Here is a 288,358-nt window from a genome sequence, read left to right on the forward strand (position 1 = left end):
GCCCAATTCTGATTTTTAAGGAATTATTTCTTCAGTTAGCTTTTGTACCTCCTTTTCCATGTGGCCAATTCTGCTTTTTTTTTTATTAAAAACATTTTTTTTAAGGCAATTGGGGTTAAGTGACTTGCCTAGGATCACACAGCTAGTAAGTGTCAAATGTTTGGGCTGAGGCCAGATTTGAACTCAGGTCCTCCTGACTTCAGGGCCAGTGCTCTATCCACTATGCCCCCTAATTCTACTTTTAAAGGAGTTGTTTTCTTTAGTCAAATTTTGTGCTTCCTTTTCCAAGCTGTTGACTTTTTTTCCCCTAATTCTCCTGCACATCTCTAATTTCTTTTCCCAATTTTTCTTCTATCTCTCTTACTTCATTTTTAGAATCCTTTTTGAGTTCTTCCAAGAGGACTTTATGGGCTTCAGACTAATTCATCTTCCCCTTTGAGGCTTCACATGTAGGCATTTTGACCTTGTTGTCCTCTTCCGGGTTTGTATTTGGATCTTCCCTGTCACCATAGTAGCTTTCTATGGTCAGGGATCTTTTCGGTTTTTTGCTCATTTTAAAAAATTGAGCTCTGCTCCTAGGGCAGAGGGGGCACTGTTCCAAGCTTCTTGTGCTGTGGGATAGGGGCCTGATCACTGGCTTTCCAAGCAGGGGCCTCAGGTACTGGTGGCTTGCCCACTGTGGTGACGATGGCCCAGCCTAGTCCTGCCTGCTGTGCTGAGGTTCCAGGGCTGGCAATTTGCCTTCTGTACTGGGGCTGGAAGTCTCAGAGCTGGCCTGTTGTGCCACTACCTTGCTCAGCCAGGACCTAGGGGACTAGGTTGCTGATCTCTGCCGGGGCTAAGAGCCTTCCTCTGACTTGCCTGGACACCACCTGTACTGGTTGCACTCACCTTTTACTTTCAGACCTTTCCTGAAGTCCTTCTAAGTTATCTTGAGCTGGAAAATTGTTTCACGCCATCTTTTTTGTGGGTTCTGTCACTTCAGAATCTGTTTGGAGTGTTGATTTAGTGTTGTTTCTGAGGGAAACTAGGGAGAGCTCAGGCAACCTCCTGAGAATGAAGGAGGAACAACAGTTACATTGCCAACACATGTCAGAACCCAATTCTTGATTTAGAGGCCAGCTCTCCATACACTATAACACATGTCTCTTGATCAAAATTTTATAATAAAAATGTACATATCTCCATGAATCCATTCTGGAATCCTAAATTGAATTTGTAACTTTATTAATATGTAAATATAAGGAACTGGGTTCTTTAAAATTTTGTCCTGAATTAAATTTATAGATACACAATTCTTTTACTAGTCTTGTTTTTTTTTTCAATGAATGGCTGGAATTGATTAAAGTTGAAGTCGACATTTTCCTTTCTACTAATCATCAGTTGGCAGAAGTATGGAGAAATGTAGTTTGAAAGCTGGAGCCATAGCCAAAGCCATCCCTGATTTGTATTAGAAAGGAATGACGACCTCTCTTAATAAAAGCACCAAGACTTTGTGGATGAGAACATGAGGGAGAAGCTGTGTGACCCACTGTTTGCCTCAGTTCTTCATCTGTTAAATGAGCTGGAGGAGGTGGAACACCACTCTATCATCTTTGCCAAGGAAACCCCAAAACGGGGGCACAGAGTCTCAAACAACAACAATTGAAGAAGGGGTTAGAAGGCTCAAAAAGTATGAGAGGGTACAGCTTATAAGATTCTTTTGAAGACAAAAAGACCCTGGAGTTAATAGGGAACCACTGGAGATTACTGAATAGCAGAGGTGACATGCTCAAACTTGTACTTTTAGGAAGATCAATTTGACAGATGAGTGAAGGATGGCTTGAAGAGGGAAGGGAGAGACTTGAGGTCCCTTAAATTCCAATAACAATAGTTATCAATTTCTTGGACAGGTCCCTGGAGTGGCTTCGCCACTCACTTCTGGTCCATTTTATGCCACTTGCATATCTTTTTGGCAGAAAGATATCCATTGCCATTGTAAAGAAATCTTGTTTGTTTCTAACTAAATTTTAATTAATTTTTAATTAAAGTCTTCTTGTCTCACACTCAATCTACTGTGCCAAAGAGAAACAAGAGTAAACACTTTCATCCAGGCTGGGACTCAAATAGCCAGGCAGAATCCTTCTAACATTGGGAAGGGGGTCATGGAATTAAAGATGTTGATTCAGAAGGGACTTCACTAGAAATCTAGTACAACCTATCTGTGAATGGGATCTCCACTCTAAAATCCTGAAGAAGTGGTATTCCAGCCTCTGCATAAAGCCCTCCAAGAAGGGGCTCTACAACATCCAGAGATGTATAATTCCTTTTTTTTTTTTTGGCTAGGCAATAGGGTTAAGTGACTTGTCCAGGGTCACAGTGCTAGTGTTATGTGTCTGAGACTGGATTTGAACTCAGGTCCTCCTGAATCCAGGGCCAGTGCTGTATCCACTGTGCACCTAGCTGCCCCAAGATAATTCCATTTTTGAACAGCTGATACGTTAGGAAGTTTTTCCTGACATTGGACCTAAGTTTTCATCTCTATAATTTATACTATCTTTATAATTTATAGCCCTCTGAGGTAAAACAAAGGTCTAATCCCTCATCTACAGAATAGCTGCCTTCAAATTCTCTAAAGTAGTTCTTATATCTTCCTCAAGAGTTCACTTCTCTAGGTTAACCACCTCTTATTCTTTCAATTGATGCTCATGATATGGACTCAAGGTCCTTCACCATTCTGGTTTACTTCCTCTGAACATTTTCTGTCTTGTCAATATCATTCCTCTAGCGTGGCACCAGAACTGAATACAGAGCTCCAAATGGAGTCTCACAATGGCATAGTACGATGTAATTATCACTTCTCTATTCCTGTAAGCTACAGCTCTCGATGCAGAGCAAGATGGTTGCCATATCAAACTGATGACTAATAATGAACTTGCAATCCACTAAACCCACAGCTCTTTCTCAGAGCCATTTTGTAAGAATGCCTAACTCATTTTATACTTCTAAGTTGGTTTTTTGTACCCAAGAGTCTTAAGACTTTGCATCTTAATATATTCTATCCAGTAAAAATTCTATCACTTTGGTGTTGGTGGTGTTCATGCATTTGTTGTATCTAACTCTTCATGACCCCATTTGAGGTTTTCTTACAAAGATACTGGAGTAGTTTGCCATTTCCTTCTCCAGCTCATTTTACAGATGGGGAAACTTAGGATAACTGAGTGTTATCTCTTCCAACTTTGTATCATCTGACCATATTATAAGCATGCCACTTATGCCTTTATTTAAGTCATTGATAAAAATGTCAAACATCATAGGCCTAGGCATAGATCTCAGGTCTCCACTAGAAAGCTCCTACTTTTAACAACTTCTCTTTGATTCTGGCCAACACAACCAGTTCTGAATCCATCTAATTGTATTCTCATCTAATCCATATCTCTCCATTTTCTCCACAAGAATAGCATGAGATATCAAAAGCTTTGCTAAAATCTTTTGGTAACTATATCCACAGCATTTCCCTCTTCTACTAGTTTAGCAATCCTGAGAAAAAGGAAATGAGGTTAATCTGGCATGACTTGCCTTTGAAAAAGTCATCACCAGAACAGGTAAAGAGGATAGAAGTCTGCCAGTACTCTTACAGGGAACATTACAGGGGGACTGGAAACTTGTAACTCTCTAATGGATGATCTACAGGTGGTTCATAGGCCAGCAGTGCCCTAACTCCTGATGAACCAGGAGACTGAAGAACACAGAAGTCTGTAAGGGGAAGCCTGAAGCTTGACAGAATCCTGAGTGAAGATTCACTAAGGGAAGTGGAAACCAGCAGCAGGAACCTGGGAAATAAATGTCAGGACCAAACAAGGCCTAATCACCCCATCCAAGATTGTGGGAGGTGGTAGAGCCTGGTCCTGATATAAAATACCAAATGAGGAATTAAGGCTGAGTAAATTAAGGAGCACAAATAAAGAGCTACTATGGGAAAAAGATACTCAAGAGGCACATCTGTAGAATAGTCCCTTACACAGTTAGAACAAGTAGCTTGTCAGAAAAAGAAGGAAAAAGAATGTCTTGACCACAGGGACTCACAGACACAAGTATGGTTGAAAGAAATGAAGCAAAAGACTAAAAAAAATGTACTTAAAGGTGAAAGAAATATTCTCCATGAAAAAATTGGAGAGTAACTTCAAATAGAAAGTGGGGGAAACATTACAGAAGTAAGAGAACTCCCTGAAAATTAGAAAGAGGGGAACAGAACTCAACGATTCCAGGAGAAAAAGAAAAATTAAAACAAAATTGAAAGACTGGGAAACTGTAAGGTAACCCACAACAAAAAACAACCCAGAAAACAGGTTAAGCAGAGATAATTTAAGAATTACTGTATTCCTTGAGAAAGAAAATTGAAAGCAAAAAACTCCATCAGATTGATAAAGTTGGGACCTAGTTTTAAAAACTAGTAAGACATAACTCATTAGGCAGTTTGATTTCCTTTAAGTGAGAAACAAAACTGTTAATATAAAAAATGAAAAAGAATTTACAATATGGAGAAAGAAAATAAAGGAAATTGAAAAACTATTTAACCCAAATTTATGCCAATGAAACAAATTAAATGAAATGTGAATTTATAAAAATAAAAATACCCAGATGAACAGAATAATAGAGAACTTAAAATAATAAACTCATCAAATAAAGTGAAAATGAATAAGCCACAAATAAAGTTACAAAAACTACAGGACCACATGGATTTACAAATGAATTCTATAAAATATTTTTAAAAAAAATTACTTCTAATATTACATAAACTGAAAAAACAAAACAGGCAAAAGGGGATCCTATCAAATTACCTCTATGAAACAAATATAGTCATGCTACCTAATCAGGGAGACAAAGTAAAGAAAGAAAACTATGGATCAATAACCCTTATGGATATTAATGAATAGAATAATGGCAAGGAGGATATAACAAGATATCAGAAAGACTTTGCACTATGACCAGATTGAATTTATACCAGGGATTTAGGTCAGTTCAGTTATTAGGAAACTCTAAATACAACTAAAATATCAATAACAAAAGACAACATCCATTTCTGTTAAAAATCATTAAAAAGCATAAGAATATAAATGACTGTTCTTTAAAGTAAATGTTATCTATCTAAATCCACAAACCCATATTACTTGTACTACAGAAACACTAGAGGCCTTTGCAACAAATCATGGATAAAATAAGGATGTCCATTATAACAGCTATTGTTTGTTAATAATTCTAGAAGACAAGAAAATTAATTGAAGCAAAGAAACAAAATTATTCCTTTTTGCACATCTTATAGATTTAACTAAAAATCAACCAAAAATGAGTAGCTTAAACAGAGCAGCATATAAAACCACATATATTATTAGTATTTCTGTATATTATCAACAAAATCCAGCAAAGAGAAAATCCATACATAGAATGTATAAGAGTTCACCTACCAAGACATATAGAAATTACAAGAACCTAATTACAAAACACTGTTTAAAAAAACTTTTATTTTTAAAATACATTTTTATTGCTATCTTTTGTTTTTTACATCACCAGTTTCCCCTAGTATCCCTCTTCCTGACCCTTCCAGAGAGCCACCTTATATAACAAATAGTATTTTAAAAGAAATAGTAATCATCAAAGTCATTAACCAGTATATATTCTTTTGACCCAGTGATAGCACTACTAAGCATATTTCCCAAAGAGATCAAAGAAAGAAAAGCACCTTTCTGAACACAGTATTTGTAGCAGCACTTTTTGTTGTAGCAAGTAACTGCAAACTAAAGAAGTGCCTTAGCCAATTGGAGAATGACTAACAAATTATGGAATGTAATGTTATGGAATACTACTGTTTATAAGAAATTATGAAAGGGGTAGATTAAAAAAAAACCTTGGAAGACTTGTGTAAACTGATGCAATTAAAAGTGAGCAGATTAATTTATGCAATAACTACAAAATGTAAAATAAAATAACTTTGAAAGATTAAGAAATTTCATAAGAGAGGTGAAATACTGACAGAGAAGTACATAATGAGACATACATTTTCAAGTGGCCTGTGGGTTTTGGGGTTTTTTTGCATGTTTATGTGATTATTTGTTGCAAGGGAAGGCTTTTTTTTTAAAGTGATGTGAAATAAAAAAAATATTAATGAAACATTTTTAAATGCACAGGAAGAACAGAAAGAAGTTCACAGGGAGGCAGAGACAAATAGAACAGCTCTGGAAACAATGTAATCAACTTGTCATATACTTTTAAAAATTAAAAGAGACCATTGGTAACTTCGGAAGACAGTTTTAATCAAGTGGTAGGGTTAGAAAATGGACTGCTAATGTTAAGTACGTGAGAAATTAAGTGAAGGCAACTAAAGTGATTTTGGCTGTGAAAAGGAGGGAAGGCATAGTTTAACATCTTTAGGTACCAGCAGGGCCAAGTAAAGGGTTTTTTATGTTGGGCATTTTATTTTTATTTGGGCATTTTGGTCAGCAGGTGGGAAGAAATGTCAATGGAAAATCTATGTACTAAGTACATAGGAAAATCACAAAAGTTGGAAGCTCCTGGAAGGGGAAAGGACAGTATCAAATCAAGCGCACAAAGTAGAGGGGACAGCCTGGTCATCTTGACGATCTTGTCTTCCAAGGCTGAACACGGAGGTAAGAATGGAAAATGATGTTGAGGTGATTTGAAGCATAAAGTTGGGGAGAACAGTGAGTTCATCATAGAGTGCTTCGACTTTCTTGGTAAAGTTTGAAGTGAAATCCTCTGCTTCCAAGAAATCGGGAATGGAAGGGAAGAAGGATGAAGTACATAGCCTGAGATCTTGAACAGACCCTCTGCAAAGTTCCATCAGGAGTCAATTAGGGAAGAATAAAAGATTAACATACAGCAATGAAGAAGTCAGTTGTAATTAGGTAACCCATTTGTAGTGAAGCCAGAGGATGATTGTGCGACTTCATTCAGCAGCATTAAAGTAGGAGGACAAAAGGCAGGGGTGGGAGTCTCCAAAAGACTGAGGGTATGAACATCCTTGTATCTGGCAGAAATAGTTAAAATACAGGTCAAGGGATTTGAGGACAATGAGCCAGCATGTCTGAGAACATATCAATATATACGTTGAAGTCTTCAAGCTAATGGTAAGGTGTTGGGGCATATAGAAACACCATGAGACACCTACTGAATATCTTGAGAAATGAGGGACAAACACTGTGGAGTGGGTAGGTAACCACCATTTAGTATCTAGATAGACTGAATCTCAAAAAGGTTGCAGTGATTGCAACAGGGAGAAGGTCTAGGAAATGACAGTGGAGAGCAGGGAATGTGCTCACTCTTCCTACCTTAGTATGATGAGGTCAATGAGAGAAGGTGAAGAGATGATTTCTGTAACAGATGAGGTGGTGAAGGATTTAGTGTCCTTTGGGTAAAGAGTCAGGTTTCCTTGATTATAAGATGGGAAAGAGTGTAAAAGGAAGAAGTCTAGTAAGAACAGCAGTTTGTTAACAGTAGAATGGAACACTCCATAGCACATAAGAAAAGGAGAGGGCAGAGCAGGTTAGGGACTAAGGAACGTGACAATAGTTTAGATGTTTTAGTAGTTTCCAAAGAAATACTATGTGTTAATAAGAAATTGTCCAATTAGTTAAATTCATTAAAACATGACTTCATGTTTTAATTCATTCATTAAAACATGACATCCCAGGTCACAGGTTTAATCTCTCAATGGACCATTAATTAGTTTTTCTTCGCTCTCCAAGCCATAGTCAACTGTCTTGCAAGTGAGTGCCATTGTTCACAAGCTAGGTGTGTGCAGGAAAGCATAAAATGTTTACCACTGAGGGGAAGAAACTCAAAACCAAAGAGCGTGCAAACTTTAGAATATTTGGGCCCTAATAATAGGTCAATAATATCATCTTTGTATGGATAATATTGTTAAAATGGAACTTATTGAGACCAGGATTGTTTAATTCTTTGTATTTGTATCTGTAACACTTAGCACAATATCTGGCACACAGTTAGTGCTTAATAAATGCTTGTTGAAGGAAAATGATAAATGTTGGAGAAGATGAAGGAAAATTGGAACACTAATACATTGTTGGTGGAGTTATGAACTGATCCAACCATTCTGGAGAACAATTTGGAACTATGCCCAAAGGGCTATAAAACTGTGCATACCCTTTGATCCAGCAACACCACTTCTAGGTCTGTCTCCCAAAGAGATCATAAAGATGGGAAAAGGACTCACATGTACACAAATATTTGTAATAGCTCTTTTTACAATGGCAAAGAATTGGAAATTGAGGGGATGCCCATCAATTGGAGAATGGCTGAACAAGTTGTGGTACACGAACATAATGGAATACTATTGTGCTATAAGAAATGATGAACAGGCTGACTTCAGAAAAATCTGGAAAGACTTACATGAACTGATGTTGAGTAAAGTGAGCAGAACCAGGGGTACATTATACACAGTAACAGCAACTTTATACGATAACCAACTTTGATACTTCGCTCTTCTCTAGCAATGCCATGATCTAAGACAATTCCAAAGGACTCGTGATGGGAAATGCTATCCGCATCCACAGAAAGAACCGTAGTGTCTAAATATAGACTGAAACATACTATTTTCTCTCTTTTTCTTTCTTGTGGTGTTTCCCTTTGGTTCTGATTCTTCTTTACAAGATGACTAATGTGGAAATATGTTTAATATGATTGTACATGGAGAGTCTATATCAGAATACATTCCATCTTAGGGAGGGGAAGAAAATTTAAAACCCAAAAATCTTACAAAAGTGAATGTTGAAAACTAACAATAAATAAATAAATAAATAAAATTTAAAAAGAATAAGAAAAATAAATGTTTGTTGATAAGTTATATGCTAAGGACATATTTCATTTTATTGACAATACAAATTGTTCTGTCTCCTGTCAGACTCTTCTAATTTTGTGAATCCACATACCTTATAACTTTGAAATATTTAGGACATTATTTCAGAAAAAGAGTATTTAGAAATCCAAGAAGACACAACTTAAATCTTCCCACTAAAATCAGGATTTATTCAGGATAAAGTGCATCAAAAATTTATAACTGGGTAAGTCACCTGGATGTATTCAGTGAATTCCATGCTGAGTAATTTTTTTTAAAGAAAAATTACAAATAGCAATACTTGAATGAATCCCTGAGTCTGAAGATCACTAATGATTTATAATAGTTTTATGAGAAATTAACAGATTTTTAAGTAGATATAATACATGCTTGCATTAATTACAGATATATTATCTGCTGTCATTTATCTTGAGCTTATAACAAGCTTTAGTATAAAATACTACTGTTCTTGGTAGCAAATTATGGATTATTTGTCATTTTAGGCTCTTCCTTAATTTAGGCTGTGAAAGTACCTATTCATAAGGTAACTTACCTCCTTCCTCATAACAGAATTACTGGCAATAATCAAATCTTTATTAATTTCTTAAATAAAAAAATCCCAAACCTGCCAAAATGAAACTAATTGCCAGTTATATATCATTTCTTAATATTTTAGGGTTTCCTCTTATCAAAAGCAAAAAACCCCCAAACAAACCAAAAACCCAAAACAAAAAAACCACCGTGCACAAGTTTCATATTAGATTATATATAAAAATATGCAAAAATTTAAGACAATTGTATAACTAAAAGTGGCTACACCAATTATGTATATACACTTTTGCAAGTCACAGAGAACTTGTATTGTTACCTTTTTTAACAAACTGCTTACAGGCCTTAAAACAATGCTTTAAACTTGGCAACTGTTGATCCTGAAAATATTCATTTATAAAAGAGCATAAAAAAAAAAAACTGAAAACAAAGTTACTATAATGAATCTTGATAAATCCTTCATATCCATTCTAAAATCACTGAGACTTTAAAAAAAAATCTCAAAAACTGTAATTAAGGGTTTCCATTTTGGAGTGAAGAGAGAAAATTTGAAATCAGGTCCAAGTTTAACTTAATAGAGAAAATTCTTTTTGACAAAAGTGGCAGCCCTATCTAGATTTGTTCCATGCTGTGAGCACTTGTAACTTGTAATACAAATAGATACCATCAATATTTTAGTATTTAAATATATCTGCCAAAACCAGCTTAAATAATTTTTTACTACTCAATGCTAAATAGTTATTGCCTTAGTTAATATTTATTCTTTTTCATATGTATTCATATTGGGTCAAATGTTGTCACTTTAGCAGTCAGATTTCAGACAATCTCAATCTGGATCACAGGAAACAAATGGGAAAAATATTTCACGCCACTGAAAAAAAATGGCTACCCCGTTATTTCTGTCAGTATGCTGCTACCCTTAAAGCCTACTGACTTGGAATTGTGCAAAAATAAAATTTACTGATTTAACAGTTGATTATCTGTTCCTTTTTTGGAAACCAAAAATTCTTTCTATATTATACTCGATTGCAAAAAAAGTACAGAGGAAAACTTTTGATAAAGACTGGAAGTAACAATGTGACTTTTCGAAGTGAGAAAGAGACCACCAAAAAAGCAAACAAATAAAGCAGAGAAGCCTGAGACCATCTGAGAACAGGGATACAGACAAACAGCCTCTATACTGACAATAGCTCTAACAAAGATGTTAATTTTTTTTTCAAGTTTTAATAAAGGTTTAAATTTCAGTTATCTGGCAAATTTACTCATCTACAAATGATCATTTCCTGACAATGCCTGGAAAATGAGGCATTGCTGTGTTAATAGACTGCTCTTTAAATTCATTTACAATTTTTTTTCATATTTATAAAAGTTTTTACAGGATAATTAATAACCAATTTATGTTTTTAAATTCAATAACCAACCATGTCACGCATAAAATATTTTATTAAAGCTGTGGCATGGTAATATTGCTATTTTAGGTCTCTTTTTCCCTTCGATCTAAGCTCACTGGCTCAATCTTAACATTTTACTATGGTTTTTACCTCTCTGCCCCCCAAATCATTTTATCTTTGTTTCCCCCATCAGAAACCTCACAGCTCTATCAACAGGCAGACATTTCTTACCTTTCTTTGCTTCTGTCTTCATTACCCAACACCACCCCAAAGTTTCCCATCAACAGAAAAGTCTTCAGGAGGAGATTCCCTTTCTCTGAACTTTTGTACCTTCAAAAGGAACCCCACCATAGACTAAAAGGTCTTGAAAACTCTCATTTGTTCCATGTAATTCATGCATACCTTTAGAAAATTTAGATCCTGAGATTTGGTCTTGACTGGTAATTTACAGCTTACCAGCACAGATGCCTCATGATGGCCCACCATGATTTTCTTTTAAAATGCCGGTGTGTGTTAAAGGGATAATGTCTGCTGGACCTGAGTTGTTCATGGAGCATTTCTCTTTTTATTAAAAAACTGCTAACTTTTAGCACCACCCCTTAGGAAATAAAGGCCTTCAAGAAAATGTAAAGGCTTCAGAACATACGAAATGTTCTGGCAGTTGTCCGTTATATGAAATTAGCACTGTCCCCTAAAAAAATGTCTTAACTAGCACTATTCAGCAGGATGAAGCCAGTAATGGTTACTAATATTCTAGTATGTCTCTATCCAGAGGAACATAAATACATTTTATAAATACAAAACTTTAATTAGTATGAATGAAGCTAAAGTAGTTATACACATCAGCTCTACTTAAACAAGAAAAAATAAATGTAAATTTAAATATCTTCTGAGTACCACTAATACAAAAAGTTTCAAAAGTCTACAAGATCTGAAACGGTAGTGGCATGTAATTCAAAAAGAAAATCATTAAAATTATGTATGGTCAAAAAAAGTGAAGCTCTCCCCCTCCCCATTTTTTTTTAAAGAAATAAGTACTATAATAATGTTTTTCTAATTAGAAACTACAAACAATACCAGGATTAAGCTATTAAAAAACAATATGAAGTAAATTTTTTGGCTTCTAGGTAGGTTTTCTGAAAGTACTTACCAAAAGAAGCTACTCCCACTATACAGTAATTCTGAAATATTTCCTCTAACCTTTGGCATGGTTTGGTCATTTAGGAGATAATAAAGATGGTTAAGTATTTTAATGCATATGTACAGTGATAAAAGTACAAACATGAAGAAATTTTATAAAACTCTGCATGAAGAATAAATTAATGATGTCCCACTTTTAACCTCAGGGAATGTACTATTCTAAAATCTTCATTTTCTGCTACCTTTATATTCTCAATGTAACCTACAAATAGGACTCCTAAGTTATATTCAAATAAGCTACTGTTATGTGAAACATACATTTGTGATTATTAGGAATAAACTATATTTAATTTTAAAGAAAGAAATAATGCCGGTTGTTTCCCTACATACTGATCTTCAATATGCCATTATATACTCTTCAGTTTCTCCTTATTTGGGGGAGTCCAAACTAACAAAATTTCATGTCAGTGTATGGAACATTTAAAGATTATGCTGTATTCCATGAAACAGTTAATTTCCTTCCTGAAGCATTTCTTCAATTTCTTTGTCCCAGTTTTCATCCCGCTTCTCTGATTCTGTCACCACTTCATATTCCTGAAGTTCCTGCTGTAGTTCTTTTTCCCAATCTGCAGATTCTTCTGTCAGAAATAAAATTAAAGTTAAAATACAGAAACAGGGAATTTTCGAGTGAAGAAATACAAGCAATCAATAACCATATTTTTAAAATGCCTCAAATCATTAATAGTAAGAAAAATAAATTAAAATAAGTCTAAACTTTCAGTTCATACTCATCAGATTGGTAAAGATGACCAAAAAAAACCCCCAAACAAAACAAAAAACCACCCAGAATTGTTAAGAGTGGTTGTGAGACAACACATACACTCTTTTTGGTAGTAAAGAACTGGAAACACAAGTAAGTGTCATCAACTGAGTAATGCCTAAACAAATTATAACATACAAATCTGTGAAGAGAAACTTATGAAAAGTCTCAGAACTCTGACCAAAGTAGCAAAAGACTGATGATGAAACACACTTTCCCTATCCTGGTAAACAGGAGCTAGACTACAGGCATAAGAATGAGGCTAGTATTCTTAGATATGGCCAATGTACTGATTTGTATCCCTTAATTTTGTGTCTGTGTGTGTGTGTGTGTTTTTAGAAATTTATTATGAGTGGGTAGCTACTTGAAAGACATTTTACAAAAGAACGTTAATAGATTATTTTTAAAAGACACAGAAGAAAACAAAAAGTAAAAGAAACACAAATACAGCAACTTTATTACTATTTTGTTAAATTACATATACAGATTTTTATTCAATCAATTTTCTTGTTCTTTGTGTGTTGACAATATTTATATACTGTCAAATTCATAATTAAAAAAACTTAATTAAAGAGAAAAATAATATTCTATTGGAAACAACAAAGCTGACTAAAAAAACCACCCAATCAAAGAATGAACTAGTAATTATTCATGCTCAACTTTATCTATGACCATTTAAAAAACCCTAAACTGTTCTCAGGAGACATCTATTACACTTTCCCACTTTATTACTGTGGATGTGTTACATTAATTTTATTACTGAAAATTTTTTCTGAACCTAACAAAGCTAAACAAAACAGACATTTCTATAAACATAGTAAAACTGAAAAAGAAGATTGTACATTAAACTGCAAATCTTTGTTTCTGCATGTACAGCTTGCTTTTCTTTTAAATCATATAATAAATCCAATGAATAACTTTCAAAGCTATTCTGCTTACTTGTGATTCTTTCTAGCCTTCCTTTTTATTCTTCTGTGCATTTAAAAAATACTTTAATTAGACCTTTTTTGGGCTACCCTATCCCTAGCTCCCTCTCTCTGCCAACCCAGTCACCAAACAAAACAAAACAAAAAAAACACCCTTATAACAAATATGTATAGTCAAGCAAAATATATGTATAGGAGGTCTGATTTTTCCAAGTGGATGACAACTATCCACATAGAGGAGACAGCTGAAGTCAGAGGATAAGCTCTAAGGGAATTTGTATGCAAAGAGGAAAAAAGGAAACACAAAAACTGATAACCACAGTTAATGTAATAGTATACATGTTATAATACAGAATCAAAATGTATGCTGGGAGGAGTGAGCATGCTGGGGCATGATAAATTCATAAACTTAAATTTGTTATAGTATGTTTGGATAATTTAGTTGTTTTTTAGCAGATATAAAATTAATGAAGGTTAAATAAGGCTCATACTTCATAACAATTATCGCAAAATAAGTAACCTATAGAAACATTACTGTGTAAATGAGAGGAAGGGATTTGGATTCTCTAAGATCAATACTGACACCGGTAAAATATTCTCTACTTCAGTGGTAGAAGATATGAATTTCTATGTTATTTTCACATACCCTAATATTTTATTAATCAATATATTTTTCTTAAGCATTAAGAATAAACAATTTTGTGGAACTTAAACTTCTTGGAGAAAAAAACAGAACTTTTATAAATTATTGTTTAACAGAACGAAACTTTAGATCTCAAATATCAACGGAATTGTGCTTTTAAGAACCTAATTACTTAGCTTCCTATATAACATTTAACCAACACTTACTGGGCACCAACTACGTGCCAGGCACTGTGATAAATAAAACTATCTCTGCCCTCCTGGAGTTTACATTCTCCAGGGAGAAAACAATATTAGCACATGTAAGCAAAGGAGGCAGGAGGGCATTAGGACTTAAAGAATAAGAACCAACCTCACAAAGGAGGTAGGGATACTATGAGGTTGAGGTGAGGAGGGGTGTCTGTTCTTGCCAACGCCACCTCCCCCTTGTGTGGTAGTAAATTCTCTTCTGTTTTGTACCTTTTGAAGTAGGAGGAGAAAAGTTTGCTATTTCCTGACTCAATGCCTTATGTATATTCCATGGCTAGCTCAACAGGCACCAATAGGCTTTGTATATGTTTAAGAAAAGCTTAGATTCAAGGATAGAGAGAGCAGCTGGAAAGTTTATCTTTTAAAATGACAGATATGTATAACCTATATATCAGATTACTTGCTGTCCTGAGGAGCAGGAAGGGAAAGGAAGGAGGGAGAAAAATTTGGAACTCAAAATTTTACAAAAAACAATGTGAAAACTATCTTTACATGCAATTGGAAAGAAATAAAATACTATTAACTGCAAAAAAAAAAGACTTCAGAGTCATTTGAACAGAAAAAGTAAGTTAAGTAAAATGATGGATAAATGTGCTTTTCTGCCTTGTCTCTCTCCCACATTTCCTTCTGGGACTGTGTAAACCTGGGTTAAACTATTTTGCAAAAGGGGCAGCTAGGTGGTGCAGTGGACGCAGTGCCCTGGCGTCAGGAGGACCTGAGTTCAAATCCGTCCTCAGACACATAATAGTTCTTAGCTGTGTGACTCTGGACAAGTCACTTAACCCCAACTGCCTCACCAAAAACAAACAAACAAACAATCTTGCAAGCAAGACTGATGAGGAAGATGCTAAGAGAATCTGTGACTTCCAGGACAATTTCTCCATTCATATTGCAACAGCTGACAATGTCTCCACCATTACACCCTTTTCTTCCAGTTGGAGAGCGTCTCTATAGAACCTTGGTCTAAGGAAGTACCTACACCAGCCACACCCACTTCAAGCCTGGTTTAGCCCATGGTTCCCTGGCCAACTTTTTAAACTCCTCCTCTCCCCTGGGTGGCTTTCCCCATTAGAATGCAAACTCCTTAAAGGTACAGAATTTCTTTTTGTTGTATTTGTATTCCCTAAACTTAGCATACTGTTACATTCTAAGCACTTAATACGTCTTGATAAATGCTGTATCTACCTAACTATTTACAATCTACCTTATAGTTCACAATGCAAAACAGGCTGATGTTATTTTAAAATCTTTCAAATGGTTATACGACTAATTTTAAAGAATATTTTTAATAATCAATCTAATAATATGAAGTAATATCAAACAGCAATTTACTGTATAAACTAGGTCTTCTTACCTTCCAATACAGTCATTTCTTCCTCTTTTTTGTCAAGCACCAACTGTTCCATTTCCTTTCTTAGATCTTCCTGATTAAAGCTGCAAGCATCAAAGGCATCACTAACAAATTCAGATACACCAGGGCTAGTTGATATCTCTTCCTCATCCTGAAATTCAATTATTGAGTTTTTATAAACTTTTCCACAGCAACTGTAAATATTCTATGATTTTCTTTAAGTCAGTTAACAATGTGGTATATTTATTCTACTTTTTCACCCTGCATGTTGCAAAAGAAAATAATCATGTTTATCCTTCCTAGCACAAAACTTTTATCATTCTCATCCTTGGAACACTAAACATTCACACACACACACACACACACACACACACACACACACACACACACACTATTACTAAATCTAGAATTAGTAATAGCTGTAAATTGTCCTGTGCCTCAACTGCAACGTCTTTGTTTACTCAAGCACTGAATTCTTCCATTTTAAACAGATAAAAGACCCAATATCTTAATTACTTTTAAACAGTATTTGAGTTAAGTAGACAAGTTTATTTTAATTCCATACTTCAACTCCTAAGTACAATATAGAATTATATTACCTCTTGAGGTTTAAGCTGAGATTTAATTGCAACAGGTGGTGTTTTAGGTCGGACTGCCTCTATGAAGTGAGAATACAAAGAGACAATAATTGATGGATTAATTTTAAGTAATTCTAACTAAAATGTCCGTTAATAGATTGTTGCATCACAAATTGCTTAACTTTAAATTATGAGTGCCATTTTTTTTCTTACATTTCCCACCCAATAAAATTTATAAAAAAAAAGCAAAAGAATGAATTGATACTTAATAAAGGTAGGCTTCAGATTAACTCTCTTCCCTAGAGACAAATGTAAGGTATTATTTTATTTTTCAAACCATAGTTATAAAGATTCTTTTTGTTTTTTTGGTGAGGCAATTGGGGTTAAGTGACTTCTTGCCCAGAGTCACACAGCTGGTGAGTGTTATGTATCTGAGGCCTAATTTGAACTCAGGTCCCCCCGAATCCAGGGCCAGCGCTCTATCCATTGTGCCACCTAGCTGCCCCAGTTATAAAGATTCTTAAGGCAGTTCAATCCCATTATCCTTCATTGTACAAAGTCAAGTCAAATCAACAAGCACTTATTAAGCCCTGTCAAGAACTGTTTTAACTACTGAGGAAACAAAGAAAGGCAAAAACAACATCCCAGCTCTCCAGGAGCTCTCATTCCAATGGGGGACACAATACATAATTAACTAGGTACATAAAATACATGTATAGCATAAACAGAAGATAGCATGAGAAGAAACTGGAAGGACCAGGAAAAGCCTCCTGCAGAAGGTGGAATATGGACCAATTCTTCAAGTAAACAAGGGAAGCTAAGAGTCGGATGTAAGGAGGGACAGTGTTCCAGATACAGGAGGCAGGTGGTACAAAGGCAGAGAGAACGAAAATGGAGTATAGTACAGAAGATCCAAAAAAGCCAGAGTTGCTAGACTATAGCATACATGGGGAAGAATCATATATAAGAAAGGAGAAGGTAAAAATGGCCAGGTTATGAAGAGTTTCAAATGCCAAAAATATGAGTTTATATTTGGATCCTGGAGATAACAGGGAGCCAAAGTGTAGACTGGTTTAGACCAATTAAAAAGCTACTGCAATATTCCTGGGAAGAGATGGTGAGGGGGGGAGAAAGTAATATATATAAGAGATCTTGTGAAGGTAGAAATGGCAAAATATGGCAACAGACTGGATCAATGGAAGGACTGAAGTGAAGTTCAAAGGGAAAAACAAACTCTTTTTTTCTTTTCAATACATTGCGTTTGAGATACCTACTGAACAACCACTTCAAGATGTCCAAAAGGCAGACGAAAATGTGGGACTGAGGTTGAGGAGAAAGATGAGGTGGGTTTGGGTCTAGAAATCTGGGAATCATCTACATAGAAATGATAAATGAATCCACTGGACCTGATGAGATCACCAAGTGAAATATCATTTCAATGCCCATAATAAAACACTAAACTTCAAACACACAACATATGAAGTTATGACCGTAGTCTAAATAAAATGCCTGCCACACAATAGGTACACACACACACACACGCATCTCACTTGTTCATGAGAACACATTTTTCTGAACAATAACTAAGACTATACTGTCACAAAGTGAAAGATTAAATTTTTAAATTTCACTGTACCTCGAACAAATAATTGGAATTGAATCAAAACTAAATTTGTGTCAGAGAACAGACATCTATCTATCTTTGGCCATATCAGTTAGCAAACTTGAAGGAGAAATTTGCTGTGGGAGCTCAGTATAAAGAAAGGGAGATAGAATAAGGTATTAAAAAAGGGAAGAACTGAAATAAAGCAAATGGTGAAAGAATAAGAAGAAAAAGGTGGAATATGGGCAGGATGACTGGGGGAATAATGGAGAAGATATGATGTAGAAGTGAAAAAACTGGGAAACTGAAAAAAGTAAAGAAAAGAGAAAGGCTTGAAGAATCAACATTTAATGGGCAGGATAAGAAAAAAAGACAGGTAAGGAGTGACTACTGCTTCTAGAAAAAAACATTTTTAAAAAATCTTATCATTTGAGCTATATAAGGCAACAGGTTAGACGTCTCAAAAAAAAGAAGTCTCAAAGACTTGTGAAAGAAAATAATAAAAATCTTTTTTTTGGGGTGAGGCAATCAGGGTTAAGTGACTTGCCCAGGGTCACACAGCTAGTAAGTGTCAAATGTCTGAGTCTGCATTTGAACTCAGGTCCTCCTGATTCCAAAGCTGAAGCTCTATCCACTGCGCCACCTAGCTGCCCCTAAAAATCATTTTCACAGAGTGAAGTACCTGTCAGTTGTGAATCGCCTTCTCTGCCACTGTTCTCCTCTTTTCCTATGGCTTGTTGCTGGGCTGCCAACGCAGTCAGCTGTGCAGACTGTTTAATCAGGGAGACACGATAAAAGTAATTCCTCCAAAACACTTCCTCTTTTACACTGAAGACAAATATGAATAAAGACATTAAAGACAATCTTTTCATTTTTTGAGGGATAAAAAAAGTTACAGCAAAAAACGAACAGTGATTTCTCTATGGTAGCAAATAAAAATATTACATTAGAAAATAAGGGGAAAGAATACTCTTCTAGGATAGGAGATCTTAATGATAATCTGAGCTCCATCTCTTAAATCTTAGAATCATAAAAACTGTAAGCTCCTTCAGGGCAGGGGCTGACTTTGTTAGTTGTACTGCCCGTGTTATAGTAGGTGCTTAATAAATGTTTATTGAATTGAATGAAGAGACCAGAATTCAATAAATTAAGGTGTGTATATGTACTTGTAATTCACAAAGTATCACTATAGTAAGGTGAACATTCCAGGAAATCAATGTTTATTTGATATTTATTTACCAGCAAATTGCAGAGAAACATTCAGCATTGACTCCCTACTGCTAAAGGGCCCTGGTGTAGCAAAGGGATGATGAGATAGGGCTAAAGGGGATATTATGATGGTTCTGTCATTGTATTTGACATTTTGAGAAATCAACTTAGCCTTTTAAACAAACCCATCCCTACCTATAAAATGAGTTTAATGATCATTTGCTCATTCACTCTTAAAAAGATTACTGCAAACATTAACAAAACAGGAAAATTTTCTCACCTTGAAAAAAATTTAATTACCTACCTGTGGATATCATTACTTTATGGAATTTAAAAAATACAGTTATTCCCCAATTTATATATTAAAAGTCTGCTTCCAAGTCCAGTGTTTGAAACTAGGAAAACAATCTCTTTAAGAAACCAACCAACAAGCATTTATTAAGTTCCTACTCTGTATCAGGTGCTGTAACCACAGGCTGGGGGTCAAACCCACAGCAAACATTCAAAATCCATTGGTGACTGTGAGATTTCTTTCAGACTCCTTCTAGCTCCTCACTGAGATCTGGCTTTCCTTTGAGGACACCACAACCCCAGGCATCCTCTTTAATACTGGCAAAAACTTCTTTCATACCCCAGGACACAATGGTTTTGAAGGTAGTGTCAAAGTACTCCTTTTCATCCTCACTGCCATTTCCAGACTTTCTCCTTTCTACTATCTTTTGAGAAAGTCTCCTCCTTTAGAGTTTGGTCAGTCAGAATGTTCTTCTGAAGCCACATCATGATGACTATGGTATATCGGTTCCCTATGTAATTTTCCTTCCTTTCTCAAGGCTCACTGTCTTCCTCTCTTTCCCAACTCATGCCCTTATACCAGAGCACTTCAACACCCATGCTAATTTTCCCTCAAGCCTCCTACCTTCCAATCCTTTCGTTTCCTTAAATCCTATGACCTACTTTCCTTCACTCCACCTCAGCCACACAAGAGATGCTCATATAGTGTGTATCTTTCCATTACCCATAAGTGCTCAGCTTCATTAATGAGTAACTATGACATTCATCTATCTGATCATAATCACCTAACATCTCTGTTATCCTAAACCTATGCTTTGACCTCAGCAAGGAATTATAATCTCTCCACATTTCAGTACCTTCTTGTGCTACTACCTCTGCTCTCACTTCTTTCCTTTCTTTCCGAACTTGACCCTGGAGTTGGCCATTTCAACTCTACACTGTCCTTTGCTCTTGAATCCCTCATCCTCTTGTCCTATTACTGCTGATCTCTCTCCAAACCCCAGCCCTAGGTAACTGTTATCATGTGACTTTTCTACCCCTACTCATGAGTATCTAAACCGAGCTGAAGGAAGGCATACAACTGTACTGTGCTGAGTACATTATAAATTCATGTTACCCAGTTTCAACTGGGCTCTCTTTTCTCAAGCACCTCATGTCTCTTCCTCCACACTCTCTCTCAGCTAAGGACATCACTTCTCACTTTACTGAGAGCACTGAGGCCATTCACAGGAATTCCCTTTTTTCTCCCATTCTCTTCATCTCAAAAACCACTGACAGCATCTCCTACTCTCCTCCCTCCTCCAAGCCTCTGACAATGAAGTAAGGCCTACTCCTTAGCAAGGACCTCTCTTCCTGTACCTTTCCCATCCCCTCCCATCTTTTCCAAAGACTGCAACCTCAATCATCTCCCCTCTAAGATTCAATTCTTCCCTATCTGCTAATTCCATACCTACTTCCTTCAAACATGCAGAAGTCTCCCCCATCTTTTAAAAAAACCACTAGATACTATGATTCGTGCTATCATCCTCTCTCTTCGCTTTCTCATCCAAATATATCTTCATTTCTTGAAGCATCTTTTTTTTTGGGGGGGGGTGGCGGCAAGGCAATTGGGGTTAAGTGACTTGCCCAGAGTCACAGAGCTATTAAGAGTTATGTATCTCAGGCCGGATTTGAACTCAGGTCTTCCTGACTCCAGAGCCTGTGCTCTATCCATTAAGCCACCTACCTGCCCCTCTTTTTTCTTTAACCCTTTGAAATCTGGCTTTTTTTTTACTTTATCACTCAACTGCTCTCTTTAAAATTACCCATGATCTCTTAGTTGCCAGATCTAATGTCCTTTTCTCAGTCCCCATTCTTCTCAACATGTCTGCTGCATTTGATATTGCTGACCACCTTGATCTTCCAGGATACTGTCTCTTCCCTGAATTTCATGAGAATACTCTTTTTCCTGTTCATTATCTTATCCAACTGATTGTTCCTTCTCCATCTCTTTACTGCTTATCATCCACGTCAGACCCTATACCTGTGAGTGTTCAGCAAGGTTCTGTACGAGGCTCTTTTTCTTCCTTCTCTGGGTTACCTTATCAGTTTCCAGGAGTTTAATCATCACCTCTATGCAGACAACTTACAGATGTATATATTCAGCCCTAGTCTTGTCTCTGAATTTCAATACTGCATCACTCATTTCCTACTGGACATTTCAAAAAGGAAATCCCAAAGACATTTCCAATTTAACTCATTATCTTTTCCCCCACACCTTTCTCTCTTCTATACTTCACTATTTTTGTCTAAAGCACAAAATCCTTCTAGTCTCTCAGCTTCATAACCTCAGTATTAATCCTTGACTCCTCACATTTCCTCATCTGATATATCCAACCAGTCACCAAATTTTGCTGTTTCTATCTCCACAATTATTTCTCATATCTGATCCCTTACCTATTCTCAAATAGTGACCCTATTAGTTCAGCCCTTCATCACCTCTATCCTAGATTATTCCAATAGCTTAACTGGTCTTCCTGCCTCAGTCATTTAACATATTACCACCACAGTAATTTCCCTTAAATGCAGATCTGACCATGTCACTCCTCTACTCAATAAACTCCAGTGGCTCCCTTCTGCTTTTGGGATAAAAACTCACTATTTGACAAAAACTGCTGGGAAACCAGAAAAGAGAGTATGGCAGAAATTAGGCATAGACCAAAATTTCACACCATATACCAAAATAAAGTCAAAACAGTTAATGATTTAGATATAAAGGCTGATACTATAAGCAAACTGGGAGAGCAAGGAATAGTTTACCTGTAAGATTTATGGAGATCAGAAGAATTTAGGACCAAACAGGAGATAGAGAACATTATGAAATGCAAAATGGATAATTCTGATTACATTAAATTGAAAAGTTTTTGCACAAAGGCAATGCAATCAAGATTAGGAGGGCAGCAGAAAACCGGGAAAGAATTTTTATAACCAGTGTCTCTGATAAGTGCCTCATTGCTAAAATATACAGAGAACTAAGTCAAATGTATAAGAATACAAGTCATTCCCCAATTGATAAATGGTCAAAGATACGAACCGGCAGTTTTCAGATGAAGAAATTAAAACCATCTATAGTCATGAAAAAATGCTCTAAATCACTATTAGAGAAATACAAATCAAAACAACTCTGAGGTACCACATCACCATCTATCAGACTGGCCAACATGACAAAACAGGAAAATGATAAATGCTGGAGAAGATGTGGGAAAACTGGAACATTAATGCATTGTTGGTGGAGTTGTGAACTGATCCAACCATTCTGGAGAGCAATTTGGAACTATGCCCAAAGAGTTATAAAAATGTACATACCCTTTGACCCAGCAATAGCACTTCTAGGTCTGTATCCCAAAGAGATCATACAAATGGGAAAAGGACCCACATGTACAAAAATATTTATAGCAGCTCTTTTTGTGCCAAGAATTGGAAATTGAGGGGATGCCCATCAATTGTGGAATGGCTGAACAAAGTTGTGGTATATGAACAAGGTTGTGGTATATGACTGTAATGGACTACTATTGTGCTATAACAAATGATGAGCAGGTGGACTTCAGAAAACCTGGAAAGACTTGTATGGACTGATGCTGAGTGAAGTGAGCAAAACCAGGAGAATATTGTACACAGTAACAGCCACTATGTGCGATGACTAACTTTGATAGACTTAGCCCTTCTCAGCAATACAAGGATCTAAGACATCTCCAAAAGTCTCATGACGGAAAATGCTACCCACATCCAGAGAAAGAACTATGGAGTTTATTTTGTTTTTTTGGCTAGGCAATGGGGTTAAGTGGCTTGCCCAGGGTCACACAGCTAGTGAGTGTTATGTGTCTGAGGTCAGATTTGAACTCAGGTCCTCCTGAATCCACAGCTGGTGCTCTATCCACTGCCCCACCTAGCTGTCCCAGAACTATGGAGTTTGAATGAAGATCGAAGCATACTATTTGCTCTTTTTTTCCCTTATGTTTTGTTTTGTTTCCTCTTTCTTGTGGTTCCTCCTATTGGTTCTAATTCTTCTTTACAAAATAACTAACATGAGAATGTTTAATAGGAATGTATATATAGAGCCTATATCAGATTTTATGCTGTCTTGAGGAGGGAGGGGAAGAAGATTTAAAACTCCAAAGCTTATGGAAGTGATTGCTGAAAACTAAAAATAAATTAATAAAAAAAATTAATTTCTCTGCTTAGCTTTTAAAGAGCTTTACAGCCTGGTTCCACTCTATCTTCCTATATTCACTGGATATTACTCTCTTCTTGCACTTTGCAATATAATCCCACTGGCATCCTCACTGTTCCTCATGCATTTACACTCTATCTCCCATCTCTGGATCTTTACACTTGCTATTCCCCACACCTGGAATGGGCTTTGTCTCCATCTTACTTTCTAAGATGAAGCTCAAGCACCACTCTTCCTTCCAAACTATATTTGTCTACTTTTTCTACTTTTTATTTATTCTTCTTATATTTATTCTGTTTATACTTATATAGGTACTGACTGAATCCCTCTTTTTAATGTAAGTTCCCTGAGAAAAAGAATTGTTTCATTCCTTGTATTTGTATCCCTAGCACTTAGCACAGTGCCTGGCATATGGTAAGCATTTAATAACTCACTTATTGAAAAATTAAACAATGTCAACCCTCAAGGATTTTGCCTTTTTTTAGGGAAGATATCTACACATCAAAGTAAGTAAATGAGTTGGAAGTGCTCAGGAATGGGGGATTCTATGAAAAAGCACAGAAATAGCAAAAGAAATGTCATGTGCAAAGTTAGATTAGCTGGACCAAAGAATGCATGAATGACAGTAATAAATGTGGAAAGGTTGAGCTGGAGTTAGATGGTAAGGGGTTTTAAATGCAGAGCCGCTTGTATTTGATCTTAAGTTATTGCTTCTCCTTGGGAGCCTCTGTAATTTACTGGGAAGAGTGAAACAGATCTATGATTTAGTTATATATTACTCTGGTAGCTGGAAGTGGAGGGACTGGAAAGTGGAAAAGACTTGAAGCAAGAAGGGCAATATATGATATTTAGGATGAATTAATGAAAAAGTCTTTATTAAGGATTGCAAAGTACTTACATATATTACTGTATGATTCTCACAACAATCCTCCAAGTACTACAGGTATTATCATCCCCACTTTAGCTACAAGGTGTTAAAAATGGGGAAAACACATAGGAAGAAATGATAATAGCAATCATATGCTACAGATCACCTGACCACAGGCATGGAAAACATTTTCATAGTACACACAATACATCCGTGACAAGAGGCAAAATATATGCCTTTGAGAACCCGGGGTCTCCTCCACATCATGATGAGGAATCTAAGCAAGATTTCTATGGAGGAATGGCATGAGATGACTGCCAGAAAAGTGAGTGCAATTTTATGTTGCATTAGTAGAAAAACAGTGTCTATGTAACTCACAAATGCTTATTCCACAATTATTTGATACGGCACCTATTACAGCTGAAGAACTGTGATAAACGCTGGGCCAAAAATGAAGCCCTTTACGGTCTAGCTCCCATTTACCTTCTTAGCCTCATTTCCTGTCACTCTCCTTCACATAATGTCTATTCCAGCTCAACTGGCCCACCAGCTGTTCCCCAGGCAACACTGCCCTTCTTTTGCGCCTCTGGATAGGCGGCACCCCATATCTGGAATACACTCCTTACCTGCAGCTCCTTTCAAAGCACTCCAGGGGTCACTCCAACACAAAGCTCTGCCCAATGCCGACAGCTGATACTGATGTTCTCCTCTTGAAATTGCTCTGTATATACTTTGTTGTATTCCCCATAATACAATACCAGCCTCTTTCTCTGGAAGCTTGTCTTTGTATTCCCTACATCTAGCAGTGCCTGGTACAGCCAACAATTTAGATGTGGTCCCTGCCTTCATGGACTTTACAGTCGTCGGGAGATAACTACTTCTGTTCTATTTTGGTTTTTTTAGACCACTTCTAGAATACTTCCTTCAGTTCTGGGCACCATATTTTAAGAGGGACACTAGCAAACAAGTGTTTCCAGGGAAGAAACCTGCATGGAGAGGAAGATATCTGACAACCACAACATATGAGGGACATTTAATAATTCAATTCAATAAACAATAATTGGGTACCAACTACAATAGAGTGCAAAGCAATAAGGAACTAGGAGTGGTTTGCTCAGACACATGACAAAAAAAGGGAAATAGTCTCACCTCTGCCACTCAGTAGTGACAGACTCTCAAGCAATCTCCATAGACCTCAGTTTTTTTATTTATAAAATGAAGTTTTCACACTAGATAATCCCAAAAGGTCACTGTAGCACAACAATTCTGATTTGTCACATTGAAATAAACATTTTCCAATAACACATAAGTGCTCATTTGGCAATTCAAGGTAGTACTAAATAATAAGAGGCATTTAAGAATAACTACAAAAAAGATGAGTTAGGAAATTTTAATTTAAGTATATGCTGCTTACTGTTTAGGAACAAGGTCAAATCTCATTCTGTTCAGCAGTTCATCTTCTTGAAGCATTACCATAGCAACAGGATACATTTGATCAAAGTCGAAATTAAACTGAACACCCACTGGCGGATCACGCAGGAAGTTTCTTTTGTCCTTTAATTAATAGAAAGACAAAGAAATACAAAGAATAAAATTAATATAAAACAATATTTGATTAAGCCAAATATTTCATCTAACCAGAAGAACAGCAAACTTTGCTTAAGCTAACTGTACAAAGGAAAAATTGATATAAAAAGCACATAATCCTGTTAGAAAATTTATTCTTAATAAAAGGGGGAAGTCAAGTTTTTGTCAAATATGGACATCCTCTTGTTTCACAACTTATATAAATAATTACTATATTATCATTTAGTTTCAGAATGTTTCAAAAACATTTCTATTGCATGATATATACTGAATTTATATATGTATATACTTTATAATTTATACTGTATATGTTAAAGCTATTTGCCTCAATTTATACAGAGTGCCCCCGAAGTTGTAGTGCAGTCTTAAATAATTAAGCTATTAAAATTTCAAAATGCACTGACTTTTGGGGTACCTTATAGAAAAAAGTGAAATGAATAGCTGGATTTTCTCCTTCATAGTCTTCTTTCACTCTATTAAATTACTTTGTGCACAGTAAAAAACTTTACAGAATGTAGAGCTGTGGAAAAGTAGTAAAGGAGCAACAATGAAAATATTTGGATAATCTTCCACCATCTTACATTTGTATTCTTTTGCCCTTTTCATCACTAAACTCATCTACCATGAATCAGCCACATTAAAAATACGTGCAAACACTAATAATTTTATGAGAATTCTTTTTCACACTGTTGAATTTTGCTTTCTAAGCTATCTTATGTAATTCCATTTTTATTAAACAACAGTTGATACACAAAATACATATTAAGAGAACTCTACCCCCAAAATTAACAAAATGGGAATATAACATTTTCAAAATGATAGATATCAAATTCAACATATTAAAATAAAGAATTATGAATGTCACCCTTTATAAGCTAAGCCACTAAATGTGGACTTGTAAAATCTGTCAAATCCTGTAAAATTAAGTCATATTCACTTCATTTCAACAAGCTTCACTTAATATAGAACCTAAGTTTCAATTTGGTTATAGCTTTGTCAAAGATCAGCCAAAACTGGGCAATCACCATTGCACAGAAACCTTTTGGAGGTAGCTGGTGGCACAGTGGATAGACTACTGAGTCTGGAGTCAGGAAGTCCTGAGTTCAAATTCTTCCTCAGACATTTACTAGCTGTGTGATCCCAAGGCAGTCACTTCACCTCTGTTTGTATCACTTTTCCTCAACTGTAAAATGGGGATAATAATAGCATCTAACTCTTAGAATTGTTGAGAGAATCAAATGAGATTATTATTTGTAAAAAGCCCTTAGCACAGTGCTGGACACAAAGTAGGTGATATATAAACGCTTATTCCCTCCCTTTTACCTTCTATCCACTCCTTAACACATTTCCAAAAGCAGCTTGTTCAAACCTTCTCTGCAATGCCGCAACACCACCCTAATGCCCATCTCTGCACCTGGGCTAGCATCTCCTTTACCAAGAAAACTGAGGCTATCACAAACTCTCATCTCTAGTTCTGCACACTTCAAAGCTTCAAACCTTTACTTTATCTCCTTACTTGTAGTTTCAGAGGATAAGGCTGTCCTTCTATTTTATCAATGCCATCCTTCTCTACCAGGGCCCTTAATCCTATCTCTTCCCATCTTTTCTCCCCTATGACTATCATTTTCCATCTTTCTGTTCTACCTATGAAAATTATCAGGTCACCACACTGATTAGAAATCATTTCCTTGGAGAATCTGAAAGCAATCTGAGGGAAATTAGACCTCAAATGATATCTCACATCATATACCACAATAAATTCCAAATGACTATGTGACCTAGATATAAAATGTCATATCATAAACAAATTATAAATGTAAGGAAGGCAATAATACTTTTCAAAATTATGGACAGGGTAAGAGTTCTTGATCAAACGAGGGACAGAGAGGATCACAGAAGGTAAAATGGACAATTCTGATTATATAAAACTGAAAAACTTTTGCACGAATAACATCAATGAAGTTGAAATGAGAAGGGAGATGATAAACTTGGAAATCTTTAGAGAGAATTTCTGATAGTCTGATATACAAAATATATAGGAAATTAATATAAATATATAAGAATAAGAGCCATTCTCAATAGGCAAATGATCAGATGTTCAAAACTTTTTCTTCTCTCCTCGAATCTCTCATGGCTCCCCCTTTCCCCATCCCCTTAGCTCACCTTACCTCATATTTTACAGAAAAAAACTGAGGCCATTAATTGTGAGCTCCATCTTCTTCTCTCATATCACTACTATACCTTCTGTCACTAGTTCCTACTTCACCCTTGTCTGACGTGATGAGTTGGCCTTATTCCTCCCATCTCCTCCAACACACTACCTCCTCTTATCTACTATATCCTTATCTACTGGCTCATTCTCTACGTGTGCTGGCCTCCCTCATCCTGAAAAACCCACACTTGCTCCTTCTATCCCTGCTAACTACTGTTCCATATCTCTTTTGCCTTTTGTGGCTAAACTCCTTGAAAGGGCCATTTACTTTCTCTTTTCTCCTTCTTCTGATCTTCTCATTCCACCAGAATGGCTCTTTCCTACTTATCTGGGTGTTCTTCCCTAATGTATCTGACCCAGATCTGACTTACCAGTCTGGTTCAATGCCTTTCCCCTCCTCTAAAGTAGGGTGTTTTCTAAGGCTTTGCTCTAGGTACTCCTCTTTTTGTGTTCTCCCTTTTCACGTTCTCATTTATTTTCTGGGGTTGAACTATTTCCTCTATGCAGATGACTTCCAAATCTATATGCCCAGTTCCAATTTCTTATTGTCTTGCTAGATATCTCCACCTGCATGTCTTTTTTTTTTTTAAAGGCAACTGGGGTTAAGTGATTTGCCCCAGGTCATGCAGTTAGTAAGTGTCTGAGACCAAATTTGAACTCCTGATTCCAGGGCTGGCGTGTTACCTAGCTGTCCCTTCCACCTGAATATTTTGCTGGTACCTAAACTGTCATCAACTTTCTCTTTAAATCTTGTCCCTTCTCCAAACTTTCCTAATTTTGTTAAGTGCCACCATCTTCCTAGTCACCCAGATTTGTAACTGCAATTATCTTTGTCTCTTCCCTTTCTTTACCTCTTAAATCCAATCAGCTGTCAAGTCCTGATCTTGAAGACATTTCTTTTCTGCTAATAAACATGGCTAATCCCTTAGCATAGGCCGTCACTACCTCATCTGCATTATCATATTACCATCTTAATTGGGGTCCCTGTGTCTTGTTTCTCTCAATAAGACAAAGTGGCCAAAAGAATATTGCTAAAGCACAGGTATGGTAGTGTCACTCCCCCTTTCAAAAACCTTAATGATTCCCTGTTGTCTTCAGGACAAAATTGAATTTCCTCAATCTGCACTTAAGGCCCCCTATAATCTGGCTCCAATTTACCTTTCTAGCATTTTTTCATATTACTCTCTCTTTCTGAGGCAGCTAGGTGGCAGAGTAGATAGAGCATTGGGCCTGGAGTCAGTAAGACCTGAGTTCAAATGTGACCCAGATACTTACTAGCTGTGTGATTCTAACAAGTCATTTAACTTGTTTGCCTCAGTTTCCTCACCTGTAAAATGGGGATAATAACATCACTTCCCTCCTAGGGTTACTGTGTGAATAAAATGAGATATCTGTAAAGCTTTTAGAAGACAGCATAGCATGTAGCATGTGCTTAAAAAATGTTTTTTTCCCCTTCCTAAAGTCTACATTTCAGATAAAGTAGATGACTAACTTACAACATCTCTTACCTTCAGGCCTTTGCATGGACTGTTCCTAATGACGAAAACACCCTTTATCCTCATCCCTCTGTCTACCAATTTCCTTCTTGACTTCAAAGTTCTGCTCAGGTACTAACCATCTCTATATAAAGCATTTCCTGATTCTCCGAGCTGAGTGCCTTCTTCCTCATCAAATTATCCTAGCATGCCCTGTCTGGATTTCTGTTTTGCCCCCACTGCACTTTACCTTATATTATATTTATTTTCAATTATAGAACACGATCACAAAACTCTTTCCAGATACTCTTTTAAAGACACTAGATTTCCCTCAGGCCCTATTTCTAAAAGTCTCCTAACCAATCTTCCTGCTTCAAGTCTCTCTTCTTTGCTCTATTCTCCATATAGCTGCCAAAGTGATTTTCCTGAAGCACAAGTGTGACCATGACACTCTTCTACTTAATAAACTTCAGTGGCTCACAATTGACACTGGAACCAAATATTATTTCATTTTTTAAATGCCTATAGCTTTATAAGCCCACAATTATTATTATTGTAGTACATGCATATAATTTATAAATAATACACACACACACACACACACACACACACACACACACACACACACAAGGGTGTAGTTTCAAAATTTTTTTACGCAATAGCGGGACATGATCAAAAAAGTTTGAAGACCACTGATTTATGGGGATTTTAAATGTCATTTAGGGAGAAGGTAGGACAGAAACCTACTGAAATTAGATGGGCAGTCCTCGATATACAGAATTATGTCTGCCTTACAAATCGATAAAATTATTAAGAGTAATATTTTACATCTTTTTAAAAAAGAAGACGTCATTTATTTTGATCATCTAAGTATTATACTTTAGAGTGAGCTGGAAAATTTTATGGATTAATGTGCCTCAGCTATACCTACCCATATAAATAGCACTAAAAATCAAAATATGTAATAGTAGGATCTTTATTTTGACGTGTTCCATTTTTAAAAGCAAATGTAATATGGAAGTTAAAAATATTCTGGAAATGTTCAAATCAATCAAAAGCCTAATGGGTAAACACCGTGTTAAAAAATTAATTAAATGAGAAAAGCAAAATGCAGTTTTGCACTTGAGAGTTACATAAGATACTTGCTTTATGTTACACCGTATCTTGAGAGATAACGAATTCATTCAGAACTGAAGAAAAGTTTGTATTACTGGAGTTTTGTATACTTCCTCTTGTTACAGCTGTATCTTGCAATCTTATACCTCTCTTTCCCTTGGATTCTATCCAATTTTCTTTTAATACAATGGTGGGGAGGAAAGGTGTATCAGAGGAACTAGCTTGCGATCTTATTAGTATAAAAAAACTGCAGGTGAAGAAACTTCCTCTACTAATACATATTTGCATCTGCCCTTCAAATTACAGTCTTAAGAATTGCCTGAGGCACTGATAGCTGAAGTGACCCATCCAGGGATCATAGCCACCTCTATCCCTAAGTGTCTGATGCAAGACTTCCTGACTACACAGCCTATTCCCTATAACTATCCGCTATATTGATGTGTCTCTTTTCTTCAAATAATACTTAAGAGAAATCTTACATATAACTTAAAGTTGGAAGAAATTAGTATCTACACTTTGGATACCACAGAACATTCAGTCAATATAAGGAGAGAGAAATGTTTGTTGAGTGAAAACTGCATATGATCACACATGTGGCATGGAAGATGATCACTCATGTTTGTCTCAACAAAAAACTTACTGCAGATAAGGCCAATATTTGTTGCTGAATTGTTTCTTCTTCATTGCTGTCAACCCACGGAGGCACTGCTGCTTCTATAAGTTAAAAAACAAAATGGTCATGATGAGAAGTGAATTATACTAATTATACAAAATAAAGAATGAGAAAATCAATATACCCAGTAAAACTTTTTTGATCATGTCCCCCTATTGCTTAAAAAAATTTTGAAACTACACCCTGGTATACATGTATTTACTTATTTATAAATTATATATATATGTACTACAATAATAATTAGTGTGTTCTATTTATAAACAATTTTAAATTTCATTAAATTGGCATTGTATCTACTGTATGTGAATCTGAAGAAGAGATACTATACTTGACTTACAGGAAAGAACAATGAAGAGGTTGAAAGACCAAGAACTATGAGGAGTTTTGAGAAATGCGAACTAAACAAAGAAATAGCCAAAGAGAAAACAAAACACTGAACTGAGCTAAAAATAATTAAAGAATTAAACTTCTCGAGTTACATTCTGCCCTGGACTACATGAGTACCAGAGATCCCAGCTACCTGAGGGATATAGACTAATCCCAAACACACCCAATTTATCAATGACCCACCTCTCCCAACACGCACCCCCTAGAAGATGACCTCTCTTTTCCTGCAATAAAAAATAGATGTCTTCACTCAGGGCATCCAACTAATTTAATCAACTTCAGTCTCACTGCAGCAAAACATACCCTTAGTGGCAACTGGCCAAAATGTTAACTATAGGGCAGTGATCACTGTTTTTTAAAAGGCTGGTATTGATGAATTGGCTATATTTTATACTGTCTTTCCTCAGTACAAAAATAAACTAGTTTTGATTTAGCACCACCAAGCGGTAAAATTGTGAGCTAAGCCACTTTATAAAGGAATATAAGAACTTAAACTATATTTACTTTAGTGTGAGATTATAAAGGGGACATCATCATCTAGCCAAAATAAAGCTATTTCTAGGCAGGAATGTGCCTAAAACTTTTGTATCCAAATTATATATGCTGAGAGGTAAAAGAAAACTAGAATAACTCTAACTTTTAAATAATCCTTTTCATTTCCCCCAGAAAACACTGTTTTTAAAATGGAAAATTAATGTTCTAATAAGTAATACATAATAAATATATATCATACCTGACTTTTTTGTATGTTGTTCTTGCACAAATTTTTTTTGTTCCTTCTGAAAATCTCCTATAATTGTCTGTAAAAAAAATTTAAAAGCCATGTTATTTTGAAAATAGTCAAACTACACTTGACTAGATAAAGGCACACATACATGACTTTTCACCTAAGTAGAGAAAAAAGCAAATCTTTTCTTCCTAAAACAGAATAAAAAGTACACAGTATTTTTAAGCTTGAGAATACATTTTTTGAGGATTTTCTTCCCCCATGCATAAACAAAATTACTGAGTATTTAATATTTAAAATATTACATTTCTATGCAACTTCTTAAATACATTAAAAAATAATTTTTCTTATGATATCCCTATGAGATAGGTTGTACAAGTGTTACCATTTTATAGATGCAGAAACCAGACCTCTAATTGGTGAAGTAGCTATACAATTTACCTAGTAAGTAGTACAGCTCAATCTCAAACCTAGCTCTTCTGACTTCAAACACTGTGACTTGCACTAAAATTCACTGATTTACATATAATATTGTGTGTGTGTGTGTGTGTGTGTGTGTGGAAATCTCAGTATAAAACAAGATTCCTAAGCTTTAGACAATACCTTATTTGTTTCAATTAATGTAAACAAACTTCCAATTTGGAATTGATTACACTGGGCTACGACTTCCAAGTACATAAGAAACCTGTTATTTGATTATGCACAGGGATGAAAATATAGTTTGGGATCTGAAATAACATTAAAGAACTAAATTATAAAATTTTAAATAAAAAAATTAAATTGTAAAATGATGGCTGAAATTATTAAAATGGTAATTTGTATTTTAAACAATTTTGCACAAATGAGCAAAACAACAACAACAAAACTCAAGGATCCCAGCACTAAGCAAAATTATAAAATATCAGAATATGTGGGACATTTTATTTTGGACTTAAAAAAACAAAACGATATAGTTAGAATAATTCAGATATGATAAATTTCATGGAGTTCAACTTTCAAAATATATTTAAAAGTACCTTATCAATGATATCATCTATTTTCCCTTCTTCTACTGACTTCTTTATTGTTTGTGCTGTTTCAGCAACTGATTCGGTTATCTTTTTTGTAGCAGCAGTGGCAAAGTTAAATAGGTAATCTGGCAATGATAAAAAAAAAATAAGCTTTAGTCTGCTCTCCATTCAAGTACATTACTTACTAGATTAATAATGATTTTTCCTCTCAAAAGAAAACCTGCAAGTATCTAAAATTCTGAAAGACATTGTTGATTAGGAAAGATATTTCCATATAAAATAAAAAAAATTATATTGCTACTATGTATCTGCAAGGAACTACACTAGCCATTGGGAATAGGAAGACAAAAATTAAATAGTCCTTAACCTCAAGAAACTTACATTCTCCAGAAAGGATACAAAATGCATACAAATAAGTAAATACAAACTATGTGCATCAATTTCAAGAAACAGAGAGTGCTAATAGCTACATCAAGACAGGTCTTTTTTTCCTTTTTTAAAAAGCTAGGCAATGGGGTTAAGTGACTTGCCCAGGGTCACACAGCTAGTAAGTATTACATGTCTGAGGCCACATCTGAACTCAGGTCCTCCTGACTTCAGGGCGGGTGCTCTATCCACTGCACCACCTAGCTGCCCCTCAACACAGGTCTTTTTTAGGAAGGCAACTAAGCTGTGCTTTGAAAGGAGGTAAGACTCCCTGGAGACTGAGAGAAGGGAGGGAATTTCAGAGAGAGGCTTTAAATGCCAGGCTGAGGTACTTCTTTCTTCTCAAGGCAAATGAACCACTGAAGATTTCTGAGTATGTGTATAGTTGGAAGAGTGATGCTGTAATATCTGTTTTAGGAGTATGAATTTGACAGGTGTGTGTATAGGATGAAAAGGAGAGTAATGAGATTGTAGGCAGAAAAGCCAATTAGGAGGCTACTACAAAAATCCAACTAAGACATGCTGAGCATAGAACTACAACAGAGGCTATACAAACAAATAAAAAGGAACAAGGAAACACTGTAGTTCAGTTATTTTTGTTTAGTTAAGGGGGGAGGAGAGGTATGTGCCTATTTAACATATGTACATCTGTATGCATTACTACCATTATGCTAGTGTGTGATCTTATGGGTATGAGCCTGCCATCTCCTCAGAATGCAAACCATCCAGCCTGTCCATTCCAACATATTCCTGTTCGTGTCCTCCAGAGAAGGCAGAGCCCACAGGCCAGTTCTCTTGCCATTCTGGGGTAGCAGAGGAACACCAGAGCTGTCCTGTAATCTTAACCAAGCTTTGTTGCAGAAGCAATTTCCTTACATGTGCCTCTCCAATTCTTTGGTGATTGTGGTATTCCATGACCTGTAAGCCATGTAGTATGATATTAACTGATAGCACATTCAACATTCAATCATAAGAACAAAAATTCAAGCTGGGTTTAAAAGAAATCCAACAAACTTTTTGCCTTTAGTCAGGCTTTCAGGCAAATACAACTGCGAATTAATTAGATTTCTTTTTGATTGCCAAGTAAACTTACCACAACAGCTATGGCAAACTTTCCTTACTCTACTCAAGCTCCCATCCTTACCTCTTCCCTTCACTCTCAGCTTTCCCTTCATTTCTTACTTTACTACTAATAAAGATCTATACCATAAGGCATGAATTCTTTACTTTTCTCTCTTCTCTAACCCCAAACTTCTTTCCCCGTCCTTTTCACCAAGAGTATGTCCCTCCTCCTTTCTACTTCTTTCCCTCATGTATTTGAATCTCAGGCCTTTTTGCTCCCTCAAAATGTCCCCTCTCTTTGGCATATTCACTCTCTTCTCTGTTAGCAACTTACTTCTGCACAAAACCTTCACTTAATCCAATTCAAAACAAACATTTATGATCATCTACTATGTGACCAAAATGATGACTTTCTTCAAGGAATTTCCATTCTAGAGACGTACACACAGATTAGTAAATAAAAGGTAAAACTGATCATTTTGAGAATACTAAGAATTAGACATGGAGGGTGGGGAGGGGAAGATATCGGGGAAAACTTCATGGAGGAAAAGGCAACAGGGTTGGTCCAGGCTTTGGTGAAAGCGTGTGTATGGACAAGGCATTAAGGTAGGAATCAGAATTTCAAGTATGGCTAGTCCAATTGCCTCTTTAGATATCATCCTATTTCTTTTTTTTTTTCACCACTACATTTCTCAACCGCTGCTTTCATTTCTGCCTTACCCACTCATAGGTTCATGAGATGCAGAAAGGAGTCTAGAGTTGAACCTCTTCATTTCGCAGATGAGCAAAGTGAGGCCCTGAGAAGTTACGTGACTTGACTCAGGTAACAAAGGCAGTAAGCAGCAACTCTAAGATTTAAAATCTAGATCCTGACTCCAAATTCCATTCTTTTCCAATGTACTATCACTAATTCCTTAAAGCATGAAAATGTGGCTTTCATCTTGACTGCTGAAACTATGCTCCAAAAGGTCATCAATAACGCCCAATTTGTCAAGTCCAATAACTTCTCCTTGGTCCACATTCTCTTTTGGGTCTATGAAGGAATCAGTGCTACGGAGCACCAAACTAACCCCTACTACTCTGGTCCTTCCCCTATCTTCCCTCTTGATATCTCCCACCCTTTTGACTTCTTCAAGGACCTTCCCTTCCAGTCCCACTTGACTAATTCCTACCCACACTTCAAGGGCTAGCTCAAACCTCTCTCAAATACAATATGATAGTTACTTACATGCACTTCACTAATCACTCACTCTACACCTCTTTATGGAAGGTATTTGTTACCCTATCAGCTCTTTGGGATGAAGATTATTCATTACAATCCATCAGAATTCAACTGCTTTTTAAGTATTATCACTTCACTTTATTTATTTTTATTTTTAGGCAATTGGGGCTAAATGACTCACCCAGGATCAGGCAGCTAGTAAGTGTCAAGTGTTTGGTCTGACTTTTTAAGTATTATCATTGTTATTGTACATATTCTCTCAGTTTACTTTTTCCACTATGCATCAATTCATGTCTATTTTTAACAGTACAATAATATTACATCATTCACGTCAAATTTTGTTTTGTCATTCCCTAGTTGATGGATAACCACCTTGTTTCCATTTTTTTTGCTACCAAAAAGAGAGCTATGATGAATATTATGCTTCCTATACATTATAAAGCACTGAACATAGATAAAGGGTATTTTAAAGTTTACTGCAGTATAACTAACTTTCACTATCTCCCCAGTGTGGCTAAAGAGCTACTAAAAAGCTATAGTGAAGCAAATCTTGGAACTCCATAATCTCAGAAGAATCTAAATTGTAAGTGACCAAAAGGGCAATGCAGAAATGTATCCATGGTTGGAATTACGCAGGCGGCGGCATATGCTTAATTCTGTGCACATGAAGTACCATAAAAAAGATAATGAAGAGCCTGGATACAAGATGGCATCGGCCACTGGCTTCATCCAGTGGCTCAGGGAATGCGGCCTCCGGGCGTAATCTCCAAGTGAAATTGCAGTTACATTACCAGGAGATAGCTAAGAGAACTCAGCCACCTCCTAAGCTGCCAGTGGGTCCTAGCCATAAGTTTTCAAACAATTACTACTGCACTTGTGATGGACGTCGACAAGCTTCTCCTCCTTCAATCATAATGTCTACTGTGAAAGTTTTTGAGTCTGGTCTTCCTGTTCAAATGAGACTATGACAACTTCTGGGAAAAAGCCAATGATACCAGGACCCCCCTTGAAAAAGTGGGAACTGTCAAAGGATGAACCGTATTTGTGAAATGGACATGGGAAGATGGACATGCAGATGCTGAGAGATTGTGTCTTTAGGGGACTATCTTGAAGTCATGAGCTCAGCCGCAGAGGCATCAAGGAGGATCACACAGTGAACATTATATCATAATATTTTATCTTGGGGTAGGGGAGAAGCATATATCCTAATACACGATAAATACACTGACCTCTGGTTAAAAAAAAAAAGATAATGAAAAAAATGGTATAACAGGAAATGAAGTGGGTCAAGGATAACAGATCAACAGCTCAAGTACTAGACTGTTCTTTGAAGTGTCTAAAAAAAGACCTAGTTATAGTATCTAGTGTATTGGAGGAACCCCAATATCCTGGAGGATTTAAGGGAATGTATAGAAAAGAATGAACAAATAAGCATTTATCAAGCACTTACTAGGTGCAAAATTTTGGACTAAATATTGGAGATACATAAAAATAGAAAAGCAGACAGTTCCTGATTTCAAGGAGCTTGAGTTCTAATGACTGATGACAATACATAATAGGAAGTTTTCTGCTACAAGTCAGATGGAAAGGTCCTATAGTCCTCAGGGTAAGATCTTAGGATCTGTATGTGGTAATGCAACCTCTTTAATGTCAACTGCACTGATAAAACCTTATCTATTTCTGACTTCGACCACTGTCCAGTGCCAAAGACTTTGGTGGTGAGAACCTTCCTTTACAAGTTCTTTAGTAGCTTCTGAGTAGGAGTTCTTTATTAGCTGCTGAGAAGACCCTAGGGGCTACAGCATCTGCAGAAGTAATTGCCAGGTCACTTCTCTTCATAGGTTGCTTCCCTGGAAGATGACTGAGGAGGCTTGGCTATAATTATGCAGGACAAAAAGGTATGGATGAACTTTGATCTGTACCACTGGAGGGAGTGTCCATGTGAACTCAGATCATGGATCCAATCAAATGTAACTACTTTTGTTGGGATTATCATTTTGTAGTTTGGACAGGAGATTCTTTCCACTTACAATTGTTTTAATCCAGCTTCACAGATAAGGCTACTTCCCATTTAAAATTACCACTTGGCCTTTTTCTTCATTGATTAAGATGATCACAATTTGGTACAGTAGCGCCAAGATACACCAAATGATTAAAGGAGTTATTGCTTATATTCTTATAATTTTTAAATTATTAGCTTTGATGGATTCTAGTCCTTTAACATATTATGCATTTTAGATTTGTACTTAAAGCTACAATCTATTCTTTATAATTATGGAGCTGCACTTGGATTTCTCTAGAACAGTGATTTCACTTGGGGTAGGGAACTCCCATAAGGAAACTCTCTCCACCAATGCAGACTGGCAATTTGCATACAGCACTAAGATGTTAAGTGACTTGCCCAGTGCCATACTACCATGGTATTGGTCAATGGCAAAACTTGAACCTGAGTCTCCCTGGCTTCTATGCTGGGTCTCTATCCTTTATGCTATACTGCATTTAATAAGTATTTGTTAGTTTGTGTTGAATTTTACAACAAATCAACTCTCAGTGTAGTGCTTAACTCTCATATACCTTTTCCCTTCTCTCCATTTATACAGCCACAACTGTAGTTCAGGCCCTCATCCCCTTTCACCTGGACTATTGCAAAATTATTTTAACTGGTCTCCCTGCCCCAAGGCCCCTCCTACTCAAACTAACCTCCACTCAGCTGCCAACCTGATTTTTCTAAAGCACAAGTCTGACCCTGTCATCCTTCTGCTCAATGAGCTCTGGTGGTTCCTTATTACCTCCAAGATGAAATATAAAGTCTTAGGTTTGGCATTTAAAACTTTTAAGAACCTGGCCCTTTCTACCTTTCCTGTCTTCCTACACTTTGACCTCTTTCATATATCCTCTATGATCCAGCTAGACTGGACTATTTGTTACTCTAACATAAACACTCTACCTCCTGTCTTTCTGCCTTTTCAGTGGCTATCCCTTTGGAAAGCTCTGCCTCCTCACCACTACTTCTCTACTTTCCCCTGCCAGACTCAGCTCAAGCCCCACCTTCTGCAGGAAGCCTTTTCTCCTGCACCAAGATGCCAACGCCTACTGTCTCAGATTACCTTCCAGTCATCTACTCTGTATATATCTTGCATATAAGTAGTTATCTGCATGTTATCTTCTCCATTAGACCCTGAGCTCCTTGATAGCAGGAACTTTTTTTTTTTTGGCCTTTCTTTATATCCCCAGCTCTTTGCACAGTGCCTAACATAAAGGCTTAATAAATGTTTATTGACTGAATCAAATTCTCAAATATGGAAAGAGAAATCAAAGCCAATATCCAATAAGGTGGTAAAATTGAGAAAGAACTTTTACTTAACTTATATATGGGCCAGTGTCAGGAAGGCTTAAGTCCCACATAAGGCTGCCTGTAACCCTAATAAGTCACTTGACCTCTAAGTACTATAGACAGCTCTCAGAAGATTATAATTTACAGAGAAAGTGTTCATTTGCATTGGAAGAGTGTCTATTTGACAAAATAACAATTATGGGCAACCTATACCAATAAAGTTACAAATTAGGTAAAAATACTTATACGTTAAAATGCAAAGATTTTAAAACACTGAAGATCTACTGGAGTAGATAAAACATATGAGAGGAACCCATTTTTATTTCTCCTACAAAACTATCTTGCCTCAAATTTTATAAGTATTAAACATCTGACTGGCAGATATCTTGTTTTGCCAACTAATTTAAGGAGTTCCCTGAGGGCACAAACTAAATCTTCTATATCTTTTGCAAGCCTCCAGGCTACTTAAGGAACAGGTTGCTTGAAAAACAATTGTTGAAAGAATCTTTATAACACATAAAATATTAAAGGAAAAAAAGCCCATTAGAACCAGTAATTAAAATGTATGTAATCAATAGCTCCTTTAATCCATCTGTTAAGTCTTCATATCAGGGCAGCAAGTTCTACTTATCTTAATCAATGAAGAAAAAGGCCATGTGGTCACTTAAAATATGAACACTCTAGCATAGCTTTGACAATTGAACCATCAAAATAAGGCATTCAGGAGCAAATAGCATGTTGATGTCCAGCCAGATCACTGTCTTTTATTATTTTATCAGATAGCCTCATGAGCAACGCTTAGTTATAGGAAAGATAAGGACTCAGGATAACTTTTTTTCCTAGCTGAAGATGAAGCAAAGGCCATCAATAAACAACCAGAATCCACCACTATCTACTCCACAAGGTTCTTGTTAACATATCTCTATACAGAACTCCAAATGTGTAAACTAATTAGGAAAACCCATTAAATTCAGCAAAACGGTATCCAGCCCTTATTTCCCAGCTCTTTGTTAACACAAAAAGGTCTGTTATAAAAGAAAATGAAGTCTAGAAAGCAGTTCATTATTATCAAAGCATAAAAACATTGGAGATACATGCACTAGTAACAATGAAGGTCTTTTAATATTTTATAGAAATAAACACGAGAACACTGCACATATGAAAATGCTTTTAGACGTGGATTTCTCTTTTTAATGACTGTACAGCCGACTGAACAAAGCCTGTCTGGGTTTTTAAAGCCTTTCTTAATATAGTTCCACTCCCCTATCCAACTACCTATTCTACAGCTGTTCAACCCAAACTGTCTGGTCTAGTCAGATCCATTTCCTCCTGGAGTCCTGTAAAATACAAGACTGCACTCTTACCTGTCCTCGGTGACCCCCATCTATCCACTTATCTTTTCCCACAGCCGTCCAACCCAAACTCTCTGATCAAATCCGATCCATCTCCTCCCGGTCACCTGTCCTAGGTGATTCCCTACCCTCCCAACCTGGAATGCCCTTTCACCATCCTTCAAGCTAGGTGACACCTCCCCCCACTTGGAATATGCTCTCTCCCCATCCTGCAAGGCTATGCTCGAGACCTACACTTTCTTCCACTTTCCTACCTGTACTTAAGATTCAGTATCATAGTTTAGGCCCTGACTAATTTCATAAACGTTCACGGATCCGGTGACTAGCTCAGGCTCCTGAGTATCAAAGGCGCTCAAACATTAAATAACTTCTAAGAAAAATCCGCCCCAGCTGGCACCCGGGCACGAGGGAGGCGGGGGAGGGCTGGTGGTCCTCCCCTCCAGGGTGCAGCAGGAGCAACTCCAAGTCCCGACCCCGGGGGACACACCCCCTCCCCTTCTCCACGCGGGGGACACAGTAGGTGCTTAATAAACGCTTATTTTCCTCCGGACTTTCTCCTGCTCTCCCTCACTTCTTTCTTTCTTTCCTTCAGCTCTCGGCAGGGACGTGGCCCGGGCTCGGGAAGGGGGGAGTGGCACCGATGTATCCCGCGGGGCGGTGACGGAGAGGAGGTGGCCCCGACCCGCCCCCACAGCCCTCCTCCCTCCTTTCCCCATCCCAGCCCCCATCCCCGCCCCGCTCTCCCGGCCCCGGGGATGCTCACTGCCGAGGCCTTTGGCCTGGTGGAGAAGAGGCTCCTCGTCTCCTTCCCGCGACTCCCCCGGACGCTGCTCGGGCTCATTCCCTGCCTCGGCCGCCTCTTCGGGGCTACCCCCGGCCGGAGGTTCACCCCCTGCGGACGCCTGTTCCAAGCCAAACCAGCTGCCCAGACTCCGCAACATCCCGCCCGCCCGGCCTCAGGCGACCGCAGAGAGCCCCGTCACCAGGGTCCCGTAGCAGCAACCGCCGCCGCCTCTGGGTTCAACTTGCCAGTTTCCCTGAGTTCGCCGGAAGCCGTTCAGACTCAGATCACATGAACGGCCGCTCTACCCGCCCCTACTCCTCTATGGTCTTACACGTCACTTCCGGCGTGGCCAGCGTTGTGGCGTTCACTCGGGCTGGCTTGAGGATTGGTGAATGACAATAAACTTTGTTCTGGAGTTTAGGCTTGGACGCAGGAATGACCTTCTGTAGCCTCGTCATTGGCCACTCCCTTGCTCAGGTCATCCGAGAGCTGCCGAAACCAAAATACGCCTTGCCCTTAAGAAACTAATAGTCTACAGAGTGGAGATTCAGGACAAATACACAAATATAGAGGTCCCTATAGCGTGATAAGATTTGAGAAAGAAAAAAATAAAGCTTCAGTTAGGAGCATCTGCTCTTTGCTTCTGCAGGCTCTTCCCAGGAATGATAATAATGACAACAACAACAATGATATTGATATAGTGCTTACTGTGCCCTAGGCACTGTTAAGTGCTTTACAATTAATAATAGCTAACATTTATATAGAGCTTACAATTATGATCTCATTTCATCCTCACAAGCCTGGCAGGTGGGTGCTCTTATTATCCCCATTTTACAGATGATGGAACAGGCAGAGGTGAAGTGATTTCCCCAGGGTCACATAGCTAGTGAGTGAGGTCAAATTTGGACTGTCAGGTCGGCCTGACTCTAGGCCCATTGCTTCATCCACTGACCACCTAGTTCCTTCAGCAGGTAGAAAAGCAAAGAATAACAACAGATGGACAGCCTATGTTCCATCAGAACATACATTGTCAAAAGAACTCTTTTGGAAGAATTAGGGAAGGACAAGTTTCTCAATAGATGAGAAGATGAAAAGAGGAAGGTGTTCTTAATCTTTTTGTATGCCATTGAATCCTCTGGCAGTCTTGCTGAAGTCAGATTTGAGAGAGGTTCAGGTGTGAAAGAATTCACTTAGACCTCTGTAGCCACTGGTGATAAGTTCAAGGTGGACCCCAAGAATGTTGGGGTGCTACCTGAAATGATAAGGAATAGTGCCCTGAAAGAATTTACTTTGACAGTCTCCAAGTTCAAGAAAGGCATTTATTAGGGTGATGTAGAATAAAGTACAATAAAACTCCTCAAGCATGCTAACTTGGTGATTCAAGGAGGGATTAGGGAGTGGTTAAGGAGTGATCAGTTCTTAAAGGAACATTCACTTCTTGTATCTACTGCACAAGTGTTTTACCCAGAATTCACTAGGAAAAGCTCACAAAAGGGGGGGCCACAGGGAGGTGTGGTTTTAGGCCTGCTACATCACTGTGTTAACTAGAGTTCAGGGGTAAATGAGAGTTATCCAGTCCGTCACCAGTGAATGTCTTGTTTGGCAAGATAGATGTAGGGAGTATATATATGTCTTAGGTCTAGAATATAGATAATGAGCAGTCTAAGATGTAGATAATGAAGTAAGGTGGTAGTATAGATAGTCCAGTGGGTAAGATGTCTTTATGACCCAGTGCAAGGCCAGTTCAAACTAATAATTCCTTCAGGTGCTGTTTGTTACTAGGGAGAGAGATAAGGGTCTTGCTGTGGCCCACTCATGAGTAATTGCTAGGCACAGTGTCCTTGGCCTGGGGAGAAATTGTCAGAGACAGTATTTTTGAGACTAGGGAAAAATTGGGGTCCAAATACAAGCACAAGCACCCAAACACCACGTCACTATCTCACATCCTGCTTGCCCCATCTGCCTCAAGCACTCATTTCCACCTCATCAGTCTGATGAAGCCTAGGGACCCTCTTTTTGGAATAATGTTTTAAATGCATAAAATAAATACATAGGAAACCAATTACACTGAAATAAAGATGTAATTTTTCCCCTATCAAAGTTTATGCATGCCCTGAAATCAATGCATGGGCTCCTTAGAAGTCCACGGACTACAGGTTCAGAACCCTTGTGACAGAGGGAGTACCCACATTGATAAAATCTACCATCCATCCTTTTTGTAAAAGAGGTAAATTGGAAAAATACCTGACCAAATTGGGGAATTTTCTGAAAAACAAAAACAACCTGATAACAGAATGTGTTCTTAAAAAACCTGGTAATTTAAGAGAGGTTATTTTTTGCCTCTCATAAAACTAAATAAATTTCTCGATTAATCCAATGGGATTGTAAAGTTAAAGTAATTGATGGAGCATAAGGTATTTCTGATTGGCTAAGAGGATAGATAATGCCCCTTATGGTCTACATGAAAGATAAGCTAACTCTGCTCTGAGATAGAATTCAAGATACAGTTCAAGGGAGCGTTTTGCAGCATTAGGAAAGGGAAAGAATTTCTTTCCTCTCAGCCACTCCATCAAAGGAACTAGTAGACTAAGATTTTAAATCCAAATCACTGGGGTATTGTTACCCTTGAAAGATAACAATAAGCCCCAACCTGATCCTCTGTGGCTTATTGTTTAGGTTTTGGTGTGTGGGTTGTGTTTTTTTTTAATTTTAGAGGCAATGGACGTTAAACAACTTGCCCAGGGTCACACAGCTAGCTAGTAAGTGTCTGAGGCCAGATTTGAGCTCAGGTCCTCCTGACTCCAGCGCCAGTGCTCTATCTGCTCAGGCCAGAAACTCTGAAGGCTCTTCCCCTCCCAGACTGATATCTTTGTGAGGATGAATTGGGCCATCTTTTGCCTCAATTCTTACCCAGCTCTTAGTCATTGAATGGGTGTGGCCTCAGACAAATTGAAACCTGGGAAAGACCTAAATTTAGAGATCAAGTGGTCAGCTTCACCTACTTCATCCAGGACCTTCAATGATTCTGGAGGAGAGAGTGAGACTGATGACTTTGCCCAGTCTGCCTCACTTCGATCCAATTCATTTTCAAGTCAGGATGTCACCCTTGTGACATCATAGTCCTCTTTGAGAATGAAGGCTGAACAACAAACAACCAGTCTGTCAGCAATGGCTTCTTGTAATAGAAGCACATGGCTGTAGGAGATGCTTGCTTTACACTCAGCCAGAGAGGAGAATTCAAGGACTTTTCGCTGTGAACACCAGCTTTCTATGTTGAAGCTCAGAGACTGTTGCCTGGAACAGGGATCCTGTTGTTCAGACTTTGGCAGTCCTCAGAGCCTAAACTTCAAGGGGGCTGAACTAGGGATATTTCCTTCTGGTCCTAAGGTTCTGGTTCTTTATGAACGAGTCAAACAAAGCTCCAGCTAAAGATTCAGTTAGCCAAAAGCTGGGGGCTGCAAGACTATGTCCTACTGGCAATGTGCCCAGCAGAAAGCAGTTTTTGACTTCATAACAAAAAGCAAGGCAGGGACATCACAAGAGGCCATCAGGAGCCCTGCAGTTTTGGAGCTGAGTTTCTCAATTTACATATATTCCTCATGTTTGGTTCCCCTTATGCTTGATCTCCATATTTGCTGACTTTCCAATATGAGAATATATGTCCTAAGATTTTGGGGAAATGCTCAAAAGTAAACCTCTTACTATGCTCCAATAAAATCCCTTTGCTCTAAGCTGTTTCCTCTGGCTTCCTACTGAAAGGTAAATATGGCAGGTGGGACACAGGAGTTATGTTTTAGGATTGCAGACCCAACTTGAACCTGGAGAAGTTATCATCTAAGGGAGTCAACCTGGAAGTTGGAGTTGGGGGTTAGCCCAAAGGGGCCTTACATATTGAAATAGTAGATATTTGAGAACAGAAACGTGAAATCTCACTTTTTGTCATATGAGCATTTTAATGACTCTTCATATTGTGTGATAGGCAGAAGTGGCTTCCATTCCTATGTCTCCATTTGTTTTCTAAGGCATCAGACACTCTACCCCATTTGATGAGGCCTATGCTTCCTAGACTCCTTTCCTGACTCTGTACCACAGAAAAGATATAAATGGTAAACAGGAAAGCTTCTGAAAGAAGGATGGAGCCATTTAATGAGGGATTGATCTTTATATTTCTTTTGAATATCCTTCAACCCAAGCACAATTATTAGATCTCATGAATATAATAAGCATTCAGTAAATACTTGTCTAATGAATCAATGAAAAACATCCCCTAACTCCCATGCCCTACGGCTAAACCACTCTCTAGTATTTAATTTTGTCTACCTTTTCTGGGGACTGGACAATAGAGCTCCTGGCCTGGAGTCAGGAAAACCTGAGTTCAAAGATGCCTCAGACAGCTTACTTAGCTGTGTGATCCTGGGCAACTCACTTAACCCTGTTTGCCTCAGTTGCCATCTGCAAAATGAGGTGGAGAAGAAAATAGAAAAACCACTCCTAAACCTCTACCAAGAAAACCCCAAGTGGAGTCAGAAAGAGTCAGACACAACTGAACGACAACCAAAAACCCCCACCTTTTTTTGCAGGCCTTTTGAAAATGAGAAAAATTATACCACCATTTTTTTTGTTTGTTTACCTCTCTCCTGAAGCATTCTCTAGACTAAAAGTGTTCTCTCATTCCTCACATTTTCTTAGAGCAATTTATACGGAGCTTTACTTTGACCCTATTACACTTAACTTGGCATTATACTTATTTTTGCACATGTTATATTTTATCTACTCCAGCTCTTCAAATTGACCATAAACTCTTTGAGGATAGGGTTTGCATCTTTTTCATCTGTGTACCTTCAACACCTACTCCTAATACCTTGTGGAGAGGGGGGAGGAGGAAGTCAATAAATGTTGAATAGACAAAATACTTTCCATCTGACAATTTCAAATTACTTTCACAAGCATCCAACTCACCAGTCTTCACAGGAGTCCAGTGAGATGAATGAAAATGACAAGATCATTAAATCCTACCTAACTCTACTACCTGTACGCCTGTTCAAATTCAAAACTTTGGACTTCTGTTTCTTGTTTTTCAAAATGAGTGGGTGAGACTAATGATTCCTAAAAGTCCCTTCCAGCTCAGAATTCTATGATGCTTATTTTATAGAGGGAGGCATATCTGGAACTATGGGGTTTTTAAAATCTTTTTGCTGACATGAAAGGGCAAACAGTGGAAACTGCTTCACAAGAGCTGGGTTCACATCACAGCTTCACCACTTACCTATAGAACCTTAGGCAACCTTAGGTTAACCTAGTTAACCTCTTTTGGGCCTTAGACTTCTCATCTATAAGAGAAGGGAGTTAGACTGGGTAAACTTGAGGTTCTTTTTAGCTCTCAATCTTTAATCTTATGGATGACTGGATTTACTCTCAGAGAAAATGTTAGGTGAAAGAAAAAAGGGAAACGTTACAAGGAGAGGAGTCACAAGGACTATTCATTTAGTTTTATTGATACCTTTTGTTTCGACATCACATTAGATTCTGAATATAACCTTCCCTCCTCCCTAATCCATCTGACCTGCCCTTGTAACAAAGATTAAAATGGAATAAAATATTAAAAGAATAACCAGTTCACCATAACTAACCAGCACAGTGATCCCCATCTGACAGGAAACGCAACATTCCATAGCCATAGAACTCTCCACCTCATCAAAGGAGGCCTCCTTTCTCAACTCTTAACTTTTTTTTTTTAGTTATGAACTAAAAAAAAAAATTGATCTCAGGCACACAGCAGAACATAAAAAGAAGATTCTATATGAAATCATAAACCTCCATTTCACATTGCTTGCTTTTGAAACTAGAAGGACCAGGTGAGTAATTGACATGGAAATTTGCTTGGTTTTTGGAGGTATTCCTTAAATTCCGGTCCTTCTAGTAAAATATAGGATGTTCCAAAAGTCTTAGTGTAGATTTAAGCTATTTAAGCTTAGTGTAGTTTAAACTATGAAAATTAGGACTGCACAAAGATTTTAGGGACATTATATACATAATATGTGTGTCTGTATATTGATATAGGGTGTATATATTGTACATACATATAGTGCATATGTACTGATGTATTGTGTGTATATATTAATGTCTATATATTTATATATCAATATATTCACAACATACAAATATATGTGTATTGTATATATAAATATCTATTGGTATATAGTGATACTATGTGTGTATATGTTGATATATAGTATGTATATATCAGTATATATACAGATATATACAAATATGCTTATTGGGTTTGTATCAATATATGCTGATATGTGTATACTATATGTGTATATATTTATATTTTATATATATTGCTATATACTACACATATATAAATATGTGTATTGTGTATGTATCAATCTATATAGATATATTTGTTGTCCTTCAGCCATTTTCAGTCCTGTTTGACTCTTCATGACCCCATTCAGGGTTTTCTATCTTTATAGATATATCCACACACTATATATGTGTATGTTTACGTTGATATAGAGTGTATATAGTGTATGTACTGATATACAATTTATATACTACATCAATATATACATATAAGATGTTATTGTATACATGTTATACAGATATATCTATACTATATACTGTGTTGGTATTGATATATCATATGTATATGTTGATATGAGTATATCAATATGCATAATATACAAATATGTGTATTATGTATACATAAAAATATAGACAACTATACTATATAGATGTATATTGATATATAATGTATGTGTTGATATATCAATATATATTAATATGCCAACATAAATGCCCATATATACAAACATGTATACACACACACACTCCCTTATACAATCTACACCTTACTTTCAAGAGTGTACCACGTAGAGGAGTTCCCTGCTGAACTTTCTTCTGTTCTCTTTGGTGAATTTAAAAAAAAATGTTACAGTGTTTTTTTTTTTTTTTTGCGGGAGGGAGGAAGGGCACATCATTATTGCTAACTTCCTTTCCCCAACACATTAAAAGCCAAGAGAAAACCCTTGCAATCAGAGTTATGTAAGCATAGTTTCATAAAAGGAATGCATGCAGTGGCCATCCGCGGACTCATTGTTATTTTTTTTAACCATGAAAGCTTATTAAAAATAACGCACAGCACCGCGAATTCCTAGGGCTGCCTGATAAACAAGGTTCATTTGCAAACCGGGCGGAGTGAAAAAGGACCGCGTAGTAGCAAATCTAGAAAACCCAAACCGAAGGAACCGGGTCGGAGTTAGCAGGGGCTTTGGATTCGGTGCGCCCTCTCTCGGAGTATCGGCATTGCTCCCCCTCCCCCCAGTCCTGCGCTAACCACGGCCCCCGGGGCCAGAGCCCGGAGGCTGCGCCACAGACAGGTGAGCTAAGAAGTGGCCTGGGGGGCGGGGCGGGGTCGGTGGGAGGAGCTTGTGCTGCCGCCCCCGCCCTCACAACTCCACCTCGAGGCTCCCGGCTCAGGTAATTCCTCTCCTTGCACGCGCGGGGCCGGGGTCTCCATCTGCAGCCCGCGCTGGGCCCGCGTGCTCCCTAGGCTCCCCGTTCCCTCTCTTCACTCCTGGGGACGGATGCATGCCTTGGGGATCGGGCGGGACTCCCTCCTCCTCCCCCCCAGCCCTGGGCCTTTGCATTAGATTCCGCACACCTCCCCTCCTTGCTTCCTTCCTTCCCTTCTCTTTGCAGTGCATGAGTGGAGGCACTAGGAAGAGGAGTAGAGGTCCAGAACCCCGGCACTAGCGTTCATGCGTGGCCCAACTGCGGGCCCCGAACTCCGGGACTGGGCGCTCCGAACCTTACCCCGGGACGGCCTCCTTTGTCTGGCACCTTGGGGGTGGTGTCTTCTGTCCCCCAGTCCGCCTAAGCGCTTGTCCTTCACCCCGCATTTTCCGGCAAGAGTTAAGTTCCCTAACGCTCCCCTCTCTCCTTCCTTCCCTGGGAGTTGGGAATCACTGACCCGCAGCCCGGGAAGCGTTTTACAACCTTCTCTTGAAAAATAATTTTTAAGAATGGGGTGGGGGGGAAATAGGAGCGGTGAAATGAACTCAGGTAGGGAGGTCCAAGCTGGGGGGGGAGGGGAGGGAGGAGCCCATAGATTGAGATCGTAAGTAGCCAGTGTCCTGAAAGGAAGTCAGCCTCCTTTTGCCACCCTTGCACCTGCTTCTCTCTAGTAAGTAAAGCTCCCTTCTGCTTATCTTTGCTTGGGCTCCACCCGCTTGCGTGATTTCAAAAAAAAGGTTAAATTAACTCCAACCGCTGCCTTAGTTCCCCGCAACTTTTCCTCCCCGAAAACATCTAGTTTTAGTCCAAAATACGTTTCCTTTTTAACTAGGCTTTTTTTTTTTTTGGGTGGGGGTAGGGGAGGAGTCATTGGAGAGGGATGATTTTTTTTAACCCCTCTTGGAGGACTGCTCCCCCTGTGGAGCAGTGAATAGAAGGGGTGTCTGCGCCTTTGCTTTAATTTCTGCTGGTTAAATCAACACCTTGCTTTCCCTCCGTCTAGAGAAAAGTTTGTTGTTGTTTTTAAACAGAGCCCATAAAGAATGAAAGACTTGAGTCCATTTTGTTATTTGAAATGTTTCAGAATTTCTAAAAGTAATAAAATTACTCAAATAATGATGACTGACATCATGTCTGAAGCTTCTTATGATTAGAAGGGCTTTTCCAGTAGCTGAAGCCTCAGACAGTGAAGGGGAAGGCTTACTCTCTCTTAAACTAGAACTGAACTCTAGTGAGAGAAACCTTAGGGTTACTAAAGCAGACGTGAAACTTGCATGAGGCAAGACTATGCAAGACGTCACAGGAGGGTGGCGGGTGTTTGTTTGGATAAATAGCTGGCCACCAAGCATAGTTTTATATGGGACTAGACTTCCTTTCAAAATTATTCTCTTTCCAATAATAACAAAAGTTCATGGTCATAACATGCTTTAATGTTTCAAAAATACTTGTCTCAAAGAGAAGTTTGTAAGTGGCTTACACATTAGAGACAGACTTGTTCATATATGTGTTTAAAAAATTTTTTTTAAAGGCATTTGGAGTTAAATGACTTGCCCAGGGTCACATGGCTAGTAAGTGTCAAGTGTTTGGTGTGAGGTGCAATTTGAACTCAGGTCCTCCTGACTCCAGGGCAGGTGTTCTATCCACTGTGCCACCTAGCTGCCCCCATATATCTGTTTTAAAGGGCAGTTTTGATTTATTGGTCATTAACTATTTGTTGGGGCAAGTCAGTTTGAGGATGAGATGAACTCAGAACTTGGTATCTTAATATCCATTCCAGGGATCTATAAAGTACAAAAGGATCGTGTCTCTCCTAGGCTTATATTGGATGGAGAGAGAAGACATTTGACAGTATCAATAAGAGAACAGATCCATGGTGGAATGGGCAATGGAACCAGTAGTGTGAAGGAACTATCATCATTATGAGCACCTCAAACTTAGGACTCTAGAAATAGGGTTTATAGTAATAGCTCACATTCATAAAATGCTTGTAAAGTACTTTCCTCATTGGGAAGTAGATTGCAAATATCCTCCATTTTCTAACACCTGGTCGTCCCCCCCACCCCACCCCAACCCCGCGCAAAAAAAAAAACGAGATAAGGAGAGGCTGTGACTTACCTTTTAAAAAATTAAATGTTCTGTTGAAGTTTTAAAAAAATCACTCTCCAATGACTCTCTCCCTACCCCCCACCCCCCCAAAAAAAAGGCTAGTTAAAAAGGATACATGTTTTGGACTCAAACTAGAATATTAAAAAGAACTTACTACATCTGAAATTTAAAGGCACCCACTTGTACTATAGGAGTTAGAAACATTTGAAAAAAGAGCACATTTACTGTCCTCTACACCATATATATGTATATTACAAGTGTGTAATAAAATGGCATCTTTAAGTTAAAGCTTGACTTGGAAAGCAAAAGAAGGAAACATTGTATATGTTGATATCCAGTTTTGGATGTGTTGGTGAGAAGTAGTGATGGGGGCCTGGTAGCAGTGCTAAAGCTATGATTATTGCTAACATTGCTACCCTACTAGATAGAATCCCAGATGGGAAATCAGGTAGAGCTAAATCTTCCCAGAAGCTTTCCAAAATGAAGAGGTGGTGGTGGTGGGGAGCGACACGAAGAGAAAATAGTACCTGTCCTATATTTACTGCACCACGAAATCTTTTTTTTTTCTTCTTACTGGCTACCTAAATATGACAGGCCTGAATTAACTGTCCTGAATAAAAGAGGGCAGGTTCTTTAATCTTAGTTTTTTTATGAGTGGGGATGAATAGAATTTCTCTAAGAAAATAGATAGGTGTCTTTGCCTGCATAGAATACTTATCACTTTCTGCTGCTGAAAGCAAAAGTTAGTAGAAAATCTGGTAAATAGGATCTTTTTTAAATGTTTATAACTCTGACAGTAGAAGTATTTTTGAAATTCAGGTGTAAGCTGTTTTTACTTTATTTAGTTTGACTCAAAGTATCCTTTTTATGAAAAAATAAAACACAACAGTCTTCCTATGCTGTGATAACTGCTGTTTCTTTCAGATTCCTGATCTGGGCTCTGGCCTCTGGCCATTGGGCTGCCAATGAAGTATATCCTGGTCACTGGTGGGGTCATCTCCGGCATCGGAAAAGGGATCATTGCAAGCAGCATCGGTACTATCCTAAAATCATGTGGCCTCCGAGTGACTGCCATCAAAATCGATCCTTACATTAACATTGATGCTGGAACCTTTTCGCCATATGAGCATGGTATAGTAGAGAGTACAGTTTTGTTGCTGTTTATTACGATTCATCTTTTTTAGGGATGTTGGCATATTTTTTGGAAGAAAATAAAAAATTTGAATGAGAGTGAGCTATATTAGGATGCCCTTCTTTTGGATTTTTTGTTGTTTGGTTAATTTCAGTCATGTCTGACTCTTTCTGACCCCTTTTTCAGGTTTTCTTGGCAAAGATACTGGAGTGGTTTGCCATTTCCTTCTGCAGCTCACTTTGCAAATGAGGAAACTGAGGCAAACAGGGTTAAGTGATTTGCTCAGGGTCACAGTAAGTGTCTGAGGCCAGATTTGCACTAATGCAGATGAGTCTTCCTGACTTCAGGCCTGGCACATTATCCACTGTACCATCCTGCTCCATTCTTTTGGATTAGGCTTGCTCAGTTTCCTGGCTTCTAGAAGTTTTTTACACTTATGTCATTGCCTCAGCCAGTTATTTAAGAAAACACAACTGACCTGTAGCCTGAAACTTTTTTCTTGTAATAGTATTTTATTTTTTTCAATTACATTTAAAGATGGTTTTCAGCATTCATTTTGTAAGATTTTGAGTTCCAAATTTTTCTTCCTCTCTCCCTTCCCTCCACCCTCCCCAAGATAGCAAACAGTCTGCTGTAGGTTATAAGAATACAGTCATGTTAAACATAGTTCCACATTAGTCATATTGTGAAAGAAGAACCAAAATGAAAAGGGAAAAAACAAAACAACAAAAAAGTGAAAATAGTATACTTCAGTCTGCATTTAGACTCCATAGTTCTTTCTCTGGATGTGATAGCATTTGCCATCATGAGTCTTTTGGAATTGTCTTGGTAGTTGATCATCGTACAGTGTTAGCCTGAAATTTTTGAATGAGCTCTTTTTCCTCAGAAAATGGCTCTTAACTTTGAAGCCATTTAAAAAAAAGTATTGGACTTCTGACTTTATCAGTATGGGACATTCCTTCTACAGATGGCTTGTAAACAGTACAGATGGCCTGGAACAATGAGAGGTTGAGCCCTTGGTCACACAGCTAGTATGTATCAGAAGCAGGAGTTGAATCCAGATTATCTTGACTCTAAGGTTAATTTTTTATCCACTAGTCCACAGCATCTCTCAGTGTACTTCCTTGTGAGTAGAGACTGCTTCATTTGTTGTATGTGTATCTCTGTTACCTAGCACAATGCCTGGCACATAGAAGATACTTAATAAATGCTTGTTGATTTGATTTAAAATTTCCTAAATTGGTACCTAACGTTGTCTGTAAAGAGGCTTTTAAAGTGTAAATGGAAGCTTTTGAATTACTTTCATGTGTTTCTCCTTGACCCCCTTGTTGGTTCACTTGTCAGACCTGAAGTAATTTCAAACCAATTTTACTAATAGCCTAATTCAGACACAGTTAAGTGAGATTTCAGCTTACTCCAAAATCAAGTAAGTTAATCCCTACTATTTTTTTTAAGCATAGGTAACTTAAAGTTGCTTCAGTAATTTAGAGTTGAAAACACAATTGAATGGGGTTGGATGGACTCCAGAAGGGAAGGTGGAGAATGGGCAGTTTGGGGTAGTTCAAAGATAAGTATTGAATAAGATTTATTTATTTAGTTAGTTTTAGTTTTCAACATTTACTTTTATAAAATTTTGAGTTCTACATTTCCCCCTCTCTTTCAACTCACTCCTCCCCAAGATGGCATGTAATCTGATACATGTATAGCCATATTAAACATATTCCTACGTTAGTCGTGTTGTGAAAGAAGAATCAGAGCAAAAGAGAAAAAACATGAGAAAGAAAAAACAAAAAAACCAAGTGAAAATAGTATGAGTTGGTCTGCATTCAGACTCCATAGTTCCTTCTCTGGATGTGGATAGCATTTTCCATCATGAGTCTTTTGGAATTGTCTTAGATCATTGTAATGACTCAGAAGAGCTAGGTCTGACAAAGCCGGTCATTGTACAATGTTGCTGTTACTGTGTATAGTGTTCTCCTGGTTTTGCTCACTTCGCTCAGCACCAGTTCATGCAAATCTTTCTAGGTTTTTCTAAAATCCACCTGCTCACCATTTCTTATGGAACAATAGTATTCCATTACATTCATATACCACAACTTGTTCAGTCATTCCCCAGTGGATGGGCAACCCCTCATTTTCCAAGTTTTTGCCACCACTAAAAGAGCTGCCACAGATATTTTTGTACATGTAGATCCTTTCCACTTTTTTATGATCTCTTTGGGATACAGATTTAGTATTGAATAAGATTTTTGAAATGTGAAAAATTAGCAATAGGAAGTTGGGAAAGGGAGAGACAGACAGACACAGACAAACAATGAGAGAGATACACACAGACAGAGACACAGAGACAGGGAGAGAGACACAAAGAGACACACAGACCCAGAGAAAGAGAGAGACACACACAGATAAATGATATGAGACTGAGACAGAGAGCATGAGCGAGGGCAAAAATGAAAAGCTGTTGGCTGTCAGAGTTGTTTAACTTTATGATGATAGTGACTCTCAGTATAAGACCTTGGGCAAATCAGTCAAACACTTGGGCTCCAGTTTCCTCAGCTGTACAGTGAGGGGCTTGAAAGGGATCTCTAAAATCCTTTCAAACTCTTACTTCATGATTCCTTGAATAATTGAATAATGAAATCTATAAATCATCAATCAGCAAACATTTATTAAGCACCTACTGTGTGCCTGACACTGTGCTAAGTGCCGGAGATACCAAGACAAAAGTGAAACGTTTCCTGACCTCAAGAAACTTATATTCTAACGGGGGAGATTACTTGTACACATATGAGGATTTGAAAAATGGAGCTGAGGCAATTTTTTTGGGGGGTGCCCTATCAGGAATCATAAAAGACTTCATAGGGATGCTCAAACTGAGTTTTGAAGAGAAGCAGGGATTACAAGAGGTGGAGTTGAGGAAGGAGTACATTCCAGTCATGGGGGCCAGGTGGCAGACTGTAATGCAATGGAGATAGAAGATGGAGTATAGTGTGTTCAGAACAGCCAGTGGGCCAATGTTGCTGGAGTACATAGAAGGTGGTGGTGGTGTTCATTTGTGTCCTATGCTTTGTGACCCTGTAGACCGTATTGCCCGTGGGGTTTTCTTGGCAAAGATACTGGAATGGTTTTCTATTTCTTTTTCCAGTGGATTAAGGCAAACAGTAGTTAAGTGACTTGCCCAGGGTCACACACCTTAGTAAAGTATCTGAGGCTGGATCTGAACTCAGGTCTTCCTGATTCCGGGCCCAGAGCCTCCAGCTTCACATTAGGTAGTAATATATAAAAAGATTGGAAAGTTAGGAAGGGGCTAGGTTGTAAAGAGATTTAAATGACCAAGTGGAGTTTAGATTTGGTCCTACAGATATCCACTGAAGTTTATTGAGTGGGGTGTGTGTGTGTGTGTCTGTGCGTGTGAGAGAGAGAGAGAGAGAGAGAGAGAGAGAGAGAGAGAGAGAGAGAGAGAGAGAGAGAGAGAGAGAGAGAGGGAGAGGGAGAGAGAGACAGAGAGAGAAAGACATGGCAGACCTGTGTTTTAGGAAAATCACTTTGGCAGCTGTATGGAGGATAGATTGAAGTGGGGAGAGAACTGAGGCAAGGATGCCAATAGACTATTACAATAATACAGACTAGAGGTTATGACGACCTGAATTAGATAGTGAGGTGGCTGTCTAAGTGGTGAGGTAAGGATGTGTATGGGAGATGTTATGGAGTTAGAAATAAGATTTGGCAATTGATTAGATATGTGGGCTGGATGGGAAGTAAATAAGGAGACCAAGATTGTGAACCTGGGTCACTAGAAAGTTGGTGGTACTCTCAGTAGTAATAGGGGAATTTGGAAGAGGAGTGGGTTTTGAGGGAAAGATAATGAGTTGTGCTTTAGACCTGTTTGAAATATCTGTAAGTAGTTGGGAATATGGAACAGGAGCTCAAGGGAACTGCAGGTAGAGATCTGAGAGTCACCTACATAGGGCCATGTGCTGTTTGTCCTTTGCTCTTGGAGAGGACTATGACATCAGGAAGGTGATGCCATGACATGCAAGTGAATTGGATTTAAGTGAGAGGGGGTTGTGCAGAATCACCAGCCTTACTTTTTCTTCTGGAGCCATCTGGGTCCATTGGCCAGATATAGATCAGGACAACTGGAGATGGCCCAGGATGCACTGGGGGACCTTGGCCTTTTCAAGCTAAGGTCTTCGACAGGTCCCAGCTTGACTGAGGCAAAGCCCATTCAGTGATTAAGGCTTAATAAGAAAAGAGGCAAAGAATGACCTCTTTAAAAAAAATATAGATCTGGGAGGGGAAGACCTCAGGGTTTCTGGTCAAAACAAAAACAATTGCATTTACATTCATTCTGAGCCAATCATTGAGGACTGTAGCAACAGGGAGGTGATGCTATGACTTGTAAGTGAATGGATTAAAGTGAGGGATGGTTATACAAAATCACCAGTCTTACTTTTGGAGTCACATGAGATAAAAGAGCCCAGGGTGCTGGCCACAATTATTAATATTGATGATGAATGAACCAGCAAAGGAGATTGAGAAGATGGTGTCAACTACGTAGTAGGAGAACAAGAAGAGAGTATTGTTGTTCAGTCTTTCAGCCGTAACCACATGGACCCCAGCATGCCAGGCCCTTCTGTCTTTCATTATCTCTCGAAGTCTGCCCAAGTTCATGTTTGTCACTTCCATGACGCTATCTATCCATCTCATCTTCTGCTGTCCCCTTTTCTTTTCGCCTTCAGTCTTTTCCAGCATCAAGGTCTTTTCCAATGAGTCCACTCTTTTCATTATGTAGACAAAGTACAAGAGAGAGTAGGGTCACAAAAGCTGAAAGAAGAGGTGGCATGTAGGAGGAGAGGATAGTCAATGATGTTAAATGCTATAAAGAAGTAGGAAAGATGAGGATTGAGAAGAGGCCATTACATTTAGCAATTATGAGAGCATTGGTAAGAGAGTGGTTTCATTGCAGTGGTAAGGTTGGAAGCCAGATTTCTGAGTGCGTTAAAGAGTAAGAGGAGAACAAATGGAAGCATTGAATATAGATAGCTTTTTCAAGGAATTTAGCTAACAGAGAGAAGAGATAGAGGACGTATTTAGTGAGGATGGTTAGCTCTAGTGAGAGTTTTTCTTTAATTTTAGGGATTGGGGAGACTTGGGTATGTTTGTAGTCAGCAAAGAAGGAACTAGTAAACAGAAAAAGATTAGAGAGAGGGAATAATATTGGGTTCAATCCTGTGGAGATGACAGAATTTTTTCAGTACAGGTTTTTAAAATAATTTCTTTTAACAGGCTTTTAAAATAATGTTAATGCTAATCACAAAAGCAGTGTTTCCATACTTTTTGGAGTTAGTTTTGATGTTACAACTACTGTCTTAAATCCAGAAAAGTCCTTTGTGTTTTGAAAATTTACTTTTTTTGGGGGGGGGAGGCAGTCAGGGTTAAGTGACTTGCCCAGGTTCACACAGCTAGTAAAGTGTCTGAGGCTGGATTTAAACTCAGGTTGTCTTGACTTCAGGGCTGGTGTTCTATCTATTGTACCACCTAGCTGCCTGTGAAAATTCACTTTCAAAATGAAATGAATTCAAAGAAAACCTGCTAATTTCACTATATCCCCAAAATAATTGAAGATGCATTGGGGTGTCACAGGATTAGGGCACATGGCCTACCCTGAGAATTTGGAAACACAAGAAAATTGCTGCCAAAGGAAGTGTTCAAGATAATAGGACCTTTGCTTCTTTAGGCAATCCTGGGTTAATGGATTAACATGAATTTTAAGCAGGAAGTAAATCAACTGTGTGTTAAGCACAGACAATTATAATCATGAGTTCTTTCAATTTGCCTTTTTTTTTTTTGCAGCTTTAGAGTAAGAGAGGGTTGCTAGACAGAACACTTATAAGAGTTACCATGAGAAATAAAAGTGGGAGGCTGAGTTGAGTTCTCCAGGCAATTGGATATTTTTCACTATGATTTCCAGCATTGACAATTGAGGCTTCTTATTGAGTTTGGAATTGTCCATGAGGTTTAATTCTTCTAAGGCAGCTTTAGAAAAGCTGACCCATATTGAGGATGGCAAGTATAATGGAGGCCCAGAGACATTTCTTCTCAATTACTGGCTGTGCTTCCAGAAACATCTCTACTTTCTTTCCTATTATCTTTCTAAAAACTGAAGTCTTATTCAAGATAGTGTAATTCAAAATTTGGTCCTGGCAGTTTCAAAGCCAAGGATGCTGGTTCTCTGAAGCAAATTATTACCCTTTTAAAGTCTTTTGTGAAATGTGATGAGTTTGGAAGAGCAAAATCCTAAGGAGGAAGAATTTTAAATAAACAGATTCAAAAGACAATAACAAGCTTCATCAAAAGGACCATGAGGCATTTCCCTTAAAAAAAAAAGAAACTAACCTCTCATTTTATTGAAAATTAATTTTACAAGCATGTAGCTCTCCCTTCCACTGCCCCAATATTGAACAACTTTTAAAAAAGAAAAAAGAAAACCTTCACAACAAATATGCATAGTCCAGCAAAATAAACTCACAAGGTAGCCATGTTTAAAAATGTGTGTCTTCTACATTTTAAGTCCCTCACCTCACTGGCAGGGATTAGGTTGTATATGTCATCATCAGTCCTCTGGTGATGGTTTTTTATTAGTGCATTGATCAACGCTCCAAAGTCTTTCTCCTATGCTGTTGTTGACAATCTATACGTTGTTCTTTTAGTTCTGCTCATTTCACTTGACATCAGTTTCTAGAAGGCTCCCCAGTTTCTTCTGAAAATGTTTATTTCTTGTTTTGCATGACTACATATGTGTAACCTATACTAGATTGCTTGCCTTCTTGATGTTGGGGGAGGGAAGAGAGGAGAGAATTTGGAACTCAAAATTTGAAAAAAAAAATGTAAAATATATTTTTACATGTAATTGGGAGAAATAACTATATAAAAAAGAAACTGTTCATTTCTTGGGGCGCAATAATATCCCATTACATTCATATGTCATTTGTTTGGCCAGTCCCCAATAAGAGGGAGGACATTTCTTAGTTTCCATTTTTTTTAGCTACTATGAAAAGAGCAGGCATTTCTCCTTTTTACTAGTAAAATTTTTGCTAGAGATTTTCATTCAAATAAATTGATGATTAAAGAGAGATTCTTTAAAATGATTTTTGGATGCTGAGTTCTTAGTGAAATAAAATGTGTATATGTATCTATATATATTAGGTAGAGTATATACACATGCGCATGCATATATATTCCGCATAAATATACATGAAAACCCTAGTTTTCTGTTTCACTGTTTGGTGGACATGACCCTAGGTCCTTGAAGCCTCTCAGCAAAACATAAGGCCTGGCAGGTCCTACCAAGCTGAAAAAGGCTTTGAGAATGGACAGATAATGAACAGTAATGTCCATAATCCCTACGCCAGCCCAAGTTGAGAAGATCATTATCAGGTCAAATGAATTTTTTAGCTCTAGCTTCTTATTAGGGTGGATAGGTAGGTGGTGCAGCAGATAGAGTGCTAGGCCTAGAGTCAGGAATACCCTTCTTCCTGAGTTCAAATCTGGCCTCAGACATTTACCAGCTGTGTGACCCTGGGCAAGGCACTTAAACGTGTCTGCCTCAGTTTCCTTATCTGTAAAATGAACTGGAGAAGGAAATGACAAACCACTTCAGTAACTTTGCCAAGGAAACCCCAAATAGGATCACAAAGAGTTGGACAAGTATGAAATAACTAAACAACAACCAATATATCTCATTAGGTCTTCAAATTGGTAGAAGGAGAATCCTGTCTCCTACTAGAAGTTTTTCCTGATCTTTAAGGCCATTGCTTTCCCTTTGTTAATTATATCCATTTTGTCATATATATGTATATGTATGTGTGTATATATATCTAAATCTCTATTTTTCTGTCTTGTTTGTGCATAGTTGTTTTCATGTTGTCTCTCCCATTAGACTTTAAGCTTTTTGAAAGCAGGGATTGTCATTTGACTGTAACAGTTTCTAGCACAAAAGCAGGCACTTAAGAAATGCTTATTGACTGACTGACTGAGAGTTCCCTACATCAGTGAAATCACAGGTCCAGTCCTTATCCTTATCTCTATTGAAATATGATAGAAAGTTTTCATATCTATTAGGATGCTAAAACTAATTTTTTGTTGTTGAATCATTTTTCACTTGTGTCTGACTCTTTGTCAGAATGGTTTGCCATTTTCTTCTCCAGCTCATTTTACAGATGAGGAAACTGAGGCAAGCAGGGTTAAGTGACTTGCCTAGAGTCAAACAGCTACTAAGTGTCTGAGGGTGGATTTGAACTCAGGAATAGTCTTCTGACTCTAGGCCTGGTGTTTTATCCACTGTGCCATTATTTTTAAATAACCTTAAACATTGTTTTGATCTTTTTTTTCCTCCAGGTGAAGTATTTGTATTAAATGATGGTGGAGAAGTTGATCTAGACTTGGGAAATTATGAAAGGTTCTTGGATATTAACCTTTATAAAGACAACAATATCACTACTGGGAAGATCTATCAACATGTAATCAATAAAGAGAGGCATGGTGATTACTTGGGGAAAACAGTACAAGGTATGTCCATGAATGTTTTAGAATTGTTTTGGTTTAAAAAAATGAAGGCTTTGGGGCAGCTAGGTGGTGCAGTGGATAGAGCATCGGCCCTGGAGTTCAAATCCAGCCTCAGACACTTGACACTTACTAGCTGTGTGACCCTGGGTAGGTCACTTAACCCCAATTGCCTCATCAAAAAAATAAATAAAAAATAAAAATAAAAGTCAAGGCTTTGACTTTCTTTGGTGTGTGTACTTTTTTGGTTTTGTTTTGTTTGTATGTTTGTTTGTTTGTTTTTTAAGGCAACTGGGGTTAAGTGACTTGCCCAGGGTCACACAGCTAGTAAGTGTCAAGTGTTTGGTCTGAGACCGCATTTGAACTCAGGTCCTCCTGACTTCAGGGCCGGTGCTCTATCCACTGCCTCACCTAGCTGCCCCTGTGTGTATACTTTTTAAATATAAAACAGCATACCTACAAATTATGAACATGTGAAAATAGGAAACAGCCATTGTATGTTCCTCTTACTAGACTTTATCATTTCTACTTAAAAAAAAGTTTTGGCACCTTATTATAATGTGACCTGAATGTGAATTCAGATTATCAAAGATATTTGTCAATCAATTTGAATATTTAGAATTGGATCTAAGGTCTCTGGGAAATATATTTGATTAGAAAAAAAGCATTGAAGGAAATAAATTGTGATGGGCACATCTTAATTTCATTCATATGCAATAAAGAACAATTATGATGTTAATTTTAGCTATTAGTTTTTTTAAAGTTACTATAATTAAATGTCTAATTTGTTTTGTTTAAGGTAAGCATCTTGTCATCCTTCTTTCAGTGTAGGGAAGTCTAGCCTCCGAGGGCTATCCTGTAAGCCCTCATGCCTGTGTTGTTCGGGTGGCTTAAAAAGACACTCAGTAGCAGTAATGGCTAATCTTACATTCGTTATCTTTTCTAGTTGTTCCTCATATTACTGATGCTGTTCAGGAATGGGTGATGAATCAGTCCAGAATTCCGGTGGATGGTCACAAGGAAGAACCCCAAATATGTGTCATAGAGGCAAGTATGGGATATGTTTGTCTTTTCCCCCCTGCTCTCTATAAATGCTAACTATTCTTATTATTAATGAAATTATTTGGATACAAGTGTTTACTCTTTCCATAAGCCTAATGTCAACTGTGTCAGTAATCTTGCTTTCAGTAATCTTGCTTCCTTTCTCTACAGTTGATGCTGAAGGAAGCTAATCTGAACTATCCTCTCACATTCATGTAGATGGCAATTTCAGGAAATATTGTATGGAACGGAATCGCTGATTCACTAAGTAGTGTATTTCACCACTTAATCGTCACCATCATGTAATTGTCACACCCTGTTTTTTCAGTCCAAAATGGGTGTATAACCTTTCGTTGCATAATCGTTGCATGATATAATTTTGTTTGTCCCACTGGTTAAAAGGTAAACAGAACACCAGTGTATTCATCAGTGGCATATTTATCTCTTGCACGTTGTGAGTTGGGAGCCTAGAATTCTTAGCATGCGTGTATTGACAGTGTATTTCCAAAAGCCGACTTGGGTGGTTTATTTAGAGTGCTGCAGTACTTACGGTACTTTATCGTCACAACAACTTTAGGAGGCTATTTTTATCCCCATTTTAGAGATGGAAAAACTGAGGCAAATTGAGGTTAAATGACTAAGCCAGGGTCACATAGCCAGTAAGTATAGACTCCAGGCCCAGTGCTCTATTTGATGAGCCACATAGCTGCTTTTATGAAACCTAATATGCCATTTTGTATCTTCCTCTCCTCCCCACACTTTCCTCTACTCTAGTGTGGAAAAAGTATTGTTGATTGGTCGGTTGTGGTGACATTGTGGCCTCTTCTCCCACGTGCCTTTTTCAGCTATACCTTATGTTTCATGGCTGTTGAACTGGCTTGGCCTTGGGGCTGTTATTAGCTTGGTCTTAGCACAGTCAAACTGTGACATGTTTTAAATACTCCTCCCCTCAATTACTATAATGCTTGCATTTAGAATCATGGGATTGACAGCTGGAAGTGAATGAATGACAAAAGGGACAAAAAGGACTGGCTCTCATATCAAGGGACCTGGCTGGAAAGCCTGACTCTAGAAGTACTTAACTTGCTGTGAGGGGTTAGGCTTTAGTTTTCTGATTGGTAAAAGGAAGATGTTGGACTTGAAAATTTCCAGGGTCCCTTTGAGCACCCTAAAACTATGATCCCAAGTAATCTAGTCCAACTGTCTCATTTTACAGATGGTTACATTGAGGTTTCCCTTCAAAATGAAGTGACCTGCCTACGTCCACACTAGTAGAAAGTAGCAAGGCTGGGATTCAAACTCACGTACTTGGACTTCAAGTACAGCAAGCTGTTCATGACACCGTGATGCCCATAATTGTTAGACTAGAATATAGGATCTTTGTCTTGCTTTCCCCCCTCTCTTCTCTTGTCCTCTTCTCCCCTCCTCTTCTCTCCCCTTCTCTCCTCCTCTCTCTTTCTCTTGACCTCTCCCTCCCATCTCCTTCCTTCTTCTTTCCCCCTTTATCTCTCCCCTCTCTTCTCTCTTCCTTTCTCCCTCTCTCCCCCCCCTTTCTCTTTCTCCTCTCCCTCTTTCTCTGTCTTTATATGAATCTATCTCTCTGTCTGTCTTTCTGTGTGTGTACACACACACACACACACACACACACACACACACGTTGCCTAAGAGTATGACTCAGGCATTATTCTTCTAATGGCTGGGAGGGCTTATTTGCAGTCTACAAATTGGGAACTTCCATGGACATGACTTTGGAGGTTAGGAAATACATTTTAATAGGTAATGAAGAAAATATGCTGTCCAATAAAGCTGACTGATGTATTTAAATTACTCAACATCTATTAGATGTGGCAGGCATCATGCTAAGCCCTAGGGATACAAAAAAAAAAAGGCAAAAACAAGGTCCCCCTGCCCTTAAGAAACTCATTTTCTAATGAGGAAGCCAGCATGCAGATGTAGACAATGTAAATAGGAGATAATCTTAGAGGAGACAATGTAGAAGTTGGGAGGGGCAGTGGGGGCTGGAAAGAGCATCCTGTAGATGGTGGGATTTGAGCTGTATTATAGGACCTCTAGCCCAGACCCTGAAAGTAAATCTGATTTAAAGGATGATAAAATTAAAAGCTGAAAAGGACCTTCTAAGGTGATTATCTAGTCCAAATCCAGCAGGGCTACACTGGAGTCAGTTTGAACCTACTCTAGCAATTTAAAAAATTTTCAGAGTTAGCATTTACATCTTGAAATTGTCACACACTAAAAATCAGGGCTCGATTTATTGTTTTGTTGATCATCTAGACTTAAGAAAGTGATGGAGAAAATATTAATAATAAAGACTAAACATAACAGTGTGTTGAGTATCCATTTTGTTTTTGGAGAGCCAATGGTTAATTAAGCATTTCCCACTCAGCATGCTGCTGACCTCCCATGATCTTCCCATCAGACTGCCCTGACTCCTTTACACTAACATTATACATTCTATGAATATTCTAGTTGTGATTATACTTGAAATGCTATTTTTTTTTCTTTTTGGTGAGACAGTTGGGGTTAAGTGACTTGCCCAGGGTCACACAGCTAGTAAGTGTCAACTGTCTGAGGCTAGATTTGAACTCAGGTTCTCCTGACTCCAAGGCCAGAGCTCTATGCATCGTGCCACCTAATTGCCCCTATGAAATGCTGTTTCTCAGAGACATAGTCTGCTTGAGAGATATCCATCTATCATCTCTTTATAGAGATGGGCATTTATAGATAGAAGATAGATGATAGTAGGAAGTATATTATTATTCCTATTTTTTCAGATGAAGGAGCAGGTGCCAGGAGGTTACATGATTGGTCTGTGATCGCACAGATAATAAATCTCTCAGTTAACAGTTAAACCCTGGTCTGCTGACTCCTTGTTTGACCTCTACTCCCTAAATCACCGTCACTCCAGCTGAGGCGATATCTGCCTCTCTGTCTGTCTCTATATCTGTAGATAGATCTGTTTATATCTGTTTCTTATCTATCTACTTATCAAGCAAGTGCTCCCATGGTGGTCAGAAAAAGCGATGCAAGGACACTTTCAAGGTCCATCTTAAGAACTCTGGAATTGATGGCATGACAAGGGAGACATTGGCACAGGACTGCCCAATGTGGCATTCCCTCATCAGAGAAGGTCCTATGCTCTGTGAGCAAGGCAGAATTGAAGTAGCTCAAAAGAAACACGAGATACACAGATTTAGAGAATATACCCCAAATGTTCCTGTGGACTGTTTGTATCTGAACTGTGGTAGAGCATTCCGAGCTTGTATTGGTCTGATCAGCCACAGTAGGACACATTGTAACTTGACTGTAATGTAGTGATGTCATTTTGGTCCTTTTCAAGAACAAAGGACAACCACCACCACCATCTACTTATCAATAGATCTTGCTATATTGATAGATAGATCTGCTATCTGTCAATTGATGTATCATCTCTCAATTGATCTACCATCTATCCTTCTTACCACCCATCTATAGAGCTCTATCTATCTATCTATCTGTCTAGATCTACATATCTATCTATAGGCATCTGTAGATAGATGGTAAGATAGATTATAGCGAGATATAGATAGATAGATATCTCCTCATCAACTAGGGTAGCAGTGGGATAGCAAGTTGAGGCCCAGAGGTGAAGCCATTAGACCATCTTAAAAATCTGAATAATTTAAATAATTCGTACAGAATTTGTTTGCCTGACCTTAGGAGGTGGGAGTGGGGCGAGATGAAGAACTTAGGATTTAGAAATACACTAGTAATAACACTGAAAGATTCTTGGTAGGAAGACTGCACTTGACTTTATCCCTGTGTTGTAAAATGAAAGCTTTCTAGTTGGTTGACAGGATGGTATGCAGTTCCATTCCTGGCCACGTGAGTGCAGAAGCAGATAAGTTTTAAAGGTTTAGTTTCAGAATCTGATGCCTTAGGAATGCCTTAGGAACCAGCATTAGCTATGTGGAGAGCTGTTTTGATTTTTGCATTCAGGTAATTTCCCCCTGAAGCATATTTTTTAAATCTATTATGCTTTTAATTGAGAATGTTGTGCCCTGGTGAATTGACAGGTTATCTTTTTGTACATTGTTCTTTCCCCTTCTCTTTTTCTGGTTGCAAATTATGTTCCTAGGGATTTCTACCATGTAGTTTGATTATATCAGTTTGTCATTTGTTAAAAATTTCAATTTTTTTTTTTTTTGGAGAGGAGGTCTTCCTATCTCCTCAGATGGGGTCACAAAGAGTCAGACACGATTAGAATGACTGCACAACAGCTTCTTATCTCAGCTAAGTTGGAAGCCGTCAGTTGGCATGGAGTCTTTGACCTGCTCCAGTTCGGATTTGGGTCAGTTTTCCCCTCTTTAGGCATCCTTGTGACCCCTCACTCCTGGAGGCTCCTTCATATGAGTGCCAGACTTAATTTAGACACAGGGCCAGCTTTGCCCTATTGCTGCTCAGAATTCCTGAGCTCAAGTGATCCAGTCTCCTCAGCCTCCCAGGTAACAGTGATGTGCCACCATGCCTGACTAATTGAAAACTTAAAAAAAAATTATCCTGGGGCAGCTAGGTGGCGCAATGGATAGAGCACCAGCCCTGGAGTCTGGAGGACCTGAGTTCAAATATGGCCTCAGACACATAACACTCACTAGCTGTGTGACTGTGGGCAAGTCACTTAACCCCAAGTGCCTCACCAAAAAAAAAAATGATCCATACCAGCATTAAAATAATGACATTTTGTTCTTGAAAATACAGTGTAGAATGTTATTTAATTTAACTCAGTGGTAATTATTAAGAAATGTTATAAAAACATTTTGTTCACTGCTGGTATTTAAAAAAAGATATAATTTCACTATTGCTTTTTCAAATCAACTTCACTCATGGGGCTTGCTGTTTTAACTGGTGTCAGTAGCAGAAATAACCAGTGGCGTATCTCATCATGCCTTTTCCCCTTGATCTGAAAAATGCCTTTTCAGCAGCCATTGCAAACTTGGATGAGAAGATAAGGAGGTATTGTTGTTATTTATTTATTTTTTTGAAATATAGTTTATGGCAAGAGTACATGGTAGCAAGAATACTAGAATCTGAGTTCTAGTTCTACTATTACCTGTATGAATTTGAGCTAAACCCTTAACTTCTCAGTTTACCTTATCTGTAAAATATGGCAATTAGATTGGGTGATGATCTTGGCCTATTCTAGCTGTGAATCCTACATGTATTTATGGTATGATCTATAGGTAGGTAAGAAGAGAAATTTCATTTTAGCTTCATATTTTAGTAGTAGACTATTTGGAATTGATCTTTGGTCTTGTAATTGATTCATAATTAGAGTAATAGCAATACTTCTCATAATATAACTGGATAAGGTTATTTGACTCTGAGATTTTGATTATGTAAATGATGTTTATTCAGGGTAAAATATTACCTCCTTTTCTTCTTTTTTTCCCCCACATGAAACACTTTCTTCTAACCTCTCTGCCTATCTAGATCCTACCCATCATTCATTTAAAAAATATTTGAGAGACTACGAGATGTGTTACTACTGTGTCAGGCACTGGAAGTGGCAGGAGGGGAGTGCTGGGAGAAGATAAGGACAGAAAATATATGATTGTTCTTGTTCTCAAGGATCTTGACTTCTTTTTTGGGGGGGAGGGAACAAGATGTAATACAAATATTTATAACACTATATGGTTGCATATGGTTAGGGCAAAAAAAGTGATTGGTATCTTTGCAAAGCCAAAAAAAACCTCTTTGTGAGCTTGCGTTGTCAGGAGTGTTTTAAAATCTGCAGGTTGACACCTACTAGCTATGTGACCCTGGGCAAGTCACTTAATCCCGATTGCCTCACCGCCCCCAAAGCATTTCTGTGTATAAAGTAGTATAAAAAAAGACTGTGAAAATATGACTCTTTGTTACATACAACTTGCCTTTAAAAATACATATTTTATAACAGAAATATATTTAATATATCAATATATTATATCAAATTATATAAATATAAAATAAATATTAATATTGGTATGATATAACCTAAAACACATATTTTAAAAGTGTGCCTATAAAATAAATTTTAACATTCTACTTTCAAAGTTATCTTGCTTTTCTGTCCCTCTTTCAGAGCTTCCTTCAATTCATTTTTTTTCTTTTACATTTTCTTTTACATGCTTCAATGGCTCTCTTTTCTTGTCCTTTTTATTTCTTATTTTTGGCAGAACTATGGATGGCACTCCCCTCCCCCCATTCCTCCTCCTAACCTTCTCCCTTCAACTGAAAAAATAGGAAAAAAAAAACCCTTGTAAGAAATAGGCATAGTCAAACAAAACAAAGTCCCACATCGGCCATGTCTGAACATTTTTGTATGTCTCATTTTGCACCCCGAGTCCATCACATCTCTGTTAGGACATGAGTTATTTACTTCATCATTAATATGGGAGCTAAGATTTGAGAAGGACTTTGAATGATAGAATAGAATTTTGATAGAAAAGGTAAAGGGAAAGATTAGATTTAGATTTGGAAGAGGGAATAAGCAAGGTTTGTTCCTGGGACGGTGAGTAAACAAGGCTGGTTATAGTTTATGCTCAGGAGTAGTAGGAGACAAGTTGGATTATCATCAAGATTGTAGATTTCAGAATGCCAGGTTAAAGAGTTTGGACTTTGTCTAGTAGACAATGGGGAGCCTTGGAGCCTTTTTTTTTTTTTAAACAGGCGAGTCATATGATGAAACTGATATTTTGGAAAGCCTAATTTGGCAGTACTGGGGAATGGTTTTGAGGAGAGATCCTGGAGGCAGAACACATAGTTCTCTGCAATAATCCGGGTGTGATGAGATGAAGACATAGAATTAGGGACAGGGATGTGCGACTATCGAAGGAAGACCAGATGACTTAGTGTGCCTGCTTATGGAAAGAGATGGATCCAGGATGGATGACTATAAAAATTGTGGAAAGTCTCTTTCTCTGGTGGAGGGGAAAAATGAATTTGGTTTTAAACATGCCAAATTTGAGGTGACATGAAAGTAGATATATAGGTATGGGTGTGTTAGAACAATAATTGTTAAGTTTTCAGTGTATTTACACCTCAGAAATTAGCAATCACTAGAAATTAGGGCTTGATTTATTGTTTGTTGAATATCTCTAGATTTAAGAAAGTGTTAATGATGCAGATTAAATTTAAAAGTGTTTGTTTACTTCCCACCCCCTACTCCCCTAGCCCAGTTGCTAAACTTTTACCAGCACCCTCCAGTATGGCTCTATAAACTTTTTTGTTGTTCAGTCCTGTCCCATTCTTTGTGACCTCTATTTGGGGTTTTCTTGGCAGATACTGACATTTTCTTTTCTAGCTCATCTTACGGATGAGGAAACTGTGGGGAATGGGGTTAAGTGACCTGCCCAGGTTCACATAACTAGTATCTGAGGCTGGATTTGAATTCAGGTCCTCCTGATTCCAGGGCAGGGGCTCTATCCACTGTGCCACCTTGCTGCCCCCTTTCTAAATATTGCTTGAGTTAATCAGCAGTTCAGTAGAAGGCTTAGGCAATGAAGTCATCATCAGACTGGAGGCCTGGTGACTGGAGGCTAATAACAACAATAATATTTGGTATTTATATAACACTTTAAGGTTTACAAAGTGCTTTACATTTGAGCTCACAACACACATGTTAATGGAATTTCCATTCCATTTGGGCCTCACAACATCTGTGAATATAAGGCAGTTGAAAATGCAATTGAAGGTTAGAAAAGAGAGAAGGGGCCTTTAATCCCATTTGTAGACTTTCATAGATGTGAGAGTTAGAGTGATGGGAGTAGGCGATTTCATAGCAGGACTGTTCAAGGTCCACCTTTTCCATCAGGCCTTACCAGACACATCCTTCAGTAATCTAGCTCCCTTTGCTGCATTTCCGTAGCACTTACTTTTATTTAATTTGTTGCATTTTGCTTTTTTATTTATGCTTCGGTCTAGATTGCAAATTTACTTAATCTAATTTAATAAACATTTATTGGACTCTTACTGTATGTAATAGGTAACCTGGAAGATACTAAAAGTGTTTAGCATGGCCCTTGGACTCAAGGAGCATATGGAGTTTTTGTTTTAGAATTCTTTTGTATCTTCCACAGCCCTCAGCCCAGGCCTTAATAAACACTTCAATATTAAGATTCTAGCCAAATTTAAAATTAAATTAATTTTTGACTGAGATGAATTATTTCAGTTTTTAAAGTATTTCTGGTAAAACCACATAGGTGACATTTCTAGAATGATTATATCCTATTGCTGTTTAATTAATAAGGACCTAATGTGTACAGAGCACTGTACTAGATGTGTAGGTTACAAAGACAAAAAAAAGTCTTCAAGAACTTTATTTTTTTGAGGGGGTATGTGTAGAAGGGTGTGGGTGGGAATAATATATAAATGAAAAATAATTTGACACTTCCAGAGAAAGAGATGACAAGTGGAAATACTCATAGTATAGGTCTTACATATGTGTATACATATGTGTATGTTTATAGATATCTATCTATATATATATATAGCCATGTTTGTTGCCTTCTTGGGGGGGGGAAGAGGAAGGCAGGAAAAAAATAAAGTAAAAAAATGCACAGCAGAGAACAGAAGAAAACCTAGAAGGAAGCAAAGAAAAGCTGAGTGGGTATATGACACTTGTGAAGGAAGACTTTATGACTTAGCATGCTTAGCTTTGGAAAGGGAATGAGAAGGGGAAGGTGACTTCAGGATGGATGGCTGTAAGGATTATGGTGCGTGGTGGTGGCAACTGAATGCCAGTTTCAGAGAATAGCAATAACCCAGTTTGACTGGGAGATAAATAGAGGGATTGAAAAGGGAGGAATATGAAACAAGTTGGAGGCAGAATGTGTAAGGCCTTTAAAGATTTGAAAGTTAAAAAATGCCAGGATGAGAAGTTTTTATTTTATCTTAGAGGCAATAGGGACAGATCAAATGACTACTTCTGGTAGGGACAGACCTGAAAGTATTTTTTGAACGGAATGTAGGGAAAATGTTTCAAATATTTTCTAATAGACATGGATAATTACATTCAGCTGTGTTGATGTTGCTAGAATTCCCCGATGCTTCCAGCGTTTTTGCTGTTGCCGCATCTGCTAGCATCTGCTTTTATCTACCTGGTGCAGTTTCTTCCTTATCATCATCCCTGGACTCTTTCCATCTACCTGTGTATCCTGTCTCTTTCCTTTAAACCCACTCCATCTTATCTGTCTCCTCTCCTCCCTTCCCAGCCCCCTTTGGTTCCCTTCTCTTCTCCTTCATTGCTTTCTCCTCTGCTCTAATCTCTCTCCTTTTTATTCATCTGTCTTATAACTCATCGCCTACCCAGCGTGATTTTTCTCATTTTTTTCTGCTTTTATACTCCTCAAAAACGTGTAGCACTTGGTCACAAAGGAATAGGAATGCTTTCGGTGGTCAGTGGTCTTGGCCATTCTACATTTTTTGTCATTCCTTTGTTATCAAATTATCAAGTATTAACTTCTTATTTTTTTGTTTTCCCAGCTGGGTGGCACTATTGGAGACATCGAAGGCATGCCATTTGTTGAAGCGTTCAGACAATTCCAATTTAAGGCAAAAAGAGAGAACTTCTGTAATATCCATGTTAGCCTTGTACCACAGGTAAGCTTTTAGAGAGTGCTGGATGTGGAGATAGAAAGACCTGGACTCAAATACTACCTCAGTCACTAGCTCTGTGACCATGACCAGGTCACTTGATCTCTCTGAGCCTTAGTTTTACTCATTGGTAAAATGAGGGATTAATAATAGCCCATACCTCATAGGGTTGTGAGAATCAAGTGAGAAGATGCATGTCAAGAGCTTTGCAAACCTTCAAGTGCTATACAAATTCAAGGTATTATTATTATTAATTTTTTAGTGTTTTTGTGGGCTTTTATCCTTTGCCTGTATTGAAGATTTAAAAGTTGAACCAGATGCTGCTGATGTTAGCTATTTGCACATAATATATAAATTTATTTACAAAATAAAGCAAGAAGCCACTGCAGATAAATGTCACTTCTTTGCAGCACAAATATTTCACTTTAGTGGATTTTTTTTTCTTAATGCAGGTCCATGGCAAATTTTCACTTGTTTACAAAATTTTTTACCACCAGTGATAGTGAAGTATATAAACTTAAAAAGATGATTCTGTCTTTTTTGTGCATTCTGCTTTTTAGTATTGGATTCAGACCCATCCCACTCTCCCTCCCAACATGTGTCTGAGATCTGTGATAAGATTTCCGTGGGAGGCACTTGATAGAAAATTTGATATTATCTATATTGTCCTCCTCTGAAGCCTGGATTAGTGAACACTGGTACAAAAGAAGCCTTAGCTAATTCACATCCACTTATCCTGAAAAGTTATTTATTTGTGCTATAAGAAAGTAGGCAGACTTCAGAAAAACCTGGAAAGACTTATATGAACTGATGCTGAGTGAAGTAAGCAGAACCAGGAGAATATTATACACAATAACAGCCACATTGTTCGATGACTGATTTTGATAGACTTGGCTCTTCTCAGCAATGCAAGGATCTAAGACAATTCCAGAAGACTCATGATGGAAAATGCTATCCACATCCAGAGAAAGAACTGTGGAGTCTGAATGCAGATGGAAGCATACTATTTGCTCTCCTTTTTTTTTTTTTTGCCATTTTGTGTTATTGCTTCATTCTCGTGGTTCCTCCCATTAGTTCCAGTTCTTTACATCATGACTAATGGAAAAATATGCTTAATGTGAATGTATAAGTAGAGCCTATATCAGATTGCATGCTGTTTTGGGAAGGGAGGAGGAGAGAGGGGGAGAAAATTTAAAACTCACAATCTTATGGAAGTGAATGTAGAAAACTAAAAATAAATTAGTTTAAAAAAAACAACAGACTTTTAGTTATATTTGCCAGAGATAGCCAAATTTTAATAGGCTCTACTTCTGTCTTAAGCTATCAAGTGGAAAAGTAATTATGTTATAAGCAATTGGAGGCTATGATTTTACAGGTTAAAAGAAATGGATAGTTGAGATAGTTATTGCTTAGTTAAATCATATCTCCAAAAAAGCTGATTTAGAAGTGCTTCATTTTCCCCTGATTTTCTATTTCAATCTGGAGAGTTATAGGGTGCTTAAATTACTTGTCTGTGATGATCAGACTCACTGGTGTTTGTCCAGATATCCACTTTATTTGATCACGGTGGACATAATTATTGTATGTATTTCTTTATTCTTTGTCTTGGGTAGGGCCATCCTACGTTGCTAAAATTTCAGCCTTTAACATTTCTCTTTCAGCCCAGTGCTACTGGAGAACAGAAAACCAAACCTACACAAAATAGTGTTAGGGCATTGAGAGGCTTAGGATTGTCTCCTGACCTGGTAAGTTTTTGTTTATTTGAATTTTAAAAAAAATCTGAATTCTTAGGCACTCCCTCAAAAATAGCGTTTCTATATACATAGCAGAAAACCCAAAGAGATTTTATAAGGAATCATGGAACTCTATTTCATGCCAATAACTTAAAAAAAAAGCATATAATAAATTGTACATATTACTTTCAAAACTGCCCTACTTGTCTGCTTTTTTTTTTTTTAACTTCTGTGGATTTAAAGAAATGCCTCTTTGGGGGATCACTATTGCTAACTTCTCTTCTCCCAACCTCCAATTAAAAGCTGGGAAAGGAAAAAAAAAACCCCTTATAATAAACTAGCAGAGTGAAACAAGATTCATCCCCTCCCCAATGGCCACATCCAAAAATGTATGACTGATTCTGCATCTTGAGTCCATCACCTTTATGTTAGGAGGTAGGTAACATAACTTATCAAAGGTCCTTTGAAGACATGGTTGATTATTGCATTGATTAGAGTTCTTAAGTTCCTCAAAGTTGTTTTTCGTTTCTGGGCTGATGTCTAACCTGCTAAATTAGTGAGAATGGGTAAAGGGTTTAATTTCTGTAGCATTTTTCACCCAAATTGCTTAATCTATGACAACAGTAGAACAGCATACCCACAGTTACATGTTGGGGCAGGATAGTAGGGAAAAACATAACATGGGGAGTCAGAAAACCTGGGGTTTAGCTCTCAACTTTACCACTAATGAATTATTTAATCTTGAGAAAGTCTCTCCATCACCCTGGGCCTCAGTTGCTTCGTTTAGAGTTAAGAGGTTGAACTAGAAGAAGTCTCTTAGTTGTAAAACACATTTTATAGCTGTATACCTTTTGTGTTTGGAAGCCGGAAAGTATGGTATTGTTCCTACTCCTCAACTAAGCATTTACATTCTCTTTGGATCATAGATGTCAAGCTGGATGGGACCTCAGAGGTCATATAGGCCAATCACCTCATTTAACAGTTGGAGCAGCAGACAAGGTTGCCCAAGGTCACACTGGTACAAAGTGCCAGAGCCAGGAATTGAATGTGAATCTTCTGACACTAAATTCAGTTATTTCCACTTTAATATACTACCCTTCCATTGTCCCACCCTGAAGTGCTATATTATTATATGGTACTATATGATATATCATTATGTATGATGTCCTCATATGTATATTATATATCATATTAAATATGATGTCTTTAAATGTATATTATCATAATACATAAAATTATGTAATGTTATGTGTTATATCATATAACATACAATTATATGAATACATAAAATATGATACATAATATATAAACAGTTATAGATATAAAAACATACAATAAGCAAAATATATAAAATAGATTGTATATACAATACATAAAATATGCACATATATTACATTATATGATATTGTATATTATATGAAGTGGGCTATTATTATTATTTTCATCATCATTATCTGTTTTTGGTGATAGTTTGACAGTAAGACCTATCTTTTGAGAACTGAGTCTCCCACAATGAATGTGGAGGCCTTCCCTCAGTACAGTAACCCTGCTTAAGATACCTTTTTGTATTCCTGAAGTAACTACTTAGTACCTCTCATTACTCAAATATTATTTCTGGTTTAAACTACAATGCCTTGAGATAATAAGTAATCTAAATCCTTTCATAATAGTCTTGATCTCATCTTTAGTGAAGCAATGTTTAAACATGTTCTGTTTTTTGAAATATTTTTAAATCACACTTTCTTCTCTTTACAAGCATTATTTTTTCCCTTCTACCTCCCCTGAAAACAAAAGAAAAACAAAACTCTTGTAACAAATATGTTCAGCCGAGCAAAACAAATCCCCACATTGGCCCTATCCAAAACTCATGTTTTTGTCCTTTTTAAGGCTGTTACCTCTCTGTCAGGGGATCATCATCAGTCCTCTGGAATCATGGCTGGTGATTGCGTTGATCAGGATTCTCATAGGATAACTTTAGTTATCATTATATCTGAATTTATGTATTATATAATTATATATCAACACATGCATATATGAGTTACTTTGGAATTCAGGGCCTTATCCACAGATTTGGTATACTGTTAAGTAGAGCACTGTATTTAGAGTCAGAAATTCTTGGTTTAAATCCTAATTTAGCTCCTAAGTGTGTGACCTTAGAAAAGTCACTTTATTTGAGCCTCAGTTTTCCTTATCTGTAAAATGGGGATTACAATTCTTGCATACCAGCTCATAGGACTTTTTAAAATGAGGATCAGATGAGACAATGGATATAAAGTTATTTTACCCCCATAAAATTAATGTACTGTATAAATGTCACTACTATTAATGCATTTGTTCATGATTTGGACCAGCTTCAAAGTCTCTTACAGAAAAGAGCATGCTCCTTTCTAGGTCACAAAGTGAATGATTTATTTCTGTATCACTGCATTTTATCTCCTGTTCTCCTGATGACTGATTTGTACCTCGTTGACTTTGATACAGATTGTGTGCAGAAGTTCAAAGCCCATTGAAATGGCTGTAAAGGAAAAGATATCCATGTTTTGCCATGTGGAACCTGAGCAGGTTGGTTCTGCCCTCTGGATTTCATTGCTCCCATATTCCATGCCAATATGGTGCTGCCCTCAATGTACTGCGGGATGTTTTCACAGCCTTTTGCTGACAGACAAATGAAGGCTTTAGGGAATTCATAATACTATGCATTCTCTCTCTCTCTCTCTCTCCCCCTCCTCCCTCCCTCTCCCCCCCCCCTTTAGAGGGATAGGTTTGATTATACCAGTTTCACAGATGGAGTAGAAGTTACATTGCCTAATGCATCACCTTCTGGTTATAGCCAGAAATAAATGATGGGATTTCTAATCCCATAATGCAATAGATCTTGATTTAAGGTCAGGGCAAACATCTTGTTTATGGTTCAGTGCCCAGGCATCTTGAACCGTAAACCAGACCATGTCTTTTCCCCCTACCATTTGCAGAAGATATATGAAGATAAGAAAACTCAAGGTTATGCAGCATAAAAGCCAAGAAAAGTCCTGTAAAATAAAGCATCCTTTCACCAGGCTAAGAAAGGGTTAATTTAGTTTTGTGAGTGTTTATGTCATAGTCTCTATTTCTGTGATTGATTAACGGTTGGGGATGGTATCATGAGCCCTGCTGTCTGCCCCCCTTTCTCCCTAGGCTTCAAACTTCAAGTTGCCTTTTCTCTGATCAGTAACTTGTGTGGGAGGAAAAAAACAAAACAAAATCAAAACCATGTTTTCGCCAGACGAGTTAATTCACACTCTCATCTCTAGAGGTCTAGACTTTGTAGTAGCAGCTAGGTGGCTCTATGTATCCAGTGAGCACAGGACTTGGAATCAAGAAGACCTGAGTTCATAATCCAGTTAGATGCTTGCTAGCTGTGTGACTCTGGGTAAGTCACTTAACCACTGCCTGCTTCAGTCTCCTCAAATGTAAAATGGGGTTAATAGTAATAATACCTACCTCCAAGAACTGTTGATCATACTTGTAAAACGTTTAGCACGGTACCGTGTAGGTGCTTATATGCTCCTCCCCAACTTTCCTCCCTTTTGTCTCCTTCATTCCCTCCCTCCCTCCCTTCTTTCCTTTCTTCTTCCCTCCCCTCCTTTACTCCCTCCCTTTCTTCTTCCTTGCCCTGCTTTCCTTCTTCCTTTCTTCCTTTTTTCTTTCCTTCCCTCTTTCCCTCTCTTCTTTCTTCCTCCCTCTCTCCCTTTCTTCTTTCATTCCTTCCCTAACTTCTGTAGGTTTGAGGGACCTTCCAGATGAGCATTCATAAAGTGTGTGATAGCATTAATTGTTGCAGTCTAACTTCTAGACAAATCTTTCTTGCCTGCTATTATGGAACAACAAAGCCCCTTCCCAAGATCAAAGAATCTTGAATTTGGGAATACACATTGTCTTCCCTTATTTTCATTAGAACCTGGATTCAAATTTCTCTTCTGATACATCTTTTTTTTTTTTGGTGAGGCGATTGAGGTTAAGTGACTTGCCCAGAGTCACACAGCTAGTGAGCGTTATGTGTCTGAGGCCGGATTTGAATTCAGGTCCTCCTGACTCCAGGGCCAGTGCTCTCTCCACTACACCACCTAGCTGCCCCCATTAGTCTCTTTGACCCTCACTTTCCTCACATGTAAATTGGGTATAATAATAGCTAAAAATTATCACATACTTTAAGGCTTGTAGAGTTGCTTTATACATTTTACCTCATTAGAACATCAAGAACAACCCTGTGAGGTGGGTACTAATATTATTATCTCCATTTTACAAGTCAGGCAACTGAGACTTAGATTAAGTGACGTGGTTGGGGTGAAATAGGTAGTAAGTATCTGAGGTGGGATTTGAACTCAAATCTTGCAGTCTCTTGATCCAGTGTATCAGATTTCATGAGTTATCTCAGTTGAGAAGAAAGTGCTTTGTAGATCCTGAATTGATGTATAAGGTATGTGTTGTTACTTGAGTTATTATTGTTTGGTCTGATTATTTGGATGTTTTTTCCTTCTGCAAGTCTGCCTTAGTGACCCTTTCAAAAATTATCATTTCTTAATTTTTTTTTTGTCCACCTTCCCACCTTGTTAGTTCATTCGTGCCCATGCATTAAGCATTTTTTGGTTGAGGGATTTAGGTCAGTTGTAATGCAGAACTAACTGATGATTAGAGCTTAGTCGGCATTAGAGGGCAAGAGTGAGAGTTACTGGAAAACTTTGACCTGCCACAAATTGGAGAATACTGTTCTAAAGTCTAAGCAAGCATATCTTACCTTCAGAACCCCCCCAGTCTTCTCTAGCACTCCCTGGCCTTGAGCTTCTAAGTCTCCTACCTATTGTTTCAGAATTCTGTCAGGGCAGTGAGGTGGTGCAGTAGATAGAGCCCTGACCCTGGAGTCGAGAGGACCTGAGTTAAAATCTGGCCTCAGACACTTGACACTTACTAGCTATGTGACCCTGGGCAAGTCACTGAACCCTATTGCCTAGCCAAAAAAAAAAAACCAAACCAAACAGAATTATCTGTGAAGTAGTTGACTACTTTTGAGTATGTCAAGAAGTTCAAGGGAATATTTTGGGTAATTAGTATGTGTGATATATTTTGTTAATTCTTCCTTTTTTGTTAATTAATTCTGGAAAACTTTGTACCACTCCTATTTTTCCTCTAATGATTTATTAATTTTTTTAATTATTCTGAACTTCACAGACACCAACAAACATGAACATTTCCATATACAGAGAATAGAAAAAACTCTGTGTGAAACCACAAAACTCATTATGTACAACTTTTTTTTTTTTAACATGAAAGCAATCTAATATAATCTCACAGAGTCTCAGGAACTGAAAGGGATTTCAGAAGCCATCTAGCTCCACTTCTAGGTGAACAGACATGCCTTCCCTTCTACAACATACCTGACAAAACCAGCTCTTAATGTCAGCCCCAATAGTGTTGCCTTGGAGTCTGATGAAAACCTTGATAAGGATACCTTTCGCATTCACACTAAAAGCTCCTGTTCATTTTAATCTCTGGGATTGGGTGATTGACCTTCTTCACCCAGAAATAACATTAATAACAACAATAATAAAAATAAAATAATTATAACGTTCAGCCAGAACCATTTTCTAATATGCTTTTATGATTTGTCCTGGACTCTTCTAGCTCTCCCTGCTTGGGAGGTTTTGTGACTGGATTGATTCACAGTGCTTGTATGTAAACATTTTTTTTAAAAAAGCACATACTCTAATCAGCTTGTTAGTTCCAAAGCTTTATCTTCTCTCTGTTGCCTTGTGAACAAGGGTCTGCTCTGATCCTTTTAATCACTTCTGTGAATTTTATTTAAATGCTTCATTGTTGTTCATGTCTTTCTTCCTTTATTTTTGGCAGGACATCACTGTGTTTAATCCCATTCTAGGTTTTCTAGGTTTAGGGAATAGTAATGAGTTAAAGGCCTCAGAGGTGAGAAAGCACCTGACCTATTTGTCAGATAGAGTCATCCAATCTGGAGGGGAGTAATATCAGTTAAATCAATAAAGGGGAAGAGGTTAGAGAGAACCACAAGGCTTTGGCCTCTTTGAAGTGAAGAGACCAGATAATATTCAGAAGGTTATTTGTCAGAGTTGAATCCATACCAGAGAAGTCCAATGATGTAGGAGGCTAAATCATTTATTGCAAGTCAGAATGGGGTAGTTAAGGACATGGGAGGAAAATATTTGCGGTGGTCACTGTGGGGGACAAAATAGCAAATCAGAGAAGGATTGTCAAGCATCAGTAAGTATGTAACTTATTTTATACACCATAAATCAGATGAAATTAGTAGGGGGAGAGAGAGAGAGAGAGAGAGAGAGAGAGAGAGAGAGAGAGAGAGAGAGAGAGAGAGAGAGAGAGAGAGAGGGAGGGGAGGGAGGGAGGGAGGGAGGAGAGAGAGAGAGAGAGAGAGTGTGAGTGTGTGTGTGTGTGAGAGAGAGAGTGAGTGAGTGTGAGACTGTCAAGAAGTTCAGCAATCTTGACTTGGAATAGGCATGAATTGAATAGTAGAAGTGGATCCCACAGGATGGGGAATGACAGAAGGTTAAGAAGGTAAGGAATTCTAGGATAGTAAATGATAAAACTTACTGCTTTTATTGTGTTGTACCTTCTAGGATTGATGAATTTTCATATGTGTGTTTTTTAAATAATGCCTGCAAATCTTGCATAAGTCAGCAAAGTTATCTAATTATAGAATTTTTTTTATTACACATGAAACCTAGTGACAGTAGGTTTAACAGTGACATTTTGACTAGAATAAATATTAAAATGACATGCAGTGTTTCTGAGCTATCAAGCTGTCAAACATCTAGACGGGTTAAGATCCTTTTGATTGCTAAATTTCCCCCGATCCATAGATGTGTCACATACATTGCCATATGCTACACAATTTCTGCCTTTTCAGGCACATACTAAATGGATGTAACTTTCTTCTATTTGCTTAGATGCCAATGGAAAGGCATTTGATACCCTGTACAGGAAAATGTATAACTTTGGTGAAGTTGATTTCATCAGGCTTGGGGGTATGGGGTGGGATGGGTCTGTCTGCTTTGAGAAAGATTGCAGTTCTGTCCTTTCTCATTTTTGTGTGATTCTCATCTACATTATTCTTAAAGGCTTTCATAGAAGGATTCCAGTGTGTTGGAGGCTTCTACAAGGTCTTTCTACAAACAGGGTGTCCCATGATATACCCAGCTGTTTCTAATTCTCACCATATGACTAACCTGCTTCCTTTTTCTCATACCTTCAGACATATACTTAGTAATGCTTTAATTTTTTTTTTAATTTGGAACTTAACCCCCCCAAAAGAGAGAACATTTCTTTTTCTCTATGTAAACATACCCAAAAGAACATGAAAAGGATTCTATATGAAATTATCAATCTATTTCATACCACTTGCTTTTTTTAAAAATTAAAAAAAAATTTTTATTTTTAGGCAGTTGGGGTTAAGTGACTTGCCCAGGGTCACACAGCTAGTAAATGTCAAGTGTTTGGGCTGAGGCCGGATTTGAACTCAGGTCCTCCTGACTTCAGGGCCAGTGCTCTATTCACTGTGCCACCTAGCTGCCCCTGAGGATTTTTTTTTTTTACTTCCATGGTTTACATGCCCAGTAGTGAGATTACTGGATAAGATATGGGACAGTTTCATCACTCTTTTCTCCTTCATAATTCCAAATTGATATCCAGAAGAGTTTGTTCACGTGTCCACCACCAACAGCTTGTCATCCCGTAGCCATTCCAACATTGACTGATGCCATTTTTGGTCACATTTTCCAACTTGCACGGTATGAGGTAAAACTTAAGTTGTTTTAATTTGCCTTTTTCTTACTATTAGTGATTTAGATCATATTTCATGGGGATTATAGTTTATAATTCTTTTGAACCTTCCATATCCTTTCACTAGTTCTCTGTTGGGTTCTTGGTGTTACATGTTTGTGTCAATTCTCTATATGTTTTAGGTATTTAGACAGTTATTGGTGTTATTTGATGCAAACTTTTTCTCACTAGCATTTCTTTCCTAATATTATCTTTATTGATTTTATTAATGCAAAGTCTTTTAAATTTCATATAGTCAAAATATCTGTCATATCTTTTATTATATAGTCTATTCCTTGTTTACTTGGGAATTCTGCCCTAGCTGGAGTTGTAAAAGGTACTTAGTCTTGTTCTTTTCTGAAATAAAATATATTTTTTTGATGTGGCCTTCATAGTCAGGTCACAGCCATTTTGCACTTATTCTACATATATCTCTACCTCTATACCTATATCTGTACATATATATCTACATGTACACCTTTACTTCTATCTGTCTACATCTAGATCTAACTGTATCTACATCTATTTGTCTACAGTTACATCTTTATATAGATATATAAATCTGTCTTTCTATTTAGAGCATCTATCTCTCTATCTATCTCTCGAGCATCTAAGTGTTTTTCATAATAGTAACTGTGCTAACCCCAAACAAGACAGATCCAACCCTAAGGAGCTTACATTCTGATGGAGGAAGACTACGTGAAAGTAAGGGAAGCTGGAAAATGTATGGTTTAGAGATGGCCTTCTAGAAGTCAATCTTAGATCTGGGCAAGATAAAGCAGCAGCTAACTTGTCAGAGCTCAGGGTGGTTCCAGTGATGGAGTCCAAGTTTCCAATGAGGAGGAGATGAGAATGATGGCTAGACAGACATATACAGAATAGTCTAAACCTAGTTTCAGCCAATCTGCTTTCAGTTTTCATAGCAGTTCTTATGTAAAGACAGACCCAACACTGGCCCAGGGTGATAGCTAGAGTATCCTTTTAACTGTCTTTCTTCCTTCCATCAGGGTTAAGTGACTTGCCCAAGGACATACAGCTAGTAAGAATCTGAGGTGGATTTGAGCTCAGGTCCTCCTGACTGCAAGGCCAGTTGCTCTATCTACTGAATCACCTAGCTGCCTCTAGAGCATCCTTTACATTAAGAGGCTTGAGCTTTAGGGTTAGGGTTTGGTTCATGTAGAGGGCATCAGACCCTTCTAGAAAAGGTACCAAGTTCTCCCCTCTCCAGTCCAGCTGCCAAAGGTCTTATCATGTCACTCTACTCAGTAAATCCAAGTGGCTCCCAGTTACCTCCAGGATCAAATATGAATTATTTTACCTGGCATTTAAATCCCTTCACAATCTGGCCCTTTCTACCTTTGAGTCTTGTCATACTTTTCTCCCTTCCATATACACTAAAAGGCATCTACACTGGCCTATTTCACACAGGACGCTCCACCTCCTAACTCGTGCCTTTGCATTGATTGTAACCCACACCTGGAATGATCACCCTCCTTACCTAGGTGTCCTGGCTTCCTTGTCTTCTTTTGAGACTCTAAGTAAATCTGGCCTTATTTACCAGGCCTTTCCCAGGTCTTCTAGCTATTAGAATCTTCCCTCTTTGATTATAATCCCAGGCCCTGGTACATAGTAGGGACTAAATAAAAACTGACTGACGCATAACTGGCGCCTGATACAGAAGAAGCTTAATAAGCGCTTTATTGAATGGAGTTGAATGAGGACATATGTTTTTAATAGGGGTGGTTTTTTTTTTTTGGTGAGGCAATTGGGATTAAGTGACTTGTCCAGAGTCACACAGCTAGTTAGTGTTATGTATCTGAGGTCAGATTTGAACTCAGATCCTCTGGACTCCAGGGCTGGTACTCTATCCACTGTGCCACCTAGCTGCCCCTAGGATTTTTGAAAGATAGGAAAAATTAGCGCTAGGAAATAGGGAGAAGAGAGAGAGAGAGAGAGAGAGGGAGAGGGAGAGGGAGAGGGAGAGGGAGAGGGAGAGGGAGAGGAGAGAGAGAGAGAGAGAGAGAGAGAGAGAGAGAGAGAGAGAGAGAAAAAAAAAGAGAAAGAAAGTGTGACCCTGGGCAAATTATTTAACCTCTTTCAGTTTCAGTTTTCTCAATTGTAAAAAGAGGGTTGGACTAAATAAAGATTCCTTCCAGATATGTAGTCTGTGATGTTATATTACCAGATGTGTTAAAGTTCCTGGCTTAATAATCCAGACAAGTGACATTTTTATATTCAGCTTTGCTCTCATTAAAGAAGTCCGAATATTGAGATAATACATGTAAAATTCTTTGCAAATGGTAAAGTGCTACAGAAATGCCATTTGTTCTTATTAATACTGTGATTACGTAATATCTAATTACAGTTGTCATCTTTTTGGCCCTCTTTCATTCCCGAGCTGGTAATAGGTATCATAGTAGTATTGTAAAGTTTCATATTAAAGCCTGTCCTGTCAAACTAAAATGTATTCTCATAATTAACAGGTTATATTCATCCATGATGTCTCTTCCACTTACCGGGTGCCTGTCCTTTTGGAAGATCAAGGTATCGTCAAGTATTTTAAAGAGAGATTGGACCTGCCTATTGATGATCATGCAAGTGATTTGCTTTTCAAATGGAAAAATATGGCTGACAGGTATGGTAATGAGGTCATCTCTACAGGAGTAAAATCTTGTTAGAACACTAGTGTGTGGAAGAATAATGATTTGATCTGCAGTCTATCTTGGTATTTCCTAGCCAGTGAGCCTCTTGGGTCTATGAAATTATTACCCAGAGGCCTACGAATCTGTAAGTTACAAAATTGTGTTTGTTAAATGACAGAGTTAATCAAGAAGCAGATTTACCTTCTGGACACTGAATAAATAAATACTTGGCACGTAGTTTGAATTGGACCTGTAATTTCATTGGTGTATGGCATTCCTGGTGAGGAAATGCTTCCTACTAGGGCGTATCAGTACCAGCTCTGCATTTTTCAGAATTACTTGGCAGTCTAAGTGGTTAAGGTACACACCGGCAATGTTAGGCAGTGTCAGAGATAGGAACTGAACCCAGGTCTTCCTGACTGAGGCCACTCAGCTTTTCATATGTGCCTTGCACATACAGATACAAATAGAAATATAAATAAGGATGATAGCTAGTGGGGATAAATTAAATGAGGTTTTTTTTTGAGGATGAGGGAGACATGGAAATGTTTGTAGGCTTCCTGAGTATCAATATATTTCTATCAATATCTCTATAGATAGAGATGTAGAGATAGAGACCTATAGAGATCAATGTGTCTATATATATAGAGATAGATAAGAACATTAATATAGATATAGATCTATATAAATTTTTCTTTCTATATATTTATATATAGCTGTATCTCTGTAGATTTTTATTTACATCTCTATCTCTTTCTCTATATTTCTGTCTTTATAGATCTCTCTCTCTCTCTTTCACTTGATTTACATATATATTGGCAGCAGGGTTTGGGTCCAAATATTTAGGGAACTCCTGGTATGGAAACACCCACCAGCATGTCTGTGACTTAGTGTTGCCCGGAGATCATGGATTATACATTTTTAGAGCTGGAATGGACCTTAGAGGTCCATCTGATCCAATTCCTTCATTTTATAGGTAAACTAAAACTTAGAAAGGTTAGGTGATTTATCCGAGGTCGCACATTAAAATGAACCTTTGTTACCCTTGGAATCAGTTCTCAGCTCTATAGTCCCAGCAGACCTGGGATTAAAACCCAGGCTTTTTTACTTCAGTTTTAGCCCTTCTCCCACTCTTCCATGCTATAGGTTAAATGATTTTTTCCTTGGTAGCTCAACCAGTCTGTATAAGAGGCAGGTCTTGAATCCAGGACTGCCTGACCAGAACTGCTAACTTCATGCACTATGTCTCTCATATGATGACTTTTAAAAATATATGTTAGGTGCTGCTGTGGTTAATAAAATACAAATTTATTTAAAGTGTTACTAAATATTCATAATAGCTTTTTGCTGTTATGTATCTTCAATCAATGTATATGAATAATATAGCTATTAATTGTAGAAGAAGACTGAAATTTTTTTCATGTAAAAAGAGTTCTTATACTTGAGAGGGGGATAGCCTGATGCAATGGAAAGAGAACTAAATTTGTATTCAGAAAATGATCCTAAATTTGAATCTGGGTTCCACCACTTTCTGCAGTGTGACCTTGGACATTATTCTCACTAGGCCTCACTTTTCTTATCTTTAAAATGAGTTGGGTAGACTAGATGGTCCTTAAGGTTCTTTCATCTCTACAGCTGTGAGCCAAGGAAACTTTGCTCTGTCTGGATTTATAATAAGCTTTATTTATAATAGAGGTGTGTTATTCTTTTTGAAGATTTCTGGTACTTAGGATTTTTCCAAGCTTATGCAAAGATATATTTGAAGGAGATTGACCTTCAAAAGATGTTCTAAAAAGCTGTATTTTTTCTCTTTCTTCATGAACTCTGAAATTCCTTTATCTGATTATAATCTATTATTATTCCACTTTTATCTCTGTCTTGCAACCCCAAACTTTCATCTACAGCATGATGTGACCTCAAATCCTCCTCAGTTCTTTACCAGACCATCTCCTCTGCACTGTCTTCCCTTCTCCATTTCTTTATTTTTTTAAATTATTATTTATTTTTAACATTCATTTAAAAAAAATTTGAGTTCCAAATTCTCTCCGTCCCTCAAGCCCACTCCCTTGAGAAGGCAAGCATTATGATATTAATTATACATGCGAAGGCATGCAAAACGTATTTCCATATCAATCATGTTACAAAAATTAAGAAAGCAAGAAGAATAAAGTGTAAAAAGTATGCTTCAGTTTATATGAACTGATGCAAAGTGAAGTGAGTAGAGCCATGAGATCATTTTGCATAGTAACAGCAATATTGTATGATGACCAGCTGTGAATCACTTAGCTGTTTTCAGCAATACAATGATCCAAGACAATTCTAAAAGACTCATGAAGAAAAATGCTGTCCACCTCCAGAGGAAAAACTGATGGAGTATGAGTGCAGATCGAAGCATACTTTTTAACTTTATTTTTCTTGTCTCTGTTCTTTTTTGCAGCATGGTTGATATGGAAATATGTTTTACATGATTGCACATGTATAATTTATATCAAAGTGCTTGTTTTCTCAAGGAGGGGGAGCAGAGAGAGGGAATTTGGAACTCAAAAATTATAAATGAATGTTAAAAATTATTTTTACATGTAATTGAGAAGAATAAAAACGTCCTTTAAAAAGGAACGTGAAAACAGAACAAAAGTATGCTTCAACCTGCACTCAGAATTGATAGACCATTTCAGTTCTACATTGTCTTATTCTTTTAAGTCCTTTGCCCCCTATTGTATCACTCATCTTTCCCTGCAAAGCCTCAGCCTTAGATTATTCTCCCCTTTGCTCCTACACCCATACTGCTAAATGAAGCTGGAGAAAATCATGAAACCATCCTGTGTGATTTTACCAGAAATTTATGTTATATAACCTCAACTGGGCCTCATTGTTGTAAGGCAGTCCTTTTATGCCTCCCTCAATAACTCACTGTCCCACTCATCTAGCAGGTCTTCCAAATTTTTTTTACCCCTTCTCAAACCTTTTATACCTCTCCCTCTGCCTTCCCTCTCAGCTGACAGCTTTGCCTCGTATTTTACAGAAAAAGTGGACGCCATTTGCTGAGAGCTCCCTCTTCTCACCTCTTCCTCATATTACATCTCCCAGGTGTCTTCTGTCACTGTCTCCTTCACTCCTATCTCACATGATGAGGTGGCCTTTCTCCTTGCCAAGGTTAATTCCTCTGCATGGACAAGGGATCCCCTTCCATCCTGTCTTCTCCAAGAGATTGCCTCCTCTATCATCCTTGCCCTCCCACTTACCTTTGGTCTTTCCCTATCTTTTAGCTACTTCCCTACTGTTTTCAAATACTCCCGGGTCTCCTCCTTCCTCAGAAGAGCTTCCGTCTCCTGGATCTTTTCTTACCTATCTGATTGCTTCTTCTCAGTTTCCTTTGTTAGATCTTCATCCAAGTCATGCCTGCTAACCTTGGGTTAGCAGGGCTCTGTTTTGGGACCTTTTCTCCCTCTACACTATTTAACTTGGAGATCTCATCCCCTCCCAGGGATTCAGTTACCATCTTAATGGTCCTCAAGTCTGCCTCTCTAGCTCTAACCTCTGTGCTGACCTTGAGTCTTTCATCTCCAGCTGCCTATTGAACATCTCAAGCTGGATGTCCTGTAGACATCTGAAATGCAACCTGTCCAAAACAAAACTTGTTATTTTCCCCCCAAACCTTCCCCCTTCTTAATTTACCTGTTACCTGTCCGGGGTAGCACTGTCCTCCCAGTAGCCTAGGGGTGATCCTCAACTCCTCTCTCTGTCTCACCTCCCATATCCAATCAGTTGCAAAGGCCTGTTGATTTTACCTTTGTAGCATCTCTCAAATATGCCCCTTTCCCTCCTCTGACATTGCTGCCACCCTGATTCAGGCCCTTATCTTTTTTTTTCTTCTTTTTTTTTTTTAAGGCAGTTGGGGTTAAGTGACTTGCCCAGGGTCACACAGCTAGTAAGTGTTAAGTGACTGGTCTGAGGCCTCATTTGAACTCAGGTCCTCCTGACTGCAGGGCCGGTGCTCTATCCACTGCACCACCTAGCTGCCCCTATTCAGGCCCTTATCACTTCATGCTTGTACCATTGCAATAGGCTGCTCATTAGTCTTCCTGCCACAAGTTTCTCTCCACTGCATCCTATCCTCCACACAGTTAGCAGAGTGATCTTCCTAAAGCGCATGTCTGACCATGTCACTCCCCTACTCAGTAAACTCCAGTGGCTCCCTATCACCTCCGATGTCGAATATGAAATCTTTTGTTTGGCATTCAAAGCCCTTTATTCCACTGCCACCCCAACTACCCCACCTTTCCAGTCTTTACACCATGCACCTTCCTCTGTCACATCCTCTGTGATCTAGTGACATTGGCCTCCTGGCTGCTCTTCCTGCAAGATACTCCATCTCCAGATTCTGGGCGTTTTTACTGGCTGTCTCTCTATATCTGAAATATTCTTCCCGTTCTTCCTTTGAGTCTCAGCTAAAATCCTGCCTTCTACAGAAAGCCTTTCTTGATTTCCCTCATCTTCCCTCTATTGATGATTTCCAATTTATCCTGCACGTAGCTTATTTGTACATAGTTGTTTACATATTGACTTCCCTTTTAGACTATGGTCTCCTGGAAGGCAGGGACTATCTTTTGCCTTTCTTCATATCTCTAGTGCTTAGCACAGTGCCTAGCACATAGTAGGTCTTTAATAAATATTTATTGACTGACTCTATATCTGAATAGTGTCTTTTGACACTGTTGGAGTTCGATCTCCAGTCTTATGCCATTTTATGCTCTTAGGAAATATGAAACTAAGGAAAATTTATTTGACTGGGAAGGAGTTGTTTGTTGTCATTGTAATTTCCTCTTGCGTCTGTAGTTTTAACTTCATAATCAAGCTCCTTGTTTGGATAAGATAGAGAAAGCATTATCAAATGCTAATTATGTACCAGTTAGTGTGTTAAGCTCTGGGATTACCAATATGAGAAATAAAGACAGTATCTGTCCTCAAGGAGTTTCCTCCTTCCTTTTTTCCCTCCCTCTGTTTCTTCCTTCTTAACTTCCTTTTCCCCTCCATTACTTCTTCCCTCACTCCCTTCCTCTTTCCTTCTCTCCCTATCCTTCTCCTTACCTGCTGTATTACTCTCCTTCCCTACCTGTCCTCTTTACCTATAGCATTACCCTTTCTCCCTCTCCTTCCCTGTCTTCCAGTTTCTCTTTCTGGGTTGTCTTTTCTAATTAGAGAGGGTGGAGATTGTCTTGTTTGCTTAGATTTATGTCCTTTGCACCTAGCCCGGTGCCTCGTGCATAATAAGCATTTAATAAATGCTATTGTCCATCTCTGTCTGTCTATCTAACAATCATATCTCTCTTTCCCTCTCTCTCTATTTCTATTCCTGTTCATCCATCCATCCTGTCCCTATGCCGGAATTCCCTTTACAGTCCCCCAACAAGTGTTTCTTGAAGAGCTCTTAGTATGTAACTACCTCAACAGGTATCTTGATCATTAGAAAATTTTTCCTTAGATCAAGACTGTATCTGTCTTTTTTTTTTTTTTGCTTTTTGGTGAGGCAGTTGGGGTTAAGTGACTTGCCCAGGGTCACACAGCCAGTAAGTGATATGTGTCCGAGGCCAGATTTGAACTCAGGTCCTCCTGACTCCAGGACCAGTGCTCTATCCCTGTGCCACCTAGCTGCCCCTGTTTCTGTCTTATTGTGAAGTGCTGAACTTATATCTATAGAAGCCAGTGGAGATCATGAGGCTGAACAGGTATTGACCCCAGCACTGGCCTCCAGATCCTTTCCCTATCCCTTTTCCAGTAGTTCAGCAAAACTGACAGTAACCACATCTGACAGTGTAGGGAACATTGCCTCTCCTCTGTAGCCCTCTCCTTTTCCTCTCCTTTACCAAAAAGAGGCAGATGCTTCCTCATCTCTTTTCTGGAAGCCAGATTGGTCATGATAATTACTTAGCAGTGGGCTCCATTTTAATGTTCATTTACCCTATTGGGGTCATTATGCATGTTGTGGAACTTGTTTTTTTGAAACTCTTCAATATGTGTTTGCCTTTTGTTCATGTACTTTTATCTCATAAAAGCATAGTAAAGGCCATACAGTTACGTGTCTTAGTGGGCAATGTAACAAGGCTGCCTTTGTGTAAAATAAATTAGCACAACAAGGCCTAAAATCATTTACTCCCCAACTGTGTTGGTTTTAGGGTTTTGTTTTACTGTGAAAATGAAAAAATAACCTATTGTTCTGTTGTTTCAATATTCTTTATTTATCAGTGACATTCAAAGCAACTATGACTTATGCATTACTAATACAGTGCATCACACACATCTCCTTGGGAGCTTCCCCCACTTTTAACCTACTTGTAATATTTATGTGAAGGAAGGAGCTCCTACACCATGTGAAGCATTTGTGATAGACAGGCTGGGCTGATGGAAGGAGGCTACAGATTCTTTTTTCTACTGAAGAAAAGGCTAACAGTGCCACAGACTTAATACCAGGCTGTCCTTTAATGTTTGACTTTACAAAGAGTTCCAGACACGAACAACTTTTAAAATAGCACCTTTTAATGTCAAAGTGAGATGGGAAATCTTTCTAGAATATCTGCCTTGTGAATGTTTTGAATTTTCTCGTGATATTCCTTTTTATATTCTGAATAACACCCCTGTACATAACACCCTGTCTCCTGTCTCTGTGTCTTTTCACTGGCTGTCCTCCCATCCCCCCACCCCTTACCTCTGCCTCTTGGCATCCGTTCAGATTTAGTTAAAATCCTTAATTTCTGCAGGAGGCCTTTTTGACCCCTCCCTAAACCCAACACGTACTATAAGCATCTTTTCTCTGAAATTCTTGTGTTTTGTTGAGTCATTTCAGTCATATCTTGACTCTTTACGATCCTATTTGAGGTTTTCTTGGCAAAGATACTAGAAGAGTTTACCATTTCCTTTTCCAGCTCATTTTACAGATGAGGAAACTGAGGCACACAAGGTTAAGTGACTTGCCCGGGATCACACAATTAATAAGTGTCTGAGGCTAGACTTGAACTCAGGTCCTCCTGACTCCAGGGCCAGTACTCTATTGCCTATGCTTCCTAGCTGCCCATTCTCTGAGGTTACTTTCCACTTGCTCTGTATATAGCTTGTATATACCTAGTTATTTGCATGTTGTCTCATCCATCACAACGTAAGCTTCTTGAGGACCGGGATTATATTTTCGCCTTTGTGTCTCTGGAGTTTAACATGGTACCTAATACAGAGTGAGTGCTAAGGTGTTGCTCACTGCCTGAATCGCTCACTGTGCTTGATCAGGGTGAGCTCTTCATTTGTCCAGCAGAAATCTATCCTTAGGTAAAAACTGAATAGGTCTAAAAAGAGCTTTCAGTGAAAGTATGAGATGACACGCATTATAGTGACTAATTTTGGCTTGAGAAGGCTGGTGGTAAAGCATTCCTCCTTCTTCTTGACAGATAGATAGGTGATGGACTACAAGTATAGCATGAGGTATACGTGTTCAGATATGGCCAACATATTGGCTTGTTTGCATTAATTGTAATTCCTTGTTACAAGACAGGGTTCTGGAGGAACCATATTTTAATGTGACTGATTTAAAAAAAAATTAAAGCATCAATAAATTTAGTTTTAAAGAAAGAGCTACAAACCAGTCATTAAAAAATTGTTTCTGCATTGATTTACCTTTTGTAATTAGGCAAAGGCAGGATGTTTTTGAGAGATCTGAATTTCTAATCAATAGAGGTTTTATTTGATGGAAATTTCCAGGATTAGCATATATGAGAACAGTCAGTCCATCTTTGTTTAAGCCTGAAGGGGCTCAACTCATTAGCACTTAACAGAACAGAAGGTAACAAGAATCACCAAAATACACAGGTGCTGTCAGCACCGTAAAGTTGTTCAGGGCGTAGAGTCTGTGTTCAGAAATGAATTCCCTGAAATGATCCACAAAATTCCTAGGTAGCATTATTATTTGCTGACTTTTTCAGCAGCTGTATCTAGTCCTGTCTTCCTGCAGTTCCAAAGCCAGTTGTACCAAAATATGTTTATCTGAGTCAGACATTCCTTAGGCAATGCATCTTTTATGTACAGGACACTCTCAAAGTCTTAGGGCAGTTTTAAGCTATTAAAACTACTTAAGTTATTAAAGCTTAAGGCTGCACTAAGACTTATGGGACATGCTGTGTAATGATGCCAGCTACAAAGACAGTACTACATGGATGGTATCCCTGACTTCCAAACATTTTAAAAATAACAACAAATAGCAGGAGAGTTCACAGCCAAAGTCTTAACCATTTGGGGGGCAATATCTTTAAGTGTCTCAAATTGTGGTAACTAGCAGTAGCCCATGTATACCCCAAGTTGATACCTTTACAAATCTTCACAAACAAACAATGTACAATTTTCTCATATTCTTGATTTATAGTTTCTTAGCTTTATTGTTTGGGCAGCTAGGTTGGCACAGTGGATAGAGCACCAGGCCTGGGGTCAGGCAGACTCATCTTTATGAGTTTAAATCCAACCTCAGACACTTACTAGCTGTGTGACCTTGGGCAGGTCACTTAACCCTGTTTGCCACAGTTTCCTCATCTGTAAAATGAGCTGGAGAAGGAAATGGCAAACCACTCCTGTATCCAGAACTCCAAACGGGATCACAGAGAGTCATATATGACTGAAACGACTGAACAACAAAAATGATATTGTTCAAACCCTGAAAACAGTCATATGTAAATAAAGTTCTATCTTGACTAGAAGCTTCTTTCGTATAGGAGCTATTTTCTTTGAGATCCTCAGAACTGTTTCAAGCTGCTTTTCGCACACAAATGTTTTTTTCGCCATTCTATCAGGTTTTAATTTTGGACAGCTCTCCTTCTGAAATTGCTTGTAGATTCTATCTCCAGGATTTATTTATGGTTTTGATATTTTCTGACAGATTCAAGGTGCTTTAGAAATAGAATTTTAGGTTCAAGAGTCTTATTGTAAGGGTATGAATGATTAAAAATTGTGCTTTGCAACTAGGCAGAGTCTAACAGTCAGGTCTTATGATGTGATCCTTGGTATGTATGATTGTGATCCTGCAAAGAATTTGAAAAAAAAATTTTTTTTTTTGTCAGGTATGAAAGGTTACAGAAAACATGCTCCATAGCCCTGGTTGGCAAATATACCAAACTCAGTGACTGCTATGCATCAGTATTTAAAGCCTTGGAACACTCTGCTTTGGCAATTAATCACAAATTAGATTTAATGGTGAGACTTGATCTGTTTTTCCAGAATGTTTCGGTTTTTAAAATCAGTGTTCATACTTAAACTAAAGTATGCTTTATAGAATTAAGTTGTGCATGTACCTATGAGTAGAAACTTAGAAATGTTTTTTGGACGTAATAGAACTGATAGTAGATTTTTTTATTTAATAAAGCAAACTATTAATAAAAAAGTGGTATTTTCTTCTAATTTGGTGAAGTAGAATGTAACTATTATTAACAGTTATAAACTACTCTTGAAATTCTTGCATGTATACTACAAGGCATTATTGGATCATATATTGTAGTTCTTGTTATCTTTTGTTTATTGTGTGTGAGTTTTTAGAAGTAGCATTCCAATTTGAAGGCGTGTTTGAAAATAAATTCTCAAATGCAATCCTGGGAAAAGGATCTGAGCTATAGGTCAATAACTGCTTTTCATGTGGACATTAGTAAAGTCCATCATGGCCAAAGTCTATCATGAAGGGTATATTAAGAGATCATGAAAATGAAAAAATAATTAGATAGTACAATAATGAGCATTTTTAGAGTGCTTACTATGTGCCAGGCACTGTGTTAAGTGTCTTAGAAATATTTTCTCATTTGATCCTCATGGCAACCCTGGGAGTTAGGTGCTATTGTTATCCCCATTTTACAGATGAGGAAGCTGTGGCAAACAGAGGTTGACTTGCTCAAGGTCACACAGTAAGTGTCTGAACAAAGGGGAAGATAATCAAAGAGTATAGGCATCCAAGAAACTAGATTGATCCCTTCATGTTTCATCATCACATATGCCTAGAGGCATGCATGTCTGTATATATGCATGCACACGTGAATATACACATGCACATGGATAAGTGCGCACACATATACATGTATCTGTATGCATGTCCACATATACACAATACACATATGCACACATGCATATATACACAGATACACACATACACGTGTACATACATAATACATAGTACACATGTACACAATATACATACACACACATCCATACATACATGCAAATGCTTGCCAAATGGCAAGTGAAGGTAGAATAATTTAACATTTGATCAGACCTCAAGAATTACTTATTTTGAATTTCATTGAGATCAGATTCTCTTGCTGTATAAATTTACATGTGTAGTGATTTGTATTTTGTTCCTGACAGCAGGTTTTAGGGCTTGGACCACTTTCACATCTGTCTTTGCTGATCACCCTTTACATGTATTGGAAACATTGTGATGTAATGGAAAGAAAAATGATCTAGAAGTCAGGAAAACTGAGTTTAATCCTGGCCATGACACTAACCAATTGTGTTAATTGGGTCTCAGTTTTCTCTTCTGTAGAAAAGCAGAAATTTGGACTTTGATCCTCTCTAAGGCCTTTTGCAACTTTACTCATCCTAATTCTGATTCCATCCCAAATTGTCAGCCTCCACCCACATGCCTTTACTCTGTAAAAATTGAAGCCCATTTAAGATCACATTCTAACAAAGATATAAAACCAGTGTTTTTGTTAGAGAGTGAAACCTCCACGAATAGATTAAACTGGTACTGGAGATAAGCAGGATTTTATTTAATAGAATTCATTGTACCTAGATTTGGTCTTTCAGGTGGATTGTGATACTGTTTGCTATGTATTAATTAAAATGAGGCTCATTTATAAATTTGAAAAGTGAGACTATGATAATGTTTTATATAGAGGAATTACATCAGGACTGCTTTATATATACGTGTGTGTGTGTATGTTTATATACATATATATATATGTATATTAGAATCTCTTTGTGTAGCTTTAAAGATTTATGTGTAATTTTTACAATCTTTCGTTTGTAATGTATGATATTTGAAATTCATATTTTCCAGTATTCCCCCCCCCCTTTTGATAGAGGATGAGTTGATTATGTTGGCTAGTCTCCTTTTGTGAGGATTTTGCTCGTTTTCTATTCCCTAACACTCCTCCGTCTCCTCATAGTTACTAGTACTTCCTTCCCAGAAATTGTTTCATATTTATTTTGCATCTACTTATATGTGAATTTGTTGTTTCTCTGCATGAAATGTAAGCTCCTTTAGGGCGGGGACTGTTTCGTTTTTGTCTTTTTCTAACATGATGCCTGGCACAGAGTAGGTGCTTAATACATGCTTATTGGTTTGCTTCTCAGTATATAGATTCTACTGATCTAGAGCAATCTTCTGAGGTTGAGAACCCTGTGAGATTCCATGAAGCCTGGCAGAAGCTGTGCAAAGCACAGTGAGTACCTACAACACTGTATACCATAGATGCTTGGGAGGATCTCTTTATTCTGACTCTAGAACAGTGAGACCTCTTATTCCTGGTATAGTTTTTGTGTATTTCAAAATTCATTCATTCATTTATTTTTTATTAATATATTTTGATTTATCAACAATCACTTCCATAAGCTTTTGAGTTTTAAATTTTTCTCCCCCTCCTTCCCCACCTCCCTTCTTAAGACAGCATGCAATTTGATATAGGCTTTACATATACATTCCTGTTAAACATATTTTCACATTAGTGATGTAAAGAAGAATTAGAACCAATAGGAAGAACCCCCAGAAAGAGAAAACAAAATGAAACAGAAGAAAAAAATAGCAAATAGTATGCTTCCATCTGCATTCAAACTCCATAGTTCTTTCTTTGGATGTGGATAGCATTTTCGATCATGAGTCTTTTGGAGTTGTCTTAGATCCTTGTATTGCTGAGAAGGGCTAAGTTTATCAATATTAGTCATTGCACCACGTGGCTGTTATTGTGTACAGCATTCTCTTGGTTCTGCTCACTTCACTCAGCATCAGTCCATACAAGTCTTTCTAGGTTTTTCTGAAGTCTGCCTGCTCATCATTTCTTATAGCATAATAGTATTCCATTACATTCATATACCACAACTTGTTCAGCCATTCCCCAGTTGATGGGCATCCTCTCAATTTCCAATTTTTTGCCACCACAAAAAGAGCTGCTATAAATATCAAAATTTATTTTTAAAAAAATGTACTCAAGGTCACTAAATCCTACTTGTAAACATGGTGGGAATTGGCTGGTAGAAGGGGGAAGGGAAGGAATAAGTAATGTGTTGACTTCAAAATTGTATTGTAGAATTGTGCATTGAAAGCTTTGACCTCCTGGGAGGAGTATATTTTGTTTTTGTAGGGGTGGGTGATAAGAATATTTGCTATCTCAAGTTGAATTACAAGATAGTTGGGATAATATTTATTTAATTTTTAGCTCATGTTTTATGGTTTCCTGCTTTCACCATTTACCTGAGTCTTTGCTCTTCCATGTGACTGATCATTCTCATGTTTTAGTGTGGGGACCACCTAGATAGAATTATTTTATACCACTGCATGTAATCTCTAAACACTCCACATATCAATCCATTGCAACATTGAGGTCTTTGGTAGCCGTTAATCTTCTCAGATTCTTTAGCTGATTTCAAGTGTAACTTAAATTTAATAGCTCTTGGCATTATTTTATAATGCCTTTTTTTGGGGCGAGAGGAACAGGGAGTAATCTCTTTGGAACAGAATCTGAACCAAGATTTATTTTTTCTTGAATTAAATTCCCCCAGTTATTATGCAGTTCAAATGCCAAATGGGAACAAACAAGACCAGAAAATATTCGTTAGTTTTGCTTTATACCAAATGGTACTACATAGTGGTGCAAACTCTTCATCCTTGGGAAAATTTCAAGAAGAGAAGTTGTGACAGCCAATTCATAAATAATTGTTGGATTGTTGAATTGGCGTATCATGTACCTACTTTAGGCAAAGTAACCTAGCTGCCAACATCTTTCAGTGCATGAGTAAAATTGAAATGAAGCTATTACTGCAATTCATAAGTTGTGTTGACCATTACCAAATGTTAAAAAAAATTGGAATTATGCAGGGCTGTGCTTTTGTTTTTTAAAACCTAATTCACACTTAAAAATCCAGGTCCGTATAATGGTGCTTATGCTTGATGTTTGATTTGCCATTCTCTAGGAATGGTGGTGGTAGATAATAAAAGGAATGACGGATACTTACCTCAAACACTCTGGTTGTTTACAGTGGTATTCTAGTACCAGGAGGCTTTGGCTATAGGGGCACAGAGGGAAAACTCCGGGCGATTTCTTGGGCACGAACAAAGAAAATACCTTTTCTGGGTAAGACTCAACTCATACAATTAACACTATAATGACATAATTGATCTCATTTTTGAGAAATAGTAGGGTTGGAATGCAACCCTTATTTGAGTTTGATAATATCACAGGTTTCAATCTGGAGATATGGGGTGGGGAAAGCAGTCCTATTTACTCTTTTGGTAAGTGAGGAGAAGTTTTTTAGCCTGATTCTGTAGAAGCAGCATAATGTTATAATGGAAAAAAGACTGGGTTATAGTTAGAAGACTTGAGTTCGAATCCTAGCTCTCAGAAACTTGCTGCTTCTGTGACTTTGGGAAAGTCACTTAATCATTCTGGACCCTGAATTAGTAGCTTCATCTGTAAAATGGGGGAGTTTACCTCTATAATCCTTTATAGTCTTAAACCTGTGATCTTAGATAGAACAAATGTTGTTTAGCCAAAATACCATTGGACTTCAGATGAGAATTGTATTCAGTTGCTTACTGTACCACTGACTAGCTGTGTGATCCTGGGCAAGTTCTTTGAAATCTCAATTTTTCTATCTGTGAAATGGAAATAATACTTTATTTTCCTCACTTTGAAACACTGTGAGGTAAAGTCTTTATAAACTGTTAAGGATACAAATATTATCTTCAGGTGTGATGCTGACACTGTTTCCTTTTTTGTTTTGTTTTGTTTTGCTTTGTTTTTCCCCCCCATTGGTAGCCTCCTTAGATCCCTTTGTCTTTCCTCCTCCCTCTCTGCACCCTTTGGCATTTTCTTAAGCACAGCTGCTCAGTGACCTCTAGCTCCTTTATGGTTGCCTTAAGTGTCTTACTATAGTCTTTCACCCAGATTTGACCTTTTCTACTAGGGTGTCTCATAAGTGGTATAGTAGAAAGTACATTGACCTTGGATGTAAGAGTCCTGGGTTCAAATCCTAGCTGATTTTTTTGTTGTTCAGTTGTATCAGTTACATCCAACTCTTCATGACTACATTTGAGGTTTTCTTGGCAAAGATACTGGAGTGGTTTTCCATTTCCTTCTCCAGCTCATTTTACAGGTAAGGAAACTGAGGCAAATAGGATGAAGTGATTTACCTCGGGTCACATTTACCCTTCCCCTTCTCTCCTGTCCTTCATTCATTCCTTCTCTCTAATACTGGGTAGAGATAATTGTAATTTATATTAGTGGTGGAAGGAAGCAGACTGATGGAATCGTGGTTCCTTAAATGAGGGGCCACATAAATCTGTGCCTCGGTGCTATCATTAGAAAGGAAGGAGGGAAAGGAATAAGCATTTACTAAGTACCTTCTGTATGCCGGGCACTAGGCTTATACATATCTTTCAGATATCTCGTTGGATCAGTGGAGGTCAGGCAAAGACCTTTCACTGGGTATATTTGTGGTTAAGTTCATGGTTTTTCTTATTCAGCGATGACATGTCTTTTCCCTTGTCCTACAGGCATTTGTTTAGGGATGCAGTTGGCAGTGGTGGAATTTGCCAGGAACTGCCTTGGTTGGAAAGGTGAGTCTAGGGCTCCTTCAAGGCCTCACTCAAGTCAGTTATTTCATTAAAAAGCCTCAGATAAACAAAAACTCAGACTCATCTTATTTAAGGGAAATTGTTGAAATAAGTTTTACTGAAAGTTTTTCTTTCTTAATGCCCAGATGCGGATTCTACAGAATTTGTACCAAATACCAGCATTCCTGTTGTAAGTGACTATTTTTTTACTGATTTTGACGATTTTATATCCTGTTTCCTAAATGCATATAGTTTGTTTCTTATATTATTGAAATATAATTTTAATCATGAAATTGTTTTTGCATCCAGACTCAAATATGTCTTGTACAGTTCATTCTGTCAGCTTTTTACCAGAGTTTCAGTCCTTAACCTTCTTTTCTCCCACCGGTTTTCTTTCTTTTTTTTTTTTAAGTTATTTTATAATTGTTTTCAATTTCTTACCTTTCCGCTCCCCCACTTCCCGCCCCAGTTGAACAACAACAAAAAAAGGAAAATAAAACCTTTGTAAAAAAAAATAAACATTATCAAGCAAAGCAAATTCTCACATTGGTCATGTCCAAAAATGAATGTGTCTTTCAGCATCTTGAGTCCATCACCTTTCTGGCAAGGGTTGTGACTCAGCAGTTTTTAAGGTCCAAATACCTAAGCAGTGAAATAGATCAGTAATTTTAGGGCCAGCATATTCTGTATTGTTCAATTCTTAGAAATTCATCAAGGCTCAGTCCAAATGTCACCTCTTCCATGAATCTTTCCCTCATCTATTTCTGTTATCACCACCATCTTCCTCATATGCAGCTAGTAGAATTATTGACCCTCCTATGAACTCTCATGGTACTTTGTATTATATTTGGGTCCCCAGAGCCTACCAGGGGAAGGGGAAGGAAAATAAACATAGAATGTAAGTTCCTTGAGGGCAAGAGCTATCTTTTTATATTGTTATTTTTTGTTTGTTTGTTTTTGTTTTTTTGGTGAGGCAATTAGTGTTAAGTGACCTGCCCAGAGTCACACAGCTAGTGAGTGTTATGTGTCTGAGGTCGGATTTGAACTCAGGTCCTCCTGACTCCAGGGCTGGTGCACTATCCACCTAGCTGCTCCAAGAACTGTCTTTTGCCTCTTTTTATTTCCTCATTGTTGGCGTATAGTAAATGTTTATTGATTAATTGAGTGTTATCGTGATTACTATGTGCACTTTACATTTTAAGGCATTGTGCACTTTACAAATATTATTTCATTGGGTGCTCATAACAGCCTTGGGAAGTAGATGCTGTTACTAAAATCATTTTACAGTTGAGGAAATTGAGGTAAACAGAGATTCAGTGACTTTCCCGGGTCACACAGCTCATAAGTGTCTGAAGCTGGATTTGAGGTCTTCCACACTCCAGCCTCAGTGCTCTGTCCACTGTGCCACCTACATTTAATAAAGTTACTATTAAAGGATTGAGTCTGAACTAAAAAGCACTTAGAGACACTACAGTGACTTCATACTCTAAAGAATTCAGACCAGCAAACAGTTTTCAGATGTGTACTCTTTACAAGACACGGGGTATATCAATCAATCAATCAATCAATCAATCAATCAATCAATCAATCAGTCAACCTTTATTAAGTGCTTACCATATGTCAGGCACTGTGCTAAGTGCTGGGAATATAAAAAGAAACAAAAGATAGTCCCTGGCCTCAAGTAGCTTACAATCTAGAAAACAATATATTCCTGCTCTAAAGAAATTCATAATACTTGTACTTTTGTGTACATGTTATAGGGACAAAAGGAGAGGTAAAAACAAAGGTATAAGAAGTAGAGGAAGGGACAGCTACATGGTGCTGTGGATAGAGCACCGGCCCTGAAGTCAGGAGGACCTGAGTTCAAATCTGACTTCAGACCAAACACTTGACTCTTACTAGCTGTTACCCTGGGCAAGTCACTTAATCCTAATTGCCTAACAAAAAAAAAAAAGAAAAGGAAAAAAAAAGTAGAGGAGAGAGAACTTTCAGGTGGGGAGATACAGCCCTGAAGGAGGCCAGTATCTTATAGGTGTGGGTAAAATAGCCTTCATGATTGCCAGGAGAAGGGAAAAGGCAAAATATGTGATCAGAAGATAACCGGTAGTCATTTTTGGTTTATGGTCCTCATGGAGATGACAAACAAGAGTAATGTGAAATTAAGGACATAGAATTTGAACCTGGAGAAGTAAGTTTCAGCAGTGTTAGGGCATGTCCTAACTACAAGTCTAAAGAGTTTGTATTTTTTCTTATAGGTAGTGGGCAGCTTCTAAAATTTTTTGAGCAGGATAGTCAGCAAGATTATATTGCAGCTGTATGAACAGTGAATTAGGGAATGGAGAGATTAGAACCAGGAAGACAATAATAATAATAATAATAACAATAATAATAATAATAACAACAGCAACAACAATAATGATGACTATTATTACAGTCCAAAAGAAAGGCAATGAGTATCTGAATTAGTAGTCCCTGTCAGTGTAAGTGGAGAGAGAAGGGCAGAACTGACAGGATTTGCCAGTTCTTTAGATATAGAAGATTAGGGAAAGCCAGAAAAGCCAATGGGATCTAGCTGTTGTTCAGTTATTTTTTAGTCATGCCTGACTCTTTGTGACCCCATTTTGGTATTTTTCTTGGCAAAGATACTGGAGTGCTTCACCATCTCCTTCTCCAGCTCATTTTACAGATGAGCAAACTGAGACAAACAGGCTTAAGTAACTGCCCAGGGTCACACAGCTAGGAAGTTTATGAGGCTGGATTTGAACTCTGGAAGATGAGTTTTCCTGATTCTAAGCCCAGTATTTTATCCACGGTGCCACCAGAGCATCTAATAAAGCAGATTGTATTTTCAGGTTATAGGTATTAGAAATGCTGATACTAATTAGGAGTCTGTGATGACTTCTCGTTTACATGAGAAATGCTCCTTGATATGAATTTGGCAATAATTGTAACAGGCTAATAACTGCATGTGTGTTGTTTTTTTCCTTAAATAAGATTATTACTGTGGAGTAGAAAAGTAACTTTGCCAGAAGAGGTCACTGTTACATAGCTGTAACAACCCCAGGCCTTTAATGACTCGTTGTCCTTCATGCATTTTTCTTCTGAACCAACTTGTTTCAAAGTGTCTAGTAAAGGCAGAGCAAATAAAATGCTGGAAATACTACTGGCTTGCAATCAATCATCTGGCTGAAGAAAATTATCCACGTCTTCAACCTCAGAAGCAGCAGTTTTTGTCAGTGATGAAAACGGGGAGGGATGAGGCTGTCATGTTAATTTTCTGAGTTCCAACAAATGAAAATGTCATTACATAAAGATTCATTGACAATAAATATTTATTTGCCCCTTTGACCCTCCTTTAGGGCAGCCTTTAAAGAAACCAATAGACAAAGTACTGAGAAAATATATCTCGTCTAGATTCCCTTAGTTAAAATAGAAAAAGGAGAAGGAAAAAAGGAATAGACTTTTTTTTAGATAAGGATGAAAAGGCTCAGCCTAAAAGCCTTTTTACTTTTCTCATTTACTCAAGAAATGCATTGAATAACATTTTGTTTCCTTGATTAGCATTCTCCCTCTTTCTTTCCCTTTCATCTTCCCCCTTCCTTCTCTGCCTCTTCCTGCCTTTCTCTTTTTCCTTCTCTATCTCTTCTTTCTTTCCCCCTCCTCCTTCATTCTTTTTCTCTCCTTCTACCTCTCTTCCTTTCCCTCCTTCCCTCTTTCTCTCCCTTTTTCTCTCTCTCTCTCCTTCCTTCTCCCTCTATCTCTGCCTCTTCCTTTCCCTCTCCTTTTTCCTTTCTCTCCTTTTCCCTCTTACTTTCCATTCTTCATTCTCTCTCTTTCCATCCTTCCCTCTCTCTTTCCCCCTTGCCTGCTCTTTATACATTTTCTCCAGCAGAGCTGGTAGGCTGGAAGATAAAGGCATCTGATGCTTCTACAACAAATCAGATTTCCCTGGTCTGTTTCAAGGTCTTTTTTCTCTACTCTTTCATACCTTGCATTGCTTGGAAACTGATGTAGCTCTTTTGTACTCTACCGAGAGAAATCAAGTCATTGATAATTACTATCCTTTCCTTTTCTGCTGTGCCATATCCAAATTGTTTCATATTCTCTGGATAGTAAGTACTACCCTTGGAGTCAGAGGACCTAGGTTCAAATCCTGCCTCTGACACTACCTGTGTGACCTTGGCTAAAGTTAAGATACTTAACTTTCCTAGGCCTCATTGTCCCCCTGTATAAAATGAGTGGGGTGTGGTTAGATGATCTCTGGGGTTCCCTCCAGCTCTAAAAATATATGGTTCCATGGTCTTAGTCAAATGATTGAGTTACTCTTATGCACTCAGTGTTCTTTCTCTGTTTAGTGGGTGAGGGAGAATTTCACTTTTTGTAACCTTCATTTATTTAAATTGTAGCATGATGCTGAAAAATTGCTTGTAAAAGAGAGAACTGATTTTCTAAAAGGAAAAAAAAATTAGTAAGCATTCAAAGCAATGGCATTCTTAAGCAGACATTCTGAGACAGTCTGAGACTGTAGGCTTTGACATGCTAATGCCAGTTTTAGTCATTTATCTTGTCTATCACTTTCTTGTCACAGTGCTTTCAAGGTGAGATTTAATTTTAAGTCAAGTTTTATCACAGCTGATTTGTGAAACTTGCACAGAGGAACAAATTAGAGGATGAAGTGAGAGAATAAGAAATACCGTTACAATTAGAGTTGGAAAGGACAGTAAAGGTCATCTAATCTATTCCCCCCCCATTTTACAGAGGAGGAAACTGAGGTACTGAGGTGAAATGACTTACCCAAATTCAAGCAGGCAGTAAATACCTAAAGTGGGATGTGAATTCAGGCCTTTTGACATCACATCTGGCACTCTTCATCTTATCACATTGCCTCCTTTGTCATCTATCACTCAGTGCTTGTTTTAAGACAAAGCTCTATTTTGAATGTCTCTGCAATTTACAAAAAAAAAAAGCAACTTGGATGAAATAAAGGGAAAAGGAAAAGAAAGAATAAAAAAAATAAGAAAAGAAAGAATAAGAGGCTAGTTAATTACAGATTTTGATTAAGTGTACCTTTCTATGCCACAGTATTTTTAGCCACTTTCAGAAAATAGAAAAAAAAGGTTGAGGTTTACAACCAAGTATCTTATCCTGAGACATATAAGTTTCATAATCTTTTAAAAAAGGTCATTATTTTAAAAGATGGAACTTATCCTCATGGAAGCAATAGTTGAAATCCCGAGAAGAGACAGACCCAGAACCAAACCTGGGGATATGTATTTGTAGGGTTTGGGAAAAGAGAGAAGAAAGGTCAAAGGAGTAAGGGTATAGAAGGTAGACTTGAGAGGCCAAGGGAACTTGTCTGAGGCTACTTGGTATGTCTGTTGCAGAGTTTAAAAGCTGCCCTAATGCTTTCATGCCTAATTTTTTTTTCTCCAAAATTTTTCTCCAAAAATTTTGTTGATTTTGTTGCTTGTAGATCTTTGCAGCAATCAGTGAAAAAGAAATCAGAGTATAATGCTTAGGTCCAAAATAAATTGAACAGCTATAAGTTTTTTTTTTAACACTTTTTTTTTATCTGAGGCAATCAGGATTAAGTGACTTGCCCAGAGTCACACAGCTAGTGAGTGTTATGTGCCTGAGGTTGCATTTGAACTCAGATCCTCCCAACTCCAGGGCTGGTCTTTATCCACTGCACCACCTAGTTGCCCAAACAGCTATAAGTTTTATAGAAGTTCTGAAAAGGGCATCATGCTTTATGTGAAAACTTCATTGAAAAAAAGGAAAAAACGCCTCTTTATCCCTTGTTTGTTATAGTAACCACATCCTTGTTACTGTTGACAACTCCACCCAGGCTTGCAAGCTTGGTGACTTCCTTGACTCCTCGAACTTTCTCACTCCCCATGACCAATCAGTTGCCAAGTCCTCTCCATCTTTCCTTTGTAGCATGTCTTAAATGCACTGCCTCTCCTCTGATACTGCCACTGCCCTGTTGCAGTCCCACATCCCCTCATGCCTGAGCCAGCGGGTTTGTCTGCTCGCTACAAGTCTCTCCGTGGGCCAGTAAAGCTTCCACCCATCTATCAAAGTGATCTTCCTAAAGCCCAAGTCTTACCATGTCACCCTCCCCTATTCAATAAACTCCAGGGATTCCTTGTCACCTCTAGGACCAAATATAAAATCCTCTGCTTGGCATTCGAAACCCTTTATAATGTGCCCTCCCTACCTTTCTAGTCTTCTTACATTTAATATGCCGGCCCTCCCCCGCCCCAGTCTTCGATCCAGGAGCACTGGCTTCTTTGTCGTTCTTCCCACTGGACTTCATCCCCCAAACCTGGGCATCTTCATTGGCCATCCCGCCTTCCTGGAATACTCTCCCTCCTCCTTTCTACCTCCTGGCTTCTCTCAAGGCCTAGCTAAAATCCTACATCTTATAGGAAGTCTTTCCTAATCCCTCTTAATTCTAGTGCTTCCCCTCTATTAATTATCTCCAGTTTATCCTATATATAACTTGTTTGTACATAGCTGTTTACATTTTGTCTTCCCCCCTTAACTGTAAGCTGCTTGAGGGCAAGGACTTTTACCTTTCTTTGTATGCCCAGTGCTTAACGTAATGCCTGGCACATAGTAGGTGACTAGTAAATATGGATTGAGTGACTAGAGCACGAGAAAGAGATGAGGGCTGGATATATAGATTTGGAAGTCATCTGTATAGAGATGCTAGGTAAATCCATGGCAACTGAAGATGAATTGAGAAAGAATGTACAAGGGACAAGAGGAAGGAACCCAGTACAGAACCCTGCAGTATTCTCACGTGTAAGAGGTGGGGCATGCGTGTTGATCCTGTAAAGGAGAGAGAATTAATTATCTGTTTGACAGATAAAAAGGAAAACCACAACGAAGCAATATTGTCAAAGCCCAGAGAGGATAAGGCAGGGATGGGGAATCCGGCCTTCTAGGTCCTTGGGTGCAGCCTTTTAACTGAGTCTAAGTTTTACAGAATAAATCCTTTTATTAAGGGGATTTGTTCTATGAAGTTTGGATTCAGTCAGAGGGCAGCACTTGAGGACCTAGAGGGCCAGAGGTGACCTTGAAGCTGCAGGTTCCCCACTCTTGGGGTACGTATACAGAAGGAGGTTGGTATTCTCTTGTCTTGCAATCCTGTTGCCTTTGGACTTCAAATGGAGGGAGGTTAAATAGTTCCATTGGTAAATATGTGCTTTAAGAACATAAGACTCTTTGTACTAATTAGTCTTTGAAAAGAGAATCAGTTGGGTCCTTATGTTAGTTTAGCCACTTCTTGGTTTTCATTTTTACTTTGTCAGTATGAAATGTAATTCTCTTGAATTTTCTCTTCAAGCTTAGTACCTTCGGTTCTCTAATTAGGACCTTTCCGTAAGAGCACTCAGTGCCATAATGAACCATAGCTTTTAATTTATATAGCCTGATTATTCCTTGCATACTGGATCAGTCATGGTATTCTTCATCAGAATATCTTATATCTTAAAGTTCACTTTTAGATGTTTGTTTCATCAGTTGGCTGATGTTATTTATGATTGAAGGGACCTATCATTGACTCTTATCAAGTATGTTGCCATGTCAAGGTCTGTAGCAAAGTTGAATCTGTTTATTATCCTGAAAGACCTGTTATTCATCACCCTTGATTAGGGGGATGTTACAGACAGGTGATGGACATTGTCTAGAACGGAGATTCTTAACCTGGAGTCTGCAGACACTCCCTCCCCCCTGCAGATAGATTTGGGGTGAGGGGACTCTGAACTTGGATGGGAAAAAATTGCATCTCTTTTCTCAACATAGTTAGTTTCCTTTGTAATCCAATGTATTATATTTTTTGGATTTAAAAGAATTATTCTAGGTTTAACCAGACTGCCGTAGGGATCTCTGTCTCTCTGTCTCTGTCTCTCTCTTTGTCACACACACACACACACACACACACACACACACACACACACACACACACACACACACACACACACACCCTTCTTTAGTTGGAAACCAAGTAGGGAACTGATTTTTTGGTACATTTAGATTGTACAGTGACCTCTGGAGACAAGCTTCCCCGCTCATTTACCCTCTGCTGTATACTGTAAATTTCAAGCCTTTCCCGCATACTGTATGAGAAAAAAATCATTGCTGTATATTATGACTATCTTGGATGTATTCCATGTAGAACTGAAAATCAAAGTGCTAATACATACCAAACAGCACTGAGTCAAGGATGCTTGGATAGATAGATTAGTTTTACTTTCTGTTTTATTTAGGAGCCTTCTTTAAACTTGGATTGTATTTCCCAAGGGAGTTTTTCATTGTTGGGAACCCTGGTTTTAAGGAATGCTTTTCTAGTGGTTCGTTAGAAAAGGCCACTGATTAAAGGGGTCTGTGGCAGGTTATTTCTTAAAGGCATACAGTGTGATATGAAAACTCTGAGCGTCTTCCCTTCCCAGATTGATTCTTTTGGAAATACAAACTAGATCATCTTTTGCCTCAATTCTTACCTAGCCTTTAGTCACTGAATGGGTGTAGCCTCAGAAACCGGGGAAGGACCTTAACTTAAAAAGGCCAAACAAGATCTCTCCCTGAATCAGGGGCCATCACCAGTCATATTGACCTATGTCTTGCCCCTGGACTCCAGTGACTCTGGAGGAGAAAGTGAGGTTGATGACTTTGCACAGCCCTGCCTCACTTAAATCCAATTCACTTGCAAGTCAAGATATCACTCTTTTGATGACATTGGTCCTCTTCAAGATCAAAGAATGAATAACAGTGTAATATGGAGTCATTACTAGCATAATTCAGTTACTGTAGCTCCTCATTTTCCAGATGAGGAAACTGAGGCCTAGCAGGGAAGTGACTTACTCAATGTCATACAGCAAAGTAGACTCAGGATAGTGCCTAAAACCTGGGTCTGCAAACTCCCAGACAAGGACTCTTGCCTCTACACCAGAGGTGTTTCACCTTTTTTTATATCATGGATCCCTCTGGCAGGCTGGTGAAACCTAAGGACCCCTTCTCAGAATAATGTTTTTAAGTGCATAAAATAAATTATATTGGACTGCAAAGCTAGCCAACCAAATGGAAATAAAGATGTAAAATTTTTTTCATCCAAGTTTATGGGACCCCATGAAATCAATCAGACTTGGGGGGGTGGGGTCCATGGATCTCCATTTAAGAACCCCTTCTCTGCATCAAGCTGCCTCCTTCCATGCCCTTGTAAAGTTTCTGTGGAGAACACATTTACTAAGTGAAGAATATTTAAGAATACCTTTATTAATAATACATTAATTTCCTAACTAGGACCATATGATGCTAAAGAATAAAACCTTTTGTTTAAAGGTAGCTGCTCAGGGATTTTATGACTTGTGGCCAGAGCAGAGCTTTGTCTTGGTTAGCACGCTGCTTGCTTCTTCACCAGGGGATGAACTCACGAGGATATCTTTTTTATCAGGACCTGGAATTCCTCAAAACTGACTTCTCCATCGCCATTCTTGTCCAGTTCTTTAAAGAGGTCATCCAGACTGGTGGACCCCTGGGTTAAGATAAATAAATAGGGTTTGTGGGTAAGGGAGAGAGAGACAGAAGGCCAGCCAACTGCTGTTGTTATTTCCAGCAGTAAGAAAAGGGAAAGTGTTGGCTCTGCTTTCCTGGAAAGGCTGAGAATATTTGCATTCTGGTTATTTTTTAGTAGTGAGAAAACTGATGGATAGAGAATTGGACTTGATGTTAGGAACATTTGAATTCAAAGTCACCTTTAGATATTTACTAGCTAGGTGATCCTGGGCAAGTCACCTAACCTGAATAATTTGTAAAATGGGATTGTGAAGATTAAATTAAATAATGTATATAAAAATACTTTGTAAACCGTAAAGCATTATGTATGGATGGAAACTGCCTTTAATTGTGTCACTTCATGACCATCAAAATGTTGATGCCTCAGGCATAGGCATCCCTCTATTTTGAACCCAGTAGACTCAATCTAGGCTTTAGAAATATCAATAGTCTATGAAGTTCAAATAGATCCTAGGAAATATGTAACACCTGGCTGCCAAATGATCAAGCTGCTCTTACTCCCATGTGTAATATAAAAATCAGAAATCTAGATCTGGAAGGGAACTTAGAGGCCATCTAATCCAACCCCCTCATTTTACAGATGAGGAAACTGAGGTCCACTTAAGTGACTTGCCCAAGGTCACACAATTAGTGACAGAGCTGAGATTTGAATCCAGATCTTCTGACTTCAAAGCCAGCATTCTTTCTACCTTATCATGTTGCTACTGCTTCGTAATAAAACTTATAGCTCATATTTATAGGTTTCTTAAGCTTGACTGAAGTTTAAAAGGACCATTGAAATTCTTAAAAACCATTTACTAAGTAATAAGTGAAGTTACAATCTGGTTTCATGAGGGCACTCTGGATCCTTGAAACATTGAAGTTTTATACAAAGAGCCTTCCTTTTCTCATAGCAACGCCGTGAGGCAGGTAGCATAAGGATTATCATCTCTTTGTAACTGTGGAAACTGAGGCTCAGAGAGGTTGCAAAGCTAATAAGTGGATATGAGCTTGAGCTTGAATGTGGGTTTTTTTGCCTCCAAGTCCGATGTTATGCTCAAGGAAAGAGGTTGAAATTATTTTGTTTTTATTCCTAAGGCAGTTTCATATGAGAGCAATGAGATGTAAGCAGAATCCTAGGACTTTGTGTGAGAAATGTTGGCGATGTGCCACAGTTACATAAGTAAAGCATAAATACCATTCTGCTTCTGATACATGGGCACAAAATATGTGCTTCTCTGCTGAAGTTTATGCTAAGCGTGACTGAGACTGTAATTCATCTGTTCATCATGGCGAGACTAGAGGCCAAGGCATATGCTTGTTTTAAATGAGTAGCTCAGTCAGTAAGCCCAGTTAAGTGTTATTTGGAGAATGGATCTTTCAAAGGACGTTGGAGTATTTTGTTTCTCTTAGCCTTTAAAATGCGCTCAAATGAGTTGTCCAGATTATTTTCTTGTTATTTTTCTTATGCTTATTTTTTATTTCTTAGGACTGAATCTTAAAATACTTTTTAAAAAAAGCAAAATTTTATTTTTTTATTTTTCTATTTTCTTAAACCAATTTCTGTTTCTAATAGTTTATCATTTTCAAAGGCCTTTTGTGTTTTACCTATTAAGGTTCAGATTTTTGATATGATAGTTCTGCTTGGTCTGGCCCCGTGCTCCGGAGAGCAGAAATGAGAGCGATGGGGTGGCGTTATAGGAAGGTAGAATTTGCCTGAACATAGAATTACAGATTTAGAGCCAGAAGGCATCTCAGAGGTCATGTAGTCCAACTCCTCTTTTTTTTCAGCTGGGGAACCGTGACCCATATAGGGGGAATGACTTGCCCCAAAATCACACAGGTAGAAAATACAGCATAAGTAGGACTGGGACTTAATTCTTCTTTCTCCGAGTCTAGCAGTCTTTTCATTGTTTCACATTGCTTCCTAAGGGGGAGAAACATCTTCGCAGTTAGAGTTGTTGCAGGTAGGTGGCTTAATGGATTCGAGTACTGGCTCTGGAGTTAGGAGGACATGAGTTCAAATACGGCATCAGACACTTACTTGCTGTGTGGCCCTGAGCAAGTCACTTAGCCCAGATTGCCTCCAAAACAAAAAAAAAAAAACAATTAGAGTTGTCAAAAAATGGAATGAGGTATCTCTAGAGTTAGGGGAGGGTATGGGAGAGTGATTTCCCTATCATTCTAAGTTGTGTAGAAATAGTAAGTGACTACTGTTAGGGATATTGTTATGGATTCTGTTCATGCTTTGGGTAGGAAATGAATTAGATGACTTAAAGTAACAATAATAATAATAATAATAATAATAATAGCAACTAATATTCATTTAGCACTTTGAAGTTTGCAAGATGTTTTACTAACATTGTCTCATCTTATACTTAAAAACAATCCTGGGAGATCTGATGAATGGGAGAAATTTTGATGAAACATAGGCTAAGATAAATGACGTGCAGGTAGTTAAGTGAAAATAATAGCTAATGTTCATTCAGTACTTTAAAGTTTGCAGACTGTTTTACAAATACTGTCTTATTTTATACTTACAACAATCCTGGGGGATTTGATGAATGGGAGATATTATGGTGAAACTTAGGCTAAGATAAGATAAATGACTTAGCGAAGGTCATACAGTTGGTTAAGTGAAAATAATAGCTAATGTTCATTTCATACTTTAAGGTTTGCAGAATGTTTTATGAATATAAATTATTTTATACTTACAACAACCCTGGGAAACTTGATGAATAGGAGATATTATCATAAAACTTAGGCTGAGATAATATAAATGACTTGCCCAGGGTCATGTAGCTAATAAAGTGATGGAGGCAGGGTTTGAATTGAACTTCTCCTGACTCCAAGTCAAGCGATGTATGACTATGCAGCTTAACTATCCCAACACTGAAAAGCTTTTAAGATAAGCTGATCCTTTGTTTGAGAACTTGAGAGATGGAGAGACATAGAAGTGGGGAGAGAGGGAGAGGGAAATAAGAAGTTTCCCTCTACCACATCACATTGACAGTGTGTTTCTGAATAAAACCTAGGAAGTAAGGCAACTTTATATAAAATAAATCATTGGGAGGCAGGATTGGATTCTAAGGAAATAGAATTCTGGAGGTCAAAGAGCATAATGCTACTTTTCCATAGGAAGGAGGCTTTAAAAACAAGCAAATGGGGAGCAGAGACTCATCCTCTCTGCCCCCAAGGAAAATGTAGATGTATTTTTACTTGGACAGTTTTAAGGTAGTTCCAAAATGAGATGTTATGGCAAAAGGAAATCAGTTCATTTCCAGTAATTGTCTAGAAATCAGTTGTTGCTCTTTTTAAACAAGCCCTTTTGAATTAAATGGGTGGCCCTGAACAACAACATAAAAACTAGTCTTGTCACTGAAGATTTAGAGATTTAGCTTTGTTTCTTCAATTATGGGAACCCATGAAGAAAACTATGTATATTTGTTTTAAGGATTTATTTTTTCCTTTTTTTTTAGTGGGGAGGGAAAAATGGAAGGGAAAGAAAACAAATGCTTGTTAATGATAAAAATGTATCAATTCATGGTATCTTTATCCTGTTTGTAAAGTCACTTAGAAATATAGAACAAAGTAACTGTTACTGTTAGCTCTCAGTGTGGCTCCTCTTCCCAGTCACCAATATCTGTCCCCAAGAAAATGGCATATTTCACTCAGTGAGACTGAATCTATTGAGCTCAAGTACCCTCTGGGAGTTTACTTTGTGTTTTTGCTCTTTTTTGGGGGGTAGGGGCTGCAGTCTGGCTTAAGTGATTTGCTGAGGGTCACACAGCTGGCGAGTATCTGAGGCTGGATTTGAACTCAGGTCTTCTTGACTCCAGGTCCAGTGTTCTATCCACTGTACCACCTAGCTGCCCCTGTGTTTTACCTCTTACGCTCAGGTGTCATATCTAGTTCTTCTCTCCCAGCCTCATCCTCACCCATACACACATATACCTATTGTAAGGCTAGGTGGGGCCACTGAAGTTGACTCACCTTCAATATCTGTGGGAATTCTGCCTCGATTAGCAGTTTCAGTTCATCTTTAGACAGCTGGTCAGGATCACCCTCCTTAGCTGCATATTTTACAAAAATTTTTTTGAGTTCTTCAGGGGACTTTTTCGGTGCACTCATTTTGTTTCCTGTAAATTTAGAGAAAAATGGATTAATTGAAAAAAAAACTGCCACAGTAAAGACTTATATAGAAGGGGTCAAGTTTAAGGACTAGGCGTGTCAGTTGATGCAAAAATTTGGTTAGGTATTTTTAAATTCTGGTTCTTCTTAAGTATGGTCCAGACCCATGATTTCATTGGTGTAAGAAACCCTTGGGGAGGCAACCAGTGCATATTGGTGACTGCTCTGCCATTTATAGTCTTAGAGAGTTTCCTAGAGGCACTGAGGGGGGCTAAGTATTTGCCTAAGTTCACACAGATATGTATCAGAAGTGGGATTTTAACGTTGTCTCGAAGGCCAGCTCTCTGTTCATTGTACCACACTGCCTTTGTCAGCAGCCTCAGGAATGAGGTAAGTGAAAGAGAGGAGAGAGGAGATACATATTATGGAATAGGATGATAGGGTCACTAGTGGGAGTTAGCTCATGCACTTCAGTGTCATCCCTGGTTTTCAGTGTTCCTTCTTAGATCGAGGTGGAGAGGGATCTGAAGCTGAGAAAACAGGTTAGTAATCAGTACCCATGAGCCTTTTTGTATCAGGAGTCACTGGGTCTTCTAGAAATTGGTCCAGACTGTTCCCTTATTAGTAATTGGTAACATCCTTCTCTCTCTCTCTCTCTCTCTCTCTCTCTCTCTCTCTCTCTCTCTCTCTCTCTCTCTCTCTCTCTCTCTCCCTCCCTCTCTTTCTTTCTCCTTTTGGCGAGGCAATTGGGGTTAAGTGACTTGCCCAGGGTCACACAGCTAGTGAGTATCATGTATCTGAGGCTGGATTTGAACTCAGGTCCTCCTGACTCCAGGGCTGATGCTCTATCCACTGCACCATCTAGCTGCACATTTGGATTATTCAAGATGTACCTTTTAAGGTGCATCTGAGAACAGCAGCTAACCTCTAAGTTGGCAGGTACGCTGAAAGATAGAAAAGATTTACCCTTTAGCCTGTTGAGGAAAAGATATCTTTCAATCCATAGCAGAAATGAGTCCATTCTTTTTTTTCCCCAGTTAATTTTTATTCTTATTCTGAACTTAACCAGCACCAAATAGATTAGACATTAACATTTACACAGTAGAACAGCAAAAGAGGTTTGTACAGGAAATTGCAGGTTTTCTTTTGTTGAAGTTTGCCTTTTTTTTTTTTTAAATCTGTTGATCTATAGTTTTCAGAGCAATTCTTGTCTGCTTCTCTTTTTGGGTGTCCTTCTGGCTCATTCTTATAAGGAAAATACAAAACTAACATGAGTAGTAGGAATTTCAGATTGGATTAAAACTAGACTTACCTGGTTTATCTGGCAGCAGCACAGCTGGAGGAATCCAAAGAGAAGGTGAAGATCTAAGGAGCCTTCCTTGACTTTTTATAGTATGTACAGACACTGATTATGAAGTTTTCCCTTTTGTTTGCCATTTGCCATTTAAAGGTAATAATTAACTGTTTTGGAAACCTAAGCTTGAGACCTGTGAACCTCAAAAGATAATTTTATAATTAAGGGCAATTACAATTAAGGGCCACCTCATTGTATTACCTAATGGTCCAGAGTCCTAAGAGCAGGTTTTAATTTTTTTCTTGTCTCTTTTCCCTCCTGAATTCTGGTGCTTGCCTTATTTTGTATTTTGAAGTTTGAATAAATGCATTTTTTAAAAAAATTAAGTTAATTAAGCATGGATTGACCTTTGGAATATAATCTTTACATTTCTCTCCTTACCTTAATCTTAGGGAATCCTTAACTTTCTTTAAAGTGTGCTTAGATGTTGGCTTCTATACAGGGTCTTTTCTGATTCTCCCCAGGTATTAGTGTTCTCCCCCTTTTGGAGTTAAGACTTTGTATTATTGTAAATGAATGAGAAGTAGCCTGCTGTAGTAGATAGGACACTGGACTTAAAATCAGGAGGCCCTGGGTTTGAATATTGCCTCGGGTACTTACTAGTTATGTCAGTCAATAAACATTTATTATGTACCTGCCGGGTACTGTGCTAAGCACTGGGGATACAAAGAAATATAAAAGATAGCTGTTGCTCTCAAGGAGCTCACAATCTAATGGAGGAGATAAAATTCTAACAATTGTGTATAAATGAAGTTACATATGGAATAAATTGGAAATAATCAACAGAGGGCAGGCACTCTGAATCTTTGAAAATTGGGGAAAAGAACTAAATTTTCATTTTAAAAAATTGTTATATTTCATTTTTTTACATTGCCTAAATTTTAATGTTCAACTTTGTGGTTACTTGCAGATGTGGAAGAATGATTTTGGTTTTTAGATTCTTTTGTGAACTGTTTTCTTCCCTCTATATCTCTGTCTTTCCTCCCAGGATACGCTTTATGGATTATCCTTAAAGCTTTTAAAAAAATAAACCTTGTAAATAAACTGCTGTTCATCTGGAAGGAATATGATCTCCTAGGGAGCTTCTAGGTTTTTCCCAGGGAAACTGAATTGAATTTTATTGGAGTATCATTCTGTGAGGGAATAAGTACCTTCCAAGATCATTTTTCTCCTGTTGACTGTAAGTTGTCCCAGAACACCTTTTGAAGTTTCCGGAGTGTTCTTCTTCATCCTTTCTTTGGTATTGTAAATACCCACCATTGTAAGACTTACTTCTCCATAACTCCTTATAGAACAAGATAGGAAATCGGTGGAGACTTGATAACAGACTTTTCAGTATGGGATCTTTGCCTCCCTGCTCAGCATATCACTGTTTTATTCGTGTTTACCAAAGTACTTGGTATGAAAGACATAATAACTGTATGTAGGGATAACAAGAGGAATTTGGTCTTCAGTTGTAAAGGTATGTAATAATTATAATCAGGGCATGCAGAATGGCTCGGTGATTTCATTGACAAAGGGAACTCCCAGATGAGGAAGCTCCTTCCACCAATGTACACCAGCATCTTTTCTTTATCTTATACTCTTAGTTGCCTAGAGTGCTGAGAAGTTAAATAACTTGCTTAGGATCACAAGACCAGGACATATCAGAGAGGACTTGGACCAGGTCTTTCTGGGTTGGTGGCCAGTTTTATGTCCACTACTTCATTGTTGTTGTTTAGTCATTTTTTAGTCATGTCTGACTCTTTGTGACCCCTTTTGGGGTTTTCTTGGCAAAGATACTGGAGTGGTTTGCCATTTCTTTCTCCAGCTCATTTTAGAGATGAGGAGACTGAGGCAAACAGGGTTAAGTGACTTGCCCAAGGTCATATAGCTAGTAAGTGTCTGAGGCCAGATTTGAACTCAGGAAGATGAGTCTTCCTGACTCCAGACAAAGCAGTCTATCCATTGAACCACCTAACTGTCCACTACTTCATGGGACTCTCTTAATATAGGTAACATTTATGCAGTGCTTTTAGATTTCTATGGAGTGATATACATACATTCCCTCATCACAGCCCTATGAGGTAGGTACTATAGACATTCTTGTCTTTTTTTTTTTTTTACAGATATTCAAACTGAGGCTCTGCAAATGTGACTTTGCTATGGTAAATGTCCAGTGTTCAGTATAATTGCCTAGTATATGAACCCAGGTATTCCTGAGTCCAAATTCAACACTTTGTCCACTGTGCCATGTAGACCACTGGTGTTAAACTCAGATAGAAATGGTAGCCACTAACCATGCATTAGAATTCCTGTCATGTTGATTTAGAAAATCACACGTTAGAGTTATCTATGTTTTGTTGTATTTTTATTTATTTTGCTAACTATTTCCTAATGACATTGTAATCTGGTTTGGGCCTTACTCCATGTGTTTGACACCTCTGATGTAGACAACACACATTCTGACTTTGCCTTGAAGTTTTAATTAGGATTAGTTAGGATTTAATTAGGATAATTAATTAGGACTCTCACATTACAACGAGATGGTCAAAAAGTTCTAGATATCTTTATAGTGGTGGGTTATGCTAGAGCCCTGTGCTTTTTAACTGAAAAGAATGTTTTTTTTTTATCCAACAGCTAAAGTTAAATAACATTTTCTCTTCCGTTACCTTTCTCTAAAAATTTACACATGCTGGTGTTTAATCACATAGGACGGCTAGGTGGCACAGTAGATAAAGTGTTGGGCCTGGAGTCAGGAAGACTCATCTTCCTGAGTTCAAATCTGGCCTCACACATTTACTAGCTGTGTGATCCTGGGCGAGTCACTTAATCCTGTTTGTCTCAATTTCTTCATCCGTTAAATGAGCTGAAGAAGGAAATGATAAACCGCTCCAATGGCACTCCAGTGCCAGGCACTATGTTAAGTGCTTGAACGTAGAAAAAAGCAGAAGATCTGCTTCTCGCCTCTAAATTTAGTTGAAGTTTTTTTTTGGGGGGGATGGGGTGGAGGTAGAGTTGGAGATGTACAGTAGACTCAAAATTTCATTGTTGTAGGGAGTTTTGAGTTTGGAGTTTCCTCTACCAATGCAGATCAGTATTTGCCTTGCCACTTATATTAGAGAGTTGCTTGGGGGCACTGAGAAGAGTGGTGATTTGCCCACAATCATATAGCCGGTATGTGTCATAGGCAAGACTAGCTCTCATTTGTACTACTCTTAGGAGGATATAAGATTTGTTAAAAGACTTATTAAAAATTGTAAAGACTTATTAAAGAATAATACCGTAAGTATCCACAAAAGTGGATAAAAATCAACTGTAATACTTTGCCAAAAAAACCCCAAATGGGGTCACACAGAATCAGAACTGACTCATCAACAACAATAGAATTATACCTAAAAGTCTGTCACTCTTGGGCAAGCTAGGTGGCATAGTAGATAGAATGCTGGGCCTGAGTTAGGAAGACTCATCTTCCTGAGGTCAAATGTGGCCTCAGACACTTAACTGAATGACCCTGGGCAAGTCACTTAACCCTGTTTCCTCATATGAAAAATGAGCTGGAGAAGGAAATGGGACACTGCTCCATTATCTTTACCAAGAAAACCCCAAATGGGGTAACAGAGAGTCAGACACGATTGGAAAAAAGACTGAATAACAACACATTTAGAATAATGTCATATCAAGAAAATTGTTTCCTTTATTAAATGTGTGTTGCAGCTTGCCACCATCCTAGCAGGAATACATATTTAAGCCTTAGGAACCAGGTTTTTTTTTTTCTTAACCCACTGTTTCCCCCAGTGTCATGGAGCTAAGTTACTCAACCTTGAGTTGCAAAAAAGTTTGCATTTACAACCTGTAAAATTGTGCATCTAGTTAATTTATGTAAGATTTTTGTACGTTGCCTTAATATTCTCACATGACAGTAGAATACCAAAATTTGTAAGTCATCCTAAGAGTTGAGAATTGTAATGCCCAACACGTCATTGTGTAAGGAAAAATAAAAGCGCTGCAAGTAAACTGAAAAAAAAATTGTTTCCATGAATTATATTAGGAGGCTTAGTTATTACCAGTAATAATGTTAGTATTAGTTACTAATCCTGGAAGGGGTACTTTTCTTTCAGAAACAAACACCTGGTAAAGATGGTTGTAATTTTTCCTAGGGAAAATATGTGTGTGTGTGTGTATGCACACACATGTATATTTATATATTTCACATATATACACAGATACATATATACACATACACACATATATAGTATTTCTAGGTATATGCATATCTGGCATTCCTGTGTAAAGACACCATTGTAAGAAACCTTAGTTAGCAGTGAATACATGTTAACAAAGTTTTTTAGGTAGTTTAAAAAAACTTAGGGCTACCTAAATTCCCACTTGTAATATCTTGTTTTAACAATCTCATTTTCTTGCTTTTTCTTTTTTTTAATCTCATTTTCTTTCTAATCTAAATCTTTAATAATCTCATTTTCTTTCTAATCACGTCTATTTTTTTCCTTAGGAGGAAATTCCAGTAGAATGTAGGCTTCTTGGGAGAGCTAGGTGGTGTGGTAGATAGAACTCTGGCCTTGGAGTCAGGAGGACCTGAGTTCAAATCTGGCCTCAGACACTTGACACTTACTAACTGTGTGACCCTGGGCAAGTCACCAACCCCATTGCTTGGCCAAAAAAAAAAGAATGTAGGCTTCTTAAGGTCAAGGGCTATTTTTGCCCTTGTCTTTGTAACATGTATCCCTAGATATAATAAAATTCTTAGCATGCAGAAGGTACTTAATAATTGCTTTGTTGATTGCGTGAAGGGTGGGATTTTCAGCAGGGGAATTACTACAGGTTGCTGCCAGGGCTGACTGGACTGGTTCCCTGCTAATTTAAGATGAATAAAATGAGATGCTCATAATCCATTCAAAGGTTAATAAAAAGAGATTTACTTTTTCAATAAGGATATGTAATGAGGATATGAATTGATTCAGTTAAGTGAAGCTTCTTCTTGCTTCTGAGTAGCCCTTGGTGGTCATCAGGGAGCAGCTCTAGCTTCTCAGGCCACAAGGAAGCAATAGCCTGAACCTCCAGCCCCCTGAGCCATTAAGTCTCAAGGAATATCTTTTAAGGAAAAAGAGCTGCCCCACCCATGTGGCCTGTAGAAACTTCATGGGGAATATAGTCAATCAGTTATCAGTCAGCAAACATTTATTAAGCACTTACTATGTGCCAGGCATTATGTGAAGTACTGGAATATAGAAAAAGCAGACCTGATTCTCTAAATTTAGTTTGAGTTTTTTTTTTAAGGGGGTGGGGCTGGGGTAGAGGTGGAGTTGGAGATGTACAGTAGACTCACAGTTTCATTGTTGTAGGGAGTTTTTGATGTGGACCTTCCTCTACCAGTGTAGATCAATATTTGCCTTTCTACTTACAGTCTTCGAGAGTTGTCTGGGGGCACTGAGAAGGGTGTTGATTTGCCCACAATCATATATCCAGTATGTGTCTTAGGCAAGACATGAACCTAGGTCTCCCTGACTCAAAGATTAGCTCTCATTTGTTCTACTCTTAGGGGGATGTAAGATTTGTTAAAAAGACTTATAATAATACTACATACTGTACTCATAATAATACTATAAGTATCCACAAAAGTCCAACTTCGGTGCTTTGTCATGTGTAGAGGGGTCTCTTGGTTCTCAAAGGCTGTGCTGGCTGAGCACAAGCTTTGGTGGGTTCTTTCAAGTGCAAAGACTTTGGGTCTGCCCTGATGATGGACTGTCAACCTGTTGTCCAAGGACCAGGCTAGCGAGGTTCAAAGAGGCCATCTCCAGGTTGCCAAGGAATGATGGGTGAATTTTTCTGGTGACAGCATCCCTCCAAGCCTCCTCCTAAGTTATTAAAGGTTTCTGATCTGTGTCAATGAAGAGAGAAACCATAATGTGGAAATTACAGGTTTATGAGGTAATGGAAATATAGGATTCATAGACTTATAACTGGAGGAGGACCTTATAGATCCTGTAGTTTAATGCTTTGCTTTTATAGACCAGGACAATAAGACCTAGAGATTTTGAGTGATATGAGTTCACACAGGTTGTCAATGAGTGGCAGACCTGTAGTTCAAACCCAGGTCATCTGGCTCCAATTTTCTTTGTATTGCTACATGTTGTCTCTTTCAGTATATGATAAAGTACTAAAAAATGGAGGTAATTAAGTGCCAGCATATGTGTGGTTCACAAGAAAAGGTTTTATGAAGAAAGTGGGACGTTAGCCTGGGCCTTGAAGAAAAAGAGCATTTAGATAAGGAGAAGGAAGGAAAGCGGTAGGAACTGGGGTAGTGTGGCTTCATGAGTGAAAGCAGCAAGGTAGAATTAAACTCAGCATGGATAGGGGATAGTGAAGACATTAGCTTAGAGTTTAGAAAGTAGTAGGAGGTATGGTGCTGAGGTATAGAATGGAAGCCTCTTGAGGGGTAGGGGCTGGGTCATTTTTTTTGTTTATGACTAAGAGTCTCCAAGCACTTGGGTAAACTTGGTGCTTAAAAAATGCTTGTTGATTCATTGATTTTTTGGTTAGGTAAGATGGGGCTAGATTATGGAGGGCCTTTAATGCCAGAATGAAGAATTTAGACTTCGTCCCATGCAATTCAGTAAGCTTTCTTCTCTATATCAGGGTCTGTGTTACGTGATGGGGACAGAAGACAAAAACAGAGCAGTCTCTTCCCTCATGCAGCTTACGTTCTACTGGAATCCCATGAACCATTGGAATAGGAGAGTGACATGATTAACATGAAATTGTATTGAATGGTCTAATGCTGGTTCATATTTAAATATTGGACTTCTATCGGTATTTAATATGTAAGATGGTAGGTATAAATATAAAATACAAAAATAAAATTTTTTAGAAATAATCAAGCAGGGGCAGCTATGTGGTGCAGTGGATAGAGCACTGGCCCTGTCATCAGGAGGACCTGAGTTCAGATCTGGCCTGAGACACTTCCTAGCTGTGTGACCCTGAGCAAGTCACTTAACCCTGGTTGCCTTAAAACAAAAAAAATCAAGCAGAGAGGCCATAGCTAAGAGGGATTGACTTCAGAGAGCTAGAAAGCAAAGTAGTAGATTCTAAGGCCAAACTTCTTGAGCATTCAGATTCTCATTTCTCTGAAGCATGCAAAGTTATGTTAGCTTACAACAAAGGCAAAGACTGTTGAACCGAATCATCTAGCAATAAGGAAAGCTCATTAAATTTTTTTACCCTCCGTATTCAAAAAGTCATTTAGGAATCTATGATACGAGAATTTAGTTTCCATTAGACTTTGCTTAAAGAAGTGAGGTCATAGTAAGTAACTTGCAGTCTTCCTGGGCAGTAAATTAGGTGGACTTGCAGAAAGCAATGGTAAAGGTTAATGATGGTTGTTTACCCTTTACGTGGAATTTTACATCTGCTGAAGCTGTAAAGCCATTTATATTAGTTACTCATTGATCCATTTTCCATTTCTTTACTGTATGTGGCTTCGTTCCAAGAGAAGGTGATCTTACCCTAGGAATCAGACTAAACTTACTTTATAGCTAACGTCAGATTTTCCAGGAAGAAGGTTGTGGGAGCCAAATGCTTTTTTCTATGAATGTGGAGTGTGTAACCAAGGCATTTCTATTTTAGATTTAGTTTGTTCCTCATAGGAATTCAGGGATGGAATTCAAGCACAAGTGAGAGTCTTTCCCAATGAAGAGCAATTTCTTGAGATGGTATATGATGCTTTGTTCCATCTCAAATAAATTCATTCATTCATTCCTTCCTTCATTCATTCATTCATTCAATAGACATGTACTAAACACCTACTATGTGCTAAGCACTTTGCTGAGCAGGGGATAGAAAAAGAGGCAAAAGACAGCTCTTGCCCTCAAAGAGCTTACTTCTGAATTCCTTCTTAAGTAGGAGCAGAAGACAACAAAGTATGTCTCTGTTTAGAAAAACCTATCTCACCAGACTTGTTTATGAAGAGAAATAGTTTTGTTTATAAAATCAAAATAAGTATACATTTATTAAATTCAAATAGAGAATTATGTACATTAAATAATAAATTAGTTTGCTTGTAAAGAAAAACAAACATAACAGATCTTACCAAATTGTCCTGCACAAGGTGAGCCAGTTATATACGTAAATGTGTGTATGTATGTGTATACACACACGCACACACACATATAATGCGTGCAACCACTTTGTATATGATACACACATATTTATATCTAATATATGCACGGGAGAATGCATAGAATGCTAGACTTAAGAAGACCCTAATTAATATCCTTCCTCAGATATTTAGTAGCTGTGTGACCCCAGAAAGTCACTTAACCCCTCTGAGCCTCAGTTTCCTTGTGCAGTGGAGATAATAATAGTACCTAGCTCACAGAGTTATTGTAAAGATCAAATGCAAACCTTAAAGAACTACAGAAATATCAGCTGAGTTAAACACATCATTCTTATTAACAATAATCTGACACTTACTAGTAAAGTGCCAAATTAAACTATAAATTAAAAATTAATTCATCTTCCTTAATCTCTTTATCTTTTCAAGCATGTGTTGCAGACAGCATATCCAAACAGTTAGCTGCTCCCTCTTGCCTGTACTTTTCCTTCAATTCCTTGACCTCACATTCACTTCTTTTAGAGAATTCATTTGAAGCTGGGAATTTCCCCAGCCTCCCTTTTGCCTTGTCTTCACACTCTCAGATTTTTATTACTAAGACAGCTGTTTTTGATCAGAGGACCATTCCTTCAATTTGGTGCTCCCCTCGTGCCCTAATTTCAAAAGAGAATTCGATTTATTTGCTCTTTGAAAGGCGGTGGGCTGAGTGAATCAATACTGTCGTAGAAAGGCCCAACCAATAGGCTTCCTTTTAAAAGTTTGGAGATCCTATCAGGGCCCCAAGTAGCTTTATTAAACTTGTAAAAGGAAGTTGCCAGCAGAGTCCCCAAGGCCAGTCTGTTTAGCCATTCAGATTAGAGCAAAAATTCTCCACAGAATTTTCTGGCAATATGGCTTTATTTTTCTCATTCTTTCTAGCAATATGGCTTTATGATTGTACTGTACTTTGCGTGAATGAGTATTAAATTTGCCAGCTATCGAAGAGATACAGGGATCATTTTCTTAGGAGCAAAGTAGACAAACCACTAAACAGATAAGTCAATAGATGTAAGAATTGCTGGGGTAAAACTGGCAACTTAGGGTTGTCTTCATTGGAGACAGATCTCCTGACTAAGCATTAGATTTCTTTCTTTTCATGTGAATTTGTAGTGGGTGGAACGGTTTTATCAGAAGTTTCCTAGGAAATATATGAATCTACTAGCTGCTATTAATAATTGCTTGATTAAATATGATTGGGGTGAGATGAATGGGAGCGTTAGCTACTCTATAAACTAGTTATACAAAAGGTTGAGCTGCTAATAACTACTAAAGGGCAAAGAGAGTCCGAAAGAAAGGTCAAGGCTGAGAATACTGAATGAAAGAAAGAATTAACTTCAGAGTCACTTACTTTATCTGGCAGGAAAGTTTTATTGATTTTTTTTTAATTAATGAAGATTGTTGCTGTATGCCTTGGAACAGAGGGTTCAGTGGACCTCACGATCCTGGGGAGTCATTGATGAGAGCAGCAGATTATCCCATCTGGGTAGAGTATAGGGGGTGTGTGTGTGTGTGTGTGAAAAAGCCTTTTTTTCCTCAGGAAATTATAAGGTTTTAAAGGTCTCTATGGAGCAATAAATAAAGCCCAAAAGAAGGATTTTTTTTTAAAAAACAGAAGCCAGAATATATAATTAGAATGTTATTGTTCAGTTGTTTTCAGTCATGCCTGATGACTCTTCATAACCTCATTTGGGGTTTTCTTGGCAAAGATACTGAAGTGGTTTGCCATTTCCTTCTCCAGCTCATTTTACAGATGAGGAAACTGAGGCAAACAGGGTTAATCGATTTGCTCAGGGCCACATATCTAGTAAGTGTCTGAGCGTGGACTTCAGCTCACAGAAATGAGTCTTCCTGACTGCAGGCTCTATCTACCATTCTACGTGGCAGCCAAAAAAAATTAAATAAATCTAAAAATAATTAGAATAAATTGCCATTTATCTAAACCATGTCTCTTCAGTTGCTGCTGTCTTAACAGCTAGTATGGCACCTTGTGCACAGGAGTATCTTAATAAATGTCTGTTGTTTTGTTTTGTTTGGCTCATATTAATGCATTTGCATTAATTTCTAAGTTTCTGGTGGTGAGGGAATTGATTCAGAAACTTACTGAGTATAATAGGCAGAAAATAGTCCAAGATTATGAAAAAAAGTTTCTGAAAGTAATCCTCAAAATTGATGAACTCTTCAGTAGTTCTGTCTTTGAAAGTCAGTTTCTAAGTGCAAAGATAGCTTTGGTTAATTTTACTTGTAGAGCAAGTAGTTCTCTCCTAGTGTTTGATGTGTTGTTTGCGTGTAAAAAACAGGCATCAGCCAATGTCCATGCTTCACAGGACCAGTTGGTAGAACGTTTTCCTAGTAAGAGGAAGACAGTGGAAAAAGGCCAAGTTCTCCCACTGCATCTGGGGTCATTACCAGTCGTCTTGATTTGGGTCTTGCCACTGGACTCTGATGATTCTGGAGGAGAAGTGAGGCTGATGACTTTGCACAGCTCTGCCTCACTTAAACCCATTTTACTTCAAGTCAAGACATTACCCTGCTAATGTCATGGGTCCTCTTTGAGAATGAAGAATAAGCAATAGCAAACAATCTGGAAGGCAGTGGGACTAGGAAGAAAGGGAGAGTGAAAGGGATATAGGCAATAATAGCCGTAGTAGGAATGGGGTGAAGTAAAAATACAAAGTTTAAATGTATAAAACGGACAATCAAGTGCTTTAACGGGAGTCACAAAGATGAGAAGGAGCAGTGACTTTAGAAAAGAGGATTTGAATAGAGAAGTCAGTGACAACAAGTAGCAGGTAGGCTGCTTGATATGGTAATATAATGAACAGTTTAGGGTGATAGTATAATAACATTGATGTGGTAATATAATAAACAATTTAGAATGATAATATAGTAATAATGTGGTAATATGATCATTTAGGATAATGTAATATTATTGATATGGTAATATGATGAACATTTTAAGATGATAAAATACTATTATTGAAATGGCAATCTAATAAACAGTTTGGGGTGATAATATAATATTAATTATATGGTAATGTAATAAACAATTTAGGATGATAAAGTTGGAAGAGACCTTAGAAGTCATCTAGTCCAATGGTATCAAACTCAAATGGATCCCTGTGGGTCATATTGACTTAGAAAACCACAAGTTAACATTATCTAAGTTGTATGGTGTTTAAAAAAAATTGTTAAACATTTTCCAATTACATTTTAATCTGGTCCCCTAGAGGTTGACATTTCTGATTCTGGTCCAATACCCTCATTTTACTGAGGCCCTCAGAGGTCAGTTATACAAGTAGTAGTGGCAGAGACACATTTACATTCACAGTTATGATTACTAACTGTATATTTCCCTCCATTCTATTTGAAGTCCTCTGACTTCAACTCCAGTGTTCTTTTTATGGCAGACATGAAGGGAAGATTGTGCAATAGAACATAGGAAGACATGAGACAGATTTTACTATCTGAAAATCTCAAAATAACATTTGCTAGTTAACTTTTATCACATGGTAAATAGAGCAACCTCCATGAAAGTCCTATTCTGATGATATGTTCTTATGAACGTTAACTAAAGTTAGTTTTTGAAAAAAGTTTTATTGATGTCTTTTGTCGTAATATCACAGTCATTTTACACCCCTCTCCTCCAGATTGGATCCTCCCTTGTGACAAAGAAAAACAAAATGAAATAGTTAAAGTCATTTCATGTAAAGATTATAAGAAATGTAGAAAGGAAATAATCTAAAGTGAAGAAAGTAGAACTAAGAAAACAATATATACACATTATGGCTATTTTAAAGAACAAATTAAAAAATTTTAAATTATCAAGCATTTTTCCCCTCTTACCCTCTTCCTCCTTTGCCATTGAAAAGTGAAAAAGAAAAACAAAACTTTTGCAACAAATATGCATCATCAAACAAAACAAATATCCTTATAGGCCATGTCCAAAATGTATGTCTCATTTTTCGTATTTGGTTCTCTTCCTCTCTCTCAGTTGGTGGGAGGCATTTTTCATCATTGGTCCTCTGGAGTCGTGGGTTGTCATTGTCCTTTTTTTTTTTTTTAGTAGTATTTATTTTTTCCAATTACATATAAAGACAATTTTTAACATTCATTTAGCATTTTAAAAATTTATTTTATTTTTAATTTATGAACTAAAACAAGCATTTCCATAAATTAAAAAAAGATGATTGCACATGAAACTGCTAAAATTTATTATGTACAACTTGCTGTTCCCTTTAAATATATAATAAAATTATCATGTAAATGTCTTTTTCCCCCCTTTTCTTCTTTCCTCCTCACCCTGCCCTATAGATGGCTACCAGTTGACACAGATATGTGTATATACATATACATATTTGTAAAATCATCCTATACATACTTCTGTTTATCAGTTTATATTCTATTTATCAATTATTTCTGTGGATGTAGATAGCATCTTTCGTCCTTTCATAACATTTATTTTTTTTAAAATTTCTAAATTTTCTCCCTCTCTCCTTTCCCTTCTTCCTTCCTAAGATAGTAAGCAATTTAATATAGGTTATATATGTGCAATCATATAAAGCATATTTCCGTATTAGTCATGTTGTAAAGGAAGAAAACAGGTGGTCATTGTTCTAATGACTGTGACTGTATTAATAAAGATGCATGTATTCAGAGGGAAATGGACGAGTGTGTAAGGAGCCATAGAATGCCTAATGGAAAAGTTGTTGCTTGTTCCTATTTTTTAAATTTTAAATGTTACATATTGGTTTTGGTTTATGTGTTAAGTTGAAAAAATAAAATTGGAAAACCTTGTATTTGGTAAGTCTTATATAATTTTCTTTTTAAAAATCCTTTATGAAACCATAATTAAATATTTTTTCCTTAAGGTGATTGATATGCCTGAGCATCACCCTGGCGAAATGGGAGGAACAATGAGGCTGGGGAAAAGAACAACTGTTTTCAAAACAGAAGACTCTATTTTGAGTAAGTTATCTTAGGTTCCTTTATTATTTCAAAAGATGATTGCCCTTCTACTGATTATGTTATTAAATATTTACTAACATCCTCTTTCTTGGCTTCTGGTTCCTCTTCTCTCCATTTAACTGCTATTCAGTTGTTTGTCAAGACCTAGCTCAAAACTCATCTTTTCTAGGAAGCTTCCCCCGATTCCCCCAAAACTCACTTGTTTCTGCATTCTCTGAATTCCCATAGGCTTTATATGACACTCAGTTATAAATCATAGATCCAGAATCGGGAGGGACCTTTGAGACCTATCTCATCCAACCTCCTTATTGTACAAATGAGGAAACTGAGGCCCAGGGTGGTTAAGTGATTTGCCCAAGGTCACTGTGAGGCAGTAAACATCAACAGAGTCAGGATTTGGACCCAGGTTCTCTGACTCCAAAGGCATTTCTCTTTTTACTGTTTATCATTCTTGTTTCTTCCAGCCACAGCATAAGCTCTTTGAACTAAACGAGCGTTTCCTAACCTGTGGACTGTGAAGTTAATGCATAAACCCATAAGCATGCTAAACTTGTCCTCTAACCCACAATAAGAATGTTGTGTGTGTGTGTGTGTGTGTGTGTGTGTGTGTGTGTGTGTGTGTATACACGTACTTGAGAAACAGTACAGTGTGATGGATAGAAGGCTACTCTTAAGAGTCAGAAAGGTCTGATTCAAGTCTTTGCTCTAAGACATACTTGTACCATGACCATGGACAAATCGCTTGACCTCTTAGTGCCTGACAGTTCACTCTTTCTCTTTTTTCAAATAAGTTTTTATTGACATATTATGTTTTTTATTTGCCATAGTTTCCTCTATTATCCCTTCCTTCTCAGAGAGTTATCTCATGTAATAAGTAGTGTTTTTTTAGAAATTTGGGTGCTATATCATCTGGTGCATATATGTTTAATATTGATATTACTTCATTGTCTATGGCACCTGTTATTTTTTAAAAAATTTTTAGTTCAGTTATTTTTCATTTTCAGCATTCACTTCCATAAGCTTTTGAGTTTTCAATTTTCACCCCCTTGTTCCCCTCCCTTCCCAAGACGGCATGCAGTCTGATATAGGCTCTACATATACATTCATATTAAACATATTTTCACATTAGTCATGTTGTAAAGAAGAATCAATGGGAGGAACCACAAGAAAGAAGAGACGAAGTAAAACAACAAAAGAAAAAAAAAGATCAAATAGTATGATTCAGTCTTCATTCAGACTCCATAGTTCTTTCTCTGAATGTGGATAGCATTTTCCATCATGAGTCTTTTGGAGTTGTTTTAGATCCTTGCATTGCTGAGAAGAGCCAAGTCTATGAAAAGTTAGTCATTGCACAATGATGCTGTTACTGTGTACAGTGTTCTCCTGGTTCTGCTCACTTCACTCAGCATCAGTTCATATAAGTCTTTCCAGTTTTTTCTGAAATCTGCCTACTCATCATTTCTTATAGCACAATAGTATTCCATTACATTCATATGCCACAGTTTTCAGCCGTTCCCCAATTGACTGGCATCCCCTCAATTTCCAATTCTTGGCCACCATAAAAAGAGCATCTATAAATATTTTTTACATGTGGGTCCTTTTCCTGTTTTTATGATCTTTTTGGGATACAGACCTAGAAGCTGGGTCAAAGGGTATGTACAATTTTATAGTCCTTTGGGCCTAGTTCCAAATTGCTCTCCAGAATGGTTGGATCAGTTCACAGCTCCACCAACAATGCATTAGTGTTCCAATTTTCCCACATCTTCTCCAACATTTATCTCTTTCCCAATCTGATGGGTGTGATATGGTACCTCAGAATTATTTTGATTTGCATTTCTCTAATCAATAGCGACTTGGAGCGTTTTTTCATATGACTATAGATAGCTTTAATTTCTTTATCTGAAAACTGCCTGTTCATATCCTTTGACCATTTATCAGTTGGGGAATGACTTTAGCAATTGGGGCATTCTCATAAATTTGACTCAGTACCCTATATATTTTAGAAATGAAGCCTTTATCAGAGACACTGGTGGTAAAAATTGTTTCCTAGCTTTCTGTTTCCTTTCTAATCTTGGTTTTATTGGCTTTGTTTGTGCAAAAACTTATCAATTTGATGTAAATCAAAATCATCCATTTTGTGTTTCATAATGCTCTCTATCTTTTATGATGCCTTTTAGCAAGATGTAGTTTCCTTTCTTAATCTCTTTTTATTTGATCTATTTTTGCTTTGTCTGAGATCATGATTGCTACTTCTGCTTTCTTTTTTTTTTTTTACTTTAGTTGAGGCATAATATATTGTGCTCCATCCTTTTGCCCTTACTCTGCTTCAAATGTGTTTCTTGTAAACAACATATTGTAGGATTCTGGTTTTTAAATCACTCCGCTATCTGCTTCTGTTATATGGGTGAGTTAATCTCATTTACATTCACAGTTATGATTACTAACTGTGTATTTCCCTCCATTCTATTTTTTACCATTTATACTTCTCTCTCTCTCTCTCTGTCCTTTCACCCTGTCCCTCCTCACCAGTGTTTTTCTTCTGACCACTGTCTCCCTCAATCTGCCCTCCCTTCCATCAGCTCCCCTTCTTGTCCTCCTTGCCTAGTACTTCCCTATAAAGTAAGATGGATTTCTATACCCAATTGAGTATGTTATGGTATTCTACTTTGAGCCAAATCTGATGATATGAATCACCCTGCTTCCTTCTTTCCCTCCACTGTAGTAGGTCTTTTGAACCTCTTCATATGATATAATTTACCACATTCTGCCTCTCCCTTCTCTCTTTTCCCTTTGGAATCGTCTTTCTCACCCCTTAATTTTATTTATATCATCCCATCAAAGTCAACTTACACCTGCACCCTCTGTCAATGAATAATGTTTTTTAAAAGATTAAAAAAAGAGGAAAAAACCCAGCATATTTGTTCAATACATAGAAAAAATCTGAAAATATGTGTAATAGACAACATTGGTGGACCTTCCATCTCTGCAGAGGGGTGAAGTGAGAGTCAGAAAATTCTCTCATGACTAAGTTGCAGATGAATGCTGTTCTGAATTTTTGAAAGGGTGGGGATGAAAGTTTACTTTACAGCTATGTCATGGTTGGCCCTGAGGACGGGATAAAAGATTCTTAAGAAAGTATAGGATACCTTTTGAGTAGAAATCATGACAGGAGAGACAAGTGAAGTCGTGAAAGTTAAAGACCTCTCACAGAATTAACTCTTCATAACAATAAGAAGAACCTGAGTTTTATTTATATGTGGCGAAGTCCAAAAGGTACAGAAATCTAGGTTTTTGCTGTCCTTAAAAAATTTTTAACTAAGAGCCTAAGTTTTATTTATGTGTGGTTAAATCCCAAAGGTGTAGAAATCTGGTAAGTGAAATAAGTTTGTCTAAAGCACTGATAGGTTTCTGCTATCTAAAAAAACCAAAATAGAATCTGCTAAGCACAAGTATATAAGAGCATATATGCTTTTCTGACCTGGTAAGTTCATGACTTCTTGGTCTCTGCAACTCTCCCCCTCCCAATAGAAGCATCATTGTAAATTTAATTGAAACAGTTATTTAAAGATGGTATATGAAGGTTGTCCAGGATCTTTTTCTTGGCCCCCCAAACAGTGGCAGTTGGGGAATACGATAGCTGACTACTGTGGGGAAAAGTCTAATGCTTTAGACTTTAGAAAGAAAAGGCATGGCACTAACCATTTCCCAGCCATGAAGTATTTACCTAGCCCTGCGAGATAGAAGAGATTCCCTTCGGAAGTTTGTGGCTTAACTGAGTCAGCTAGGACTGACAGTTAGAGAATACTACAGCATGCCATTTAGCTTTTAATCGCTTCACCGTCATGGGATGGTCTACCTCCCTGCCTGGTAGTTATGAGGAGAAACCTTGGTAACGCCAAATGGCAGTGGAAATTGATGCTATTGTCATGATTTGTATTGTTTGTTGTGGGCTGTGGATGCCAGTAGGAAACAAGTCAATGAGCTGGAGTAATCCATGAAATTCCCATGACAGAGATAGGAGTTGAAGTTTAGACGGGATTTTGATTTGAGCAGATGAGACCATTTCCATTAAAACCTTTCTTCTGTACCTCATTGAGGTTTAGAGGCAGTCCTAGGATGGTTCTCAAAGACTAAGGCAATGGAACTTGCGCTCTGGTGAGTTTGGGTCTGGATTTAGCAGCAAACTGAATGTCTCTTATCCAAGGGTTAGTTTTACTAAGTTCAGAGATGTTTTATCATAGTGGGCTTAGCTAGTGGTGTGGTGACTGATTTTGGCCGTATCAGCTCTATGGCAGCTAGGGGGCCCAGCGGATAGAGCCCTGGGCTTGGAATTGTCTTCCTGAGTTCAGATCTGGCCTCAGACACTTCCTAGCTGTGTGACCCTGGGAAGATCACTTCACCCTCTTTGCCTCAGTTTCCTCATCTGTAAAATGAGCTGCAGAAAGAAAGGGAAAACCACTCCAGTATCTGTGCCAAGAAAACCCCAAAATGGGGTCATCGAGAGTCGGACATGACTGAAAGGATTTAACAACAATAGCAACTACATCTCTGTGGCCAAGAAGACAGGCTTCTGAGTTTTGGGAGTGGTTGTGTTGTGGAGGGAATCAATGAACAAACATTTATTAAGTGCCTCCTCTTTGCCAGGTTCTGAAACCAGTGCTGGGAAGATAAAGACAAATGTTAAATAGTCCCTGTACTCAAAGAGCTTACCTTTTTGTTTGTTTGTTGAGTTATTCATTTGTTCATTTAAACATTCATTTTAAAAAAATTTGAGTTCCAGATTCTCTCCCTCCACGCCCTCCCCAACCCATTGAGAAGGAAAGCAATTTGATATCTGTTACGCATGTGAAGTCATGCAAAACAGAGTTCCCTGTTAGCCATATTGCCCCCCAAAAGCAAGAAAAAATAAAGAGAAAAAAGCATGCTTTAATCTGGACTCAGAGTTCATCAGTTCTGTCTTTGGAGATGGATAGCATTTTTTCCTCATGGATCCTTTGGAATTGTCTTGGAACATGGCCTTGATCAGAGTAGTTAAGTCTTTCACCACTGATCATTCTTACAGTATTGCTGTTACTGTGTACAGTGTTCTCTTGGTTCTGCTCACTTTCAGTTTTACATCATTTCATGTAAGAAAGAGCTTACCTTTTTTTTTTGTTGCCTTTTTGGTAAGGCAGTCAGGGTTAAGTGACTTGCCCACAGTCACACAGCTACTAAGTGTTATGTGTCTGAGGTCACATTTGAACTCAGGTCCTCCTGACTCCAAGGCTGGAGCTCTATCCACTGCACCACCTAGCTACCGCAAGAGCCTATCTTTTAACAAGGTAGACGGTATGTACATAAATAGGGATGTATAAGATATATACCGAATGACACAAGATAACCTCAGGGGGTAGGGTGCTGGCAGCTGAGGAAAACTCTGGCAGAGGATGTTGCTTGATTTGAATCTTGAAGAAAACCAGAAGAGCCCAAGTGATATTGGTTAAACCTAGCAAAATCTTTTTTGTGTGTGTGTACATAAATTATGTCATAGTCAAGCTGGTTTGGGTATGTTTTACAGGCTGCCGAGACTTATGAGTCACTGTAATCTTTCTGTGATATTTTTATGACATTTATTTTATAAATGAACCCCAAACTTATTCTGTACTGTTAATCTCTGGTGCATATACAATTTTACCAATAAAAAACCCCATAAAGTAAAGAAATCAGTGTAGCATTGAGATCACATCTTTTAAAATTCTTTTATATTGCTCCCCAGTGTCTAGAATAATTTTCTGTATACAGTGCTAAATACTTTAGGCAGATGGGTAGAATTAAATCTGTGTGGTTCAGTATTTTTCTGAGCTATCAGTCACACTTTTTTGTTTTGAAGCACTAAACACTGTTAAGACATTGCAGTATGTATGTGATTCTCTAGACTACTCTTACAGTCATTTCTCTGAAGAGTGCCTCACTCCTAGAGTTTGGCATATATTATTCTCCTTTATTAAGTAGAGTAAGTTTCTCATCAGGAAATGCTTCAGGATTCTAAGAGTGTTTATTCTCTGCTGGAGAATAATAACTTACATTTGTATCGTGCTTTACAGTTCAAAGTACTTTATGTAAATTATCTAGTTTGAGAATTATAGTAAATAGCTTACATTTACATGATATTTGCGTGAGTTTTACAAATTGCTTTCTTGCTGTAACTTTGAATGGGAGGTAATTTAACAAAGGCTCAGAAATTACTCTGCTAGGAGAGTTATAGGTCATAGGATGCAGAACCAATAGGGACATTAGTGATCATCTCATTTCACCAGTTGTCAGTGATGTCATTTTGAGTTATTTCTCAGACATATCCAACTCTTCATAAACCCATTTGGGGTTTTCTTGGCAAAAATACTGTAGTCATTTGCCATTTCCTTCTCCAGCGCATTTTTACAGATGAGAAAACTGAAGCAAACAGGTTAAATCACTTGTCCAGGGTCACATACCTAGTAAGTGTCTGAGGCTGGATTTGAACTCAAGAAGAGGCGTCTTCCTGATTCCAGGCTCTCTATCCACTGTGCCACATAGCTGCCCTTAGTGATGTCATAGAATGGATCATAGGGTTTAGAGCTGAAAATGACCTGATAGATCACTGAATCCAGACTTAGATAGTCTTAGGAGGCCTTTTTAATTCTGTAATTCTGTCAGCACCCACTGTTAACACATATCTGTTTTGCTGATGAGGAAACGAAAGCATGTAGAAGTTGCAACTACTATGTAGCAGAATCAGGACTTAAATCCAGGCCTTTTGACTCCTAAGCCCAGAGTTATTTTACTCTGCAACCACCTTAGAATAGGCCTGGTTCTAGAAATGAGACATAGAAAAGTGTCATTGTATCATTTTATCTCTCTGGTACCATATTCCGCTCTTTTTAGTGGGTGATTCAAAGTTGGTAGGTAGGGGATGGCATTTCCCCCCCCAATTCGGTATCATTGATCTAGAATTACAAGGGACTATACAGGCCAGCCATTTAGTTCGACCCCCTTATTTTACAGATGAAGAAACTGTTATGAGACCAAATTAAAATAAGTGACTTTCCTAAGGACACACAGGTAGTAGACATCTTAGGTAGATTTGAACTTTGCTTTTTTTTTGTAGTATTTCCTCCTTTCCCTCCCTCCCCCACTGTATCATACTGGCTCCCACATATTCATCATCTTCTCTTTGTTCAGGGAAACTCTATGGGGATGTTGGTTATGTAGAAGAACGGCACAGACATCGGTATGAGGTAAGGCATTGTTGATCCTAATTCATTGTGGAAAGCAGGTGCTTGCTTTAGTTATGGTTAAGAGCCTCAGAATTGGCCCCTCAGGGAAGAAAGTAATTTTTTTTTTCCTATGTGAAGGAGTCATTCTCTTCTGGTTCTCCTCTACCTCTCTGACTACTCCTTCTCAGTCTCTTGATGGATCATTAGCCACCTCAAGCCCATTAACCTAACCTTGAGCGTCCCACAAGGCACAGTCCTGACCCCCTTATTTTCTTCCATTTTTTTTCATAGTTCTGTTTTTTTTTTATTTTTAGTTTTCAACATTTACTTCCACAATATTTTGAGTTCCAGATTTTCACCCCATCTTGCCCTTACCCCCACCCCAAGAGAGCATGCATTCTGAATACCCCCCTTCCCCTAGTCTGCCCTCTCTTCTATCTTTCTCCCCCTTCTCTTATCCTCTTCCCTTTCTGTTTTCCTGTAGGGCAGGATAGACTTCTGTACCCCATTTCCTGTATTTCTTATTTCCCAGTTGCATGTGAAAACATTTTTTTTAAACATGTGTTTATTAAAACTTTGGGTTCCAAATTTTTCTCCCTTTCTCCCTCCCCACCCACCCTCATTGAAAAAGGCAAGCAACTCAATATAGGTTATACATGTACAGTTATGCAAAAACAATTCCATAGTAGACATGTTGTGAAAAACTCTTTTTCCCTTAATTTTATCCTACCCCCCCATTTATTCTATTCTTCTTTTGACCCTGTCCCTCCTCAGAAGTATTTGCTTTTGATTACTCCCTTTCCCAATCTGCCCTCCTCTCCTATCATCCCCCTGCTGTCTTGTCCCCTTCTTCCCCTACTTTCCTGTAGGGTAAGACAGATTTCTATACCCAATTGAATGTGTATGTTATTCCCTCCTTAAGCCAAATCCTATGAGAATAAGATTCCTCATTCCCTCTCACCTTCCCCATTTCCCCTCCACTGTAAGAGCTTTTCTTTTCTGTTTTTTTGTGAGATAATTTACCCCATTCTACCTCTCCCTTTCTTCTTCTCCTAGTGTAATCCTCTCTCATCCCTTAATTTTATTCTCCAGATATGGCCCCTTAATCTTCAGCCCCCCCTGTGCCCTCTTATCTATCTGTCTACATAATACATATAATTTTTTCCTCCAACTACCCTAATACTGACAAAGGTCTCATGAGTTATAAATATCATCTTTCCATGCAGGAATGTAAACAGTTCAACTTAATAAGTCTCTTATGATTTCTCTTTCCTGTTTACCTCTTCATGTTCCACTTGAGTCTGTATTTGAAAGTCAAATTTTCTATTCAGCTCTGGTCTTTTCATCAAGAATGCTTGAAAGTCCTCTATTTCACTGAATGACCATTTTTTCCCCTGAAGGATTATACTCAGTTTTGCTGGGTAGGTGATTCTTGGTTGTAATCCTATCTCCTTTGCCCTCCGGAATATTATATTCCATGCCCTGTGGTCCTTTAATGTAGAAGCTGCTAAATCTTGTGTTATCCTGATTGTGTTTCCACAGTACTTGAATTGTTTCTTTCTGGCAGCTTGTAATATTTTCTCCTTGACCTGGGAACTCTGGAATTTGGCTACAATATTCCTAGGAGTTTTCCTTTGGGGATCTCTTTCAGGAGGAGATCTGTGGATTCTTTCAATTTCTATTTTGCCCTCTGGTTCTACTTATAGCAGGGCAGTTTTCCCTGACAATTTTTTGAAAGATGATGTCTAGGCTCTTTTTTTGATCATGGCTTTCAGATAGTCCAATAATTTTTAAATTCTCTCTCCTGGATCTATTTTCCAGGTCAGTTGTTTTTCCAATGAGATATTTCACATTGTTTTCTAATTTTTCATTCTGTTGGATTTGTTTTACAGTGTCCTGATTTCTCATAAAATCACTATTCCAATTGCTGTATCCTAATTTTTAAGGAAGTATTTTCTTCAGTAATCTTTTGGACTTCCTTTTCCATTTGGCCAATTTTTCTTTTTAGGGCATTTTTCTCCTCATTGGCTTTTTGGACCTCTTTTGCCATTTGGGTTAGGCTATTTTTTAAGGTGTTATTTTCTTCAGTATTTTTTTGGGTCTCCTTTAGCAAGCTGTTGACTTGTTTTTCATGATTTTCTTGCATCACTCTCATTTCTCTTCCCAGTTTTTCCTCTACTTCCTTACTTGCTTCTCAAAATCCCTTTTGAGCTCTTCCAAGGCCTGGGACTGATTCATATTTTTCTTGGAGGCTTTGGATGTAGAAGCTTTGACTTTATTGTCTTCTTCTGGTTGTGTGTTTTGATCTTCTTTGTCACCAAAATAAGATAATATAGTCTGACTCTTTTTGAGCTGCTTACTCATGATCCTGGCCAATTACTTGAGTTTTAAACTCTTTGTTAAGGTAAGAGTCTGCTTCCAATGTGGAGAATGTACTGTCCCAAGCTTCAGGGATTTGTACAGCTGTTTTCAGAGATACTTGTAGGGACCTGTAAATTTTCAGTTCTTCCAAGGTGGTATGATAAGGGGAGAGGTGTTTACTCTTTTCCTGGCCTGTGCTCTGGTCTGTTAGTGACCACAAACACTCCTTTCTGTCCTGGAACTGTGAGGAGGGTTTTCTCTCCACAGCCACCATGAGGTCCACCCCGCCAGTGCTCTTCTTCGCCCTAGGACCGCCACCCAGAATTGTGACCCAAATCCAGGCATGAGCAGAGCAAGAGATTCCTGCCTCAGCACTGGCCAAGAGATCCCTATAGTCGCCCTCTGATCAGCCAACCATTTCCCCCTCAGTCTGTGGGCTGGAAGCTCAGGAGGCAGCCCCCTCCTCTGGCTGCGCTTGGGGAATGGAGCTGAGACCACCTTGCTTCTCTCTCAGCACCGCAGAAACAGACTTTTCCCACTGACCTTCTAAGTTGTCTTTGGCGTTCGTGGGTTGAGAAGTCTGGAAACTGCCACAGCTGCCCACGATTCAGTCCTCTGAGGCCTGCTCCTGGTTCTCTGTGGCCTTCGCACCCATGCTAAACTGCGCTCCTCTCCCAGCCTGCTACGATATACCTTTCCAATCAATCATCCAGGTTGTCTTGGGCTGGAAATTTGCTTCACTCTGTTTTTTTGTGGGTTCTACTGTTTAGAATTTGTTTAGAGCCATTTTTATAGGTATTTGGAGGGGTTTGGGGGAGAGCTCAAGCAAGTCACTGCTTTCACTCCGCCATCTTGGCTCTGCCCCGTTTTCTTCCATTTTACTGTTTTACTTGGTGATCTCATCAGCTCCTCTGGATTAAAAAATCATATTTATGCTAATGATTCTCAAATCTACTTATCTGGTGCTATCCTCTTTGTTGACCTTTAGTCTCTCATCTCCAGTTGCCTATTGACATCTTGAATTGTATGGCTTGTAGGTGTCTTAAACTCAACATGTCCAAAATTTCTCATTATCTTTTCCCCCTAAACCTCCCCATTTCCAACTTCTTTATTTCTGTAGAGGGTACTACTATCCGTTGAATTGGACAGGCTCACAACTTAAGTATCATCCTTGATACTTCAGTCTCTCTCACCTCCCCCATATCCAATCATTTGCTAAGTCCTGTTTATTTTACCTTCATTATGTATCTTGTATTCTCCCCCTTTTCTCCTCTGACATTGCCACCCCATTGGTGCAGGTCCTCATCACCTCACATTTGGGCTATTGCAATAGTCTGCTGGTTAGTCAGCTTATTACAAGTCTCTCCCCACTTTGATCCGTCCTCTAACCATCTGTCTAAGCGATCTTTCTTTTGTTTTTCTTTTTTTTTTTTTCAGCCAAAGACAAGGTTTATTAGAAAATTGATTGGGGGTGGGTGAGATTTAAAGAATCTGCTGTATTGGCCAGACTCTTAAGCAATCTAAACATTTATGTCAGTTTAAGAATCTGAGCACCTTAATGGAGACAAGATGAATCTTATATTCAGGAAGACTATAGGAGGGATCAAGGAGTGGCCAAATAGTTTGGGGTGACTGGAGGAGGGGTCTAAGGAGGATGTGGATGGGAGTGGCCAGTAAGCTGGGGTAAACAGAATGCCAGGGTTTTTCCTTTTTGGGTTCCAGATCCCATCCTCCTGATCTTTCTTTAAAAGAATTTTTTGGCCGGCAATCCCAGTTAAGTGACTTGCCCAGAGTCAAACAGCCAACAAATGTCTGAGGCTGCATTTGAACTCAGGTCTTTGAACTTAAGGGCCAGTGCTATATCCACTGTGCCACCTAGCTGCCCTTAAGTGATCTTTCTAAAGCATAGGTCTTACCCTGTGTGTCACTCTCCTATTCAGTAAACTCCAGTGGCTTCCTATTACTTCCAAGATCTAATATAAAACCCGCCGTCTGGCATTCAAACCTGATACCCTCTGCCTTTCCAGCCTTCTTATGCCCTACATCTCCCCATGTCCTCTGTGCTCCAGTGACTCTGTCCTTCTTGCTGTTCCTAGAACAAATACTCTGCCTCCCAACTGTGGACATTTTCTCTGGCTGTTCCCTGGCCTGGAGTTCTCTCCTTGCGTAGTTCTACCTTCTGACTTGCTTCAAGTCTCAATTAAAATCCCTCCTTCTACAGGAAGCCTTTCTTGATTCTTCTTACTTCTAATACCTGCCCCTGGTTGATTATTTCCAATTTATCCCATTTATAGCTTGTATGTACATAGTGGTTTGCATGTTGTCTCTTCCATTAAACTGTGAGCTCCTTGATGGCAGGGGCTATCTTTTGGCTTTTTTGTATTCCTAATATTTGGAACAGTGCCTGGCACATAATAGGTACTTAGTAAATGTTTATTTTAAAAACATTTATTATTTATATACAATATATACAACATAATGACACATTATAACTGAATACATCACTGCATTTAATAATGTAATTAATTAATATAATTGATGATGATGAAGAAGAAACAGAATGTCTGCTTTTGCCTCAGAATTGAGAGTAAGAGAACAGACAGTTCAGAGTTTGGGACAATTCCCTTTCTCCTACTCTGTACCAGAAATAAATTGTAGAAGAGGGTGTGTGTTTCTTGTAAATATGTACATAGCCTGTTGACATTAGTATATAGATTATTTCTTAGTTCAGTGTACCTTTACCTTCTAGGTAAATACCCTGTCTCAGTTTTCTATCCTTAGTCCCTTACCTTGATGAGTTCATATGATTTAGAGCCAGAAAGTACCTTAGAGGTCGTTTATTCAAAATTCTCTTGTTTTAAAGAGGGAAGACAGAGAGAGGTAAAGTGATCTGCCAGAGTCACATAAGTAAATGGCAAAACCAGGATTTGAACAGAGGTCAATAAATCTAGATATTTTTCTATTATAGCATGCTGTCTTTTAACTTTACAGGGTTTTTTCTTTGTGGAGGGGGGAAGTATGGCACCAAGGGGAAATCTGATTATACTCATGAGGATATATTATTTCAATAGTCACTTGAGGGAGATCAGTCATTATTTTAGTTTTCTAGCTCAAACGCAAAAATCTAGATATGGCCAAAGGCTGAATGGCTCCTGGTGCCATGATGCTACTCAAGTCATTGGAGTTCTTTTTTTCTTTTTCCCCTAGGTTAACCCAGAATTAATACAGCAATTTGAAGAGAAAGGTTTGAAGTTCGTAGGTCGGGATGTTGAAGGAGAAAGAATGGAGATCATTGAATTAGCAAGTAAGTAGGCTTGGAAAACTTTGAAGTGCCCAAATCTCTCCCCACCCCTCATTTTTTTCTCCCTCCCCCCTTTCTTCCTCTCTTCTTCCATTCCTTTCTGCCTCCATTCCTCTCTGCCTCCATTCCTCTCTCTCCCTCTCTCTCTTTCCCCTTCCTCTGTCTTTCTTTCTGTCTCTATCTCTCTCCCCACCCCTAGCCTCAAAAAACTTTTACTGTGTTCTTATGTTTTTATATCATGATCATTTCTCTTTAATTCTACATGCTTTGTTCCCTGTCCCTGGACCCATTGAGCTTTTTTTTTTGTAAAAAAGAAAAGGACTTAAGCAAAGCTGATAGACACAGCCACCATGGCTGACATTATATATGTATACATACGTGTGTGTGTGTGTGTGTGTGTGTGTGTGTGTGTGTATTTATACAGTGTTCCATCTTTCTACTGAGAGGAGCAAAGTGTATGTCCTTACTAGTTCCTCAAGATCGAGATGATTCATTGTGGTTTTCTGAGATCAATTCTTTTTTAATGTTGTTATCCTTTGCATTGTTGTTTTCAGTCCGTAGTCTCTTGGGTCTGCTTTCTTTACTTTGTATCACTTTATATAGTTCCTCCCATGTTTCCCTGAAGTCTTTATATTTCTATTCTCTTACGATGCAAGAATATTCCATTAAATCTGTATACTAACATTTGTTCAGATATTCCCTTATTATTATTATTACTGTTTTTTTTGGCGAGGCAGTTGGGGTTAAGTGACTTCCATATTTTGCTTCTATTGCCTCATAGAAGCTCTCACTTATTTCAAGACCCAGCTGAAGCATAACCTTCTACACAAAGCCCAATTTGCCAGCTGCTTCTTCACTGACACCTTGTCCTTAAACATCTTACATTTATTAAGCATTTGTTCTATATATACGGTGCCTTCAGCAATACAATGTTAACTCTGTAAAAGCAGGAATTATTGCATCTTTGTATTTGTGTACACGGTGCCCATCACAGTACCTGGTACATAGCAGCTGCCAACTCAGAATATGGAAGAGATGTCACTAAACTGTTGATGGCCCTTTACCCAGCAATCCCACTCTCCCCCACCCCCAGGTCATTTACAGTGTTGTGGTAATTGTGTAAATAGTTCTCTGTCTTTTCTTCACTTCGCAGTTCTCTGCATTTTAGACTGATCTTACCAGATTTCTCTGAAACCATCCCTTTCGTCATGTCTTATGCACATATGCATTTCTATTACATCCATCTACCATAATTTTATTCAGCCTTTCTATAATTGATGGGCACCCATTTTGTTTCTTGCTCTTTGCTGAAACAGAGTGTTTCTAGAAGTGAATTGGTGTATATAGGTCCTTTTCCTCTTTCTTTGATCTTTTTTAGATTATATGCCTAGTAGTGGTATTACTGGATCAAAAGGTATACATAGTGTAGTGACTTTTGGCTATAGTTCCAGATTACCTTCCCAAATGGTTTAAACAATCTTCAACTCTACCAACGGTGCCTTCGCATGCCTCTTTCCCTACACAGCCCTTCAACAGTTGTTATTTTCCCTTTGTAGCATCTTTACCAATCTGATGAGTGTCAAGTGGAATTTCAGGTATTTTACTTTGCACTTCTTTTATTATTAATGATTCAGAGCATTTTTTCCATCTAGTCATTGATGGCTTGCTTTTTTATTTTGAGAATGAATGATTAACTAAAACATTTAAGTACTTACTTTGTACAAGGCACTGTGCCAGACGTTGGGTATGCAATTAGAAAAGTGAGACAAAACTCCCTTCTCTCAAGAATGGGAGAGACATGGGCCAGCTAGGTGGTGCAGTAGATAGAGCACTGGCCCTCAAGAGGACCTGAGTTCAAATCCGTCCTCAGACACAACACTTAATAGCTGTGTGACCCTGGGCAAGTCACTTAACCCCAACTTACCCCCCCCAAAGTAAGAATGGGAGAGACAGCACATATGGATGATTTCAGCTGTAAGTCATATGGAAAAGTCCTACGGCCCTTAGATTTTAGCAGCAAGGCAGATGTTAATCCCTCTTTAATAATCATTTCTCCAATAAAATTGTATCAGTTTCTGATGTTGAGAATTACTTGTTCATATCTTTTCACCATTTATCTATTGAGGCATGGCTCTTATTCTTATATATTTGAATCAATACCTTACGCATCTTAGATATCATATCTTGATCAGAGAAGCTTGACACATTTTCTCCCAGGCAAATGTTTCCCTTTTAATTCTAATTGCAGTGGCTCTCAATTTTATATAATCAGAATTATCCATGTGATCTTCAGTGTGAACAAGAACTTCCCTTATCCATAGTTGTGAAAGATATCTCCTTTCATTATCCTCCAGTTTGTTTGTTATTCCCTTTTACATTTAGGTCTTTTTTCTTCATTTGAAGTTTATTATGGTATATGGTGCAAGATGTTGATCTAAGCTTCATTGGTTCCAGATTGTTTTCCAAATTTTTTAGCAATTTCGTTAAATAATGAGTCCCCACCCAAGCAGTTGGTGGTGTTGGATTAGCTGAACTCTGCTACTGTATTCTGGTATTTCTGGATCATGCATACCTGATATAGTCCATTTATTAACTCTTCCATCTTTTAAGCAGACCAAATAATTTTGATGGTTACACCAAGCATTGCTTGATAAGTGGTACTGCCTCCCCTTCATTCCCATGTGCTTTTCACTGTTTCCCTTAAGATTCTTGACCTTTTGTTCTTCCAGATGAATTTTGTTGTTATTTTGTCTAGTTTTAAAAAGTAAGCCTCTGGTACTTTGATTGTTTTGGTACTTAATTTATGCATTTTATTTAGGTAGTTTTGTTATTTTTATTATATTAGCTGAACCCAACCATGAATAACAGATTCTTTTCCAATTATATGGCTTCCTTTATTTCTTTAAAGGCTATTTAGTTTTGCACAAATTGGAATTCTTGTGTGTCTTAGTAAGTGGACTTCTAGATATTTTATTCATTTTGTAATAATTTTGAATGGAATTTCTTTTTCTGTCTGCTGAGTTTTGTTGGTAAGTTTGGAAAGGCTGGTTATTTTTGTGAGTATATTTTGTAAACTGCTGCTTTATTGAAGATATAATTTTCATCATATTTTTAGTTGAAACTCTAGGGTTCTCAAGTAGACTATCAAATCTGCAAAAATTGATAATTTTGTTTCTTCTTTATTATATCTTTTCTCCTCAATTTCTTTTTCGTATGTTGCTGCTGTAGCTAAGGCCCCTAGTAGAATGCTGAGCCTGGAGTCAGGAAGACCTGAGTTCAAATTCAGCCTCAGACACTTAGTAGCTGTGTGACCCTGGGCAAGTCACTTAACCCTGTTTGCCTCAATTTCCTCATCTGTAAATTGAGCTGGAGAAGGATATGGCAAACCACTCCAGTATCTTTGCCAAGAAAATCCCACATGGGGTCACGAAGAATCAGACACAACTGAAACAACTAAATAAGAAATAATAATTGCTATAGCTAGTATTTCTAGAATTATATAATAAGTTGCTAACATTTATATAGGATTGTAAAGTTTGTTGAGCGCTTTATATAAAATAAAATTTTATTTGATAGTAATGATACCAAATCATAGTGGTTACAGTGTAGCCAAGCTGAACAGGTCTAATTCCTCTAGATTTTGATAGTTCTTCAAGGACTAGTTATCATTATTATTAGCAGAGATAATTGATAGTTAACTATTAAATTCTCTGTACAATAAGGGGTGCTTGTTTAAAATAGGGAGATAACTTAGGTCAGTGTTGTTCTCAATGCTCCTTTAGTTCCAGTTACAGTAACTAGGCAGCTAGGTGGTGCAGTGGATAGAGTGCCGGGCCTGGAATCAGGAAGACCTGAGTTCAAATTCAGCCTCAGACACTTAGTAACTGTGTGATCCTGGGCAAGTCACTTAACCCTGTTTGCTTCAGTTTCCTCATTTGTAAATGAGTTGAAGAAGAACATGGCAAACCACCCCATTATCTTTGCCACAAAGACCCCAAATAGGTCAGGAAGAGTCAGATATGGCTGAAGAATAATGAGGTGGTGTAGTAGATAGAGCGATGCCCTTCAAGTTAGGAGGACCACAGTTCAAATCCTTCCTCAGACACTTACTAGCTATGTGACCCTGGGCAAATCATTTAACCTGTATGCCTCAGTTTCCTCATCTGTAAAATGGGGATAATAACAGCATCTTCCTCCCAGGGTTATTGTGATGAGCTTTTGAAAAGTACTTAGCAAATCTTAAAGCTCTCATCTACATAAAAATAGTAATTGGACCGCAGGAGCTGATAAAGTCACCAAATGAGAGAGTGAGTGTATGGGGATATTAGAAGAGGGCCTAGGACAGAGCCTTTGGGATGTAATTGTGGGTAATGACAAGATCAAAAGTAGGTGTAGCTGAGGTAGACGGGAAGAATAGGTCATAGGAGTTGAGTCGGTTGAAGAAGTGAGAGGTTAAAGTATTTTGTATTTATATGTTGAAGCATAAAGGCCAGTGTTGGGGTGGGGAGAGGGATTGTGATTCAGGCACTTAACTCATTGAGAAAGGAGAACAGTGACATGCTAGTAAATATTTAACAGCTGCCTCTCTGGCCAAAACAAAACAAAAATAGCATATGTAGGACATACTTTTAAATTTAATCTTCAGTATTAACATTTTCTCCATCACTTTTTAAAGTCTAGACAGTCAGCAAAGCAATAAATCAGACCCTGATTTGTAGCGCATTTTTGATATCCACAGACAGCTAGGTCGCACAGTGAATGGAAAGCCAGGCCTGGAGTCTGGAAGACTAAGTTCAGTTTTAGTCTCAGATACTAGCTGTGTGACCTTGGGCAAGTCACTTAACATCTCTTTTCCTCCATTTCCTCATTTATAAAATGAGGATAATAATAGTGCCTACCTACCAGGGTTGTTGTGAGGATCAAATGAAATGATATTTGTAAAGTGATTAGCACAGTGCAGGGACACATGGTAGGTGCTATATTTGATGATGATGATGATGATGATGATGATGTAGCTACGTGGTGCAGTGGATAGAGTGCTGGGCCTGGAGTCAGGAAGATTCTTCTTCCTGAGTTCAAATCTGGTCTCAAGATACTTACTAGCCATGTGACCCTAGGCAAGTCACTTAACCCTGCTTACCTCGGTTTCCTTATCTCTAAAATGAGCTAGAGAAGAAAATGGCAAACCACTTCAGTATCTTTGCCAAGAAAACCCCAAATAGGATCACAGAAAGTCACAAAGACTGAGGAACAGCAACAGCAACAGCAGAAACAACAACAACAACAACAACATAATAATAACAATAATAATAGGAGCTGACTCTAGCATACCACTGTGTGATAATATCCTGGAGGCTGGGAGATAGCATTAACAGCCACTGAGATCAGGATTGGGTGAAAAATTTGGATAGAGTAAGCCTTAGCTGTTAATCAGCCCAGTGAATAGAGCACCGGGCCTGGAGTCAAGAAGACCTGAGTTCAAATCCAGCCTCAGACACTTACTAGCTATGTGACCGTAGGCAGGTCACTTAACCCTATTTGCCTTAGTTTCCTCATCTGCAAAATGAGCAGAAGAAGGAAATGGCAAATTATTCCAGACTCTTTGCCAAGAAAACCCCAAATGGGACCATGAAGAGTAGTTGGACATGATTGAAAAACAACTGAACAGCAAAAACACCTCAAAGGAGGAGTGACATTGATGAGTGATGGCTACAGTAGGGGGAGAGCCTGAAGGTGGCAAAAGGGAATGTTCTTATATATATCTTGGGACCAGTGAGTGTAAGAGAAGACAAAACCAACGCTGAAAAAACCAGCCAGGGATGCAGCATCCACCTGGGGAAGCCAGGTCTCTGTGAGTGCCAGAGGATGGACAGAGCCTGAGAAGAAGAGGTCTAAGATGAAGGGAATTTGTCAGTGATGGAGCAGGAGTTCCAGAGGGACCCAGTGGAAGAAATGAGCAGTTTGTAGGCTTGAGATAGGTGGGAATGAAAGGCTGGGCGGTAGGAGGTGGAGAGGACGATGTTCAGTATTGAGACTGGGAGAGTAAGAAGGGGTGGGAGTTTGCTAACCATTGGGGAAGTAAGTCCAGCATGAGGTGTAAGGGACAAGGGAAGAGACTGGAAGAATTGTGAGTACTTTTGAATAAAAGGGTAGATTTATTTTGAGTCCAGCGTTGAATTCCTGGTGTTTTAATTGCTCAAGAATCTTCCATGTCCTTTTCATGTTTCTTCTTAATCACACAGTAATTCAAATGAGAAAGTATGAATTGAATGGCAGTACTGTATTCAAAAGGAAGATATCTGAAGAATTATGCATTCCTCAGTTTTTTTTTTTATAATCTGCTTTCATCAGAAATTCTTGTGGTTTTCCTTCTTTTCCTTAACCTGTGGTTATGACTGGAATACACTCCCTGTAGCACTGTATTATTTTGGACCTTCAGTATTTACATTTAACTCTTGTTATTACCTGTATGGTTAAAAACATCGTAAATGCATCTGGGAAATATAAAAGCACCACTTCACTTAATTCTGTAATTTTAACCAATTCTCAGCAGTGATTATATTCAGTTTTAAGGTAAAGAAAAGCCCTGAAGACTACAATTGAAGAATTCACTTACTCGTCTAGAAGAATTGACAAAGCCCTGATTCTATTAAATCCATTTCTTTTGGGATTTACCTTTCCATTCTGAAAGGTACCAGAAACACTTAAAGTCAGACTTGGCCTTTATTTCATCTTGATGTCTGACTTAATACCACCTGAAAGGATGCCTTGTGGGAGGTGGACCTGCAGTAATTTTTTGGGTTCTGTAAGAAGCTCTGTGAGTTTGGGTTTTGTGATGGCTCAGCCATGTGCTTGGTATGGCAGATGACACATCGGAGGTGTTCTAAAATGTTGAAAATCTTCATCATAGTAAAAGACAAGTCAGTCATACATTTTTCATCCCCCAAAATCTTTTCTTGTGTGCATCAAACTAGCACAAACATATTTGACATCCAAAAAATTCTCTTCTGATAAAGCTTAACTCTAAGCTTCAGAGGATCTGAGATGTTGATCTTTTGCGTTCTTGAATATTTGGTTTAAAATGAGTGATCTTTTTGTGGTTTTTTTTTTTATTATTTCCTCTGCCTGTCTGGAATATTTTATACTAAAAGTATTATTCTTGCCTCAAAATTTTAGTTCCCTTTAAGTGGAAAAGAAAAAGGTTTTGACCTTAGTTTAAAAATGATACATGTTTCGTGTACTCTGTAACTGAGTGGTGTAAAAGTCTTAAAAATTTAATAAAAATTCTACAGGCACATTGAAAGAAATAGAAATAATAAGCTGATTGTTCTTGATAAGCTAATTACACTGATGTGGTGTTTGGACTCTCCTATTAACTGACATAACCAATCCTCATTCTTGTGGGATCACTGAGAAAGTCTTTTAAGCTGAAATGTTATTAGTTTTTAATTCAATCTGTGTTGATTGCACAGTGCAGTAAGAGGTAATATGCACAATACAAGGGAAATAGGAGACATTGGCTCTTGCCCTTGAGTTGGAAATAATACTTAAAGTGACTAGGGAATAATAATAAAAATAGCTCATATTAATAGCTAACATTTGTATGAGAACTTTAAGGCATATAAAGTGCTTTATGCACATTATCCCTCTTGGTCCTTGTAAGTTGGGGGATGGTACAGGTATAATTTGTATAATTTCAGTTGTTTTCAATTGTGTCCGATTCATCATGACCCCATTTAGGGTTTGCTTGGCAAAAGATACTGGAGTGGTAAAATTATCCCCATTTTAATTTTATAGATGAGGAAACTGGGTCTAAGAGAGGTTAAATGACTTGCTTGTGGTTATACAGCTAGTAAGTGTGACAGGTGGGATGTCTCTCCTGATTCCAATTCAGCCTTAAAAATTCATTTTTTTCTTTTGTTTTGGACCTGTCATTTCACCAGTACTTGTAAATTTCCCTACCAGTGTAGATCAGCTCTTGCCCTGAAACATGTAATCTTTTTTAAAAAAAATTTTTATTCATTTATTTTTTAACATTCTTTTCTTTTAAAATTTTGAGTTCCAAATTTTCTCCCTCTCTTCTCCCCCACAAGAAGGCAGGCAATAAGATATCAATTATACATGTGAAATCTTGCAAAACTTATTTCCATATTTGCCATATTTTTTTAAATACAAGAGAGTAAAGTGAGAAAATTATACATCAGTTTTCACTCAGAGTTAATCAGTTCTCTCTCTGGAGGTGTATAGCATTTTTTTCAATTATAAGTCTTTGAGAATTATCTTAGATCATTGTACTGAGCAGAGTAACCAAGTCTTTCACGGTTGATCATGATTCTAATATTGCTGTTTCTATGCACCGTGATCTTCTGCTTCTTCTCACTTTACTCTCCATCAGTTCGTAGAGGTCTTGTGTGTTTTTCTGAAACCACTCTCCTCCTCATTTCTTAGAGCACAGTAGTACTTCTTCACAATCATGCCACAATTTGTTCAGCCATTCCCCAATTGATGGGCATCCTCTCAATTTCCAATTCTTTGCCACCACAAAAAGAGCTGCTATAAAATTCTTTGTACATAAAGGTCCTTTTCCTTTGATCTCTTTGGGATACAGACCTAGTAGTGGTATTGCTGGGTCAAAGGGTATGTATAGTATGTACAATTTTATACCTCTTCAGCCTTAGTTCCAAATTGTTCTCCAGAGTGGTTGGACCAGTTCACTACTCTACCAGCAGTTCATTAGTTTACCTATTTTTCCCTCATCCCCTCCACACTGGGCTTGGATCCAATTAGCATTTTTCTTTGAGGCTTTCTTTGTAGCTATTTTCACATTGTTGTCTTCTTCTGAGTTTTTGGCTTGATCTTCCCTACCACCGTGGTACCTTTTTATGATCACTTTTTTTTTCTTCTCATTTTTCCAGTCTGTTTCTCAGCTTTGAACTTGGAAGTTAAAGTTGGGCTCTGCTCATCTGTGAGTGTGGAGGCACTGTCCCAAGCTTCAGCTATTTTTGTGCTGTCATTGTCTGGGCTGGTTCTGGGGGTCTGCCAGTTTTGGGTGCTTCCAAGACGGTGTGATAACTGCTCTCCCAGTCTGGGCTCTGGTCTTTACCAAGGAAGTGTCTCTGATCCTCTTGCAGCTGCATGTGCTAGTGTTCCTCTTTGCTTTGGTACGTGACCAGGGCCCCTGCTCCCTTGCGACTGACTACCAGGGCTGCTGTCTGCTCTGGAACTGTGACCCAGAGCTGCTTATGGGCAATAGAGTTGCCAGTGAGTGCCAGCTGTATCCAGTGCCAGCAGAGGGTCCTCTGTAATCTCCATCTGACCAGTTATCCTCTTCCTTTACAGTGTCTGGGCTGAGAGCTCTTGAAGCTGCTGCTGCTGTGGTTGATGATGTCATGTTTGGTCTCTAGACAGCCCTCTACCCCCATGTTACAGACTTCTCCTGCCTGCCCCTTAGGTTTTTTTTTTAGGCTGGAAAAATATCTCACTCTGACTTTGTTGGCTCTGCTGCTCCAAAATGTGTTTTGAGGCATTGTTTTAAAGTTGTTTGGAGAGAAATGTTAGGAGGGTTCAGCTGGGTGGCTGCCCCTAATAATTCATCATCTTGGCTGAAACATGTTGCCTGTAGGGGCAGCTAGGTGGCACAGTGGATAGAGCACTGGCCCTGAAGTCAGGAGGACCTGAGTTCAAATCCAGACTCAGACCAAACACTTGACACTTACTAGCTGTGTGACCCTGGGCAAGTCACTTAACCCTGATTGCCTCATCAAAAAGCAAAAAAAAAAAAAAGTAATAATTTTGGGGGGCATTGTAATGTACTGTATAGGGAATTGCCCCAATTGCCTAAAAAAACCAAAAACCAAAAACACATGTTGCCTGTAGCACTGAGAGATTAAGCAACTTACTGAGGGTTACATAGCTTGTAAGCATCTAAGGTGGAATTTGAACCCAGGTCTTCCTGACTCTTAGTCTCATTCCCTTGGTTGGTTGGTGGTTGTCCTTACATCACCATGCTAGGGTGAAGTTACGGTGTGTCCAACTGTGGCTGATGCCAATACAAGCTCGGAATCACAGGTCAGGCACAGAGAGTCCATGTGACCATTTGGACATCTCATGTTTCTTTTGAGCTACTTCAATTCTGCTTAGCTCATAGAGCACAGGCACACCATGCTGGAGGTCCTTTGCCATTGTCTCCCATGTCATGCAGTCAATTTCAAAGTTCTTCAGAGAGACCTTGAGAGTGTCCTTGTATCGCTTCTTCTGACCACCATGAGTGTTTGCCACAAACACTCAAGGCAAGGCCAGGCCAATTCCCTATACAGTACATTACAATGACATGGTAAAAACAGGAACTATAAAGCACTCATTCCATAAATCTGGGCTGTATTCTCCCACACATGCAATGTTTACGGTAAGACTGGGTAGGCACAGAGTACAAAGGTGCGCATATAGGGACCACATGTGGCCAAGTCAACTCACCACTCCTGGTACTGCAAGGCCTGAAAGTTTTCTTTCTTCATTGAGCCCTCTGCTGCCAGACTGGAATTGTTCTTTATTGGACATGGCATGTTTGCTGAATGAAATCCCTGGGCTTAGTCCTCACTGGGTGTCCCTATTTTAAAAGACTGGATGAATTTGTCAACCATATTTAAAAGAAAGCTAGCATATTAATGTTTGGTAAAAAAAATTTAAAAAGTTGAAGCTGTTACCTCCAAAATAAAATATTAAATCCTCTAATGTTCATAATTGAGCCCACTCCTACCTTTCCAGTCTTCTTACCCCTTACTCTCCAACACGTATTCTTTGATTCAGTAACACTCACTGGCCTCCTGGCAGTTCCATGAGCAAGACATTCCCTCAGCTTTGGGCATTTCTTCTAGTGGTGCCCCATACCTGGAGTGCTTTCCCTCCTCACCTCTACCTACTGGCTTTCCTGGCTTCCCTGGCTTCCTTCAAGCCCCAGCTAAAATCCCACCTTTTCCCACAAGCCTTTCCTGATAGATCTTCCCACCATTATTTCCACTTTATCCCATATAGAGCTTGTTTGTACATAGCTGTTTCCCTGTTGTCTCTCCCATGCGCCCCTTGAGAATAGGGACTGTCTTTTGCCTTTCTTTTAATTTTAGCACTTAGCATGGTGCCTGGAATATAGTACGGACTTAATAAATGTTTATTGACTGGCTGTTTGATACTTCTGGATCAAGCTGTGAAATTTCTCTATCTAGAGGCAGCTAGGTGGCACAGTGGATAGAGTGCTGTGTCTGGAGTTAGGAAGACCTGATTTAAAATTTGGCCTCAGATACTTACTAGCCATATGACCCTGAGCAAATCATTTAATCACTGTCTGCCTCAGTTTCCTCATCTGTAAAATGGGGATAATAATAACACCTATCTCCCAGGGCTATTGTGGGGATCAAATAAAATTTGTACAATCAAATTTGTAAAGGCACGTAGTGGGTGCTTAATAAATGCTTATTTCGTTTCCCTCTTTCTTTGCATCAGATCTGCTTTCCCATCTGCTAATAGGGATGTTCCTGTTCAGATGTTCACGTCCTGTAGTGATAGAAACATGATGTTTAAAATTTCTCTAAGCATTCATTCTCATTCCAACTAGCCTTTTCAGTTTTTTTGATTACATTGTCAACATATTATATATTAAAATGCTTCAATGAGAGCTAACCCTTCCCTCTCTCTTGAACGGATTCTGCCTTTTACCTTTATCTGTTGTCTGCCTTTCATCATGATTTCTAAATTGGTACCCTAGAACTCAGGTTCTTAACTTGGTTTTCGTGCGCTTTAAAATACATATATTTTTACAAAATTACAATATAATTGGCTTCTTTCATAATCCTTGTACAGTATTTTAATTTATGCATTTAAAAATGTTAATGTGAGAAAGAATCTATAGGCTTCTCCAGACTGCCAAAGGGGTACACGACACAAAAAAGGTTAGGAACCTGTCTTAAACCAGGAGAACATTGTACATAGTAACAACAATGTTGTAATGATGATCAGCTGTGAAACACTTAGCTTCTCAGATCAAGACAGTGATCTAAGACAGTTCCAAAGGACTCATGGTGAAAATGCTGTTCATTTTTGGAAAAGGAATGAGTGAGTGTGCTGAGAGGAGGAGGAGGAGAAGATAAGCATGTTTTGGACATGTTAACTTTGATATGCCAATAGGATACTGCATCTGAATGAAACAATAGGTATTTGGTGATAGAGAACTGGCATTCAAACAAAGAGACTGATAACTCTGAATGCAGATTGCATATTTTTTTCAATTTACTTTATTTAACTTCTTTTTTTTTTGCAACGTGTTTTGAAATATATTGTACATGACTTCACATATAAAATGGATATCATACTGCTTGTCTTCTCAAGGGGTTTTTGGGAAAGAGATTGAGGGGAGGGAGAGAATTTGGAACTCTTAAAAAAAGTTAAAAATTAACAAACAATAAGGAAAATGAATCTTAAAAAAGAACACCTTTCATAGCATTCAGTTTTTTCTGAAGATTTAAATCAGTTTTATTTGATAGTTTCACCTATGATAAATGCTTACAAAAGTTGTTTTGAGGATCAAATGAGATAATATATGAAAAGTGCTTTGTAAACCTTTAAGTACTATATAAATACTAATTATTATTATTGTTGTTATTACTATTATTATTATTAATATTTTTTGTTTGTCCAAACTTGGGATTTTATCTGGGTAGGGAGTTCAATGGTGAGGAAGAGTCCTCTTACCAGTGCAAATTAGCAACTGGTCTGCAGCTTATTCTCTTGGAGAGCTGCTGGGGGCACTAACTTGCTAAGGGTCACATAGCCAGTATGTGTTAGAGGTAGGGGCAGAATCTAGGTCTTCTGATTCTAAAGCTGGCTCCCTTTCCCCTCCATCTCATTGCTTCTCTTGAACCTTACTTTTAGGATAAATATCATCAACATTTGTCAGTCAGTCAACAAGCATTTGTTAAGTGGCTATCATGTCTTGTGCCCGTATCCCCTAGTAGACCTCCTCCCTCTTAGATAGATAAATACAGTCCAGATCAACATATTATCTGAAAATATACTTCTTATTCTGCACCTGTAGTCTCCCACTTCTCTCCCTTTTCTTTCTTTTCTAGACTTTCACTCATCAGCTTTTATGGGTTTAGTTATGCTTTCTATACAGTTGACTACATATACACACACACACATATACATACATACCCACATACCCACACATAAATGCACGCATGAATGAAATAGGCAAATGCATATGTACACATGTCTATATAGACATACACGTGTATATATGCAGTATATACATGTGTGTAGATACAGGCATACATATGTACATGCAGTCTCTTTGTTTGAATGCCAGTCTTCTATCACCAAATATCTTTTGGTCCATTCAAATGGAGTATGCCTATTGGCATATCAAATTCAACATGTCCAAAATAGAGTTGATTATCTTCTCCTTTTCCTCTCTGCACACTCATCCCTTTTCCAAGCTTCCCTGTTACCTTTGATGGCATCATTGTGCTCCCCGTGACCCAGGCTTGCATCCACCGTGCCATTTTCAGCTCCTGTCTCTTATTCACTGTATGTTTCTGAACCGTTCCCACATCTCGTCACTTCTGTCTCCTCAACATCTCTCAGTATGGGTCCGCTTTTCTCTGTTCACACAGCTTACACCCTGGTTCAGGTTCTCATCATCTCATGCCTGCTACCAGTTGGTCTCCCTGACTCAGATCTTTTCCTATTCCAATTTATTCTCCTCACAGTTGTCAAAATAATTTTTCTACAGCGTTGGTCTACCCATGTTACCACTCACCACCCCCCTCAGTGAACTGCAGTGATTTTCTGTTGACTCTAGAATAAGGTATAAATTTTTGAGGCTTTTAGTAAAGCTATTTACAATCTAGCCCCAGCCCTACTTTTCAGCCTCATTATAAAGCTTCCCTTCCCACATTCTGGGCAGCTAGGTGGCACAGGTTAAAGTGCTGGGCCTGGAGTCAGGAAGGACTCATCTTCCTGAGTTCAAATTTGGCTTTACTTACTAGCTGTGTCACCCTGGACAAGTCACTTAACCCTTTTTGCCTTGGTTTCCTTGTCTGGAAAATGAGCTAGAGAAGGAAATGACAAACCACTGCAGTATTTTTCCAAGAAAAGCCCAAATCAGGTCACAAAGAGTCGGACACAACTGAAAATGACTGTACATCAATAAATCCCACATTCTACGGTCTAGCCGAACTGACTTTCTTGTCTGTTCCTCATACATGATAGCTGACATTTGTATAGTGCTTACTATGTGCCTGGCACTGTGCTGAGCACTTTACAATGAGTAATAATAACTAATAATAGCTGACATTTATATAGTGCTTACTATTTATAAGCATTTTACAATTATTGTCTCATTTGATCCTTATAACAATGCTGGGAAGTAAATAGCAGTAAAGTGACTTACCTAGGATCACCCAGCTAGTAAGTGTTGGAAGCTAGATTTGAACTCAGGTCTTCACAACTCTAGATTCAGCCTTCTAGTCCACTGTGCCACCTAGCTGCCCCCATGCCCACACAACACTCATCTTCAGTCATCCATATCCTGTCTCTATACCTTTGCATCAGCTATTTCCTATGCCTGGAATTCACTCCCTCCTCAACTTCACCTCATAAAATCCCTTTCATCTGTTAAGACCCAGCTTAAGCTCGCTTTCTGTGTGAGGCCTTTTCTGATCCTTATATTACTACTGTACTCCCTCCTTCAGCTTTTTAAAAAAAATATATTTTAAAATTTTATATATATATATATATTTTTTTTTTTCCCTTATATATCTATAATTGTGTTGTCTCTCTTCCCAGTTCCCCAGGAGAATGGAACCCTAGTGCCTAGCAGTGTGCTCGGCACACAGTTGGCGCTTTATAAATGCTTGTTGATTGGTTCCTTGGAGACAGGAGACATCTTTCACCATCATCCTTTTGGTATCATGATTGGTCGCTGCTTTGACCAGAATTATGGAACTAACTTTGTTTTTTAGCTGCTAATAGATATAGTTCTTGATTTTGCGTATTGCAGGGCAGCTCAGTGATAGATGCTATCATTGCTTGGGAGAGAGGCAGGGGCATTGATTTAAGCTAATCATCTCTGTAGATTTTTATTAATTGAAGATTCAGTTTTATTTTAGCATCCTCTCTTTACTGCTTTTATCAAAAGTATATGCCTATAGAGATTTTTAAAATTTCACATGAATTGGAAAGGAACTGAGAGCAGCAGTGAGATAGAGAAATTTTTTAAGGTAGACTAGGAAGAATATTTATTTTCATTAAAGAAGAACCCCCAAGAGTCTTTTGAGCTTCTGTTCCACACAGACATAGGCTAAGCATTTTATAATAATCATTTGCCGCATGTAACAGTTGTGCTAAAAGGGAATAGGCATTGGGTCTAATATGAGGGTTCAATTCAAAACAAATAAGCAAAAACATTGTTTCAGAGGGTTTTTTTTCCTCCTTTTGATTAAAGGAACATCATCAAAACAACCTTCTCCTTTTTTTACTCTCTTTTCTCATCATAATGGTATCAGGGGAAATCATTGGATAAATTTGTCTCCAAAATTGCTGTAAGTAAACAGAACAGTGGTCCATTTATTCAGTCTATCTCTGGCTGTGATGAGACAGATTGCACTAATATTCCATAAAACAGTACCCACAACATTATTACTTTCTGATTCTTTCATGTAGCAACCCATAACTAGATGCTGAAATCTAAGGATTGTAACATACAACAAAAAAAACCTCTTAGTTGTTTCCCCAAGTGAAGTAACAGTCGGCTTTGTAAGTTCTGGGTTACTTTTACCTTGGATTCCATAAACTATTTCTCCCCCTCCTTTCTCCCTCCCTGTGTGGAGCTGTGATTTCATCAGTATGGGAGCTCATTGTGTTGAAGGTCCCTCTACTAATGCAGATTGGCAACTTGTCAACACTTTATAGATTTAGAGAGTCACCCAGGGGCTCTGTGAGGTTAAGAGTGACTTGTAGGATAGCTAGCACATGTTAGGAGCAAGGTCTCCAAATTCTTTTTACATTCAGTGGATACCAGTGAAACTCTCTGGCTGTTCTCTTAAGTAGCTTCCAACACTCCCAGTTTTACATGTTATGACTGGCAAACCTTTCTTTAAAGATACTAAACTTTAGCTACAAGGAGTATCCCGCTTTTTATAACTATGATGATTTGTGAGAGAGATGAGAGAGAGCAAGAAGGGATGGGGAGAAGAAAGAGGGAAACAGGGATGGCCATCAATTGGGGAATGGCTGAACTTGTGGTATATGATGGTGATGGAATACTACTCTTCTGTAAGAAATGATGAGCTGGTTGATATTAGAAAAAACATGGGAAGAAGACTTGCATGAAATAATGAAGAGTGAAATGAACAGAACCAAGAAAATTTTGTATACAGTAACAGCGATATCATTTGAAAAATAACTGAACAACTAAGTTATTCTGAGTATTATAAATACTCAAATCAACTACAAAGGACTTATGAAGGAAGGTGCTATCCATCTTCAGAGAAAGAACTGATAAATAGGAGTTTGCATAGAATGTTTATATATATTGTATATGTGTATATTATATATACATATATGTGTGTGTATATACACACACATACATACATATACGCACATCTGTTTGGTCAAATGGTGGCCTTTTTTAGTGTGGGATGGAGGGGGGAAGGAGGGAGAGAGACAGTTCAAAACATAAAATGTAACAATTAAATTTTTTTAAAAAGGGGAAACGAAGGGATGGAGGAGGTAGTATTTTACCTTAAATCTCTCATAGCAGGGCATTGTTCTCTCTGCTTGGAAGGCAGGTTTCTTTCTAGAAAAAAAAATTCCATCAAAGACAAAAAAAATTTTTTTTTAAAAGACCCTATAATAATGATTATTGACCTTTAGTGTTGTAAAGGTTTCATTATGTTCTACATAAATGTTCTCATCTGAGCTTCTCAATAATCCTATAAAATCTCCATTTTATAGATGAGGAAACTGAGACTGTCAGAAATGGGATTTAACCTCAGGTCTTCCTGACTCTAATGCCAATACTCTTATCTATCTACTATGTTACAAAACCTTGCCCCAAATCATCACAGTTATAAAAAAACTGTGAGAGTAATAAGACTGAAATAAAGGTTTTTTTAAAAAAAATATTTTAAAAAAGATTTGCTCATCATTCCATATAAATAAGAGAGTGTTGAAAGCTACTTAACAGAATAGACAGAGAGCTCCACTGGTACCTGCTGAAGAAATTGGGGCGTTCCTCTGTAGAGGATTTATGGAATGCTGTGGATTAGAATCACACGGGATGAGAAGGAATGGGTAGGTTGGGATCCACATGACAGAGTATTTAGTCCAAATGAGGAAACGGAAGAATCATGAAATGAATACCATCACTTAGGTTGTAGAGTTTGGAGGGTATGGAGCCAGAGTGCTTTGTAGGAGTTAAGAGTCCAACCCCATGGTGATGATTCTTAAGGACCTTGAAGGAGGGGACAAGATTAATTATCACCCTGATGTGTTCTTGGGGTCAGTCAGAATCTAGCTAAGCCCATTAGGTTAGCACCATATTGGATAAACTCAAATCTCGCCCCAAAGTTGGTCAAGAAACTTAACGTCAGTAAATGCCTCAAGGGATTCCTTAGTATGAGGAGCGATCTGGCCTTGGTCTGAAGGCCTTGACAGTCCAGTGGAAATGGTGGTAAGCCAAACCATAAGGTTCTTCTGAAAAATGAGAAAGCAGAGTCTCACTGCCTCACTGTTCTTTTGGCTTACATCCAGCACACCGCAGCACTGCTAGCGTGTTTTGACACTTTGGTTCCTTGGCTCTGTGTGCTGTTTCATCACTTGAAAAACTACCTAGAAAAATGATTTTGCTAAAATGTATTAAATAAAATGATGGTTGTTTCCTTGCCGGAGGGTAAAAACTTTAATTTAGTTTTAACATGTGCCTGAGCCTTAAATGTATTCTAACTCTTTTCATTTCAGATCATCCTTATTTTATTGCTGTCCAGTTCCATCCTGAGTTTTCTTCTAGGCCAATGAAACCTTCTCCTCCATACCTCGGTCTGTTGCTTGCAGCAACTGGTATGCTCAGTGCCTACCTCCAACAAGGCTGCAAACTGTCTCCAAGGTAACTTTTACAGCAGTGATACAATTGCTATTTCATTTCTAGAGTTCCCCCCTCCCCAATATGTGTACAGCAGTCAGAAAAGACTTGAATTTTTCTTTAGCGGAAGATACTAATATTAACTAATTAAAGGTTTTCTCTAATGCCTCATCACGGCACAGAGGTTATTATATATATATTTTCTGTCATATTTCCATATTAGCCATGTTACAAAAAATAAAAAAGGAAAGAGAAGAAGAAAAATAAAGAGGGTGACTATATTCTTGAAGGCCATGACTAGCACACAAGTTCTGACAGGTTCTCACAAGATGGAAAAAGATGGAGTACAAACTTGAATAGACTGTATGTTTATTTGAGGACCAGCCTAGTTAAATATGAAGAGGCTCAGCCTACTCACAATGACCTTTTAAAAATGTGTGTGTATGTGTGTGTGTGTTATTTGTAGTTCTCGTGTGGTGCTTTATATATAGTACATAATAAATATTTGCTAAATAAATATCGAGATACATCTAGGTAGTAGCAGATGGATTACAGTCTGTGTTGGTTATGCCCACATCAGCAAAATGACAAGTCCTTGAAATGTTACTACCGTAGTATTTATAGCTTTTAACAGATTGATTTTTAGACTTGTCATTATGAAGTTATTTTCTTCTCCAAAATGACAAAAGGTGGAAATAGTCAACTTTGGAGGGTTGTGGAAAGACAGGAACATTAATGCATCAGTTGTGGAGCTGTGAATTAATACAGTCTTTCTGGAAAGTAACATGCAAATGAAGAAACTAAAATGTCCATGCCCTTGAGCTAGAGATTCCATTGCTAGGCCCCTAAGGAGGTCATTGGTAAAAAGAAAGGCTCCATATACCCCAGATGTTTATAGCCGTACTTTTTTGTGGTCACCAAGAATTGGGCACCAGATATATTTCTGTAGATCAGGGAATGACTAATAAGCTGTGGTAGTTGATGACAAATGGGAACAGAGAGCAGGTAGAACTCATTTTGTTTCTTTTTTTCTTGCCAAAGGGATTGATTTTGGGACTGGAAGGGACAAATAGGGGGTTCATACTCATAATAATGAATAATGATTGCATGCTTATCCAATTTGCAAATGACATCAGCTTGGGAGGGACCAGTAACACTTTGGATTCTAGAGTCAGGAACCAGAAAGATCCTGATAGGCTATAACACTGGGCAAAATCTAATTAGTTGAATGTGGTGGATTATTGTGCTATGAAAAGTGATGAATATGATTAATACAGAAAACCGTGGGAAGACTTAGGAACTGATGCAAAGTGAAGTGGGCAGAGCCAAGAAAACGGTATACACAATCACTACAAAACTAAATGGAAAACATTTGCCTCATTTGTCATAATTTAAGAATGAAAAGGAAGAAAGGGCCAGTCTCTAAATCAGTCTCTTTAGGGCATGTGTCATTGGGGAGCACTTGTATTCTGTCCCTCTTTTCTTTTGAAAATGCTGTATCAGCATTAAATCATTTCACTGCTTACAGAGGAAGGCTTCAGCTCAGTTGGGATAACTCAAAATATCTAGGACATTGACTAAGAGACATGAATGGCAATACTCACAGCATCACAGAATTTCAGAATGGAGGATGTTGAGTTGATCCCTAGTCTGAGACCTGAAATAGAATTCCTTCTGTAACAGTTCAGTCAGTGCTTATGAAACCTTTGCTTGAAGGGAAGCCCATCCATATTTGAGTAGCTCTACTGGTTGGGAAGTTTTTTGTTTTGTTTTGTTTTGTTTTTGTTTGTTTGTTTTTACTGACATCAAGCCTAGATTTGTCATTTTGCGACTCCCACCCATTGCTCCTAGATCTCGTGTCTGGGGTCAAACATATCTCACCTTCCTCCCATGTGACAGGCCATGTACTTGTGGACAGCGATCATATCTTCCTGGAGTGTTCTCTAGGTTAAACATTATGAGTTCTTCCAACTGTTCCTCATGTGGTATGAATTCAAGGCTCCCTCTTCAGGACGCTTTCCAGCTTGTCAGTGCCCTAACATGTGATGTCCACAGCTAAGCACAGCATTTCAGAGGGGGTCTTACTAGAGCAGAGCACAGCAGAATTATCACCTCCTTGTGCCTTCATGGTGGGCATTAATTCAGCTTTGTCATGCTGCTCACTCACATTAAACTTGTAATCTACTAAAATCCTCAGATCCTTTTTGAGGTGACCTGTTGTTTTTTTTTAAAAGCTAAATGTAAGCATTTATCCCTATTAAAATTCAGCTTGTTAGATTTTGCCTAGTATTATAACCTTCAAGATCTTTCTGGTTCCTGACTTTGGAATCTGAAGTGTTAGTGGTCCCTCCTGGGTTGATGTCATTTGCAAATTGGATGAGCATGCCATTATTCATTATTATGGGTATTAACTCCCTTATTTGTCCTTTCTAGTCCAAAAATCAGTCCCTTTGGCAAAGAAAACAAAAGCAATGTGAGTTTCACATGCTTTCTGTAGCCATTTGTCATAATCTTATCCACTCCAGATGCAGTCCCATCCTTTCTTTGAATCTCCTCTTTACCTTGTTTTTACCAACAAAAAGTCCCAACTCGTTTGTTATCTTTAGCTTTCTTCACCAGACTCTCAGATTCATCAAATCCTGAGGTTTAGTATTCCTGACAGTGTTCTTATAGGACCATGCTTATCTTACATTCATAACAGACGTAACAAAAATGTGTGTGTGTGTATGTAAAATATATTATACATCCATGTATATGTAATTAGTAGCATATTAATTATATAGTATATAGTTAATGTAAATAATATATGCTACACAAGCATGTATTATTAATAGCAGTTGTTCATTAATAATATAACAATACAATATGATACAATATGTGATAGGATACGGTGTCACCTATTCAGAGAGTTGGGAGGATGAAGTGATTTATAATCCTTAAAATGCTATATAAGTGTTAGCTGTGATGATGATGCCATACATGCCATCTTCTGTTGTCTGTCCTTTCTTTGATATCCTGTAGATGGCAATTTACAATCTAAGTTGGTTGGTGTTTTCTGTGTATTCATTTTAGTCTCTTTAGACAGCTCTCCTTTTGCATCAGAGTTGTTTCTTTGTCCTTAGAATTTCATTTTTGAGAGCTTACGATCCCCCTGGATTGGAATTCCTTGGTAGAATTTTAGTTCATGAGATTCTTTGTGTTTTTCCTCTGAAGTATTTGTTGCTTTCCTAAAACCTAGGAACAGGTCAGACTATTCCCAGCTTTCTTCTTTTCTGTCAAAAACTGAAGGAGAAAGTGGTCACTTTCCTCATCGCTGTCCTCCCAACAACCAATTCTTCCCTGTGAGAGGTGAGAATCAGATCAAGAATAAAATTTTCCTTTGTTGGCTCCTCCCCTTTTTGAAGGAAGATTATCACAAAGGCAAGTCAAGAAATTATTAACTGCACTACTTTTGACAGTATGAAAACTTAGCAGATACCAGAAAACTGAAGTCTTCTGGGTTGGTTTTGTGATCTGTTTCCCAAACACCTTATCCTCCTTCTAAGTGGTCTGTAGTATTCTCGGGTGACAGTATCACCTTTGTTTCTAACCCTATTGATCTTCACCAAAATATTTTTCTTCACATGAGTTTATTTTCTGAATATAAAATGCTGCCTTTCCCTCTCAGTTTTACTTATCCTGTTTCTTTTAAATAAAGTATACCCTTTCAGAGCCATATTCTAATCTAACACAATAAGTGCTATTGCGTGGCACTATGCTGGGAACTGGACATACAAAGAGAAAATAGAAAACAGTCCTTCACCCCAGTGAGCTTACATTGTTCAGGAATAGTAGGTCTCATTCTAGGAAGCTTCAATGATGCCATTAAGGTCAAATTTACTCCTCCATGTTAGGCTCTCTATTTCATCTTGTTCATTAACTCTTTACTGCTTGGGGAGGGAGAGGTAGAAATCAGAATACATATAGTGCCTACTGGGTTCCAAATACTGTGCTAAGTGATTTTTTTTACAAATATCTCATTTGGTCCTCACAACAACCTTGGGAGGTAGGTGCTATTATTATCCCTATTTTACAGTTAAGGAAACTGAGGAAAACAGAGGATCACACAGCTAGTTGAGTGTCTGAGGCTAGATTTGAACTCAGGTCCTGACTCCAGACTCAGCTTGGCCCACAAATGGCCCCTAAAAGGAATTAAGGAATTGAGCAGGAGCTGGTTGCATATTCCCTGGGCCATATCCAGATGTTTGATTATAATACCTAGCCTTTATGTAGCACTTTAAGGTGTACAAGGCACTTTGCAAATACTATGCCATTTCATCTCCACTATGATCCTAGGAGAGAGATGCTGTTTCATACATGTACAAATAAAAGGGGCTCATAGTCCTTTAGCTTTTTCCCTCCTTTAACTGCCATCATATGTTTTGCATGTTTTGTGTATTACCTGACTCATGTATGATATGGATTATGCAGAGCAAACCATTTCGTCATTTAAGAAATTATGAATTGGTCCAAGGTTTAGAGGTCATAATAACTTTTATTTTGTACTTTGTTAAAAAAAAAAAAAGCTTTCCTTGTAAAAACCCTATTGGAATAGGTAGGGAAGGCATTATTCCTATATCACAGATGAGGAAACTAGGCTAAGAGGGCAGAATAGAAAGGAAAACCTAGGTCTCCTGACTTCTAGGCTTCTGTGCTTCACAGTGATATTCTGTAGGATTGTGTTTGCTAAGAGCACCAGTGGCTTCAGCAGTGGCCTGGGAATTATAACTTGGTTCTGCCATTGATCTCACACTGTTTGACATTGTGTAAACGGCTTGTTCCCTTTATAACTCACCTCCTCCTGTGTAAAAATAAGGTAAGGGAGCTAACTTGGTTCACAGGTTGGTTAGGAGGAATAATTCGTAAAAAACCAATCATCTGGTAATTTGCAAGTACAAAGTCATATAGAAATGTTAAGTCTTAAATGTGTGTGGTGGGCAGTGTGTGGGCTGTCTGCGGCTTCTCTACATGAACAGGTAGGGCAAACCTAACAATCTTTGCGTAAGCCCCAGGATGACTTCTCAGAAAACCAGTTGCTTGCTAATGCCTCCCACATGCTTTTGGGAGCCCCAGGCAGACAAATTACTCTTTAGAACTCAGCTCAAAGACTCCAAAGTAATGCCTAGTATGCCTGCTGAGGTTCATGGATAAGATTTCTTTCTCGTACCTTTTTGTTTGATTAAGGGAAACCCCAGGCAAAAAGAGTGACAGCTAGGTGGCAGTGGATAGAGTGCTGGGCCTGGAGTCAGGTAGACTTATTTTCATGAGTTCAAATCTGGCCTTGGACAATGATTATGTGATCCTGGGCAAATCACTTAACCCTGTTTGCCTCAGTTTCCTCATCTGTAAAATGAGCTGGAGAAGGAAATGGCAAACCACTCCAGTATCTTTCTCAAGAAAACATCATGAACAGTATTAAAATGCATGACTTTGGAAGATGAGCCCCTCAGGTTAAAGATTTGATGTGCTGTGGTCCATAGGGTCACAAAGAGTCGGACATGAGTGAATGACTACACAACAATAACAACATGCTGTAATACTTGGCAGCACTTATATAGAATTGTGAGGTTTGCAAAGCGCTTTAGATAGAGTATCTCATTTGGTCTGCAGTTCGACCCGCTGCAGTAAGTTATTCAAATAAGAACTTTACTGTTTTTTTTTCTTGAGGATATAGTGCTTGAGATTGATCAGCTGTCAAACCCAAGAGCTATATCGTTTCATATATACACACACACACACACACACACACACACACACACACACACGCACACAGATATATATGTATATATCTCCTTGCTAGTTCCTGAGATGAAGGGATTTTGGATGTACCCTTCACTCTGTGCCCTAGCCTTCATCTGGAATACTAGATCAATTTTACAGCCTTGGTGACTGGTGCCGCTAAAATGATCTGGGATGGGATTATGTATTCATATCTTTAAAATTTTTTTATTCATAGCTTTTGTTTCTGCAGTCCCCTTTATTTCCAAATATATCCCTCCCCCTACCCTATGAGAGACCCATCCCATGTAACAAAAAGTAAAAAAAAGATTTTAAAAAACACCTCAGCAAAACTAATCAGTGTGTCTACCAATTCTGACAGTGTGTGGCATGTTGCACAACCATAGTCCTCCACTTCTGCAAAGAAGGGAGAGAGGTGTGTTTTTTCATCCTTTCTCCTCGGCCAAGTTTAGTTGGAGCCCAGGTTTCTGATAAACAATATCACAATCTGTGACTTAACCTGAAAACCTGAGATGAATGACTTCCCTAGAATGGAGATCTGGTGATTCTCCACCATATTCAGAGATGTGCACGGTTTGATATCTTTAAGCTGTGAACAGGGGAAGCCAGTAACTTTAGCTAAATAATCTAACCCTGGAGGCTCTGAATTCTGCCTGAAGAAAATCTTGTTGCTCAGTGCCTGAAAAGCTTTTAGACAGAAGAATGTCTTGGAGGTAGGAAGCTGATTAGCTGAATGCCCAACTCTTTATTTATCTACAGAATGACTGCAGCTTAGAAGACTCATTTAGTTCAAAGCCAGTCAGGTGGGGCTGTTACAAAGGTATAATAAATCCCAGTAAGATAATCTTAGGCTAATATTTCTAGACACTTGATTTTTTCCGCTTGTGCTGCATATAGTTGACAAAATGAGGAGCTATAATTAGTCAAGGAAAGGGTTTGGTGTTCAAACCATTAAGAAACTGGATCCAGACATTTGATAGTATGATCCTTTGTTATTTTTAAAAATTTTTCTTATAAAGAAAAACATTTTTAATAATTCTTTTAAAAAATTTGAGTTCCATATTCTCTCTCTCTACTATATTCTCCCTTCCTCTCTCCACTCCTCCCTCCCCTTCTCCTTCCTTGGGAAGGCAAGCAGTCTGATATAGATTATACATATCATGATTCTTTGTACCCCTTTCATTGACCCTGAAGCTAAGTGGCACAATGGATAAACATTGGACTTGGAATCAGGAAGTCCTGAGTCCAAATGTGGCCATAGACAATTATTAGCTGTAGGAGCCTGGGCAAGTCAATTGACTGCTGTCTCCCTCAGTTTCTTCATCTGCAAAATGGAGATAATAATAGCACCCACTTCCTAGGATTGTTGTGAGGATCAAACGAAATAATATTTGTAAAGTGTTTTGCAAACCTTAAAGTGCTATATGAATGTTAGATAGCATTATTATCTTCTCTAAGTGACAATTTGAGGCAGTTAGGTCGTTTAATTGGATAGAGCATAGAACTCATAGTGAGGAAAACTCAGGTTCAAAACATGCCTCAAACACTTAATAACCTTGGGAAAGTCACTAAATCTCAGCTTCAGTTTCCTTATCTGTAAAATGGGAATTATAGCAGCCATAATATTTACCTCACATGGTTGTTGTGAGGCTCAAATGTGATAATGTATGTGAAGTGTTTTTCCAAGCTCCAAAGCATGACAGAAATATCAGTTGTCAGAAACACAGAGTGCATGGTGGGGTACACAGTTATTCATACAGTGACTAGTTCATACAATTGCAAACAACTTCACTACATCACCACATTTGCATTTCCTCATATTCTTTTTTAATGATGAAGAGGACAGAATGTCTCACTGAACATGGCAGATGGAAATAGATTATTGAAAATTTTTGTATGATGGTTTGATGATGTCATTCTTAAGAGTCATGGGCAGAGGTAATTCCCATTCTTCCCTGAAAACTCAAACAAAAGGAACAAACCAGGAGGGAAGGAGTGATCCAGGCACCAAGTCATTCATTTTCTGGGAAGGCATTTTGAAAAATGGGAGATGGACAACAGAAATGACTGATACTGCCTGTAATGATTTCATCCAAAAGTTAAACTGTTATAAATTAATTTCCACACTAAGGAGACCAGAAAGAGCCTGGTAAGCACCTTAGTCAGCAAACATCTGACTTACTTTCCAAGCAGAAAAGATTACTGCCAAATAAAACACTGGGTTGGAATATAAACTTTTCTGTAAAATCTTTACAAAGAAGAATGAAGGGTAATTATGTTGAGTTTTTTGTATACACACACACACACACATATGCATACATATATATAATTATGTACATGAGGGGCAATTATGTTGAGTTTTTTATATATATGTGTGTGTGTGTATATATATATGTGTGTATATATATATATATGTGTGTGTATATATATATATATATATATATATATATAGAGAGAGAGAGAGAGAGAGAGAGAGAGAGAGAGAGAGAGAGAGAGAGAGAGAGAGAGAGAGAGAGAGTTATGTTAACTATACTTAATGAGGCAAGCAGTAAGGAGCAAGCAGGTTTTCCTAAAAAATATTCAGCAGTGGACCACATCTTTACCATCTTCCGTTTAAATAAAAAGATGTCTTGAATATAAGGCTCCATACTGCTTTTTGTTGATAGAACTTAACAGGATCTTGTACAACAAGGTGACTCCCATGCATGCATTATTCACAACTCCTTGAAAGATAAATCAGAAATAACCCTGTTCAGTGACTCTTATAATAAACATCATTTGAGGAAGATGTGTTGTCCAGAGATAATCTGCACAGGCAGGGAGGTGATTTAGTGCAGAATATAGGTTGAGGAAGGATTCCCTGTGGATGGTGAGATCTTCCAGATGTTCCTATTTGAAAATAACATCGTGCTAAAAAAATTAAGCCCCAAGACACTACAAAAACCTCCTGACAGAGATCTATACTCACTCAAAAGAGTTTGGCCTGTGCACCCACATAGTAAAGACAAGTGGATGAGCAAAGTCATGCATTTCAACATGTATTTGGATGGAAACCCTAGGGAGCTCATCCAGCAGTATATATGTAGGGCAGACAGTAAGCTGGACAATAAGCTGGACCTACAATTGAATAGCAGCAGGAGAGGGAACTGTATTGTTTTTAGGAGACTGCAGATCTCTCTTACAAATTCCAAGTTTCCTATAGAAACAAAGCCCATTTTTCTTTTCTTTTTTAAATTTTGTTTTATATTTTTATTATGTAATGATTTGTGTAGTTTTTTATCATTGCACATAAAGACAAATTTTAACATTTATTTAAAAATTTTGAGTTCCAAATTTTCTCCCTTCCCCTCTACTCCCCTCCCTAAGATGGTAAGTAATTTGATATAGGTCATATATGTGCAATCATATAAAACATTTCCATATTACTCATGTGAAAGAAGAAAGAGGCCAAAAGACAAAAACCATGAAAAAAACTTACGAAGTGAAAATAGTGTGCTTTGATGTGCGTTCAGACTGTATCGGTTCTTTCTCTGGATGTGAATAGCATTTTTCCCCTCGAGTTCTCTGGAGCTGTCTTGCATCATATTTGGAATTTTCTTGGATTACCATTTTTCTAATAAAATAATTTTGCTGGTTGTTGTTGTTTATCCTTCGTTCTCAAAGAGGCCCTGCCTAATGAGGCCTGGAACATTATTGCCTCCTAAGAACTAAAGGGCACAGAGGGCAATAGAGAGGCACATGGTGGGTGTGATAAGGCTAAGACAAATTGCTCTGGACTTTAGAACTCCATAGAACAGGAGCAGAGAGTGTCATTGACAAATTGTTTGACAGAAAGGGAAGATGGGATAGTCATGTGGTAAGAGGAAGGATTGACAGGTGGGCAGCCAGAGAGTTCCATTGTTATCTTCTGGATCTAGAGAGAAGCAAGGATGCTTCCAGCATGTTAGGTGGACCTCCTGTGGCAAACATTTGTGAGAGCATGCATGGGAATCACACAGAATCTAAAAGCATGGATAGATTTTGATCACTGTTGTTAGAGGAGGTTCCTGAATCACTGAGAAGGACAGAGCCATCTGAGAGTTGAGAGTATTGAGGAAGCAAATATGTAAGGCAATGAATGTCCTGATAATCTAGCCAGGTTCTGGATTGTTTACAAATTTGGGTGTATGTTGGGAGAGTGATTCTATGATTTCTGAAGATTCTGTTTCTTAGGCAGTTGGGCCTGGCACAGGAAGACCTGAATTCAAGTCCTTGTCTCAGATACCTACAGACCCCTGGTCAAGTCACTTGTTCTCTCCTTTCCTCAGTTTTCTCTTCTGTAAAATAGGAATAATAATAGCACCTACCTCCCCATGGTTGTTGTGAGGATAAAAATGAAATCATATTTGGAAAGTGCTTTGTACAACTTAAAGTGCTGTGTAAGTGCTAGTTATTATTATCATTATTATTATTAATAGCCATTATGTGAGAGGTAAAGTAGAGTCAACTATGCAGTGATTTAGATAGCAGCCTTTTCCACTAGGAGGAGAAAATTTTGGTCTTCAGCTAGCCTTTTCTAGATCAGCTCTACTTGGGAAGCATTTTTTTCTTCTCAATATAATATAGAACTACTAAGAGATATTTATTTGATTGGTATTCTAGCTGCAGATTTTATAATCTATGTTGATCTCTTGATCCTGTGTCTCCACCTAGCATTTGTTACCATGTGCTCAGATGAGCATCCCTTTATTCCCAAACCAGTATGTCTCTGGGTTTGCCTTATAATTTCAGTTTTCCCACTTCTATAAGAATTCTATAAGTTGCTCGATCTAAAGGAGAAAGCCTTTTTTTTTTAAGGTACAGAAGTCCAGTAAAGAAGATTCTTATTTTTCAAGTCAAGCCTCCCATTTCTTGCTTCCGTTACATATTCTAACAAGTGACTCAGGGCTTCAAAACCTCACTCTATCACTCTTTGTCCTATACCGCAGCTTCTAATTTCTAATGTGTCTGGTGTTGAGGGCCTTTTATTCGCCCTTCTAAATTATTTGTTTGGTGTTTCCTAGCTTAGAAAGAACAAGTAATTCCCATGTGCCCTTTAAAAAAACGTTCTACTTCCTTTATTGCTACATGACTGGGCCATTAGCTCTACTTATCTTCTTTTTTTTTTTCCAAGTGAAAATTTTAAAAATCTTTTTCTAGTTACGTGTAATAAGCATTTTAACTTAAAAAAAACATTTTGAGTTCCAAATTCTTTCCCTTCCCCCCCTTGAGAAGGCAAGCAGTTTGATACCGATTATGCATGTGCAGTCATGCAAAACACATTTCCACATTAATCATGTTTTGAAAGAAAACACAGACCAAAATAAAAAAAAAGCAAGAAAAATAAGGTTAAAAAAAGTATGCTTTGATCTGCATTCAGACTCCATCAGTTCTTTCTCTGGGGTGGATAGCATTTTTCATCATAAGTTCTTTGGAATTGTCTTGGATCATTATTTTGCTGAGGATAGTTAAGTCATTCACATTTGCTCATCATATAATATGGCTGTTCCTAGTTTCTTTTGAAATAGCTTCTCATTTAGTATTTGTTTGTTTAGAAGCCTGTAGGCAGGCAAAACTGGAAACTAAGTAAGATGTAGGTGGAACTGTTCTCTGGAATGTCCTATTCATCAGAATAGAGGACCTAGTTCCAAAACAATTAACCTCTTTTTAAGATGCTCCTAGATACATTAGCGTAGAAATAAGATTGTCATCTGCAAAAGTATTAACCGACACAATTAAAGTTAAATTATGTTAAGTGTTTACTGAAGAAAATATATTTCTGTTTAATGTGATGTATATGTATGGCCTATAGTAGATTGCTTGCTGTCTTGGGGAAGAGGGAAGGGAGGGAGAGGAGAAAAAAATTTGGAACTCAAAATCTTATAAAAAAAAAAGAGAGAGAGGGAGAGAGAGAAAAATAAAATACATTTCTTTGGGGAGGCAACTTGAAAGATCACTGGATTTAGACTCAGAGGACTCTGATTAGAATCCTGGCTTTGCCACTTAGTACCTGTGGGACCTTTGGGTGAATTCAACTCTCTGGGCCTCAGTTTACTCATCTGTAAAATAATGTGATTGGATTAGATGATCTCTGATGTCCCTTCCAGCTATGAGTCTAAAGACAGCACAGGAAGAGAGGCAACATAGTGTCAGTGTATAGGGCGGTGGACTTGGAGTTGAGAAGACTTGAGTTCAAATCTTGCTTCAAACACGTATTGGCTTTGTGATTCTGGGCAAGTCACTTAATTTTTCTATATGCTTTGGGTTCCAACATCAGTAAAATGGGGGGAGGAGGGCCAGGGGTTGGACTTAATTATCTCTAAAGTCCTTTTGAGTCCTAAATCTATTATCCTAAATCTAATTGAAGGATCCCAATGAGTATGTACAATCTTCATATTTTCTGGATGTAACCCTCTTCACATTTAACCCAGTACTGCTGCTTAGAGAATGCTTCTGTGCCCCTTCTGAGAGCTGTTTTTTTTTTCCATCAGCTTTTGTATTCATTTGAAAACCACTACAGCACATCCCTTGAGCTCATTAATGGTTGAGTATGATGCCATGCACCATAATGTATTATTAAATCTATTATTAAATCTGTTCATGATAGGGACCAATAATGAAATTGGAGAGCATCAGTCCTAGCAGTTTTTCTTCCCTTTTCATCAACGACTTAGAATACTGATGGGAATTTTCATTGAAATGGTAGTTTTATTTTGGCCACACCTTGGCACATTGTCAAAGAGCAACTGAGCACCTCTTAGAGTGCTATACTTGAGAACAGAATTGGGATATGCCTATCTAGAGATTGGTTGAGCGGAAAAAAATGTTCTGGGATGGCAGCTCTGCCTGCCCTGGATTGCCTGATGTCTGCACAGATAAGTATCCCCCTTCATTCCCATAGTCAGAATCGTGCCCATTTTAGCTCGGGACTAGATGAAGCCTAGAAAATATTGATGCATGGTTCTCCTGTGCCCTTCCAAGACCAGAAGGCCAGGAGGAGAGAGTAAGTGTGTGATGTTAATGGCAAAAGCTTTTAGTCTGTCTGCATTATTCAGCACTCCCTAACACTGTCAAGTCTGGAGGTGTTTTCCTTCTGTGAAATTCATTGTTCATAACTCCCAAGGGATTATTATTATACTACTTGTTCCTGGGCCACCTTTAAGGTTTGTTGTGGTTTGACTTAGGGAATGATTGTTTCATTGTTTGAATTGTTATATTTATAGCAAAATTGGAATGGAAATTGATATGTTGATTAAATACCTCGCTGGTAATAGGTCTTTAAAAAATTTGCATAAGTGATTTTATTAGACTTAGTTAGAGCACCAGCTCTGGAGTCAGGAGGACCGAAGTTCAAACCCGGGTAAGTCACTTAACCTCAATTGCTTCAAAAAAAAAATAATAGAAGCCAGTATCAAGGGCCTGTGTTCACCTCTTATCTATGACACATGCTGGCAGCGTACATGGGCTTTACTCCCAAGTACTCTAGGCAGCTGTCAAAGATTGTACTCCCTCCACCACTACTCAGGCCATCGTCAGCTGTCTTGGCTTATATCTTGCCTTTGATGACTCTGGAGGAGAGAGTGAGGCTGCTGACTTTGCACAGCTCTGCCTCACGTAAGTCCAATTTACATGAAAGGTCTAACCATCCCCCTTGTGATGTTATTGGTCCTCTTGGAGAATGAAGGATGAACAGCAAGACAAGATTGTAAATTACAGAAACAATGCTGACCTGCACTGGTAAAGGGCATTTCTTCATCTGGGAATTCCTCATGCTAAGAAGTCACAGATAGTTCCGATAACTTGATGCAAATTAAGTAGACATGCACAGCTTTTGATTTATAATGTTAAATAACTAACACTAATAGTATATTTAGAAAGAAAGGAGCTTTATTGTATAAATGTAGGTTCAAGTATTTTCCTCCTCCCAAACCAGATTTCTTTGCATTGTTTGCACATGATTACTAGCATTGGAAGGGAATAAATCATAACATTGAATGTTTTACATTTAATAATTGCCCTTGACTATATTCTGCATTTTTCGATTAAGTGCAAAACTTTTAGAGCATACTAAGCTGTTATTTCCTTGCTTTTATATTTTATGGCTTCCAGGGGCACATTCAGAAAGAAGTAAGTACAGCAATAGTAATTCTTTGGAGAAAACTTTTTTGTGCATGGTAGCAAGCTGTAAACGTGCTTATTCACATTAACAATGCCTTGATATGCTGTGTGGTAGCAGGAGGGTTGGTGCATCCTGGGAATTCTAATGAATGCTTTCTTTACCTGTGTATAAGCCCAAGACCAACCCTTTCTTAAGTTAACCACTGGGTATTGGTCTAATTACCACCATCACACAGCACAAAAATGTTGTGCAAAATGGTACTATTGTAATTCTCTAGCCTTATGCCATTTCCTGTCCTCTTGGTAAAGATAAATATTTTACCATATTGTTCTGCCATTTTGCCTCCATTGTACAACCCTTAGGATTTTAATAGCCAAATTTGATAGTCATAAACTAACCCTACATTCCATTTGTAGAATTGCCTAACTTAAATCAATGTTGCAAATATCCCACAAGCTCTGCGTATCCCTTTGTGCTGCTACAGGTGGCTTAGACTTTGCCTTCAGAGAAGAAATGGAGCAAGGAACGCCATATCTTTTCTGTGGTCATTCTGCTTTTTTTCCCAAAGCATGTGCATGTATGGGAGATATCTGCTCTGGGTTAAGTACTGAGTTGACAGGTAGCCATGCTTTTTACCTTTTAAGGGAAGCATATACACCAAAGACCTATTCCATTTGGGATATTTAGCCCCTGAATCTTTTCTCCTAGCTGGTGGTCTGTATTATGGTCTGTATTACTTTGCTCCCTGGTGGAAATTTCTCTCCTGTTACTGAGCCAGGTACAAAAATCTCTTCCTGGCAGGGTCTTTTTAGCAGAATGCTAGGAATTGTGTTTGTCATGTGGGAATGATGTTTCCATCACCTGGAATGTTTAGAATTCAACATAAAGGACGTTGAGACACAGGTTCCCAGTTAGGAAGGACTGGGTTCAAGTCTTATCTTTGGTACTCTAGGATGTTCCTTACCTTCTCAATGCCTCAGATGCCTCTCTAAGACTGTTAGTTGCTGAGAGGGTGCTGACCGTTGTTGATAAAGAAAGCTTCCTCACCTAGGAGTGCCCTTGGCATACACTAATGAAATAACTGGTTGGTTCTGATCTCCTCAGGGATTAAACTCAGCAAACACTCATTAAGCACCTACTGATGTTATATTTTGGCTTAACATACAGAGTGCTGAGTTTGCACTCCTGAAGACTTGGGTTCCAGTTCTACTTCAAACCATAGCTGTATGACCATGGATAAATTTCTTAACCTCCTGAGTCTCAATTTCCTTATCTGTAAAATGGGAACAATAATAACTGTAATCCTTACTCTAAATGGCTGTTGTAAAGATCACCTGAAATAATGTATATAAAGTGTTTTGCTTAAAGCACATATAAATATGAGGCATCATTATGACACTGCTGTTTCTGTTGTTGCTAAAAGGCATTGTGCTTTTCCTAACAAGATGGAAAACAATATGGTCCCTGCCTTCAGGTAGCTTACAGTCTAGTAAGGGTGATATGACATTTACACAAATGACAGTAGACTTGGGAAAAGCAAATAATTGACTCGAAGTATTTGCTGGATTGTCACATAGAAGGATTAAATTTATTCTCCTTATCCCCAGATAAACAAGTGAAAGTTACAAAAAACAAAATAAACAAAAAAAAGATTTAAAATTGATAAAAGGAAAATTTTCTTAATGATTAAAGATGTCCAGAAGATAAATGGATTAGTTATTTAATTAGCATTTATTAAACACCAATTGTGGTGTCAGGCACTGTTGTGATTGCTGTAGACAAAAAGAAAGACCTTCCCTAGGAGGAGATAGACACTAACGAAGAAGATAACATACAAACATGTGTAAGCAAGCTATAGTCGGGACAATCTCAGAGGGAAGGCACTAAAAATACAGAGGACGTGAGAAGGCGTTTTTGAGAAGGTGTCATTTTAGTTGAGACTTGATGTAAGCTAGGAAAGCCGGGGGTGGGGGGTGGGGTGGATAACATTGGAGAACATCCCATGCATGGGGAACAGCTAGTGAAAACACACTGAGTTAGATAGAATGTTGGGCATGGGGAATAGCAAGGAGGCCAGCATCACTGGATCACGGTGGCTTTCCTCTTCCTGCAGGTTTTTGGATGGAGTCTCTCAGGCGTCACACCTTCCTTAGTGTTAAGGATAGTTAAGTTAGGATATAAACATAAAAGTGAGACATCTTTCCTTCTTTACACTAGGATGCAAGCTCCTTGAGGGCGAGGTATAATGTATATACATATACATACACATATATATGTGTGTGTGTATATAAGTATATGTGGCATGAATACAATATGGTTATTGAACTAGCTGTGTAAGTGGAGAAGAAGAGGCAGTGGAGAAGCATTGTGGATATAGAAATGATACATGCGATTTAGCAAATGATTGCATATATGGGGTTAACTAGAAGAGTCAAGGATAATACTGAGGTTTCATACCTAGGTTAATGGGAATGATGGGGTACTTGTGCTCAGACCCCAACCGTAAGACCATATCTCTCCCCAGCCAAAGACTGGCAATAACTCATGAGTGGGCCTAGTGAGGCAAACTATCCCTCCCTGTTATATGAACAAGCTGACCTCTGTAGAATTTCCCTTGTATGAACAGGACTACCTTGTACTCTCCAGATATCCAGAGGTCAAGCTATAGATGTCAGCTCCTGAGGCTGTCTTGTTACAGATGAAGCAGACCAAAAACACACCCCTTAGAAGCTCCCCTCTCCCAGGCCATGCCAGTAGTGAATGATGCCTGTGCCCAAGGTACAGAAGCAGTATGTTTACCACCTAATTAGCATACTTGGCACCGAACTTCTGCCCCCATTAGGTTGCAAGTTGCCAGAAGAGCTCTACCTGCTATATGGCATTACAATAAACTTTTTGCCACTTGACTGGAATACTGCTTGAGTCCTTGAATTCTTTCCAGACAGTTCTTCCCTGAACTTTGGTATTTTGGGGTACCTGTACCCTCAAAATTGCATCAAGGGGAGGGTGGTGCCCTTGATGGGCATAGGGAAGTTTAAAAGAAGGGTGGGTTTGGAAAGACAGTTAAGTTTTCTTTTTGAAATATTGAGTTTTCTAGATTTACTTTGATTTATTCTTAAGTATTTCCTTTTCCAATAACTCCAACTCAACAAACACTTGTTCCATTGATGAACCTTACAAGTAAGTTTAATGTCTTTCCCCCCCTGCCCCCAGTGGCAGGAGCTGAATAGTCTTTGCTCTATTCAAATATCTTCAAGGAATCTGTTGTGGGGGTTCAGAACTAGAGGTGGTCAGTTCATCTCATTCATTTGTTCATGCAGTGTTCAACAAGCATTTATTGAGTGTTTATTATGTACAGCGACTATGCCAAGTGCTGGGGATGCAAAGGCAAAGACAGAAACAAAACATTCCCTGTCCTCTTGGAGATTGCATTCTGTTGGGGGAGGTGGGGAAGGAACACGTACAAACCAATACGAACATGTCAATCCAAAGTTATGTGCAAAGTAGAGGCCAGGAGAGCATCAACAGCTGGGGTTATCAGGAAAGCAGGAAAGGCCTCCAGTAGGAAGTAGCATTTGAGCTGAATCTTTAAGAAAACTAGAGATGTTAAATCAGAATATGGCATCTCTACGGAGTTATATCAAATGATTCTTCTTCTCCCCTTCTCCATCCTAATCTCAGCCATAGTATTTACCAGTGCTAATAGTATTAGCAGCTTCCCTGCTAATTACAATCAGCATGTGGTCTGTACCTTACTTTGAGTTTCTAGGACTTAGTGAACCAAGACTGTGAGAGTGTGTGGGTTTTGATTTTTTCTTTTAAACAGACAAGACCACATTTATACTTCTCTCGTTAGTTAAGTAGCTACAGTCATAAGATCACTGAACTATATGCTGTGTCCTTTTTAGCCAAAGAGGGAGGTTGAAACAGTAGAAGTGTAAGCAATTGCCGTGAATTGAAAGAAATCTCATTATATCATTGATTCCTGCTGCTGTTTCAACGTCCTGAACTCACTTAGCAGTTCCAGACTAACCCATTTCTATCATGGTTATGAGCAAGTTCAAGGGCTCTGTCCTTCTGCGTGGAACAAATGACGTTCTCAAGTTTCAAAGATATTTAGGATTTTCACATTACTAAAGTGAATAGAGTTCATAATCAGATTGCTTATTACTGAGCCATAAAAAATGATGAAATGGACAGTTTCAGAGGAAACTGGAAAAACCTTTGTGATCTGGTACAGAGCCAAGTGTGCGAACTAGAACAGTTTATACAGTGATAACAACATTATTGAGAAATACAACTTTGAAAGACTTTAGAACTCTGATTGACACAATGATAGGCCAAGGGTCCATAGGAATGAAGATAAAGCACACCTCTCACCTGCTGATGGAGGGGCAATGAACAAAATGCAGAAAGAGACATACATTTGAGGAAACGTGTGAATGTGGGAATTTGTTTTGCTAGACTATAAAGCCATAAATTGAGGGGTTTGGAGGACTATTTTTTGTTGTCTGGTTTTGTCTTGCTCAAAAAAACAGGGTTGGAGGACAGGAAGGAAAGATTAATAAAATAAATACTTGTTGCTTGAAATTCTTTTAATTTTAAAAAGAAAGAAAGCACTTCTAAGTTTAAAAAATCACTGCTTTAGTGAATAATAGAAGATATTTGTGGGGCATGGGGTGGGGAGGTGAATAAGGAAATAGCTTTAAAAGCATGATGATAAGCCAGGTTTTAAAATGATTAAAATATGAAATTTAAATTAAAACAGTGCAAATATGTTAAATTGATGACTTCCATTTTAAGACATAAGCAAGGGGTTCATTTTCTTTTAGCAAAAACTAGGTCTTTGTGCATTGTGGGCTGGTCATTATGAGAAACCATCATAACCAAGTATCTGTAGCTGGTTGTGTTAGCTTTTGGAATTAAGTAGTGGAGGTCTTTGGGGGTTTAATTACAGTGGTTTCAGATCACTTATTCTTTCTGTTCAGTGACAGCTACAGTGATCTTAGCGACGACAGCCTTCCAGAAAGAAAGATTTCTGAAGTGGAAGCCAACTGAGACTCCTTCATAACAGAAGGGACCTGAGCAGGTAAGATGAAATTCTCTGTCTATTCCCCCTTTAAATTTCACCATTCTTTTGAATTCAGTGTACAATTCATGGTGAACCTCTGCTTAGGGTTACTGTCTCTCTGTGCTTTCTCAGTCTTCTGGTATCTTAAACTGCCAGGCTGGGAAATCAAGGGCTAGCGAGTGTGCTGCTGTGGGTACCACCATCCTTCCAGTCACCCAGGTTTAAAATCTAGGTGTCATCTTTAACTCACTCTCCATATGCAAGCTATTGCCAAATCCTATTGATTCTTCATTCACAACATCTTTTATATATACAGGTGCCTCCCCCCCTCCCCAAATAACACTGTCACAGTCCTGGTACAGGCCCTCATTATAGCAATAATCCTGTTATTTAGCAACCTGCCTTGGGTCTTGTTCCTCTCAATTCATCTTCCACTCAGGTCTTCAAGTGATCAACCTAAAATATAGGTCTCGCCATGTCATCTCTTTTTTCAATAAAATCCAGTGGCTCCAAGATCAAGGCTCCAAGATCAAATATAAAAGCCTCTGTTTGGCTTTGAAAGCTCTTCATAACCTAGCCCCTTCCTGCCTTTCCAAGTCTTCTTATACCTTATTGCCCTCCCCGTACTATGTGATGCAGTGATACTGGCTTCCTTTCTGTCCCTTGAACAAAGCATCTCCCAGCGCCATTCATTTTCACCAACTCTCCCATCCTTAGAATTCTCTCCATCCTTATCTCTTGCCTGCCGGCTTCCCTGGCTTCCTTCAAATCTCAGCAAAAATCCTGCCTTCTACAAGAAGCTTTCCCTGATCCCTCTTATGATTGCTGCATTCCCTCTGTAGTTGTCTGTATCTCCTGTATGTATTTTGTTTGCTGGTGGTTGTTTACATGTTGTCTCTGCTACTAGAATGTTTGCTTCTTGAGGACAGGGAATGTTTTCACATCCTCAGCACTTAGCACAATGCCTGGCTCGTAGTAGGTGCTTGATAAATGTTTGTTACCAACTGCTGCTCCAGTGACAGATGAAGGAAAATACTTTGAAATATTTGTTCTTTAGAATTGTCTACAGCTTTACTGTCTGGAGAAGAGACATGATGGGTATTGCTGATGATTGCCTTCATTATTTTTCTTCCTTAGTCTTTTGTACCCAGGGAGAACTTTGCATTAAAAACCCAATATTTCTGTCATATCCCTTGATTCATTTTTATTTGTTTATTTTTGTTCTGAATGTTACTAGCCCAAAATAAAGTGGGGATTGTACATGAAATTGTAATGAAACTGTATATACAGCCTCCTTCCTTCCTTCCTTCCTTCCTTCCTTCCTGCCTGCCTGCCTTCCTTCCTGCCTTCCTCTCTCTCCCTCCCTCTCTCTCCCTGTCATTTTCAAAGCTGTTTTGCTGCTTTGAATTTTTTTCTCACCTTCCTTCTTTTCTCTGCATTTTTTAAACAGATGCCTCAGTGACCTTTCTTGCTTCCTTGTTTTCTTGCCTGCTTTCCCTTCCCCTGCTGAAAAAAAAAATAAAACAAAGCCCTTGTAAGAAGAAATACACAAGCAAAACAAATCTCCACGTTATGTGGGTTTGAAAATGCAAGCTTTATCCTACGTCTTAAGTCCGTCATCTATCTGTCAAGTGGTCCCTTGAATAATTTGATTTTTATTGATGGTAGAGTTTCTTGAATCTATTAATTTAGATTACTAGATAATTATATGATGCCTTATGAGGGTGTTACCCTAAGTTCTTCATATCTATGCCAATGGAAGAGCAATCTCTGTAAATTTAGAGACCTCTCCCATCCAAATGTTCACACAGGCTATTTGTGCCTGACCTGTGGCAGAGCCTTCTGAGCTTGTATTGGTCAGAGCCACAGTGAGATACATTGTATGCTGACCCTGACATGAGGTCATTTTGGTTCTTTTCGAGTCGGAAGGACACCAACCGACCAACCAAAATGGAAAGTGTTTAAGTACAGACTTAGAAAACAACTATAAGTATTTTATTGGAAGACCAAACTAGATCTGAATTTTAGAAAGCTTGTGGAAACTGTGCAGCGGAAAGAGCGTTAGATCTGGAGTCAGAGGGTCTTGGCTGGAATTTTGACTTAGCCACTTAAGACCTTACATTTCCCCTAATGTAAAATGAAGAGATTGAACTCAGTGACTTCTGAGGTAATTTTCAATTCTGAATCTGTGATTCTGTAACCAGGCTGGCCACTTTAGTTTCCTCATTTTTAAATGAAGAGATTGGACTAGGTGCCCTCCATTCCAGTTTTAAAATTATGATCCCATGACCAAGTGAGGATTTTTTTAATTTTTTTTTGTTTTTTGACTGTAGTATCATATTAACTGTCTACTAAGGTATGGCAAAGTTGTGACTCGCATTGGTTGCAACTGTGGGAGCCAAAGGTACTTGCAGCATGGTACTGTGGACAGAACATTGGCTTTGGAATCAGAGGAGAGTTCAAATTCCCCTCTAATATTTACTATGTGTGTGTTTTTGGCAGTTGGACTTAGATGGCTTCTGAACCCTTCCAACTCTAGATGTATGATTCTATGGAAAGGTACTTAGTTGTTCAGTAGTTTTTTAGTCATGTCCAACTCTTTGTGATCCCATTTTGGGTTTTCTTAGCAAAGATACTGGAGTGGTTTGCCATTTCCTTCTCTAGCTCATTTGTTATAGATGAAGAAACTGAGGCAAACAGGGTTAAGTGACCTGTCCAGGGTCACACAGGTAGTAAGTATCTGAAGGCAGATTCAAACTTCTATCTTCTATTTCTATCCACTGTCTCAGCCACCTAGCTGCCCTGAACAGGTACTTAACAGATGTTCATATTCCATTTCTTGGTAGTGTTTTTTTTCCCCTTTCCCCGTCATTGCTGTAAATATTGGATATCATCTGATAAAAATCTTCTCATAAACTAGTGGTTTCTGCTAACAAGATAATGGTGGAATCTGTCTTATTTTTTTATTTTTTTGTTTCCATTTTTATCTTAGCTTTATTATAACATTTATTATGACATTTATTATGACATTATGACATCAGCCTGTCACTCTAGTCATTGTCTGACTTCCCTGTTTGTGAAATGAAGGCTCGTTGGAGACTTCTGGTATTGGTATTTGAAGCTTTTGACTGATTAAATAAGAGTCATGGATTTTTCTCCTCTAATGTCTCCTTCTGGGCTGTGTTGAAAAGTTTGAACAGATTTGAGGTGTCTCATTTTGTGTCTGCTTTCTCTTCTTTCTCCTGCTATAGGCAGTAAATAAGGGGTGCTATCACAGTATTTTTGGCTGGTCATAATGGAACATTTAAGCCTTTCCCTCCTCTTTCTCTGTCATTATTCCTCTGCAGTGTCCCTGGGGTAGGGAGCCTTTCAGAAGAATACAGTTTTTGGAAAAATAAGAGTCCCTTGCATCATATGTGGAGGTGACAACATTTTGTGGAAGTATGGTTGGGTATTTTTTTGGCGAGTGGGGGAAGAGAAGAGCTGCAACCAAGTTGCAGCTAGATTACTAAAGCAGTTTTATTTTTTTTTCTCCCTGAGGCTCTAATTACTTTATTGGAGAGTCTAGCAGGCAGAGCAATTTTATTAACTTCAAGCTCAGAGGCAAGATGCTAATAATTGTGATATCCCTGTAGGGGTTAAGGTGGACATGGAAATGGATGAACACTAGCCTTTTAACATGGAAAAATGCCCCAATATTTGTGTCTTCGGGGTACAGTTTTAAGATCTTAGTAGAGACCTTTTGACTACTGAAGAAGAGTTATTCTTGTGTCACTAATCCTTGTTTCAGTGAGGGGAAGGACTGAAGTAATCTACCAAGAAAAAGGACAGGAGTTTTCACACAAGTTCTCATTTGCAAAGACATTAAGGGACAGATATTAAATGCTGAATTAAATATTAAATATTGAATAGCCTTAACAGTCTTAACTGTTAAACTTATAAATGTGTCTCTCACTTTTTTTTTTAGCCTACAAATCTGTTGAAGTCAATTGAAGAAACTGCTGGAATGAAACCAACACGACATCGTTCGCTATTCCCTTTCCAATCAATAAAACTCTTTCACCCCTTTTACAAGTAGATTGGAGATTCAAAGCTACTGTAGTAATCTAATTCCAATTCCAAACTACTGATTTAAAAAAAAAAAGGAAGAAAAAAGAAAAAGATGGGTTTTCCTCCTTTCTCTTCTTGCAAAGGCTGTTGTTGGTTCTGATTGCCTTACCAGAAGGAAAATAAAACTCCTTCATGCAGATGTGTTGCTGCTGTTGTTGTTTTTTGGTCGTGTTTACCATGATGAAAAAAAGATTCATAAAAGTTGAACAGTGACTCATGTTAATTGAACCTTAGAAGATGTATTCTGTGGAAATGACATAGGCAAGATGTATTGTAACTCTTCTTAAGACCAAAATCTTAGGCTTTTTATCTAGAGGAGCACTCCTCCAGATTTGAATGGCCTCTGAACTTGCTTATATTTTTCATTTTGTTTAGTATTCCTTCCCATTAACATGCAGATTAAGCATTCATCAATTCTATTATAGTTCCTGATTTCTACTATTGATTATTCACGGGAAGATTTAGGGTGTTTTGTGGGTGGTTGTGTATTTTTTCCCCTTGAAAGCAGAGTTTATCTATTCAGTTGCTGAGTAATTTGGGAGGGGTTTGGTAAAATAATAATTCTGTGTAGTGCTGTCAGATACCAAACATTATATGAAGGCACCCAACTGTAAATTTCTCACCGTGTTATGATTAAAACAGAACTAACCAACTGTATTGTCATTGTGACTGTCAACAAAACGTCAAGGAAATGCAAGGGCTTCCCTGTGAAAATTAAGCATAAGTACTAGAAAAATTCTATCCCCAAAGACACAGCTTAGGTTGAAAGTTGGACTTGGACTGTGAATAGAGAAGTTCATGGAAAAGTAGAGAGGCTAACTTGAAATGAGAAAAGAGTCCTAAATAAGTTTCTAGTTTGAAGGATCAGAATTTCTAAATTCATAACCTGGAGGTGAGAAAAGAACTGTAGTCATGAGTGTTTTAGTATCAAACTGAAAGCAATCTCAGTTATTGCTTGGTAGCTATTTTCTTGGGGTGGAAGCCAGTGAAAGCCAATATGGTAGCATGGCTTTGGTCACTCAGCATTCTGTGGCTTCATAGAAATGACAGGGGAAAACATACAGACCACTGGTGCAGAAACCATGGAGTTCTTAAATTAATGACCTAATAGACAGCAATTACCTAAGAGATTGGCCAGGGAGTACTTAAATTCTTTAGGTCACCTGACTAGAAAGGTGCCATCATATCAACATTAATTGACATAGTTGCAGAAATGGCCAATCATCTCCTTTTGCCAGTGTGAATCAATCAGGTCACAAATCAAGCTGATGTCTTCCTTGGCCAGCTTGGCCATTTTATGAGTAGAATTTTACTCATCACCATCTTTAACCATTTTATACCATATTTCATAGAAATACAGAATTCCAAAATGGGAAAAGAGTTTAGCTCTGTAGTCCAACTGCAACATTGTACGGAAAAATTAAGGACAGTTTGCTGAAACAAATAAATAAAATTCATCATTTTGAATCACATCTCTTCAGAATATGGTCAAATTTCTCACTGTATGTCTTCCACTGAGTGTTGTGTATGCTTTGCAAGGTCCTAGTGAAATTATAAGCAATTTTATAATATTTAAATATCTTTTCAATATCTTTATATTACACAAATAAAGAATTGTTTTGGAACTATGTAACATTTGCTCTGATTGTTTTCTCTAGGACAGAAAAAAAATCAAGCCCTGATTGACACTTGAGGAGTAGTCATTGGTGTGAGATTGGCTTCTAATAGTGGTTGTTTTCCATGGGGAAGACTGTTTTACCCTTTGCTAAATGGTTTATGAGGGGTGAGCTGGAAGCAAGACCAGTGGTCTGGAGGTGCTGCCGCTCCCGCTCCCAAGGCCCTTAGGCTTATCTGTCCTTTGGTGACCCTTGGTCAGCAGTTGGTGGTGGTGATTGGTGAGAAAGTGGGCTCCTCCACAGCGATTGCTCCCTTCACTAATAGCTGTGGGACCCAAGTTGAAATGAGGGCTGGTGGTTCAGTGGGCATTGCTATTCCCAAGACTCTTAGGTCCAGATTCCTGGGTTATCTCCACAAGCATATGAGGGGATGTGGTTGTTGAGGTGTCAAAGGTGGTTTGACTGGTCTGGAGCATGCTAAAAAAAAAAGGAAGCATCCTTTCTCTCCCTTAGGGTGCCTTTACTGCTTTGGCTAGGTTGCCTTGTCTATGTGGCAGTTGAGCATTAGTTGATAGGGATGACTGGCCCCTTTTCCACAGGAATTGCTTCCCTGAAGAAGGTTTGTTCAAAGGATGCATCAGCTAAAAATGCCACTCCACTCCTCCTCAGTGGGTCTTTAATAATTTCTAAGCTTACCTTCTCATTTGTTATACAGTGAATGTGGGGTTTAATATGTCTAATTTCTAAGCTTACTTTCTCATTTGTTATACAGTGAATGTGGGGTTTAATATGTCTGAGAAAACACAGGCAAGTTTCTTGTCACTGTCTTCATCAACATCGTCATTATCAACATTTTAAGGTTTGTAAAGCAATTTGCAAATATCTCATTTTATCCTTACAACAACCCTGGGTTGTAGATGCAATTGTTATCGTTTTACAGATGAGGAAACTGATGTAGACAAAGGTTAAGTGACTTGTCCAGGGTCACATAGCTAGTAAGTATCTGAGCACTCTTACCACTTGACATCTAGATGCCATTGATGAACTTGTCAGATCCAGAGGACGGTGGAAATGGGGTTCAATTTTGACCTCAGACTGACATGGGGATTGCTTTAAGGCTGTGCTGATTGGATTGTCCACCTTATCAGCAATGCAGCATGGACTATATCTAAATAGCCTTATCACAGATTCACTTGTATCAGAAAGCCAAGCCTCCCTACTTTGAAGAGGGGGCAGAGTACAACACATGACATGTGGAGGAATGGAAAACACTGATCACACAGTGTTCCTGCCCTGTACCCTCCAACAGGGAAGGCCACAGGAAGGAGAGAGGGCAGCATACCCGTGTAAGGGAAACTCCAAGGATTATACATAGAAACATCCATCCTGAGCTGGAAGGGACCTTAGAGTTTATTCTGTTTGACTCTCTCATGTTACAATTGAATTAACTGAAATCCAAGCAGATTTAAGTGACTTCCCCAAAGTCACATAGGTGGTAAGTGTCAATAAAAGTGATGTGAACCCAGATCTTTTGACTTTAGGGAAAATACTTTCCTTCCTGCCCCCTACCAAAATATATCCCTGCCTTGAACATCCCCATGTTTATTAGATCTGCTCTGGGCTCCGATCTACAAGTAACAAAATCTGCCGCAAGGCACGAAGAGTGTGTCTAGCCTCACAATCTACCCAATTTTGGGGTTTTCAAGAATCATCAGACTTTTCTGGGCATTGTAATGAATAACAAACACTTCCTGAATACAAAAATGCTTTCCCCTTGTGAATTAGACAGTAACTGTCTGTCATATGTTATATGTTCATAGGCTGTGTTATTTACCACAATGGGTGTAATTTCTTTGTGTAAAGGGGAGGGAAGAGAGAGCCTATGGACGTGCAGAACTCATCCAGGTCATATTCTTTAGCTCATGTGAGCTGGTTGTTCTAGTGAGGAAGAACCTAACATCCATTGACTGGTGGTTGAATTGAGAGGACATACCCAGAGAGCAGGCATGGAATAGGCCAATTGGAACCATCCATGGAGTGTACTGAGTTGCTCTGGCCACGTCCAACTAAATGTGCTCATCTGTGAAGGATTTCAGAGGCATGATGCAGCAATCACGTTTGGAAGGTTTCTTTGATCTTCTTAACAGTTGAGAATAAGTGTAACACCCAAGTGACAGAGAAAGGCACTGTAAAATAAAATATAAAAATATTTTGTTGTTATTTAGTTGTTTCTAGTTGTGTCCAACTCTCTATGACCCCATTTCAGGTTTTCTTGGCAGAGATACTGGAATGGTTTGCCATTTCCTTCTCCAGCTCATTTTACAGATGAGGAAACCGAGGCAGAGTTAAGTGACTTGTCCGGGGTGACACAGTTAGTGTCAGATTTGAACTCAGGAAGATAAATCTTCCTGACTCCCAGCCTGGTGCACTATCTACTGTGCCACCTAGTTGTCCTATCAAAAGTATAACGATTCAGTCTAAAGCATCACTAGAAGAATTTGTAGAACCATGAAGGGTTAGCAGCTCATAGGAAACTCTTTACAAAATTTGAATTTACAGTAATAGTAAGAGCTAGCATTTATATAACACCAACCCATGACACAGATATTACCTCATGTCTTCACAAATATTATCTCATATCTTCACAAATATTATCTCATTTGATTTTCACAACAAACTGTGAAGTGCTATTATGATCCCCATTTTACAGTTGAGGAAACTGAGTCAGCGATTAAGTGACTTAACTTGGGTAATACAGCTAATAAGTGTGTGAGGCCAGATTTGAATTCATGTCTTCCTGACTCCAGGGCCAGCACTCTAGCCACTGAGCCACTTAGCTGCCTCTAAATCAGGGGCACCTAGGTGGCACAGTAGATAGAGCACTAGCCCTGGAGTCAGGAGGACCTGAGTTCGAATATGGCCTTAGATACTTAGATACTAAGACAAATACTAGCTGTGTGACCCTGGGCAAGTCACTTAACCCCGATTGCCTATATGAAATAAAAAAAAATAAATAAATTGCAGTATTTTCTTTAGAGATGTAATATCTGTTGTGTCATCTAGAAGAGCTCCAATGATCCTGGGTAAGTCAGTTGACTTGAGTCCCTCAGGAATTCTTTAAGATTCTAAGTTAGGAATAAGTTGCTGATTAGCGGAAGGAGTTTCCAGATCAGCAGTTCGCTACACCAATGAAATCATAGGTCTGGACCGAACGTTTTTCCTTTAGCAAGAATTAAAATATTAAAACATAGCCAAATATAGAACTGTGAAATAAAATTTGCTTGCATAAAGGGCTTCTCATATTGACTTCCCTGGTTCCTAACTATTTTTAACCCCATATTTATTATGTTAAATTAATTGTCACTTCCTTATCTAACCCAGACTTAATAGGAGTACTCTGGGAATCCTGGAACAGGTGTAAGCCTCAATGTTAATATCCAAGCCATTGGAGTTTAAATGTCAGTTATCAGAAGCAAACCACAAGTGAGAAGCAATAAATCTGTGAAGCACCCTTATTTAAATGACATTTAACTTAATTGAGAAACGAGAACCAGTTGTTTGGGATGCCATGTGAAGTTTGCTTTAGTATATTGTGGAGGAATTACTTCAGAAGAGGAAGGTCTTTTTTTTTTTCCTGTGGCACACTCAGTTGTCAGATACTCCACAAATATGGAGAGCCCTTGGGCATGTAGAACCCATCCTAGTGATATTGTCAAGCTTGTATGAGAAGAACATAACATACATTGACTGGGGAATGGAAGATTGTAACATTCAATCTGTGGTTTTTTTTTTTTAAGGCCGTTGGGGCATAGCTGGGAAATGTTTGAGCCCAGATTTGAGTTCAGGTCCACCTGACTCCAGGGCCAGTGCTCTATCCATTGCTTCACGTAGCTGCCCCTATAACATTAAATCTTAACCTGGCTCTTATGAAGGGCAAACCTGGAAACTGGAAGAGGCTTACACATACCTTTAGATTTTGAAAGACTACTGTAAACTGCTTGACTTGAAAAAGCACAAGGAGAAACCTTTGCAGCCTCAAATTCTGTTTTTGAAGCAGTGTTTTCTAGCAGAGCACAAATAGTCCTTTGTGATATCTCTAATTTCATGAGGGATAAAAGTCCTCTCATGAGCCTAAAGTCCTCTAATTTTCCTTAATAGTCTATTATAGGACTGTTAACATTGAAAAAATGCATCCAAAAAACCTAACAGTTTTAAGTTAAATGCTTTATTTAACAAATGCATTAATAAAAGAATAGTATTCAAAATAATAGATATGATAGTGGAGACTTACCAGAATAGTTAGATGATGGAAACCTGATGATGGGAAGAAGTTGAAGAAAATAGGGTATTTAGCATGAAGATTTTGTGTGTATACTTATATGATAAATTTGTTTAAATATTTGAAGGGCAACTGCATGGAAGAGGGATGAAAATTATTTTGTCTTGCCCCAGAGGGAAGAATTAGAAGTAAAATGTGAGACAATAATTTTGATGCCCCTAACCATTTTAATCAGCATTTATTCAGTTCTTTGTGATTTGATGGGTATCAGTGATTGTATTAGTGAATTAAGCAAAATAGAATTAAGCAAAATAGAATTAAGAGTTAAGATAATTATATTTGTTAATATGGCTAGGATAAGAGTTATGATTGATTAATTAATCATGTATTGATGATTACATTAATTGTATTTGATTTATCAGATGGATTTATACTGACAGCTAAGAATCTAATAAGAATGAAATTGCTGAACTAACACTGTCCCCCCTCCCCCAACCACTTGGCTTATAAATAAGGATCATTTGCGTCTCCACCCTTAAGAATCATTTCCATCCATTTTCTAGTAACCTTTGCTTCAAAATCACAATTTTCTTGGATCCTAGGATACTGTTGGTCGAGTGCTAGTGTTTGATGGCCTTTGGAAGGCCCAAGACTTTGATGACAGGGTCTTATGACCTATGTAAGGCCTTGAGATGTTGACAGGATCTTATAATCTTTGGAAAGCCTCTGCTGAGATGGCTTACAATTGACAGCCTTTGGTTGATGACCTATAGTTAATGACCTGTGAAAGACCTCTTGATAAAGTGATTAGGATTGATGGACATTGCCCTTAGCCAACCATAAGAATTCCCCACTTCTGGAGTTGTACCACCTCATTCTATTTTTGTTACTCCCTCAATGGTTATAAAAGCAATTTTTCCTCAAGCAGAGGGGTCCCTGACCATGAGAAAGGTCTTAGACCCAATTATTTAGGGACCATTGGTATACCTAATAAATTAAATATGCTCCGAGCTCTGTCTCAGTGACATTTGTTATAGGTTTGAATTTTATGGCCCACAGATGATTGGAAGTTTCAGGGAGGCAGACTGTGGTTCAATGTAAGGAAAGATTTCTTAACAATTAGAGCAGTCAAAATGAGTGATAGGTAATGGGTGGCTTTGGGAGGTAATGGGCTTTCCATTATTACTGGTCTTCCAGTGGAAGCTAAATAACCACCTGATTGGAATATGGAAGAGGGGATTCATGTTAAAGGTGGCCTAGATGATTTCTGATTTATCTTCAAACTTTGAGCTTCCTTGCTTCTATCATCTATGAATTAACTCAAACCATTCTTAGGCTGGGTTTTCCACAAACTTATCTATACTTTTAGGCTTAGTAGGCATTTAATAAATGCTTGTTGATTTGATGACAGTATTTTTTTTCAGTTGTGAGTTCATTGCTTTGTCCAGAAGTTCTTGTATATAGCACTGTATTCCAGGTGTAACCATGCCATAGTTTTAGTTCAGCATAGGATGATTTCTCATTTATTTACAATACTCTTCCTAAAGAGGCCTTTTGGTTGGCTTTTTAGGAGTCATTCTTTTTAGCTTAAAAGTCTAAAGTCTCCACCTATGGATCAGTCATGGCTGGAGTTGACATTCTTGCCTCCTAAGCCTCGAACTATTAGTTTGGCTTGCTGAAGAAATAGCCCTGGTTGGGACGGCTAGATGGCACAGTGGATAGAGCACTGGCCCTGGAGTCAGGAGAACCTGAATTCAAATGTGACCTCAGACACATAATACTTACTAGCTGTGTGATTCAGGGCAAGTCACTTAACCCCAATGCCTCACCAAAAAAAAAAAAAAGAAAAAGAAAGAAAGAAAGAAATAGATAAATCAGAAATGCAGAGATGATATGAATTAGAAAAAAAAACTAGTGAGTTGCTTAAAAGGTGTGTACAGGTTATCTCAGGCATATGTGTCACATGAATCTCAAGTCAGGTCAAAATTCAAGTTCTGTTTTTGTCCTTTTCTGTCTTTTCCCATCTCCTACTGCATTTCCATTCTTGACGACTAGAAGCATGAGTCATCAGGGAGAATTGCATTTTAGACACAAAAAATGCTATATAGAATTTGATTCCAACAAATCAGATTATGTTGGAATATCTTTTTAGCCATTCTAAAGCTGTAAGAAAATGCAATATCTTTTCCTACCATTTCTTAAGAAAAGGCTTGAAAATATTTAAAATGCTAACAGTAGTAAAATGGAATTCTGCATAATCATGATATATCTAGCAGTGGTATTTTGTGCTGCTATACTGTGTAGGTGGGCAGGGTTATTTGGTCATTCTTAACCTTACATTTATGTGGCCCAGGCTCCTCCTTGGCTCTTCACCTCCAGAAAGGGTTTTCCTCTTGAATTAAGCTGGGGAAAAAAGGGAAGAAAAATGGCAGAGGCCCAACTCCAATAATGGCTTAGCTAGTTGCAGCCCCTTCCCCCTTCCCCTCCACCTTAACATAGATTGCTGATGTATTGCCCTAGAGAGTATTCTTGGTAAAAGTCTTACCTCTGAGAAATTTCCTTCTCTCCATCTCTCTCTCTCTCTCTCTCTCTCTCTCTCTCTCTCTCTGTATGTGTATGTATATGTAGAGAGAGTTATATGTGTATATCTGTCTGTTTGTCTATGTATCTATCTGTCTATCTAATCTTTTAAGCTCTGAGGCCCTAGCCAGGGAACCATTCTGGCAAAGCAGCTTGTACATCTATCTCTCCCTCCAAGTTGCTCTCTTATTATCTTTCCACTTTATTTTAGCAATAAATTAGTTCCTTCTATCTAGAACATTCTATGACTCTATGAAGTTGAAGTTAAAGAAGAAATAAAGCACATCCATCAGATTGGAAAAGTTGGACCCCCCAAAGAGGAAAATGTCAAATGTTGGAGAAGTTGTGGGAAAACAGCCACTTTGATGCATGGATGGTGGAGTTATGAATTGGTCCAGATATTTTGGAAAACAATTTGAAACTATGTCCAAAAAGTTAGTAAGTCAGTATGCATTTATTAAGTTCCTACTGTGTATAGGCACTGTGTTAAGCTCTGGGTATACAAAAAGAGGCAAAAAATAGTCATTGCCCTTAAGGAGCTCATGAATCATAAAGGGGAGGCAATAAGCAAACAAATATGTACAACAAGAGGAAAACCAGGAAATAATTAACAGGGAGAAGGCACTAAAATTAAGAGAGTTTAAGAAAGCTTCCTGTACATACTCTTTGACACTGTAATACTTCTTCTAGGACTATACCCCAAAGAAAATAAAAGAAGAGGAAAAAGTTTTATATGTACAAAAATATTTGTAAGTAGCTCTTTTTTTTTTTTGTAGTGGAAAGGACTTTAAGAGTAGTACCCAACAATTGGGAAATGGCTGAACAAATTATAATATATGAATGTAATGGAATACTACTGTGTTATAAGAAATGAAGAAAGAGACAGTTTCAGAGAAACCTGGACCTTGAATGGATGCAGAGTGAAGTATAAAGAATCAGGACAACAATTTATGTTGTTGTTCAGTTGTATCCAACTCGTCATGGAGTTTTCATTTGGGTTTTTTTTTTTTGGCAGAGGTAGTAAAGTGGTTTTCTATTTCCTTCTCCAGCTCTTTTTACAGATGAAGACACTGAGGCACAGAAGGTTAAGTGACTTGCCCAGGGTTTCACAGCTAGTAAATGTCTGAGACCAGATTTGAACTCAGGAAAAGGAGTCTTCCTGACTACAGGCCAAGCACTCTGTCCGCAATGCCACCTAGCTGCCCATCAATATTATGAAAACAAACAGCATTGAAAGACTTAATAGCTCTGATCAAAGCAATGATCCACCATGTTTCCAGAGATCAGTGATGAAGCATGCTACCCACCTTTGACAGGTGATGGACTGATATTCAGAATGAGATGTATTTTTTGGTGGTCAATGTGGGAATTAGTTTTGTTTCACTATGCTTCTTTGTTATAAGAATTTTTTTTAAATTTCTTATTTCTCTCACCCCTCATGGGGAGGGGAAGAAGATGAAAGAGAAAAAAAATTGTTTGATAATTAAAAAAAAAGAAAAAAGAAAGTACCTTTTCCACAGAGATTTTCGGTGTATTGGTTAGCCACATTTATCATAATAACTGGCTTAAAAGACAAAGCAAATAGAAAGAAAAACATTTTTATGAAATAGATAAAATTTAAGAATCGAGTATATGTTCTTCCAGGAGGTGTGAGGAAGATGAGGAAAGGAGTGAAGGGGAAAAATGGAGAAACCACTGCTTTGGGTCTCTAGCCTCCAGTTCCATTGATACTGGAGTTGGCTGCTGCCCGTCTCTGGCTTCAACATGCTGTTCTGGTGCTAAAATCCGTTGTCCTGCTGCCCATAATCGTTCAGATTAGGAGGGGCTAGCTTGTCAGTTAAAGCCTTGATTTGTCAGTCACACAGTTGAGGCAATTCCCTGGGGATTAAAAAGGGAAACAAGGGTGTGCTGGAGCCAGCTTAACCAGGCTTAGGAGAACCTGTGCTTAAATGTTCAGTGTGAGCATTTACATCTCAGAAATAGGCAAAGCTACAAGTCAGGGCTTTATTTATTGTTTTATTTATTGTCTAGACTTGAGAAACTGATGGGGAAAATGTTACTAATGTAGATTAAACTTTATTTTAGGTTAAATTTAAAAGTGTATTTTGTATGCATTTTTTTTCTCAAAGAGCTGGTTGTTAAACATTTACCACCATACTCTTGCCTGTGTGATTTCTAATCAACACAGCAGGCATCTGTCTTTACTATTGTAATTTCTTTGGCAAATCCATAACAATGCTACATAAATAAACCTGCCTTAAAATTTTTTTTTTAAAAGAACACACCTAGAAGTGCCATGGGCTAGGAGAATCTGGATGTTAGATCTTTCAAAATTCTTTTGCAATGGGAGATACTTTATTGTTTCTTTAACCTAAATCTCATAGTTATAGAATGTTCTACCTAGAAGGAGCTTTAGAGACCCCAGAGTCCAACCCCCTCCTTGTACACATTAGGAAACTGAGGCCCAGAGAGGGGAAGTGATTTGTCTGATGGTGCTTGTATAACATCTATAGAAAGAACAAGCAGGTTCTGTTTGTGGGGGTTTTGACTTTCAGTCAGGCTAATATTCTTATTGAGCCCTTGTATATCATGTTTATTTCTACTTTGTGCCTTTGATTGTGATTTTTTTTATTCTTCCTACCTCTTCACCAAAGCTTTAATGTCCACTGTATCTTGTACACAAATGACTTCACTCCACCCTTATCTTTCTTTTCTCTGAATTCCTGGATCATGTATCATTATCTGTAGTGAGATCATAAACTTGATTATAGGTTATATGATGACTTTTTTATCTTTCCTTCCAATCTTTCCTCTCTTCCAAGTGTCTCTGTTACTGTTGAGGGCACCATGATCCTTCCTGTTACCCAGGTTTGCAGTGTTAGGAATCATCTGTGATTCATCATTATCACCAATCAATTGCCAATTCTTATTGTGTCTACATTTACAACATCTCTCCTATATGTCCTCTTCTCTCCACTCACATAGCTACTATCCTATTTCAGGCCCTCATTACCTCTTGTCTGGACAATTGTATTAGTCTTCTAATCATCTCTCTGCTTCAAGTCTTTGTCCTCTACTTGGTTGCCAAAGAGATTTTCCTAATGCGTAGATCATCCCGTGTCACCTCCTACTTAATGAACTCCAGTGGCTCTCTGCTGTCTCCAGGATCAAATAGAAAATCCTTTGTTTGGCATTTAAACCTTTCCATAACCTGAAATCTTCCTATATTCTATCTTCTTACATATTATTTCCCTCTATATACTCTGGTCTACTTGCTTTTCCTCGTATATGACACTCCCATCTTTCATCTCTGTGCATTATGGCTGGTCTCCATACCTGGAAGTCTTTCCTTCCTGACTTCCATCTTTTAGAATTCTGGTTTACTTCAAGAGTCAGCTCAAATGCTACTTTTTGCAGGAGTGTCTATTAGAGATTGGCCTGTTAGTTTCTTCTCTTCTATGGTTGCTTTCCATCTACTCTGAATGTATCTTATATTTATTTACATGTTATCTTGCTTGTTAGAACATAAGGGTCTTGAGGGCAGGGGCTGTTTTTGCCTTTCTTTGTATCCTCTGCACTTAGTACTGTGCCTGACACATAGTAAGCCTTAATAAATACTTGTTGATTAATTGTTCTCAGTAGTAGGTTTCCTTTCCTCAGTTAGAGTGTAAGCCCCATGAAGGCAGGATCAGTTTTATTTTTGACTTAGATCCCTGAACAGTGCCTAGAAGTAGGTGCTTAATAAATAGAGGACAGTGGAGGTGCTATAGGAGAATAAGCACACTAAAGTAGGATTGGTAGAACTGTGAATTGGTCTAGCCATTGTGGAAAGCAATGTGGAACTAGTCTCATTTTTAACTAGTAATGGAAGACTTGACTTCTGTTCTGATATTGGTTGAGTACTATTGGTGCCAAGTCCAATGCAATTATCCCACATTGGGACATTTTCATTAATAACAAACAATCTTTTAATTATATTGATAATTTCTCTTGATATGACATTACCAACAATAGGCTTCAAAATAATGAATCTTTCCTGCAGTCAATTTCAACAACATAGTATACATACGTAATCAAATGAACACCCTTAACTACATTTGCCATTTCATCCAGTTGCAATGCAAAGTAAAGAAGATTTAGTTTCTTAATTAACTGATGACAAAGGTTGTCTTCAAACATATGGGACATTCCCCCTCCAACTGCACACTCTGTACATTTGACTATTCAAAGCTGCCACGTCCAGATGAGAAATATGCGTAATCCTTCCTATTCCAATTGAATAATCCCCAGAAATCTATCATATCAAACTTTTCTCAAATACATTTAGGCCCTTAACTTCTTTCTTGTTTATATTTTATTTAGATTTGTCTAAGACTGAAAAAGGCACACTGAGTTCCCCAATTGTTATAGTTTTGCTGTCTATTTCTTCCTGTAATTATATTAGCTTTTGTTTAAGGAACTTAAATGCTATGTCATTTAGTGCACACATACTAAATATTCATGTTATTTCAGTGTCTATGGTGCCTTTATGTATTATGTATTTTCCCTCTTTATCTTTTAATTATATCTGTTCTTATTGTTGCCTTGCCTGAGATCACATTTGTTACCTTTGCTTTTCTGAGTTTTCCAGAAGCTTAATGAATTCTGTGTCAGCCCCTCAATTTAGCTTTATGTGAGTATATTTGAGTCTTGTTTCTTCAGTGGTGTGCTGGAACTGGCTCCTACTGTCTTTTGAAAGCCAGTAGTCAAATTTTCAGGAAGTTTGTGAGCTGATTGCTAAATACACCCAGTGTGCAGTTCAATCAGCTCATGCATTCATAATGTTATTTATTGTTTTAATAAAAGTGGTGTCAACCACAGCAGAGTGTGGTATTTTCAATATGTTATTGTCTGAATGATAGTGGGTTTAATAATGAATATTTGAAAGCTAATTTAATTATATTTTGCTCTGGTGGTGCTCGTATGTTTCTGGGAAGAAAGTCTAAAGTAGCTATGAAGTTGTTAGAAAATTTTGCTAAAATTGTCAGTTAGCAGTGTTCAAATCATTGATTACAATTACCACTCGTCAAATCAGTGTCTGAAATAAAACATATTAATCATTTAAAATATTTCCAGATAAAATGTATTCTATTTATCACCAATGTAACAAAAATCAAACTGAACAGCTAAAGAACTTGAAATTGAAATTATTAAAATTGGTTGGGTACCAGAACTGAGATGGGCAGCATGTGCTGTATGGCACAAATATCCTGAATTACATATCCATTTTCTCTTTCTCATTCTGGTTGGGCAAAGAGATTAATCAATATTAATTTCTTGCAAGACCTCATTTTAATGATTGACATTCTTGAAGAATTTTCATTACTTTTGACTGCGTTGCAGTCAAGATCAACTAATATCCAGAAAGCACAAAAATTAATCAAATGTACCATGAGAACTTTGGGAAATTCAAAGATTGGAATTTGAAGGTGTGAGTCTCAAGTTGAATATTTGATTGAGCCAGATAAGTTTAAAGACATTCCACTTAATAAAAATAATAAATTTAATGCTCTTCCTAGGAATATCTTCCTAGAAAATAGAGTTCAGTACATAAACTTATGTCTTTTATTGGACAGAAATAACAACAAAAACATTTTAAATTATTTTGATTTATCAGAATCATTTACTTTGCCTTATAAAGAACTAACTTCACCATGGAGAGCTGGTGAAAAAGTTGTTTCATTTAAGTGACATTTTAAAACATGAGATTGATTTTTAGACAGTTTTCAGGATTTTGTATGTAACAATGTAGACTCAGACAATGTCCTGCAACTATACAAAAAGCACAAAGGATAGTTGTCACTGTCACAATCAATAGTGTTAAATTTGAAAGAGGTTTTGATTTAATGATTATAATTTATATGAGGATGAAACATAGTTTAACTGGCACATCAGATTTAACAACAATAAATTTATTGAGAAAAGAATGAGCAGATTGGGATGCAGCTCTGTTATTAGTCAAATCATGGTGGAATTGCAACTATGGATTGGCTACTGATAGTTTGCCATAACCAACAGAAGCAATTGGCTATGTGAAATTCACAATAAAGGGTATTGTGTATTTTATCATTATTTGTAAGTTTTGTTCTATGTATCCTTTATGTCAATAATATTTATAATAAACTTGTGTACATATGTGTATATAAGTATGATCACACATACTTCTCCCCCTGGAGAAGTTTCTCTTGACTTTATTGTTTGCATTTTGAAGTTTCTGCTATTCTCTGCTTCTCGTCAGGGATTTTTGGAAATGTTCTATTCCACTAAAGGACCATATTTCTCCTATAGACTTATAGTCAGTTTTGTAGGGCAAATTATTTTTGTTTGTAAGCCTTCATCTTTTGCCTTTTGGAAGTCATAACCCAAGATTTTCTCTCTTTTCTAGTAGCTTCCTCATAGTCTGGTATAGAGGCAGCGAGTGGCACAGTGGATAGAGCCTGGGCCTAGACTTCAAATTTACCTCAGATATTTACTAACTCTGTGACCCTTCATCTTTGTTTGCCTCAGTTTCCTCAACTGTGAAATGGGAATGAGAAAAGAGTGTCTACCTTGCAGAGTTGTGAGAATTGAATGAGAAAATATGTATGAAAAACCTCCTAGCACTCCACCTGACACATACTGCATGTCATGTAAATGCCCACTTCCCTCTTCCCTAGTCTGCTGTGATAGTAATTGTGCTTAGTACTTGAACTCTTTCTTTTTGATTATTTGCAGTGTTTTTTCTTCGACTTAGAAGTTCTAGAATTTAATTATACTGTTACAGGATGTTTTCAGTTTGGGGTTTCTTACAGGAAATGATTGGTAGATTGTTTCTATTTTAATTTTGTCCTCTGGTTGTGATATATAAAGTCAGCTTTCTTTTATGATTTCTTGAAATACAATATCCAAGATTTTCATTTGTTCATGGTTTTCAGGGAATCTGATTTTACAAATTATTTCTCCTTACCTGTTTTCCAGGGCAGTGTGTTTGATAGAAGATACCTTACATTTTCTTCTTTTTTTTAAACATTTGATTTTCTTCTAATATTTCTTGTTGTTTCTTGGGTCTTTGAATTCTATTTGCTCCATTCTTTTTTCAGAAAGTATGCTGTTTGGGTAAGCTTTTCTACATTATGTTTAAACTTTTTATCATTCTTTCTGTTCTTTCCTTCTGAACTCTCATTTAATTTTTAATTTAATTTTTTGTTGCTTACTTCAGTCACTCTTGGAGACCTTGTGGCCAACCGATGTTGGTTTGTGTTTAATTTTTTCCCTGAGTACTGTGGGATTCTCATCATCTGTGGAGCATCCCTTGTCTTAGTGCTGGCAGGTTTAGAACTATTTATTGAGTTCACACTGGCTTCCCTGGAGGGATCCCTGGAGGGGATCCCTCTGCCAGTGCCTGAAGACATCTAGTTTTCTTTCTGTGAAGTCCAGGGCTGAATGCAGGAGCTTATTGTTTTCTTTCTTGGTATTTCTTGATCATTATTATTCCATCTGGAATTCTTTTTGGATCTTTGCTGGAATATATATGAGAGAGCTGGGCTCCTCTATGGACTTCCATGTTGCCATCTCAATCAGAAGACCTATGATAGTTATTTGTGCTCATATTTTCCTTCTTCTCCCATTTGATTAAAAGTTTCTTGAGATCAGGTCTATGAGATATCTTTCTTTATACCTGCAGAGCCTACAGAGTACCTCTTGTATAGAGTATTTAGTAATGTTTGTTAGTGTAGTTAATGAAAAATTGACTGCAATTACCTAAATTTTAGGGTTTTAAGGTTACTGTTGGAATGTCTGACATAGGCTTGTTTTAATACTTAATAATTTAGAAAATAGGGTAATTATCCAATTAAATCACTTAATAAGCTAAACATTCTAAACTGTATGCTTTTGAATAGGAAAACTCTTCCTGCTGCGGGAAATACTGAAAATATTAGATTTATGATTAGATTGGAGAAAAGAAAAAAATAAATTTAGTCAATTTTAGAAGTGTAATTCAAACACTAGGGTTTTGGGTTATTTTTACTCCTTAGGTTAAAAATATAATTTTCCCTTTTTTAAAAGTTCACTTCCAGTCTTATGGGTTTACAGCTTTATCATATTCCTGGTATAGATGCTGCCATGGAAGTGCAGGGAGAAGGTCTGGAAAAGGACACACACGGTGTTATTGATGCACTCAAACACACACTCTAGCTCAATCATTCACCAACCTCTGGGTAGTCTTGTGCCTCCCATCCCAACCCCAGACGTTCTGTTTTCCTATACGAAGACTACTGGAGGCTCAGAAATAATCCAGTCGCATTTCAACATCTGCCAAAGTTTTGTAGTCGCCGTTCCCCAAATGCTGATATTGCTTCATGAGCACTTGCATTAAGATCTAGTCTTGTGGGTTGGACTCATATTGGGGTTGCTTGCCTCTGGACAAGTATTACTTCTCTGTCACACCCATACTTCGCTGGATCACAGACTGAGAGCTAGAAGGGACCTTAAAGGCCGTGTCCCACACTTGGGAAGAAGAAACCGAAAATTTGCTCAAGGGGTGGAGCACAATCCCTTGTGATCCCAACCCACTGGGCATGTTCCAATTACCTGAATTCTGTACCTGCAGCAAAACCCCGCATAAACTTCCACTCCATTAACAATACACTGCTTTGCAGTCCTTGTATTTACACAAGCAACTTGAGTTAACTAATCACTTTCCCTACTTCTAGATACACTTTGTCCTTTCCACATTCAAATTCACAATTCATTCCATCCCAAACAAACAAAATTCTAACCGTGTCTACTCCAGTGATTACCAGTGTCAAGATACTGATGGTGTCTGATCATCTTGATATTTCCCTATTGGCTTATTTTAATTTTATTTTTTGCTTAATTTAAAACTATGCTAAATTGGTTAAATTGCTAGACCTTTGTATTGTTTGTTCTGAGCAAAATTTTAAAATAAGTAATCTCTTTGGCAGCCTCTAATTTTCTAGGGCTTTCTCTATACTGTAAAGAAATCATCTTTCTCTCCATTTTATGGTACCACCCCTACATCAGCTGTCTACCATATAAGCCCCCATTTCCCTGAAACTTCCCCTTCCCCTTATCTCTTGGAAACAATCATCATGAAACTCACTCTTAGGGAAAGAATCATTCAAACTTCCAAGGTCATTGTCATATAATATTAAAGCTGGAATGTACTTTAGAGTTCATTCATTCCAACTAGAGATCTAACATCTGGACATGAGAAGTGATTTGTCCTAGATCATATGGATGAGAAGGCTACAGTGGAGAGGTTATGGTTTATATCCGTGGAAGGAGTTTATACATTGATGGAATCACATATCCATCAGAGTAAGATGTTGGGGATCTGTAAGGATGTAGAGGGCCACAGGCTGTTCATGAGGTCTCACTGATGGGCGGAGGCCCCTCTCGGGTGCTGATCTATGGGCAAAGGTCGCCTGGCTCGGTGCCTCCATTCTATGGATCTTTAACAATCTTTAAACCCCCTAGTTATGTATGGTCATAAGCCAGTTTATCTGGATTGGAGTCAGATAAGTGCACAGGATGCATGCACTGTCCTTAGCACAGCATGAGCTCTACATCATCAGAAATTCCTGTTACTTTATTACTTAAGTGAATGCTTTGTTAAAATTAAACGGAGTTGCTTCCATATTGTCTCCTGCCTCATCAATGTGCATTTGAGATAGAAGGTTAAGCTGGTCTTATCCCTTCAAGGTTAGTATAGGATCCTTGCTCTTGTGGTGAGCTGAGCTAGTCGCGTGACAAATTGGCGCCCAACGTGGGGCCCCCTTTTGTAGTCTGAAGACTGAAGGTCAGGCAGTTGAGGAAGCTGAGAAGACAACCCACGATCCACAACATGGGACCCCCTTTAGCCTGAAAAGTGAAGGCCGGGTGAGAAATCACCCCATGGTCAGGACACGCCAAGGTCTTTGGGAAGCCAGCAGCCTCCTTGTGAGAGGTCTCCGAATGTATCCCTGGCAGAAAACTATGGCAGAAAACTACGGAGAGGTAAGATAAAGTCTTATCGCGAGGCAAAATCTAGGTAAACTCTCAGGTAAGGAACAGAATGTTAGAGTAATATATAAAGTGATTAAGGAACAGGGGTGCTCGTAACTCCTAAGAAAATAAGAGAGTTTCTAGATATTATTGATATAAAATCTCCATGGCCCCAGAGAAGGGAATTTAGATTTAGAACAATGGAAAATAGTGGGAGAACAATTGACAGAATTTTATAACACCAAAGGCCCAAATCAGTCCTCTGGGTACTTTTACTATCTAATCTTATAAAAATGGGCTTGCAACTGAAATACAGGGTGAGAAAAGAAATTCCCTGCCTGTACTCAAACAACTTCCTCGTTGTGCTCCTAACAATAGTAGAGCCAGATCTCCTGAGAGAGAGAACAGACCCAAGATTTATAGGTTATATCCTGATTTAGCTGAATTAAGAACAGAGCAGACAGAGGAATGGCCAGAACCCCCCCCCATGGGAGGATATTAGCTGCACAAAGAATGAGGAAGTTTTAGGAGCTGTGAGAACAAAGGAACCCCCATGCCATGAGGAATTTCAAAAATCCCGCCATGAGGAATTTCAAAAATCCCCAAGGGGAAGTAGAAAAGAAACGTGTAGTCACAGCACCATATTGTGGACATTGTGGAGCATTACAAAGTGAAAAAGTTTCCTTTTATAAAAACCAAAACCTTAAGAAAGATTTTGCCTGGTTTTAGAATACCATGAAAAGAAAAAATAAAATAAAAATAGTATTATTTCATTTGTGTAGGGAATTTCTGACAAGTTTCCCTTTTGGATTTTCCTTGTCATTTTGTTCTGTGTTTGTCTGTGTCTGTGTGAATGATGGTCTGTGATTAATGTCTGTAATTTGTTTTGATCTTTTACTGCCAGGCAGCAAGGCTGCAACTGGATTCTGAAATGCTGTTAGTGACTTTCTCCCCTTCCCCCTCCCTAATACCAGCCGCATTCCCGGGAGAGGGTGGATGGGGGAGAGGATGGGAGAAAAAGTACTTCATTATTTAGGTTATATAATTTGACAAAAGGCAAGAAAGTTTAAACATACAGGTATAAGAAAAGTATGGATAGAAAGAATAGTATAATCTGTTTGCATGAATAGCAGAAATAGATGATTTGAGAGTAAAAGATTTGGAAACTTTTGGAGAAAAAATTATCTTTCTTTTTTGCATTCTAAAGCTCTGGCCAAAGCTTTGGGTGTAAGATGGAAAGATTATGTTGAAAAATATTCTCTTCCTTTCTCTCGAATTCCAACCCTGGCCAGGTTGGGGTGGGGGAGAAAGAAGGAGAAGATAAGGAGGAGTTTTCCTCTTCAAATCAAAAAGAAAAGTTTTTAAGTATTGGAATACAGTCTAAAGATAATTTAGCTCATTCACATTAGTAATATGCATGTTTCAAGTTTTAAAAATCTAGTCTCATTACAAATTGGTACAGAACACAGCAGCAGCAGAGACAGGAAATACAACAAGATAGACTTTTGTGACAAAACCGCCATGGCCAAGACTGGCTACATGGGGAGAGACAATACCTGATGTTATTTTACAAGGGAATGCATCTGCAGGATTGGGGAAGGAATTTCAGTTTACACCTCGAAAGAATGATGAATTCGGGGGAATATAATGTTACTTGTGTTAATTGCAGTGTATCCGAATGTATAGGAACTAAGATTAGAGACCAAACTATTTTCATCATTACACAACAAAAGTTTGCTTTGGTGCCTATGACAAGCAAAGATTGGTATGAGTCATGTTCTGATCATATTTTTGGAATAATAGACCAAAGAAATCAATTAAGCAGTTGCTAGGAAAAAGAGATGTATTTCATGTGTAGTATTAGGAATTGTTTCACTTGTAGCTATCATAACTGCTTCTGTATCTTTATCTCAATCTATATCTATTGCAAGAAATGAAATGGTTCAAGCTGATTTTATGGATCAATTAGCTCACAATGTGTCTAAAGGTTTTCAAGCACAAAAAAGGATAGATGAGGAATTTTACCATATACTTGAGGGAATGAAGTAAACCATTATTGAAATAGGTGATGAATTGGATATTTTAGAATATAGAACACATTTGAAATGTGATTATAGGTATGAATTCATTTGCCTTACCAATGCTAAATACAATAAATCCCAATGGGATTGGCAGAGAATATGTAGACATCTAAATGGGCTGTTTGGAAATTCTACTATTGTAGTGGATATTGATGACTTATATGAAATTGCTAAAGATATTGCAAGGGTGACTGATAAGGATTTGATGCCAGATAAAACTGCCCAACATATACTTGATTGGATAGATAAAATCTGTAATCCTTTTAATAACCTTGGACATTGCTTTATGTCTCTATTGTCTTCTTTATTGCCATTATGTTTGATTTTGCTGGCCATGCTGTGTTTTGGACCGTGTCTGCTCAGGTGCATAGCTAATCAGATAAAGAACTTTGGGACTGAGTTTCATATGCTCCGTCTCCAACAAAAACAAAAAGGGGGAGTTGTTGGGGATCTGTAAGGATGTAGAGGGCCACAGGCTGTTCATGAGGTCTCACTGATGGGCAGAGGCCCCTCTTGGGTGCTGATCTATGGGCAAAGGTCGCCTGGTTCGGTGCTCCATTCTATGGATCTTTAACAATCTTTAACCCCCCTAGTTATTGTATGGTCATAAGCAGTTTATCTGGGATTGGAGTCAGATAAGTGCACAGGATGTGCATGCACTGTCCTTAGCACAGCATGAGCTCTACATCATCAGAAGTTCCTGTTACTTTACTACTTAAGTGAATGCTTTGTTAAAATTAAATGGAGTTGCTTCCATCTTGTCTCCTGCCTCATCAATGCGCATTTGAGATAGAAGGTTAAGCTGGTCTTATCCCTTCAAGGTTAGTATAGGATCCTTGCTCTTGTGGTGAGCTGAGCTAGTCGTGACAGTAAGAGGTCTAAATGATTTGCATGCAATACCCAGCATTACAGTTGCAAGGTGAGGACTCTAGGTTCATGAAGGCTATGCTAATGATTCACAAGCTTTGACAGAATCTATCATGCTGGAAAGGCTTCAGGTTTGCTCCTGGTGGTGGGGGCATCCTCATATTAGCACATTTGAACTAAAACATCTCAGTACCCAAAGAAAAGAGACATAGGATCAAAGTCTTATAGCAGAATGTGAGTAGAATGTAAGGGCCTTGTTATAAGGACTTTTCAATTATCTATCTGTCTGTCTGTCTGTCTGTCTATCTATCTATCTATCTATCTATCTATCTATCTATCTATCTATCTGTCTATCCATTCCTCCCCCTCCCCCCCATCACTGCCTTGTTGTTGCAGCTCAGTGAAACTATGAGCCATGCGAAGCAGGTTTATCTAGGTTGCTCGGGTCATAGTAGAGAGTTCTGACAAAAAGTAATCCCCTGGAGAAGGAAATGGCAAACTGCTGGAGTATCTTTGCCAAGAAAACCCCATGGACAATACCAAAATGATAAAAGAGATGACACTGGAAGATGAACCCCTCAGGTTGGAAGGCAAAGGTGTTAGATTTTATATTCTTGGGCTTAAAGATCATTGTAGATGGTGACTAGTCATGAAATAAAAAGACTCTTGCTCCTTGCAAGGAAAGCTATGGGTAAATCTGGAGAGCATAACTAAAAAAATGAGACATCACCTTGCCAACAAAGGTCCAAATGGTCAAAGCAGTGGTTTTTCTGGTAGTAATGTATGACTGTGAGAGTTGTGCTGTAAAGAAAGCTCAACACCACAGAATCGCTCTTGGACAATAAAGAGATCAAATCAGTCAATACTTAAAGGAATTAATCCAGATAGTTCCCTGGAAGGTCAAGTACTGAATTGATACATGATGAGAAGATGGAAAAGACCCTGGTTTTGGGAGAGATTGAAAGAAAAAGGGAAAAGAAGAAAGCAGAGGATGAGATGGATAGATAGTGTCATGGAAACAACAAAAATGAACTTGGACTGACTTCGAGAGATAGTGGAGGATAGAAGGGTGTGCCATGGCCCATGGGGTCACAAAGAATTGGACATGACTGAATGACTGAACAACAACATCTATCTTCCATCTATATTTATCTCTTTTTTCTTTATCTACTCATCTATCTGTCTTTCTGTTAGTTCATCTATTTTTTCATTCATTCACTTATTGATTGAGTGATTTTTGTCTTTGAACCTTCAGCATCACTTCTAATGCCTTGCACATTTTTTTGGTTGGGGTGGGGAGAGGGAGAGTCTAGTGAACTCTACAACCAAAGACTCTTAACCTGGGGTCAACTTGACAAATGTTGTTGGTTGTTGGTTGTTGTTTTTAGTTGTGTCCAACTCTTCGTGATCTCATTTGGTGTTTCTTGGCAAAGATACTGGAGTGGTTTGCCATTTCCTTCTCATTTTGCTCATTTTGCAGATGAGGAACTGAAATAAACAGGGTTAAGTGATCTGTCCAGGGTCCCATAGCTGTAAGTATCTGAGGCCAGAAGGAAGATGAATATTCTTGATTCCAAGCCCTGTGCTCTATATACTGAGCCACATAGCTGTCCAGGTCAATGACACAAGAAAAGAATCATGATTTTTCATTGTATAGGGAGTTCCTAGTGAGGAAACTCTATCAATGTCGATCAGCAACTGATCTGCAACATATACTCTTAAAGACTGCCTGGAGGAGATGAAAAGTTAAGGTGTCAGGGTCAGATAGCTTACATGACAACATGTAATAAATATCCTGCCTTTCATATATACTATTTGCCAAACTGAATTGAATTATAACTATCCTCCTTTGACACAAAATCTCTTTCAAGTGATTTTGCCTTTCAATATCAACAGGAGTATTTCCTCTAAGAAACCCCTCCAATGGCCCAAGACATAAGGCACCCTATTACTTCCCAGTCAATGGTAGGCAGGTAAATGTTTAACAACTGACTCTCTGAGAAGCATGACACATTTGAAAGTTTACTTTGCATTATAATAACATTTCCATCATCACTTTATTAAGTGTAGATAATCAGCAAAACGATAAGTCAAGCCCTGATTTGTAACATTTGTTGATTTTCTAGGTGTAAATGCTCACACTGAAAATTTAGCAACTGGTTCATGGAGCTCCTCTAAACTGGCCACAGCACACTTCTGTCCTCATGTTCTTTGCCAGGTGGGATCATTCAAATTAGAGGGACAATGTCTCTCATTAGCAACTAACATCTCTTGCAAATATTCTAAGTCAACTTATCATAGGGAAAAAGAGCTGAGTATATATCAGACTGAGCTGGGCTACATAAAAGTGGAATATTTTGCAGAATATGGTTTGACCCTCATATCTTTATGTATGTAACAATGGAGGTCTGCTCTATTTACTAACAAAACTAAATATTGTTGTTTTTCAGTCATATGTAACTCTTCGTGATCCCATGGACCATGGTGTCTATGGGATTTTCTTGGCAAAGATGTTGGAGCAGTTTGCTATTTCCTTCTCCAGTGGATTAAGGCAAACAGAGGTTAAATGACTTGCCCAAGGTCACATAGCTAGTAAGTATCTGAGGCTAGATTTGAACTTCCTGACTCCAGTCCCAGTCTTCTATCCACTGAGCCACCTACCAGCCTAGACATTATTAGATATATTATTCCACTTACTATTTTAGCTGTTGTACAGTCAGATTGTTTTGTGTTTGCGAATAATCAAAGCAATGCTTCCTAGGCATATTTCCTCTCATGTCACTAATATATTTCTGGGCTATAAATTAGAATAGGGATTTTTCTGGGAGAACTTGGTGATCTGAATTTGAAAAAAACTGGAAAAGTTAGTTCAGGGAAGTATGTTCCTTGATATGTCCTGGATGGGCTTAGATGAGAGAAAACAAAGGGATTTAGGGAGAAAATATTGGAACTACAAGTTCTTTTTCTCTTAGATTGAGAACCTACAGTAATAGTTTTATTGGTGAAGAGAAAAAGCAAACAAATAATAAGATAATAGAATCTTCACAGCTTGGCTTCCACAATCTGCCTCTAGCCTACTTTTCAAGATATTTCATATTGCTCCCCTTTATACATTTTCTGTTCCAGGCAAATTGACTTAGTTGTTCCTTAAACTTGGAATTTCATTTTCTGCCTTCATGCCTTTGCACAGGCTTTTGCACATGCCTGGAATATACTCCCTCCTCACCTCTGCCTCTTAAAATGCCTTTGGAGAGACGAGAGGTGGCATATGCCAGGCAAGTCAAACCATCACCATTACCTGACCACCATTTCTCTTCAGACCCTAATGGAAACAGCCCAGGATCCTGAGCCCAAGAGCCTTGGGAGTAGCAGTTCCTCCCAAACCATCAGACCTGTTTCTCTTCCAGCTCCCACAGTCATTATTGAGGGGACAGTTAATTGTGGAGAAGGGACCTACTTTCCTCATCACCACCAGTGACAGCTGCTGACCAACTGATGTCCACAGGCACGGGAAGCCTAAGAGTAGTGGCATCTCCAGACTACTGGTCCTGTTTCCTGCCAGCCCTCATAGCCATTACCAAAGGAAGCAACTGCTCTGGAGAAGGGGCTAGCCATCCCCATCAGTTGTCGACCAACTGCTATAACACAGGCAAACAAACCAGACAAGGTGAAGCAGCAAGGCACACTGAGGGAGAGGCAGGAGGCAGCATGTTCCAAGCAAACCAAACCACTACCATCACTTTGACCACTAGCTCCCCTCAGACTCTAATGGGGATGGACCAGAATCCTCAACCCAAGTGCCTTGGGATTAGCATTGCTTCCAGCCCAGTGCCCTCAGCCATCATCCTGGGAAGCATTCCCTGTGGAGAGCCTCCTAATTGTTCCTGCTGGTGCCATAGCCAGAGCTACTGAAGACTCAGAAAAGAAAGTTCTTGCCACCAAAGTCAAATGGTTCAACATCAGAAATAGATAGGAATTTTATCAGTGGAAATGCCATTAAAAAAGAAATATTAAAATCTGCTTTGTCATTATACCCTAAAGTCCATGAGACTTTTCCATTTGACTTGCAGCTGAAACCATCCATATACATTTTCTACCCAATTAGAATGGGAGCTCCTTGGGAACAGGAATTAACTTGCTTTTTTGTGCATCCCTAGCACTTAGCACAGTGTTTTGAGTATATTAAGACTCAATAAATGCTTTGTTCATTCATTTGTTCATTAGAATCCTTCACTGCCTTCAACGCTCAACTCAGATGTTACCTCCAATTGGAAGCATTTCTTCATTCCCCCGGTTAAAAGTGTTCTCTTCTTCCATCGAATTTATTTACTTGCTCAAATGTTGCAGTCTTTCACTTCCTTCCCCTACCTCCCCTCCAACAGAATGTAAGTTCTTTGAAGGAAGGGACCTGTTTTCACTTGGTCTTGGCATCTAGTATCTAGTTCACTGCCCTGAACATAGTAGGCACTTATACATTCTTGTTGAATGAGATTGTTAGAATTTTTTTGAGGCCAATTTTTGCTCATTCAAAAATCTCCCAATACCAGGAATTGTATTTCTGAAGATGAATGCTCATTTTATAGAATCGATGTGGTTGAGCATGGGTTTACTTTTTATACTGATCCAGTAGGACCCTCAGGCTTAATTGGAGATTGTTGAAGCTCTTTTAAAAATATTTTGATGGCTGTATTCAATATGCTAAGTTTCCTTTGTAATTCTATGTGTTTTATGTATTTAAAACATTACTCTGAAGAGGAGTTTATAGACTTCACCAGACTGCCAATGGGTTCATGAGCCCACCAAAAAGTTAATAAAAGTTAAGAGTTAACTTTAAAATATAGATTAAATAAAGGTTAAACTGATTCATCTCCCCTAGGTGAACGGAGAACTTTCTATAATTGTTTTATTTGCTCTTCTGTTTTTATTCTTGAATTGAACTGGTAGAATTCAAAGGCAACTTTAGATAAATTACATTTCTTTTTTTTTTTTGAAAAAAAATTTTTTTTTTTTGGTTAGGCAATGGGATTAAGTGACTTGCCCAGGGTCACACAGCTAGTAAGTGTTATGTGTCTGAGTCTGGATTTGAACTCAGGTCCTCTGAATCCAGGGGTGGTGCTCCATCCACTGTGCCACTTAGCTGCCCCGAGTAAATTACATTTCCTGAAGAATGTAGGATGAATGATTTTTCATTTAGTTTTAAAATCTGCCATCTTGTTAAATTTTTTTAAGGTTAAGTCAAGCTCATAATAAGTGGAATGTTCTGTACTTCATGCATTCTTGAGAAATGCATCTTGAACAATTGCTGTTGAAGAAATTGCGATGATGAATGCAGCCTTGAAGACTTCAATTCAATTTATTAAGTACATACTATGTGCCAGACGCTGGGCTTGGCTCTGGGGATACAAAGATAAGTAGGAAAATAGTCCAGAACAGAAACATTATTTTTCACCCCCAAAACCTCCCTGTTTCGTAAACTTCCTTGTTCCTTTTAAAGGAAATACCATCTTCCCAAGCATTCAGGATCTCAACCCAGGTCATCGTTGACTCTTCACTTTTTCTCATTCTCCATATCCAATCAGTTGCCAAGTCCTGTAGCTTTTGATTTCATGACATCTCTTACGGACACCCCTTTCTCTCCTCTGACACTGCCACCATTCTCTTGCAGGCCCTCATCACCTCACACCTGAACTATTTGCACTAGCTCAATGGTTGGTCTCCCTGATCCAAGTTTCTCCCCACTTCAGTCCATTTTCCACTCTGCTGTCAAATTATCTTTCCAAAATCCAGATTTGACCGCGTCACCCCAACGCTAGTGGCTCACTAGCACCGGCAGGATCAAATACATATTCTTCTGTTTGGAATTTAAAGCCCTTCACAACCTCACCCCCCTCGTACCTTTCCAGTCTTCTTCTATGCTCCCGCATCCCCTCTATATACTACAAACCAGTATCCTTAGTATTTCTCTAATAAGAGATTCCATATCCAAGCTGCAGGCATTTTTACTGGCTGTCTCTCTTACCTAGAATATTCTTCTTCCTTATCCTTGCCTCCTGGCTTCCTTGGCTTCCTTGAAGTCCCAGCTCAAATTTCACCTTCTAGAAGAAACTTTTCCTGATGCCTCTCAATTCTAGTGCCTTCTCTCTACTATTTCCAGTTTATCCTGTACATGTCTTGTTGTTTGCATGTTGTCTCCTCCATTGAACTGTGAACTCCTTGAGAGGAGAGACTGTCTTTTGCCTTTCTTTGTACCCAGTGATGAGCACTGTGCCCAGCATATAGTAAGTGTTTAATGAAGGCTTATCGACTAACCAGCCCAAGGAGTTTATAATCTACTGTATACGTAGCACTACCTTGTGATGACTTTCCTTCTCAATCTTAGTCTTAGTGTGGGGTTTTCTACCTTTTATCACTGAGGATTTCCAAAATGATCATCTCATAGTATTGACATGTAAAAGTTTAAGTTCGCTGATTGGGGATAGGAGGAGGGGATGACGTTGAGAGAGGAAATATGGAGGACAGCAGCTTACTAAGCTCTTTCCTGTTAGGACTCCCTTAGAGCTGTGAAGAGGAGAGCAAGTACAACGTAAGTTTGGCTTTTTTTTTTGATCCCCTATATCAGGCCCCCCACACTAAGACCACTTTTCTTTTTTCACTCATCTCCAAGCCGAGACCTTTGCCCCTCACTCCAAAAAGAAACTGGGTCCCATTTGTCTAGAGGCCCTAGAAAACCCTTGGACTGTCCTTGAATTTTCTTACTTGGCCTGCCGCTATAATCCTATCAGCTGGCCTTTCACTATAGCCTATGCCCAACCTCCCAATTCTTTGTTACACTTAACCTAGCCTAGCTCTTCATTGTCTATTACCTCCAGATGGCCCCCGGCCACTTCCCATCCTTGATCTTATCTAGACCCCATTCTGCCTCCCAGTCACTCCCATCAAGATCATCCTTAGACCCCCTTCTCCCAGACCCCTTCTCCAGTCACCCCAAAGCACTTGTCCACTCCTAGATCCCTTTCACAGTCTTTTCTGTATGTAAGGTCCATCTTGTCTCCATTAAGGTGCTCAGATTCTTATAATCTAGCCACGGCTAAGATTCTTAAATTCTAGCCAATGCTCAGATTCCTTAAGAGTCTAGCCAATGGCTGAGACTTGCTCAAGCATGCTTGTCTTTATGAGTGTCACAAATGTTTAGATGCCTTAAGAGTCTGGCCAATATGGCTGATCTTTAATAAATCTTGTCTTTGACTGAAAGAAGGCTTGGGTCAAATTCATTTGGGCAGGACCTGCATGTTGTGATTTTGGGGTTCCAGCACCCCTAAACCTCAACAATCAGGAGACACTTTGTTTTCCAGAGCTAAGGCCCAGTAAGCAAGCTGTGTCCTAAGCTTGGCATAATAGCAGTCCTTTGTGCTCATCTCCTGGATGAACCCTGCTGCAGCTTAATCACAGAACTGGTTTAAACTAGCCCCAGGTGGTCCCTGAGCTTGGACATGTACCCACAGCAACCACATTCCAGGCATGAAGAGCTGCTGTGAATGGACTTTTGTCACTAGGCAAACTTGCCGTGTTATTGCCATTACATCTTACTGCTGCTGTTTCACCTCACTGCTTGATTCTTTGTCTTTCCACCTCTATATGTATCAAGGCTTAGCCTTGCTCCTTGGCTGTCTGTGGTCCTTGACCCCGCCCCTGGCCATGTGTATAGCTTCCTTCCTCCAACAGAATAAAGAAGGCTTTTGGGTATTTTATTTTATTTTTCAGAGTTGATAGTTGGTGTAAAGCTTTTTGCTATAACCTCTATGGGCTCTTTGGTCATTTATTTTTCAGAGTTGACAACTAGAAAATCTTCATCTAGTAAAGGATTCCTGACCCAGACTATGAAAACATTTGGAGAATGGGTTTAGAATTTTGGAAACCTATGTAGGAAATTTTCTAGAAAGGAAGATGAAAATATTTCGGATATGCTCTGATTATCTGAATAAATTATGCCATCAGTTTAGACTTCCAAATTCTTGTTTTTGTATCCAATTACAGACATGAGAGTCTTTGCCAAAGGGCACTCATTAAAGATGATGGATTAAATCCTAGACTTGAAAAACTAGTTGATTATGAGAAAGCAAAGAATATAATACCAGTTCAATCATCATCATTATCATTAGTCCTAAGCATCTAGTGGTTGCTCACTAAATAATAGTTGTTTGATTGGTCGTTAAATAGCATTTCATAAGTGCACATCACTTCATGGCGTGAAGAGATATTGGTTTGGCTTAGATGGGAGTTCAGCTTTCAAAATCTGTGTCCTCCCTACTGGCAGTCACATCACAGTGAATTTTCAATTATACTTCACTTCTCTCTGGGGGAGCTCACAATGTTTATATGGTTTCATTAGTCTCCATCATATCCCTGTGAAATAGATTGATCTTCCCACCCTCATTTGGTGTCTGACTATGAGTGATTCAGTTAAAATCCTCTGTGATTTAATTTTTTCATACACAAAATGAGGGCAGCCTTCATAAAGATGGACCAGATACTAAAAGATCATTTAGGACAGCTACTGAACACATCCCAGGAAGATATTTGTCTGATCCCACTCTTCAACACCTCTTCCAACCGTTAGACTGTTCTTACTAATGTCTGAATGCCACATTGGCACCTGTTGAAGGAACTGGGAATGCTTAGTTTGGAGAAGAGGAGATTTTTTGTGGGGGGGGCATGATAGCTGTCTTCAAGTATGGGAAAGGCTGGACTAGAGGAGAGACAAGATTTCTACTTGGTCCCCAAAAGACAAAACTAGGAACAATGAGTGAAAGCTGCAGAGAGGAAGGCTTACCTTGATAAATATTAGATCTTTTAAAAATTAGAGCTATTCAAAAGTAGAATGGGCTGCTGCAGCAGTTCGTGGGTTTCCCCTCGAGCAAAGGATGCAGGATCACTTATTGAGTAGAATGCAAAGGAGGTGCAGCTCTGTGCTGCACTGAGATTCTGTGAAATCATCCTGTTAGGTGTTGGGTGCAGTTAATTTTCTCAAGTAAACATTTTTTTCTTTGCTCTTAATTCAATACCACTTAAATGCTTCAAAAGACTCCTGATTTCATAGTGTAGGCTCTCCTATTGTCATGCCACCATCTTTCTTTCTCTTTTTCTCTCTATTTCTCCTTCTCTCTCTCCCTCCCTCCTTCTTTCTTTTTTTCTTTCCTTCATTCTTTGTTTCTCTCTGTCTCTCTTTCTTTCTTCCTCCCCTCCCTTTTACTTTTCCCCATCCCTTTCCTCCCGTCCCCTTACTTGTTCACTCTCCCCCTCTCCCCTTCCTTTCCTTTTTCAGATGACTTCATGGTTAATAATAATAATAATAATAATAATAATAATAGCAATAGCTGGTATTTATAGAGTATTTTAGGTTTGTAAAGGACTTTACAGGTGTTATCTTGTTTTAACCTCGCAACAATCTTAAGAGCTAGGCATTATTATTATTATTATCACCATTTTACAGATGAGGATATTGAGGCAGGCAGTAGTTAAGTGACTTCCCGAGGGTCACATATCTAGTAAGTGTCTGAAGCTGGATTTAAACTCAGGTCTTTCTGGTTCCTCACCCACGCTTCTTTTATGTTGAGTGATCTGATTTGTCATCTTGTCACTTTCCTCTAAGGTTTTCAGTTACTCAGGAATCCCAAGGTGACAAATAAATGTCAGGAAAGGATGAAATGAAACAAAGGTGAAATGAACAGAGAATGGTTTGTCATTCATAATAACAAAAACATAACACTATGCCAATGAGTAGTCACAATTAGCCCCCCAGTGGACTACAGTGTGGTAGATAGATCACCTTTCTTTTGGTTAAGCAGTCAAGCTTTAAAAAAAAAAAAAAACTTTGAAGGATGACATGACAATTTTTTTTAAACTTTCTGTGGCTAAGCTCACAGAAGTCAGAGAAGACTCTGAAAAAGGTAGAAAATGAAAACCATGTAAAACTTCTTGCTTGGTGAGTCCCAGATTTTCATAAGGAGAAGCTATCTTTGATTTCTCTAGAAGCTTATGACTTATTTAGGGTCAGGAGGGGAGCTGACTATACAAGTGATTGGCCGGAGCCTTAGGAAAATGTCCTTGTGGCAGTGGGCATGGTGGTCAGCTAGGTAATTATTCAAGACAGACCGATCATTTTGTAGAATCTCATACCTGGAAAGGACTTTAATGACCACCTCATCCCACCCCATTTCTCCACTTTTTACAGATAAAAAGGGGGCCCAGAGAAGGCACATGACTAGTATCTCATAGGTGTGAGTGTGACCCTGTGAGTGACCCAAAGTGTGGCCTTTTGACTTTGACTTGAAGATGCAGAGGGCCACATGTGGCCTTGAGGCCCCAGGTTCCCCACTCCCGAACTAGATAGTGTGGCTTCTGACCTAATGAACAAGGCTATGGGAGTTACAAGAGCATACTGTTTTCTCTATTGTTGTCTTGAGCATTATGTTTAGTTCTGGGCAGCACATTTTAGGATAGCTGGGAGGCGAGTGGCTAGAGTGCTGGGCCTGCAGGAAGACTTATCCTCCTGAGTTCAAATCTGGCTTCAGACATTTATCTGTGCGACAATCAACAAGTCACTTAACCCTGTTTGCTTCAGTTCCCTCATCTGTAAAATGAGCTAGAGAAGGAAATGGCAAACCACTTCAGTATCTTTGCCAAGAAAACCCCAAATGGGGTCAGGAAGAGTTGGACATAACTGAACAACAAAACCACATTTTAGGAAGATATTGATCAGCTAGGGTGTACAGAAAAGGACAGTCAGGATGAAGGACTTTCAGGTCATGTCATTTGGGAATCGGTGGAAGGAATTAGGGATAATTAGGATAAGTATTCTTACCTTCTGCTGCATTTTTCTCTGATTGGATGGCTAATTAGAAGGAACTGGAAATAATTAGAGGAGAGTGGATGTAGAGAACAAGTAGTCATGGAGCTTCTCCATCTTGTTTCACCTGGAGTCCTTTGTTAAAGACATACCTCTTCCTCACAGAAAGAGTAGACTTTTTGCAAGAGATAGAAAGAGAAATTCCATTTAAAGTTATTGTAAACATTATAAAATATTTGGGAGTCTAACTGCCAAAACAAAACCAGGAATTATATGAACACAATGACAAAACACTTTTCACACAAATAAAGTCAGATCTAAGTAACTGGAAAAATAATCAGTTGCTCATGGGTAGGCTGAACTAATATAATAAAAATGACAATTTTACCTAAATTAATTTACTAATTCAATGCCATACCAATCAAACTACCAACAATTATTTTATAGAGCTAGAAAAAACAATAATGAAATTCATCTGGAAGAACAAAAGGTCCAGAATATCAAGGGAACTAATGAAAAGAAATGCAAGGGAAAGTGGCCTAACTGTACCAGATCTTAGATTGTATTATAAAGCAACAATCATCAAAACTACTTGGTACTGGCTAATAAATAGAGTGGTGGATCAGTGGAATAGGTTACATATGTAAGACCCAACAATCAACAACTATAGTAATAAATCCAAAGACTCTAGCTTCTGGGATAAGAATTCACTATTTAACAAAAAACTGCTGGGAAAACTAGAAAATAGTATGGCAGAAACTAAGCATAGACAAACATCTTATACCCTATATCAAGATAAAGTCAAAATGGGTACAGGAGTTAAATATAAAGACTAATACTATAAGCAAATTAGGTGAGCAAGGAATAGTTTATCAGATCTATGGAGAAAGGAAGAATTTATGACCAAACAAGAGATAGAGAACATTATGAAATGCAAAATGGATGACTTTGACTACATTAAATTAAAAAGGTTTTGCACAAACAAAGCCAATGCAACCAAGATTAGAAGGGGGACAGAAAGCTGGGAAACAATTTTTACAGCCAGTGTCTCTGATAAAAGTCTCATTTCTAAAATATATGGAGAACTGATAGAGATAGCTATAGTCATATGAAAAAATGTTCTAAATAACTACTGATTAAAAAAATGCAAATCAAAATGACTCTGAAGTACCAATTCACACTTATCAGATTGGCTAACATGACAAAACAGGAAAAGGAAAAATGTTGGAGAAGATGTAGGAAAGTTGGAACACTAATGCATTGTTGGTGGAGTTCTGAACTGATCCAGCCATTTTGGAAAGTAATTTGGAACTATGCCCAAAGGGCTATAATATTGTGCATATCCAGCAATACTACTTCCAGGTCTGTATACCAAAGAGATCATAAAAATGGAAAAAGGACCCACCTGTACAAAAATATTTACAGGGGCTCTTTTTGTGGTGGCAAAGAATTGGGAAATTGAGGGGATGCCCATCAATTGAGGAATGGCTGAGCAAGTTGTGGTGTATGAATGTAATGGAATGCTGTTGTGCTATAAGAAATGATGAGCAGGCAGACTTCAGAAAAACCTGGAAAGACTTATATGAACTGATGCTGAGTGAAATGAGCAGAACCAGAACATTGTACATAGTAAGAGCCACGTTGTGTGATGACTGATTTTGATAGACTTAGCTTTTCTCAACTATGCAAGGATGTAAGACAACTCCAAAAGACTCATGATGGAAAATGCTATCCACATCTAGAAAAAGAAACATGGAGTCTGAATGCAAATAGAACCATGCTCTTTGCTCTCCTTTTCTTTTGTTGGTTTATTTCTTCTTTCTCATGTTTCCTCCCATTAGTTCTGATTCTTCTGTACATCATGACTAATGTGAAAATTTGCTTAATATGAAAGTATAAGTAGAGCCTATATCAGATTGCATGCCCTCTTGGGGAGAGGGAAGGGGGGAGGAAATTGAAAACTCAAAATATTATGGAAGTAAATGTGGAAAATGAAAAATAAATATTTTTTTTTTAAAAGAGTGGACTTTCCCCATGCTTTTAATTTAAAGCCCATTGTCTTCCTTTACTAAGGTGCTTTTTGAAGAGAAGGCAAGGGAGAAAAAAAACCCTTTCCTGACAAGTTTAACAAAATAGGGTGCCCAGGGAAGAAGATATTTCAAGAGAGGAGAAGAGGAAAGAACATGGAATATAGAGTACTGTGTGGGGAAGATAATATTGATCAGGGTGTCAAAACAGGCTGGATAAGGGTCCATTTCATCTGAGAGCTAGTAAGGTAGAGAAATAACACAGAAAGAGGAGGTGGGAAATCTGTGAAGACAAACCCTGACTTTCAAAGTGATTTACAGTTTTTCTTTGTCTTAGCCAGCAGTGATCTCTATTGTAGGATTAGCATACTGGCTGCCTTGTTTAATTTTCACATTTTAAGAATAAATATTGAAAGGCCTGGGAAAGGTGATATTTATTTATTAATAGAGAAGGTCAAAACTATAAAGATGTATGTAATGTTTAATTTTATTTGGAAAAGGCATTGCTTTCATTATTAATATTGCTATAGAATTAAGTGAGATATTAAGTGAGATTAAATTACTTTTACAGATCAGCCTGTTCATTTATTAATCATGTAGTATGATGATTTATTTTTTAAACAAAATTTCATTCTGCTAAAAGCTAAGAAATCTGAATCAAATCCTACCTTACAGATATTGTTTCCCTTTTGTACTAATGGGTTTTTCCTTTGCTTCTACTGATCAATAAGAATTTGGTTTTGAGTTAAAGTGGAATGTGATAAAACACAGCCTGTTAAGCTGTCAAAATGGTGGAAAGCTACAGTGGAATTAAACCTTATTCATCACCTCTTGGAGCAGTAACAATCAGATCTCACTTGTATTTCCAGTTTCTGCCAACATGTTTATTATTTACTTTTTCTGCTCAGTACTCACTAGATTTTAAGGATCCTTCAGAAATAATTCTAAGAGTGTATAAAAGGCAGAGCAGATAGTGCCTGGTGGTTTAGAACATGGTAAGCTGTTCTGTATGAGGCAGCTAGGTGGCACAGTGGATAGATTGCCTTGTCTGGAGTCAGCAAGACTTATCTTCTGGAGTTCAAATGTGACTACAGATGCTTACTAGCTGTGTGACCCTGGGCAAGTCACTTAATCCTGTTTGCTTCAGTTTCTTCATCTGAAAAATGATGTGAAGAAGGAAATGGCAAACCACTCCAGTATCTTTGCCAAGAAAATCCCAAATCAGGTCGCGAAGAGTTGTACACGACCAAACAACAAGATGTTGTCCTATAGCTTTTAAAAACAATACTTCAACGGTTTGGGCAGCATCTAATACAGATAGAATTGAGGGCCCTAGTAGACTTCAGACTGATGGTGAGTCTTCATAGTAATGTTGTTGTACAAAAAATAAATTTAAAAAAGAATACATTGCATACACGTGTCAACATGGGAATTTTGCCCACAGGAACCAGAAAGTACTTCCCATCAAGTACTCAGTTCTGATTAGACCTTTGTTAGAGGATGAAGAGAAAGGTACCATGGAAAATGGGTTTAAATTACAGGAAGAATGTTTCATGTGAGATATAAAAAAAGCTACCCTTAACTAGTTAGGCAAAGGAATTGAGGGAGCTTATAGGATATTCTCAGACTTCCCTAAGTCTTTAAGTATTTACTTTGGATCAATGAGGAATACTGGAATTCCTTCCTAGAACACCTTTTCTTACCCCATCCCTCTCCCAGTTTCAGGGCTCTGACTCTTTCCTTCCCTTTATCTGTGTCCCTTTCTCTCCCCCCACTTCTGCCTTTAAACACACACACACACTCTCTCTCTCTCTGTCTCTCTGTCTCTCTCTTTCCCTTTTTCCTCCTTCCCTCCCTTTATCTCTCTCTCTTTCTCTTCCCCCCCTTAATGCCTTTCAAAAAACCACACACACACACACACACACACACACACACACACACCTGCAAATATGTCTTTGCATTTTTAGAGATCATTTTGAGAATTCAAAATCCACCTATTTTAGATGTCTTAGATTCTTCTCAAACCTTCTGGATCTGAGAGTCCAGTACATAGGTGTTTTCTTTGGAGATTTTATTTCTGATATGATTTGTTTCTTCCTTTTCCAAGATCATTGTAAAACATTTCTGTCATAAATTTGACTAGAGATTTCCTGTGCTGTCTGGAACTGTAAATGGGGAAACATCAGTTTTTTAAGACAGACTGCCTCCTAAAAAAATTTAGTCAAAATAAGGTTAGGATGATGGTCACCAGGTACCTTTACAAGAGAGAGGGTTTTCCAGCCTCCCTATCTCTGGTTGGAGCTAGATGTATGAAAGAGAATTTCTGTGACCCAGTGTCAGCCAGGGTAGGGTACAGATGTCTGTGTAAGCATCGTGGAGATAGATTGAGTTCGGACAAAGTATTTTCTCCCTGTACTTGCCTTTTGGTTTCCAAATCTTGTATATATTCCTCAGCTTTGCACTCTAACTGGGAACTGATTCACAATCTCTACCCTGCAGTCGTTCAGATAAGAGATTGGCTCTTTAGTTATACTTAACTCATTTCAAGACTCCAAACCTCCCTCCTCACTGTGGAAGTTAGTGGCACAAGTTAATCTTTACTTGGAATACAACATAGAATACATTTTGTTGTTAAGCAAACAGCCCCCCCTCCCCTTTTTGATAGTGAGTTATCAAAAATAGAAGTGTATTTACCAAGAGAGACAATAAATAGATTTTTAAATGCAGAAAACATTAAATCTTATGCAATGAGAATGACCAGGGATGTCTCTGAAGCCATTTAATCAACTTGTTAAGATTTTGGAGTTATGGAATTTTGTTGGAAGAGCCCTTTACATAGAGGTACGCATGCGCCCTAATGCGTTGCTGTGAGGATACAAGGAACTTCTCTGATTGGTTCCCTGGGACTGGCGCTACCTTCAAGGAGATTGGTGATTGGGGGCTAGGGCCTAACAGACCTTTTCCCCATGACCCATTAGAGGGGATTGTGAAACAACTTGCCCCGACTCTTTTCAGAGACAGATCCTGAAGAAAGAGAAAAACTCTGGGAAGAAGCTAAATTGTAAAGGAACCAAGTCAACGTAGCTTGTTACACTAGAAACTTTGTGGAATTTCACCTAGAGGTAATATCTGTATCTTTCTTCTCTTTCTGTTGAGCTGAGATATCTCACTCCCAGTAGGAGAGCTCTTTCACAGTCTGTTTTCTGGTACATTCTCATCTCTCATACCTTCTCTGATTTCTGTTTGCTATAGATTCGTATAAACGGGTTTATTTCCTACGTATGTTCATGGTGGAACAGGCATTTGGTGGGAAGGGAGGCAAGCCTGGAATATATAGCTTGGGGACACTCCTTCCCCACCAAGGGCTAGTGCTCAGGAGCACAGCATATACCTAAAAATGATTTCCTCCTCACTAACAATATTTAGCATAGTGAATTGTTATAGTCTGATATCTCTGTCTTTGAGGAGATCAGAGTGGGCAAACCTCTGGCACCAATCTCCTGGTTCCCATCCTGGCAAGAATCAAATTCTTCCTTGGAGAAGTGTGGATGGAAGAAATTCTGGAGGTAACTATTAATGCCTCCTTGTAAGCCGCATCTAGATAGATCAATGTGGACACATATAACTCTGTGTGGACAAAACACGATAGCACGCACCAACTCTTGCATACATTGTTGCTACACCCCTGCAATAATTCCTGAACTCCCTGACCTTATTAGCTTCAAATCCTGCCCCACTGCTCCCCATTCTTGACGAGGGTGATTCCAGTTCATCTCCACTTTCTTCCTGTGGAAATAACTGCCTCTCCAATGGCATTTTATCTAAACGTTTTGTGGAGTCAAATTGGGATATTCTTGTTATTCATATGTATATTTAAAAATACAAACAATGCATTGGACATAATAATAACTCAGATTTGCATAGTGCTTTAAGTATCTCAGAATGGAAGAGGCAGAGGAGAGCAGATTAGATTCCATTTTCTTTTTTTCGCATGAAGCAATTGGGGTTAAGCGACTTGTGAGGGCGCGGTTCACACAGCTAGTAAGTGTCATGTGTCTGAGGTCGGATTTGAACTCAGGTCCTCCTGACTTCAGGGCTGGTGCTCTATCCACTGTACTACCTAGCTTCCCCTAGATTCCGTTTCCAAAACTGAACAATGCTTTTAACGACCCCAATGACTTTGCTTACAAAGCCCATCTTAACATGAATAGTCTTCTGTTATATAATGTTATATTAGTCTTCTGTTACATTATATAACTGTATTGTATGGATAGTTATATTGTACTGTATGGATAGCAATCATAGAATACTGTGATCTCTGAAGAGTCATAATAAAAGTTAATAAAGAGCAATGGAAAGAAACATTGTGCAAATAAAGCAACACCATCTTACCTACTGTCACTTGGGTGTGAAAGATGATTAAAAAAATCCCATCCTTTATGGCATATTTGAATGGAAAAGGGGGCAGCTAGGTGGCTCAGTGGATAAGAGCACTGGCCCTGAAGTCAGGAGGACCTGAGTTCAAATCCAGCCTCAGACCAAACACTTGACACTTACTAGCTGTGTGACCCTGGACAAGTCACTTAACCCCGATTGCCTTAAAAAAAATGAATGGAAAAGGAGATCTGGCAATGATATATTAAGAACAAGGGGATAGACCAGGTGTTATCATTAGTAATTGTAATAATATGATAGTAATGATGATGATAATTCTAACAGTATTGCTGTAAGTCTTAGGGTACTGGGGTACTGCACCCTCTCCTCTAGTAATAGAACCCTCTTCTCTAAACCTATTGGAGTTCAGTCCTGGGGCACCCTAAAAGAAAGAATCAGACTCTTTTTATTGCATTCTTTGACTCTTTATATCTCCATCCTGATTCTACTCCCTAGAAAAAAATTATTTTAAGAGGGAAATTTGACTTATTTCTAGTGTCTCCTCAAAGAGAGAGGAAGTGGAAAGCTACTCAACATTCTATAGGAATCAGATATAAGACAGCTGTTTATTCCCTTCATACAAAGAAATGCTAAACAGAAAGACTCACAGTACACATTGACAGAGACACAAATAGTAATTTATAACTACTGTTATACTGGAGATTGAGACATTAAACCATCAAAAGTAAAGAATTTTGTAGGATTATTAAATTAATATTTCAGATTTTAGCTCAATTCCCACATAGCATTGATCCCATCAAGTGTACTTCCAAAGATGGCATCACTGTCACTTTCTGCTAGGTTACAATCCCAGATCCTTGCTCGCTGCTCCTAGGTTAGCTGCAACACCCAGCCTGTTCAAATAGTTCTTTCAAGGTCCATGTTTTTTTGGCTAGTCTGGTCAAGTATTGAACACCTCCCTGTGCTAGTATTGTTCTGTCTATGTAGAAACTCACCCTGTTGCTAGTCAGTTCTGACCAAGGGACTTATTTATGATCTTCCAACTTTTTGAATCGACAAGATCACATACAAGATGGACACATCCATCTGGATATTGCTGTTTAGTCACCCATGTGCACAAAAGAAAACACAAAGCAGAAACAAAAATCGGCTGGGGCCCTCGACGCCTGGCCTTAGCTCACTTAGCTGAGCCCTTACTGTAGCTGCCATGTGCTGGCAGATGAATTGCTGCTGCGGAATGAGGGGAAAGGGCATTGCTCCTCCCACCTCCACTCAAGGGAAACCTAGTGAAAGACAGCTACATGCAGACATCCAAGGAAGAGAGGGAGCCAGAAGCTGTCTCTCCTTTTTTATCTATCTATCTATCTATCTATCTATCTATCTATCTATCTATCTATCTATTCATTCATTCATTCATTTATTTATTCATTCATTCATTCATCCATTTATTTATTTTAGTGATTTTATTATTTTTTTAACATAAATTTATTTATTTTTAGTTTTCAACATTCACTTCCACAAGTTTTTGAGTTCCAAATTTCTGCCCCATCTCACCCCTCCCCCCACCCCAAGATGGCATGCATTCTGAATACCCCTTCCCCTAGTCTGTCCTCTCTTCTATCTCTCTCCCCTTCTCTTATCCCCTTCCCCTTCTATTTTCCTGTAGGGCAAGATAGACTTCTATACCCCATCTCCTGTATTTCTTATTTCCCAGTAGCATGTGGAAACATTTTTTTAAACATATGTTTTTAAAACTTTAGGTTTCAAATTTTCTCTCTTCTCCCTCTCCACCCACCCTCATTGAAAAGGCAAACAACTCAATATAGTTGTTATACATGTGCAGTTATGCAAAACACTTCCATAGTAGACATGTTGTGAAAAACTAACTCTATTTCCCTTAATCCTATCCTGCCCTCCCATTTATTCTATTCTTTCTTTTGACCCTGTCCCTCCTCAGAAGTATTTGCTTCTGATTACCCCCTTTCCCAATCTGCCCTCCTCTCTCTCATCCCCCTGCTCTCTTGTCCCCTTCTCCCCCTATTTTCCTGTAGGGTAAGACAGATTTCCATACCCAATTGAATGTGTTTGTTATTCCCTCCTTAAGCCAAATCCTATGAGAATAAGATTCACTCATTCCCTCTCACCTTCCCCTGCTTCCCCTCCACTGTAAGAGACTTTCTTTTCTGTTTTTTTTTGTGAGATAATTTACCCCATTCTACCTCTCCCTTTCTTCTTCTCCGAGTATCATCTACTCTCATCCCTTAATTTTATTCTCCAGATATGACCCCTTAATCTTCAGCCACCCCTGTGTCCTCTATCTATCTATCTATCTACATATACATACATATAATTTTTTTCCTTCAACTACCTAATACTGACAAAGGTCTCATGAGTTATAAATATCATCTTTCCATGCAGGAATGTAAACAGTTCAATCTTAATAAGTCTCTTATGATTTCTCTTTCCTGTTTACCTCTTCATGTTCCACTGGAGTCCTGTATTTGAAAGTCAAATTTTCTATTCAGCTCTGGTCTTTTCATCAGGAATGCTTGAAAGTCCTCTATTTCACTGAATGACCATTTTTTCCCCTGAAGGATTATACTCAGTTTTGCTGGGTAGGTGATTCTTGGTTGTAATCCTATCTCCTTTGCCCTCTGGAATATTATATTCCATGCCCTGTGGTCCTTTAATGTAGAAGCTGCTAAATCTTGTGTTATCCTGATTGTGTTTCCACAGTACTTGAATTGTTTCCTTCTGGCAGCTTGTAATATTTTCTCCTTGACCTGGGAACTCTGGAATTTGGCTATAATATTCCTAGGAGTTTTCCTTTGGGATCTCTTTCAGGAGGAGATCTGTGGATTCTTTCAATTTCTATTTTGCCCTCTGGTTCTATATATCAGGGCAGTTTTCCTTGATAATTTCTTGAAAGATGATGTCTAGGCTCTTTTTTTGATCATGGCTTTCAGATAGTCCATAATATTTAAATTCTTCTCCTGGATCTATTTTCCAGGTCAGTTGTTTTTCCAATGAGATATTTCACATTGTTTTCTAATTTTTCATTCTTTTGGATTTGTTTTACGTGTTTGATTTCTCATAAAGTCACTATTCCAATTGCTTATCCTAATTTTAATTTTTAAGGAAGTATTTTCTTCAGTAATCTTTTGGACTTCCTTTTCCATTTGGCCAATTTTTCTTTTTAGGGCATTTTCTCCTCATTGGCTTTTTGGACCTCTTTTGCCATTTGGGTTAGGCTATTTTTTAAGGTGTTATTTTCTTCAGTATTTTTTTGGGTCTCCTTTAGCAAGCTGTTGACTTGTTTTTCGTGATTTTCTTGCATCACTCTCATTTCTCTTCCCAGTTTTTCCTCTGCTTCCCTTACTTGCTTCTCAAAATCCCTTTTGAGCTCCTCCAAGGCCTGGACTGATTCATATTTTTCTTGGAGGCTTTGGATAGAGCTTTGACTTTGTTGTCTTCTGGTTGTATATTTTGATCTTCTTTTCACCAAAGTAAGATAATATAGTCTGACTCTTTTTGCGCTACTTGCTCATGATCCCGGCCAATACTTGAGTTTTAAACTCTTTGTTAAGGTAAGAGTCTGCTTCCAATGTGGAGAGTGTACTGTCCCAAGCTTCAGGGGTTTGTATAGCTGTTTTCAGAGATACTTGTAGGAAGCTGTAAATTTTCAGTTCTTCCAAGGTGGTATGATAAGGGGCGTGGTGTTTACTCCTTTCCTGGCCTTTGACCACAAGTATTCCTTTCTTTTCTGTTGCTGTGAGGAGGGGTTCCTCTCCACAGCCATTACAAGCTCCACCATGCCAGCTCTCCTCCTCACCCCAGCACTGCTGCCCAGAACTGTGACCCAGATCCAAACGGCAAAGCAAGAGATTCCTGCCTCAGCACTGGCAAAGAGATCCCTGCAATCCCTCTCTGATCAGCCACTGGATTCCCCCTCAGTCTGTGGGCTGGAAGCTCGGGAAGCAGCTGCCCCCCCCCAACTCTTGGGGAATGGAGCTGTAACCCTGCCTTCTTCTCTAAGCACCACAGAAACAGACTTTTCCCACTGACCTTCTAAATTGTCTTTGGCATTCATGGATTGAGGAGTCTGGAAACCTCCACAGCTGCCCGAGATTCAGTCCTCTGAGGCCTGCTCCAGGTTTGCTGTGGCCTGCGCTCCCACTCCGCGCTGCTCTGTGCTCACTGTCCGGCGTGATACACCTTTCTGATCAATTATCCAGGTTGTCTTGGGCTGGAAATTTGTTTCACCCTGGCTTTTTGTGGGTTCTGCTGCTTCAGAATTTGTTTATAGCCATTTGTAATGAGTATTTGGAGGGCTTTGGAGGACAGCTCAAGCAAGTCACTGCTTTTGCTCTGCCATCTTCTGGTGATCCTGTCTCTCCTTTTTTAAACTGATGCAACCTTTCCCCAGTGCTGGCGTGGGGCTAGGGGAGCAAGAAAGGGAATTGCACATGCTGGTTCTTCAGTGTTGAACCAGCACATGTAGTCACCTCAACACAAGCAAAGCAATTTTGTGCATGCTCTGTCGTGTGAGGTTCAACCTTTTTTGTTTTGTTTACATTATTATTAGTTATAAGACATGTTTAATTTATAGTATGCATTTAATCCTTACAATAGTTGTGTAGGTAGACAATCTTCTTCATTATCTCCATTTTATAGATAAGGAAATTGAAGCTTAAAGAAGTTCAGATTCTGGCCCATGAGCAGCCACCTAATGAATTTGGAGGTGGGATTTGAATCCAGTTCTTTCCCAGCCCCACATCCAATATTGTTTCTATTGTACCACAGTGACTCTTGAGTACTACACTATCCTCCACAAAGTAGTTAAAAATCCAGAGGATGGCTTCTAATATATTAGATCCTCCATGGAAGGTGCTTACAAGAAACGTAGACAAGAATTGTAGAGGGTTAGAAATTCCACATGGGTCACTATCTATTCAGGATGACATGCCAATGAAATTGTTGTTTGTCTGTTTTTGAAGAGGATCAATGACATCAGGAGGGTTATGTTTTGACTTACACGTGAACTGGATTTAAGTGAGGCAGAGTTGCACAAGTTGTCAGCCTCATTCTCTCTTCTAGAGTCATCAAAGTCCAACGGCAAGACAAAAGTCCAGATGACTGGGAATAGGCCAGGATGCAGTGGATGACCTTGGCGTCTTTGATGTCTGACCAAGCTCTAAGTTTTCCCAAGAGTCTTTGGGCTTCCCTCCTTTTCCATCCTCAAGGCCATATGACCCCCAAGAAATGATCTAGGGCCTTTTCCATTTTTTCCTATTATAGGTGCAAAGGTGATCTGGGCTAGGAGCTTGAACTTCAAGGGAGCTCATGGAATCTGGGGAGTCTAAGAATGTAGGCTGGGTGTTGCAGCTAACCTAGGAGCAGTGAGCAAGGATCTGGGATTGTAGCCTAGCAGAAAGTGACAGTGATGCCATCTTTGGAAGTGCACTTGGTGGGATCAGTGCTATGTGGGAATTGAGCTAAATTATATAATACATTATATATATGTATATATATGTATGTGTGTGTGTGTGTGTGTGTGTGTGTGTGTGTGTGTATATATGTATATAAAAATAAATCTGTTACCAGAGACTGAGTTGATACAGGGAGAAATTGTGTCCCCTACTCCCCAAGTATTGAAGGAAATCTTTGTTCATATGCTTTATCTGTGATTTAAATAATCCCTAAGTAGCTAGGTGGTGCAGTGTATAGAATGCTGGGCCTGGAGTCAGGAAGATTCTTCTTCCTGAGCTCAAATTCAGCCTCAGATGCTTAGTAGCTGTGTGACCTGAGGCAAGTCATTAACTCTGTTTGCCTCAGTTTCCTCATCTGTAAAATGAGCTGGAAAAGGAAATGGCAAACCACTCCAGCATCTCTGCCAAGAAAACCCCAAACGGGGCCACAATGAGTCAGACAAGACTGAAAATGACTGCATAACAAAAAATATTCCTCAGTAAAAGCCAACCTATGCTCAAATGGAACTGAAGTTCTAGTCATTGGCTCCTAAAAATGGAGGGAATACAGCTGGTGCAGATTTGAGCCGATGACAGAGAAGAGAGACATACCAACCCTCTTAGGGTATCTGAGAACCCCAAGGGGAAAATGTAATAGGATGGGCTTGGCAGAGAAGAGCCAGAGTTGTCAACTTCCTTACAAAGTTTACAAAATGTTTTATATATATTCTCTTCTTTGATCTTTGCAACAAACCCCACATTTTACCACTGAGGAAACTGAGGGTCAGAGTGATTAAATTCTTTTCTCAATGTCATGTAGCTAGTAAGTTTCAGAAACAGAACTTAACCCAGGTTTCTCCTTCAAGCCCAGCACACCTTACTGTGAAGTTTCTATTGGTATGATTCAAGGTTACTTTTTTTTTTTTTTTAACAGTCTTCTTATTACAGAACTTATTTCTAATACAGGGCAGAGAGGATGGATGTGGGTAGTATATTTAGGTGTATGAAGTTCTTGACAGTCATAGCAGGCCTGCTGCTTAATTATAAGGGGTAGCACTTGAAACTTTATAATGTGTAGTTCGCAAACAGATCCTGAGGTTCTTAATAAGTGGAACAGTAAGAAAGTGCCTGTTTGTGTCAATGACTACTTTTATTATTTTATTGCCGTTATTTGCTGCCAGAGCATATTTGTGTTGGGAACTATTTTAAATGGCTGAGTCTTCATGGAGGCTTTCAAGCTATGGATAGTCCACTCGATTTTAAAGTGGGTGGGAAGAATTGCTGTGCATGAAAGCCACAGGGAGGTCAAAATGAGATCGTTCTAATCACTGATTAATCTACTAATAAAGGCTTTAAAAGCAGCAGCATGAGGCCAACTCAATGCAATGGCTACCTCAGCGATAAACTCTCTGTAGAAACAATTTAAGAATATAACTCCCACTTAATTAGTTTTCAGGGGTCTCCTGAGAAAATGCCAAGTTGTCAGAAATGAAGGATTGGCTTATTGGAATGGAAGAAAGAAAATATTTAGTAGGATGGAGGCATCTTTGTAGAGTTGAGAAAAACACTGGCTCTTGAGTTAGGACCTTATGTTTTACCACCTGGGAGACTTTGAACAAATGATTTCATCTCCTGTGTTTTCAGCTTCATCTGTAAAAAGAAGGGATTGGACTAGATAGCATGTAAGGTCCCTTTCAGCAATATATTTACAATCTTAGGCTGCTACATGCAGAGTTTCTGTGGTAAAACAAACATGATGAGACTTTCAACAGGATGGTTTTGAGTTGCTTCAGAACTAACTACTGCTTTGGTCTAGTGACAGTATGGTTCAATCAATTAACATTTATTAAGTGCCTACTATGTGCCAGGTACTGTACTAAGTACCGGAGTTACAAAAAAGAGGCAAAAGACAGTCCCTGCCCTCAGGGAGCTTGCAACATAATTTATAGTTCAAACCATTTGGGCAGTGGGCAAACAAAATGTCAGCCTTCCACAAGGTTACCACAAGGTTCCACAAGGCTTCCACAGTGGGGTAATTATTCCCTCTGAGTAGAGACACTATGTTTCCTCCACCAACAAAATAATACAGTGTTGTTCTCACTTATATTTCTATGGCTTTACTTTTATTCAGCAATGCTCCCAAGGATACATGTTCCCTAACTGAGCCAGTTGTGATCAGGTGTAGAGGAAGCTCCAGTTTGGCCTGCCCTTCCTCTCTGCCCCACCGCAGGCTGGTTCAAGTTACCCCAGGAGGCATGCCTGTGTAGTAATATGCCCAAACCAAGCACAAGTTTCAGTGGACTAAGGTGGAACTATCTGACTGCATTAGCTCTTTCCTTTTTTATCCTAAGTGGTATCTGTTCTCTCCCATTTTCACCTGTGATTTGGGACTTCTCAGGGCTCCATTTGCTTGGGACCAATTGAGCTTTCAATGGTGGTTCCTCGAGGATTTAAAAAAAATATTTGTCATAGAAGAGGCAATGTAGTTCAATGGATGTAGCCCTGGCTCTGGAGTCAGAGGACCTTGACTTTGATACTGCTGGTGTGACCTTGGGTAAGTCATTTAATTACTTTGGGCTTCAGTTTCCTTATCCATAAAATAAGGTTGGCTTAGCTGGCCTCTGAGTTTCCATCCAGTTCTATGATCCAATGATGTGCTGCACATGTGTTCTGAACCTCTATGTGTATCTCTGTCTCTGATACACACACACACACACACACACACACACACACACACACACACACACACTCACAATCCTATAAGGTGTGTGTGGGATGGAGACCGCCCACTCAAAATAAAAACAAAGACTTAAATACCTTGAAAGCAGAAAGGAGTTTATTGCTTTCTCATGAGAAAGGGTACCACCCTTAGTCACCAGTGCTGGCCAGGAGAGTATGAGTTGGGAGCAATACCCTTGGCTTTTTATCCCTTAACTCGATGCCACCTCCCACTCTCTTAACCCTTTCTCCTTTGACTGGGTACTCAGGACGTACATTCTAAACGGGGCAGCTAATTTGGACTAGATGCATATGTGTATTAGGAAGTAGGAGCGACCAGGCACCGAGCTCCCCCACCCATGCTGATGTGGTGCTGGAGAAATAGAAGCTTATCGGGGAAAATGGAAACTTAACTCAAGGCTTTCTGGAGGAACGAAATTTAGGCCTGTGGGAACTGCCCTGCAGGCCATCTCTCACACTCACACAGAGTGTAGGAGAGAGATAGGAGCGTAGCAGGGAGATACTAATGAGGGAGCTTCACTGTAAGCCATCCCTCACAGGTGGGGCCTTATGCTGTGAAGTTTTTGAAAGTTCAGAAATGTGACAGGCAAGCAAATGTTTGCAATGTGTTTCATTTAATGATGTTCATATATGACAGTATGGCTGCTAGGTGACACAGTGGACCTGATCCATAGTACTTGTAGTCAGAAAGACAGGAAGACCTGAGTTTGAATGATACCTTGGATACTAGCTCTGTGACCCTGGGCAAACCTGATCTTTCAGCCTTTCATCATTGCTTCTCCACTGTGTGGGGAACCCAAATAATGAGGCCTCAGGGACTATTCCCTGCCCCGAATCCCCAACAAAATACCCATGTAGAGCAAGAAATTTCATGATTAATCCTTTATCACAAGAAGTTTACTTCATGGAGCTAGCAAAACCACACTGGACAAATCTACATGTAAGTATACCTAAAAATATATAAAATATATTTTGGAGGAAGGGACACTAGCCTCTGTGGCGATTAGGAAAGGCTTCCTGCAGAAGATGATGCCTGAGCTGAGTTTTAAAGGAAATGGGATTCTGAGAGTTCTTACCTCAGATTTTCAATTACTTGTTGCCCATTGTATCACTATAACATTTAGGAGATGGGGAGTGTTCCTGTAGAGGGCAACAAGCTTCTTCTGTTTTCCTCTCAGTACCATAGCAACCCAAGCTCCCAGCACTGCCTCTTAAAAATGTTGCATCCAGAAGTAAACACAGTACTTTCAGTGTGGTCTAAGTTGTTGGAATGGTACTGTCACCTCCTTCATTCTGAATATAAAGTAGTCTAATACCACATTAACTTTTCTGGTTTTCATATCATGATGATTCATGTTGAACTTATAAGCCACTAAAATTCTCATAGCTTTTCCATATAATCTTATCTATTGTGTGTAATAATAACAATGATGATGATGATGATAGCTAGCATTTATATAGCACTTTACATACGTTAACTCATTTGATACAACAACTCTGTGATATAGGTGCTATTATTATCTTCATTTTATACCTGGGGAAACTGAAGCACTGAGTAGTTAAGTGACTTGCCCAGGGTCACACAGCTAGTAAGTGTCTAGGGCAGGATTCAAACTCAGACTGACTCCTGACTATCTACCTAGCTGCCCAGAGCATGTGTGATGGGCAGGACTGATTCAGGCCAATACCTTTTTAGTTTGGTTTAGGACCTAAACTAATTAGGACCCCTTAATAAAAGGATTTGTTCTGTGAACTTTGGAGTCAGTTAAAGGGCCACACTTGAGGACCTAGAGGGCCAAATGTGGTCGTGAAGCTGTAGATTCTCCACCCCTGCTTAAGGTGTTAGAATGAAATGAGACACTTGGACACTTAATTTAACAAATTTAACAAAAGATTTACTTAACTGTAGCCTAGAAAGGATATTCAACAAGAAAACTCTAGCACTTAGCTAGAGTAGATGTGTCTGTCACCCTGCCTCCATATAGTAACCTTTTGGTCAGCAGGGTAGTGTTTGCTGACTCATATAGTCTTGAGACATCTGCTCTCTGCCATCTGTATCTGCCAAGCGGACCCTGGGCAAGTCACTTAACTGTTTGTCTCAGTTTCCTCATCTGTAAAATGAGCTGGAGAAGGAAATGGAAACCATTCCACCATCTTACTTGAGAAAACCCCAAATGGGATCACAAAGAGTCAGACATGACTGAAACTACTGAACAACCCCGCGTGTCATACCAAAATAGTCATTGGCTGTCAGGAAGCTAAGTCAAGTTAAGCGCAGCCTGAAACCATAGCTCCCTGGGTCAATTAAGTCCTAGGAACAGTGCCCCATAGAGGGTTTGTGTGTGTGTGTGTGTGTGTGTGAAGGAATCCTGAAAGGTAGTGGTCCTCTCACACCATGGTTACCCCCAATCTCTGCTTGTATTTAAAAAACTAACTGTAGGACTTTAAAAAAAATGATTTGATTGAATATTTTTAGAATCAGGCTTTCTGCTCTATAGCTGGAGCGTAACTATTTTCCTCAGCATGTAATATAATGTCATCTGAATATTTGATATGTCTCCACTCAATTTAATTCCACAAATATCTACTGAGCACCTACTAAATTCAAGGCACAGTACTAAACATTGAAGGAACTACAAAGTTTAGATCAAACATGATTCTTGTTCAGGTAGAAGTTATGATGTATTAGAAAAATAGACACATACAAATAACTAAAATACAAAATAATATATGAAAAGTCAATCAACTAGGGTTAATAAAATGTATGTGAGGTCCACATTAAGTGTGAGTGGGTGGGAAGAGATTGCATTTGAGTTGGGCAGGAAGGAAACCAGGGGTGGCAGTGGTAGGGAACTGAAGGCATAGGGAAAAAAGACAAGGAGTTGGGTGGGATAGTCTGGGTCACATTCAGGGGATGAAAAAGTCCAGTTTGTTTGGAATAGAAGATATGTATAGGAGAACAATAGGAGGCAAGGCTAAAGAAGAAAGATGCCCTCCAGAATGTGAAAGGCTTTGAATATCAGGCAAAGGATTTTGAAATTTACTTCAAGGAAAGAATGCCATGATCTGGGTCTACAATAACGAAAATTAAACTGGTAATGATCTTTCATAGATGGCTTGAAGTAGTGAGGGAGGGAGATGGGAATATACATTATGAGGCTATTGTAATAATTCAGGTGGGTGATAAGGAGAGTCTATACTAGGTTCATATCAATGGGAATAGGGTAGAGGGAATGGATACAAGAGATACTAGGGAGATAGAATCAAAGTGATTTGTTAACTTATTGGATTTGTGATGTGAGGGAGGGAGAAGATTCAAAGATTTCTTGAACGTGGAAAACTTGACAAATGGTGACATTGTTGATGGAAATTAGGAGAAGCAGGTTTTTTGGAAAAATTAATGTGCTCAGATTCAAGGATTTTGAGATGCTGGTGGGGTCATGTAGGCATCTGGATATATGGGCCTGGAGCTTGACAGAGGGTTTACTGTTACACTCTTTCTTGGGATAAAATAGTTAAGTAGTAAAAATGTTGGAAATCACAGGGCCAATGGTGAACCCCTATGGTATTCCACTAAAGGGCTCTTTTCAGGTGGACTTTGATCCATCAACCAGTTCCTGCATTGGCTCATTCAGCCAGCTGCTTGAGTGATATGAAATCTGTCAAGTCTTATTTAGCCTGATCCACCATAAAACGTCAGAAAACCCTTGTCTGCAACATCTTTTCTTTCTTTTTTTAAAAATGTTTTTTGTATCTTCTGTTGTTACAACACTTACATTTTCACCTGCACTTCCCTGTCCTGAGAGCCCTCCCTTGTAACAAAGAGAAAGAAGAGGAAAGAAAAAGAAACAAGAAAACAAACCAATATATTGTTAAGTTTGACATCTGTAGTATTCCACACCTATAGTCCCCTACCTCTGCAAAGAAGGGAGGTGCTTTTTTCTATCCCTTTTTTGGGACTAAGTTTGATCATTATAATTTCATGACATTCAGTTTTAATAATTTTGTTGTTGTTGTTCTTTCTATTTCTCTTTTTTCTAGCCATTATGTTTATTGTTTCCCTGAATCTGTTTGCTTCACTTTGCATCAATTCATGTCTCCATATATTTCACTCTATTCTTTTTAATTTTTTGTGTTTTTCTTTCTTAAATAAAATAGTATTTTATTTTTCCAATTACATGTAAAGACAATTTTTAACATTCACTTTTTAAATAATATTTTGAGTTCTGAATTTTCTCCCTCCTTTCCCTCTCTCCTCCTAAGATGGTGAGTAATTTGATGTAGGTTATATATGGCTTTACTCTATTCTTGATCTTCATTTTTTCTTACTATAGAGAAGAAACAGTAGAATAGTATTCCAAATACATTCATGAACCACTTGTTTAGCCATTCCCTAATGGATAAGCATCTATTCTGTTTCTAGTTCTTTACTATAACAAAAAGTACTGCTATAAATACTTTGGTGTATAGTCAGTCTTTCTTTTATCATTGACTTCTTTGGGCTATCCGCAGGATCTTTTCACTCTATTTGCTTTGATATAGTGAGAAATAATGGTGACAACTCAGATATGGAATTTGCCCACAAATTACTTAAATGCAACTGAGGTAGATACAGCCCTATTATCAGAAAATATAGTGTCTGGCAACCTGTGTGTGACAAATAGGCAGCACTGATTTGTGGTTGTTGTAATAGAGATTTGAGGTAGATCCTAGAGTCATTTCAAGGACTTTAAAACAATCAAGAACTTATTTTTCTGGAATAGACCTGGAAAATCAATATGAACTCTTTCCTAAGGCCTTTTAGCTACTGCCTATGGAAAAAATAGGTTCTTGTTTGAGAGGGAGGGTAATGTAAGAGAGGAGATAGCCTCAAGCAAAAAAAAAAAAAATATATATATATATATATATGACTGAAAAAGGTTGAAAAGGTCAAAATAGTGATTTGGGTCTGGATTGGAAGAAAAGCAGAGAAGACTGGAGTTAGATTGTGCCTTTTTTTTTCCTTGTAAAGGAGGATAGTGGGGTTGGGAAGAAAAGAAATATTTTCAAACAGGATTTGAAGAAGGAAAAAATAAACATCAATCACAACTATGAATATGAATGGAATAAACTTGCCCGTAAAATAGAGAAGGGTGGCAGAATGAATTAGAAGATAAAAACCAAAGATTTTTTGTTTATAAGAAACACATTTAAAACATAAAGATTCATACAGAGTTAAAATGAAAGGTTAGAGTAAGACTTTATTGTGCTTTAGCAGAATCTAAAAAAGGAATGTCAATTATTATTTTAAGTAAAAATAGATTGAGGGAGACAAATAAGGATAACTGACATATTTTCATAGATATTGAAACAATTTCAGTGTTAAATATATATGCACCAACTGACATCACATCCAAGTACTTAAAGGAAAAGTTAGTGGAATTACAGAAGACCTATATAGAAAGTTAATAATTGTTGGAGACTCTAACAGTTATCTTTCAGAATTATACACATTTAATAGAAAGGTAAACAAGAAAGAAGTAAAGGTTTTGAATAGAATATTAGAGATAATAGGCCTTTAGCAATTACTGTGTAGGAAACTTAAAATTTATGCCTATATAATTCAGCATTCCATGTAACTTTTGTGGAAATTGATGATATACTAATTGTTGTTATTGTTTGTCCTTCATTCTCAAAGAGAACCAATGACCTCAGGAGATGATATTTTGACTTGCAAGTGACTTGGGTTTAAGTGAGACAGATCTGTGCAAAGTCATCAGCCTCATTTTCTTCCCCAGAGTCATCAGAATCAAGCAGCAAGATATAGGCAGGATGGCTGGCGATGGCCCAGGATGCGATAAGGGACCATGGCCTTTTTAAGCTAAGGTCTCAATTTGTCTGAGGCAACACCCATTCAATGATCTGAAGCTAAGTAAGAATTGAGGCAAAAGATTTTTTGCCTCAATGGTTTGCCTTCTCAAAAGAAATCAGTCTGGGAGTTTCTGGCCAGAACAGAAACAGTTGCTATTTGTAATCACTCTGAGCCATCAAAACCCAAACAATGAGCAAGTGAGACTTGGGCTGGGGCCTATTATTGGCCAACAAGGTCTCCAACTGCATTTGGGGCCATCTGAGTTGTCCTGATCTATGTCTTGCCACTGGACCCAGATGGCTCTGGAGGAGAGAATGAGGCTGATGACTTTGCACAGCCCTGCCTCACTTAAATCCAATTCACTTGCAAGTCAAGACATCACCTTCTGGATGTCATTGGTTCTTCTTGAGAATGAAGGAGAAACAATAATTATTGGCCAATCAATGAAAGCCAGAGTGATTTGGGTTTAAAGACATAGTCAGGTAGCTCCATTTGAATCCCAATGGGCTTTATCAAAGCCTGGTTTTCCAGAGCTGTATTTGAAGAAATCATAAGTGGCAACTACATGAAACAAAAGAGTTAGTTGTCCTAGTTTTTAAAAAAATGAACCAATAGTAGAATAGATAAGTAGAGACATACTAGTAGATAAACAATTCAAAGCCAGAAATATTAAGCACATAATTCACAGATTACAAAACAAGAACAATTTGTAACCAATAAGGGAAATACGATCAGAGGAGTGAGAAAATCAGAATCATAGAACTAATAATCATATTAAAGAGAGATAACATACCAAAATTTGTGATGCAAGTTAAATTAGTTGTTAGGGAGTACTTTAAGCAGGTATACAATCAAAAGAAAGAAGGAAACATTGAACAAATTGAGCATGTAACTGAAAAAAAACCCTGAAAAATCAACAAATTAATAATTGCCAAACAAATATGAAAGTAGTAATCCTAAAAATCCAAGAAGAGGTAAAATTGCAAACAAAAGGAATAGTGAAATTATGAATAGAACTAAAATGATCAATTAAATAAACACACACACACACACATATATGGAGAGACAGGCAGAGATAAAGAGAGACAGAGAGAGAGAAAAAGAGGATGAGGGGGATCAAATTATTAAAATTATCACTAAGCTGATCTTTTGTCTGTTCTTCACACATGACAATCCAATTCCTCCTTCCCCTGCACCATCTTCATCTCTGTGCCTTTGCATGGGCCATCTGCAGTATCTGGGCATGTACTCGTCTTTGCTTCTACCTCATAGAATTCCTTATTTCTTTTGAAACTAAAATCATGCATCCCTTCTTTTCTGTATGATGGCCTTCCTGATCTCCTCCCAACCACTAATGCTTTCTCTCCTCCTTGCCTTGTATCTGTCTTGTACGTATTAGTATATGCATATTTTTCTCCACCTTCCCCCCTAAGATTTGCTTTAACTGTATCCCACAATCCCTAGAAAATGAGGTTTAATTAATTTTTTTTAATTTCCAGCTCCTAACACAGTTCCAGGCACCTAGTAGATGCTTAATAAATTCTTTTTGATTAATTGGTTAAAATTAATTAGAAGGAGAGTAAAACACATTAGAAGGAGAGTAAAAAAAATCAGAGACTATTACAACTAGGATCCAATTAGGTGCAAACAAGCAATCCTCTGAAGTGGTCACATTATTTGAATTTGCACTGTGCATTTGCTTTGGGGTGGAACCAATGACCATATTTTACATAATTATAAATGAATAGTGTGATTTTGAATTCTCTTTAGCAGATTCATTATTTGCACGAATCTAGATCTAACTGTATTTATTAATTCACTAAGCATCTATTATATAAATACTACTCTCAAGGCGTTGTGCCAGGTACTACAATTATACAGCCTTTACCCTTAAGGAATATACCATCTATGAGGAGAAACAATATATCCACAAAAAGTCAATACAAAATAAAGTGATAGCAAATACAGAGTATTTTACAGGAGATGCTGACATATTGTACTTTGGGAATGGCAAGCTGGTCAATTTGGCTGTAACATTGAATGTGTGAGTGAGTCAGTTAAATTGCATTTTTTTTTAAAGTACTTGCTAAGTGCTAGGGATACAAACAAAGGCAAAAACCAGCCTCTGTTCTCAAAGGGCTCAGAGTCTAATAGGGGAGACAACATGTAAATGGACAAATTCTATGGACAAACAAGATCTATACAGAATAAACTTGGGGCAGTTTCAGAGGAACCAAGTACAAGGAGGACTGGCTTCTTGAAGGGGAAAAAATATATGAGAGATGAAAAATGTTAAATCACTATGGAAAGATAGGTTTGAGACAAATTATGAAGGTTTTAAGTGCCAAACAGTTTATATTTTATCCTAGAGATCCATCTGGGGCCAATGAAAGCTTGTTGAGCAGAGGAGTTAGTTGTTCAGATCTGTGCTTTAGAAATGCTACTTCGGAAAATGTGTGGAGGATGATGTGAATCTAAACAGTGCCCTAAGGGTTAAGAGAATATTAATGTTGCTTTTCCAGTAGTTTGTGAAACCCCAGCTTATTCTGTAACTTGAAAGGCATCCTAAAGTCCTTTCCCCCTTATCTTTAACCTGTACCGGAAGAACTGCTTTTGTGTCTCTTATCCTATGATTCCCCTGTCCTTTAATTTTTAGCCTGTGTCCTCATATCCTGTCCTTAAATCCTTAAACCATAAAGAATTCCCTTCATCTCCATCATCCTATGTCATAAATCCTTCCTTGACCTGTCTGTAATCTTTAACCCCCATAAAAACTTTTAAAATTATCCTCATCTTGTCCTTATAAAACAAGCCCCTGTCCTCTTTGTGTTGCTAGTCCTCCTTCCAGGCTAGCCCACTGCTTTTGCATCAGTGAAGCTCCCGATGGTTACAGAGAAGGTCTAAGTGAATTCTTTCACACCTGGACCAACTCTCCCAACTCTAAACCTCAACAGAGCATGGACTGGAGAAGGGAGATACTATAGGATAGGGGAGAAATTATAACCAATTACACACCAACAAAGTAAAAATTTAAATGAAATTTTTATATGTATAATACCTGTATTAAATGTGATGTATAAAAAGTTTGAGAAACATTTTCTGGGTAATCATTTTATTAATCATGCTAGTGGATAATTAATAAAAGAGGTCAGTGGCACTCTCAAATGCCAAAGACCCCTCATGGAACCTACTTAATACTTATATGCCCTTGGAAGAGTGGATATTCCTGAGGCTGGTAATTAGCCCTGATTGGTTAACAATGAGTAAGAAGAATGAGTATTATAATGAGAGGTGGGATTATTCTAATGAGGGGCTGGGGGATGTAACTGATCACTGAGTCTTGGACAAAGAGACTTATCTCTTATTCAGACTACCCAGCCTAGGGCAATCTAGACAAAAGGGGGTCCACCTCTACTCAGACTTGACTGAATAAACACAACAGACCAGATTTCACCAGACTAAAATCTTTTTGTAAGGTTTTACTAGTTGGGTGGGGCAACAATTTTTGGACAAGGTCAGAGATCTCCCCAATAATTTTTTTATTTAATAATCATTTCTCTCATAACTAAATGGAAAATAGAGAATCTAAACAATCCGATCTCCGAAAGAAAAATTGAATAAGCCATAAATGAATTCCCAAAAGAAAAAAAAACTCAAGGTCTAGATGAATTAACATGTGAATTCTAGTAAAAATTGAAGAAGAATTAACTCATGATGCAGAAACTATTTATAAAAATAGTGAAAAAAGGCATTTTTAAAAACCAGTCTATTTATGAGATACATATAATCCAGATACCCAAACCAGGGAGAGAGAAATTGTAAAGGAAAAATATAGATCACTATCACTAATAAATATTAATGCAAAAATATTTTAAAAAACATTAAGAAAGAAGCCACAGCAATATTTTTTCCACTCTAACTAAATTATATTTAGCTCTGGAGCACAATGATGATTCGATAGTAGAGCAATTATAGAGGGTATAGGAACTGGGCCTATGATTTTGCTAATATAGAGAACTCCCAGATGAAGAAACACCCTCAACCAAAGGAGGTCGGGCCCTAACCTCAACACAGAAATCACAGTTGCCATTAGAGAGGGATAGGCAAGATTCCAGAGATATGTATCCTCTATCTATTCATATCTAACTCAATGAGACACATTTAGACAACCTATGTGAATATATAAGCAACAGTATTGATATACATATCAATAACCTACATAAACACACATAACCAACCAGTATTGATATATAACAATAAATCATGGAATACAATTGTCTTTGGAGAATTAAAAATGAGTATTGACCAGAGGACAAAAGACAAGAATGTAGTAGTCAATATTTTGATTGGGTTGCAGTATCCTAAATAATCAGCTGTAAAGCAGACTGGGAATAAAGTAAATTATCAAAGAATTATATAATAGGTAGCGATGATAGATTGTTCCCATGGCAGGAAGGAGAGATAAGTGGACAGCCATAATACTCCATTGGTTCTCTCAAAATTTCAGGAGAAAACACAGAAGGCCTTGAGCATGTTGGGAAGTGAACTTAGGGGAGGTCATATTCAAGAGTTACACAGGATGGGCAGGCATGAATGAATTGATGTACATCGTTGGAAGGAACTTTCAAATTGATGAAATCACAGATCCATTTGAATATTTGAGTATGATGTTTTACTTGGAAAACTCCAAAAAGTGAATGAAAAGATTAACTGAAACAATTAATAGCTTCATTAGAATAACAGGGCTCAAATAAACTAACAGAATCATTAACTTTTCTGCATATTGCCAACAAAAAACAGGAGGAAGAGTAAAAAAAACATACCATTTAACAAAAACTTCTAGGAAACTCCATAAACTCCAAATGGATGGATGACTTAAATATAAAAGCTCATATCATAAAAAAAAAAATGAGAGGGGAATGGAAGGAAGTGCCTTTTTGATATATAATTAGAAGAATCCTTAACTAAGAGTAGAACTGAAGCCCATTTTGTATTTTTTGTTGTTTTGAGGCTTGCTATAGCCAATAAAATAAAAATAAATGACCACCAAATGACCCACCAATGGGTAATACATGTCTCTATATTTATTTAGAATGGTCCTTATTGAATGTGCAATTATAACTCCAGTTCTGCTGCTTATTGTGACTTTGGGTAAGTCACACCTTCATTGTGCCCCACTTCCTTATATGTAAAATGAGAGGGTTGAGATAAATGATTTTTAAGTAGGATTACATAAGGTCTCTTCCATTTCTAGATTTTACGATCCAATTGTATAATCTCTCAGAATTAATGCTGTGCTTATATAGACTTCAAAAACACAGATATATTTCCATACTATGATAAGGCATTGAGGTAAGGCCTTGGAGAAGATCACAAGAGCGATACTACTGATAATTTTAGCTGCATAACATTGGAAAATTCTTCCACAAATAAATTCAGTTAAGTTAGAATAACAATTGAAGCTCTGACTTGGGTGAAAAAAATATTTTTGCTAAATAAATCAGATAAAAGTTCGATCTCTTTTTTCCTTCCTTCCTTCCTTCCTTCCTTCCTTCCTTCCTTCCTTCCTTCCTTCCTTCCTTCCTTCCTATCAAATCTTGTCCACTTCTCTTTAAGGGATACTGAGATCACTGACTTCAGGCGATCAGGAGACAGCTCATGAAGCTGGCTGCTTTGTCTTCCAGTTTCTGAAAGGGGTACTGCACTAGATTTATATCCATCTGCCCCCTAAATATTTCTGGTATATGTGCATGATTTTAAAATTCAAAACAAGAAGCTACTTCCCTAGTTACTAGCCCTTATTTTATACTCAGCAGTTTACTCCTTCCCACCAGATGCTGGTTAAACAAATGATTATCACAAATAGTAAATACCGAATAAACCCATTTATCTAAGCAAACAGAAATCTAAGATGTTATACAAATTAGAATATTCCAGAAAATACAAGGAATGAGTTTTCCTGCTGGGATTGAGATGAGATTTCAGTTCAACAGAGAGAGGCTTCATTTTCATTCAGAGGGGAATTCCCAAAGTCTCTAGGGAGGCAAATTAGAAATCAGGAATTTCTGAAGGAACTAGCTTCCCCTACAGGTTGATAATTTCCAATGTCTTTCTCTCTCCCTCTTTCTACATGTTTGGAGTCAGTCCTCAAGAGACTCTGGTATTATGCATGTCCTCTTTCAAAGAAAATTTCTCTTTTCTCCAAATCTTTTGTACTAACTCCATCCTGTCCCTCATACAGGCACACAATCACATTGTGTTCAGCATTCTTTCCACCAATCCATAGTCACATTTCCACATAAGAAACATGTAAAATACCCCAGTCTTGGGACAAGTTATATTCAGAATATGTGTGTATAAACTACACTCAACTGAGAGTTGTTTCCCGAAAATAGTCAAAGGGTTTGCACAAATAGTTTTTAGCCAAATGCAAACTATCACAATCCATGTGAGAAATGCTTCAAATCACTAAGAAAAATAAAAAAATTCTAAGATTTCACTTTACACCTTTAAAATTAGTGAAGATGATAAAAGAAAAAGTCAATGTTGTGGGAATACATGCTTACTAATACACTTCTGATGAATATTTGAAATGGTCCAGTGGTTTTGGAATACAATTTGGAATTACCCAAGAAAATCAATTAGCCTGTATGCATTATCTGATCCAGTCAATGGCTCTACTGCTGGGTAGAGCATTTTTCCTGCACTGTTGGAAGAAAGAAAAGAAGGGTCTTTTATATGTCAAAGTATTCTTAGCAGTACTTTCTGTTAGCAAAAAGCTGGAAACAGTTATAGTTCATCTTTTGGGGAAATGCTGAACAAGTCATGGCATATGAATATTAGGAAATATTATTGCAATATAAGACACAGTAAATATGAGGAATTAAGAGAAATATGAGAAGACTTGTATGAAGAGGTAGAGTGAATAGAGTGGAAGAGAACAATATACACAATGACTGTAATAATATAGAAGAAAACAACATGTGAAGATAGTTGAACTGATAGTATTAACAATGAACAGTATTGGTTCTAGAGAAGAGATGCTAAAACATACTTTTTGCCTCTCAATAGAGAGGTAGACATCTATGTCACCTGGTTATTTTACTTAATTGTTTTTCTTTATTACTGTAGATTGTTCATTGGGAGTGGGAGATGTATGCTGAAAAATGACTAAGATTTAAAAAAACCCTCCCAGATTTCATCTATTGTATATATATGTATAGGTACATACACACACACACACACACACACACACACACACACACACACATATATGCTTTCTATAGGTGAGTACTGAGTAGGGTGCCGCATAGTACACTATTTGACAATATCTTTTGGAAGATAGTTTTATGTAGTATAAATAGCAATAATATTCAATTTAGAAGACCTTGGCTTGACTCCCAGCCTTGCTATTTACTAAACACATGACCTTGGGCAAATCACAGAACTTCTCCTGAGACTCAGTTTCCTTATTTATAAACAAGGGTTAATACTTATACTACATCCTTACAGGGGTGTTGTAAAGAAAGAGTAAGCTGTAAAGTACTATTTAAGCATTAGTTATAATATATTATTGTTATTATTGCATTCAAAGTTTTCTGGAAAATCCATACCGGTAATTTCATCAGTGATGAATTTTCTGATCATGGAAATTATTTACTGATGCATATTGGTAAGTTCTGTGTATCTTATAATCTTAGAGACTTGTGTTGAGCATGAGAGGTTTAGTGACTTGCCAAGGATCAAGCAGATGGGTGGCATGCTGGGCCTGGAGTTAGCAAGATTCATCTTCCTGAATTCAAATGTGATCTCAGATACTTACTAGCTGTATGACCTTGGGCAAGTCACTTAACCCTATTTGCTTCAGTTTCTTCATCTATAAAATGAGCTGGAGAAAGAAATGACAAGCCACTCCAGTATCTTTGCCAAGCAAACCCCAAATGGAGCCACAAAGAGTTGGACATGACTGAAACAACTGAGCAGCAACAACAGCATCTGACGTCAGGTCTTCCTGACATCAAACTCAGTCCTCTTTCTTCTCTGCCAAAGTGCTTCTTTATTAATTTAAATTGTTGCATCAATTCACTGGCTTCTAGACAGTTGCAGCTTCTAGCTAGTGCTTTTGAATGAACAATTACCATGTGTCTTGCATGCAATGTTGGTGAGATGACACGATGACTGATTTTTGGAGTAACAATGGTTTTTCTACATTAAAACCTATGTTGATGACTTATTAATGACATTAATTCCTTGGACAGTTTCTCCCCTAGTCACCTCTGTCATACTTTGTTCAAGCCAATCTGAGATTCAATTAGTTTTTAATTTAATCATTTGGATGGGGTGGGTTAAAGAAGTCTTTTAGTATTCAAATATTCAACAGAAGTGGTGCTACATTATCAAGGATCTGTATTGTCAGAAACCTCAAGGGTACTAGCACCTGATATGTTCTTTCAAGCTTGTTTACAACTGTATTCATTAACTCTGAGCAAAAGATTTTGAGGATGCCCATATAGTATCATAGATTTAGAGATGTAAAGCGCTTTAAAGGTTGTCTAGTTCAACACTTCATTTTACAGATGAGGAAACTGAGGCCCAGAAAGTTTCACTTACAGGTAATAAATGAGAGAGAGATTTAGAACCCGTGACTAAATCTTTCCACAATACCTTGCTGCTTCTAATTAAGTGTTGTGCACAACTAGTTCACTCGGCTACAGAGCCTACCTAGGACCTAGGATTTCCCAATCACCCCATGAATCAAGACCAGCTTGATCTTCTATCTCGAATACGCATTGATGAGGCAGGAGACAAGATGGAAGCAACTCCATTTAATTTTAACAAAGCATTCACTTAAGTAGTAAAGTAACAGGAATTTCTGATGATGTAGAGCTCATGCTGTGTTAAGGACAGTGCATGCACATCCTGTGCACTTATCTGACTCCAATCCCAGATAAACTGCTTATGACCATACAATAACTAGGGGGGTTAAAGATTGTTAAAGATCCATAGAATGGAGCACCGAACCAGGCGACCTTTGCCCATAGATCAGCACCCAAGAGGGGCCTCTGCCCATCAGTGAGACCTCATGAACAGCCTGTGGCCCTCTACATCCTTACAGATCCCCAACAACTCCCCCTTTTTGTTTTTGTTGGAGACGGAGCATATGAAACTCAGTCCCAAAGTTCTTTATCTGATTAGCTATGCACCTGAGCAGACACGGTCCAAAACACAGCATGGCCAGCAAAATCAAACATAATGGCAATAAAGAAGACAATAGAGACATAAAGCAATGTCCAAGGTTATTAAAAGGATTACAGATTTATCTATCCAATCAAGTATATGTTGGGCAGTTTTATCTGGCATCAAATCCTTATCAGTCACCCTTGCAATATCTTTAGCAATTTCATATAAGTCATCAATATCCACTACAATAGTAGAATTTCCAAACAGCCCATTTAGATGTCTACATATTCTCTGCCAATCCCATTGGGATTTATTGTATTTAACATTGGTAAGGCAAATGAATTCATACCTATAATCACATTTCAAATGTGTTCTATATTCTAAAATATCCAATTCATCACCTATTTCATAATGGTTTCCTTCATTCCCTCAAGTATATGGTAAAATTCATCATCTATCCTTTTTGTGTTGAAAACCTTTAGATACATTGTGAGCTAATTGATTCATAAAATCAGCTTGAACCATTTCATTTCTTGCAATAGATATAGATTGAGATAAAGATACAGAAGCAGTTATGATAGCTATAAGTGAAACAATTCCTAATACTACACATGAAATACATCTCTTTTTCCTAGCAACTGCTAATTGATTACTTTGGTCTATTATTCCAAAAATATGATCAGAATGACTCATACCAATCTTTGCTTTTCACAGGCACCAAGGCAAACTTTTGTTGTGTAATAACAAAACTAATTTGGTCTCTAATCTTGGTTCCTGTACATTCAGACACCCTGCAATTAATATAAGTGACATTATATTCCCCTGAATCCACAGATGTTATATTAACATTCTGTGCTCTTCCCCACATAAATGCATGATTACCAGTCAAACAAGCTCGCATTGTCATTTTATCATGGACGGTCCCTTGCAAATTCGTGATGTTTATGGGACCTAAGGCTGCCCACGCCTTCCACAACTGATTTTCAACCCCTCTGTCATGAAGGGAAACCCACTGAGGAAATGGAAACCCGCCAAAAGCCCAAGTATGATTGTTTTTCTCCCTAGTATAATTGTGCCAGGATTGTAATGCAAAATTATTTTGTAACACAACACAATGACGTTCGAAAGTATGACAAGATAACCAAGGAGGATACCCTAAGCTCTTGCTAATCGGTGTCACATGATAGCATGGCTTTGAATTACTTGGACGTCTGATAGGTGTGTCATTAACACACTGTGACCCCAAGATGCCCGTGTAAGTAACCTTATAAAATTGAAAAAAGACAACAGTATAAGGAGGGGGTGCCGTGTTATTAAACACATACCCATCAAAATGGGTGGTGACATTAAATAATTGTAAACATGTGGAGTCTTTGGTGTCATTGCCTTTTGTGACACAAATAGGCAGCACCAAAGCCACACCAGTAAAGTTCATTTTTACAGTGTGTTGAGACTGGTTCTTAGGTGATATGAAATGAAATTCCTTGCCAAAACCTGTGGAGGCATTTCCTTGCAGAATGACCTCAGGTATTGTCTCTCCCCATGTAACTAGTCTGGGCCATGGTGGTTTTGTCACAAAGGCCCATCGTGTTGTATTTCCTGTCTCTGCTGCTGCTGTATTCTGTATCCCTGCTGACGATAATGACAAGAGGCACAGCTTGGTTAAAAGTTCTTGTAGTGCCTTCTTCTTATTCTTTCGGCTCCTTCAATTCCTGGCCGGCCTGTGTTTTCTTTTCTGCTTGCCTTGTCCTTCTGAATGGATAATACGGACATCCATTGTTCTGACCCAAAGCTCTCCATCACCTGTGGAAATAAGAACAAACCCTTGCCCCCAGGTTAGCACTTGCCCTGGGCCCTGCCAGACACCATCAACGTCTCTCCACATGACTTTCATATTATGTTTAGGAGAAAGGAATCTGTTTGATTTAGTGGTGTCACTAGTACTGTTGTCATTTCCTGCCAGATATTTCATTGCAGGAGAGAGGTTACAACTATCGAATTTTAAATAATTTATAGTGTAAAGAGCAGTGTTCAATTGATGCTCCCTCTTTTTGTTTTTGGAGCACCATTTTCAAGGTACGATTGGCATGTTCAACTATGGCCTGACCACGAGGATTATAGGGAAGGCCAGTAGTGTGACTAATAGAGAACTCAGTACAAAACTTTTTAAAACCCTGCGAAATATGTGCAGGACCATTATCAGTCTTTAAGCATTGAGGTGGGCCAGTGAAGGAAAAATAATGAAGCAAATAATTAACAACATTGTGAACAGCCTCACCCGCTTGAGCAGTAGCAAAAATAAAGCCTGAATAAGTATCAATAGAAACATGAACATATTTTTGTCTTCCAAAAGGAGAATAATGAGTAACATCCATTTGCCATAAGGTGTTAGGTGTAAGTCCCTTGGAGTTATGGACATCAACATGGAAAGGGGGCTGAAAAGGCACACGGGTAGCATAGCGTTTAACAATTTCACATGCTTGTGATTTTGTTATGCCATATAAAGTTCTTAAAGACCTAGCAGATAAATGTAATTTATTATGACTATTCCTTGCTATTTCCACATTCATTGTTAAAGACTTATCAACAATATCATTACCTTCAAAAATTGGTCCTGGGGCAAGAGTGTGGGAACGAACATGCAAAACATAAAATTTTTCTGTCCTATTCTGTATCGTGTGTTGGATATCATTAAGCAGCTGACATATATTGTTACCAGTATTTTTAGCAGTCTCTAGATGTTTTAGAATTCCTTCAACATATTTACTATCTATAATAATATTCATTGGCTCCTCATATTTTTGAAATGCACAATAGACAGCATATAATTCATTCTGTTGTGTGGATATAAAGCATGTTTCAATCACATGTAACTCCTTTCTTTTAGGGCACCAGATAGAGGCCTTATTCATCTTTGCGGCATCAGTAAAGACATTAATCCCATGTACGGGTTCACCTGCTGTAAGTGTGGGTTGTATCCAAGGCCAATTCTCAAAGATGTGTGATATTTAAGGGTTTTCCAAACAAGTTCAAATTGACATTATTGCCAGTTAGGCATTTTGTATTGCTTTTCATATTGTTGAGAAATGGAAGGTATGACTTCCGGATGTGTGCACACAATGTTAAACATCTGTTATCAATTTTATGTATTAAGTCCCCTATTAGGACCATATAATTACTTAAAGTATTTTTTGGCTGAGATGGTAAATATACCCATTCTAAAAGCCTTTGTTTCTGATGTATCATTGCTGTTGGAGAATTTGGGGTGTTAAATATAGAAGCTTCCACGCTTTCATGCCTATCAATCCTGTTTGTGTATTCTTCAACTACTTGTTCCTGAATATACAACAATGTTTGCTTCGCCTCAGGGGTCAGTATTCGGGGTGAATCTAATTGAGGATCACCTCTAAGGCAATCACATAAAGGTATCAATTCATAATTTGGAATGCCTCTCTGTGACCAAAGCCACTGTATATCTCCTATAAGTTTCTGAAAATCAGTAAGTGTTTTCAACTTTTGTAGGTCTATTTTTGGAGGATGTAGAACTATTTTTTCTTGAAGTATCTGGTGACCTAAATATTGATATGGAGGATGTTTTTGAATTTTTCTGGGGCTATTTGAAGCCCATGACTTTGCAACAAATTTTGTATTTTTAACAAAATTTCTTCCAACACTTCAGGATTGGGATGAACACATAAAATGTCATCCATGTAATGTATCATTTTTAGCTTTTTGTAATGGAATAGTAAAAAACAATCTTTTAAATCAATAACTATCAAAGGCAGGAAGTCATAAAGCATTGTTAATTTTCCTGACTTCTTTGCAATAATAAAAACAGGTGAATTTTAAGGAACCCAAACAAGTTCATTAGATTTCATTTTGTATTTTGTCAGTTTTATGGATAGAAAAAGCACAAACAGTGGGCGGGAGAAAATAACAGCTCTTAGTAAATGTAAAATATCACGTCTACAAATTAAGGAGAAATGAATTGAGTTTTAGCCATCTGTTATCCGAGTAGTTTAACTTCATCTTAAAATAATCGATTAGTGGTGATTTATTAGGCAAGCTAAAAGTAATTAATACCTGTAAAAAGTCATATGAAACTTATTAAAAATTATCAAGGAATCTTGATTAATTTGTAACATCTTGGTGGTATACTTGCAGACTGCAGAACAATACACCCAAAGTAAGCAAAGGGTGACACCCTGTGTACCCTTTCAGAGGTAATTACAAATCTATGAGACTGAAAGAATTATTGACTGAAAAGCTTGTTAAAACTTGGGCATCAACAAGGAGAGTTTGGTAGTAGTAGGACAACTGCAAAGTTTATCATCCATACAATAAATCATTCCTGTCTGGGAATATTTCTGACCAACAAGTTCAACAGTGTTATGAACAAAATTTTGGCACATGGTAAGAAACATTCCTCCTTAAAGGATCATAATAGGGAAAATGGGAAATACTGATTTAATGAGACAACCATACCCAAATTCAAGCTCAAAACAAAGTTAATTATAGTCCTAAGAGTCTTTTACCTCAAGCAGTAAGTTTCACTCATTATGGCTTACAGCCAGATACAGTTAATTATTTTCATAGAAGTGCAATAAGCAATAAAGATTTACTAGGACTCACATATATAAGAAATTTTACTTAACATCCTTTCTTTCCCACATTTAAACTTGTCTTGGTGAAAAAGCCAATTATTAGAAATTATTTATATAAAGTTGCAATTTCTCAGTAAGCTAAATGAATTGTTTAGGAACTCAATAACATAAACAAATTCTCTCAGAGCAGAAACCTTGGCACACAGCTGGTAGGAGCTTTTGGCACGCTTACAAAGTTAAGGGAATTGCCTTCTGCCCCTCCTTTTCACTCAGAAGTAATTAAGAATTCTAGGTCTTAGCTTTAAAACAGTAACTTCAAATAACTTAGTTAACAATTTGGTAATTTTCATGAGTGATAGTTAAATTTTTAGCTCTAAGCTGTTCTTTAATCATAGGTAAAGATGAAATACCTGATTTCTAAATGATAGTTAAACATCATAGAACAAGATTAACCAGACTTGATAAAATAATTTAGCTGGATTTACATAGTTATCTCACTACCTTTCAGTTTCTTTTAGTTCACATTTTAATAACATCTAAATTATTAAAAATTGCTTGATATAACACATAAAAGTGTACCAATTTGTTAATGAGACTAGATTTTTAAAACTTGAAACATGCATATTACTAATGTGAATGAACTAAATTATCTTTAGATTGTGTTCCAATATTTAAAAACTTTTCTTTTTGATTTGAAGAGGAAAACTCCTCCTTATCTTCTCCTTCTTTCTCCCCCACCCCAACCTGGCCAGGGTTGGAATTCGAGAGAAAGGAAGAGAATATTTTTCAACATAATCTTTCCATCTTATACCCAAAGCTTTGGCCAGAGCTTTAGAATGCAAAAAAGAAAGATAATTTTTTCTCCAAAAGTTTCCAAATCTTTTACTCTCAAATCATCTATTTCTGCTATTCATGCAAACAGATTATACTATTCTTTCTATCCATACTTTTCTTATTCCTGAATGTTTAAACTTTCTTGCCTTTTGTCAAATTATATAACCTAAATAATGAAGTACTTTTTCTCCCATTCTCTCCTCCATCCACCCACTCCCGGGTATGTGGCTGGTATTAGGAAGGGGGAAGGGGAGAAAGTCACTAACAGCATTTCAGAATCCAGTTGCAGCTCTTAGCTGCCTGGCAGTAAAAGATCAAAACAAATTACAAACATTAATCACAGACCATCATTCACACAGACACAGACAAACATAGAACAAAATGACAGGGACAATCCAAAAGCAAAAAACTTGTCAGAAATTCCCTACACAAATGAAATAATACTATTTTTATTTTATTTTTTCTTTTCATGGTATTCTAAAACCAGGCAAAATCTTTCTTAAGGTTTTGGTTTTTATAAAAGGAAACCTTTTCACTTTGTAATGCTCCATAATGTCCACAATATGGTGCTGTGACTACACGTTTCTTTTCTACTTCCCCTTGGGTATTTTTGAAATTCCTCACGGCGGGATTTTTGAAATTCCTCATGGCACATGGCGGGAGCTTCCTTTGTTCTCACAGCTCCTAAAGCTTCCTCATTCTTTGTGCAGCTAATATCCTCCCATGGGGGAGGGGGTTCTGGCCATTCCTTTGCCTGCTCTGCTCTTAATTTGGCTAAATCAGGATATAACCTATAAATCTTGGGTCTGTTCTCTCTCTCAGGAGATCTGGCTCTACTATTGTTAGGTGAGCACAACTAGGAAGTTGTTTGAGTACAGTCAGGGAATTTTCTTTTCTCACCCTATATTTCAGTTTGCAAGCCCTTTTTTATAAGATTACAGATAGTAAAAGTACCCAGAGGGACTGATTTTGGGCCTTTGGTGTTATAAAATTCTGTCAATTGTTCTCCCACTATTTTCCATTGTTCTAAATCTAAATTCCCTTCTCTGGGGTGCCATGGAGATTTTATATCAATAATATCTAGAAACTCTCTTATTTTCTTAGGAGTTACCGAGCACCCCTGTTCCTCAATCACTTTATATATTACTCTAACATTCTGTTCCTTATCTGAGAGTTTACCTAGATTTTGCCTCATGATAAGACTTTATCTTACCTCTCCGTGTCTTACAATGGGATATGATTGGAGACCTCACAAGGAGGCTACCTGGCTTCCCAAAGACCTTGGTGTCCTGACCATGGGGTGATTTCTCCACCTTTTCTCCAGCTTTTCTCCGGCCCGGCCCTTTGCTTTTCAGGCTAAAGGGGGTCCCACGTTGTGGATTGTGGGTTGTTTTCTCAGCTTCCTCTGCTGCCTGCCCTTCAGTCTTCAGACTACAAAAGGGGGCCCCATGTTGGGCGCCAGTTTGCTGTGCACAACTAGTTCACTCGGCTGCAGAGCCTACCTAGGACCTAGGATTTCCCAATCACCCCATGAATCAAGACCAGCTTGATCTTCTATCTCGAATGCGCATTGATGAGATGGGAGACAAGATGGAAGCAACTCTGTTTAATTTTAACAAAGCATTCACTTAAGTAGTAAAGTAACAGGAACTTCTTCTCAAGTCATGATGACGTAGAGCTCATGCTGTCCTAAGGACAGTGCATGTGCATCCTGTGCACTTATCTGACTCCAATCCCAGATAAACTGTTAATGACCATGCAATAACTAGGGGAGTTAAAGATTGTTAAAGATCCATATAATGGAGCACCGAACCAGGTGACCTTTGCTCATTGATCAGCACCTGAGAAGGGCCTCTGCCCATCAGTGAGACCTCATGAACAGCCTGTGGCCCTCTACATCCTTACAGATCCCCAACAATTAAGGATGTAGGATTATTCTTCAAAAATAATCTCCCAAGGAGTTCATGGTAACCAAAAATTGTAAACTAATGTCCATAGAGGTAACCATGGATCTCCATGATTCCTGAAATGACAGCCAGGGCATTTTTGCCAATTTGTGCTCAGTTCTGTTCTGTTGATGATATTACTCTTGAGTAGCAAGCAATGGGTACTTTAGTATCATCTGATGCTTTGGGAAAAAAAATCCAGTTCCAGTGCCACAAAAAAGCATTGATGACAAGGAACAGTGGCTTTTATTTATTGTGATGTGCCAGCCCTAAGAAGTGCCAATGATTGTTTGATATTCTGGAAAGTTTCTTTATTCAGGTAAATGAAACAAATTCGAACACCATGGAATGCCTGTTTTTCAGTAGGCAATGAAGTTATTCAGACATCATTGTCTTCTGTGGAAGAAAAACTAGTAGAAATAGAATAGTTACCGGAAGGTATGAAGCATGTGCTTTGTTTTTGGAGTGTGTGTGGGAAGATATTGTAGCTTGTATACATGTCTTGTCTTGGGTCTGGTGAGTGAATACCTGTAGCATGATGCTACAGCCTAATAAAGTGACACTAGACTTAGGTTAGACTTTAGATTTTCTTTTCCTTTTTTTCCCACTTGGGTGATGAGATTATCTTCAAGTTATCTTGTTTGTACATAATACACATTGTCTTCCCTATTAGAATAGGAACTCCTTGAGGGCAAAGACTACAAGTGCCTTTCTTCCTATCCACCCCACCCCTCCACAGGCACTTAGCACAGTGCCTGGCACTTGATAGTAACTTGTTGACTTGACTTTCTATCAGTTTATCCTCTATAGATTCCATGGTCATTTTCCTTAAAGCCTCAATTCTGATTCCATTTCTTACATGATATATCCCCAGTCCCTTTAGGTAAAAGTAATTTTTAAAATTGCATCATTTTGCTTGGGCCTGTACATTGTGTTCTTTCTTGTATAACAATTTAATAAAATTCAACACACATTTATTAAATACCTGCTATGTACCAGTTACCTGAGATTGTCCTCTGAGGCTATAAGTTGCAGAGCAGGTGCTGTTATGTACTAATAGAGGAAGTTTATTTGCCGAAAGTTACATACATCAAGTTTGCCTTGAATTTCCACTTTTATATGGGTCAGATTTCTGAATCTAAGAGAGATAGTTACTAAGTTAGGTCTTGCTGACCCATAGTCTTTGAGGCTACTTTTTTGGGAACTATGATGATTGGAAGAGAGTCAAAGTATATTGACTAGGGAAAGGCAGTATTGTCCTTCTGTGCTATTAATAGCCTGAGAGGAGGGACACCTCTAAGGGGCTTGCCTCTGTTATCTTTTACTGTGTTCTATGATTTGAGAGGCAGAAATATTGGTGAAAAGACAAATTTTGTATTTACTTTGTTGTGAACTCTGCCAAATGGAAAAGAGGTTTGGCTTTCTTTCTTTCTTTTTTTTTTTTGAAGGTATTTTACTTTATTTTATTTTTTTAATATACATTTATTTATTTTTAGTTTCCAACATACACTTCCACAAATTTTTGAGGTCCAAATTTTCACCCCATCTCACCTCTCACCCCACCCCAAGATGGCATGCATTTTGAATATCCCTTCCCCTAGTCTGTCCTCTCTTCTATCTCTCCCCCATTCTCTTATTGCCTTCCGCTTTTATTTTCCTATAGGGCAGGATAGACTTCTATACCCCATCTCGTGTATTTCTTATTTCCCAGTAGCATGTGGAAACATTTTTTTAAACATATGTTTTTAAAACTTTAGGTTTCAAATTTTCTCTCTTCTCCCTCTCCACCCACCCTCATTGAAAAGGCAGACAACTCAATATAGTTATACATGTGCAGTTATGCAAAACACTTCCATAGTAGACATGTTGTGAAAAACTGACTCTGTTTCCCTTAATCCTATCCTGCCCTCCCATTTATTCTATTCTTTCTTTTGACCCTGTCCCTCCTCAGAAGTATTTGCTTCTGATTACCCCCTTTCCCAGTCTGCCCTCCTCTCTCTCATCCCCCTGCTCTCTTGTCCCTTCTCCCCCTATTTTCCTGTAGGGTAAGACAGATTTCCATATCCAATTGAGTGTGTATGTTATTCCCTCCGTAAGCCAAATCCCATGAGAATAAGATTCACTCATTCCCTCTCACCTTCCGCTGTTTCCCCTCTACTTTAAGAGCCTTTTCTTTTCTGTTTTTTTTTGTGAGATAATTAACCCCATTTGACCTCTCCCTTTCTTCTTCTCCGAGTACAATCCTCTCTCGTCCCTTAATGTTATTCTCCAGATATGACCCCTTAATCTTCAACTCACCCTGTGTCCTCTATCTATCTATCTATCTATACATACATACATACATATAATTTTTTTTCCTTCAACTACTCTAATACTGACAAAGGTCTCATGAATTATAAATATCATCTTTCCATGCAGGAATGTAAACAGTTCAATCTTAATAAGTCTCTTATGATTTCTCTTTCCTGTTTACCTCTTCATGTTCCACTGGAGTCCTGTATTAGAAAGTCAAATTTTCTATTCAGCTCTGGTCTTTTCATCAGGAATGCTTGAAAGTCCTCTATTTCACTGAATGACCATTTTTTCCCCTGAAGGATTATACTCAGTTTTGCTGGGTAGGTGATTCTTGGTTGTAATCCTATCTCCTTTGCCCTCTGGAATATTATATTCCATGCCCTGTGGTCCTTTAATGTAGAAGCTGCTAAATCTTGTGTTATCCTGATTGTGTTTCCACAGTACTTGAATTGTTTCCTTCTGGCAGCTTGTAACATTTTCTCCTTGACCTGGGAACTCTGAAATTTGGCTATAATATTCCTAGGAGTTTTCCTTTGGAGATCTCTTTCAGGAGGAGATCTGTGGATTCTTTCAATTTCTATTTTGCCCTCTGGTTCTATTATATCAGGGCAGTTTTCCTTGATAATTTCTTGAAAGATGATGTCTAGGGTCTTTTTTTGATAATGGCTTTCAGATAGTTCGATAATATTTAAATTCTTTCTCCTGGATCTATTTTCCAGATCAGTTGTTTTTCCAGTGAGATATTTCACATTGTTTTCTAATTTTTCATTCTTTTGGATTTGTTTTACGGTGTTTTGATTTCTCATAAAATCACTATTCCAATTGCTGTATCCTAATTTTTAAGGAAGTATTTTCTTCAGTAATCTTTTGGACTTCCTTTTCCATTTGGCCAGTTTTTCTTTTTAGGGCATTTTTCTCTTCATTGGCTTTTTGGATCTCTTTTGCCATTTGGGTTAGGCTATTTTTTAAGGTGTTATTTTCTTCAGTATTTTTTTGGGTCTCCTTTAGCAAGCTGTTGACTTGTTTTTCGTGATTTTTCTTGCATCACTCTCATTTCTCTTCCCAGTTTTTCCTCTGCTTCCCCTACGTGCTTCTCAAAATCCCTTTTGAGCTCCTCCAAGGCCTGAGACTGATTCATATTTTTCTTGGAGCCTTTGGATATAGAAGCTTTGACTTTGTTGTCTTCTGGTTGTATATTTTGATCTTCTTTTTCACCAAAGTAAGATAATATAGTCTGACTCTTTGCGCTACTTGCTCATTATCCCGGCCAAGTACTTGAGTTTTAAACTCTTTGTTAAGGCAAGAGTCTGCTTCCAATGTGGAGAGTGTACTGTCCCAAGCTTCAGGGGTTTGTATAGCTGTTTTCAGAGATACTTGTAGGTAGCTGTAAATTTTCAGTTCTTCCAAGGTGGTATGATAAGGGGCGTGGTGTTTACTCCTTTCCTGGCCTTTGACCACAAGTATTCCTTTCTTTTCTGTTGCTGTGAGAAGGGGTTCCTCTCCACAGCCATTACAAGCTCCACCATGCCAGCTCTCCTCCTCACCCCAGCACTGCTGCCCAGAACTGTGACCCAGATCAAAGCCCAGGCAAAGCAAGAGATTCCTGCCTCAGCACTGGCAAAGAGATCCCTGCAATCCCTCTCTGATCAGCCACTGGATTCCCCCTCAGTCTATGGGCTACAAGCTCGGGAAGCAGCTGCCCCCTCCAGGGCCACGCTCTTGGGGAATGGAACTGAGATCCTGCCTTCCTGTCTCAGCACCACAGAAACAGAGTTTTCCCACTGACCTTCTAAGTTGTCTTTGGCATTCCTGGATTGAGGAGTCTGGAAACCTACTTACATACTATGTACTACGTTGTTATTAGATATTATTCTATAAATTTCTTGGACATATAATGATCCAGGCATTCATCTATCCAACTGATAAGCATTTAGGTACATGTATGAGCAAGGAACTGTGCTAAGGGGTGGACACACAAAGACGAAAGCCAAAATAGTACTTGCTTTCAAGGAACACATTACTGGGGAAAATGACATGTATTCTGACAAGAAAATATGAAGTAATTATTCCATAGGGGCAGCTAGGTGGCACAAAGGATACAATGCCAGGCCTGGAGTTAGGAAGACCTGAGTCTTCTGGCCTCAGACACTTACTAGCTGTGTGACCCTGGGCAAGTCACTTAACCTTGTTTGCCTTAGGTTCCTGATCTGTAAAATGAACTGGAGAAGGAAATGACAAACCGCTCCAGTATCATTGCTAAGAAAAGACGGGAAAGGGGTCACAAAGAGTTGGACACAACTAATTGACTAAACATCAAGAACAACAACTTTTCCCTATCAAGGTTGACTCGGGCAGGAGAGTTTCACTGTGAACATATAATCACCTAGTTTTGCTATATTATTTTATGACATCTCCAAATTGTTGTATTGAAACAGATGGCGCAGCTCTCTAATATAAATAGTATGTTGTCCAGGTTCAAGATTTCAAGGAATATTGATATAGGCTAACACTAAATTATACTTACTATATGATTTTTTAATTTTAATTTTATGTTTTTATTTACATTATTACATTATTTATTACATTATTATAATATTACATTACATTATCACATTTATTTACATTAGTCATGCTGTAAGGAAGAATTAGAATAAATAGGAGGAACCACAATGAAGAGGAAACAAAACAAAACAGAAGGAAAAAAATAGCAAATAGTATACTTCGGTCTGCATTCAAACTCCATAGGACTTTCTCTGGATGTGGATAGCATTTTCCATCATGAGACTTTTGGCAACGTCTTAAATCCTTGCATTGCTGAGAAGGGCTAAGTCTATCAAAGTTAGTCATTGCACAATGTGGCTGTTACCGTGTACAACATTCTCCTGGTTCTGCTCACTTCACTCAGCATCAGTCCATACAAGTCTTTTTAGGTTTTTCTGAAGTTCGCTTGCTCATTGTTTCTTATAACACAGTAGTATTCCATTACATTCATATGCCACAATTTGTATGGTTTTGGTTTTTTTTTGGTTGTTGTTTGTTTGTTTTTGCTTTTTGGTGAGGCAAATGACTTGCCAAGGGTCCCTGGGCATTTTTAAAAAAGGGGAAAAAGAGATGAAAGGGTATACTCTGTTTTATTGTTGTCCTAGGGCCCTTGCTTTGGCCTATTTAGGGAAATGCCTTAGGAATCCATTGCCAAAATTCAGGTAACCGACTTGCTCCAAGCCACTTGCTGACTGATTCTGGCTGGCATGCATATGTTAGGGGCTGTAAGGTTTTACACTAAAATAGACAAAGGTAATTGGGTACTAGAATCTAGGGTATGCAAATTAAAGCCAAATAGACCAATCATGGGTAAGTCAGATTGGGTTAAAGGTAGGGGTTAGTAGAATTCCATTGGAGTCAAGGGCTTTTCTGTGGATATTTCTGTGGACTTTCATGTTCTCTATGTACATGTCCTTCCTCATGATGAAGAGGACTGATCTAACTAGCTTGTATCAAGCAACAATTCTTTCACTGCACAGGCTATTGATTCTGTCTTTGGGGGAAAACCCAACAACAAAAAGCTTATGAAATATGATGGATCATACCAACAAGACACAATGGATAGAACAATGGGCTTGGAGTCAGGAAGACCTGAGTTCAAATTCGGCCTCAAACACTTACTAGGTTGTAGCCCTCAGCAAATTTCTTAACCCCAGTTTGCCTCAGTTTCCTCATCTATAAAATGGGGATAATAATAGCACCCACCTCACAGCATTGTTGTGAGGATCAAATAGTATAATAATTGTAAAGCACTTAGCATGCTACCTGGTACATAGTAAACGTTATGTGTTAGATACTATTATTTTAGTGATTCTAAAAATTATTAATATCTTTGATGAAAGAGGTACATTGAAAGATCTTATTAGGGTACACATCTGGATGGCAGGAACTGTCAAGAATACAACATTTTCAGGATACTCTTTTTTGTTTGCTTCAAAATGGACACAAATTCACCAAATATTTGGTACCAAAGGATCAGTTTTACCTTTTCTGTCATGTTCTGGTGCCCAGTCTTTTTGGGATGAGGTCACATGGTTTGTAATATATAGAGCATTGAACCTAGAGCCAGAAAGAATTGGGTTTGACTCTGCCCTCAGACACTCACTAGCTATGTGATCCTGGACAGATCACTTAACTCCTCTAAGCCTCAGTTTTCTCGCCTGTAAAATGGGGAAAATAATAGCAACTACCTCATGGGTTGTTGTGAGGATCAAATAAGAGTAAGATGCTTTTCAGGACTTAGGTGTCATGTAAATGAGAACTCATTATTGGTGGAAATTAAGCTGCCACCTAAGATTCTAGAGGGCAGAAATACTAGTTAGTTCATTTTATGTAACATGGCTCAAAAATAACACCTCCCCCACTCTGAGTGCTTAATTAAATTCTGTTAACATTTAGTAAGTGCCTTCTAAGTGCCAAGCACTGTGCTGAGGATCCAAAGGCCAAAATGGAATAGTCCTTCTCTTCAAGGAGTTCTATTTAAGTTCTATTTAAGAACTGCTTTCACCAATGATGGTTATAGGGATGTCTGCCAGGAAGAAGCTCAGTTTTTGAAACAGTGTTTTTTGTCCATGTGTTCAAGTTCCTACTTACGGATGAAGAAGAAACACTTTCCAATATATTCTCTGATAGAAAGTGGGAATATTCTATAGTCATTGCCTCAGGGAAACAAATTGTTTTTTGAGAACTGTCACATAATTGTGGCCCAGCTATTCCAAATGGTAATGTTGGAGTGTCAGCAATGTGTATATATATACATAATCACACAGAGTGTGTTTGTCACACATTGAGTTTACAAAGACACTGACATGATAAAAAGCCTCTTCTTTCTGTTTTTCACTTATTTGGTGAAGATGGAGGTTAAGTTATGGCTGCATCAAGTCAGGTTTTGAGTTTAATACATTTTTGGGCTTCTTGTTTTCCAGATAATTGACCAAGTGATTAATCCTATGTGCCAACAATGACTTCTCTGAGATTCAAGGCTATGTTAGGAAGTCATAATATCATAGAGGTAGAACTGGAAGAAACCTTAGACACTATCTATTTGAATCCTTTCATTTTACAGATGAAGATACTGAGGCCTAGGAAGGTGGTGTGACTTGCACACAGGCAGTGAGGAACAGAAGTGGGATTTGAACTCAGAGCCAGTTTCTCTTTCCACTAATCATGCTGCCATTTTTGAAAACTCCATGAAGGCTTTCTGTTGGTAGATTAAACTTTATTCTTCAAATAAATATTTTTAATTAATGAACACATGTCGAGGAATACTCAAATACTTAAAGGCATAAAAGAAGCCAATGGTCCAAATCCAATTGCATTGTGAGAAGCAGAGATTTCACAATATTTGCTGCTGAATAAAATTAATTACTGCTTTTCTTATGCCAGAAATAGTTTTATAGCAATGTATCCTATTAGTTCAAATGTAGGCTGTTGGTGTTTTTAACCAGATCATCCAGTATAAAACTTGACTGTAGCCTGTAACTTTGCTTCAATTGGTGTCTGTCCACCCATCCTCTCCTGGTAAAAGCAGGATGTGTCACATTTCTACTGGGCACAGTGCTGACTATTCCTCCCCACCCCCATTTTTTTTTTTTGCCAAAGGGCAGCAGGGTGAATTTGCTAACACTATTTTCTACCTGTTACTACAGTTCCCTGTGCCATTATCATCATTTTACAGTTGAAGAAACTGGGACAGACAAACTTTAAGTGACTTGCTTAAGGTCACATAGCTAGTAAGTTTCTGAGGCCAGAATTGAACTCACATTTTCCTGACTCTAAAACCAGTATGCTACCCACTACCCCATTTGGCTGCCTCTATCCAGGTTCCCAAGAAGCCTATAATCAATTACACAAAAGAAAGATGAAAAGGGAGAGGGATTACCCTGTAGGGATGGGGAGTAATGTTCTGTGGAATCGAAACCACATAAAACTTCTGGTGGAAAATTGTTCAGTCATTTTTTCAATCATGTCCTACTCTTTGTGATCCCATTTAGGGTTTTCTTGGCAAAGATACTGGAATGGTTTGTCATTTCCTTCTCCAGCTCATTTTAGAGATGAGAAACTGAGGCAAACAGGATTAAATGATTTGCACAAGGTCACACAGCTAGTAAGTGTCTAAGGCCAGATTTGAATTCAGGAAGATGAGTCTTCCTCATTCCAATGGAAAACTGAGAATTATTTGTAATGTTCTGAAAGTTCTGAGGCTTTGGGAGGAGTGTAGTATTCTACCCTCCTGACATTTAGTCAGAAAGGACAGGAGGCTGAGGGAGTTGAGAAGGCATTAATTAACCTTTTGGTAAGAAGGGTTCTTAACCTTTGTGTGTGTGTATATGTGTGTGTGTGTGTGTGTGTGTGTGTGTGTGTGTGTGTGTGTGTGTGTGTGTGTATCACCAATACTTTTGACAATCATTCTGGTAAAGCCTACGAGTGCTTCCTCAGAATAGTATTTTAAATGATTAAATAAAATACATTGGAAACAAGGAAAATCAATTATATGGAAGTATAATTTTTTTAAACAACAACCCTTGCAAGTCTAAAGGATGACAGTTGCCACGATTTTGTGATGTATATGACATTGTGGTGCATAAGTCAAAGAGAAATTGCCCTAATTTTCAGCCAATAATAACCAATGAGGTAAAAACTCTGGAAAGAAGAAAAAAATCCATCATAAAAAGATAATTGCATAACTTGGCTGCACACATTGGCTTTACATGGTAGATATTATCATGAGCTCATTTGAATGTACCTGATAGACTTTTGCTCTTGGCAGTCCAGCCTTCCCTATTAAAAACTTAATGAAGCAGATGATTTTCTTAGGATCAGGATAACCCTTTTCCTTCGGGGTATCATAGTCCTTTGTAGGGAAGACAAAAACAAAGACTCATAGAAACCCATTTGCTTGTACTTTTCTTTATGGAACAGGCTCAGAGTGGTCTTATTTGAAAGGCAGAAAGAGGCAGGGAAAAACCTGAGGGGGATGGTAAGTCCTTGAGGAGTTTTCTGTGAAATGGGAAGACATTTCTGAAAATTCCTTTGCATTTTTATTGGACAATGAAAGGCAGACAACTATGCCTGTTTGATGGAAGCAGAAGAATATAAGGTTCTTTATAAAAATCTATCTTTTCAAGGGACCATATTCATTGCTTATCTGGTAGATAAAAAGAGAGTAAGGAAAGGTTTCTATTATATAGGGGTCTTCAGAGCAAAAAAGTAGTTGTTGATTAAATTTTTGTAGTAAGAATCCCAAAGTTATTAGTTCCTAATCATGTTAGAGAGATCTTAATTTTCTTGGAGGGAGAATCTATGGAGGAAAATAAGAAAATCTATGGAGAAAAATCAGAAAGCTATTTCAGCCCAGCAACTGAGCAATTAATTTAAATAATAAATAAAAATTTATGTTAATGACCATTTCCCTGTTATTTCCAGTTTTTTGCCCATTTTTCTCTCTGGTGCTAGACAAGCAGGGAAAACTCCAGTTTCTCATCAAACTTTGTGAAAATATGTGTTCTATGATGAAAGTGAATTTTATAGAACTGTTGAAAGGTAAGTATGGGATAAAAAGTATTCTGAAATATATCTGGCTGGCCTTAGAGTCAGGAAGACCTACCCCCGGTATACACCAGGATCATAGGGTTTAGAACTGGAAGAAACCTAAAAGGCCATTGGGTCTGAACGCATGTTTTTACAGATAAGGATTCTGAGGCTAGAAGAGATTCAGTGATTTTTCCAAGGTCACAAAGGTAGGGAGTGGCAAAGCTAGAACTTGAATCCAGATCCTTTGAGTTCAGTTCCTAGATTTGTTCTGTTGTATCACACTAGCTTCCAGAAATGCACCTGTGGGCAAGTCATTTAACCTCTTAGTGTCCTAGGTAGATCTCCAAAATAACTTTTAAGCAATAGTGGATGGAGTCTCCATGTTCAGGAGTTCCCTACATTAATGAAATAATAGGGTTGGACCCCAAAACCCTGCCCAAAAGAAAAAGAGAAAGAAGAGAAATAGTCCTATTTCTAGTCCTTATTTTATAGTTGAGGAAACTGAAGTTGTGACAGAGCTACAGACATTACACACACAAACATTAATCCGTACAGACTGACACATACAGAAACCCACACACATATACACATTATGTTGGGGTTTGGATATCGAAATGGAGAATAATAGGGTATCTAGGTGGTGAAGGGGCTAGAGTGCAGGGTCTGAAGTCAGGAAGACTTATCTTCCTGAGTTCAAATCTGGCCTCAGACACTTACTAGCTATGTAAACCTGTGGGCAAAGTCACTTAACCCTGTTTGCCTCTGTAAAAATGAACTGGAGAAAGAAATGGTAAATCATTCCAGTGCCTTTGCCAAGAAAACCCAAATGGGGTCAGGAAGAGTCAAACATGACTGAAAATGACTGAAGGACAAAAGATTATAGTTTAGTCAGGAGCTGTCCCTTGTGGGATCAAGACTTGGAATCTGCAGTAGCTGCATGCAGGAACAGTAAACAAGTATGAAGGCATGCACGCTCGCACTCACACACACACATCTTTATAGCTCAAAAGGGAAAAAAAGGAATTCTTTGGGGACTGACTTTAAATTTTGCCATTAATTGCCAATATTTTCCATGGGCTGCCATAGGTAGCATGGAAAAAACAAATAAAATTAGAGCACAGTTATGGGCCAGACCTAAGTTTTGTAAAGACTGGATTTATTTATTTATTTTTATAAGTATAGCCAACATTTATATCACTAGGTTATAACTGAACTGCATGTAAATAAAGGCAGTGGCTAATTTTTCTTGCTATCAAACATTGCAAAAACATCTATTTCCTGTTATGAAATCAGATTTAGCATACTGACCTCTTTTGGTCTTTTACTGATACCCTTGGTTGGGTATCTCTTTGTAAGTGGCTGTTCAATGCTGCAGCAACTGACATGGACACTTCGCATGTGTCTGTCAGTGCACTTAAATTCAACCCTATCCCAGGTCCATGAAAGGGTGAGATATTGTAGAAACAATATTTTGATTGGGAATCAGGAGGTCTGGGTTCTCAGCTCTGCTATTAACTAGTTATATGATCTTGAATAAGTCATTTAATTTTTCTTGGACTCAATTTCCTATTCCATTTTTAGACAGTTCTAAATGTGAACCCATTTTTCTTAATATTGAACACAAATCAACTGCCCTGTTATTTCCACTCATTATTCCCAGTTCTAGATCTTGGGTCAAGAAAAAAAAGCAAAGCCCTTCTCTCAAATACTTAAAAATGGTTATCACATCACTCCAGGGCCACATAATTAGCAAATGTCAGAAAAGGGATTTCAACCTAGATCATCCTGACTCCAGATCTGGTGACCTATCCACTATGTAACACTGCTTTTACTACAGGAGAGCACACCAAAGAAGTAGATGCAAAAAAATCATACAGTTGTTTTTGCTTCTTTGTGATTAAAAAGAATTAGTAAATCCAAAGAAATACAATTAAAATTTTTCTTCTGTAAGCATGCAATAATTTTCTTATATTGTACATAAAAGCCCATTATATAATGTGGTTTAGAGCAACATTTGATCTTGAAAGAAAAACAATTCTCAACTCAACATCACCATGGAAATGATCGATATCCAATGTGTAGTCAGTACTTTAGCCATTACTATCTATGGAGCTGTGCTAAATATTTGAAGAAACACAAAGATGAATAAGACATGGTCCCCGCCTTCATAGAGCTCCAGTTGTAGTAAGATCCAAAATTTAATACATGGGCTACTGCTCCATGGCTGGAATGCACTCAGAACACATTCCTATCTGTTGAAATATTTTTCTTCATTCAAATAAGGCAGTTGTACCATTCCTTTAAAGAGTGTAGGATATGTTGGAGAAAGAAGGACAGCCATCTATGAACTCAATGTCAAACACTTACTACATTACCTTGTAACTCTCCAATATGTTTATCATGTAGTACTCTTCATGGATTAAAAACAAAACAACACAAAACAAAACAAGACCATATAAAAAAGCCAAAATAGCTTTAAGGCAAAATAAATTGGATAACAAAATCTTGACCTTTAACCTTGAGAGGTCTCAGAGCTTTGAAAGCTGCTTTGAGATCTGAGCTGTGAGGACACTGGTATACACAAAGATTGAAAAACTGCCACTGGGTATGGGAATGTCTGTGCCAAGTGTATATGCTCCCTACCAGCAGTAAGGTGGGTTCTGTTGCTGATTCTTTATGATTAGCCATCAGGGACCTATTCTGTGAGGTCTTAAAGGCAGGTAAGCTCATGCCTACAAACTGCTGATAGTTGAGAAAGCAGAGATTTTACTGTAAAAATAATAAATTATTTTCTTCAGTATATGGACTCTAAAAGGGTATTGTGAAAAGAAATGCATTCTCCCAACTTTTGTATTTAAGTAGCTGTCTAAGGAATTTTACTCACATGTTAAGCATTTACCACTTATAGAGATGGGGAAGGGATTAGATACTTAATTGGGCTCACAAATTTTCTGTGTTATAATTTAATTCCTTTTAATGTATTTGAGATTTACAAACCAGACTTTCATATTAATTTGAATCCTGGATGTAATGAATTAACTTCTCATCCCTGGAATAGAGTTACCCAGGCTATGAAACTTCCCCATGTAATTGGCCAATGTCTAGAGATAAGCGAATGATGAAATAATACTGACAGAAAGATAATTGCCTCCAGAGTCATAATTAAATTAAAAATTTCTAATGTTTTTAAGTATAGCTTTTCTATGGATAGGTTTAAAGCATTTGCCCGATCATCATTTCATTGGCTAAAGACCCAATAAGCCATCTTGCCTTTTCACTGAAGCAAATCATTTAGGCTTCTTACTTATTTGTTTTATGATAGCAGCTCCAATATTTTGTTTCATTTACCCTGCTTTGGAAGTTCATATTTCTCTCTGTTTTTTTTCTTGAATAGCTTCTAGGTCATTTGTTTACTTTTTATACATCTTTATATTCAGCTCCCTATCCTCTTCCTTCTTTGGATCTCACTGTCAAATGCAATGACAACCTTTTTCTAGTTTTCTTGTGTGAGAGTGGGCCTAGTAACTTCCAGAAGGATTGAAAGGTGTTAGATTGATTCCAGTATGAAAATGTATAGCTGATGACATGTATATTTTTTTCTCCAACCTGGAATGAGTGAAGAACCCCCAATAGTCTTTGATCTTGTCTGTTCTGGGAATTTGCCCTGACATCCTAATCCATAATCTACGCCAGGGAGCAGTTACATTAAGGATTGTTGGGGGAACTATAGAAGATTTGAGAAGTAAGGTTAGCGCAGATACCCTGTTAAGCTATACCAGCAGATCTTATTTATAGCTAAACTTTATTTAAGTTTGATCCAATAAGTTGTACTTATTCTTTTATATGTCTAGGATGCCTTCCTGATTTAATTTCTTAGTAAAATTTGCTTTTGAAAACCCATTCTTTGTTCCCTCCTTTCTATCTTCATAGCACCATTCTAGTGCAGTCCTCACTAACTCCCACCTAAACCACTGTGATATCCTCTTAACCTGTCTTTCTGCCTCTGCATACCACTGTCATATTGAACCTTTTTTTTTTAGCTATGTGATCCTTTATTTTTTTTATTTTTTTTAATTTAAAAAAAATTTTTCCATACGCTTTTGAGTTGAAAATTTTTTCTCCCTTTTTCTCCCCCCCCACCCTCCCCAAGACAGCGCACAATCTGAAATAGGCTTTACATTTACATACCCATTAAACATATTTTCACATTAGTGAAGTTGTAAGTAAAAATTAAAACCAATAGGAGGAACCATCAGAAAGATGAAACAAAACTCAACAGAAGGTAAAAATAAGTGATAGCGATTCGACTTCCATAGTTCTTTCTTTGGATGTGGACAGCATTTTCCATCCCGAGGCCTCTGGAGATGTCTTACATCCTCGTAATGCTGAGAAAGGTTCAGTTTAACATTCTTAGTCATTGCATAACTGGCTATTGTATACAAAGTCCTCTTGGTTCTGCTCACTTCACTCAGCATCAGACCATATAAGTCTTTCCAGGTTTTTCTGAAGTCAGCCTGTTCATCATTTCTTATAGCACAATAGTATTCCATTACATTCATATACCACAACTTGCTCAGCCATTCCCCAATTGATGGGCATCCTCTCAATTTCCAATTCTTTGCCACCACAAAAAGAGCTGCTATGAATATTTTTGTACATGTGGGTCCTTTTCCCATTTGTTTGATCTCTTTGGGATATAGCCCTAGAAGTGCTATTGCTGGATCAAAGGGTATGCACATTTTTGTAGCCCTTTGGGCATAGTTCCAAATTGTTCTCCAAAATGGTTGGATCATTTCACAACTCCACCAACAATGTATTAGTTCCAATTTTCCCACATCTCTCCAACATTTATCATTTTCCTGTTTTGTCATGTTGGCCAATCTGATAGGTGTGATGTGGTACCTCAGAGTTGTTTTGATTTGCATTTCTCTAATCAATAATGATTTAGAGCATTTTTTCATATGACTATAGATGGCTTTAATTTCTTCATCTGAGAACTGTCTGTTCATATCCTTTGACCATTTATCAATTGGGGAATGGCTTGTGTTCTTATAAATTTGTCTTAATTCTCTATATATTTTAGAAATGAGGCCTTTATCAGAAGACTGGTTGTAAAAATTCTTTCCCAATTTTCTACCTTCCTTCTAATCTTAGTTGCATTGGCTTTGTTTGTGCAAAAACTTTTCAATTTAATGTAATCAAAATTATCCATTTTGCTTTTCATAATGTTCTCTATCTCCTGTTTGGTCATGAATTCTTCTGTTCTCCATAGATCTGATAGGTAAACTATTCCTTGTTCTCCCAGTTTACTTATGGTATCAGCCTTTATATCTAAGTCCTGAACCCATTTTGACTTTATTTTGGTATATGGTGTGAGATTTGGGTCTATGCCTAGTTTCTGCCATACTCTTTTCCAGTTTTCCCAGCAGTTTTTTTCAAAGAGTGGGTTCTTATCCCAGAAGCTGGGGTCTTTGGGTTTATCAAATAATAGATTACTATAGTCATTGACTACTGTGTCTTGCATATTTAACCTATTCCACTGATCCACCTCCCTATTTCTTAGCCAGTACCAAGCAGTTTTGATGATTGCTGCTTTATAATACAATTTAAGATCTGGAATTGCTAGGCCACCTTCCCCTGCATTTCTTTTCATTAGTTCCTTTGATATTCTGGACCTTTTGTTTTTCCAAATGAATCTTGTTATTATTTTTTCTAACTCTATAAAATAATTTTTGGTAGTTTGATTGGTATGGCACTGAATAAGTAAATTAGCTTAGGTAGGATTGTCATTTTTATTATATTAGCTCGGCCTACCCATGAGCAACTGATGTTTTTCCAATTATTTAGATTTGATTTTATTTGTGTTAAAAGTGTTTCGTAATTGTGTTCATAGAGTTCCTGGGTTTTGTAATATCTACAGTAAGTTTAAATGAAATTTCTCTCTCTATCTCTTGCTGTTGGGCTTTGTTGGTAATACTATAGAAATGCTGATGATTTATGTGGGTTTATTTTATAGCCTGCAACTTTGCTAAAGTTGTTTATTATTTCAAGTAGTTTTTTACTTGATTCTCTAGGATTCTCTAAGTATATCATCATGTCATCTGCAAAGAGTGATAGCTTTGTTTCTTCTTTGCCTATTCTAATGCCTTCAATTTCTTTTTCTTCTCTTATTGCTAAAGCTAAGGTTTCCAGTACAATATTGAATAACAGTGGTGATAATGGACATCCTTGTTTCACCCCGATCTTATTGGAAATGCTTCTAGCCTGTCCCCATTACATATAATGCTTGCTGAAGGTTTTAGATATATGCTATTTATTATTTTAAGGAAGACTCCATTTATACCTATGCTTTCTAGTGTTTTTAATAGGAATGGGTGTTGTATTTTATCAAAAGCTTTTTCTGCATCTATTGAGATGATCATGTGGTTTCTGTTGGTTTTGTTGTTGATATGCTCAATGATGCTGATAGTTTTCCTAATATTGAACCAACCCTGCATTCCTGGTATAAATCCTACCTGGTCATAGTGTATTATTCTTGTGATAAGTTGCTGTAATCTACTTGCTATATTTTGTTTAAAATTTTTGCATCTATATTCATTAGAGAAATTGGTCTATAATTTTCTTTCTCTATTTTGACTCTTCCTGGTTTAGGTATCAACACCATATTTGTATCAAAAGAATTTGGTAAGACTCCTTCTTCACCTATTTTCCCAAATAGTCTATATAGTATTGGAATTAATTGTTCTTTAAATGTTTGATAGAATTCGCATGTAAATCCATCTGGCCCTGGAGATTTTTTCCTAGGGAGTTCATCAATGGCTTGTTCAATTTCTTTTTCTGAGATGGGGTTATTTAAGTATTTTACTTCCTCTTCGGTTAATCTGGGCAATTTATATTTTTGTAAATATGTATCCATTTCACTAAGATTGTCAAATTTGTTGGCATATAGTTGGGCAAAATAATTCCTAATTATTGTTTTAATTTCCTCTTCCTTGGTGGTAGCTTCCCTTTTCATTCTTGATACTAGTAATTTGGTTTTCTTCTTTCTTTTTTTAATTAAATTAACCAAAGGCTTATCTATTTTATTGTTTTTTCATAAAACCAGCTCTTAGTTTTATTTATTAGTTCAATAGTTTTCTTAATTTCAATTTTATTAATTTTTCCTTTGGTTTTCAATATTTCTAATTTGGTGTTTAGTTGAGGATTTTTAATTTGTTCTTTTTCTAGTTTTTTTAGTTGTATGCCCAATTCATTAATCTCCTCTTTTTCTATTTTATTTATGTAAGCATTTAGAGATATAAAACTTCCCCTAAGAACTGCTTTCGCTGCATCCCATAGGTTTTGGTATGTTGTCTCATTATTGTCATTCTCTTGAATGAAATTATTGATTGTTTCTATGATTTGTTGTTTGACCCAATCATTTTTTAGGATTAGATTATTTAGTTTCCAATTATTTTTTAGTCTATCTTTCCATGGCCCTTTATTACATATAATTTTTATTGCATCATGATCTGAAAAGGATGCATTTAATATTTCTGCCTTTCTGCATTGGATTGTGAGGTTTTTATGCCCTAGTACATGGTCAATTTTTGTGTATGTGCCATGTACTGAGAGAAAAAAGTATATTCCTTTCTATCCCCATTCAGTTTTCTCCAGAGGTCTATCATACCTAACTTTTCTAATGTTCTATTCACCTCCTTAACTTCTTTCTTGTTTATTTTGTGGTTAGACTTATCTAGTGCCAGAGGGGGAGGTTCAGGTCCCCCACTAGTATAGTTTTGCTGTCTATTTCTTCCTGTAACTCCCTGAACTTCTCCTGTAAGAATTTGGATGCTATACCATTTGGTGCATATATATTTAGTAATGATATTACTTCATTGTCTATGGTGCCTTTTAGCAGGATGTAGTTTCCTTCCTTATCTCTTTTGATTAGATCTATTTTTGCTTTTCCTTTGTCTGAGATCAGGATTGCTACCCCTGCTTTTTCTACTTCAGCTGACGCATAATATATTCTGCTCCAGCCTTTTACCTTTACCCTGTATGTGTCACTCTTTTTCAAATGTGTTTCCTGTAAACAACATATTGTAGGATTATGGTTTTTAATCCATTCTGCAATCCATTTCCGTTTTATGGGAGAGTTCATCCCATTCACATTCACAGTTATGATTACTATCTGTGTCTTTTTCTCCATCCTTTTCCCCCATTTATGCTTTTCTTTCTCCTTTTTCCTTTCTCCCCTTCACTAGTGTTTTGCTTTTGACCACGCCTCCTTCAGTCCCTTCCCCCTTTTATTATCCCTTTCCCTTTTCTTCCCCTTTAGTCTTACTGCTGCTTCCCTCCCTTCTTTCCCCCCTCCCTTTTCTTTCCCCTTTTCCCTCCTACTGCCTATAGGGCAAGTTAGATTTCTATACCTAACTGATTATATTATGCCCTTCTTGAGCCTAATCTGATGAGAGTAAGGTTCAAACAATGCCCCCCCCTTTCCCTCTGCTGTAATAGGATTTTGTGTCTTTTCCTGTAATGTAATTTACCCTTGTCTGCCTCCTCCTTTCTCAGTACTTTTCTAAGATTAGATTGATCCACTTATTTGGATCCATTTAACTTGATTAGATTTTTTTTATCATTACATCAAAGTCAACTAATATCCACCCTCTTTATGTATACTCCTTTAACAAGGTGTAATAACAATACAGTTCTCAAGGGTTGCAAGTCTCATATTCCCTTGTAGGGGTTTAAATATCCCCCCTTATTAACAACATATTGTATCCTTCTGTCCCATTTACCTTTTTAAGTCCTTCTTGAGTCCTGTACTTGAAGATCAAATTTTTTGTTGAGCTCTGGTCTTTTTATCAGGAAAGTTTGGAAGTCTCCTATTTCGTTGAATATCCACCTCCTCCCTTGAAAAATGATGCTCATTTTTGCTGGGTAATTGATCCTTGGCTGCATTCCAAGCTCCTTTGCCTTTGGAATATCATGTTCCATGCCCTGGTCTTTTAATGTAGAAGCTGCAAGGTCCTGTGTAATCCTGACTGTGGTTCCATGATATTTAAATTCTTTCTTTCTGGCTGCTTGCAGCACCTTCTCTTTCATCTGGTAATTTTGGAATTTTGCTATTATATTCTTGGCGTTGTCAATTTGGGATCTCTTTCAGGTGTTGAGAGGTGGACTCTTTCTTTGGTTATTTTCCCTTCTGGTTCTAGGACTTCTGGGCAGTTTTCCTTTATGATTTCCTGAAAGATACTGTCCAGGCTCTTTTTTCATCATGATTTTCAGGTAGTCCAATAATTTTTAAATTGTCTCTCCTGAGTCGATTTTCCAGGTCGGTTGTTTTACTGATGAGGTATTTTACATTTTCATCGATTTTTTCATTTTTTTGTTTCTGTTTGACTGATTCTTGCTCTCTCATAGAGACATTAGTTTCCATTTGTCCAATTCTAGTTTTTAACAGATTGTTTTCTTCTGTTAGTTTTTGTACTTCCTTCTTCAACTGGCCAATTGTGTTTTTTAGGGACTTGTTTCCTTCAGCATACTCTTCTGTTAGATTTTGTACTTCCTTCTTCAACTGGCCAATTGTGTTTTTTAGGGACTTGTTTTCTTCAGTGTACTCTTCTGTTAGTTTTTGTCCTTCCTTCTTCAATTGGCCAATTGTGTTTTTTAGGGACTTGTTTTCTTCAGTGTATTTTTTTTCCAACTGGCCAATTGTATTTTTGAAGGACTCTTTTACCTCTCTCATTTGACTATTAAAATCCTTCTTGAGCTCTTCTAAGAAGGCTTTTTGGGCTTCAGACCAGTTCATATTCCCTTTTGTTGTTGCAGATGTGGGTTTGTTGACAATGTTGTCCTCTTCAGAATTTCTGTCTTGATCTTCACTCTTCTCATAATATGTCTATGGTACGTTTCTTTTTACTCATGGTGTTTCTTTATTCCCTGGCCTTTAAAGAGATTGAGCTCTCCTGCTGGGGAACAGAGGGTACTGACCCAAGCTTCTTGTGTTGGGAGCCTAGGTCTTGGTCACTGGCTTTGTGTTCTGGGGCCTCTTATGCTGGGATTTAGAAGCTGTAGGTTTCTGGCAACTTACCTTGTGTTGGGCTGGAATCAGCAAGGCTGGAACTTTCAGGCAATTCTAGGTTGCCTGCTTTTCCTTTCCTTTAGCTTTCTTCTGCTCCTTTTAGATGGCTGCTGCAAGATGTTTATCTGCCTGGGGCCCCCTGCTGTGTTGTCTCCCTCGGTTCTGCTAATGCACTGGGAGATTCCTTTGCAGTGGAGTGCGGAGACTCCTGCTGCTTTTCTGAGCTGGTTTCCACCGGTTCCCCCGCCCTCACTGAGGCACTCGGTGGTCCAGGTGTTGGCGTTTGCCTGCTCTACCACCTGGGCTTCAGGATTTCTTCACAATTGGAGGCTTCCTACAGCTCACCTGGTGTTGGGTTGGAATCAGCAGGACCGGGGCTTTAGGAAGTCTTTAGGTTGTTTTCTTCACCTCCTTTCAGATGAATGCTGCAGGGTACTTATCCACCTGGGGCCCCTTGTTTTTGCTGAGGCACTGAGAGATCGGTTTGCTGGGCTACTGCACTGCTGCTCCTTGTCTTTCTTCTAGTTCAGGTGTTCCAGGGTGTTTTTTTTTTTTACCTGGGCTGATATTTTCTGGGTTTGCAAGAGGTTGATAGGGGAGAGTGAGAGCGACTACCTTTTCACTCTGCCATCTTGGCTCCCATAGTAGGTACTATGTGATTCTTTAAAATGAGGGCATTAACACCTTTGGTTCCATATTGAACTTTCTTATGCTCCTGTATAATCATATCTGGACCATCCCTCCTTCTTCTCCTAGAACTTCTTATCTGATTATCTTACTTCTCCATTCAAAGACCTTTAGGAACTCCCCATTGTTTATTGAATAGTTCAAATTCCTCAGCTCCGTATTGAAGGTTTTCTACAATCTGGGCCCACCTTATATTTTTAGACTTATTTCACCCTACCCCCCTCTAAACCTATATAACTCTGTACTCCAGTGCAAGCTAGACTATTTACTATTTCTGAATGACACACTCTGTGTGTTTCCTACCACCATGCCCATAGGATCATAAATTAAGAGCCAGAAGACAACTTAGAAGCTTTTTAGTCCAACTTCCTTATTTTACAGATGAAGAAATTTAAGGTGGTTAATTAAGTGTCTCAAGGTTACATAGGCAATAAGTGTCAAAGTTGGGATCTGAACCCTGATAGATACTCTGATTCCAGAGTTAGAATTCTTTCCACTGTACCACACTGCTTCTCATGATATTCCCTTTTCCTGTGTAGCATCTACTTTGGGCTACTTACCCAACTTGCCCTCATAGTTGCAGATTGGGTCACTTATGTAATGGTCCTCTTTGAGAATGAAGGACAAACCACAACCTGTGAGTAGTCCGAGCTGCCTGAATAGGGACCCAGCTGGCCGGTTCCAGTTTGGCAACTCAGCTCATTCTTTCCTCCCCTCTCCTCCTCTCATTTCATCTCCTGGTGTTCTGCTCAAAGGAAGGTACATTTTCATGGCCAAAAGCTACCTAATAACTTGAGGCTTACTGGCTAGATTTCTTTCTCAGAGACCAAGCCTTAAACCCAATTCACTCTGGGTCTCTTGGATTGGACAATAGGTCCCTGCCCAAGCACCACTTAATGGTTATTTTTTGGGCCTTCCTGGCCCAAAGTGAATGTAAATAGTAACCGGTTCTCTTTTGGCCAGTAATCCTGAAGGAAGGCTCTTACCCTCCTAGTTTCATTTTTTTTTTTTATTAAAGGGGCCATCCCTTGACTCACTTCTTAAAGAGGCCTATTCACTGAATGGGCATTGCCTCACTCAAAGTGAGAACCTGAAAAGACCTTAGCTTCAGAAGGCCAAGGTCTCCCACTCCATCCTAGGCCATCTCCAATTGTCCTGATAGATATCTGGCCACTGGACCCAGACGACTCTGGAGGAGAAAGTAAGGCTAGTGACTTTGCACAGCCCTCCCTCACTCAAATCAAAGTCAATTGCAAGTCATGTCATCATCTCCCTGATGTCATGGCCCTCTTCAACAGTGAAAGACAAACCACACAACAGAGGTTGGGTCTCCAGAACCGTGGGTTCTAGAATACTCTGAAGTTCTGTACTTTTAACACTATAACTCATGAACTCCCATTGGTGTAATTCTCTACTAACAGTTAATTAATAATCACAATTAACTCTACCCTACTCTAGCTGCAATAAGATGTCATCATATCATCCTTGTACTAAGCACTGGCATTTAATAAACTATGTCATTGTTAGGAGAAGAGTGACAAAGGTGCAGAGTGCTGGACCGATCACAGACTCATCTTCTCCAAGCTAAACATTTGCATTCAGCAGAAAGCAGTGGCCCCAAAGCAAGATGACCGCAACATTAATTCAGGATACTCAATGTTAACAGACTAGAGCATTTCTCCATGTATGAACAGTTTATTGCCCATCTAGAGGGAAAGCTAAGTCAGCAACAGGGGATGGGAAGAGGGGTGCGCAGCTTTTGGAAACTTAGCGTGCTGAACCACATTTGCTCATCTGGGCCAGAACAGCTGTAAATATCAGCACTGGTTTGGTGAAAAGATAAGAAAATTCAGAACTCCAGAGGGTTTATCAGCAGGATAGCTTATTCATCTCCAAAAAGATTTATTCCATCAAAAGCAAAGTGCAAGTGAAGTTTAGAGAGATGCAGGATTCTTGGCTCAGCAGAAAGACAGATGAGATTCAATTCTTTGCTGACAGCAACAATCCCAAGTGCTCCTTTGATGCCCTAAAGATTATTTATGGGCCAAAGATCTTTGGTGCATTTCAATTACTCAGCACTGATGGAGCCACACTGATCAGTGACAAGGACACGATCCTGGAGAGATGGGCTGAATACTTCCATAGTGTTCTCAACAGATCATCATCAACCAATGCTGAAGCTACTGATCATATGCCTCAGGCTGTAATCAGTAGGAACTCTAGCCAAACTGTCAACTGAAGAAGAGGTGCTGAATGCCATCAAGCTCCTCTAAAGCAGCAAATTACTTAGTGCTGATTCCATCCCAGCAATATACTGTAATGACCACAGGGGGATCTCTCTCCTTGTTATTGCTGGCACAGAGTCCTCCTTAATCAGCAAATTAATCATCTGGAAGATGGCCACCTGCCTGAGAGTAAGAGTGACTTTAGAAAGGGCCACAGAATGGTTGACATGATATTTGTTGTCTCATAATTTCAGGAGAAATGCCAGGAGCAGAACAGAGGTCTACATACAATGTTTGTCAACCTGACCAAGGCCTTTGAGATTGTCACTGTGCTCTCTGAGTAAAGCAGAATTGCAGTGGCTCAAAAAAAATGCAAGATGTGCAGATTTAGAGATTCCCTTCCAAATGTACATATGGACTATTTGTGCCCAACTTATGGTAGAGTGGGTAGAGTGTTTTGAGCTCATATTGGTCTGATCAACCATAGTTGGACACACTATACTTTGACTCCAACATAATGCTGTCATTATGGTCCTCTTCCAGAATGAAGGACAACCAACGTGAGGGCCTATGGAAGATCATGGCAAAATTAGGTTGCCTTGAGAAGTTTGTCAGTATTCATGATAGCATGCTTGCACAGATTTTGGATGAAGGACAATGCTTCATGCTTTCCCAGGCACCAGTGGAATGAAGCAGGGTTGTGTGCTTGCTCCCACTCTTCAGCATGATGTTTTCCATGAAGTTGTCAGATGCCTTCAATGAGGATGAAACAGCATTAAGGTCAGCTACTGCACTGATGGTAGATTATTCAACTTGAAAAAGTTAGAAGCCAAGACTAAAAATGAGGGAGAGTTGGTGCATGACTTTTTATTCACAATAAAAATTGTTAATTTATGCAGCCTATGGACCTGAGATGCAACAGAGTATGGATTGATTAAAAAAAGAGAGAAGAAAAGAAAGGAGAATCTGTGAATCATTAAACATAAATAGAAGAGGGCAAAGGAAAGTTCAGAAAGAGACACTGATGAGGACAATGTTGAAACCACCCTCTTAAATTGGATTGATTTTTAAATGCCAGGCTATATGCAGTTATAGACATGGAGAACGCTGGCACAGGACTGTTGGGCATGGCGTGCCTGCATCAAAGAAGGTGCTGTACTACAGGAACAAAGCAGAATCATAGAAGCACAAAGGAGATGAGAGCTATGCAAATCTAGAACCATTTCCACTCTAAAACTTCTAATGGACCACTTGTGCTTACCGTAGTGCCTTCCAAACTTATATTGGACTGATCAGCCGCGGCTGAAAATACTGTACTTTGACTTCAATAGTGTGATGTCACTGGTCTTCTTCAAAAACAGAAGACAAACAACTACCCTGGATTCTAGAATACTCTGAAGCTCTGCACTTTTAACACTGTAACTCATGAATCCCCATTGGGGTAATTCCTCACTGAATAGACAGTAAATTGGCATAATTCCTCACTAAATAGAAAGTAAATAGACAGTTAAAAAATTACTGACCAAATAGTCAGTAAATAAACACAATTAGCTCCTAGCAAAAAAGATGGCAAGAATTGCTAAGAATAGTAGTGATAAACCATTTTCGTGATGATTTTGGGATACATTCTCACAAGTACATATGGTACCTGTGAGAAAAGTGGGCACAAACTTAGAGTACAATAGTAGTGATGCAAATGTTTAGAGAACATATACAGTTGCATGCCATAGACCGGACCCCACTATCATCATGCTCCCAAGAAACTCATCGTCCTTCATGATTGCATCAGCTTTGACATTCACACCTTTCAGTATCCTTGGTACTCATTAACCTTGTGATTGGCATGCTGGAGGGCAGGGTGAAGAACTCCTCCTAAAACTTCTGTTAAAAAGAACTCACAGGCCAACCAGCTCTTCATTTCCCACCAGCTATTTCCCTTTGACTATACCCTACCATGTCACTGCACTAGAAACCTTTTCTCCTTTTTCAGCTTTCTTTGTGTATTGTCTTCCTCCGTTAGATTGTGAGCTCCTTGAAGGCAGGGACTATCTTTTCCTTATATGTATACCTTGTATTTTTCATGGTGCCTGGCACATAGTAGGCACTTAATAAATGTTTACTGACTGACTGATTTCTCTGGTATTGCTGGACTTTGAAATCCTTTCCCTTCTAGTACAGTCCTTACAAACCTCCCCCGGGTATAGTGTCTACACCAAGGATACTGCTTAAGTGGGTTCTTACAGTCTGTTTATCTTTGGAGACTGATTTGTGAGTCTAGGATTTGTTCTCTCTGAGTCCATAGACTATTTTTTTTCCTTTGCTGCTAGGGATCACACTTTTTGAATCTACTTCAGGCCTCAAGTAATTGTCTCTCAGTATCTCTGTGCTTCTCTCAAGAGTGTCTCAAACTCTTTTGTAGTTGTCTTTTTTCTCCTTTTTCCTTTTACCTTTCAGTGGTACCTTATTTTGGCTGCCATTAAAAAAATGTAACTCTTGTAGTATATGAATGTAATGGAATACTATTGTGCAATAAGAAATAATGAGCAGGCAGATTTCAGAAAAACCTGGAAAGACTTGTAGGAACTGAGGCAAAAGGAAAGGAGCAGAACCAGGAAAACACTTTCACAGTATCAGCAACATTGTGTGATGATCAACTATGAATGACTTAGCTCTTCTCAGCAACACAATGATCTAAGACAATTACAAAGACTCATGATGGAAAATGCTATCCACACCCAGATAAAGAACTGATGGACTCTGAATGCAGATCAAAGCATACTTTTTTTACTTAATTTTTTTCATGTTTTTTCCCCTTTTGGTCTGTTTCATCTTTCACAACTATGACTAATATGGAAATATGTTTAAAAGATATATATATATATATATATATATATATACACACACATATATATGTGTGTGTGTATATTGTGTGTGTACATAGATACCCTATATCAATATATAACCTATACCAAAGCATACACACACACACACACACACACACACACACACACACACACAATTTTAGGAAGAAGGGAGGGAGAAAAATTTGGAATTCAAAATCTTATAAAAATGAATGCCAAAAATTGTCTTTATGTGTAATTGGGGAAAAAATAAAATGCTACTAAAAAAAAAAAAGAAAAACAAACATTAAAGAAGTAACTCTTTTCCTCACATCAGTCCCATGTTAGATCCTATAATTTAGTTTTCCATTTCAGGTTTATTTTGATTTTATATACTATTATTATATTGGTTTAGTTTCATTGATGCCATTTTATTCAATGGTATAAATTAGTGTTCTCATCCCTAAGCAAGATTTTGCAGAGGAATTCTTTTCCAGGCTAGTATCCTAAAAAATACTCTTTTTTTCTTTGGGGCATATGGATACCATTGTTCGAATGGGTCTGTGTGAGAGATGGTTTATATCTATGCCTCTGATATTTTCTGTTTCATCTTCAGCACTTTTTGACCTTTTCTTTCTTCCTAATTACTTCTTGGCTTGTAATAACTCAGATAACTGAATTAAAAAAAATACCCCAAACTCCTACCACTGCCATTTTCAGATTAATCAGGTCAGGACAGAACTGTTTTGCTTTTGGCCAAAAGCCATTGTAAAGCTTTTAGAGTTAAGATCAGGTACTGATGAGATCTTTAGAAAATGACCTAAGGTTCCTGGGATTAAATAAATTCCTTGGTTTACAAACAGGCTACATTGCAGAATGGGTTTTATGAGACCAATTGTGTGGAACTGACTTTAGTGTTTAAAACAAGGATGGTTCCATAGTTATCCCTTCCACCTTGCTGGGGCTGGGGCCCAGCAAGAATGCCTCCCACTTGGAAAATCGCTGTAAATTTTTTTGACCCTTTCTTCATACTAGAGAAGTCTGTGTTTTTTTCTTTTTCTTTGTTTGTTTACAGTACCTTATTGTAAAATTTGGGTAAAGTATTTGGTCATAGGCTCTGTGTCGTCTGCTGGTCTTCACATGTCATCTGCAGCTTCCACAAAACTCCCCCAAAATTCTCATTTAATTTCTTATGCCGACCTGGATACATCTGAAACCATGATGTCTAGCTGTGGAAGGGATAACTGTCATTTGTTAGGTAGTCAGTACAGGAACTTATATCTCTTTTGTTCTTGGATCGATGTTACTTGAAATTATCCTTAAGAAATCTGTAGAATTATTCTAAACAGATAAAAGTTGGTAGGGTCTGACTCATATTTTCCTGTTAGTGCCATCATGGACTATTTCCCTGACAATCAACAGAAACCTTCGTTTGGTTTGGATTTTCCCTTTCCTTTTGATTTAGTGTTCTACTTTCCTACTTCCCTGTCCCTATCTTACTCCTCAAAAAGCTAAATCTCTACCTAATAATGCCTTTTCTTTCTTTTTAAAAATTTAATATATTTAATTTTTTCAGAACTATGTTAAAACAATTTTAAACATTTTTTTTGAGTTCCAAATTCTATTCCTCCTTATCTACCCTCCCCTCCCAGATGGTAAACAATCTGATATATGTTATACATGTGCAATCATGTAAAACATTTAGAAAATATCTACATTTTTATACAAGAAAACCAGAATAAAAGAAAAAGAATGAAAGAAAGTGAAAAACAGCATATTTCAGTTTGTATTCAAACAATATCAGTTCTTTCTCTGGAGATGAATAGAATGCTTCATCATGAGTCCTTTGGGATTGTCTTCGATCATGGCATTGCTGAGAATAGCTAAGTCTTTCACAGTTCTTCGCTGTATGATATTGCTGTTACTGTGTACAAGGTTCTCCTGGTTCTGTTCGCTTCACTTTGCATCTGTTGCTTTTCTAGGACATCCAAAAATCTGAGGCATGAAGGTGAAAACCAGAACTGTCGTAGCAAATATAAATACAGCTTTCACATTAAATAAATCTCCATTTATTTTCACGCTTCCTATTTTTTTGAACAGGAATGAATGTATTTTGTCAAAAGATTTTTATGCATCTATTGAAATATTTTTTTTGTTGGTTTTGTGGTCAATATGTTTATAATTTTGGTTTTGTTTATAGTTGTAGTATAGTCAATTATGCTTCTAGTATTCTTAACATTGACTCAGTCCTGCATTTCTGGTATAAGTCCAGCCTGATAGTGTATGATCTTTGTAATAGATTTCTGTAGCCTCCTTGTTAATATTTTGTTTCAAATTTTTGCACCAATATTCATTAGGGAAATTGGTCCAAAGTTTTCTTTCTGTTTTGACTCCTTGGCTTTGGTATCATGAGCATATTTGTGTTATATAAGGAATTTGGTGGGATCCCTTCTTTACCTATTTTTTCAAATAGTTTATGTAGTATTAGAATTAGTTATTTAAATGTTTGATAGAATTTGATATAATATAGTCCTCAGGTTTTTTCTTTGGATATTCATTTATGGTTTGTTCAATTTCTTTTTCTAATATTGGGCTATTTAAATAATCTATTTTGTATGTTAATCTGGGCAATTCATACTTTTTGTCTAGATTGTCAGGTTTTGGGGGCATATAGGTAAATGAAAGAGCTCCTAATAATTGCTTTAATTTTTTCTTGTGAATTTTTTTCATTCTGGGAATTTGGTTTCCTTTTTTCTTTTTCTTAAACTAGCCAATGACTAACCTATTTTATTTTTTTAGCCAGCTTTTTGTTTTATTTACTAATTAAATGTTTTCATTTTAACTTTTAATTTTGTTGTTCTCTAATTTGAGTTTTAAGATTTCTATTTTGGCATTTAATTGGGGTTTTTTAATTTGTTGGTTGTCTAGTTTTTTTAAAAAAGTTGCTTATTCAATTCATTGATCTGTTCTTAGTCTGTTTTATTGATGAAAGAGTTTAGAGTTATACATTTTCCCTTAAATACTGCTTTGGTTGCCTTCCACAAATTTTGGCATATTATCTCATTGTTGTCATCTGTAATGAAATTGAAATGACAACTAAGAGGAAAAATGGTTTAAATATAAAATTTTCTGCAAAATTTCAAAAAGAAGGATGGAAGAAGATCATGTGTAGTAAATATCTCCTCGTGAAACACTGAGAAGTAGTAGAAGGAAAAAACAAGTTTGTAGAAAGCCTGATGAGAGGCTTCTAACTGAAGCCAGATCATCCCAAGAGCACTTAAATAAGAAATTGGAATAAGGACAACAAACAGCAGAAAATGGAAAAGATATGGCAAGATTACTATAAAAAACCATTCTCCCTTTCAGTGACCACATTTGAATCTAAACATTAGTGTCCCCAATGTGCTTGGGGAAGAAGAATTGGAAACAGCACTAAAGAAAACAAAAATTGAAAGAGTGAATGGACTAGACCACAGAGGTCATATCTAGGGGGTGGAGTATTACACTTTTGAGGACTTGGAAGGATCAAAATTTGAAACCTTTAAAAGAAAAGAAGATATCAAATACTTAGAAAGAAAAGGGGCTATTGTTACTAAAAAGAGAAAATAGGTAATTGAAAAGCAATTATTGGCTCATATGTCTACTTTCATATTTTTATAAAATTTGAAAATAATCGAGATATATACATATACATATTTATATATAGTACATGTATAGTATATATATATATATATATATATATATATATATATATATATATATATATATATATATTCATCCTTGGTGAAGGTAAGAAAAGCACAAGAAGGTTTCACAAATGAAACCATATCATATCTTAACAGTCACAAAATTGACTGAAAGGTACAGAGAATACAAGATCCCTTTGTTCTTACTGTGTATTATTAAAAAAAAAGTGGGGCAAAATGTCAGCTTAAAAGGTCCCTTCAATGCAGGCCAATCTGTGAGGTATGAGGATGTGAGGTGGAAACTGAGAATTGCTTTAATTTGCATATCTCTAATTATTAGTGATTTAGAGCATTCTTGTAACTATTCTAGATAGATTATGAACTTTTCTTTATATATTTTTCTATATAATCACTAGTTTTATATATACTTACGTGGATAAATTCCTTTTTGAGTAGAACATTTTAGCATAATGCACTATATATACTTATCTATCTGTTTTATAACCCTTCAGTTATTAGAAAGGAATACAATATTTTGAGAGTCCTATTATAACCCTTATTAACCCATATTTAACTAGAATGCTGCAAGAAAATCCACACAATGGAATTTTTATAGTTTCTATGTGGGCCTATGCCTTTTAGTCATGCTATTCACTCCCATGTCTTTATTTATTAACTATGTAGGTTTCTTTAACTTTAAATTTCCTCTTTATCAATGATAGGAACTTTACTTTGAAATTTCCCTGCTTCTCCATCCTCTCCCTTCTTTCTTTCCTCACATTTCCCCCTTATTTACAGTTTCTGAAACACATTTTTAAAACATTTAGTGGTTTAGCCAATAAAATAATAGACTTTTCTGAAACATTTAGTGGTCTAGCTAATACAATACTTTAAAGGTTCTAAATCTAATTTGCAACTGGCTTATCTTGATTTGAGAAAAGTGACTTTTTCGTGGTTCAAAGATTTGGTTATTAAAAAACTTCCTTCAAATGTTCATAATCCTACAAACTTTCTGAAATCCAAATGCTTTGCAAAAAGTGATCTCCTGCCTTCAAACCACAGACTAAAATCTTCTGGATACCTAAGTTTGGATTCATGAATTATGCTTCTTGATTCCATATGTCATATTTACATTTCACCAATTAATCCCGATCATTCTTGAGAAACTTGTTTTTAATCTAATTTATGCATCCTGGACATTGTTTCTGTCTTTATTCATGCAGCTTGAAGAATTATTTCCTTATAGTCCAGAAATTTAACTACAATGCATACAAGGGACTTAAATCTCAGGGTTTTAAAAAAATTTTATTTTTTGTTATGAACTTTATAAGCATCAACAAACAATATACAAAAATGTTCCATTTGTTAATGTTTATTCAGTTGATATTAAAACAAAAACAGGGATTTTATGTGAAACTGTGAATTTCTGTTATGTAGTTTGTCTTTTTCCCTACCCCATTCTATAACTGCATATAGCTTGGCATTTAAAAATCAATCCAATTTAAGAGGGTAGTTTCAACATTGTCCTCATCAATATCTTTTTCTGAACTTTCCTTTGCTGTCTTCTATTTATGTTTAATGATTCACAGATTCTCCTTTCTTTTCTCCTTTTTTTAAAATTACTATAATTTCCTCTCCATTCCTTCTCCCTGAAAAAAAAAAAGCTCTTTTCTTGTAACAAGCATAGCCACAGAGAATTAATCCGCACATTGGCAATGTCAAAAAAGTGCATGTTCTATTCTTTCTGCATTTTTAAGTCATTAGTTCTCTGTGAAGAGGTGGTGATTTGTATTCAGTTTTTTGTTGTTATTGATTGTCATATCTGGATGAAAGAGAAAATTGCAAGAGTATATAAAAATAGTGACACTACAGATACTAATTATCAAAATTTGTGGAATGCAGCCAAAGCAGCACTCCTAAAGAAATTTATGGCATTTAATGCCTATGTTAACATAAAAAGAAATGGAACCATTAATCATTTTATTCATCATAGCGTTCTCCTATAGTTCCTATAATAGTCATTGTTTTCCCTTTTTATCATCTTTCCCAATTAAATTGGTGTGAGATAAAATCTCAGTATAAATTTAATTTGTATTTCTCTTATTATTTGCAATTTAGAGCATTATTTTACTTGGTAGTGAATAACTTACCTTCCTTTTTTGATAACTGCCTGTTTACCTCCTTTAGCTATTTATCTGTTGTGGATGGGGTCTTCTTATATATTTACGTCAATTCTCTATATGTCATGTATATCAGATCTTTATCAGAGAAACTTGCTGCAAAATTTCCCAAATTCTGAACTTTTTGTTCAGAAAAGTTTTTAATTTTACGTAATTAAAATCATGCATTTTATCTCCTGTGATCCTCTCTATCCCCATTTGGTGAATAACTCTTCATCCATCCAGAGTTGAGTTATCACTACTGTTTTTAAAATTTATGATGTTATTTTTTATATTTATGTTGTGTATGCAGTTGGAACTTATTGTGGTATATAGTATAAGATGGTGGTCTAAGTCTAATTTCTTTCAGATGGTTTTCCCAAAAGCTGTTGAATGATGGGGTGAGCTCAGAGATCCTCCCTCCCCCCCCCGCTTGCCACCTTTGACCCAAAGGGAATCTGGCTCCCATTTGTGTACAGACCCCAGCTCCTTATCTACCTTCGGAAGCCTTAGCCTACACCTTTGGACCTTACTAAGATGCCTTTCAGCTCCCTCCATTACAGGCCCCATAAAACACTTAAACTTTCAGGTTCCTTATTGACTCCCCTTATCTCCCTTTGACAAATGCCTTCCTGTTCCCCCCATTAGATGAGTCTTCCTGACTCTAGGCCCAGCACTCTAGCCATTGTGCCACTTAGCTGCCCTAGGTGGGTTTTTAAATACTATATTCCTATATTCATTTTTTCTGGGTTTTATGAATATAATTTGTCCCACTGACCAACTTATTTGTTTTTAAAGCATTTTCTATATTTTTCTAATTTTCTATTTTTAAATTACCAAATAGTGTTAATTATTTGTTTATAGTATAGTTTGAGATCCGGCACTGCTATGAACCCTTCTTTCCCACTTTTTTTTTCAAATGTTCCTGATATTCTTGAGCTTTTGTCCCTCCCATATGAATGTTATTCCCAGCTCCCCTCCCCTGCCACCTTCTATAAAATAACCTTTTGGCAGTTTGATGGGTATTACATCACATCAGTAAATCAATTTAGGTTGTATTGTCATTTAAAGTATATTGACATAGCCAAACCTTGGGAATTAGTATCTCTTCAAATATCTATTTGTTTTTACTTCTGTAAAGTTTTTCCACAGCTATATTCATGGCATTACTATGTATAGTTTGGTAGCTGGACTTCTAGCTATCTTATATATTCAGTAGTTACTTTTTTTTTTAAAGATAAAAAGGTGACATTTTACTGACATATAAAATTTCTTTGGTTTTGTTTGAATTATTACTTTTTCTATAATTTCTTGTTGAGTTTTGATAATATACCAAAAAGCTGATGAATGTTGTGAACTTATTTTATATCTCGCTACTTGACTCAAGTTGTTAATTGTTTCAGTTACTTTTTAGTTGATCCTTTACTTCTCTAAATAAACTATCATCTAATCTGCAAAAAGTGACAATTTTTCACCTATGCTTATGTTCTTATTTTATTTTTTCTTATTGCTATAGCTAGTACTTCTAGGACTTTTTCAAATAATAATGGTGACAATGGGAATTCTTGTTGTTTCTCTAATCTTACTGGAAAGATCTCTGGCATTTCCACATTACAGATATCACTAGCTATTGATTTTAGGTAGATACAATTAACCATATTAAGGAATCATCTGATTTATTCTTGTACTTTTGAGTGTGGTTTTTTTTTTTTGCCCAAAATAAGACAGTATTTGTCAAATGTCTTTTCGGATTTTATTGATATAATCATATAGCTTGTATTAGTTTATTGCTTTTTTAGTTTTATGCCCAATTCATTGATATTTTCTTTCTCTTGTTGATGAAAATGTATAGATATATATTTTATAATTTCCATAGTAAGGACTGCTTTGGCTGCATGCCAAAAGTTATCCTATGTTGTCTCACTATTATTCTTTTATTTAAAGAAATTATCTATTGTTCCTATTATTTGACCTACCAATTTTTAGTGTGGAATTATTTGCTCTTCATTTATGTTTGAATTCTTTCTTCAAAGGCCCTTAGCTGATTATAATTTTTATTATGCTATGAGCAATAAAGGATATGTTTAATACTTATTTTTTCTGTATTCATTTATGACTTTTTATGCCATAGCTTATCGTCACCTTTTGCAAAGGTGTCATGATATAGTTTCCCTTGCTTATCTCTTTTAACTATATCTCTTTTTACTTTGGCATTGTCTGAGATCATGATTAGCACTATTGCTTTTGTATGAATTTGCTTGACAATTAGTTCTGCTCATTTTAATTTTGTTTTTTTTATATTTTGTCTCTGTTTCGTGTAAACAACTAATTGATGGGTTCTGCTTTATACTATGTTCTGCCACCTTTCTTTTCATGGGTGAATCCTTTTTATTAAGTTTGCTTTTATGATTGTTAATTGCTTATTTTCCTCCATTATTACCTCTTTTTCTTTTTTTCATCTTTGACCTCTCCCTTCACTTTACAAAGAAGAAGTGGGGTAGAGTAAGAGAAAGATCAACACTAATAATCTGTAATTGAAATCTGTTCCTATTCCTCTGCCCCTCCTCTTTTCACCAAGTCTGGACACTAATCTCTAGGTCTTACACTTTTTTCCTACTCTTTCATCACCTTTTATGATCAGTCTCAGAAATTGAAATTTATTTTTCTTGTTACTGTTCCCTCCATGATGCTAGTATTTCTCTCAAACTTTTTTCTTTTCCCTATTCTTACCTGTATTTGTATTTAGTTGATGAAATTATAAATGGAATAGGATCTCTGGAGGAAAAATTTGGAAGATTTGCTTAGAATAAGATTTGCTTTAAATTGCTTAGAAGAAAAGATACCTTTTAAATGGCTCCATTATACAACATATATATAGCCTCCTTGTTGTCTATTGGAATATAAACACTCCATCATTTTGTAGCCCCTTCCAATTGCTCAAATGTATTTTTAGATTTCTCTTCAATGTTTGCATTTCAAAGCTTCTACTCAGTTCTGGTATTTTCAAAAGGAATGTTTGAAAAATCTTGCATTTTATTAAAGGAAGAATTGTTCCCCTGTAGGATTATACCAGTTTTTCAGAATAAATTAATCTTGGTTGTGAATCTTTTGGAATATTGTATTATAAGATTTTATCTTCTTTATTGTAAAGTAGTCTTAATAGCTAGCATTTATATAATAGGTGTTATATCAATTTGGAGTTTCTTTCAGGAGTTGACTGATGGAATCTTTCTATTTTCACTTTGCCCTTCAATTTTAATAGATCTGAGTTTTCTCTTATGAGTTCTTGAGATATCTAGGTTTTTTGTTTCATCACAGAATTGTAGATGTCTTATAATTTTATTGTATTTTCTCAATATTTTAATTTTTAAAAATATTTCTTGCTGTATAATGGAGTTTCATGTGGCTATTATTTTTTAATGAGGTAGGAAAGCCCAATGCATTTCAGTTATATTATAATGAAAGTTTGGGCAGATGTAACACATAGAAAATATTTACATCATATATTGTAGATAAGCTCATACCTTCTTTTGGCAAATTAGTTAATATTGACTATCTGGAAACAAAAAAAGGCTCACAATCCTTTAAGGCATTGCTACTTGAATTGTTGCCTTGTTTTGAAATTCAACTTTAGTGGATCTTTTTTTTTTCTTTCAGCCAGAGAAAAAGTATATTAGAGATGAATAATGCAGGCCAGACTCTTAAGGAATCTGAATGTTAGTGATGCCATAAGGATGAGTGGGCATGAGAAAGTCTCAGCGTTTAAATGGGGGCCAGGGTGGATCTTATATAAGCTCAAGTAATTTGGGTGACCAGAGGAGGGCCTGGGAAGAGGGTCTGGGTGACTTAGGGAGAATTCCAGTTGGAATGTCTGAGAGACTGAATAGACAATAGGAATAGATAGATTGAATAGATAATGAAGGGAACTGGAAGGAAGAGATCAAAGGTAAGCTTTCGAAGGAGGGGCAGCTAGGTGGCACAGTGGACAGAGTACTGGCCCTGAAGTCAGGAGGACCTGAGTTCAAATCTGGCCTTAGACCAAACACTTGACACTTGCTGGCTGTGGGACCCTGGACAAGTCACTTAACCCCAATTGCCTAAAAAAAAAAAAGAAAAAAATACAAAGGGAAATAAGGAGAGTTGGTAAGGAAACCAGAGTGAGGTCAAGAAAAATTCGGGGGTTTTCTGGAATACCATAGACAAATGGGAACCAAATTCTTTTTGGGGCAAGGAGCAAAGCTGCTTGGGCCCATACCCCATCATTCCCCCCTCAAACAAATGGGACACAAATTCTTTTGGTGTAAGGGGAGAAGATCTTGGCTTCTGAAACTGCTTCCTGCTGGCAAGGGGCATAGAGCTGTCCCTGCCTCGCTGGGTCCTGTTCAAGGAGTCAGACTTCAGAACCTGGCTGATGCCAGATTCAGTGGGCTAGAGATCTTGAACTTGGTCAGAGGTTGGTATACAGTCTGAGCAGTCATCTGGAAATTGATGGCTCCAACCCTTCCAGTTGTGGCTGGAGAAGAATTTGGGACTTGGCAGTTATTCCCAGTGCAGAGAACCATATGATGAAGTCTAGAGGTTTTGAGATGCTGGGACCCCGAGATCATGACATACGGGCCCTGCCTGAATGAATTCAACCCAAATCTTTCAGCCAGAGAAAAAGTTTATTAGAGATAAATCATGATGCAGGCCAGACTCTTAAGGAATCTGAACATCAATAATGCCTATAAGGATGAGTGGGCATGAGAAAGTCTCAGCCCAGTGGATCTTTTTATTCAAAATAACCCAGTAAATATTTAAACTCTCACTTTCTCAGGTATTCTACCCCTGTACTTTGACTGATAGCAATATGTCTAATATGACCAAACTAGTGTTACAATGATTGGGATATGTCCTTAAAATTGGAATTAATAAAATCTAAAGAAAAAAAAAAGCTTGGCTTGGATCAAAAATGTGTGTGTGAGGGCAGAAACTCACTTACTTCTGTATTTGTATCCTGATAGCACATAGTAAGTCCTTAATAAATACTAGTTGATTGATATACATCAAGTCACTACTCACTATTAAATAGTTTTGCTCACAAAGTTAGAAAGACAGGTATAACATAAAAATAGATACTCCAACTCTAAAGAACCATTTTATTATAGTAATAGAAAAGTCACGTGCATTTGTCACATAAACATATTTTATATCATATAGTTTTTATAATCTCAGTCTTTTTTTTACTTGCCTTTGTAAAAGGCCAGAAGAGAAAGACTGGTGAATTTCACCACATTGAATCAGACTCCAGGAGCATCACCAGTAGCACAACCATTATGACCAAATCCAGTAACCAAAATTTCGCCTTCTTCTTCAATAAAGTTCAAGCAACCCTCATTGGAAACAAAAGCAGTGATTCCTCTCCTCCCTTCTCCCCTGCTCAGCTCCTTTTAAATAGCTATATTCTGACACAGTTCCTGATGGCAGAATTGGGCTGCTTGACTCCCACATTAACTTTTCCCAAGACAATCCCCTTTGCAGGGATTTTCCTACAAATGGATTGGGCTGTGCTCAAATGGTATTTCTTGTGCTGTTTGTCATGCCTCTTTGTCTCTTCTGTGGCTATGAGCTTTCTAACTGTATGAAGACATCAGCACTTAACCATGCTCTGGCTTAAAGTAAAAAGCTCTTCTAGCAACTCTTAAGAGTCTTTGTGGCCAAGCCTTTAATTCTCCTGAGACTCATAACTATTATGGAGTTACTATCTTCTTCTGTGTTTACCTTGGTAGTATACTTTCCAGGGATGTACACAGTGATAATGAGGTTGACACATGCATTGCCAGAGCTAGCTCAGTGATTGGGAGGCTCAGAAGGAAAGTATAGGAGAGAAGAGGTATTACACTGACTACCAAACTGAAGGTCTACAGAACTATTGTGCTGACCTCATTGCTGTAGGTCTGTGAAACCTGGACCATCTACCAATAGCATGCCAGGAAACTGAATTGCTTACATTTGAGTTGTCTTAGGAAGATTCTGAAGATACCTGGCAGGATAAGGTACCAGACACTGAGGTCCTTTCTTGTACTAAACTGCTAAGCATTCAAACTCTGCTTCAGAGAGCA

The 288,358-nt window shown here is 37.9% G+C and overlaps 3 protein-coding genes and 2 pseudogenes across 6 annotated transcripts; 3 read left to right on the forward strand and 2 right to left on the reverse strand.

Moving 5' to 3' along the window:
- Nucleotides 1–9,021: 9,021 nt before the first annotated feature.
- Nucleotides 9,022–42,324, reverse strand: SYAP1 (synapse associated protein 1). 2 transcript variants are annotated; one of them, XM_021007439.2, is made up of 9 exons: nt 42,025–42,324; nt 33,872–33,990; nt 32,862–32,928; nt 31,709–31,782; nt 26,093–26,232; nt 18,783–18,928; nt 16,519–16,577; nt 15,923–16,070; nt 9,022–12,566 (listed from the first exon to the last, which is right to left on the reverse strand). In XM_021007439.2, exons 1-9 carry the CDS (start codon nt 42,200–42,202, stop codon nt 12,442–12,444), a joined length of 1,056 nt encoding a protein of 351 aa, XP_020863098.1. In that variant the 5' UTR covers nt 42,203–42,324; the 3' UTR covers nt 9,022–12,441. The 2 variants fall into 2 exon arrangements, with proteins under 2 accessions (XP_020863098.1, XP_020863097.1); XM_021007438.2 differs by having other exon boundaries at nt 9,022–12,569; nt 42,025–42,323.
- On the forward strand, nt 37,282–37,804 carry LOC110222450 (NADH dehydrogenase [ubiquinone] 1 alpha subcomplex subunit 7 pseudogene; annotated as a pseudogene).
- A 6,760-nt stretch (nt 42,325–49,084) lies between the features above and the next one.
- On the forward strand, nt 49,085–181,519 carry CTPS2 (CTP synthase 2). Of its 3 annotated transcripts, none has more exons than XM_021007476.2 (20): nt 49,085–49,430; nt 52,597–52,803; nt 61,205–61,375; nt 62,316–62,416; nt 71,930–72,046; nt 73,702–73,785; nt 76,255–76,335; nt 84,096–84,247; nt 93,344–93,476; nt 95,625–95,713; nt 97,524–97,618; nt 99,040–99,102; nt 99,246–99,289; nt 127,163–127,259; nt 134,457–134,512; nt 140,060–140,156; nt 158,166–158,310; nt 172,192–172,209; nt 177,190–177,290; nt 181,240–181,519. In XM_021007476.2, the coding sequence occupies exons 2-19, from the start codon at nt 52,638–52,640 to the stop codon at nt 177,257–177,259; spliced, it is 1,779 nt and encodes a 592-aa protein (XP_020863135.1). In that variant the 5' UTR covers nt 49,085–49,430; nt 52,597–52,637; the 3' UTR covers nt 177,260–177,290; nt 181,240–181,519. The 3 variants fall into 3 exon arrangements, with proteins under 3 accessions (XP_020863135.1, XP_078002217.1, XP_078002216.1); XM_078146090.1 differs by lacking the exon at nt 49,085–49,430 and adding an exon at nt 49,455–49,530; XM_078146091.1 differs by lacking the exon at nt 172,192–172,209 and having other exon boundaries at nt 49,086–49,430.
- S100G (S100 calcium binding protein G) lies at nt 108,389–112,791 on the reverse strand. The gene is made up of 2 exons (XM_021007477.2): nt 112,654–112,791; nt 108,389–108,640 (listed from the first exon to the last, which is right to left on the reverse strand). The coding sequence occupies exons 1-2, from the start codon at nt 112,789–112,791 to the stop codon at nt 108,536–108,538; spliced, it is 243 nt and encodes an 80-aa protein (XP_020863136.1). The 3' UTR covers nt 108,389–108,535.
- Nucleotides 181,520–183,575: 2,056 nt separating the features above from the next.
- LOC144454306 (E3 SUMO-protein ligase KIAA1586 pseudogene) lies at nt 183,576–195,907 on the forward strand (annotated as a pseudogene).
- The last annotated feature ends 92,451 nt before the right edge of the window (nt 195,908–288,358 follow it).

This window comes from Phascolarctos cinereus, unplaced genomic scaffold (assembly GCF_003287225.1).
Source record: "Phascolarctos cinereus isolate Bilbo 61053 unplaced genomic scaffold, phaCin_HiC Scaffold_726;HRSCAF=1367, whole genome shotgun sequence".
Taxonomy (NCBI): Eukaryota; Metazoa; Chordata; class Mammalia; order Diprotodontia; family Phascolarctidae; genus Phascolarctos; species Phascolarctos cinereus.

Excerpts from the sequence above, each read along its gene's own strand:
- SYAP1 (XM_021007438.2), bottom strand. The coding sequence starts at position 42,202 with ATGTTGCGGAGTCTGGGCAGCTGGTTTGGCTTGGAACAGGCGTCCGCA. Across the intron at positions 32,929-33,871 it reads TAGATGATATCATTGATAAG|ACAATTATAGGAGATTTTCA; the intron begins GTACTTTTAAAT and ends TTTTTTTTACAG. Across the intron at positions 16,071-16,518 it reads CTCAGCTTAAACCTCAAGAG|GATGAGGAAGAGATATCAAC; the intron begins GTAATATAATTC and ends ATTGAATTTCAG.
- CTPS2 (XM_021007476.2), top strand. The coding sequence starts at position 52,638 with ATGAAGTATATCCTGGTCACTGGTGGGGTCATCTCCGGCATCGGAAAA. Across the intron at positions 62,417-71,929 it reads CCCAAATATGTGTCATAGAG|CTGGGTGGCACTATTGGAGA; the intron begins GCAAGTATGGGA and ends TTGTTTTCCCAG. Across the intron at positions 73,786-76,254 it reads TAGGATTGTCTCCTGACCTG|ATTGTGTGCAGAAGTTCAAA; the intron begins GTAAGTTTTTGT and ends ACTTTGATACAG.
- S100G (XM_021007477.2), bottom strand. The coding sequence starts at position 112,791 with ATGAGTGCACCGAAAAAGTCCCCTGAAGAACTCAAAAAAATTTTTGTA. Across the intron at positions 108,641-112,653 it reads AATTCCCACAGATATTGAAG|GGGTCCACCAGTCTGGATGA; the intron begins GTGAGTCAACTT and ends ATCTTAACCCAG.